Source organism: Lepidochelys kempii, chromosome 14 (assembly GCF_965140265.1).
Source record: "Lepidochelys kempii isolate rLepKem1 chromosome 14, rLepKem1.hap2, whole genome shotgun sequence".
Lineage (NCBI taxonomy): Eukaryota > Metazoa > Chordata > Testudines > Cheloniidae > Lepidochelys > Lepidochelys kempii.
The window spans coordinates 22,907,951-23,185,351 of NC_133269.1; the positions used below are offsets into that span (position 1 = coordinate 22,907,951).

At 46.1% G+C, this 277,401-nt stretch overlaps 1 protein-coding gene and 1 pseudogene across 1 annotated transcript; one reads left to right on the plus strand and one right to left on the minus strand.

Annotated features, from left to right (window-relative positions):
- Positions 1 to 10,540: 10,540 nt before the first annotated feature.
- Positions 10,541 to 221,541, minus strand: NTN1 (netrin 1). The gene is made up of 7 exons (XM_073310452.1): positions 221,470 to 221,541; positions 219,984 to 221,026; positions 121,427 to 121,615; positions 94,995 to 95,144; positions 91,605 to 91,658; positions 42,532 to 42,606; positions 10,541 to 10,964 (listed from the first exon to the last, which is right to left on the minus strand). The coding sequence occupies exons 2-7, from the start codon at positions 220,999 to 221,001 to the stop codon at positions 10,636 to 10,638; spliced, it is 1,815 nt and encodes a 604-aa protein (XP_073166553.1). The 5' UTR covers positions 221,002 to 221,026; positions 221,470 to 221,541; the 3' UTR covers positions 10,541 to 10,635.
- Positions 55,706 to 55,859, plus strand: LOC140898431 (U1 spliceosomal RNA; annotated as a pseudogene).
- Positions 221,542 to 277,401: the final 55,860 nt, after the last annotated feature.

Genomic DNA, 277,401 nt, shown 5'->3' on the forward strand with positions numbered 1-277,401 from the left:
AGTGTTGCAGGTCTGCGATGGTTCCCAGTGGCTGCAAAACTTTTGGATGTGTAAGGGCACTTCATGGAACTTTGTGACTTGCTTTCCCCTGCCCTGAAGCTCAAGAATACCAAGATGAGAGCAGCCCTCGCAGTTCACAAACGAGTGGCGATAGCCCTGTGGAAGCTTGCAACGCCAGACAGCTACTGGTCAGTCGGGAATCAATTTTGGAGTGGGCAAATCTACTGTGGGGGCTGCTGTGATCCAAGTAGCCAACGCAATCACTGAGCTGCTGCTATCAAGGGTAGTGACACTAGGAAACATGCAGGTCATAGTGGATGGCTTTGCTGCAATGGCTTTCCCTAACTGTGGTGGGGCTATAGACGGAACGCATATCCCTATCTTGGGACCGGAGCACCAAGGCAGCCAGTACATAAACCGCAAGGGGTACTTTTCAATGGTGCTGCAAGCACTGGTGGATCACAAGGGACGTTTCACCAACATCAATGTGGGATGGCCGGGAAAAGTTCATGACGCTCACGTCTTCAGGAACTCTAGTCTGTATGAACAACTGCAGCAAAGGACTTACTTTCCAGACCAGAAAATAACCGTTGGGGATGTTGAAATGCTTATAGTTATCCTTGGGGACCCAGCCTACCCCTTAATGCCATGGCTCATGAAGCTGTACACAGGCAGCCTGGACAGTAGTCAGGAGCAGTTCAACTACAGGCTTAGCAAGTGCAGAAGGGTGGCAGAATGTGCATTTGGATATTTAAAAGCACGCTAGTGCAGTTCACTGACTCGGTTAGACCTCAGTGAAACCAGTATTCTCACTGTTATTACGGCTTGCTGTGAGCTCCATAATATCTGTGAGAGTAAGGGGGAGATGTTTATGGCGGGGTGGGAAGTTGAGGCAAATCGTCTGGCTGCTGATGACATGCAGCCAGACACCAGGCGGTTAGAAGAGCACAGCAGGGCGTGCTGCACATCAGAGAAGCTTTGAAAACCAGTTTCATGGCTGGCCAGGCTATGGTGTGACAGTTCTGTCTGTTTCTCCTTGATGAAAACCTGCCGCCTTGATTCACTCTACTTCCCTGTAAGCCAACTGCCCTCCCCTCCCCCCTTCTATCACCACTTGCAGAGGCAATAAAGTCGTCACTGTTTCAAATTCATGCATTCTTTATTAATTCGTCACACAAATAGGGGGATAACTGCCAAGGTAGCCCGGGAGGGGTGGTGGATGAGGGGAGGAGGGAAGGACAAGGCCATGCTGCACTTCAAAACTTATTGAATGCCAGCCTTCTGTTGCTTGGGCAGTCCTCTGGGGTGGAGTAGTTGGGTGCCTGGAGCCGCCCCCACTCTGCGTTCTCGGCGTCTGGGCGAGGAGGCTGTGGAACTTGGGGAGGAGGCCGGTTGGTTAGACAGGGGCTGCAGTGGCAGTCTGTCCCTTTTCTGCACCTCAACCATACGCCAGAGCAGATCAGTTTGATCCTCCAGTAGCCTCAGCATTGCATACTGCCTCCTCTCATCATATTGCCGCCCCCTCTCCTGTTGCTCCAGCAATCTGTCCTTTCGCACATCCCTCCTGTCCTCACGGTCCTTTAGTGCTTTCCTGGACTCTGCCATTGTCTGCCTCCACACATTGTGCTGGGCTCTGTCAGTTTGGGTGGACTGCATGAGCTCAGAGAACATTTCATCACAGGTGCGGTTTTTTCGCCTTCTTATCTGCACTAGCCTCTGGGACGGAGATGCTAGTTGCAGCGTTGAAATATTTGCAGCTGCGGGAGGAAAAAAAGGGAAATTAAGATTGAAAAAGACACACTGGCCATTTAAAAGGAGGGGGCTGATGTTTTCAGGTTAACGTGCAGCACAAACCCAACTAACCCTCCCCTCGCCCCCCAATTCTCTGGGATGATTGCTTCACCCCTCCCCCCACCGCGTAGCTAACAGCAGGGATGATTTCTTTTCAGCCACAGGCAAACAGCCCAGCAGGAACGGCCACCTCTGATGTCCCCTTAATAAAATTCCTCTATTTAAACCAGGTTACCATGAATGATATCACTCTCCTGAGGATAACACAGAGAGAGAGAGAACGGATGTTGCTTGAATGCCAGCAAACACCAGGACCACACGCTGCCATGCTTTCTTATGCAATGATTCCAGACTGCATGCTACTGGCCTGCTGTGGCCTACCATGGAGGACACAATAAGGCTGCCCTCCCCAGAAGCCTTTTGCAAAGACTTTGGGAGTACCTCCAGGACAGCTTCATGGAGATGTCCCTGGAGGATTTCTGCCCCATCCCCAGACACATTAACAGACTTTTCCAGTAGCTGTACTGGCCGCGAATGCATCCCAAGTCTTCAGGGCAAATTAATCATTAAACATGCTTGCTTTTAAACCGTGTATTATATTTACAAAGGTACACTCACCAGAGCTGCCTTCAAGGTCCGGGAGCCCAGGTTGGGAGGGTATTGAATCCAGGGTGATAAACAGTTCCTGGCTGTCAGGGAGAATGGTTTCTCCGCTTGCCTGGTGTGCGCTATCTTCAACCTCCCCCTCCTCCTCATCTTCCTCATCCCCAAAACCCTCATCCCTGTTGCGTGAGACTCCCCCCTTGCAGGAGTCCACGTACAGGGGAGGGGCAGTGGTAGGGGCACCCTCTAGAATTGCATGCAGCTCATCATAGAAGCGGCATGTCTGGAGCTCTGACCCCAAGCAGGCATTGCCTCTTGGGTTTTTTGGTAGGCTTGCCTAAGCTCCTTAAGTTTCACACGGCACTGCTGCAGGTCCCTGTGATAGCCTCTGTCCTTCATGCCCTTGGAGATTTTTGCAAATATTTTGGCATTTCATCTTTTGGATCAGAGTTCTGATAGCACGGATTCGTCTCCCTATAGAGTGATCAGATCCAGTACCTCCCATTCGGTCCATGCTGGAGCTCTCTTGCTATTCTGGGACTCCATGGTCACCTCTGCTGATGAGCTTGCCACACTGGCCAAACAGGAAATGAAATTCAAAAGTTCGCGGTCCTTTTCCTGTCTACCTGGCCAGTGCATCTGAGTTGAGAGTGCTGTCCAAAGTGGTCACAATGGAGCACTGTGGGATAGCTCCCGGAGGCCAATACCGTCAAATTTCATCCACATTAACCCAAATTCGACCCGGTGATGTCGATTTCAGCGCTAATCCCCTCGGGAGGAGTACAGAAATCGATTTTAAGAGCCCATTAAGTCGACAAAAATGGCTTCGTTATGTGGATGGGTGCAGGGTTAAATCGATCCAATGCTGCTAAATTCGACCTAAACTCGTAGTGTAGACCAGGGCTCAGTGTGGTCAAGCCCTTCAAGGTAAATATTAAGGGATGAAAACATTCAGCTCAACTAAATGTTTCTTCATAGGAAGGCTGAGCATCTCCCAAGGCCTGGATTTCTGGATGGAAGCATCCTCCTAGAAGAGATCCTTTGTCCCCTGTCAGAAAAGTCTATTAGACAAGCAGTGTAGCTGTAGCTGTGTCGCCCTTGGAGGTGGGATGACGTGACCCGCTAGTGTGGACCACGAACTGCTCTCGCAGTGTCCAATTGCAAAGTAGACAAAATTCCCTTTCTTCTGCCAGCGCCTGATCCTGCACTGTTTGTACTTGCAGACTGGAGTCACAGCTTGCACTAGCTGTGTGTGCATCAGGATCTGAAAAGAGATTTCAGATGATGATGTGAAGCCATTAACAGCCCTGGAACCCGTTAATGGTACTGGCTAGATTTCTATGGGAAGTGTTTACCTTGCTTTGCCAGTGGACGGCTCCCCTGCTTTGAGCCGTTCCTGGTGTTTAGATTGTTGCATAGTTTTCTGTTGAATGAACATGTGCTCTGGAGTCTAAAATGCTTTTCTCTCTCTTCACGGTTTCCAATTTTAATTTCTCTTTGTTAAGAGGATAAAATACCAGAGTGGGCCAAAATGCCAAGTGCAAACTCTCTGATGTTCTGCTGCTCAGTAAATCTGCTGTGAACGGCACTTATTTCTGTTGGAGTCTAGTTCCTATGGTTGGAATAAATGAGCCCTTAAAAGCTGTTACACCTTGTTAAATTACCTTTCTTATTGTTTATTTCCTGCTTCTGCTGCTCCAGGAAAGGTCATTTCCATAGGCACTGAGCATGTCAGGCCAGCATTCACCTCCCAGAGCCAGTCGCCAGCCAGGGTTACCCCAGAGCCTTTTGAAGGGAGGAGAAGTGAGAATGCCACTGACACTACTGAGAGGTTCTGGGATTTGTGCTGAGGGCGGGGGATGAAAGGCCGAGACAGGTGCTAAGGCCACATGTACACCCATCGTTCAGCTGGGAATAGGCTCATTTCCCCCATTTCTCTGCGCTGCCGCGGTTTCTCCTTCACAGACCATTAGCTAAAAGCAGGAAAAACCTGGTAAATCTATTTTCACTTTTTGAAAGCTTCAAGCAAGATTCCCGAAGAGGAGGTGGTGGTGGCGTGTTTGACCCATATGCCTCTGCCATAAAGCTCTGAGATTGCTGACCTCCAAGATGTTTTTGAACTAATAAATTATCATAGACATTAAGGGCTCGAAGAGACGGTTTGGGTCGCTCAATGTGACCTCTGTGCAATTCACAGGATCTTTGCCCGCATTATTCCCTCTCACAGCATTTGGCTGTCTGGAAGTCTCCCCTCCAAATACCACCCTCTGCTCTGCTTAACTTGTCATGTAATGTTTTAATGCTTGGCTCATTTCTTCCTGAAGAAGCTGCCTGGTATGAAATCTAGCCACACTCATGGTCGTGCAGCGTCAGTAACGGCTGACACCTTGAGAGCTTTATTGCAACTGGTAGGGAGATTTGTAGTTTTCAACACAAGTCACTCTCAGAACGAGCCTGGGCCAGATTCCTGAAGGATGCATGTTCCTTTGCCATTCTTACACCTTTTCCTTAGGCTGCATTTCTCCATGTCTTCTGATGAGTTTGCCCTGGATCTTACCAGCATGTTCTAAACCCCACCTCCTCAGAGACCTAACCTGAAATGCTGTGGGGCCAGCAGAGCAGCTGGAGAACAGGGAGGGGGAGGAGGTGTGAGGATGGGGGGAATGAGTGGAGGGGGAAAAAGACAAGGGAGTACATTATTCATGTCAGGGTTGGCCCTGGCCACGGGTTCTGGGCTTTGCTTGGCTTTCTCAGGGTGCTTGCTCTGCAGGCTGTGTCAGCAGGACCTTGTCCAGGAGCAGGGAAAGCCCTAAGGAGTCCTAGCCCTGTCCCCACCATGGGAAGGGATTTCTTTAATCATCCATCGGTTCCCACGTGCATGGAACTGGATGCGGCTGAGAATGCCTGGAAGCAGAGCAGAGTCATGCAGCGTGGCTCAGGGGCTTGCTAATGGGACACACGAGCCTAAGTTGCCCACTCAAACCCATCCCACCCCATTAGTCAGTCCCATCCATGGGATACTCAGCAGCCTCCGTGTGCTACATTGGGTAGGCAGGCTCCAACTGGACAGGCATCATAGAAACCACCACCTCTGGCAATAATTCATACCTGCTGGCATCCTCTTAATGCAGCGCCCTGGAGTCACTGGCCTGGCCGGGGCTGAGGCATGGTAGTGGGGCAGTGGAGGGAGGTTAGCTATGCTGCTGCTTGCGTTTGTACCAAGAGCCGGAAACCTGGCTACTCTCACCAGCACTAAATCCCCAAATACTGCTGTTTGCTGCTGGCATGGACTGGCGCCAGGCTGCTATTTTACTGTTCAGCTTTTCGCTCCTCCCTTGGCACCCATCCCGAAAGTGTTGATTGCACAGTGTGTTAGGGAACACCCTGCATCCACCGGGCTGATCCCAACTCTGCTAAGAGCTGATGGGGCCCAGCACTGTCCGAGTTCAGGCCTGTATCCCACAGCGTTAGAGCTCCTCTTTCATCCCGATGTCACTAAAGAGACTGGCCTAGGACGAGTACAGTTTACAAGAGTTTATTCAACTGGTTTCTGACTTTAGTTCTACCAAGTGGGTGCTGAACAGTTACAAGCTCCATCTGGTTCAGTTACAGCCATCTAACAAAACAAAACAAAAAGACAACTTGGAAAAAAATAAGAAAATCCACAACTTTTTCACGTCATTAAATATATTCATATATAATAACCATAATATATTAGTATGCATTGTAAAGAAACATTGCCCAAAACAGTATGTAATGGTCATAACTAAACAACATTTACAATTCAAGATATTAACAGAGATAAAAAACACAGGTTTTTCTGCCAGGTCTGTGTAACAGGAGAAAAGGTGGGTGGTGTGTGCGGGGGAGGGGGGAAGGGACACAGAATGAAACAAACAAAACAACTTTTGTTTAATACTACTGTCGAGTGATGATTGTTTTGGCATTTCAGCTGCTTTCCAGAATCGCTTGGTTGGCACCGCAGCCCTTTTACCCTGTTACAAATTCCACGTTACACGTCCTCAGGGGACCTCGGGATCTATTTACTTATTTTTGTGTTATTCAAGTTACCATAATGTTCCACCGTTGTGTGTGACCCTTAATGATAACTGCCGGTACAGAACTCTCCGAAAGCCCTTCACCCTCTCCCTGGGCCCCCGGGTTTTTCTCTCGTTGGCCTGGATGATTATTTTGGTTCTTTCCCCTGTAAGACTCAGATGCGGGTTTTTTTCACATCAGTGGAATGTTCTGACAAGGGGGAGCAGCACAGCGTGACTTTTTTAATTCACATCAGCCACTGGGCTAGCAGGGCCGAACTAATCAAGTGGATCGGTGGCTGCTTTTAGGTGGTGGGTATAAATTCCTTGCTGGCTTATTGGCTACCTCCAAATGAAGAGCTGTAGGATTCTTCTGAGGAGAAGTTGTTACCCAAAAGTTACCCATGGAAGTTGTTACCCAAAGACTATAATCCTGGCCCTTCTAAAGTCCAGGGGGGTTGTCCTTAAAGAGAAGCCAGCAACCTCTAGGAAATACGTACTTCATAAGACACCCCCTGAAAAGTAGATTGTTTTGCTTCGCTTTACCTAGTGGTAACGGAGATTGTATACGTTATGCACGCTCAGTATTCTGTATGATCGTATTACGCACAGCTAAAGAGGGATACTTGTTAGCTGTGGGCAGAGCCAAACAAGCCCCTCAGACTTGTTGGTAAGCACAAAAGTAAAAAAACAAAACCAAAAAAGACAGTATTTCTTACTAGGCTTGCACGGCAGGGGTGGGGCTTTGTTTAGAAAATCTACATTATTACGCTTCTGGTTAATAAAATTTCTGAGCGCTAGTTTGTTTTACATCTCATACTAACTATACAAACTTCTTGGTTTTCTTTTTATTTATTTTCTTTTTACTGTCTGGAGTACCCATGGCCCGTTACAGCTTTTCAGCGTATAAATATCCTCTGTTGGAGGCGTGAACATTTACTGTGTGTTCTTCCGGGGGTTCTTCCAAAAATGTTAAAGGTAGTAGTCTGAGGGTTGGGGCTTTTCTTTTTAAAGTTAAATTTTTTGTTTTGAATGCTGTCCTAGGTGCCGGGCTCCAGGTTAATAATGCTAGCTCCACAAACCCAAGCATGGAAATGTCTGCTATTCTCCGGCTAGCCATTGCGGTGAATGCGGCAAGTCCGCTTGGAAGGCAAAGCTGCGGCCCCCGAGTGACCTTGCTGCAATTCAATGCGCATTTGGGAAATGCGAGGGCAGGAGGAATGTGCTGCGTGCCAGCCAAACCTCAGAGACTGGGGCGGATACCTGTGCTTTGATGTTATACTAAATGCAAACTTGGGGGCTGGGGTTCTAAAAGGCACCAAAGGGTGCCCACCTACCACTGAAACTCACTAGGGGTTGGGCTCCTCACTCCAGCCACAGGCTACCTTGGAAATCTCAGTCAGAAAACGTCTTTAGCCAGTTGAATGAGCTTTAGGATTATCAACAGAGCATCCTCATAGCGTTACACAGCGGCCTGCCTAGAGGTCTCCTAGAATAGCAGGGGATTTTTTTTGCAAATGTTCCTTAGCTGGAGATAAGGTTTTACCGCATGTAGTGGCAGGGTGATGGGACTCAACTGGGGGTGCTGTACCTAGGAATATCCCACACCACAAGGGCGTACAGAACAGCCGGGTGCCATGAAGCACAGATAGATCTCCAAGCCAATGCAGGCTCTCAAGGACTGTACTTTGGCCCAGTCTAATTTGATCAGTTTGGCCAAAATGTTATGCTCTCAAGTACATATTTAGGCCCCTGAGGGTGAGATTTTCAAAAGCATGCAAGTGACTTAGGAGCACTAGTCCCATTGACTTCAAAATCGTTTGCCTTTAATACCAGTTGCCTTTCTTCTTTCTGTCCCACAGTCAGTAAAAGGGGATGCGGGATAAATACTTGGTTTTGCTGAACGCTCATTGCCAAGGAGCGTTCTGCATATTTTCTCTCCTAATGACTAAATTTACTTTAGTTAGTTAAGCCTTGTAATTCACACCACGGGTCAGACGAGCTCACAGGAGCTGGTTTCCCTATCCCAGCCTTGAATTTCAACTCCACAAGCCTGCTCTGCATTTCAGTGGGCACCTCTCCATTTTACACCTATTTACATCGCTGCCTTGCTTTAGAGCAGTTTATGTCATTATATAAATATTGTCAATTGCTATAAAACCAGGCCAAACTGCTGGAAAATGTCATAAAATGGATGTTTCCAAGTTTCCTAACAGGAAAAGTATCAGGGAGGTTTTGATTTTTGTAGCATGGGCATCGTAGAAATTTGAGTTTGAATTGTGCATCCAAGTTGCGCCCATTTTTTGTTGTTGTTTTACAACCAGTTGCTTGTACAAGTTGTGTGTGAGTGCAAATCTCCTTCTCTCCTTATGAGTCTAATGTGGAAGCTAAGAAAAATCTGCACCGTGGCTTTAACAAAGCAGAAGTGCCACAGGCTCCATGCAGGAGTTAAGCCCCTCAAACCCGAGTCTCAGCTGATCTGCCCCAACCTCTCCACCTAGCAGAGTGTTATAATGGTGAGGTGCTGAATATCAGCAATGCCTACAGGAAGCCAAGGGAGTTGAATACAGCCTCTATCTAGAAGAATTGACCTCTGTGGACTGCAGAGGTTCTCTCATTTATATTGGCAGATTATTGTCCTGTTTTGGGGAAGTTTTGTTTCTACAGTGGCTAAATGGGTAGAGCCTTTTGCATATAGTCACTTTGGCTAGTGTTTCTCCTGATGCAGGGCTATGCATCGTTTACACCAACTGGGGCTGAAGTAGTACACAGGTCTTTTATGCTGGCCCCTCAGCACAGGTGAATCTGCGTTTGAAGCATTGCATTATTACCTGCTGCTGTAGCACAAATCCCCAAAAGACGCACATTCAACCTGATGCTGAACAAAAATCTCCACCTCTCGTCGTCACTGGCATGAGAAATGAGACGACAGGCGGCCAGCTGTTCTCAGGGACACATGGGGACTCTCAGGGGCAGGAAGTAACGTGACTGTGTGGGCTTCCCAGCAGTTTGCCCAGTGGGGCCTTCATCTTCTGAGTAACATTTAAAGGCTGGGACAGGGGCGGGAGGGTTGGGGAAGGCGCAGAGGACTGTGAAGGGCTAGTTGGGTACAGAAGTGAAGCTACTGCCAGCAAAGACTTGGAAAGAAGCCTCTAAGCAAAGCCTGGGCACCAACCTCCCTTAGGTGCTTCTGCAAATCTTACCCTCCTGTCTCCTCAACTCTCTGGATTTAACGCAGCGATGACTGGCCATTGGCAAATGGGACCTGGATTATTAAACGCTAGACTGAGGATTGTCAGCTGGGAGGTGGATCCATATGTACCGTGATGTGGTTCCGTGCATATCTTGTGCTAACCAGCTGGCATCTAAACAGCATGCAGCTCTCCTTTGAAAACCTGGATTTGAATCCGACAGGAATAGCTGGGCCATGCTTTCAAAGTTAGGTGCATGTGTAACCCACCGACGATTGTGTCTTCTTCTAGCGGCTGCTCCACATACAGTGTGAAAGGCCTGCTGTTGTGTGGGTGCAAGCAGGTACTAATAAACAAGCACCATCACACACGCTCAACTTTGAAAATCTAGCCCTGTCTCTTAGATACTGTACAGCAGGCAATTGATTATTAGAACTATATTTTACTGAAGACCATTCAAGTAACCAGTGTTAATTGATCCTCAAATATGTCCTCAGTGATCAATTTCTAATTAGTTCCCCTACAATAATTGTCTCCTTCAACCTAAGATGAGAAAATGTGATTCAGGGGTAGGGAAGTTAATTTCCAGCAGTGCCGTTGGTTAGTTTCTTGGCTTTGGAACTAGCAGGCGTTAGCAGTTTTAAGGCAGTTTGGCGTCTGTGATCTCTTAGACACAAAGGGGCGAAATAAGCGAGGGGACCACGGGAACTGGTAACTGAACAAGCCTGGGTGCTGTGGCGATCGAGGCAGTGCAGGCCCCAATCCGGCCTCGTGGCGCAATGGTTTCTTTTTGTGAGTGTTTGTGATTTTTTTTTTCTGTACTATGAGGTGCAAACTTGGCAGTCCCACAGAAGTGATTCCCCTACATCCCACCCCCCGCCCCCCCCGACACACACAAACTGCAAAGTGAGTTCCTTCACAAAATCCCTAAGCCCAATCCCTATCTGCTCCAGGTTCTACACAAAGCAGCATGCACAGTCTCTTTCTCTCGCGCTCCGCTGCCACCTCTTCCTTTAGGCTTTCTTACACTTCCCCTTCTTCTCCCGTTGCTGGAACTTCCTGAGCCTCCGAGCCCATGTGTCCCTCCACTGTATCACCAAGCTGCTCTTGTCCGCTACGATCCCATTCTGGTCCGGCGAGTCTTCGTCATTGCCCAGCAGCAAGTACTTCTTCATGGGCTTGATTTTCGGGCACTTGCATGCTATGTCCTTGGAGCGGATCCACAGGATCTGGTCTCCACGCCGTATCCGGTTGGTCCCTTGTTTGTACACAGAGATGATGTTGACGGTGAACTTCCACCAGTCGCCAGCTTTGTCGGCCTTCAGGATGTGGATCTGCACAGCTAGAAATAGACAAGAAAAGGAAGCAAGTTGAGGCTTATTTTTAACTCCAGCTAATAAAGCACTTGGGACAAGGACCTGTCACCTCTGGTGACCAGCCTCTGGAGGGAGGAGCCAAAGGTCAAATAGCTTTGTGGTGACCACATGTGAAATGAGCTATTGTCTGAAGCCAAATCCCCCTGAGCCAAAGTCCACGTTGCAAAAGCCACCACACCAGTCACTGCTAATTAACTGCTATGCAGGCCATCTGAACAATGATGCCAACCATTGCCTGAGCCACAAAGAATGTGCTCCGGTCATACCCCTTAGGCGTGGTCCCAGCAAGTCAGGGATGAGGCTTGTTAGTGAGATGCTTGGAGAGAAGTTTTGCCCTGCTACTCATGAGGTACCTATTCTGGGCCTAAACACAGGGCATCAGGCTCCAGGGCCATCAGTTCAGGAGACTTTCTGAGCACAAACATCTGAAACACTAGACTTACCCCCCACCCCCAAAGCACTTGTTTGGGAGCAGTGAGGATTGCTGCACATACAGCATGTCTGAGGATGAACTGTAAAAGCAAGGAAAGGAAAAGTGCATCCCCTCTCATCTGCTCAGGCACCCACCTTACCATCACCACAGCTACTGTACACCACAGAGTATGCACTAGTGCCTTAACACCACCCCCTGGCTCCTTCTGCCCCAGACTGGTCTCTCCCAGAATCCATGACTGGTAGGTGTGAATGTCTGGGGAAGTGGTACAGAGGGTGGTGCGACCTGGCAGAAAGGTCTGAGCTTTGCGGGGTCAGTGGAGGTTTCAGCTAGATGGAATAGGCTCACTCCTACCTGAGAGTGGCAATTAAAGGGACCTGGTTCAAAGTGGTCATCTGACTCATGGCAGAGAGAGGGGCCACAGGGAGACCCCCCCAGCAGGTCAAGGTGGAGGCAGACATCAGCAGCCCAGGTGCAGAGCTGCCAGTATTCTAGCAGGGGGTGTCCTGCAGAGTCAGGGAGCGTTTGGCCTGGGTATCAGGAAATGGTTCCTGGGATAGGGTGTCGGCCTTGGAAGAGTCTCCCAAGGGAAGGGATGGAAGCCCCAGTGCCTGTGACTAGAAACGGGGCTGCGGGGAATGCTCCTGCCCTGTAGGGTCACGGACTGGCTGATCTGACAGGCCTTCATCACTCCTCTCTAAGTGGAAGGAAGAAAGCTAGAAATACGGTGGCTTCTGAATGCTGCCCATGGGAGCCTTGGTTCCAACTAGTGCCCAAGTGCTGGGCGCTGCGTATAACACTCAGATACACACAGATGCACCCAGGGCACTGGACTTCCATTCAGCCCCTCAGAGCCTTCAGTTTGCTGTGTCTTAGCTATGGACACTAACAATGGAACAAGCCAGAGCCCTCTCTGCCTGATGGCTCTGTGACCACCTCGCTGCTTGGTTTCCATGGGTGCTGATCTCTCCCTATAAGGCATTGGTTTGTTTACCAAGGGGAGTACAAGTAGGAGCAAGTGTAACTGTTTCAGACCATGGAGAGATGGCTCCTTAGCTGATGTAAATCCACAAAGTTCAAAGGGCTTCGGTGGAGCTACACTTGATTTATGGTAGCTCAGCACCTGGCTATTGTTGTTTCTGGTAGAATTATTTGCAGGCCCCTGTTGGAATTTGGTGAAGCCCTGGCCTCCAAGGTAGAAGCCTGTATGGGCCTGGGATGCGCTCTCCTTTGGACCATCCTGCCTTCAGACAGCTCAGGGTGGAGTTCTCTGCTGTGATTCCCTCCATACCTGCCCCTCTCCATTATTCAAAGCACTGCTGTTCCACCCGGGGCAGGGGAGGGGGGGTGAGGGGCAGGGATAAGGGCCAGGAGTGTCGAAGATGCACACGGACAAAGTTCAGAGTTATTCGTGGTTCTTGTGGTGAGAGAGACCTGTCCAACTTTTCTCTCAGATGTTTCTGGGCATCCTGAACTTTGCACTCCAGGCTCCATGTTCCAAACACGGCTATGATGGTAACCGTTGCCATGTTTGCCTCACCAAGGGATTTGACACTCATTATGAACTTTAAAACAATAAATAAAATAAAAAGTAAATTGGGTTCATGTTTGACTGAAGTCATGAAGGTAACCATGGTGACAAAATGCACCCCTTCTGCTTAAAGCAACAGGGAGAGAAGTGGGGGAAATAAACCATCCAGAACCCTTATTTTCCTTGGACAGAGCTGGCCAGGACTGTGCAACGAATTTCATTGCAAGATATTCTCAACATTTACTCAGCAAAACGGCTGCTTGTTAGCCTGCTCCTAGGGCTCATTGCCTTCTCCCCGGGCGCAGGACAGCTGGGGTGGTAACACGCAGCGGAGAACAAACACAATTCTCACACACACACCCAGGTCTAGAATCCCCTCTACTATTTGAGCACCTTGAGGTGGCATTAATGTGCTTATCCTCCTTGTACACCTGCCACTGAGCGGCGATGTGATCTCTTACACCCAAAACCAATACTTGGCAGTGCAAGTTAGGCATGTACATGAAAGAATGGCCATACTCCTAAAATGGGAGTAGCAAAGGTACTTAGGTGCCTAACTCCCATGGATTTCAATGGGAGTTAGGTGCCTAAATATCTCCCTAGATTGTGACATTGCAAGTCACTGCTTTTAAGATGCTATCCCTTGTACAGGCCACTCCTGGGGCATGGGGAGTTCGCCATGTTGGATGATACACTACGTGAATCTACATCAAATCTGCTATTTAGTCTGATACCTGAGCTGCTTTGATGAGGTATGTGGGCCTATTCTGCACAAATCACCAGCGTTTATGGAACATACAGCGAGCCCGATGCTCACAGGACAAGCTTGGATGCCCGAATGCACCTCAACACCATGACTTTGCAGCCAGGGCTGCTGGGTTGGGCATGAGAACGGCCCTTGAAAATGGAAGGCCTGTTACATGGCCGTGAGTGAGTGAGAAGTGGGATTTCTGTGGCTGGAGAATTTGGGCTTGGGGGTTATCTTTTGTTTAGGTTTTTGAGGAATATTTTTCCTTGGCCTTGCAGATGAGTGAGATTAGTGAAGGAGAATGTAAAATGAATGGCTAGTTTGATAGTGGCCTGCAGCTCTGCATTATCTGGACTAGTGGCTCAGTGTCCTAAGATGTCAATCTCTTTCCAGACCTAAATCTGAACTGCATGACAAGTCACGTGAGTATGGTGACCTCCATGTGCGTTCATCTAGCCATGTCGCCTAACCAAAAGGCACACGGACACCAGGGATAGTCTCTGGTTAGAACAGGCTCTGCACTGGATTAGCAAAGGAGTGCAGCTGGTCAGGAATGTAAAGGAGCTGATGGAGCTGGAGAAGGCCTGGTCGTGGCATGATGGAGGGGGTGGAGGGTGCTGCCACTCAGGACAGAGATGTGGCCACAGCACTGTGGGGGGATGCAAGGGAGTGATGTGACCATACCCTTTGGGGATTAGCTGCAACAGAAGCTGGGCTGGCCCAAGGAAATCAGAGTGGGCTAGCAAAGGGCAGCTTGCGTGACAGCTGCCCAATCTCCTTGTACAACTGGCCCATTTTCCAGGAGAGAGTCACAGCCCAGGCTGAGGCAGGTTCTGGTAACGCAGCACTTGCAAGCAGCCCTTTCTTCCCAAGACTTGATTTCCCCATTGGGAGGCTGTTACAGGATGCATTTAGCAGCTGAGTTAAATGTCCGGCATCTCCTGTGAACTCAGCCCATTCGCTTTCTGAAGGAAACAGGATCTAGGATATCTCCCACAGAGATCTCTCTTCGCAGGAGAGAGGACACACCTGGGGTTATATTGACCAGCTGCGCAGAGACCAGGTGGCTGGAAGACAGTTTAGACTAGGACAGCCTCCCCATTATTAACACAGGACTTCAGCCAGTATTAACAGTACAACATCCTCATCACCCCTCCCTCCCGGCCAGTTTGTTCCAGCTGTTTGGACAACGTGCTTTTGGAAATAGCTCTGTGTTCAGAGCTGGATCCCAGCCCTTGCGACTGCTCAGATTCAGAAGTATGCAGGGGAATTGGTTTGACCCATTCTTTCATGGGCCCATGCTGCACTGAGCCCAGGCAGCTGGGCAGCACGATCTTATAAGTGTCTCCCCTCTCCAGCTGCATCCTGGCACCACTGAGCAAACAAGACACTGTCCTTGTGTTCATGTCACTTTCTGCAAGGGAGGGAAGTACCTAGAATGGAGGTGAACAAGCCCTAAGTCCCAGGCTGACCCCATGGTTTCAGCTTCCCTTCTCTGTGCCCCTGGCCTGTTGCATTTGATCTGAGGCAGTGTCTCAGGTGCCATTCAACTGAATTAGAAACTGAATAAGTGGATCCGGCCCTTCCAGAGCAGAACACTAACCCCGCTGCCCAGAACAGCAGAACATGCGTAGATGTTACCAGCTGACTCCACGCAAGTCTCATCATACCACACCCGCCCAGTCTAACCTTCCATCTTCACAACCCCACTACTGGTGACAATGGCTGCCCAAGGTGTGCACAGCATGGGATGGGAGGGAAATAGAGCCATGTAAGCCTCTACCAAGCTGCAGAAGTTTAAGCTCCCTCCGCTTATAACCTGGGGACTACAGGAGGGGATAGTGCATCTGAGTTCAGCCTGGCTGCTGCAACTCCAAGAGGAAATGGTCCAGAGGAGTTGTAACCACCTTCCTTTTTTATGGGACAGGAAAGGAAAAGGTCTCTTACCATTGGGGGGGGGGGGAATCTGTAAAGGGAGTTGAGTAGCAGCTATTGTGCTGCCTCGCAGAACAAACCGCTCCTCCCTTATGATGCTCACTTATGTGCAGCATTCTGCACCCAGCGTATGTCAGTCAGGGCTTAAATCAACAAGGTCTGAACATCAGATGGAAGCCTTGCTGGGAAAAGGAGCTGGGTCTCTGCCAACCGCCCAAGGACCTGGATTTCCAAGAGCATCGAAAGGTGGTCCCAATGTCCATGACCAATCTGGGATTGCTGTCTTATTAGCACTTCACTGGCCAGGCTCTGGTTTTGTCCATCTTATTTGCAGAGGCCATCTGAGGCCGCAACACTGATTGGCTGCTGATGCCCACACCAGCAGCCAGCTGGAAATGTTGAGGGCGGAAGGAAAATTAGCTGGGAGTCAGCTCAGAGAAGTGGACTGAGCTGGAGCCCAAAATCCCTGCTTTTATTGCACAAGACTCTCTCCTGCCAAGAGGAAGCACAGGCTGTTGGTCAGTTACCATCTATTAAATTTGTATTAAAAATCAACCAAGCAGGCAGCTTAGCCCTGGGCAGAGACCTCTTCATGGGGATGGTGCTTGCAGCTCGATCTCAGCTTCCCCAAAGTTGAGGGAAAGGTTCTGGTTTGGTCCACTGTAAAGAGATTGGCTTGAGCCAATGTTTGGCCCCAGATTTGAATCTTCACAAAGTCCAAGGAGGCTTGGATCTGGGGTTCAGTGCAGGCTCATCTCTGCTAGCACCTTTCAGCAATGACCCCTATTGCTAATTACAGCCCATTGCTAATGGTCTTGTAAAGATATGCTGTTGAGATCTGCACAAGCAGAGGAATGAGGTAGTGATATAGGGCTCGAGGGCTGCAATCAGGCTTGGTGAAACTCCAAAGCCATGAAGTTCATGTGTTCATAAGCAAGAAGAAGAATTTTGGATGCTTATCTGTTCCTTTGAAAATGTTGGGATGAGGAGATGGTTCTTAGTTTAGCTGAGGCAGTTCACCAATCTCTGGCTGGGGTGTAGAGAGGCAGAAATTTAGAGATGGGCCAAACCAAATCCCCAGATCCAAACACCCAGACCTGGATCTGGCAGATAATGGGTAGTTTGTTTCATATCAACAAAGCCCAGTGCATGTTTCTGATCAATTTTTTTGATTGGCCAAACAGGGCTGTTCTACTCCTGCCTATCTCCCACTTCCTGAGCATACAGGTACAATGCAGTGCTGGTGTGTGCCTGTGTAAAGATGAGATGGTTTTTTTTGGCCTACATTATCTGCAGAATCTATGATCCAAAGGTTCAGTCCCTAGTCTAAGAGAGTTCAGTGCAGAAATGGTGCTATCCTTTCAGCACCACAACTGACATTTCATAGCCCAAGCGGAGACACTAACAGGTGCCATCAGGGCACGATCAGCAAGAAAATGGAAACGTCAGCTGACTGTTCCTGGGAAATCCCTCGCTCAGTTTTGGATTCTGTCATTTATGGGATGCAGGGAGCGGAAAGTGGAATGACGGTGACCCCTGGGGACATCTCGTAAGACATTCAGTGGTGTGGTGCACTGCTATCTGCCATCCCTATGGCATCTTTCACACTGAAGAACCCAAAAGCACAGTGCAAACTACTACTTGTATATTGCGGTATCCTTTCACCCACATGCAGTCACCTCTGGAGTGGAACGCAGAGGCTGTTTAACAGTGCCTAATAGCACTACTTCAACATTACACAACAAAGGTGACGTTACATCATAATCTAAAGATAGCGGGAACAGGCCTCTTCCTGGTGTCCTTTCAGAGGATCCAAAAACTAGGCCCTGTGATTGACAAGGGCTTTCTTCCAGCTCCCTTGAGTTTACACCTGTGTTCTGATACCTTCAGGATACTAGACTGCACCTGCCATGGCAACATTCAGAAGGTCCAGGAGCAACCATAGTTCTTCCATGCCTAAGAGCTGGTTGATCAGAGCTAGGGTTTGGATCTGGCTCAGGTGCTGAGTGGGATGCAGTGTAGGTTATGAAACATCTTCTGCTACACCGGATCATTGCATTATACACTAGCTTCAGCCCCTTTGTGAGACCATGTCTGGACCTAGCCAGTAGGGTGCTGGGTACTGGTGTTGGTTCTGATCCACTCTCCAGTGGTTCTGGGATGAACTGGAACCTCCTTATGGAGGAGGCAGGCTGCTTGATAGTTGTCACGCAGCCACCTCCTTCGTGTTACCACCAGCCCCTTTTATTGTTTGCGTGCCCACTTCCATGGATGCTGCCTCTGTCCCAGCCCATGTCCACTTCTTTTTGACATGTGGCCCAAACAGAACACTAATCACCCACACTGCCCTGTGCCCAGGGATCCACTCTACTGCCATCTTCACCCAGATACTCCACCACAAGCCATCCACTTTGCACCACTCAGGCAGCTGATTTAATATGTCTCAAGTTGAGCACTGAAATTGTAGGTACCCCAAATCTCTCAAATCACTTCTGAAAACCCTAGGTCATTGTCCCTACTCAGAGCTCACCCACAGCAATGGAACCAGAGGTGCATTATAAAGCCCTATCCAACTCCTTCGGTTATCAACTGCCTGATAAGAGTTTTTGGCAGCTATTGTTTACCCAAACAATTCACTGCACAAGCTACTTACTTTGTTATACTTATTTAAAGCACCAGTTCATGATATAGATTCACAGACATTTCCGGGTGGAGAAACCCATCCATTCACCTAGCCCATCCTGTGCCACTTTCACCAGAAGTGAATGCATTTCAAACAGGAGACAAACACCGGCTCTGGGCCCTGAGGTCTGCACAGAAACTTAGTCTCCGTTGCTGCCATGAACTACTGTAGGGTTGCCAGATTGGTGATGCGTGGTGCAGTCGGAATTTCCATTCATAAAAATGTCAGTGTTGTGGATTCAGTTTCAAACCACAAGGAGAGAAGGAAAACTGATTTCATTACTCGAGTAATGGAGCATTCCGAGTCGCTGCGTGTTGATGAAACAGAGCTGAAATCTGGAGGCACCTTCCTTTGGCTTGTTAACCTGTTTGTTTCTTTTGAAGAGCTGTCAGTCAAACGAAACCCATGGCAGCTGTAAGCAGAAAACGGAAGAGGAATGGGCGACCCTGCTGTATGTTGCAAAAAGTTGACATAACATGTCTCTTATTTTTGTCTTTCCTCCGATGAGGAAACTTCTTACTAAGTTGGCTTCCAGGAAAGTGCCTCGTGCGGAAATGATTATGCAGACTTCATGTATTTATTTGCTAATTGTGAGCTGAGAGGAATCAATAAAACCAGAGAGAGGGAGAAAAAATCCACTGGAAGTTACAGCACTGGACAGGAGACAAAATAAAGAGAAATCACTTTATGGGAGATCCAAGCTGGCTCGGCCCAGAGGATGTAATCATGCCACTTTTTCCGTTTTCCAACCTGCCTTTGTAGTTCTCAACAACAAAACACTTTTGATTGGATTTTATTTTTCGCCTTCCAACCTCTTCATTTACAATGCAGCCTCTTTATCCATCTGTCTGTCTGTAAGATTTACCATGAGCCATGTCAATCCTGGAGGGATGCAACCTTTGTTACGTAGGTTGAAAAAAGCCCTAATCAACCACCCAAACAAAAATCTCTGACCTGTTTAGATGACAAATGAACATTCAATCCACTGAATTAACACTTGTCAGAGCAACACATCTGCATCGAAGGCCTCATATGCAACACGATTTAATGCTAAAAAGTGTGTGTTGGGTGGAAGCTGGTAAGTCCACAAATACCTTTACAAAATTGCAAAATACATATATTTTTTAAAAAGGGCATCATGAGTGCCAGATGCTTTCATGAAATCTGAGCTCTGACCACATATTTCCCAGACTAATGTGAAGGTAAGAAAATGTGAGGATGAGCCAGTTTTTTATTTTTTTGGAAACAAGTCTTTCCAAAAAAACTTAAACCTTTGGCCGGCCCTGATCCGCACTGACAGAATGGAGAAAATTAATGCAAAGGAACTGAACAGAGGTGGTTACAGGAAACGTGGTTTGTCTAAAAATACAGTCTGTATATTTTGATGTCAAAGTCCTCTTTTTTTTTTTTTTTTTTAATTAATGAAGTGGAAGGACTGAAGGCTTAGGTGAAAGCTTGGCTGGCACAGTCACTGCTGTTTTCATTGACAGAAAGTTTTATGCTCCAACCTTGCATCTAGAACATGTGGTTTCCCTGGAGCTGAAGGAAAAGAAATGGTCTTTCAAATATTATTTCCTCTAACTGGTGGGTGACTGTGGCCAAACGTCTGTCACCCACCTCTGGGGTTCCCGAAGGAAGCTCCTGCAGTCAGAAGGGGAGTGAAAACTCAAACCTTTGCCTTTGGTTTTCTAGTGGTAGTGTGGAGTCATCTTCCATGTCACCAGGGAGGGCTGAGTTTGGGCAGGATGATCCCCCAATGGCACATTTAGATGGACTTCTCTGCTAGGGGTGAGGGGAGACTTTCACTGTCTGCCTTTGGTTAGCATGTTAGCTGGGATGAGCCACAAAGGTCAGGGGGGTCAGTTTTCAAAAGCACCTACATGACTTAGGAGCATAAGTCTGATTTTCAAAAGTGACTTAAGAGCCCACTGACTTTCAATGAACCTTAAGTTTCTGAGGGCCAGATGTTCCAAGGTATTTAGCAGCCTAAATATGTGGATAGACGTCTACTGGGATTTTCAAAAGCACCTAAGCAGGTGAGGTGCCTAATGCTCACGCATTTCATTAGGAGATCCAGTCCTAACCTGCTTTTGGAGCCAAAGTCACTTAGGTGCTTTTGGAAGTGTCACCCCAGATCACCAGTGCACACCCCTACCCCAGATCACCAATGCACACCCCTAGTGTAAATGAGCTGCTTTGGTGCAAATTACTCTTTTTAAATGTCTGGAGTAAACCACACTGGGGTAAGCCGCCTTGTACATCAGGGCAGCACATCTGCATTGGGGGTTGCACCACGGAAATGGCATTGTTTTAGTTACCCCAGTGCATTAAAAAACAGGGCCTAAGACTGCAGGGACCCTGTTGCCCCTCAACTTGTGTCCTTGTTTACCCCCATGCAAAGTGGGGGGTCAGTGTGGAATGTTAGCAGGCCGGGGTTTTATACCCACTTCCACTCATTTGGATGGATGTTAACGATGACATAAGTTGCGAGATAACACGATAAGAATAGTCATAAGCAATAATAATAATGTTGTTATTGCTTTAAATTGCCATAAACAAGTTGTCACCTAGACAAGGTGCAGAGCAATGAAGAATCAGATACAAATCTTCAGACTCAGATCCTCAAAGGTGCCTAATTCCCACTGAAATCAATCCCATGGGAGTTTGGTGCCTAAATACTTTTGAGGACCTCGGCCGAATTCCAGAGGGAGGCGAAGGCCCTATCTTGGTTAGGAGAAAAGGTGCTTTTCCAAGGAGCGTTAGCAAATGTGGTGAGAACCACTGAGGGCACCCACTTTCTCTCACCTGTGCAAGGCCATTAGCTGCGTGTGTTGCAACCCACATCAAACCCAATGAGGCCGCTTGTTTCCATAGCTACATGTGCACCGTGTACCATAACCGCCGTGGGCCGGAGGGCAACTGAAGGACCAAACCCACGTCTCAAACTGTTCTCCCCAGCTCCACCTCAGGGGCAACCACCCAGCTCCCCCCTCAGGCTGTCTCCTCAACAGCCTCTCTAGCCTCACGTGACCCTAAGAGCCCCTCAGTGCCAACTGGCCAGGGTGATACAGGAAGATCCTGCTCCTGGGCTGTACATTCTGGTTCGCCAAAGAATATCATGTGACATCTGAAATCAAACAGTCATTAATACCATTGGGAAATGTACGGACAGATACTATGTCAGGTGTCTGCCGGTACCACGTCCCTGCAGTCTGTATCAAGGGCAGCATTGACAAGTGAGTTTCTGCTGGACGCAAGGTGATTATGCCCGTCTCTGATGCTCACATGTATATTAAGCATTGTAGGCCAGCACAGTGGAAGCTTCATTTGCATATGAAGTCAGTGAGGGGTGGGAAGTTAACAGGGAGGGTGCACACTGGACAATAAGCTCCAGGGGCTCATCCTTACTCTGGGAACAGACCATGAACTTTGGGCCTACAAGGCAAAGGCCAGGGTGACACCCCTTCTCCTGTACCTGCCAAGCAAACAGTGCATTGATAGTCATGAAAACAGGATCTGAAAACGCCAGAGGACATTTGAGGTGGGATAAATTGATTTAGCCTGCAGGTTAGCCTGCAAGGGTTGGACTGTAGAAAGCATGTTATAATTTGGTTTTATATGTAACCCTTTTGTTACCATTACCCCTGCTCCCTCTCTCTGAAATGATGATCTGTGATAATGAACTGATGGCTGGTTTCACTATAACTATATCTCAGTGCTGTGGCATTAAATGAGGTGCGGCACCTGTGATGAATCACATATGCTGGTGTGTGCACTGGTTCCTTGGGGACAGAAGACCTGTTCGTTCTGTGAGTGCTCAGTGGAGAAGGTGCTGGATGCTACAGGGGACCACCTGAAAGGTGCGCATGGATGGGGGGGGGGTGCACCTACTGGTAGCCTGCAGGGGAAAGCCCAGAGGTGCCTGTTTGGGTGGCTAATGGGCTGGTGGTGTCACGGAGCTGTCACACCTTGTCTCACTGATTTTTCTCATTGGGCCTCATTGGCTAGGCCTGCAGGTCTTGTCTGAAAATAGCCTAACATCAAACTTTGAACCCAACAAGAGGAAAATTAGCAGTGTGCATCACTTTGGGGTGGGGAGAGGGGGGCAGGAGGGCAGCTCAGTGCAACGTGGCCTCTGCGACAGCTCCAATGTTTTCCAGTCACTTGGAACCTCCCAGAGGGCAGAGAAGCCAGTGACAAATATCACTGCCGGGCGCTGTGGCCTCTCTGCAATGATGATCCCGCTGTGGTGGCCCATGAGCCCAGCATTCCAGAGTCGGCAGACAGGCCATGCTCCTATTCCACAGATGTTTACTCCACTAGCTCCTGAACCATTCCCCTGACAGAGCTGGACAACTAAGGGCTAGGGCATGTCCCTCTCGCTTCCGATCTCAGTGCAAGCTACTGCTGGGCACCCTTGTGGAGTATGATCTCATCAGAGCCTTTTGGGGTTGATTAACAACTTAACTACCTCCCTCTTTCCCCCTGCCTGGCCCCACTGGGAACTAGCTTGGCGAAGCACATGGCCAGACAGCGCAGCAAAGCTCAGGAGAGAGACATGCACATTCGCAGCCCATTCCTCCTCCCATCGTCGCTCGGAGGCCCAGCCAGCCAGCAGGGAGATCAAATCAGCATTTAGCCAAAGGAAGCTTTGACAAGCCAGCTGGTTAACAGGACTGGTAACCTCTCCCAGCGGGGAAGAAGGGAACTTCCCGCTGCAAGGCATCACCCCCATTGCATTCACAGTGGTGCTCACATGGCAAGCCACAAAGCCCACCCGATGATCAGAGGCAAAGTGGATTAGTCTGAGCCCTGGCATAAGAAATACATGATGGGCGAAATTGCTGTAATTTGTAATTGAGGCGAGCTGTTGAAGCAACCAGCGGGTGCCCCGTAAGCAGCCATGTGATGCTGCTAAGTTCCAGCAATGTACCCCCTGAGGGGAGAACAAAATCAAATGAGTCACAGCTTTCACAGAGCTCTGGCTGCAGCCTGGGCTGATGACACCAGTTTTCAACACGGAATGGCTTCTGTCCAGTTCCTGAATAGAATACCTTGGGAGCGCACAGCTCCAGCGGCCAAGAGCAGAGCAGGCATCCCTCTGGCTGCCTTCGCCTGCTTGTTTGCTTTGGGCTTTGAAAAATCAGCTAGCCACCTTCTTCTTAACTTCTCCCCTAGCCCTGCATTTGCAAAACTGGCTGTTGCTTTCCAGGCTCCCAGCCGGTGGCGCAGGTACCCAGGCAGGCCCACTACTAACTCAAGCTAGTGAAATCTGCAGGTGTGGTAGCTCAGGGTTAATTCCACAGGACAGCGCCTCGTTTGGGTCAGCAATGGGGATTCTTTCCTTAGACCATTTATGCACTCCTCTCTCAGGCAAAAGGCACATTGGCCTTGATGAGATGTCTGTCTGACTCAGGAATGAGTCAAACCAGAGTAAAGACCTTGTTTGTCTCCAAGGCCTGGTCTACACACACAGTTAGAATCATAGAATATCAGGGTTGGAAGGGACCTCAGGAGGTCATCTAGTCCAACCCCCTGCTCGAAGCAGGACCAATCCCCAATTAAATCATCCCAGCCAGGGCTTTGTCAAGCCTGCCTGGGTTTAACTAAAGATGGGGTGTGAAACTAATTCAATTAAACCGGTGCAGCTTTGTGCGTGGATGCTCTTAACTCGTTGGAAACCTGGTTTATAGCTGTTTGGCTTGCCGCTGCAAATTAACCAGTTTTGAACTGATACAAGTGTATCTACACACTGGTTTGCATTGGTTTCACTTAAATCCTGATTTAAGTGAAACCAATGCAACTTCCATCTATTGCCAGGCCTTTTGTTGTGGTTAAAGCTCTCAGAGATACAGCCCCGGAGAACGAAACGCTCTGCCTGAATACAGGACAGGTACAGCACGGGCGGCTGCAGGACTAGCCACCCACCTCTGCACTACAGCACTAACATGCCTCAGCCAGGATGGTGAGGGACTCTCCAGAGGTGGGAAGGATGCTCAGTTGTTATGGGCCATTCTGCCCTAGGTCCCTCTCAAGTTGTGGTGGCATGGACACCTCGTCGCTGGGAACTGAATCGAAACCACCGAATTTACTTTAGACACACCCTGAAACAGCCAACAGATGGCAATACGCTGCGGTGATCTTTGAACAGGGTAAGAACCGGCAGCCCCTCCCCTGTTAGTGCAGGTTACAGTTTCATGTGACATAGCTCCTGACGTCCTCCAAAGGTCGGTCTGAGGTCTTTGAACTACGAGGATGATGTGAGGACCGGATATGTCAATTAAAAAAATAGATTTTAAAAAAATGTTGGAGGCCATCATCATAAAACACCAAATGAAAGCAGCACTGTCAACCCCAAGAATTCAAAAAGCTTGAGTCAGGTCCTGAAAATCATGAGGTTGCCTTAAAAAAATCAGGAAATTTTCAGATGTACCAATTTGAGATTCTTTTTATTTGCCTTCTGGTTCCTGAATCTTTAGGGTCCCTGTTTTTAAGCTTTTCTCCTCAGTTACGAGGCCTAGAAATTTACTACTTAAAAAACAAAAACACCCGCTGCCCCTCAAGGAGCTTCTGACATAATCACAGGACTCCAGAAGCTAGAGCTTTAAGAAAGGCATCAAATAGTGTGAGAGTTGGCCATACTGTAAAAGGGTAACATTTCCTAAAATGTTCGAGCTTCAATGTTCATCTTTAATGATAATGTTAAAAATAACAGGCTGAACTTACTTTTGGGTGGCGTGTGTGTGAATTTATTGCAGAGAAGGTCTTGGTATCTTGTGGAAAGAGTCTCCAAAGAACCCCAGATGGCAGGTACTTGATGGAAAATGCCACCATGCAAACTGGGGTATCTAGCATCTCATTTTATTGTGAGCAATAACATATTAAGGGAAATGCACTGATTGCACAGGATTACTGCAATGCTTAATCAGTCAACGTTTGTAAACCACTCTGAGTGCCTCAGGTGGAAGGTGCTGGTGAAGGCTAAAGTGTGGCTGGGTTGAATCCTGGAGAATCTCAGATGGGTTTTGCTTTTGCAAGCCCTAACCCAAACCCAGTGGTGGCTCAGGGCCAGGTTCCATGCTAAGTTCATGAGGGTTTGACCTGTTTTTATAAGTGACACAGGTATCAGTTTATTCACTAATAAGCCTGACTGTGGGCTACACCCAACTATCCTTGTGGTAGCTGGGCACCCCACAAACACTAATGTATTTACCCACATTGCACTCCTGTGCTGTAGGGACATATCATCCTTGTTTGATAGCTCAGGAACTGAACCACAGAGAGATCATGTGACTTGCCCAAGGTCACACAGGAAGCCAGTCAAGAGCCAGGATCTGAACCTAAATCTAGCCAACTTTAGTCCAGACCCTTATGTGCATCTGTTCGCTTTTCACTAACCAGGGTTGGGGAATGCAAATTCTGCTACCATTGAAGTCAATGGCTGTTTTGCCACAGATGGCAATAGCAGCAGAAACAAATCCCCTGTTCCTAGCTCATCTAAACTTTCCATGTTTAAGGGCAGTCCTGTCAGCTGGTTCTAGTTCCATCCCGCCTCTCCAGCAGCGTTCATACCAGTGTTGGAAGACAGCGTTTACGCTGCGGCATTGTTTTATTGGTTAGGTTCACCCGTGTCATACCAGTTTAATATCAGAGATTTATAAGGTTTAATCTCTTGCTGTTTGAGAGGGTGTGACCCATTCAGGCCCTTTCCTTTTCGCACGGTCTAATTCATTCATGGGCCAGTTTTATTACAGCCCTGGAGGAGCAGGTTACCTCAGTGCTCCTCTCCCCCAGAATTTTCCTTTGTCACACAGCGTTCCAGAGCATATGGACGCAGTTATGCTGGGGATTTCACAGCCATTCACTCCCGCTCCGTGGACCTTCCCCCTGCATTCAGAAATATGGTTTCTCCACAGTAATACGGAGAAGAGGTCTCTCTTTTGGAGAGAGGCTTTATAAAAAGCAGAGGTATGGGTTATCCCCTGCCTCGCTCTCTCAGTCTGTCCCTAGGGGCCTCCTCAGAACGGATCGTTTTAGGTTTCTATGTGGAATACTTTTTAAAAGTTGCCTTTTCAAAACATATTTTGATTTTTCCATGTGCCGCTGCCAAGATGCCTTTCAACAAAGGGGTGGCTAACCGAAGTCTCAGCGAAGGAAGGATTTTTCCAAGAAAGGGCAGAGTGAGAAGATGATCTCACCTTTTCGAATAGGATCCCACCGTCTCCCCCAGCCCCTCTTCCAAATGTTGATTGGGAAGGGACTGGTGAGTCAAGGGAGTGGGGGTCGGCCAGCTGCTGGGCAGCATGGTACGCAATGGCAGTCAAGTGATTTGCTGGTGGAAGGCTGCCCCCCTGTCCCACTAATTCCTCTTGCTCCCCTGGGTGTGCTAAAGGGATGTGGGTGTTGGGGGGGGTCACTTCCTGCTACACTCGGAAAGGGGCTGAGCTCTCTGCTCTCAAGGAGTTTGCTGCATGGTGCACAGGGAGGACAGCTTTGGCTTTTGCTTTAAGAAGGGGCTTGTGGTTGCCTCCCCTTCCTGGGCAAGCGAAACTGTTCAAAGCCGAAGAGCACTCGCAGGCAAGGCTGGATAGCCCCCGAGATGTCAGTGGGAGTGGACAGCATCGGGTCCCTCTGGAGAGGCAGGAGGAAGGGTTCACTCCTAGTTTGGTGACACTGTTCACACTGGGATCCCCATGAAGAGGCTACAAATCTGCTCCCTCTGGTTTCAGTTGTGCAGGATTGGGTCCATGCTGGGGCAAAGGGAACCCTCCCAAGCGAGGTCAGAAGGACTGTGAACAAGAAGTCTCAATGCCCGGGGTTCCTGGGCGTAGATTTATTTTTGCATTTGGAGAGGAAGGGAGGGGGGGTGAGAGAGAGAGAGAGAGAGGAAGGAAGAGGGAGAGGGAGAGAATGTATAATGCACATGTCCGAAAGAATTAAGAGATTAACAGCTCTGGAAATTGAAACCCTCTGTTTATTCACAGGCCAGGTGTGGTGCAGCACAAACATACCAAGGGGCAGTTAATCTTTCCTTCCTTGGCCTCCTAATGACCTCAGCTTTGACCTGGAGGTGCTACCTTCTCTAGAGGTCAATACCCGTTCACTTTCTATGCTGACCCAGGCCTGTCCTCAGCCCCTCCAAAGCCACCAATTAGCCCATATCCTATTGTGCTAGGGCATGGAGCCGGGAATCCCTACAAATTCAGCCTGTGGTTTTGCTTTCTCCTTCATGGCTGCTCAGGGTTTGGCTTCACTGGGCCCGGTGCCAGAGCCTTCAGGTGAGGACAGAGCGTCTGGGACTGCCAAAGAGATTGTAATGGAGATTCCGAAGCTGAGCTGGAAATGACAGTATGCTTCCCTCCTCGGAGAGCGGAACAGCCAGAGACTCGAGGGATGGAAAAGGGCTATTTAATCCCGTCCATCTCCCTGCCAGCGCCAGACTGGCCTGTCCAGCTCTGTGCTACGTGGGCCAGGCAACAGGGGGATCCCTTAGGAAACTTATTCCATGGGAAGTTTATATTCAGTCTAAAAGTCTCCATACTTCACTAAATTATTCCTCTGCCTCTTTGGACTTCAGACCCTTCTAATACCTGCAGATTGTTACTGTGCTTCACGCTATGCGGATTTACCTCCTTCAGCTTGGCCACATGAAGTCATAACCACTTTGGGTTTCTCTTCTCTGAACTCCCTCCAACTTGCCTATATCTTTTAGTAAATAGTTGACCAGAAATGATCATCACAATTGGCCCAATTCTCTTCTCCCTCCCAGCAGTGTAAAACTGCAGTAACTCCACTAAAGCCCATGGTAAGAATAGAATCAGGCTAATATTCCAGAGCTGCAGAGAGAGGGGCCTCGGGCTTCCCTGCTTTGTGATGGTGTGTGCCTCTCTATCTGCATCCCCAAAACTAGACTAGCCCTTTTTCTTTTGGCAGCTGCTATTTCTCCCCACATGTATGAGCAGCTGGGTTCCAAACTGAATCTCGTGGTGATCTTTCTTGCTCAAATCTCTAACAGCCTTGGCCAGGGCCGGCTTTACCGTTTTTGCCGCCCCAAGCAGTGAAAAAAACTGTCGCCAACTAATTGCCGCCACGGATGGCAAAGGGAAGAAGCTACCGCTGAATTGCTGCCGCGGCCGGCAGAACAGAGAAGCTGCCACCGAATTGCCGCAGCAATGGAAACACTGCCGTCCCTTTCTGACTGCCGCCCCAAGCACCTGCTTGGAACCCTGGTGCCTGGAGCTGGCCCTGGCCTTGGCACAGATCTTCAACGGTATTAGGTACCGAATTCCCGTTTTTCAATAGGAGTGAGACACCTAAATACCTTTGAGGATCGGGATCCTTAGCCATTGCCCACTGATGCCAGTAACGAGACTCCCACTGACTTTCATAGGCCCTACCTCCCTTTGTGTTATTTCGCTCCCCTCACTGCTCCTTCACAGAGTCACAGATCCCAGGGCCAGAAAGGCCCATGTGATCATTTAGTCACAGGCACAGAGACCTGTCCCCAAACAATTCCCAGAGCAGAGCTTTTAGACAAACATCCATTCTAGATTTAAAAATTGTCAGTGAGGGAGAATCCACCACAGCCCTTGGTAAATTGTTCCAGTGGTTACTTACTCTCCCTGTTAAAAATGTACTCCTTATTTCCACCCTGAATTTGTCTAGCTTCAACTTCCAGCCATTGGCTCATGTTAGATCTTTCTCTGCCCCCTGTTGAATTGATGAGCCCACTGTTAAATATTTGCTCCCCATGTAGGTACTTATAGGCTGTAATCAAGTCACCTTAATCTTCTTTTTGTTAAACTAAATAGATGGAGCTCTGTCACTATAAAGCAGGTTTTCTAATCCATTAATCAATCATTCTTGTGGATCTTCTCTGAACCCTCTCCAATTTATCAACATCCCTCCTGAATTATGGATGCCAGAACTGGCCACAATATTCCAGCCACAGTCACACCAGTGCCAAACACAGAAGTAAAAAAACAATCTCTGTAATCCCACTCAAGGTTTCCCTGTTTATGCGTTCCAGGGTCGCATTAGCACTTTGGGCCACAGCATTACACTAGGAGCTCATGTTCAGCTGCTTATCCACCACAACCCCCAAATCTTTTTCAGAGTCACTGCTTCCCATCCTCTAACTAAGGCCTATATTCTTTGTTCCTAGATGTATATATTTACATTTAGCTATAGTAAAATGCATAGTGTTTCCTTGCAGCTAGTTTATTAAACAATCCAGATTGTTCTTTATCACTGATGCATCATCTTCATTATTTACTCCTCTCCCAATTTGTGTCATCTACAGACTTTATCTGTGATGATTTTATGTTTTTTTCCACGTCATTGATAAAAATGTTAAATAGCGTAGGGCCAGGAACCGATTCCTGTGGGACCCAACTAGAAACACGCAGTTTACAATTAGATTTTGAGACATATTGGTTAGTGAGCTTTTAATGTGTATCATGTTAGTTTTGTATCTTTCTAGTTTTTTATCAGAATATCATGTGCTACCAAGTCAAACACCTTGCCGAAGTCTGTGCCCTGGTCTACACTAGGACTTTAGGTCGAATTTAGCAGCGTTAAATTGATGTAAACCCGCACCCGTCCACACAATGAAGCCCTTTATTTCGACTTAAAGGGCTCTTAAAATCGATTTCCTTACTCCACCCCTGACAAGTGGATTAGCGCTTAAATCGGCCTTGCCGGCTCGAATTTGAGGTACTGTGGACACAATTCGACAGTATTGGCCTCCGGGAGCTATCCCAGAGTGCTCCATTGTGACCGCTCTGGACAGCACTCTCAACTCAGATGCACTGGCCAGGTAGACAGGAAAAGAACCGCGAACTTTTGAATCTCATTTCCTGTTTGGCCAGTGTGGCAAGCTGCAGGTGACCATGCAGAGCTCATCAGCAGAGGTGACCATGATGGAGTCCCAGAATCGCAAAAGAGCTCCAGCATGGACCGAACGGGAGGTACAGGATCTGATCGCTGTTTGGGGAGAGGAATCCGTGCTATCAGAACTCCGTTCCAGTTTTCGAAATGCCAAAACCTTTGTCAAAATCTCCCAGGGCATGAAGGACAGAGGCCATAACAGGGACCCGAAGCAGTGACGCGTGAAACTTAAGGAGCTGAGGCAAGCCTACCAGAAAACCAGAGAGGCGAACGGCCGCTCCGGGTCAGAGCCCCAAACATGCCGCTTCTATGATGAGCTGCATGCCATTTTAGGGGGTTCAGCCACCACTACCTCAGCCGTGTTATTTGACTCCTTCAATGGAGATGGAGGCAACACGGAAGCAGGTTTTGGGGACGAAGAAGATGATGATGATGATGTTGAGGTTGTAGATAGCTCACAGCAAGCAAGCGGAGAAACCGGTTTTCCCGACAGCCAGGAACTGTTTCTCACCCTGGACCTGGAGCCAGTACCCCCTGAACCCACCCAAGGCTGCTTCCTGGACCCGGCAGGCGGAGAAGGGACCTCCGGTGAATGTACCTTTTAAAATACTATACATGGTTTAAAAGCAAGCATGTGAAAGGATTACTTTGCCCTGGCATTCACGGCTCTCCTGGATGTACTCCCAAAGCCTTTGCAAAAGGTTTCTGGGGAGGGCAGCCTTATTGCATCCTTCATGGTAGGACACTTTACCACTCCAGGCCAGTAACACGTACTCGGGAATCACTGTACAACAAAGCATTGCAGTGTATGTTTGCTGGCATTCAAACAACATCCGTTCTTTATCTCTCTGTGTTATCCTCAGGAGAGTGAGATATAATTCATGGTCACCTGGTTGAAATAGAGTGCTTTTCTTCAGGGGACACTCAGAGGAGCCCGTTCCTGCTGGGCTGTTTGCCTGTGTCTAAACAGAAATGTTCCCCGCTGTTAGCCACGGGGAGGGGAGAGGGTTGAGGGGGTAGCCACGCGGTGGGGAGAGGCAAAATGCGACCTTGTAACGAAAGCACATGTGCTATGTATGTAATGTTAACAGCAAGTTTTACCCTGAAAGAGTGTAGCCACTATTTTATAAAATGTGTCTTTTTAAATACCACTGTCCCTTTTTTTTCCTCCATCAGCTGCATGTGTTTCACAGGATCTTCTCCTTCCCAGAGGCTAGTGAAGCTTAGAAAGAAAAAAAAACGCACTCGAGATGAAATGTTCTCCGAGCTCATGCTGTCCTCCCGCACTGACAGAGCACAGACGAATGCGTGGAGGCAAATAATGTCAGAGTGCAGGAAAGCACAAAATAACCGGGAGGAGAGGTGGTGGGCTGAAGACAGGGCTGAAGCTCAAATGTGGTGGCAGAGTGATGAGAGGAGGCAGGATTCAATGCTGAGGCTGCTGGAGGACCAAACCAGTATGCTTCAGTGTATGGTTGAGCTGCAGCAAAGGCAGCTGGAGCACAGACTGCCACTACAGCCCCTGTGTAACCAACCGCCCTCCTCCCCAAGTTCCATAGCCTCCACACCCAGACGCCCAAGAATGCGGTGGGGGGGCCACCGGCCAACCAGCCACTCCGCCATAGAGGATTGCCCAAAAAACAGAAGGCTGGCATTCAATAAATTTTAAAGTTGTAAACTTTTGAAGTGCTGTGTGGCATTTTCCTTCCCTCCTCCACCACCCCTCCTGGGCTACCTTGGTAGTCATCCCCCTATTTGTGTGATGAATGAATAAAGAATGCATGAATGTGAAGCAACAATGACTTTATTGCCTCTGCAAGCAGTGATCGAAGGGAGGAGGGGAGGGTGGTTAGCTTACAGGGAAGTAGAGTGAACCAAGGGGCGGGGGGTTTCATCAAGGAGAAACAAACAGAACTTTCACACCGTAGCCTGGCCAGTCACAAAACTGGTTTTCAAAGCTTCTCTGATGTGTACCGCGCCCTCCTGTGCTCTTCTAACCGCCCTGGTATCTGGCTGCGCGTAACCAGCAGCCAGGCGATTTGCCTCAACCTCCCACCCCACCATAAACGTCTCCCCCTTACTCTCACAGATATTGTGGAGCGCACAGCAAGCAGTAATAACAGTGGGAATACTGGTTTCACTGAGGTCTAAGCGAGTCAGTAAACTGCGCCAGCGCGCCTTTAAACGTCCAAATGCACATTCTACCACCATTCTGCACTTGCTCAGCCTGTAGTTGAACAGCTCCTGACTACTGTCCAGGCTGCCTGTGTATGGCTTCATGAGCCATGCCATTAAGGGGTAGGCTGGGTCCCCAAGGATACATATAGGCATTTCAACATCCCCAACAGTTATTTTCTGGTCTGAAAATAAAGTCCCTTCCTGCAGCTTTTGAAACAGACCAGAGTTCCTGAAGATGCGAGCGTCATGTACCTTTCCCGGCCATCCCACATTGTTGATGGTGAAACGTCCCTTGTGATCCACCAGAGCTTGCAGCACTATTGAAAAGTACCCCTTGCGGTTTATGTACTCGGCGGCTTGGTGCTCCGGTGCCAAGATAGGGATATGGGTTCCGTCTATGGCCCCACCACAGTTAGGGAATCCCATTGCAGCAAAGCCATCCACTATGACCTGCACATTTCCCAGGGTCACTACCCTTGATAGCAGCAGATCTTTGATTGCGTGGGCTACTTGCATCACAGCAGCCCCAACAGTAGATTTGCCCACTCCAAATTGATTCCCAACTAACCGGTAGCTGTCTGGCGTTGCAAGCTTCCACAGGGCTATCGCCACTCGCTTCTCAACTGTGAGGGCTGCTCTCATCTTGGTATTCATGCGCTTTAGGGCAGGGGAAAGCAAGTCACAAAGTTCCATGAAAGTGCCCTTACGCATGCGAAAGTTTCGCAGCCACTGGGAATCGTCCCAGACCTGCAACACTGTGCGGTCCCACCAGTCTGTGCTTGTTTCCAGAGCCCAGAATCGGCGTTCCACAGCATGAACCTGCCCCATTAGCACCATGATGCATACATTGGGAGGGCCCATGCTTTCAGAGAAATCTGTGTCCATGTCCTGATCACTCACGTGACTGTGCTGACGTCGCCTCCTCGCCTGGTATCGCTTTGCCAGGTTCTGGTGCTGCATATACTGCTGGATAATGCGTGTGGTTCTGAATGTGCTCCTAATTGCCAAAGTGAGCTGAGCGGCCTCCATGCTTGCCTTGGTATGGCGTCTGTACAGAAAAAAGGCGCAGAACGATTGTCTGCCGTTGCTCTGACGGAGGGAGGGGCGACTGGCGACATGGCTTAGAGGGTTGGCTTCAGGGGGCTAAAATCAACAAAGGGGGTGGCTTTACATCAAGGAGTATTTCAGGCAGGACTTCACGGAGGGTTCCAATAAGAAATGGTGCACCTAAGTTATTGTTCTTATTGGAACAAGGAGGTTAGCCTGGCCTCTGATTGATACATGGCTAGATTTACCTCGCTGCACCTTCCCTGTGAGTGACTGCACTGTGATCTAGAGGAATGAGTCCCCTAGACGGGGGAAGGAGGCAAATGAGTACAAAACAAATCTGGTCTATTTCTTGTTTTGATCCACTCCATCTATCTTTTACATCTTTGGCTGGCAGCAGACGGTGCAGAAGGACTGCATGCCATCCACATCTCATGGCTGCTCGGCAGAAGATGGTGCAATAGGACTGCTAGCAATCTGTATCACCTGCCTGCTCACCATAAGACGGTTCAATAGGACTGACTGCAGGACTAAAGAGAATGACCTGGTCAAGTCACTCCAAATTTAGTCCCTGCGCCCATGTCTGCCCAGGCGCTCCCAGCCGACGTGGCCAGGAGCACCTCGGACACGACGCTGATGGCTACCAGTCGTATTGCACCGTCTGCTGTCAGAAGGCAAGGGGTTGCTGCTACTGTGTAGCAATGCCATACCGCGTCTGCCAGCACCCAGAAGACATACGGTGACGGTTACCTGAGCGGGCTCCATGCTTGCTGTGATATGGCGTCTGCACAGGTAACTCAGGAAAAAAGGTGCGAAATGATTGTCTGCCCTTGCTTTCACGGAGGGAGGGAGGGAACGGGGGCCTGACGATATGTACCCAGAACCACCCGCGACAATGTTTTAGCCCCATCAGGCATTGGGATCTCAACCCAGAATTCCAATGGGCAGCGGAGACTGCGGGAACTTTGGGATAGCTACCCACAGTGCAACGCTCCGGAAGTCGACTCTAGCCTCAGTACTGTGGAAGCACTCCGCCGAGTTAATGCACTTCATGCACTTTGAGCATTTTCTGTGGGGACACACACACTCGAATATATAAAACCGATTTCTAAAAAACCGACTTCTATAAATTCGACCTTATTCCGTAGTGTAGACATACCCTATGTATATTACATCAATACTATTACCTTTAGCAGCCAAACTTCAGAAATAGACATCAAGTTGACATATTTATTTTCCATAAACCCGTCTTGACTGGAATTAGTGATATTATCCTCCTTTAATTCTCTATTAATCGAGTCCTCTCACCCGCTTAATGCTGTCAGTGAATGCTTCAACATATCCAGTAGCTCTAGCTGCTTGGGCTCAGCCCCTTGGAGCGGGAGGCAGTTTAACATAGTTCCTGTTCATCACTAGTTAGGCACAGACAGGAAAACCAAGGCTTGAAATGTAGGGATCTAAATAAGTGGCTGGCTTTTCAGAGGTGCTGAGCACCCATCACTCCTTCAGGTCCAATACTGATGCCATGTACCTGATCCAGGTTCCCAGTTGTGCTGGCAGAAAGGCAGATTCTCTAGTGATGCTGATGCAGCCAGCAGCATCCTATAGAATATCAGGGTTGGAAGGGACCCCAGAAGGTCATCTAGTCCAACCCCCTGCTCGAAGCAGGACCAATTCCCAGTTAAATCATCCCAGCCAGGGCTTTGTCAAGCCTGACCTTAAAAACCTCTAAGGAAGGAGATTCTACCACCTCCCTAGGTAACACATTCCAGTGTTTCACCACCCTCTTAGTGAAAAAGTTTTTCCTAATATCCAATCTAAACCTCCCCCACTGCAACTTGAGACCATTGAGAACAGTCTAGAGCCATCCTCTTTGGAACCCCCTTTCAGGTAGTTAAAAGCAGCTATCAAATCCCCCCTCATTCTTCTCTTCTGCAGGCTAAACAATCCTAGCTCCCTCAGCCTCTCCTCATAAGTCATGTGTTCCAGACCCCTAATCATTTTTGTTGCCCTTCGCTGGACTCTCTCCAATTTATCCACATCCTTCTTGTAGTGTGGGGCCCAAAACTGGACACAGTACTCCAGATGAGGCCTCACCAATGTCGAATAGAGGGGAACGATCACGTCCCTCGATCTGCTCGCTATGCCCCTACTTATACATCCCAAAATGCCATTGGCCTTCTTGGCAACAAGGGCACACTGCTGACTCAACTCAATCCTGGACAAGTGTAGCTCGAAATTCTCACCGGTGACCACAGAACTGCTGCCTGAGATCTCCATGGGCTTGGAGTCAGGCACCAATGCTCACCCTGGAGTCACATGGGCAGAAACTTCCCTGGGCCAAATTCCCTGTCCAGTTATGGTTGCTTTGTGTGTCTCCCATAGGGAAAAGCAGCTTTAAAGCTAGCTTAACTGGACAGTGTAGGATTCCTCTTGGATTGGGGAACCCTCCACGGTGTAAGGCTAGCAAAGCAGCTCCAATGCTCCCCCCGCTACCCAGCATTTGAGGCCAGGCTGGGGAATCTCAACACCTCTCTGATCCTGGATTTGGGATTGGCCCTCTGAGACCACAAGCAGCTGGAGTAAAGTAGAGCAACCCTGAGGCTGATCTAATTTGCCCAGGCAGTAGCCTGGTGGTCAGACAGCTCTGAATGGAGTAGGCACAAAGGGTGGCTTAAAGAATGGCTCAATACTTGAATCTGATGGGGGATTGCATCACATTCTAGTGCTGAGCACAACTCGGTTGGACCAGAGTATCTGGTCTAAGACCAGGCCTATGCTTTTACTAGTACAGCAACGTTGGTTGGGGGGGGGGTTTCCTACATTACTATACTGGCACAAGCTTTAGTGTGATGCAGTTATGCAAGCCTGAAAGGGCTTTTGCTGGCATAGCTTAATCTGCTTGCTGCCCTGGTATCAGCATTACCGGCAAAATAACTTTTTCGCCAGTAACCACACCTGCACTAGGAGCGTTAGCTGGTGTAGCTATAGAGGTGGAACTAAACTGGCAAACCTTTACTAGTGTAGACCTGGCCTATGCCACTGTGAATAAACAGAAGACAAATGGAGCTGCAGCAGACCAAGTACATTTGACTCCAGGGGCTGGCCTGCAGAGAAGGCTGCACCTCCATTAGAATAGAAACCCAGGGTGTAATTCTCCTTTCCCTTGCACGTTGCGTGTCATTCACCCCTGTGGAAAGTGGGAGTAAAATGCTATCCGGTCAGAATCCTCTTCTCACTCACACCATAGTGCGAGTGTCCCACACCCTCTTTGCACAACTGAGAACGACCACACAAGGTGCAAAGCAGCTGAGAAGTAATCTCTGCCATGCACTTCTTCACTAGGCCAGGAAGATGGGGGGAGGGCGTTCTCCTCACCAACTTCACCCCCAAACCTAGATACCCTCACAAACCCAAGGCTTCCCAGTACATCGCTTACAAAGCCCTGAGCTCAGAAAGTTTAACCTCCCAGTTTACCAGCTCGGTCTTGTTTTCTGTGTAACAGGGATTTAGCAAAGTCATTAACTAATTCCACTTAGTAGTAAAGTAAAAAGAATTTTGCTCTACCCCAAGTCTCATTGAGGTTTAAATTGAAGTTGAGTCCCTCTTACATGGCTTAGCTCAAAATATTTGTACAGAATATACTTTGCGGGAAACAGCCTTTTTTAAAAAAAGCACAAATAGATAAAAAATAAATAAATAAAAAGATCTGCTTTGAGTCACTGAATTAAAAAGGAAGATAAAAAGCCCTATTGAACAGAGCTATCCAGATGATAGCTTCCCGCTTTAGCTCACAAGAGAAGTAACCATGTTCAACCTAATTAGGGCCTTTTAGGACATTCAGAGCTGCTATCATTCTGTAAAGTTGAGGCAAACTGTTTCCTAATTGGCTTCCCGCTTGGGTGTCAGTCAAAAAGTCTTTATTATCACTCCGGGCGCCTTTTCAATCCTTTATTCCCTCCTGGAATGTTTCGGAAGCTGGGCTGCCCTCACCTAATGCATGCTTACAAGGCCCCGCCAGCATGAGTGCCGGCTAGCCTATGTGGCTGGGATTGCTCTCCCCCACCCTCTTCTCCTTGTTTCATATCCAAGGAGTACACATTTTGACACCCTTGGATGTTCCTTCCTTTGACTTGATACCGTTTGGTACGTTCACTCAGACACCACTGATTGAAAAAGTAGAGTCCCAAATGTTCTTTAGCCCCCAACTAAGATGGTCTACTGACCGTAGGCCTGTTTGGGCATGGGAAACTGGTATGAACTGCATTATGGGTGTGATCCTGGGGGGCACTGAGCACCTCCACTTCAGAGCCCCTTCAGTGGAAGTGAAGGGATGCTCCACTTCCCAGCAGGGTCTCAGCGCGTCACAGGATAGGATCGGAACCCAACCCCTACACAAACTTCCTTGGGACGTTGTTGGGTTGTTGTGGTTTTTTTAAACAAATGTTGCCACCGGATGGAACAAAAAATAAACAAAATATTGCAACTTCCAAAGCTCCCTCTTTCTTCCTATGCATCCCGCTAGGGTGCTTCATTGCAAGTATAGGTTTTTGTACTGTTCTATACAGGTTTTCATATTGTCTTCACAACTGTAGTATCTGACAAGAGGTTTCCCCCTTAAAGCAATAGCATGAGATTCTTGAAGCCTAAAACTTCAGTTCTTCTTTTAAAAAAATGTTTCACAAAAACCTAATAGAGATTTTTTTAGAAAAATAAATAAATAAAAACAAGATTTTTGGGGGGTGAAACAACCCTAACCATTGCCATGCTGTAAAATTCCTGCACTGCAAGACTCTGCTAGTGCGTGAGACCCAGGATCTGTAACTGACTGGAAATGATGTTGAAACTAACTTGTGAAATGCAAAAAGTCAACACACAGCTTCAAAGCTGAAAAGTGCATGTGATGTTTAAAATTATTTCCCTGTAATAAGTGAAGGCGCTACTTGTAAGTAACACTAAGGAAGACATTTGTGACAGATTTTAAATAGGATTTCAACTCCCTGGGGCTCGTGTATCAGTGGAGCAGAATTTGGCAGGGTCCTTTTTAATAATTCTGTAGTGAATGCATTCCAGCCCTGCCTGTTCATTGTTGCAGAATGGGAATGGTCTCGCATTTAAACTTCAGAACACATTTGCCATGTGGTATAAAGCAAGAATAAACAGGCAGATTTTGCATTCAAACCCTGCACGGTGGGACTGGCTGGGAAAGTCTTGATTGCTGCTGTTTCAAAGTTTGCCCTCTCCCCCCCCCTTCCCCATGTTAGAAAACAAAGATTATAAATTATTCAGGGTTTAATTCTGTAAATGCACGATGGAATTTTATTTCAGAGGGAGGGAGGATGGGTGAGAGCTGTGGGGGGGGTGGAAGAGGAGGTGAGTATATGTACAAGAACAGGGCCCTCTTCTTACTGCCCCTCTGTGCGTGCTTGGTCCCGTGAGTTCACATGAAGCTGTCAGAATACAAAGCCAAAGCAGAGCATCTCAGAACACAGCAATTTCTGCCACTGCCAGGAATTCCCTTGTATGAAAAAGATGTTGTGAAGGAGTGTTAAATGGAAATTAGTTCTGCGTTTGCAAACACTTCCAGGATGTGCCGGGCGGCTGGTGTGACTACACGTTCCGAACGAGGAGGAGGAGGTGCCATTACCACTGCTGCTGGAAACTTTGATACAGAGAGGATGCCTTTTTATTTTTTTTCCAGAGGCCTCCAGCATTCAGCTTAGCTCATCGGGGCTTGCTCCAGGCATCACATTAAAAACTGGCCCCGGATTGACACAGCAACAGTTTGAAATCAACATGTACAAGTATGCTGATCAGCCCCAAACATGACACGGGTAGGGTACGGGGCTTGGACGATAATATCTTAGCCCCCCAGCAAGGGAGACAATGGGATGGGGATACAATGCGCCACTTGTGGTGAATGGGAGGAGTGGGGATGAAATCAAGACACCCACAGAAATAAAACATGGCCAAAGAGTGTCTTGTAATTACTTCATTATTCATTGAAGACCTGATTTTAAAATATGCCTGGTACATCTCTAGGAGCATGTACAATACTGAACCTAACAGGCAACAATTACAAACAAAAGGCCCTAATAAATACCCTAGGCCAGCTCCTAAGTGGATTAGCACTGTTGAGATCACTGGAGCAGTGTATGCAATGCATGCGTGTGTGCCCCTGAACCAGCTGTGCCCATAGGAGGATTCCATGTGCCCCCGAACGCACCTGGAGGATGCCATGTTCTAGACCTACATGGCAGGCTACGCACAGTGTGGGCTCGTATCACATGAGCGAGGTCATGCTGCAGGGAGGATGCCATTTTGCATGCCCATGTAGAACTGCATGCCTGACTAAAAATGTCGGGCCCTGCCCCTGCAATGTGCTGAGTTTCACCAGCTGTGGATCTGAACACTTTTACATAGTGTATTATACATCAGTCCACTCCCCCGCTACATACAGGCAACAGCCAGTGCGTAGAGATGGACTCTGAAGATCAATATACACAGGAGGCTGATTCTCATTTAGACAAAGGCCTCTTTACCCCACTCGAGCAGCATCAAGGGGCTTTAAAGTGAATACAACTGTAATTCACACACACTTTAAGTCTTCTTTACTCTGCCACAGTGAGGTAAAGGGGCTTCCATTTAAGGGAGAAGGTGGCCCAGCTCTGCCAGGGCCCAATTCAGTTTCCATTACAGTCAACGGGAAGATTCCCATTGACCTCAATAGAAGTTGGCTCAGGGCCTCATCCTAGTGAATTCAGGACTGCAGAGGCCTTGACTGCACACAGCCTGCTGCCCCCAGTCTCCCACCCTAATAGGAAAGCCCCCATGGAATTAAACAGAAAATGATCAATTATCTGTAGGATTTTTGGACTATCCTATAAAATGTAATAGCATATTAGATCCCTAATGTAAAATTCCATGGGTGACTTTAAAAAAACCCAACCCTATAGAAATGGTCTCAGTCCCTGTAGGCATGTTTGAAGTCATTGCTACAAACTTCAGTTACATTTCTACAGAGCCCTATTGATTCCATCCCTAACAGATTGCACGGGAATTTTCCATCAATCTGATTCCTAGCACCTAGAATACCCCCAGCTAATTGCAACTGCAATGGCAACACTTGGGAAGCAGGGCTGATGTTCCCAAAAGCCAAGACTCAAACAGAGTCTAACCTCATTTAACTTCAGCTAAGCCCACAGTAAGTCTATTTACTTCTTTGGAGACCCCTCAGTGAAATGCTACCAGAGTATCTAGGATCAGAATGAGGCCCATTGGGCTCCATAGATGAGACTCAACACTTTGAATTGCATCTGACACTGGCCCAAGAACTTGTCAAAGATATTGATGATGTAATTAAATTACAGCTCCATTACAAACTTCTTTTTGTAAAGATATCTTCATGACCAAGGATCTAAGCATCAACCTATCATTAAAGGGTACAAGAAACACAAAGGGTTGATGTTTGGCTCAATACAGAAGTAAAATTCTATGGTCTGTGTTTATAGACTACATGAGCTCAGAGTCTCTTCTGTCCTTAAAAATCTATGATACTTCTCTCACATACACTAGTATGAATCAGGAGTAACTCCATAGAAGTCACTGGCAAAACTAGTGTTACAAATGAATCAGACCGTTTAGCGTAAGTATATCAGTTCCATCTGGTATTTAGCTGTGACTCTCTTATACCTTTCCCAGACCTGAAGAAGAGCTCTGTGTAGCTTGAAAGTTTGTCTCTCTCACCAACAGAAGTTGGTCCAATAAAGCTTGTCCCCTACATTTTAGGGGCAGATAGTTTAGCTTAGGATCTCATTGGGTTCATTTTATCTACATTAAATCAAAACAAAAAACAAAAGTGTGTAACCAACAGCTAACCCTTAGGGGCCAGGCTCTCTGCTGGTATTAACTGGCACTGCAACATTGACTGCAGGGGCCTCTGTACTGCTACGTCATGCAATGTGACGCATCACTTCCCCTCTTGCCAAATTATCTCGCTACTCTGCCCAGGAAGTGCCCGAGTGTAGGAAGTTAGGGCTCTGGAAGTGGAAAAGCATGGATGATCTTAACCTTTGAAGCTGGGCTTTTGATTAGATGTTCCCATCTGATCTGGAAAACTGTAACTTTCCAGACAAATGAGATGGGAGAGCTTTTGATTGTGCAAGGTCTGACTTTCCCAATGAACTGAACTCCATCCTAGCTTGAACAATCATTAAAATCCTACTGCATGAAACACACAGTATTCTCTTGCTAAGACACAGCCGACCGGTCACTGTGTCTGCAGACATTTCTCTTCCCCTACCCCTTGTTTCAGTCACTCTGAAAATTGCTAAGCACTAACGATAACCTGTAGCATGGAGACCAAACCATGAGACTTCCGTGCTATGGGGGGAGTTGTGCCTGGTGTAGCTGGATGGGGAAGAGTATATGCACTCAGATGACAAAGCAGCATTGGCCACTTGTTTTCCAAAGCCTAAAACAATTTTTAAAAGGTCACTGCCATAACTGAGTATGCAACATTTGGGCTGAGGCGTGGGCATGGCTGCAGGGGACTCTAGGTAACAGAGAATGCAGTGCTGGGCTGGGCAAGGACCCTGGGGAAATGGTATTCACTGTTCATTGCACATACTTTTAAAGCATCACTGTGTGTTTTAGAAGTGTCATTGCACACACATGCATCGCTGCGATTTAGAGCCTTGCTTAGGGCGGCTGATTTCATCTCTAAACCATAGGAAAATAATGCCTAAAATACAGGTTACACTAAAATACAGGTTACACTAAAGCATGGGGCAGGAAGGAGCAGAGATGAAGCTGTACAGGAATCCTGACCTTTCTGCTCCTTCCATATGTACCGAGTTCTTCCAAGGTGCACCTGGAAATGCACGTGGTCCCTTCCACATACACGCCCCTCACCTGCACAATCTGTGACTACGCTGGGCAGAATACATCCTGGGTTCAGACATGCTAGAGCTCATCCCTTGCAGTCTCATCTAATACAAATGAGGCCAATTGCATTTGTGGAAAGAGATGTTTTTTAAAAATCCCCCTCACTTTAAAAATGCTGAGAAGGCCAAGAATGCACAACTCACCATAGTCTTTCTTGCAGTATTTCTTCATGTTAATCTTCAGCTTCCCCTTGGACGCCTTGCAGTATGAGTCACAATCTGTAGGGGGGAGAGAAAGCGAGAGGGCAAGAAAAGATTAACAAAACAAATTAGCCTTAAAAATGCATAAAAGGCTGGGGGAGGGGGAAGCGAGAAAAGCTGCAGGCTGCCATGAATAAGCAGCATGCCTGTGATATCCATCTGCCAGGCCCCGATTGGGTCGTCTAGCAGGGGCATTCAGCAAAACCTTCCTTTCTAAAGAAAGCCTTTTACAAAGGAAGCCATCCTCCCTCCTCCCCGCCTGACGAATCCCTTTAGCTGTCTTCGCCGGGCTGCCTCTGCCTTCATGGGAGAGCCCAGGGCCTCCCTTATTGTGCCACCCAGCTCTTTTGAGAGCCACACAAATTCCCCCTGTTCTTAAACTGCAAACTGGAGCCTGATTAAAGCCCACAGAGGCCTCATTGTCACCCCTAACCCAGGCCTGTGGCAGGCTTTGGCATTCATTGCAGAGAGATTCTGGCTGGGGTCATGCTCCAACAAAAGAGGTCAGAGAGGAAATTAGCAGCCCATGAAGCATTAGCAAAGCCTTTTGGTGTCCACTCTACTGGAGTGTGCAAATAAAATACCCCAGTAGGAACATTTCATTTCTAATGGGCCCTACTGCTGTGACATGATGATTTTACTCCTCGGAACATCGGCCTGTGTTCCACTGCCACTAATGTGATGGAGCCGGGACTGTTGCTCTGGCAGCGCTGGCAACATAGTGCTGTGCTGGCTGCATTTCAGCCCACTGGGTACGGAGTTATTCCCGGTACGTCGGCGGCTCCTCCCGGCTCGGATTTTGGCAGAGCCATTCCAGTTTTGACAGGGTGGGTCTAAGTCTGGCCACATGGCTGGAGCAGACAACACAGCCTGAGGCATACGTGCTGCAACGTGATGACGTAACAGCAGTACACTGCATTGCCATAAGAACGTAAGAGCAGCCAGGCTGGGTCAGACCAAAGGTCCATCTAGCCCGGTGTCCTGTCTTCCGACAGTGGCCAGTGCCAGGTGCAACAGAGGGCAAGAACGGAACAGGTCATCAGCAAATGATCCATCCCCTGTCGCCATGACACTCCACTGTGATGCGCAAATATATTGGCACAAGGTGGTGACAAACTAACATCACATGCAACCATGCGATGGCCATGTTGTCACGGCCACACTGCACCTTGGCACTGTAACAATTTTAAATGACTTTGATGTTGGTGCTTCCACCATTGGCTTTAGAGGTTCTCCCCGAAGGGAGGAAGAAATGTAAAGGGAGTGAAAGTTTGACTCAGGCAGGAGGCCAGACTGAACCAGGGCAGATATCAACACAAAAATACCCACTCTCCAGCATCTCTCTCACCCCTCTCCCATTTTTAAGCAGTTGTTTTGTAATCCTTAAAAAAATGCAAATGCCATTGAAATGCCACTGAGAGGCACCAGAGCTCTGTGACTGAGGGCTGGGGAGGAGGAAAGCAGGAAAGGGAAGCAGTGTCAGTAAAGGGCAAGGCTGCCAGGGCACAAGCAGCTGATGGGAAGTTGCAGGTGACTTTCTAACACACCTCCCCGAGCTCATGTTCTGACCCGATTCAATCTGCTGCTGGAGAGAAGCCTTTGGAATGTTCTAAAGAGAACCGTGCAGTTTCTGCCTGCATCTCCGCTAGCGCTGGACCCGATCTTCTGAAGCTGCTTGTAGCACCATTGCCGCTTACAACCTTGTGGCCATTCTACCTCTATTTCCCCTTCATACAGGCCCCTTAAAGAACTCACTCAGTCTCCAGTGACCTTGTAAGGTCAAATCCCCTAATTCACTCTTCACCAGCACTCCTCAGGCTGACAACAGATTTTGTCAAATGTCCAGAACAAACACACAGCTTCTCAGCTTACCTTCTCTCCTGTAACTCCAGCATGGTCTGGCTAGGACTCTGAACCAGCATAACTTGCTCCTCATAGCTGCTCTGTCCATCAGCCCCAGCTCCACACAACATCCTGTTTCCAGAGCATCCCCTGTTTACACCCAGGCCACCTGTACTGCCTCTGGCAAGCTCAGCTACTTTCCCAGCCATGCCCCTCTCTGCAGCATCCTGCTGCCTTTTATATCAGAATCACTAGATTCCTCTCAGGTGGGGTTCATCTTGCAATCAGGGCTGCCTTAGCCCCAGGCTTTCCAACCCATACACAAGCCACCCTGTTACACTGCTCTTATTATTTGCATTACGGTAGTGCCTGGAGGCTTCAGCTGAGATCAGGGCCTCATTGTGGTAGGTCTTGTCCAAACCCATAGGGAGAAATGGCCCTTGCCTGGAAGACCTCACAATCTAAATAGACCAAGGGTAAAGGGGTAACAGAGGCACAGCGTGGGGAAGTGACTGGGAACTAGGAACACCTTACCCACCACTCTCCTAACCTTGGAGAGGTGCAGAAAGAATGAGAGGTTTCTAAGCCCACTAGGGCCTTTGTAGTTGCAATAGCTATTTGAAACTTGAGTTACTCTCCAGAATTGCTGGGGAAGTTTGTTCTATTGAACCTGTGCTGACTCTGGTGGGAAGTCAGCACTCCAATGCGTGACGAAAACACAGACCTCTGCATTAGCCCACTGACTTCTGCTGGGACATACCAGGCATGCCTAAGTAGAAAGCATCAATTGTGCCAGCCTTACTCCTCAGTGTATGTATCCTACTCCATGAGTACTGCCACAGATTTCTATGGAGCAAGTTACTACTCAACAGGAGCAAGAGTATCAAAATACAGTCCTGTGTTAGGTAGAACCAGTTGGAATGCACCTCCTGTATTGCTAAATATACAAGGTACAGCCAGGAGAAGTGCAGTTGCCCAACACCTTAATGTTCCATTAGTTTCAAAGAAATTTCAGTGGAATGGTATCAAATCAGCACCTATCCCAAAGGACCAGGAGTCAGGTTTTCAAAGGTATTTAGGCCCCTAAAGATGCAGATAGGCACTTAGTGGAATTTTCAAAATGTTTAGATGCCTAACTTGATGGGAGTTAGGTGCCTCGGTGCTTTACAAATCTGGGAGAATTCAAATCACCTGATCCCAGACCTGGCCAATTGTTTTGGTGCCAGGTCATGTTTAAACCCAGAAGCAGATTATTTTCTGGTTCTGGTTGGGATGTGGCCACAGTCTTGCTAAGAGACCAAGATGATAAAAATTCCATGATGGCTAATCTTCCAGACTTCCACCAATTAGGGCTAAAATCTTGCAAGATCTCAAAATCTAACTCTGATTCCACCTCCAACCCAAGCCCTAGCCCCCAGGCTAATCCTAACCAAATACACACATGGCCTCATCAGCCCATCTCCATTCGCTCCTATTGTTCTCCAGACACTAGTCTCTTGACTGCTATCAACTTTATTCCCATCCCTCAGAAGAGTGCAAATGATGATAAATTGCTTTGTGCTCTCTAAATATGATCTAATCAAAGTTGGGGCCAGAAGCAAAACCTATCATTTGAAACAACACGGTTTTCCATGCCAGAAGCCCTGCTGAGATTCCCTACCATGTTCCCAACCTGCCAAGAACCTTTTAAATGGAAAAGAATAGCCGAGGGCCAACGGATTACAGAAATCATTACGGCTTTTTGTTTTCTTCTTCTAATGTGACCCTGAATGTCAAGCAAGACTTGAAGTTTGTCCAATAAAAGATATTACCTCACCCACCTTGTCTCTCTAAGCAAGACTTGAAACACACTGGAACAGAGAGTGGATATCCCATAAAAGCATTGGCAGAAAGCTTTAGCTGGAATCTTTTATAATATCTAGCCCTTTCTTTCACTAACCCTATAGGGCTTGCATTCTGACAATCATTCAACTGCTCCATCCTCAGAGGTTTCCTGTGTAATCCTTAAACCAGTCTGCGTGTCATACCCTCTGTAGGGGTAGAGAAGGGCCAGAACTTGGTTGCAATTCATATAAAGGAGATTCTTTATGGAGGCTGCAGTCACAGACAGATCCCATGGTTCTCTCTGGCTCTCAAATTGTACTGACTAATGTCACCATGAAGAGCTACCCTAAGTCCTGGCCTGAACTTTGCAGTCATGGAAGGAACTGCTGATTACCCTGAATTCCCTTTGTTCAGACTACAGGAGATGCACTCTCCTCTTTTTGCAGTGACACTAAATGGCAGGCCAATGTTTGCAGTGGGCCAGACAACACCAGACCATCCTTTGAGGGCACCGGCCATGTCCAAGATGGGTTATTTTAATGTCGACAATGCTGAGGTCCTGTGAAAGGTTCCAGATGATGAACACTGAAAGAAAACTTGTGTGGAAGAGTCTGCAAAGAGAACAAGGCCCTGACCTAACCAGAACAGACAGGGCTCTGCCCGAACACATCTGGCTAAGCAACATGCAGATCTGAGACAAGCAATCAGATTCATTGAATATGCAGCTAATGGGATTCTAGTCAGGAACAATGGGCAGGATGTTTTCTGGATACTAATGCACTACGATGATGATTATTACCAACACTTTGCCTTCCTATAGCACTTGTCATTGCAAGATCTCTAAGCTTTATAAATACTCACTAATTAGGCTTTGTAATACCCATTTCACAGAAGAGAAAATGATGCACAGAGAGATGATTTATCCAAGGCCATACAGCAAGTTAGTAGCAGAAGAAACTAAAACCCAGGAGTTCTATCAATCTGCTGCCCTAACGGCAAGACAACACAGGGAGCAAGTTACCACATCCTGATACTTGTACCAAATGAAGTGAATGAAATGAGCAGCAGGGGTATAATGTTAGTTATAAGCTAGAGCAAAAATACCCTCTTGGATGAATGGCTAATGGTTGCCCAGCCAAATCTACCCCTGATGGTGGAGGCTGCCTTGTGTCTGCTAGCTGGTGGGGGGACATGACGAGTAGACAGAGTCCCTGATCTGGGTCAAAGCTCACTTTGGGAGTGCACCACCTCTGCTAAAACCAAACAGGAGATTGTCATTGACTGAGCCAGCAGGAGCCGTTCTGAGCATGTCAATATGGGAAGGCTTTCTGTCCATCTCCTATAGCTTGCCCTGTCTTAGCATCAGGTCCAGAAGTACTGCTGCTAGAGAAAGTGGGATTAATCCCAAACCAAGAATCACCCTGGCGTTTGTCTGGAACCATGCATCTCTTCAGGAGCTTCAGAGAAGTTCAGCAATCTTTTCTCGTGGCTTAAATTCTCTGCATTTCTCAATCACCAGGCTGTTCTCATAGTATTTTCAGTTGGGCTGAGATTAGGCACTCCAAGAAACCTGCCCTTGTGAGGTTTCCAAACCCATGAGCCTGGGATAAGATTCAGAGAAGTATCCAGACTCAACTGACTCTCCAGACCGTATGAGCTCGGCCAGCCAGTATGTACTTCCTAAACGGATATCACATTGAGTCAGCAATCAGCACATTCGAGCACCGAGGGCTCAGTCCTGCTTTTAGGGCAGGGAGTAGCATTGGGGCTGGTGATTTTTAACATGACAGGAAACAGCCTAACGGTGCCCAGCAGGGATTGCTGGTAGCTGTGGTGTGAAAACATCCTCCCTGCTTCAGCAGCTGTGGATATGGAGATACTGTGAGCCTCATGCACCAGGTGGAACCAGTTTAGTTCTTAATTAACTATCTAGTTCTCTGTTCTGGGCCTGGCACTCCCTGGCTTTCATCACTGTCAATGAAGAGTAATTCCACTGAAGTAAGGGAGAGCTGGATCAGACCTTCCTACTCTGTCCTCTCTTCCTTTTTCTTCCTCCTCACATCTCTACTTTCTGGGCCAGGGCCTCAACTGGGTTAAATAGAACTCAATGGGCCAATTCCCCAGCTGGTATAAATCAGCATAGCGCTAAAGAAATCAGGAGGGCCAGATCCCAACTCATGTAAATCAACGTAGCTCCAGTGAAGTCAATGGGTCAGATCCCAGCAGGTGTGAATCCGCAGAGCTCCACTGGAAATCAGTGCTGATTTACATCATTAGTGGATCGGGTCCCCTGGCTTTCTCTCTCTGTCTTTCACCTTCTGAGCTCTCTCCTTTCTCAGACTGCTAGATAACCCACTGGAGACTGTTTCGGATGACAAATTAAATCTCTGAAACAAAGCTCAGATTTTGTGTTTGCGAATGAGCTGTTCGCATACTTAATATTAAAAAGGTTACCTTTTAGCCAAGCCAAATGCACACAGAGAGAGCTGTAGTTTATTACACTAACGTTGCCTAATGATTAAAAAAAGATTCCGCTCGAGTCCATGAAACATCATTTCAACAGCTCAGACTCCGGTGGAAAGATTTACTGTGCTGCTGCTCCCTTGCTGAAAGCTGATCGCCGAGCCAAGCTCCAAGGGTTGCTGGGTGCGGCGGTCGGAAGTGGGGAGGAGACGCGACTTGCTGACAACTGGAATACGCTGAGCACTGCTGCAACGCATACAGACCATTAAAGGGATGCAGGATTCTCCCTGCCTCAATTATTTCTCCCTGTGTTCTTCCTCGCCATACGCCCATTGCCTACCAGGCTGAGTGGGAGTGGTCTGATCGTGAAAGGTGCTGAGTATCCACAGCTCCCACTGGCTTCCATGAGAGATGCGGGTACTGTCTTGCACACCTCATGGGTTAACAAGGGCCACCCATGGGGTAATCCTCTCTAGACGAAGGACATGGCTGAAGCATCAAGAGAGGGAGCTGCTTAGCAAATAGGTGAATAATTTTCACCTTAGACATTCTACTCACCCACTGTCTCCAGATGTAGTGATAGAGACCAGGATGACACAGGGCCTGCTGCAAGAGGGAGGGGAACCTGTAGTGTAGTGTAGGAACTGAGCTGTAAGGGCAATGGGGAAGAGTTGAGTTGCCATTTGTCCTGGTCCCATGGGGAGCAGTCCTGGGCTTGAGGTTTTGCCCTCTACTCTGCCTCTCAGAGATGGGCTGGAGGACAGAATCAATCCTAGCTTTTTCTTAACCATTACAGCTGCTGCCATGTCACTGTTCGGTAATGTTTTGGCGGCCATAGCGCTAAAGGGCCAGGTGACTTCCTTGAGTGGGTGGAGACTTTCCACCCCAAACAACTCCTTTGTTTTGAACCTTGCTTCTCCGGCGAGAAAGCTGGGTTCTCCCATCTCTTCTTGCCTGACAGACAGGATCTCTTGCTTGAGAACCTAGCGTGCTCTCCCCCTGTACCCAGCCAGCACAAATTGCATCTGGGATCCGCTGACTCACAAGGTTACACTGGCGCTCTCATGGATTAAAATCTATTTAACAAGGAGCAGGGCCGTCCCTAGTTATTCTGGGGCCCTACGCAGCCCCCCACAGGGGGTGGTGTGGGGCCCCAGGCCTCTGTGGGGAGGTGAGTGGGCAGGCTGGCCCCAGACCTCTGTGGGGGGGGGGTCTGGATTGGGGGATAGGGGGGAACCACCCCCCCAGCACTCACCACTGGCGCACCTGTGGCCAGGTTGCTGCACTTCCTGCGGCCGGTGAGTGCAAACCCGGCCCTGCTGCAGAGCTCAGGGAAGTGGGGGCAGGGCTGGAGCGGGGAAGAGGCGGGGTGGGGACGGAGCAGGAATAGGGGCCCTGGGGAAGAGCCGGAGCAGGGACTGGAGCAGCACGCAGCTGCGCAGGGCACCGGGAAATTTGAGGCACCAAATTTCCCGGTGCCCTAAGCAGCTGCATACTTTGCATATGGGTAAGGACGGCCCTGACAAGGAGAAACCACAGTACAACTCAACACTGGTCACTAATCCAGCATCTTCCATCTGAGGGCTCAAGTGCATTACAAACCTGAACTAACCGAACCATAAAAACTCCCTTCATTGTATCATCCCTGTTGCCGACAGATGGGGAAATCAGGGCCCAGAGAGGTTTAAAGAGCCAGTTTTCAAACGTGGACACCTAAATCCATATCCTTGACTCTAAATACCCATTTTAAGCACCTAAGTTCTGATTTAAGGGAGTAGATCAGCATTTGGGTGGCAAACAAAGGACATCAAATGCCTACTTTAGGCATCTATTTAGAAAATTGAAAATACAGGAAATCTGAGGCAGGGCTAAAACCCAAACCTCAAAATTCCCAGATATATGTTCCTCCCACCAGCCCATGCTTCCCTTTTCGATGGGCTGAAGACCTGCCAATATCAAAGAGAGGGAAAACATCATGAAAAAAATCCTACCATTTATAATGGGAGTGACTGGATGGTTTTCCATGAGAAAACACGAACTGGGAAGGCAGTTGATGAGTCTGAGTGTAAACTGAGCAAGAGGGAGTTTGGAAAGACGCAATTGGTACTACTTGTTTTGAGAGTGATTCAAGGTCTTAGAGCAGGTAGCAGGCAGCTGTTTTGTGTCCTTTTCAGCTTAGTAAAATATGTCAGCAATGCATTTACAGGCTTCATGGCTCTGCCTGTCCCCTTGATCTAGCTAACTCTCTGGCCGTGTGAAGGGCTTCCGCGGCTAAACACCTTGTTTGTTTTATTAATTTTTTTTTCTCCTGAAAAAAATCACTTTAGTTTAAAAAACAATGTTCTCCCTCCATCTTTTCAGGGAGTGTTAGTGCTGGTGAGAGCCAGGCATGGTGCAGTCAGGTGCTGGACAACCAGCCACACTCAGCTCAACCAGTGCACCTCCTTCCTGATCTGGGAGTAAGCTGAGTGAATAAGGGCTTTTTTGGTTCAGGAACTAACCTGAAAAGTCCAAAAAAAATTTCAGATCGATTCAAACTGAAACTATATTTTTGGATTTTTTGCTGAATCAAAAAAAAAAAAAAAGAAAAACTTTCATCTAGGTCAACCCAAAACAAGATTTTTTGTTTTTTCATTTTGTTTTGGTTAATTTTTGGGTGGTTTCCTTCCTCCCCCCTTTTTTTTTCTAAATGAACCACCTTTCTAAGAAAAATGCTTTTTGAAACCGAAAAATGGAAATAAAATGTTTTGAAATGGTCAAAATGAAATATTTGACTTTTCAGAATTTTTTTTTGACATTTTTTTCAGGCCAAACTGTTGTCAAATTCAATCCAAATTCACTAATTGTTTCAATGCTCCCCAAAATGTATTTTTTCTCCAAATTTAGTATTTGCCAAACATTTTCTGCCCAGCTCTAGCTGGAACACGTGCAAGGCAGGGACTTCCCATCATACCCAGTTGCACCCTGGCTTTAGGATGCCTACTAGTGTTCACAAGGGGAGGCTAAGCTGCAACCAGGAAACTTACTTCACTTGTGATTTAAAGATGATCTTCACAACACTACTAAAACCATACTGCCGTAGTGGAAACCAAATGCCGCTCAGATATAAAGTGTTAGAAACATTTAAAATCATTTTCAGATTTGGGTGCCTAACCTAATACTGATGTAACTACCTAAATATAGATTTAGGTGCTTAACATTAAGCAACCAGATTTGAACATTTGGCTTTAGCCCATCAGTGACTGAAACTCACCCCCAGGCCCCGCTCCTGCTGCACAGTCACAAGGTTCAGATGCACCATGGATTGCCATCTTTCACCTGCTACAACTCAGAAAGCCTCCCCTCCATGAGAAGGCTGCAGAAGTTCTAGAATTAGTGCATACAGGCTGTCTGCTGGTGTGAGGTGAATCTGGTTGTCCCCCCCAACCCCCCAGTAGTAAGCATTCTTCAAAGTGTTCGAGTTTCTTGTTCTGCGCCTTTTGGGTATGAAGTCTGGCTGTCATAGAGCAGAGCAGGGACTACGGAGTGTTTGGATTTCAAATGCTCCCAACTCTGGCACTTCATCCTATTACAAAGATCGGGTTAGTCTGAGAAATTCAGATCTGGGTCTTGCTTTGTATCTCAGACACCCCCAAAGGGTTCTGGATCTGGGGTTTTGGTTTGGGCCTCTCTGTTAAAAAGACAAGACTGTAGGGAAAAACAGGCTTCACCCCCCCCTCCTCTCCATCCCCCTCCTTCACCTTTTCCCCCCAGATGCCCCCTGTACGCTCCAGTGCTGCTGTATTGTAGATGTGACTAGTAGAATGAATGAGAGGAAGGCTGTATCAAGAGGCAGCTGATGGAAAGTAAAAGACCCCATTTCAACTCGTTATGTAGCAGAATGGCTCCTACCCTGTTTATCTATTGTGCAGGTTTTAAAGAAAGGCTAAATGAGGTTTATAAAGTGCTTTGCAATTAGGGTTGCCAACTTTCTACTTGCACAAAACCAAACACCCTTACCCCGCCCCTGCCCCACCCCCTTCTCTAAGGCCCTGCCCCCACTCACTCCATCCCCCTCTTCCTCTGTCACTCATTCTCCCCACCCTCACTCACTGGCTCATTTTCACGGGGCTGGCTCAGGGGGCTAGGGTGCGGGAGAGGGTGAGGGCTCCAGCTGGGAGTGTGGGTTCTGGGGTGAGCCCAGAAATGAGGAGTTCAGGGTGCAGAAGGGGGATCAGGGCTGGGGCAGGAGGTTGGAGCACGGGCTCCAGCTGGGGGTGCAAACTCTGGGGTAGGGCTGGAGATGAGGAGGTTGGAGTGTAGGAGGGTGAGCTGGGCTGTGACTGAGGGGTTCGGAGGGCAGGAGGAGGATCAGGGCTGGGGCAGGGGGTTGGGATGAGGGTGTGTGTGTGAGGTCTCCGGCTGGGGGTGCGGGCTCTGTGGTGGGGATGGAGGGTTAGGGGTGCAGCAGGCTGGGATCGAGGGGTTCGGAGGACAGGAGGAGGATCAGGGTTGGGGCAGGGGTTTGGAGCCTGGAGGGTGGTCGGGGTGCAGGCTCCAGGTAGTGCTTACCTCAAGCAGCTCCCGGAAGCAACAGCATGTCCAGCCTTCTGGCTCCTACACGGAGACGCAGCCAGGTGGCTCTGCACGTTGCCCTGTCCACAGGCGCCGCCCCCGCAGTTCCCACTGGCTGCGGTTCCTGGCCAATGGGAGCTACTGGGGTGGCACTTTGGGCAGAGCAGCGCACAGAGCCAACCAGACAGACAAAGGCCCAGTCAGCAGTGCTGACCCGAGCCACCAGGATCCCTTTTCGACTGGGTGTTACAGTTAAAAAGCAGACACCTGGTCACCCTATCTGCAATGGTAAAGTACCAGGTGAGTGCTATGTATGATTGCTAAGGTTCCCAGCTAATACCTGACCGTCTACTGAAATAAAAGGAGTTAGAGCAGTGAGGAATTTGGCCCTGAACTTTTGGACACTTCTTCAAGGTGACCATCCAAATCTTTTGTGCTTTGCCCAGCACTAGAACCACATCAGGCTCCCATCCAAGGAGGACGGTTTTAATATTTCTGCAATTTTACCACAGCTGATGTTTCAGTAGCAACCATTAGAATAATTCTATAGAATGCCCGTTGTGCTGCCCAGACATGCTCCCTCCACACTAGCTGCTACTTTATGTCCTTTGCCGGCCTTACGTCCCAGGGGAGGGGAGAGGAAGGGATGCTGCAGGAATTGCCTTTTTATTTGCATACTTAGATATTGGACATGGATGGGGGGGTGTTAAAAATTTACTGTGCCTAAAGCACAAATGGCGGATCATTTTGGCACTGCAGAGGAATTCAATACAAAGCCTGGGTGGGTTTATTAGAGGGCTGAGTGACTTGCTGATTACTTTCAGATTTTGCATTGTGTGAATTGCAATATGAGGCACAGCCATACAGGGGACATCATCTCTTGGGATTCAGACAGAATTGTGGAGACAAGGAAAGGAATATGTATTATTCTGGTTATTTATTTTGGCTTGGAACTGATCAGATTATTATATTTCAGAGCATCCTTCTTTCTTTAGCATAAAAGCAACCTAGTGACAGCCCTTACTGTAGTCACTTTAAGAGCCATGGTTTTAACACTGTTAATTTCTTCTGCATCACCCCACACACTTTATAATATCATTGACAGGGAAATGCTGAGCGTTACCATGAAATATGGTTATCTGCAGAGTCAGTTTAAATCAGGGTGGACCCCTGTAGCTGTGATGAATTACAGTAGTTAATATGTGTAACATGCTTTGAAAATATGAAGTTCTACATAACTGCAAATTATAATTCTTAATTATTATGATTATTGCATTAGAGTGGAATTGCACGCCACTGATATGAACCCCAAATGCACCTCAAAACTCAAAGTTTGGGGAACATTTGCAAGCTATGCTTTTGGGCTGAGCCTGGGATTAAGGTGCCATAATAATATCGTAATACTTAGTATTTTATAGGGCTTTCTATGGGCAAAATACTGCACAGATATCCACGAAGGTGGGTTAAAGGACGTGGGTAAAGATTATTATCCCTATTTTACAGATGGGGAAACTGAGACAGAAAGGTGAAATGACTTACCCAAGGCCATCCGATACTTCGGTCTACACTGGACAATTACACTGTTAGAACAAAGTACCCTAGCATGATATTAAACACTCAGGCTCTGTTCAGACTTGGAAAAGGAAGTGTTTAGCAAACATATCAGCTAACAAGGAGAATGGTGTTCAGAAGGGGTGATGCTCACATGTCCAAGGACATGACAGTGCTGGTTTATACTGAGTTAGGTTCTAATATGATACAGTTTTCCAGTGCAGACAAAGCCACACAGAACCAGGATTCAGAACTCAGGACTTTCCATGGCCCAGCACTGGTCTCATTCCTCCAGGGCACGCTCCCTAATATCTGCCACCTCCTGACTTTGTCCCTGGGCCACAGGCATGAAAGGGTAAAGTCGTTGCACCAATGCAAATCGACTCAAATGTTACAATGTAGCATTGATACAGTGTCACTAGCCCAGCTTTTCTCAAACTGGGGTTCCTGACCCAAAAAGGGGTCGCAAGCTTATTGCAGCGGAGTCGCGGTATTGCCACCCTTACTTCTGCGCTACCTTCAGAGCTGGGCGGCCGGAGAGTAGCAGCTGCTGGCAGGGTACCCAGCTCGGAAACAAGCATCACTGCCAGTGGCAGCGCAGAAGTAAGGGTGGTCTGGTATGCAGTGGGGGAAGGATCATCACAGCCTTCATTCACTGTCCTCTGAGATCCAGCTCCATCAGACTCAGCCTTGTCTACACTAGCAAGGGTTGTCCGGTAGAGCTATAACGGAAAACTCTTCTAAGGCTTATTTTGCAGGTATAGCTGATACCACTTCCTTGAGATAAATTAGCTACACCTGCAAAAGGACTATTTTGCCTGCATAACTGCACCTACAGGGCTTTTGCCAGCACAGCTGTGTCAGTTAAGGGGCAGGGCCGGATTAACTGGGAGATACCATGATCACAAAGGTGGTTTTCCCAGGGCGAGGCTCATCCATTGCACTGCGGGTGTGCTGACCCCTGCGATTTCCCCAAATGCAGGAAACTTGACTATATAATTTGTGTTAGTGGGGGACTGCATTCATCCTCTCCCCTGGAAAAAAAACCAAACTCCTAGGCTAATAAAACTATAGCCTTAGGCCCTCCTATTTTCAGGCCCTGCTGTAGGCCCTCCATTCCATACTGAAGTAACAGCTGAGTGACAGTAGCAGGGCCATCGGAAATCTTTCCTCATTAGATATTGCTTTGTACAAATTAATCCATCAGGATTGTGAAATCAATGTATGGTGGTTGAAATATTTTTTGCAATATGTAATTCATATTTAGGCCTTTCCTTCCCATTAGCCTTTGGCCCCTCATAACCTTAATCCGGCCCTGTTCAGGCGGTGATTTTTTCATATTCCTGACATAGCTATGCCAGTAAAACTTTGAAGTGTAGACCAGGCCTAAGGCCACAGGCCAAAGACCGAGTCTACACTTCAAAGTTACGTCACATGAACTATGTTTGTATGGTTAAAGTGGAACCCCCCAGGGCAGATCCAGTGATACTGGTATAAAAGTGCTCATAGCAGTGTAGCTTTTTCAGGGTCAGCAAAGCACAATACGCTATACCGGTGCTTTATAACAGTATAACTCCATCTGCTTCAGTGCTTTCAAAGTGCTTCAGTGCTTTCTAAATAAAGAAAAAGACAAAAAGCCCCAGCCCTCACTGACATAGTTATGCCGGTAAAATTTTAGAAGTGCAGCCCAAACCTAAGATCTGGTCTATGGAGGAAAAGTGTACTGATTTAATAAATCAGTTGGATTTACTGAGCCAATCTAACCTGATCTGGATGAAGCTTAACCCGGTGTAGGTGCATCTGCGGCTGGGGGTTTGCATCAGTTTAACTAGATTGACTTTGAAATGGATCTAGTTAAACCAATACCCTCGACTAGCATAGATAAGGCCTGTTTCAAAGAGACACTTATGTTGCAGCGGGGCTGTTCCGTAGCTGAATAACTCTGCACTGATGAGTGCCATAGGAAGATAAGGTTCAAAATGGCACTCACTCAGGGCAGGACGTGTCAGATGCAAAGAGGGAGCCAAACTGAGTGAGGTCTGCAGCCCCACAGGCAATTCCAGCAAGGAATAACTGCCATTAACCTCACTCTTGGAACAAGAAGGTGCAGATAAGCCCACAGCAATGTCCTTTCTTCTGGCTGACAAGAAGGTGCAGATAAGCCCACAGCAATGTCCTTTCTTCTGGCTGAACAAGATTGATTGAAAAACAAATTGGCGCAAATAAAGCATGTAATTAGATTAAAGCCTCTTGCCCAGAGCTGCCGGGTTGGAAACCGAAGCCCAGGCTTGTTGCAGGAGCCAAGGCCCTATTAGTATTCCCATCTCTGCCCCTTTCATCCCCTGCAGCCCGGCGAGAATGCCACATCCAGAAGGTTCTGTTTGCCACCATGTAGTTATAACCCAGCAAGCAGGATCCTTTTGCGCCCCACTGAAGGATGCATATTGGAATAATCGTCAAAAGTCCCCACCCAGAACCTCTCTCCCCTCCCCTGCACTGCTCTGGAAACAATCGCAGCTGGAGCTTCCTCGGGGCAAGAGGAAGGCCTGACGGCTCCAACACCAGTAGCTGAAGCTAAGATGCCCCATTTAGAGCAAACATTTCGATGGAGCATCCGCCTGACTGTGCCTCTCTTTCAGTCTAGAGTTAATCTGTGTCTGGCTGAGAGGAGTGACACATGGAACTCACCCACCCCACCCCGGTACTTGGACACCCAGACAGGCCAGCAGTCCCTGGGCTTGGGGGAGTAATGGGATTGTCCCCTCCTAGAGCCTGCAGGAGTGCCAGTCCCAAAGGGTTGGGGGAGAAGCAAGGCCCCCTGGCCCCGTCTCATTGTGCAGCGCTGGCCAGACTGTGCACAGGGAGAGCAGAATCACGGTGTGCACCCTCCCCGCCAAGCACCGGGGAAGGGATCGTGTCTCACACCTGGGGAGGGATGGCCATGCAGCATCTCCAGCATGGGCCAGCGCCACAACCCAGCCCTTAACGTAATACCCGTTAATGGCCATTAACTCTTTCACTGCTGGTTCCCCATTGCCCCTGCCTGTGCTGCCATCATCTGTCCATATTCCCTGGGAAAACAAAGGGCTGTTAAACCTTCACCAGCAATGGTCTCCTTCCTCACTCTCTGCATGGAACTCTCGAGCAAGCTGCTTTGGCCACAAGCTTGGCAGTTCTTGGGGATGCCCAAACAGCCCACGAGAGAACACAGGAGAGGCTGAGCTGCCCCATGCCCCTCCCGAGCTGTACTTCCCCAGAATTCACAGCTGTCTGGTTCAGAGGCAGCAGGTCCAGAGCTGGGCCTGGAGGCTGAGGCTCCTTTCCCGCAACGTTCTGGGTTCACTGGATCAGGCACTGAGGTTTGCTCCAGTCTATTGTTATTGTTCCAGACGCAGGCAGGCAGAGGGCCCCTGAGACACATATTGTAAAGCACCAAAGCGGAGACAACAGGGAGTGATCCTGAATGAATTGGACCTCTGCCCCCAACACTTGCACATGGCCGTTCATGCTACATCGGAATCCCCCGCACTGCGTGCTCCCCTGGGCTCCTCTTTGCACCTCCAGATTCCACAGCTCAGAATGCCGAGGTGCCCCCTGCGGAGAGTGATGGGATAGGTTCCCGGGACGCTCAGCTGCCTGGAAGGCACAGTCTGCCCCAGCATGCCTGGGGTGCTCAAGCTACAGTCAAGCAGCTGAAGTGAAAGTCTGAGAACACCAGGAGGACACTAGAAAACAAGCCACCATATAAGCAACTAGGCTTTGCAGTCATTTGTGCCTTCATGTCAATGGGTGGCCACATGTCACCCCCCCCCCCCATAGCCTCAGGTCACTCTGCAGTGAAACTGCCTCAGTTTCCCCCATCAAGGAGCTTCTTAAATAAATGCCACACACAGGCTTTCCATCCAGTACCACTTGTTCCTTGGGGCCTGAGGATTTATTAATAAAACAGTCCAAAATATAAAATCCCTTCTCAACACCATCCATCTACCCGTCACTCCCAGGCCTTTTCTGCCTGTAGTCTTACTCCCAAGCAAGTTTCAGCAACCTCTGTAATCCACCCTAGTCTCCCTGAACTCCCACCTCTGCAGGTTCCTGCTGCCCTTTATAGGGGAATCAGCTGATTCCTGCTCCTTAGCTACAGGATTGGCTGGTCCGAAGCCTCTAGCCCTTAAGGGGCAAGCCACCCTGTTATATTCCACCAGAGTCTTTACTCACTTGCTTCCTTTTAAATTTGAAACAGCCACATTCCCTATCTCCAGATCCGAACCACACAGACAGTGCAGCCCTGCTCCCCAATATTTCTTTGTACACACCATCCCACCATTAACCAGATCAATTACATCCCAGCAGCCAGGCCCCAAGGTGCAGCTGCCATTGGCAACTTCTCTCCGGAGTGAATTTAAACCCTGAAGCTTTTGGCTTGTTTACTAAGATTCCTGAGTCAAACTGCAAGTGCTCAGCCTCCCTGCATCCTCACAGGAGAAAAGGATCAAATCCGAATGGTCAAAAATATTACATTGGCTGAAGGTTGGGGGGTGGGGGGGATCAGCCTGCAGCAAGTGCCTGGAAAATGCCTCATATATCCGCTGAAAGATACAAAGCGAATGAATGCAAGTCTCTCTGCTGGAGAGTCGGAAATCTCATGCGGGCGAGGAGTGACTGGGTGTGAGTCCACTCTTCACTCCATCCAGCTGAGCTTGCCTGGTGCAGGGTATAATGCGTACTGCATCCTATAAAATGGAGCAGTAGTGGCAGCCTTTCACCCTGTGCTCTCACAGTCACCGTGCTGGATTCAGGCCACTGCTCCTGAGAGTATGTCTACACTGCAGCTGCTGGTGTAATTTCCAGTTCAGCTGGACGGATGTACACCAGCTTTGGTTGAACTAGCATGCTAAAAATAGCAATGTAGCCACGGTAGCACAATCAAGACACCCAAGTACAATCCCTCCAGAGAACCTAGGTACATATTCAAGTGGCTAGCCAATGCCACCATGGCTACACTGTTATTTTTAGTGCACCAGCTCTATCAAAGCTAATGTATGTATATCTACCTGAGCTGCATCTGCAGTGTAGACATACCCTCAGGAGCCATGCCTCTTGGAGCTTGTCCTGCAGAGGTGAGCCTGAGAGCTGGTCCACACACTGAGTTGCACTGGTTTAATGTAAGGTGTGATTTTCAACTGATTTAGCTAAGCCTGTGAACAAGGCTGAGCAGCAATGCTTATTTCGCTTTAATCCAGGTTTATTTTGATTTATTTTAAAGAACAGGTTTACATTAAACCAAAATAAGCCACTCTTTAACCAAAAAAAGTATCCAACCAAGGGTTTGCACCAGTTTAAGTAAACTGATTTAACAAAACCAATTTAACTGAACCGGTGCAATTTTGTGTGTAGACAAGGCCTCATATGCACACACATATGCATGCATGCACAAATGTACACACACAGGCACGAATGCATGTACACAAAGGGACATATACACACATATGAGCGCACACACATATACACACACTCATGCACATGCACAGACATTCACACATGTGAACACACACGCACAGAGATACTCAGGCAGATACACAAGCACAGAGACATGCATGCACACCCACACATCTGCACACACAGTGAAGCTTCAAGCCAGGGTTTAATCGCATGAAACTTACAAAACACTTCTCTCCAGCCCAAACCACATTTTGTCACCAAGGGAACACAGCCGGGAGCTTTTCCTCTGGAGAGCCAGCCACAAGCCACAAGCCTTTATTCCTTGAAGAGCAAGAGCCCCCGAATTTGTGCTCCAACTGCTGACATACTTCAGAATTCCCTATTACAGCTGCCCTCCAGGATACCAACTTGCAGAAAGCTCTAGTCTGCGTGATTAAATACATTAATAGGAAACCATCTGTCTTCAGTAGCATTGGCCACTTTATAAATTACCAGCCAGCCAGCAGCTCCCTGTCAGAACGGCCCATGCACTGTACCAGCGCAGTGAGGCATGGAGCATGTACAGATGGAAAGGTTGTAACCCAGAGGCGGAGTCCGTTGCTTATTGGAATACAGTGAAAGTTTCTCTTTAGAGGTGAGCTGAACATTTTAATCCATCATCTGACGTATTTACAATCCAGGATCATTAGCAGCATACACACACTGGGCAGAATTAGTTACGCAGAGACGCCAGTGTAAATCCAGAGTCACTCTGCTGACATCAACAGAATGACTCAGATTTATATCATAGAACCTTAAAGTAGAATTTCGCCCATGGATTTTAACATAAACACATTTTAAAAGATTTATACTCAGTCCCCTTCCATTCCCCTAAACCAAGGCCTTGTCTGGGCATAGAAATTGCACTGGTTCAAAAAATGGTTTAGCTAACCCCATTTAGCAAATCCCAGTATGGACACACATATGATGGTTTAAAACTAGTTATTGTGGAGTGGTTATAGAATTCCTGGTCCTCCACAATTACCAGAGAGAACCAGCATGTGTTGCAGCAGGGAGCGTAAAAATGTAGGAACTTCCTGGTTTGGGAGGTCTCCACTTGCTGTTTAAAACATGGCTCTTGGTATCTGTGTCTACATGGTGTCAGGAGTGAATCCCTCTCTCCAAAAAAGGAGTTGTGACACTGGCAGGCCAGGTGCCAGCTTGTGCCAAGGTCCCCATGTCTCTGCTGGGGACTTCTGCTGGAATCTGTCTGGCTCACGTGAGGGTTAATATTGATAAAATAGGTATTAGAATTATAAGCAAGTGTGTAATGTCTGGACTCTTATTGAATGCCTGTGAGTTGCTGCCTGTATTAATCTTACTTGTAATATCTGTGCTCCCTATTGTAATGTACCATTTGAGCAGTTGTCTTGTGAGCCTCTGTGACTGTGTGAATCGCCCTACAGGGGAGGGACATTAATCAGTGTGAAGATTTGCTCTTCTACAGAAATTGTTATGCCCCTCCCAAAAGAGGAGACCCATCAATACCAGATAGGCTATGGGTGGATCTTACAACTGGAAATGCCCCACATCTGGATTGAGGAATCGTCAACAAAAGGAGTAACGCCTCCCATTGTTGTATTGCTCTCGTCCCTGAGAAGATGCGTCATGCAAGTGGACTCCTTCCATCAGCTGATTTTGCGGCTCAGAGCACATGGCAGGACAAGGATAAAAACCCCAAACCAAAGGAACTAAGGATCTCTATGCTGCTTGGACTCTGGGGGGAAAAGTGTTTGTAGGCATAGAAAGAGATCCCCAGCTATTTAGCCTGAGTTAGCCCTAAAGATCAACTAGAGCTTGCTGATGATAGAAGTCTCCCCATGCTGCGCTGGGCATCACAGCATGGGGAGTAGATGGCCAGCCCTCTGTGGAGAAAGAGGTGGTTAGGGACTATTTAGAAAAGCTGGACGTGCACAAGTCCATGGGGCCGGACGAGTTGCATCCGACAGTGCTAAAGGAATTGGCGGCTGTGATTGCAGAGCCATTGGCCATTATCTTTGAAAACTCGTGGCGAACAGGGGAAGTCCCAGATGACTGGAAAAAGGCTAATGTAGTGTCAATCTTTAAAAAAGGGAAGAAGGAAGATCCTGGGAAGTACAGGCCAGTCAGCCTCACCTCAGTCCCCAGAAAAATTATGGAGCAGGTCCTCAAAGAATCAATCCTGAAGCACTTACATGAGAGGAAAGTGATCAGGAACAGTCAGCATGGATTCACCAAGGGAAGGTCATGCCTGACTAATCTGATCGCCTTCTATGATGAGATTACTGGTTCTGTGGATGAAGGGAAAGCAGTGGATGTATTGTTTCTTGACTTTAGCAAAGCTTTTGACTCGGTCTCCCACAGTATTCTTGTCAGCAAGTTAAAGAAGTATGGGCTGGATGAATGCACTATAAGGTGGGTAGAAAGTTGGCTAGATAGTCAGGCTCAACGGGTAGTGATCAATGGCTCCATGTCTAGTTAGCAGCTGGTGTCAAGTGGAGTGCCCCAGGGGTCAGTCCTGGGGCCGGTTTTGTTCAATATCTTCATAAATGATCTGGAGGATGGTGTGGATTGCACTCTCAGCAAATTTGCGGATGATACTAAACTAGGAGGAGTGGTAGATACGCTGGAGGGCAGGGATAGGATACAGAGGGACCTAGACAAATTGGAGGATTGGGCCAAAAGAAATCTGATGAAGTTCAATAAGGATAAGTGCAGGGTCCTGCACTTAGGACAGAAGAACCCAATGCACCGCTACAGACTAGGGACCGAATGGCTAGGCAGCAGTTCTGCGGAAAAGGACCTAGGGGTGACAGTGGACGAGAAGCTGGATATGAGTCAGCAGTGTGCCCTTGTTGCCAAGAAGGCCAATGGCATTTTGGGATGTATAAGTAGGGGCATAGCGAGCAGATCGAGGGACGTGATCGTTCCCCTCTATTCGACATTGGTGAGGCCTCATCTGGAGTACTGTGTCCAGTTTTGGGCCCCACACTACAAGAAGGATGTGGATAAATTGGAGAGAGTCCAGCGAAGGGCAACAAAAATGATTAGGGGTCTGGAACACATGACTTATGAGGAGAGGCTGAGGGAACTGGAATTGTTTAGCCTGCAGAAGAGAAGAATGAGGGGGGATTTGATAGCTGCTTTCAACTACCTGAGAGGTGTTTCCAGAGAGGATGGTTCTAGACTATTCTCAGTGGTAGAAGAGGACAGGACAAGGAGTAATGGTCTCAAGTTGCAGTGGGGGAGGTTTAGATTGGATATTAGGAAAAACTTTTTCACTAGGAGGGTGGTGAAACACTGGAATGCGTTACCGAGGGAGGTGGTAGAATCTCCTTCCTTAGACGTTTTTAAGGTCAGGCTTGACAAAGCCCTGGCTGGGATGATTTAATTGGGGATTGGTCCTGCTTTGAGCAGGGGGTTGGACTAGATGACCTCCTGAGGTCCCTTCCAACCCTGATATTCTATGATTCTATGATTCTCTATTATCTTTTGAAACATAAGGCAGTGACTAATTTGTGTGTCTATGTTTGCTTGTTTTAACATTTTAAATAACTCTCTAATTTCCTTTTCCTATTTAATACATCTTTATATAGTTTATTATAGGACTGGCTATAAGCCAGTATACATGGTATAAGCCAATATACACCTGAGATTAACTGAAGCTGTGCAGATGAGCTGGTGTTTCTTACACCAATAACTATCAGTTAGACCCAGATCTCACCTAGCAAAAGTTATAGCAAAAGTCAGAATGCAAGAAACTACAAAGAACAGCAATGTGACTTACATGTTAGCAGCAGAGGGGACAATACTGATAAAGTAAAGAGAAAAGACACAAATGTGAAAGGAGCAATCAGACCAAATTTATAACATACATAGAGTGCAGATCTAGAGCGTCTGAGACCAAAGAACCTTAATAGGAGGAAAGCTTGGGAAAGCTCTGGAAGATGTGGCAAGACACCAAGCCACAGATGGCAAAAATATCCAGCAAAAGAGACAGAATGTAGTAGCTGTTATAAAATGGGACATTTTGCAATAGTATGCACGTCACCAAGAGTAGTGGAAACAATCCCAGATGGAGTGTTGTCATCAGATGACAATGAGTTCATACTTCTCAATAGAACAGACAGCACCTTGGTACACAAGCATTAAAGCATTAATCTAAACCAGGGGGTCTCAAACAGGGGTCATGAAGTTATTACATGGGGTGTCGCGAGCTGTCAGCCTCCACCCCAAACCCCACTTTTTCTCCAGCATCTATAATGGTGTTAAATATATAAAAATGTATTCTTAATTTATAAGGGAGGGTTAAACTCAGAGCCTTGCTATGTGAAAGGGGTCACCAGTACAAAAGTTTCAGAACCACTGATCTAAACAGTGAAAACCTTAAATTTAAAATTGATACTGGGGCAGCCATCACTGCAATTCTAAAAAAGATTATAACTGATGCCAGGATGGATATCTGCAAAAACCAAATAAAATGTTATGTGGGACTAGTAACAAAACATTGAATGTTTGTGGCCAGTTCCTTGGGAAACTAGAGAAACGATGGAAAATTCTTCATCAAATAATAAATGTAATACAAGGACTGACAACTCCTCTACTAGAGTTGCCAGCAATACAAGACTACATGTCATAGAGAAACTGCAGTGCACTAATGGCAAAAAGCAAACTAAATAGGAGATGTAACCACATGTCTTCACAGGCTGGGAAAGCTGTCAGGGCAGTGCAAAATAAATTTGGTCCGCTGTCTCACACTGCATTCCTATACTCTTGCTAGGGAAAGTCAAAGAAGAATGAAAGAGAATGGAAGATATGGGAGTTATCTCCCAGAGAGAAGAACCCACTCACTGGCGTGTGAGGATTGTAGTAGTACCAAAGCTCAATGGAAAAAACTGAATTTGTGTCAACCTGACACAACTTAATGGAAGTGTGTGCAGAAAAAGACACGTGCTTATTTTGTACTGCCCTGACAGCTTTCCTCGCCTAGTGACCAGATACTGTCAAGTTACCAGAAGCCAAAGTCTTCTCAAAGTTAGCTGCTATAGCAGACTTCTGGCAAATCCCCCTTGCTAAAGAATCTACACCATTAACTACATTAATCACCCTGTTTGGAAGGTACTGTTTCACTTGTCTTCCATTTGGCATATCTTCAGCCTAGAACATTTCCAAAAGAGAATCTCTCCGATTGTGTCAGGTTTGCCTGGCATCCTTTGCTAGGCGGATGATGTGTTAGTATTGGTATCATAGATGCTGGCTTCCTCTGGGCTCAGGGGGTGCTCAACCCCCCAGCTCCACCCCAAGCCCTGCCCCCCCGACCCCTTCTCCCAAGTCCCCACCTCTGATCTGCCTCTTCCCACCCCCGCCCCACCTCTTCCCACCCAGTTCCACCCCCTTCTCAGAGTGTGCCCCATCCCCACTCCTCCCCCTCCCCTCCAGCACCTCCTGAATGCCATGAAACAGCTGATTGTGGCAGCCGGGAGGTGCTGGGGGGAGGGGAAGGGGGAGCTGGCTTCCAGTGGGCACTAAGCATATGCTAATTTTTTTCCCTGGGTGCTCCAGCCCTGGAGCACCCATGGAGTCAATGCCTATGTGGTATATGACAAAGATAAAAATGAACATGATGAACGACTACATGCAGTTTTGAGATGCTTCCAGCAAGCTGGCCTCACTCTGAATGAGAAATGTGAATTTGGAAAGGAGCAGATAAAATATGTATGACATGTAATTAGCAAACAGAATTCAGACAAACTGAAGGCATTACTCACCTTACCCAAACCCAAAGATATTTCTGCTGTAAGAAGATTCCTGGGCATGTTGATTCATTTTGGGAAAACCTTACCAAATGTAGCTCATCTAACAATCGACGTCCTTAATGGTCACAATATGTGTATTTAGGGTAGCCAACAACTAAACGCATTTAATAAAATAAAAGAACTACTGACATCTCCACCTATTGTGGCACAATATTCGATAAATTATCCAGCAATGGTAGCAGCTGACACATCTTCTTATGATTTAAGAATTCACACAAAAGCAGCCAGAAGGAGACCAGAGACCTGTTTCATTCATAATAAGAAGCCTCACGGAAACTGAGCAGTGGTATGCTCAACTGGAAAAGGAAGTTCTAGTAGTCACTTGGACCTGTGAATGGCTCAAAGCATATCTGTTTGGCTTGAATTTTAACATAGAAGCAGACCACAGGCCCTTAGTGGCATTATTGGGTTAAAAACCACAGGCTGACCCTTTCATCTAGGATTAAAAGATTTTGACTATGGCTGATGACGTGATTTTCTTTCAACATTGAGCACATACCAGGGAAAGCACTCACAGAAGCAAACACTCTATCTAGAGCCCCAGTTGAGCATCCATCAATGGAAGGAGGAAAAGCTTTAGAGAAATGTCAAAATGTACACTGACCTTGTTCTGCCAGAAATTCCAGCATCTACCAGCTGATTTCAGCAAATTAGAGATGAACAACTAAAGGATGAGACTTGCCAGAAACAGACTCAACTCTGCCAAAGAATTCGGCTGCGAGTCAACTTCCAACAGATCTGGCAGGACCAAAATGACCTTCACATGGTCAGTGGCTTACTTCTGAAAGGATGGCACATTCTTATCTCTGCGGTAGTTCAGAAAATGATGCTCTCCAAAATCCATGAGGGACACCAAGGTATAAACAAGTGCAGTGCACACGCACAAAACTCCATATGGTGGCCCTGCCTGAGTAGGCAAATTCAGATGTTAGCAGAGGGCTGCTAGTTGTGTAACAAGGGGGAAAAAAACTAATCACCAGAACCATTACTTTCTACAGAGCTATCTGGCAGACCTTGGCAGGGGATAGCCAGATTTGTTTTCCTGACAAGGACACACATACGTTACTGTAGTCAACTACTTCTCCAGATACATTGACTTGGCTATATTTACCCAGACAGCATCGGCACAGGTCATCCAGAAACAAAAGTCAATATTTGCAAGACCTGGAGTCCTGAAATCCTAATAGCAGATAATGGGACTCGATTTACTGCTGAAATATTCTTAGCATTTGCTCAGGACTTTGATTGTGAATATTGTACTTGTAATCCACATTTCCCCCCAAGCAACGGGGAGGTGGAGAGAGCAGTGCAGAGTTTAGAGAGACTTCTACAAAAATCAGTGGATCCATATAAAGCACTCCTGGCATATCAGTCAACAATGCCTGGGCCTGGACTATCGCCAGCAGACTAAGGATACCTTTACCTGTGGCCCCAATGCAGCTTAAACCTAAGTGGCCTGACCTGTAGGAATTTTGAAAATGGGATGCTGAAATAAAAATTTGGCAGGAACAAAACTTCAATGTTTGGCCCTGAACAAAAGCACTTTGTGAACTGAGACCAGGGAACACGGTTTGGCTCTAAAGCTCCCAGACGTTTGGAGCAGTTCAGAATCAGGCAGAAACTCCCCAGGTCCTACCCAGCAGAGACTCCAAAAGGACTTCTTCAGAGGAATCGGGTTCATCTTCAGTATTTCCCAACACAATGAAGAGACGATCTAGGACCTGCAGGTATTCTGTCAGGAAGTTCCACAGGGAACTTCACGTGCAAGCTTAACAGACGTGAGAACATGCTCTGAAGGACTGTTCAGACCCTTTCCCCCCCACCGATCTTTAGAATACTGCTCAGGACTATTTAAATGCAACTGATAAGAGTACAGAGTAGTGTAAATAGTTTTAAGGAATCTGGAGTTTATTTTGAATTGTCTGTATATATATTGGTTTATATTTTAAGTTTTAATCTTTTATTATAAAGAAAGGGAGATGTGGAATGGTTATTGAGTTCCTGGTCCTCCATAGGTACCAGAGAGCACAGGATGTGTTGTAGAGGGGAGCTTAATAAATGTAGGAACTTCCTGGTTAAGGAGTTCTCTAGTTGCTACTTAAAGCATGGCTCTTTGTTTTTATGTCTTCACACTACACTTATAAAGGTTTAGTAGTGCCTTAAAATTTACCACACAAGCTAAACTGATATATGCTGGGATTAAATCAGTATAAAACAAAGGCTTCGCTGCCCTTAAAGGTGGTTCTTTAAAGCAATATAAATAATGTGCATTAGCAATCCCACTGTATGATCCTAGTGGAGACAAGAATTTACCGTGATGTAGCTAGGCAACCTCAACACTATGTTTCACCCCTGGGGTTGACCTTGCTGAGCTACAGTGCCTTGTTTCCACAGAGGGAGAGGTAACACACCTGAGCTATCTTGCTGTAAGAGCACACCTTTTTTGGCAACAATGACATAACCTAAGAGTGCCAACTCAGGGTTGTACACTGGTTTAACTTAACTGGTTAAAAAATGAACTTGAGTTAACCTGGTACGACTTTGTGTGTAGACCAGACCGGTAAAGGGCAAGCACCTTTTCTGTGCTAAGTTAGTTTCTTACTATTTTATGAAGGTTGGTTGAGTGCACAGTGGAAGGGGAATTTTGTGATTTCACCAGATCTGTGGACAATTCCAGTTTGAAATCAGATACCTCCTTAAGCCTTTCCTTACCTGACATATTGTCCAGAAAGAACAAAATAAAGCTGTATATGAGATATTTTGCTTGTCCTTTTAATTCTGAATTTGCAAGTAGAAAAATATAGAACATTATGGGAAACTGACCTGTTAAAATGATCCACTTCCCATGCACAGAAACAAGCACACGTCAGAAATATTTCAGACCTGCTAAAGAAACAACATGAATGCCTGACACTGCTGGGCACCGTTCCCCAGTCATTCACATCCTTCACCTCTGGGCTCCTGGTTGGTCCTGTTCCATTGAGAGGGCTGTGCAATCACAGGTCTCTCCTGTGTAACTTGTGCCAAGCCAATCTTTTGCCACCAGAAAACCCCACAGCATCTCAGGGCAAGTTCAAGATTCACAGGATGTGGCTGTTGCTGCAGCTATGCATGCTGAGGATGGTTAACGCAAGCTCCTTGGAGCACAAGGCAAAATCCTTGTTACACAAGGCAAAGAGCAGGCCTCTGAGTTTGGGACAATTTCAGCAGGGAGCTGAAAATTCATCCCATAGGCCTGCTGAGCCAGCTGTTTGGCCCCAGCCTGAGAGCATGGTAAGGACCCCTCAGAGAGGTCAGCACAAAGACCTGGTGCCATCCTGGAACTGACATGTCTTCTGCTGCTTACCAAATCCATCCCTCTGCTGGTGTAAGTCAGAGCTCCTGCAGCCTGCCACTGCCCAGTGCAGAATCACTGTCGTGTAAGAACTCCCTGTCCACTCCCAGTCTGTCTCAAAGAATTCCCTTCCCCTGCGGAATTCACCGGCAGCCTGGCAGGGGCACTCTGGGTGGTTGTGGGTTGGAGACAGTTCTGAAATCTTGGCTGAAATACCATAAGCTGAAGCCAGCAAGTAACTCCTGTCTAGTCTTAGACTAGACCTGGAAGTACAACCACAGAGGAGAGTCTGGATCTGGAGGTTCCAATTTTAACTTAACCAAAGTTCAAAGGGCTTCAGGCTCAAGGGTCTGATTTGGGGCCAACTCTGAGAAAAATACGTTGGTTGTTTTTTGACTCTTAGCCCTGCATCACTTTCACATTGCCTTGCTCTTGGTGCTGGAAATCCAAGAGCCCCATGAACTGGGAGCACAGTCTGTAAGTGAAGGAAATATCCCCAGTTACTTTCATTCCACTTAAAAATACGAAGCAAAACCAAACCTAGCTGAGGACATCTTCAGTACACACCCCAGAGAAGAAACCTCCTCCTGCCTCCAGCCTTTCCCTTCCAGATGCTTCAATCTCTCCATGGGAATGCCATCAAAAATAATAAATCCCTCCCCGGCAACAGAAAAGGTGATCTTGGCTGCCCTGCATTCTGAGGAGACCGACACAAAGACTCTAACAAGACTCGACTCCCAAGACAAAATAAAAGCCTCCATAGAAGGACTTTTGCTTTGCAAGGGATAAGGGTGGGTGTGGGGAGGGGGAGTGAGATGCACTTATAAAGGCCATCCATGCTCGCTCCCCCTGCCCTCCAACTCCTACCAAGATGCCCCATTGTTGCAAAGTAGCAGCATCCACCTGCAACACCAAAGCAGAGCAAAAATAATAAGAACTGGAGGGGGAAAGGCAGACAGCTTTCCTTTGTGTTGGTTGGGGAGTCCCTAGTGACCCCTCACAGCCTTCTAACCTTTGGCACAACCTTTGGCTTCCTCCATTATAAAGGGATCTCATTGTGAGGTGTTATTGTTTAGAGCAGGAGTTGGGTGTTAAACATGCTGAACGCAGCAAAGGAGCCTGGAGTTAAGAAGACAGCAATAGGTGGAGCAAATGAAAGGGCTAATGGAGCCATGCCCAGGGAGAGGTCCCTGAGACGTAAAGGCCCAATTTGTCTTCTAATAATACTGTTTAATACAGCGCCCCATCAAAAGATTATGACAGGATGTTTGGGAGTCTCTAAATCTCTTGAGCCTTTTCTTTTGGAGGGCAGGGGCAATGTGATTGTTGGATTGAACATGGGGTTGGGAGCTAGTTCCAGTCCCATCTCTGACAGATTTCCTCTCTGGATTTGGGCAAGTCACTTATGCCAACTTTTTAATACCCGGACTCCTAAAGGAAGGCCCTTAAATCTATACTTAGGCACGTGATTATGTGCTGAGTGTCTGCAGCTGCCATTAACTTTAACTGGAGTTACAGGGGATTAGCACCTCTGACCTGATTTTCACTTAGTTAGGTGCCTGACTATGGACAAAGGTGCGTAACTTCAGGCACCCCCATTCGGAAATGTTTCCCTTAGTTTATTAATTCTAGGCACTAAGTCACCTAGTGGTGGAGTGACACTTCCCTAGTATAATTATGGATTTTATTCAGATTATGGTAGCACCTCCAGTGTGCTGCTTAGTGCTTTCTAAACAAGGAATTTACAATCTATGAAAGAATTGTTGGCTCTTGGGAAGTATCCACTGGGAAATGGGAAATGGCTACTGGGAATTGCTTGGCATGGGCATTGACAAGAGCTTAGTATGAGATTAGCTGTGACCAGTAGAACCCACCACCCACTCTGCACACAAACATAAAGAGATGAACAAAATATGTGCCTGTTCCATTCATAAGCAAGAGCAATTTTGGCATGAAGAGCAGATATTTAATCATGGTAAAACCAGTCATGTTACTGGGAGGGGAGACCATGGGTCTAGTAGGATCGGGACATTTGGTTTATGTTCACACGGTTGATTTATGACTTTATCAACCCCTGGAATCTTTTAATGAACGCTTCCTCCAAATCCCTCCCTCTAGAGTATGTCGCCATAAGAACTTGGGTGTAGCCAGTAACCCCGCTCCCATCCACACACAAAACCCTTTCACCCATGGTTCATGGTGCTTTCAACCCAGACTAGCTGGTTTGGGTGGGGATGTGGGATAGAGCCTGGGTTCTGCTTTCACTTGGGCTGGGAACCTCCCCACTTTGCAGTGAAAATGCAGCTTAAACCCCTTGAATGTTGATAGTCCTCCACTGCCTTCCCACAATTCACCCCGTATGCCCAGAAGGGCAGACAAGATTTCCCACAATTCATGAAGAAAGACGCATACAGAGGCTCTGCTTACTGCAGCACAGAGAACCATGGGATATGGTCCCAGAAATCCTGGTGACACACATGGGAGTGTGCAGCACCAGTGAGGACGTGGCAGGGCTTTGCCATGCGGCTGCTCACACCCAGGCTAGGCTAGGTGAGGGACTCAAACCCCGGTGCCGATCACTCTGGCTAACTCTGAAGTGAAGACATACCTTGTGATTCACAGTGACCAGCCTCCCCAAAATATCTGAGCCATAAGATTTTTCCTGTGAATACAATTGTGTGTTATTTGTAAGGATTTGGGCATTTTCAATGGTGACATTTCCATACAAATGGGTGGATAGTTGACATGTTTTGAAGAGAATGACAATGCTGTTCTCTGCATTAACACAAAGATGGGCTCACAGGGGTTGATTTCAATTTCTATGAGCCCAAGATAACAACCAACATTCTCTTGTGTCTCTGCCCCTCCTCCTTCCCCTCCACTCCCCCTCCATGAGATCACATTTGCATCAGTTCACAGAAATGGAATTGACTTCCTCCATCCTCCTGCCAGTGCAGGAATGTTCCCTACAGTATGTTCTCCAGGGTTTTCCCCATCCAGTTTTCAATAACCCTGGCACTTGAATAATCATGTTTCACAACAGCTCTTGCAAATTAAATGTCACAGTTTTACACAACAAAGGGGATGAGTAAGGTCATTGGAAACCTCCAGGAACTGTTGCTCCATTCTGCACCCGGATCCTGTGGTAAACCTTGGAAACATGACAAGTCTGCCCACCCTGCACCATGGAATTTCTCTGGTGTGTTTTTCCAGTTCCCCGGTGGTGACCTAGCTGTGCGTCATTGGCCTGGGATGGCATCTCACACAGAGGCTCTCAGTCCAGGAAGGAACTTGGGATCAGAAGGAGGGGTTGTGAGTGTGGGTGTCTGGGGACACAGCAGGAAGGCGGAATTACAGTACACTAGCCAAAGGGCAGTCCTATAGGGATGAGAAGCCGATTTGTGAAACACCCCACATTGCTATTGGAGAGGAGCCTCAATCAGAGCCCCAGACATTAGTCCTCTCAAACTTGGGGAAGGACTAAATATAGTCTAAATATAGTGCCCATATTTAAAAAAGGGAAGAAAGAGAACCTGGGGAACTATAGACCAGTCAGCCTCATGTCAGTCCCTGGCAAAATTATAGAGCAGGTCCTCAAGGAACCCATTTTGAAGCACTTGGAGGAGAAGAAGGTGATCAGGAACAGTCAACATGGATTCACCAAGGGCAAGTCATGCCTGACCAACTTGTTTGTCTTCTATGATGAGATAACTGGCTCTGTGGATATGGGGAAAGTGGTGGATGTGATATATCTTGACTTTAGCAAAGCTTTTGATACGGTCTCCCACAGTATTCTTGCCAGCAAGTTAAAGAAGTACGTATTGGATGAATGGACTATAAGCTGGATAGAAAGCTGGTCAGATTGTCGGGCTCAACGGGTAGTGATCAATGGCTCTATGTCAGTTGGCAGCTGGTATCAAGTGGAGTGCCTCAGGGGTTGGTCCTGGGGCCGGTTTTGTTCAACATCTTTATTAATGATCTGGATGATGGGATTGCACCCTTAGCAAGTTTGCAGATGACACTAAGAGAGGTAGATACGCTGGAGGGTAGGGATAGGGTCCAGAGTGACCTAGACAAATTGGAGAATTGGGCCAAAAGAAATCTGATGCAGTTCAACAAGGACAAGTGCAGAGTCCTGCACTTAGGACGGAAGAATCCCATGCACCGCTACAGGCTGGAGACCGACTGGCTAAGCAGCAGTTCTCCAGAAAAGGACCTAGGGATTACAGTGGACGAGAAGCTGAATATGAGTCAGCAGTGTGCCCTTGTTGCCAAGAAGGCCAACGGCATATTGGGCTGTATTAGTAGGAGCATTGCCCGCAGATCAAGGGAAGTGATTATTCCCCTCTATTCAGCACTGGTGAGGCCACACCTGGAGTATTGTGTCCACTTTTGGTCCCCCAGCTACAGAAGGGATGTGGACAAATTGGAGAGAGTCCTGCGGAGGGCAATGAAAATGAATAAGGGGCTGGGACACATGACTTACGAGGAGAGACTGAGGGAACTGGGGTTATTTAGTCTGCAGAAAAGAAAAGTGAGGGGGGATTTGATAGCAGCCCTCAACTACCTAAAGAGGGGTTCCAAAGAGGATGGAGCTAGGCTGTTCTCAGTGGTGGCAGATGACAGAACAAGGAGCAAAGGTCTCAAGTTGCAGTGGGGGAGGTCTAGGCTGGAAATTAGGAAACACTATTTCACTAGGATGGTGGTGAAGCACTGGAATGGGTTACCTAGGGAGGTGGTAGAATCTCCATCCTTAGAGGTTTTTAAGGCCCAACTTGACAAAGCTCTGGCTGGAATGATTTAGTTGGGGGTTGGTCCTGCTTTGAGCAGGGGGTTGGACTAGATAACCTCCTGAGGTTTCTTCCAACCCTAATCTTTATGATTCTATGATTCTAAGGTTCGGATCTGGTCCTGGACTTTGCAGCTCTGGCCCAACTCTAGTCATTATTGAGATGTTGGCCCACTAAGGAGGAGCTCAGAGCTGGGGAAAAGGGTGCTGTAAACACATCTATTTGCACAACATACCAGCCAGTCCAGGTTGCTCACACGCCTTGGGCTCTCCCAGGGGTAAATCGCCTGCTCCTTTATCCAGAAATAATTGTTGATCAGAGAAGAAAGAGCTAAAAGGAGCCAAATCCAGTCTTTCCTCAGCCCAAACCCCCATTGACTTCAATGGGAGAATTTGATCCAAGCTGATAGAAGGCAGGGGCTGGCAGGAGCTGACAGCAGCTAATGCAAACATAGGGAGACAGGGCCGGATTCTCAGCCATGGACAATGTGTAATGCTCTGCCCAGGCTCCGACTTTCAGCTACGGCTGTGTAACCAGTTAGAAGGATCATCACTTTAACCAGTTACAGGTCACCTGGCTCAGTCTGTGTCCAACCAGCTGTGTTACTGCCATCCTAGCTGTGTCTGTCACGTTGACTCATCCAGGTTGGTATCAGTGCAAGTCCCACTTGACATTCTCTTAAAAAAACTAGGGAAATGTGGTCTAGATGAAATTACTATAAGGTGGGTGCACAACTGGTTGAAAGACCAGACTCAAAGACTAGTTATCAATGGTTCACTGTCAAACTGTGAGGACGTATCTAGTGGGGGCCTGCAGGGGTCCGTCCTGGATCTGGTACGATTCAATATTTTTATTAATAACTTGGCTATTTGAGTGGATAATATGCTTATAAAATTTGCAGATGACAACAAGCTGGGTGGGGTTGCAAACACTTTGGAAGACAGGATTAGAATTCAAAACAACCTTGACAAATTGGAGAACTGGTCTGAAATCAATAGGATGAAATTCAATAGATAAGTGCAAAGTACTTCACTTAGGAAGGAAAAATCAAATGTACAACTACAAAATGGGAATAGCTGGCAAGGTGATAGTATTGCTGAAAAGGATTGGTGGATTATAATGGATCACACATTTATTATGAGTCTAGAATGTGATGCAGTTGCAAAAAAGGCTAACATCATTCTGGGGTGTATTAACAAGAGTGTTGTATGCAAGACATGGCAGGTAGCTGTCCCACTCTATTCGGCACTGGTGAGGCCTCAGCTGGAGTAGTGTGTCCAGTTCTGGGTGCCACACGTTAGGAGAGGTGTGGACAAATTGGAGAGTCCAGAAGAGAACAACAGAAGTGATAAAGGGTTTAGAAAACCTGACCTGTGAGAAAGGTTAAAACAACTGGGCATGTTTAGTCTTGAGAAACGAAGACTGAGGGGGGACCTGATCACAGTCTTCAAATATGTGAAGGGCAGTTCTAAAGAGGATGGGGATCAGCTGTTCTCCGTGTCCACCGAAGGTTGTACAATGTTGGGCAATTGGGATGAGGACAGTCTAACTTAGTGGTCAGAGCAGGCATTGGGACCCAAGCTTTGGAACCAGAGACTAAGTTCAAGCTAGAGTCAGTAGTCGGTAGCCAGAGCCATGGGGCAAGCTGGAGATCAGGAACTGGCTATCAGAGCTCAGGGTCAAGCTGGAGTCGAAAGTCAGAAGCTGGAGCCCAGGGTCAAGCCAGAGGTCTGGAACTGGAGGGAGCAGGGGAGCAGGCAAGGAGGGGTTCAAGGCAGGGGCAGGACCGAGGCAAGGATGGGTGTAAGGCAGTAGCAGCAGAAACAAGGTAAGACAGGAGCAGGGGCAGTGGTGGGCATGAGCATGGCAAAGCCAGTGAGCTGCTGCTGCTGGCTGGCTGGCTTAAGAGCCAGCCTGCTGGCCCTCCGGTGGGGTGGCCAATCCAGCTGCCTGCTGCAGGCCAGCTGCAGTGATGCGGTTGCCTGAAGACAAGCTCTGATGCAGGCCCTGACTCCTGACAGACAAGCAGTAATGGGCTTAATCTGCAGCAAGGGAGAATTAGGTTACATATTAGGAAAATCTTTCTAACTCTAAGGGTAGCTAAGCTCTGGAACAGGCTCCCAAGGGAGGCTGTGAAATCCCCATCATTGGAGGTTTTAAAGAACAGGTTGGACAAACACCTGTCAGGGATGGTCTAGATTTACTTGCTTCTGCCTCAGTGCGGGGGGCTGGACTTGATGACCTCTCAAGGTCCTTTTCCAGCCCTACATTTGGAGCAGAGTATCCCAGGGACATGCCCAAGAAATGCCAATGCACCCTGGATGGTGTCCTAGTGCACACAGAGCAGGGAGGAAGAAGAGCCAGTCAAACCAGTTACACAGAGTTAGGGTTTCCTGTCTGAGTTAGAATCTGAATCCTTCCTGCACCATCAGACATTGCTGTCTGCACTGCTAAAAAACAGTATTTCAAAGCGGTTCCTGGAAGATAAACATATGCTTCCCACCAGGGTGGCATACTGCCATGCTACTGAGTATTAACCACTCGGTGTATAGGCACAAACGACACTCCAAGCCAACGCTGTCACTAATTGGTGACAAAGTCCGATAAACGTTGTACTGTAGAGAGGACTAATACGCTGATGTCCCTGGAGTTACTGCAGATTTACATTGGTATAAAAGAGATCAGAATCTGGTCCATGGGTTTCTCCCACTAATATCAAGTGAAGTATCATGCCTTCAGCAGCAGATAATATGTTACACTTCAGAGAAAGGTGGGCCCCTCTCATCCTTCCCTTCATGGGCCTGCACCATTGTGTAGGTTGAACAGGAGGGTGTGGGATTGTCTCCTAACCTCTGCAGTGACCAGCTGATTGCCCCTCCCAGTCAGATTTGAGTGCCCTTATCTCAGCACATGACTGCAGACATTATTATCAGCCCAACAAAGTCTAGCCACCACATTGCCTCTAGGGGCTGAACTCCACTGAAGTTAATGGGAGGTTGCCACTGATGTCTCCAGGAGTAAGAGTGGGTCCAATGATTTAGGTAATTGATCGAGAATGGGCCCAAGTTTCAAAGTTTAGATCCAGACCCAGACTATCCCCAAGTCTGGGGTGCTTGGATATCTGTGTTTTGGTTTGGGCCCTAAGTTCTGGAGGGGCTCAGTGGAATTCCATAGATCATCAGCTTCCAAACTGTACTCTGTGTTCCTTGCACCCCTTGCTGATGTTACTTACAGAGCAGGGAGGTCCCATAGCGCTGGCCACTTGTTGCCAGATGCTAAACCGTACTAGAAGATCCTAACAAGACATTAAACCCTTTCCTAATGGCACTTTGCCATGTAGGCAATTGCTGCAGTTACTGCCAGGGGAGTTATGTGACTGTGAATGGGAGGATCGTGTGCCTATGAATGCTCATGAATGCGAGTGGAGGTTGCCTTAAGACACGCTCCCCATTAAGCTGTGCTCAACACTATGGAAACGTCCATTTAACTTTCTGCCCTAGAGCCTTTCCGGCCACAGGGCATGTACGTCTGCGCAGGTGGAGAACATTGTCGGCTTCCTGTGGAAGCCCCCTAATCTCTCTTGCCATTCTGGATTGTTTGGGAGCAATGGCGGCTGGTACGTCTCTGCAATGCTGATCTGCAATGGAGAACAGGCAGATGAAATTAAACCCCTCTGACCTTCATCCAGACTGGAACCTGGCATGTTAGTTAGTTGTTGATTTTTTTAGTTTAGGTTCAGAAATAGTTTGGTCACTTGATGCTGCTGCTGTCTCCCTTTTGAACGGTATTTCTTTCGGGCTTCCTGGTCCTGGCCAGACCCAGAGGCCGGGGTGCTAGAACACCATGAGAGAGGCTGTTTCTCTTGTTTTCTGGGCCCACTGCAGGCAGGAAGTATCAGCAAAGTCAGCTCCAGCTGAAACTTACAGACCCAAGAGGTTCAGAGAAGCAGTGAACATTTTGCAGGCGGAGACCGAAATAATAGTGTAAAGTGGGTTTCTGCTTGGCTAGGGGAGTGCTGCCTATGCTTTTCCAAGTACGACAGAAAGTGATCTGAGTCTCTGGATGAACATGAGGGGCCCAATCCTGTGGTGTGCAGAGCCCCTCTCAAGAAGTGCTAACCCTCCTGATCTGTCACATAAGTCAGTGGGAGTTGAGGGTGCTCAGCACCATGCAGTATCAAGCCTTTGGCTCCCATACTCTGCCCGTCCTTGCAACTGGCAACTCCTGTATCAGAGTCCTGCGCTGATCTTTATTTTGGAGTCGCTTTAAGGACAAATACAAAACCGTCGATAAGGCTGCTGGGTGGATCAGCTCAGCATGTGAGCTGGAAAGAGAGTTTTCCCTCCTGGAGAAATGATGTTTTTAAATGAATGTTTTCTAATATTTCTTATAAAGTTTCTGTTTGCCCAGACTGGAGCCACAGCTCGTGCTTGTGTTTTTTTCCAACTGAGGCTTAGTAATAGGAACTGTCTCAAAAGGCTCTCCCAGCTTGCAGGAGTTTGGTTTTTTCCTCCCCTCGAATCGATTTCAAATTGTTCCAACACAGAGAGCAGCTGTCTGCCTCACATCTCAGGAGCTGATTCCGGAAGATATCAATCCTGGCTGCACACTACAGGAACTCCAGCTGGGCCTGATTCAAACTCCATATTGGATCCTCCCCAAACAGAGGGAACATTTGGATCTGGAGCCTAACTTTGCAGCTGGCTCCTATTTCTCTAACAGCTGCATAGAGCATTCCATGGCTGACGAGTCTAGGCCAGGATTTAGGAAGATCCTATGGAGGCAGCCCAGTGTGTGTGGGTCAGCTTGCAAGACAGTCAGAGATCCACAGGGTCAGCAGCCTCAGTAAAGACTATCTTTTATATTCACTGCTCTAAATCCCACCTCTTCCTTAGCGGTAGGAAATCAGAGGGCCAAACCCAAACCCTGGAGCCAGTCACCTTTTGGGAAAGTTCAGATCTAGACGTGGAATTTGCTAGACCTATTTCCAGTGGGAAGTCATTCAAGGCTGCATATGACCCCAAATCACCTGTATTTATTTATTTAGGTAAACTTACTAGTTGAAATCATCCACCTAAGATAATTGTTTCCAAGACAATCTGGGCCAGATTCAGATAACAGAAGAACTGACTGGCAGCTTTGCTCCAGCTTTGTAAAACTTCCCTCACGCCTCATTGTTTTTCTCCTTTACTGTGCCTCTGTCTGGACCTTCCATGTTGCAGATAGGATGGGATGCCAGGAAAGGCTGTGCTCATTTCTGTCCTGGCTAGCAGCAGGCAGCAACAAAAATCCCCAGATATTCTGGCCTGTGCAGCAGACCCTAGAGGGTGACAGAGTGTGCACACAGCTCGTACGAGCAATGGAATTTGAGCTGCTTTACCAAACTGATCCAGAACTGTTAGGGACAAACAGAACATTCTGCAACCCCACTGAAGTCAATCTTGTTTTGCCAACTTACACCAGAGCTGAATTTGGCCCATCCTCTTTTGAGACTAGCCCAACTGTACCTTAGATCCTCAGAGACTTTAAGGCCAGAAGAGACCATCGTGATCATCTAGTCTGATCTCCTGCACATCGCAGGCCACAGAACCTCACCCACCCACTCCTGTTAGAGACCCCTAACCTCTGGATGAGTTACTGAAGTCCTCCAATCTTGATTGAAAGACTTCAAAGTACAGCGAATCCACCATTTGCTCTAGTTCAAACCAGTAAGTGACCCGTGCCCCATGCTGCAAAGGACGATGCAAACCCCCAGTGCCTCTCTGCCAACCTGACGGGGGGGGGGAAATTCTTTCGCAATCTCAAATATGTTGTGTGGGCAAGCCCCGCCAGGAAGACACTTGGGAAAGAATACACTGTAGTAACTCAGAGCCCTCCATCCCTAGAGTCCCAGCGCTGAATATTGGAGATATTTGCAAATAGCAGTCAGGGATGTGCTGCATGCCACTGTAGGCAACCTCATCATACCAGCCCCTCCATAAACTTATCAAGCTCAGTCTTGAAGCCAGTTAGGTTTTTTGCCCCCCACTGCTCCCCTTGGGAGGCTGTTCCAGGACTTCACTCCTCCGATGTTTAGAAACCTTTGCCTAATTTCAAGCGTAAATTTGAAAACTTGATGGCCAGTTTATATCCATTTGATCTTGTGCCAACACTGGCTGTTAACTTAAATAACTTCTCCCACTCCCTGGTATTTATCCCTCTGATGTATTTATAAAGAGCAATCATATCTCCCCTCAGCCTTCCTTTGTTAGGCTAAACAAGCCAAGCTCTTTAAGTCTTCTTTCCTTGGAGACACTAATTCAGTTGTTGGCTAGGAAGCCACTTTCTGCCAGTTTTAGCTACAAACCAAATTAAAGGAAGCATCATTCCAGGAGCTGGTTTCAGAAAACCTCCCCCTAGATTTCTCTCTGGATTTCAAGTTGAGTGGCCCTTTGCAGCCGTACCACAGGAGCCCTGGCTACTTCTCCTGGAGCAGCAGCCTGCAAAGACGCTGACTTACAGATTGTCTAGGAAATGCTGTGGATTTCAGCAGGCTGCCTCGGAGGATGTGTGCAGCGGTGGAATCTAAACGGCGCCGAGATCCAGAGCTGTCTGACGCTTTGGCCAGATAATGAAACGGAAGGAATAATATATGGAAGGTTCAAGCTCCCCAGCTGAAGTGGTGCTTAAAAAGTCCAATAAAAATTGTTATAAAAGAATTATTATCAGGCGCTCGGGCATGCCCAGCCAATCAGATTGCTCAATTTGGCTGAACCTTCCTTGTGCTTTTAAAGAGAGGGTGCCTTGTGCTATGATCAGCTTCTGAAAAGATGGATTGTTCCATTGTAACTGATCCAGGCAGGGGAACAAGGAAATCCTAATTTCAAACAATAAAGGAATCCAAAAGACACCGCTGAGTCGTTTTTCATAGTTCCCAGATTGTTGGGATTCTTGGTTTGCTCTCCAGTCTGTTTGTAACACTCTTCTAGCAGTCCGAAAATAAGAATTTCCTTTCCTGCTTTAGCCCTCAATCAACAAAGCACTTAAACATGTGCTTAACTTTAAGTACTTTGCCCAATATAGATTTTTTTTAAAAAATATTTATTTTATTAAAGCTCAGAAAAGTAACAATAATCCACATACAAGTTAGCTCACGAAATAAACTGTAGTTAGAGCCATCTCTCTGTGCAAGATGCACATGGCTACAGGCACTGGATAATGACACTGTGGACATCAGTGAAACAATGAGTAATAACAAATGCTCAGCTATATTCCCATGGGGCCTTTCATTTCAAAATCCCTCAGAGTGTTATACACAAGGATCACTTCACCTGTCACTGAAATGCAGGCTAAACAGGGCAGCTGTGCGGTGCTTAATTTGTAATGAAAGAGGGGCCGGGGCTCAAGCAATTTTTTTACCTTCCTAAGTGATGCAGTAAGCCCAGAGGTGCCAGGGCTACGCACTCCGAAGCCCAGAGGTGCTGGGGCTACGCACGCCCAAGCCTAGAGGTGCCAGATTCAGCCCTGGCAAGCCCTGGCACAAATTAAGCACTGCAGCTGGGTAACTGCACAGCAATGCTAATAGGGGTGATGAGCACGGATAGAGGGCTTTAAATGTCCAGTGTTTTGAGGCTCTGGGTTCAATTCACCCTGGCTGGAGCACCAATCTGTGCTCCAGGATGATTTTCCCAGGAGGCATGGGAGCAGGCAGTCTTGCCACCGGTGCCCTCCCACAGGGCTTACACCCAGAGACGAACTTCTGTTGGTTGAAAGCTTGTCTCTTTCACCACAGAAATTGGACCAGTAAAAGATATTACCTCCCACACCTTGCCTCTGTGGAACAACTCAGGGCAGGGTGTGAAGAATACTGTATCCAATCAATGTGGCAAGAGGAATTTCGGGTAGTCAGCTACAATTACCCGAGTTGGAATTTGGCCAGGTCATTGCAGCTGACTCTTGACTTTACAAAAAGAGCTGTTTTCTCTCTGATTTTCTCCTGACTTTGAAATCAGCACTCGGATTGGGGAGGCATGTCACCTGCAGACACTCGGCACTGTGTAGTCACCTGAAACACAGGTGGAGAATAACAGTCTATTATGCCCCTTTAAACGGGAGTGCTGTCTGACAGAGACCGGCAAAGAGTGCAAGAAATATCCACCCAGCCTGGATTCATTGGGGCTGCATGTGTATCCCCTTTGCATTCACTCCCTGTGAAGATTTGAGAGGTTGAGTTTACTGGCAGGAAGAATGGCCATGAGGGAGAGAGTGAGCATTTTCAGAAAGCAAATTTGAGGCTCATAAAGATGAATATTCGCAGCAGAGACCCAATCCCAAGAGCTACACTCATCCAATCAGAGGTCAAAGAGACACCTGGTGACCTGTATGTCCAATCAAAACTAACTGAATAACTTGAATTTCTGATACCGAATCCTTGGGCTTTAAGGTGCTTGCAAGTAATCCCCAGGCTAAGGATCATGTTTAGAGATGAGCTGACGGGTGAGGTGACCGATGAGGAATGTATTGGAACAGAGTGTAGGCAATCTGCACACAGAGACCTGGACTGAACCAGTTCCTTGTGCAATGCTCATCATCATCATGTTCCCATTACGCCTCTGGCGGTTAGGGCAGCGACGAAGCTCCTCCGCTCCTCTGCTCCTATCCATTTCTGGCAAGTCTTCCAATGGTTCCCGAGCTGTGCCCCAGGTTTTTCAGCTCAGCTTCCACAGCTCTCTTCCATGTTGTTTTCGGGTGCCTCATTTTGGCTTGCCTTCAGGTGTCCATCTTATTGCTATTCTGGTGATGGAATCAGTTTCTATCTGAAGCACATGCCTCCTGGTAATGATGGTGCTCATATCTTCTTGGCTGCACTGTGTGAATAGGTCTTGGTTTGAGATTGTTCTGAGTCAAAAGATACAGAGGATTTTTCTGAGGCAAGTTTTATGGAATGAAGACAATTTGGACATGTCATACTTTCTCATTCCCCAGCATTCTGCACTATAAAAGTACGCAGCTCTGATAAATCTTGAGTTTGGTTTTGGTGTTGTATTTTGATGATTTCCAGTCTGTATTTAAGCTCCTGAAGGTGTTCCTGCCTTTATTGATTCTGTTCCAGATGTGCTGGTTTATTCCACCATCCTGGCTGATGGTGCTGCCCAATTATGTGAATGTTTCAACATGGTGAGAACATAATCCTCCAACCATACTGGTGATGGTGAGGCAATATTAAAGGTCGAGATATCTGTCTTATTGCAGTTGATTTTCAGTCCAATTTGCTGGCTGAATGTGTTGAATCGAGTTTTTTTTCTTGTATATGGTGTTGGGTATGTGATAGGAGAGCGAGATCATCCGTGAAGTCCAGGTCTTCAAGGGATGAGAAGGGTGTCCATTTCATGCCTCTTGGCATGTCTTCTGTTGTATGCCAAATTACAGTCGATCGCAATGTTAAAGAGAATTGCAGACATGACACACCCCTGACGTACGCCTGTTTGACTTCAAAACCGAGCTCACTGTGATCAACACTGCATGTAAAGTTGAAATAAAAGCTTTCTATGATGTTGATTATATGGAGCGGGATTCCATATGCCCCCAGAATGTGCCATAGGCTGGTCCTGTGAATGCTATCAAAAGCCTTCTCAAAGTCTATGAAGTTTAGGTAGAGTTGCCGTTGCCATTCTATTCATTGTTCTATTATGTATCATAGAATGAAGTTCTGGTCTCTGCATCCACGACCTTTCCGAAAACTGGCTTGCTCTTTTCTGAGAACGCTAGCAACTGTCTCTGATATACGCTGGACTATGATCTTACATGATACCTTGCTTGGCACAGATAAAAGTGTGATACCAAGCCAGTTATTACAATTGCTGAGAGTCCCTTTCTTTGGTATCTTCACTATAACCGCATTGGTCCACTCATCCTTTCCCCCCAGAGCCCAACCATGCTCCCCCCCCATCCCGGCCCAGATACCCGCACCCCCTCCCCACCATAGCCCAGCCATGGGGTCCCCCCCTTGCCCAGATATCCAAACCCCTTTCCCCTCAGAGCCCAGCCACAGGGCCCCCCCCGTCCACTCACATTGGTCCACTCATCTGGCACTTTTTCCCTTTCCCAGACTGCTATAAATAGAGGGGCCAGGATAGATGCTGCTAACTCAGGATTTACCTTGAACAATTCTGCATTCAAATAATCCTTGCTAGGAGCTTTCCCATTTTTTAAGGATTTGAGGGCTTGAACGGTCTTTTCCTTAGTTGGTGTGTCTGTGTTGATATCAAGATCTTCTTCTGCTTCCCGGATGTTTGCTTCCTCTTTAGGTGGCTCTCTGTTCAGCAATTCTTTGAAGTGCTCTGTGCATTTCTTGTTCTTTTTCTGTTGTCAGTAAGTGGCCTTGTTTGTCCCTCATGAGGGTGTTTGTTGGTGTCTGTTGTTTACCACTGATAAGCCGTGTCATTTTGTAAATGTTCCCTTGTTCATCATGAGCAGCTGTATCTTCTGCTTGTGTTGTCAGATTATCAATATAATGTCATTTGTCCGCTCTCACAAGGCATTTGACCTCCCCATATGCCTTGCTATACCACTCATGATATTTGTCCTTTAGCTTCTGGGATTTTGTGTCTAAAACTTTTTTCTTCAGGGCTCGTCTAGTTTCTACATCCATGTACGGGATGTAATCCACTCCTTTCTTCTCTTCTGCCTGTAGCCTAGACAGGCTTCACTGCTTTGTTTATAGATTGTTGTTACTTTGTCCCACTTCTTGTTGATCTCCTCATCTCCATTCCCCTCCTCTTTATCAAGGTCTGCAAGTGCCTGAAACCTGTTGTTTAAATACAGAATGAAGGCTTTCTGTATTTCAGGGGACTTTAGCTTGTCAATGTGATAATGTCTATGGCCCTTGTTTGGTGGACCCACACTTCTCAGTTTTAGCTTGATGGAGGCTGTCACAAGGTGGTGGTTGCTGCCAGCATCTGCTCCCCTTCTCACGTTCACATCTGTCAGTGAGCATCGCTATTTGCCATTGATCATCATATGGTCAATCTGGTTCTTATCTCTGACATTTGGAGAACACCATGTCAGCTTGTGAATTTCACAATGTTGAAAAAGGGTTCCGCTGATGACTACGTCATTCATACTGCAGAAATCACAAGTCTCTCTCCATTTTCATTCATGGTGCCACACCCATGTCTTCCCATTGCTCTGTCATTGTTTGTGTTGTCCTTACTGACCTTGGCATTCAGGTCTCCCATGACGATAGTTAGGTCGTGGCATGGTACTCTCTCTAACTCCACCTAATGTAAGGTAAAATTTGTCCTTTGCTTCTTTATCACTGTCATTTATCGGACCATAGCACTGAATCAGGGTGATATTATTGTGTTTCCCTTTCAGTCTGGCTCTCATAAGTCTGCTGCTGATGGACGTCCATTCAAGCAGAGACTGCTCCACTCACTTCTTCAAAAGGATGGCAACACCCTCATGGTGTTGTCCACCATCCCGTCCAGAATACAGAAAAGTTTCTCTGAAGGCTGTTGTTAATCTCACTGATCCTGTCCATCTGCTATCACTGACACCCAGGATATGTAAGCTGTAGCGTCTCATCTCTGCTGTGACCTGAGCTAATTTCCCTGCTTCGTACATTGTCCGTACATTCCAAAAACCAAGTTTGGTTTTTGTCTTGGTGTTGAGCACTTCAGTCTTCATGCCAGTGGCTTCCTTTTGGCTGTCACCACTGGCAGTCATATGGATCATTGACTTCTGAAGGCCATCGAGCACAGTAATGGTCGATCTCTCCAACACTGTTTCCTTAACATATTTCGTTTTTTACGGGACAGGATTGTTAGCCCTGTGCCTAACCACCAACGTGGAGGACCAGGGTGTCTGTTTTGTCTGGCCCCTCCCCCACAGACCAAACCAGCATGGTTGAACCTGCCAGGAGCAAAAAGCCCCCAGCGACACAGGCTCTGGGGATCATTAGAGCACACAACCTGCCCCGCCACGACAAGGGACAGACATCAGCAGATGGCAATGCAGCAACAACAAATTCAATATACTGGTATATAGCCCCTTAAGCTTGAGCCTGTGCAGCAAAGGTACGGAATGTGGCATGTATTTGGGCATACGTAAAAGTCTGAGAGCCTGCATGAATGTGTGCTGCTTCATTGCAACCGGGCAGGAATGGGGCCTGAATGGGGAGAGCATTGCTAGGCACCTCAGTAGCAAGACGATCATGCTATGGCTAGTGTCATCTCAGACACACCCGTTCTTCACCCTTTATGCTTCCTGTTAGCCTTTGCTCTTGCTAAACACTTACCACAGCTCAGTGCAGCCGGCTGCACCTTGCATACTATAACTCATGCCTGAGCGTAGCCTCCTTTCATCCTCCACCTCGAGCTAGCTTCTGCACACCACACAAAGACTTGCAGAATCCAGGCCCTTGCATCACCCCAAGCCATCACTGCATGTGTTCCCAGCGTGGGCGATGCCAGGGACGGTCATGTGAACCAGCTGTAACAAAATACCACCCAACCCAACCAGTTTTGTAACATACGTGTTGATCTATCTGTAACAAGTCCCCAGTGTCCTGGCTGAAAGTAGCTCACTTTCAGTTCTAGGGCCTGAGTCTGCTCTCATTTACACCAGTGCACTGATCATTTACACTGATGCCAGGAAGGTAACATCAGTGTAAAGCCCAAGGGAGATCAGAATCAGGCCAACAGGTGCCTTGGACACAGCTCAGGCAACCGGGTGAGACCTGCCCAGCTGATCTGCTGGCTGCTCAGATGACCGTGTGAAAAGAATTGTTGGTGTAAGTTCAGTTCCAAGAGGGCAAGTGTCAATGGTATCAAATGCACCATGACGTGGGACACTAACTGACTGTCTCGGTAATTCAGGGCAAATACTGGGGAACCCGTGCAGACTGAATCGCCCTCTGAGCCCCCAACCCAGGGCAGGACTGTGGTACACTGGTGGGGAAGAAGGGGCAGTGGAATATTGGGGTGGGCCAAGCTTGTATCACTGCTGCCAGGGGCTGGGGAGGATATCAGCCTCCAGCACTCCCAACCCAGCAGAGTCCACATATGCATCTCCGTGGCTACAGAATATCCATATTCATTGGCATGGCCTGTGATACACGTACCAGTGTTTTGGTATGACATTGATCACACTGCAGTGTATTGGGACGTGGCTGTGAGAGGGCCCCGACGCATAACATAAAAACCATACTGTTCCCTGGCCTCGAGACAGCATGCTAGTTCCACCCTGTGAGCATCAAATTTAATGTTCCATCTGCCTTGCTCTATCCGGGTCTGAGCCAGACCTTATGCTGGAATTTACCATTGTCTGATGGAGCCGACTCGGTTTTACTACAAACTGCAGCCTGCGAAATCTCCTAATGGACTTGCTGTCAAACCCCCACTGGCATACTGGCAGGATTAGCCCCTTCGCTGCACATTGATGTACATTTATGTACTCCTCTTAATCTGAGACCTTTTGGGAGTCCCCCAGACTGAGATTGGGTTCTTGTACATTCCCACACATTTCAAGAACAGCCGAGATGTCCCTCAGCACCTTCATCATATGTATCGCACCCCAAAGGAGGCTTAACATACAGCACCAGCGAGGGCTTTGGCTTTAGCTCCTTTGGCAATTTGCTTTCCTGTCAAGAGAGAGCAATGGGACAAACTTTCCCTTAGCATTCCAACCAGATTGTCACAAGCATATTTCCAGATTAGCCCTTTAGATCCTGTTCCCCCTGGCACCTGTTGCACTGCTGTCACTCATTAGCATCCCATGGAAATCATTAGGGTTTTTGGATATACCTGATATTGTGCATTCAGCAGCACAGCAGTTGTACTGCCCCTGGAAGTAACTGATGCATTTGATAGCTTTGACTGGTGTGTTTTGCCTTGAGACGTATCATTCATTTTAGCAGCAGCCCAGCAAGCGTGCTCCACCTCTATGCACCTGCAATGATTAGCAGCTCAGCAGGTGCTCTCTGCCCAGTTGTACCTGGAACACTCAACAACACAAGCAGATGCACTCTGCCTGGATGCGTCTAGACGGTTTGGCTGCTATCAGACAGCTGACAGCTTTTAATCTTTACACTGCAACAGATGAAAAATTGTACAACATTTCAAAGGTCCTAGAAAGGGTCATTTTTCTCCAGGATTTCATAGCACACTACTGGGGGCAAAGGGATAACCAGAGGCTTTTTATCTGGACAGCTAAACAAATAAACAGCATCGTACGTCTTATTCATCTCCTCTCCGTTTGTGATGCTCACTTTCTCACCAGTGCTGAACTGCAGGATGGTTATCCATGATCAGTCTCAAGTTGCTTTCTTTCTCTAAATATAGATTGTCTGAAACCACTGCCACAGTTACTGGTTAAACTTCGAAAACAAATACATTACAAAGAGAAATGCCAATGTAAAATACAGCGCTCTTATCCTTATTTTGAATCCAGTCCATTTTATCACTGTCAGAAACCTTGGTAAGGCCACATGAGTTAATTTTTCGCAATATCACCGATTGGTACATGTTTTCCCATAAACTGGTGGCATAGGGTCATTCTTTGGTCACTTACTTATGTCAAGCATTTCTTAACTCTGTGGCCTAGTATGGCTAAACTAAAATCTTACAGGCCTCAGCCTATAGGCCTTGTGTTTCAGCCCTACTTACTTATATACCAAAAACCTAATGATCTCTTCTAACTACTGATCCATCTTATACTTCTATAATCCTATACTGTGTGGTCACTTCCCTTGGACTTTGTGTGTTCCTAGAGACTCTACATCTGAAGCAAGTAGCAGAGGTGACTTTCACTCTACTGAGTTTGAAACTGTAGCCACCAGAGCTGAACCTACAGTGGTATAACACCCCAGTACAAAATTTGCTTTAAATAAAATAAAAGGCTACATATGCATTTCCACTGAGAACAGTCATGTCCCTAGGAAGGAACTATTACCTCTGTTCAGTATCAGTGAGAGGCTTCAATCAGGGAAGCATGTTTAGTACTGGGGACTTTGCACAAGAATGGGGTATTTGCAAACTTAGAGAAACTCATAACAAAGCAGCAAAGACGAAGAAAAGTTGGAAAATAACCTTCTGGAGGAACTCTGAGAGTCTGAGAAGATAATTGCTCAGAGGTGCACCATGACAGCCTAAGGAGGAAAGGGAGCAATAGCTCTTCCCAGTGAAAGACAATAAGACAAAAGAAAACAGGCTGGAGCTGTAACAAGGAATGTTTAGATTTGTGGTTGTGAAATGTGGAACAAAGACCCAAACATCCAGTGTTTTCAACTTAGTTGTTCCAATTCTTCACAACTGCCTCTGTTGCTAATCCTTCTTACCACTGCTTTATTTACTGTTGAAACACTCATGAATCTCTTCTCATCTCATGTACGAATTTGCTGACCTTAAAAGACAACAGCTAACAAACTGACCTAATGTCAGTGCAAGCTCTCAACCCCAAACCCAGGTTAAGTTGCATGCAGTTTGGGGGAAATTTGTTTCTGCACAGATTCATACTTCGTACCTGGGCCAGGGAGACTGCAGTTCAGTGAACAGTTTTCATGAGGCACCGACGAGAGTTACAGACTCCAGGCCCTCAGATATTTCTTGCCCTGAGCAACAGATTTCCCCTCTTTAATCCGGGCCACCAATCAACCCAACAAGACAAGTTGAAATTCAGTGTTGCTGCTGCTGTGACTGAATGACACAGGAGGAAGAGAGCAAAGGCTTAAGCGCCACTGCTAAAGAAAACACTGAGCATGCTCAACTTTCCATGACACTGAAAACTAAAGCCTTCGCCCTTTCGCTTTCCAGATATCCCTGTCCTGGGAAGGGTTACTAAGTACCGAGCAATGTGACTGGCCTGAAAGTTCACTGGGTGAAAAGTCCTGCCACCGAACAGTGTGAGGGACTCTGAGTTCAAGTCAAGGTGACATCCATCACTTTTAGTACAAAATCCCTAATTTATGAATCCTCCTACACTGCTGGGACAAAAGTAAACAATCTCTGCTCCTGAAGTCCCGCACAGAGACAGTACTGTTCAAATACTGCAGGAATCTACAAGCCTTTGGACATCATCAGTTACCATGTCCACTTTCCTGGGGGACTCTTGCTTGCATTGTGATTGCTGTTGAGACATGTTAGGAAACTATATATAAATCTCTGGCAAATCACTTTGTGACACAGGAGCAGGGGTGAGGGGTGGGCATTCTTCTACGACATACGCTGGTATTAATCAGGAGCAACTCCATTGTAGTCAGTGGGATTGCACCGTTGTAAAGATGGTGTGAGTGAGAGGAGAATCAGCTCTGGGGTCTTCAGCACCGACATCTGCACAGTATAAAAGTATTTGTTTCTCGTGCAAGGAGGAGGAGCATGTATGGGAAAATAAGAGGGTTCACATGTCATGAGGTGCCTGGGCTGTCTCAGAAAGACTTGGGTTTATCCTGGATCTGAGCCGTTGTACTGAGGCTGTCAATCTGGACATTATAACAAATCCACAGCCACCTAAATATTCCACGGTTATCCCATGGCCCCTTGGAACTCCATTGCAACAGACGGGCTGGAAGCCAGATGATCCTGCTTTACAGCTCAGACTCCTATTGTGATTATCCTCTAGCCCTTACTAGTGTTGGGTGTAAGGCAGTGGAGGGCAGTGGTGCAAGTCCATGCACATCTATCCACGCCCCTCCCACCCCGCCCAAGCCAGCACCTTGCCCTGAATCTCTGTCCCAAACCTAGCCCAGCTGCTCTTTGACTATGGAGGGAAGCCCTTCCATACGCCCTGGCTTAATCGGCTGTAAGGAGGGAACGTGCCATCCTGGCTTGCCCGTGGGTTTGGGGCAAGCAAAAGACAATCACTTTTGCCCTGCTGATGAAGAACAATTGAGCTGGGCACTGTGGTTCCAGTGTCCCTAGACAAGAGAAGATTTGTAACCATGCAGGTGAAGCTTGGCTTCTAGTCCTTATCTCAGTCTGGCCATTATGTTTCAGTTCCAGGCGCCCCTCTGGGCAACCCCAGACTAGAACGTCATATACATTGGCAAATACATACAAACCCAGTCAATGCAGTCACAATGTGTCTCCTCCGAAAAGTCTCCCTGCGTTTCTGTCTGTGCATTCACATGATGCAGGGTCCCGGAAGTGCCCACCTGCACAGGCATTTTGGAGCTTCTCTCTGCAAGCACGTTCTGGGCTTTAATTGGTATTAGTTTATTCCAGTTCAGGTAACAGAACCAAGGGGGTACTTGTGGAGCGATAACCTCCCATTTCCCCTGCCTTCCTCCCCAAAATGACTTTTACTCTTGCTTATCTATCCAGGAAGCCTCCCTCCTCTGCCCACTGAAACCCTTTTCCATCAGTGCATCCGTCAGTGGAGTGGATTAAAAAAGAAAGGACAATAACATACCTGCAGGTTCTTCTGTGCTGCTGGCTGCAGTGGTGGGTGGAGCAACAGGAATCTCTGTGCAGGAGAACGAGAGACAGGAGGGGAAGAGAAAGGATAAAAAAGGGGGGGGTGGGCATTATTTCAAGCTCTGGAGAAGACTGAGCTATGCACACATCCCACTTGCTTTTACTAACTCCATCTGCACGGGAGTTGCTTGCACAGTCTTACATGTGTCACAGTAAGAAAGCAAAGGGTTACACTTGAGAGCCAATGGTGCGAGATACAGAACCTGCCCCAGGTTGACAACTGCTTGTGTTGCCCAGATGGGTGTAATATAGGAATTGGGAGTTCATCTCTTTATTTTTTAAAATAAATAAGAAAAAGTGCTTAATTCAAGATATGGCCTGGGGCTACAGCAGCCAGTTTTAACCGTATTCTAGCCAATGTCAAACAAACTGAAAGAGAGAACGATGCTAATGTTTGCTTCTTCTGCTTAGTTGTTGTGTGGATGCATGTTTCAGGAAGTGATCTTTGCAAATCATTTATTTCCAGTGCAGTAGGCTATGCCATGTGTCAAGTATGCACCTTATTGTATCTCCTTGGTGGGACAGACATTTTATCTCACATCTTGAAGGAAATACAAATACCTCTATTGCTAGTGAAATGTTCCCTGCTTTAATTTCCTAGTCACCGGATTTTAAGTATTTTCATACATATTTGAGGCCCTATAATGCCCTGGATCTGCATGACCAACTCTAACTGAGCACAGCGATGTCAATAGGATGGAATGCAGGATATGATCCTAAGTGCAGTGGGATGATCTATTCTTCCCTCAGTGCACATGGAATGAAAACTTACATATTTAGAGCAAAGTGCTGGGATTTCTGTGCATATGCGAAAATCCTGATAGGAGAAGAGAATATGAGTCGAAATCCTCCATGTGAATCTGAGAGCAGAATTTAGTCAGGGGAAAACAGCATACATACTAAGGCTTGAAATCTTTCTCTTCATGACTTGTGTGGCTCCCTCTGAAATCAGTATAAACCATACAAATGTTTGTGTTGGATATTTGGCCGTAAGTGTATTCCTGTTTGTTACATGGGCTGTAAATTTTATGAAAGATGGAAGTCTACTGGATTTTGAATGGGGAAAATATAGGCAATGGTAAATCAGAGAGTTAAATCAGAAAGTTAAAGACAGATGGAGGAACCTGTTCTAGTCAAACTTTACCTGCTTCCTCCCTGTCTGTGTCATGAAAAAAATGCTTAGTACAAAAACCATTGCTCTGCATTCAAAGTATCTATTATGCTGGTTGACATTTTCTAAGGATGAAACTGTGCTTGAAAAAATCAGAGATCATTGTGAGCAGAATTTATATAAGTTTTAACAGTTTTGGCTGCATATATTTGGCATATGTATATTTCATTATATATTGGCCCTGCAAAATTCTAGTTGTCCTCTTACCCTGGGGCAAGAAATTTTTACTGATGGGCAAGTAAAATACACTTTCCTCCCCATGATCACAATTGTAAAGAATATTCACTAATTGTAAATTGTCGTGACAATATATACATATAGAAACAGGATTTGTAACTAGTCGTCGGCTCTGAAATTATTCAAAATGTACCCCCAAAATGTGTGGGTTCCTTAAAACAATATTTTACAATGAAAAAGAATTAAAACCCAGTAATACGGAAAAAAAATCTCCTGTGGAAGTGCTTAAAAGCCTTCACGCACCATCACATTTTCTGTCAAAGGCAGAGCAGAGTGCCTGGATGTTCTTTAAAATGCCAGCAATATGCAAAGCCAGACATCCAGCCACTAGAGAGCAGCTTAGCATTCTAGCAGGCTGATACTCCAGCAACCTGACTGTCTCTCAGGCTGATTCCATGAGTTGGCATGAACATGCTCCTCATTGTGCTCACTTTGATAATGTTGAAATTCTGTCTGTCTTTATGTAGTGCAATGCAACCCAGAGGAGGTGATGCAAGGATCAACTTACCCTCTGATTTACCATGGCTGTTGGGGACGGTAGTGATAAACCTTTGCACACATCCATTGCAAAACACACTGGAGTGTCAAGACTATGGCATCTTGGGAAACAAGCATCTGCTTTTGGCTCCTGCTGTCCCATTGCAACTTGAGAAAGAATGAATCTCAAATGACCAAAACCCACCATGGAATGCATACTTGATTCAGTAATAAAAGTGGAAAAGGGGTATCTCTCCATACTTAGAAACAGTCATCATCTCAGCCAGACCTTGGGAATAGACAATGCTGAAATAGACCCATGGTCTCTGATAAAGACTTGATTCTTTCAACCTTCATCTTCCTTTTTGTCTTAACACCAGGAAGTTAGCAGGCAAGGAAGGCTGCTGTCTACTGCCCCTCCTGCTTTCCAAGACTACTGTGGTTTTATTTTTTTGTTTTGCTTTTTAAGTTTAGAATTTTGACATTTGGTTTCTGTTACAGAAGTAGAGAAGGAGGGACTGAAACAACCCATATGCACATAACAGACGCACAGAGTTATCCAACAACAGCAAAGACAACAGGCAGCACAGCGAATGGTTCAATTGAAGAGCTTAGGGGTTAGCATTCGACTGAAACACAGAACACACTGGCTAGCTGTGCAGATGTGGCTCTCCCTAAGATTGGTTTGCAAGGGGGTATAAAAAGGGGGCTGGGGTTTTACAAAGGGAGAAAAAAAAGGAGGATGCAGCCTGGTGCTTGTTGCTGTTGTTGTTTTTAAAGTGTATTTTAAATCAGAAGATTAATAAAAACTTTAAAAGACAAATAAAAATGTCAAATGTTCCACATTTCTGGCTGGATCATGTGAGGGTACAGTCCCATTTAACAGTCTGGGTGTGCGTGCTTGTAGAGCGCTCAGCTGCTTTCGATATGCTTTTAGGATGACAGCAACTGTTAATAATGAACCCAGGCAATCTGCTGGGTTCAGTCAAAGGGCCTTGACAATACAAGGCAAGGAAAGAAAAACATCAGAGCAATTTGCCATAGGAACCAGGATTGTGGTGGCATCTCAAAGGAAATAAACACTCAGGACACCCTTTGCATTACAGAAGTATTTGCAAAGCAAAAATCAAGCCCTTTTTTAAAGCACCCAGCTGTTTGATTAAGTGGGTTTTAGATTGCACTCACATAACCTAACCAGTGTGGCAAATGATATGCATGTAATCTGTGCATATATCTACGGCATATATGCACACACTGCATGCAATCTGTCCAGCTAGGAGTTCACAAATGTGTTTTCAATTAAACACTGGTAATTGAGCATGTAAAATCTGGTGTTAGTAACCATTCAACCCATTTGGGTTTCAGTGGCTGAGCTGCTGTTGGCTTTTTTAAAGGTTAATTCCACTATGCTACAGACTTCAAAAAGAGTGGTCCACGTACTTATGCAAGGGGCAATGGGAGATCGGCTTTGCTGGTAGCCTTTGGCACATCGATTGCACGTGATGCCAGTCACACCATCTTTACAGGGACATTGACCTGTGGTTTGATTACAGGTTTTGCCAGCTGCACCCACGGGATGGCAATCGCATGCTGTGGGGGGAACACACAACAAAAGGGTCAGAGTGGGGGAGGGGGAAAATGTACAATGTCATCTAGCAACAATATCAAAGAGCGCCACCTATGGTATGAGACAGTATTACACTAGAGCTGCAGGACTAGGCAGAAGCAGCAGTGATTGCCACAAGGTTTCCACAGTCATCCGTCCAATATAACGCTACTGCATTTCTGTAGCCAGCAATCCCGTCAACCTGAAACGAAGGTGGCAATTTATAGAGGTTGATTTAAACAGTCACTAGGCAAGTCAGAGGGGATGAACAAGCCCACAATGCAGTTGCTGAGGACATGGCGAAGGCAAACCGTTCTGAAAGCAAAACATGCACCTAGTTATGTCAAACCAAGTGGACAGTGTTTAGTGGAGGCTTTATCTGCCTCCCGATCTGAGCAGCCGAGGTAGCCCGGGGTCTTTTAGAGCATTGCTGTGATGACATCCACCCTGTGATGTTGCATTAATTCCAGGAGTTCTGGGGTTGGGAACGATGGTCCCATGGCTGGGAGCGCCAGGAGAGGGAGAGGCAGATAAACATGGTGATTCAGGAATCTACACTGCCAGGGTCACTGCAAAGTCACACCGCATGTGCTATTGGCCAGTTCATTAACAGAGGAGAACGACTTCTGAGAGGAGTTGCACATCTGCCGGGTGGGTTTTAGCTGGAAACTATTTGGTTTCAGAAAGGCCCTGAATTCATTTCACCTCTTATGTAAGAACCTACTTTTCTTACTTTGCCTTTCACCCTGTCCCTGCGGACCAGCACCCCCTGCAGCTGGTACTGTGGGCGTAGGAAGGAAATGCCCTGGTCTTTTTTTCCCAGCCTGGGGTACCCGCTTCCTGGCTTGTCCCACGGTTCCATTTCAGGTGGATGGAGGTTTGAGTGCAGGTGTGAAGGGCGCGAAAGGGAATGCAAAATCTGCACTTGAAATGACACTGCGTTACTTTCCCACGTCACTTACTGTGCAGCTGTTTGTAAAAAGCATCAGGGATTGTAACCATCACAGCGCTTCATGAACACAGGCTCAGAGGCTCATTAACCTCCCTGTTTTTCATATGCTACACACTTAGGGCCCGATTGTGGCCTGCCCCGCAGAGATGGGCAGTGATGAGGAAGATGTGAGGAGCTCTCCTTCCCTCCTCTAGCATTCTCCTGCAGGATCCAGTCACAATCCCCCTAAGAAGCACAGACCCCACTCCCTTTGAGTGTCCCATTTGCTGCTAGCGACCCTAGGCGTTCGGTGAGGGCAGGGCAACGGCTGTCCCTGCTTCCTATGCCCAAAGGCCAGCAGAACTGAGTGGGTATGGGAAGGGGAGTGTGTGATACAGCTGAATTCCACCTGAGGACTCCAGCCTGTTAGCATCAGTTTGAGCATGTAACTCCCACTGGTGCTAATCATGGACTCTTGAGAGGGCCCATCCAGGAGGTCCTCTTGTGCATCCCTGTTCCCCATTGTGGCAGTCTGTATCCCTTCACCCCATCAAGGGGAGACCAGGTCTCTCTGGGACACTCTGTGCTCCGATCTGCACTATGGCCCCCTTTTGAACAGCCAGTGACCATCCCGTGCATGCAGCTTCGCTCCATGAAACCTCGTGACTCCCTCCAGTTTGTCCCGATGCCACTCGTCTCACCGAACGCATTGCCAAAGCCCCATTTTCTGTGCTTCGTTTGTGCCTATTCTGGAGTGTCCTTGACTGGAACAACACCTCTGAGACATCTAGACATCCAGACCCCCCTCCCCATACACATACACACCGGTCATCTCTTAACCACACGTTACATAGTCAACGCCTCAGCTGTACTGGAGTCAGTCCCTCCATCCTGCTACATGTTGTTGTTCCTCTCTTACCCCTGCTCTGTGTGGCAGGCTTGCCTGGGATGGGGTACAGAATGGAGCACAGTGTCCCAGAGGGAGGGCTCACACCCCAGTGCATAGAGGGGTGCTGTCCCCCGGAATCCGCTGGCAGTGGCAGCCTGGAAATGCCCCCAGCTGCCATGGCAAGTAGAAGAAGGCAGTGACCACAGACCCCTTAACCCTGCACACACACCCCCTACACTGGCCCTGGAACCGCCCCAGCCTGTCCTGACACCATCGAGGCAAATCTTCTCTGAACTGCCCCTCTCCATTTCAGTAACAGGTTGGGGAGTCATTTGGGCCCAAGGTTGGGTGGGGGAAAAGAGTGGGGCACAAAGCTGACTCTGCAGACCTGAATTCCTGCTGCCCTTCCGCTCTCCTCACAAAATCCCCCTGCCCCTCCTCCGGCATCCTCCCCCCCTCAAATTCTTGCTTTCCCCCCCTCTGGCTTCTTTTTTCTTCTTCAAATTCCCCATGCCCCAGCTCTCCTCTGAAATGCCCTCCCCTCCCTCAAATTCCACCTTCCCCATCAAATTCCTTCCACCCCCACTCCTTTCCCTGCCAGCAAACTCCCTCTCCACCACCCTCTCTGGCTTCCATATTCTGCCCTGAAGTCTCTCTCCCCCTCTTCAGTTTCCTCCTTCCCCTCCCCGCAGCCTCTTTCTTCCCTCCCCCATCTTTCCCCTTGGAGTTCTGGGAGGAGCAAGTGGGCAGCCTGCAGAGGGGCAGCTGCCTCGTCTCTGCCGTCTCTGCCATTCCCCTGCTGCCCAGCTGCGGGCAGAGCCAACCGCCAGGAACTGCTAAGCTGCTCCTCAGCTATCAAGGAGCGGTTCAGGTTGGGGGGGGGAGTGCAGCAGGATGCACCATTGTCCTCCATTCCCCCCTATGCCTTCTCCCCACTTCCACGTCTACATGGCTGAGAGTTTGGGGGAGGGGAGACAAGTGTCCCCCTCTACTTAAAATTTGGGATGGATGAAAATGCCCCTTCCACCTTCCCTCTATTCATGTCCCTAGTCACTTGAAGGACTTGTGGCAGCGTGAGGCAAAGGAAAAAATCTGGTAAAATGCCACCCTCCCCCGGCTTCTCGCAGAGCTGGTCAGGAAAAGTGGGGAGGGAGAAGAGTTTCCTGCAGAAAATTTTGACAGAAATTGACATTTTAATCAAAAAATTGAAAACTGCAAGTTTTTGTCTGATGTGGGGTGGGTTTTTAACTAAAGGTCAAAATTTTTCACAGAAAGCAGGCACTTTTGGTGAAACATTTAGTTTAATCAAACCCCAATTTTCCATCAAAAGACAGTTTTGATGGAAAATTTTTGGCAATCAGACTTAAGATCAAAAGAGACAGGCTGTCTCTTCTGGGGAGGGAGCAGTGTGAGGAGGGGTATCAGGAACAAGCTACTCAGAAATCAGGGAAGGGTTGGCAGCAATAAGATATAGTTTAAAACTGTAAAAGGTTATAAAGGAAAACAATAAAAAGGGAATTGGGAAAGGGTTGAAAGAAATACATAATAAGGAAAAGGTTAAAGATCAAAGACTAGCAGACAGGACAGGGTTCAGAACCAGGGATTTCCCTACACCCCCCCGAATTTCCTCCCCCCCCCATTTTGTAAACTAGTTACATGCAGTGTTGCCAATTTAGTGATTGTTTGGAAATTTGAATTGAAATTGAAACATTAATATACACTTTAAAAGCATATAAAGTGTATCATAAAATATGTGTATCTGAAAAAGTATAATAGATTTGAAAAGTATGAACATAGACTAGCTTCCTTATACAGCTGTTGTTTTTATGACCATGTCAGTGCATTCATTTTGGTGATGTTGGCCAACCTAATAATTTCAAATTATGATTTGTAAGAAAGTCTAAATGAGCTCTCCCTGACAGCTAGTGATGAGCTGGGGGCTAGGGAGAAACGCTTCAGGACCAGATTGTATTTACATTCACACCTAATCTACCTAGGTATCCAGCAGATAGAGCTGTGTTGCCCAAGTGATAGATTTTGTCTGGGGTTGGGCTACAAATCACTTGAATGCAGGGGGGTAAATGTTGTTATTCTTACTGTATGAGTACAGGGCAGTAGAACGTTACTTAGCCTGTGCTGATTGAGGGCATCAAGAGAGAGGCTGGGGACAGGTGTTTGGCTTGATGGTCTGCCTGAGTCACAAGTACTATTTGACCTGCCCCTCTCCACTGTTTAAAGACAGAGCTGATTAGGCTCCATAGAGAGTCTTTTGTTCTGTTAAGTGACCACTAAGCTGAAATCAGGTCTAAGTGCTTAGACCTGCTGTGGGACAGTGTTTCTGTGGAAGAGACAGCCCAGCCTGCACTAGCAGCGAGGTTCCCTCAGTGAGAGCGCAGCTGAAATCACTGAGAGCTGGGTGGAACCTCAAGAGACCAATTCGCAGAGGTCAGAGTGGCAGGTGGCAGCAGAAGGTGATGGCGCAGGGCCATTGGCAACAGAGTGATGGAGTGAACAGTGGCACAACGAACAACAGTGGCCAGAGCGAACAGTGAGCAGCTGGAGGAATGAGTAAGGTGCCTTCTTGCTCCCCACCTGGGAGGTGAATTTATGTGAAAACATCTCTGAACTCTGAGTCTCCACTGACCAAGGACAACACTGGTGAGTTCATGCGAACAAACATGGCTGTGGTATAATACTTTCTATTTAGGCAAGAGATACCACACACTACAAACTGGAGGCCAATGTTAAATGCATTGTCATTTGTTCATCCTGAAGTTGAACACTGGTTCCAAACAAGACCAGCAAATGCTCACTGTCTTTCTGCAAGAAACTCAATTGACTGGCTAGACGCATGTGGTGCAAAAGTGAAAGATTCAACAGTTGAAAAAGTGAAGAACTCTCACAGAAAATTTGCATACATGGCTGATGAATGCACCAGTGAAAATGGTCATCAAGTATTAAGTCATTGTGTATGTTATCTTGATGTCAGTGGTAGGCCAGTACATGCATTTTTAGATGTTCAAGTTATAGAAGACAGATTGGCTGCATCTGTGACAACCCACATCTTAGAAGAGTTAGATGCTTGTCAGTTGGACCCCAAACAGATGGCTGCTTGTGCATTTGATGGAGCTGCAAACTCCTCTGGAAGACATGGTGGAGCACAAGCTTTGCTCAGAGAAAAGTGTTACCCTAGTTTCTCCTATACACTCTGCAGAGGCCATCTACTCCAACTAGCACTAGTACGAGCTGCAGACTCTTCAAAAAACATTTAAAAAGCTATACATTTAATGTCTTCATTATATTCTTTTTTCAGCCGGAGTCCAAAAAAAATGAATATCTTGGAAAATATAGAAGATACACTGGGACTGAAGTTCAGATTACTCCAACCTGGGAAAACCCTCTGGCTTTCTCATGAGCGATCCTTGGCTGTTGTCTTAAAATTACTCCAGCCATTATTACTGGCTTTGGAAAGTATCTACGAAGATGGGATGGATCTAAGTAATGAGGCTGGAGGATTACTTTTGCCATTACGTTCAGAGAAGACTATTGCCATTCTCTCTCTTGTAAGTCTAATGTCGAAACCACTTGGGTCATTAAACAATGCCATCCAGGCATCTTCTACAACAGTAGTAGATCTTTGTCTAGCAATAGAAGCTACATTTGGATCAATCAGAGAGTTATCCATTGAAAAAGTACTGGAAGAAGCAAAGACTTCAGTCCAGAAGTTGACTAATGAAGGCATTTATATGGAATCCTTAAGTGAAGAGGACAAGAAGTGTTTGTTAAGACAACTGAAAAAGTACACAGACTTGATTCTTAAAAATCGACAACAGCGACTTCTAGATTCTACTCAACCTTTACGTAGCTTTTACAGATTCCTGTCTTATAAAACACCGACAGTTGAGTGGAGTGAGGCACTACCAGCAATGGGGCAGCCATGTGCTCAGGACAGAATAGAGAATTTGAACACAGAGTGGAATATCATACAACGAATGAATGAAGATTTGACTTCAACTTCTTTTTTATCATCACTAGTTGCTCGACCCGATCTTTATGCTATGTTTCCTGGGCTGAAAGAAGTAGGAATTCATCTCTTGCTATGCCCAGTCACAACAGTTACAGCTGAGCATTCTTTTTCATCATTGAATAGAATTTTGTGTTTTGAAAGAAGTCGCCTTCTGCCTGATCATGTGAATAAACTAATGAGCATATCAATTAAAGGAATGGAAGTACCGGACGTATGAGAAGCCACCAAAGATGAATGCATTGCATTCAAGAAGTTTATTAACAGAGTTGTACAAAATTATAACAAGAAACCAAGAAGGATGTAGATGTAGATAGAAGGCTTGAGTAGCCAACTTTAATTTGTGTGATGATTTTAAAAACTAATAAAATGGTCATGAAACATTTTTCAGTTTTTACTATGGTGCCATACAGCCCACCTTCACCCTCACGGTCTCACCCCTCATCGGCCCTGACCCCCCGTAAATTTGAACACCCCACCTAATTTCAATTCCTGGGGAAAACACTGTTCAGAACAAAGAGTAGCTAGGCAAGGGTTAAATGCAATAAGGCAAATCCAGCAAGGGTTCTGAGTGGAAGACAAAACACTTTGTTGTGCATGCTGCCTCTCCTCCCCTTTGGGCCCATACATTGTTCATATAGGGCAGGAGCCTGCAAGTCCTCCATCCTATGAGTAATCCTTATCCACAGGAATGGCTCCATTGATTGCAATAGGATGGCTTCAGTGAATAAAGATTGCTCATGATGAGTAAGACTCACAGAATCAGGCCCGAAAGGTCAGGGACCTTACAGGAGAGGGGTCTGTCTGTAAAGCACCGCAAGACTTTTGTGGGCACCATATAAATAAATAGCAATATCACCTCCCTCTCCCATGATGTGATACTTTTGTGTATCCTGTCAAAATCTGCTTTTGTCATTTTTATAGCCATATCACATAGTAAACTCATTAGAGAGATAAGGTGGGTGAGGTAAGGTTGTCTCTCTTTCTAACAGAAGTTGGTCCAACAAAAGATATTACCTCACTCACCTTGTCTCTCTAATATCCTGGGACTAGCACGGCTACAACAACACTGCACATAATCAACTCATGTCTAATTGGCTGTCTACTCTCACCACTAGGTCTCCTTCAGCATTAATTATACTTTGCTCTTATAAGCACCTTACAAAGGAAGATCAGTAGCATTATCTTCATTTTGGACGTGAGCACAACACAGGCACAGACGGGGCAGGGATTTGCCCAAGGTCTCACAGAAGGTCAGTGAGCCTGGAATGGAACCCCGACTTCCTTAGGGGCCCTATCAAGTGGGCCCCAATGATTCTCTTCAGCATGAGATCTCAGCCTGTCTTCTGTGACCTCCTGAATGGAGGGCAAATCCTGAATGGATTTCAGAACTCCCTTTCTTTAAGTGGCTCCCAAAACTTTTCTGTTTTGTAGCATGAGACTGAAAAGGAATAGGGAACATTATTAGGGTAAAATTCTTGCATTTGATCCTCACTGGTTACGTAGGACCTGCCCTGCAGATTCTGCAGTCATTCCATGCATAGAATTTCCATGGACAACACAGATACTAAAGGAGTACAGAATATCCCACAGAGATCCATAGGGCAGAGGGGAGAGGAGACTGCTCATCCCAAGATCTGAAAATATGCAGAGTTGTGCAACAATCTTTATAACTAAGCACAAAACTAGGTTTCTGGAGGGGTGTGAATCTTTCACCAAACTTGGGCCAGGCTGAAGAGAGACTCTGGGACCTGAGTTCCAAGTGGGCCCTTGCTGACAGGTGGAAACCATATAAAACTCAGGAGTTTTTATACTGGCCTAGATCAGACAAAGCTTGGTCAGACTTCACTGAAGAGAATGTTGAGGAAATGCTTATCCCAGGTCTACTTTCTGCAGGTAATAAAGTCAGGGCACTGTCAGAGGCTTCAGTATGAAAAACAAGATGTTGAAACAAACTGATAATTTAAACAGTAACAAGTCATCAGGACTGGATGGTGTATGTCCAAGAGGCAGAAGGAATTTAAGAATGAAGTGGATGAGCTACTAACTAAAAGATGTAATCTCTCATTAAAATCTGATATCGTGGAGGACACAAGAGTACCTGATGCTATCCGTATCTTTCAAAAACTCAGCAGAGGTGATGCTGGAAACTACAGAGTGATTGGTCTTACGTCTGTACTGGTAAACTGCTTAAAACAACAACATCACATGACAGGGACAACCAGAGTGGCTTTGATAAAGGAGAACCATACCTCTCCAATCTCTTTCAATTCCTTGAGGGAGTCAACAAAACAGTGGGAAAAGAAGAACTAGTCAATATTATTTATTTGGGATTTCAAACAGTCTTTTACAAAGTCCCTCACAAGAGTCTGCTATTGTTGTTATTATTATTATTAATTACCTGCTATTAATTACTATTAATCACCAAAGAGTCATTGAGTGAGGAATAAAGTTCTGTGATAGTTTAGAAACTGGCTAAGAGACAGAAAACAGTAGGAATGCATGATTTGGTTGGTCACTTTTCAACATGGAAAGAAATTAACAGTGAGGTGCTTCAGTCTACAGGGTCTTGTGTTGCTTGTATTGTATTTATTATTGAACAGGGTGAGAAGGGAGATTGCAAAGTTTGCAGATGACTCAAATTTATTTTGGTCAGTCAAGACTAGGGACGACTGTGAAGAACCTCCAAGAGGCCTAATCACCAAGCTAGGTGAATGGGCAACGTAATGGCAGATGAAACTCAATGTGAAAGCAAATGCATTATTGGAAAGAACACAGTGAACTACTCACACATACTGAAGAGTTTTAAATTAAGCATAACCACACAGGAAAAAGATCTAGGAGTCACTGAGGACTATTCAGTGAAAAACATCTGGCTGATTTATAGCGGAGGTCAGAAAAGCAAACCAAATATTAGGTAGTATTACAAAAGGGACAGAGACTAAAAATGAATGTAGTATCATACTATCATCTAAATCAATGGAATGTTCTACCTGGAATACTGGGTTCATCTCAAAAAAGCAGGAATGGAGGCAGCCAACCAAATCAATAAAAGACATAGAAAGGTTTCCACACAAGGAGAGATGGAAAAGATTAGGATTGTTTAGTGAGAAGATGAGTAAAACACTATTGAGGAATGGCAAATAATGTACAGAATATGGAAGGTCAATCAAAATCCAAGAATAAGGGGGCATTCAATGAAATTAAAAGGCAACATATTTTAAATGATAAAACAAAACACTTCTTTTGTGCTGCACATAATTAACTTGTGAAACTCACTGCTACAAGACATTATGGCAAAGGCCCAACAGCAGGATTAGATTAAGAACATCTGCAGTTGCACTAGCTAGGATTAAAATATATACTTGGGATATACAAACCTCCTGTTTCAGGACACAAGCCAACTACTAATTGCCTGGCGATTGGAAGAAATTTCCCCCACGGGCATGGGTAATTGCAAAATTGTCTGTTGTGAGGTTTTATATCTTCCTCTGATCCAATACTGGACACCGCTATAGACATGATTCTGTATTTAGACAGATCACTGGTCTGACTGAGTATAGGCATTATTTTGTTTTTATGCTTCAGCTGAGGTTAGAATGGAGTTTTCAGGCTTTCGAATAAAAAACTCAAAGCAAAACTCAGGGCTGTGAATGAGAGAGTGAGAAAGAAAGAGAGCTATTCCCTTGAAAAGTTTTGGAACTTGTTAGGATCTGTCTGGCTTGTGGCAGGTCACCAAGCAGCCATTACATGTCACAGGTATTCTCAGCTGCTAATCTCCAAACGCATGTGTGTTGAAAGAAAACAGAAGGACAAATTTCCAGGGTTCTCTCTTGTCAAGTGTGACATTTTGGGAGAGTGAAAGGACTTCACATTTTTTGAGAATTAGCATCTTCCTGTGTTAAAGGAACTTGTTTCTTTGCAAATGTGCTGAGAACAGTACAAAGCCCATTTCAATGGATAAAAGACGACTTGATTTCCTGGTATGTGTTTGGATTTCTTCATGTTGCACCATATCTGCAATGATAACTTCACAGCTTTCAGACCTTCCAGTTCCAGACGTAAAACCCCGGGTTTCGAATGACGTGTTCTGTGCTTTGTGGTGAGCAGTAAAATGTCAATATAAATACTGAACTGAGCCCAGAGAAATATCTATTCCTTTGCAGTGGGTAGTGAGTAAGGGTCCAATTCAGGAAAGTATCCTGTTTCAGGAAACCACTTAAGCACATGCTTAACTTTACATATGTGTTTAAGCGCCATTTAAATCAATTTTTCTAAATGTTTGTTTTGTGGGAAATTTTGAAATTTTGGCTTTTTGTTCCAATTCAGAATGAAAACAAATTTTGAAATGTCAGACTATCCCGTGGATCAGAAAGTCTGGTTTCCTATGAGCTTTATCTGGAACGGCAGAAGAATTATTGAGATATTGGGTCCAATCCATCTGGTATATCATATTTAGTAATTCACATATCAGTAAAGCCTGATTCTACTAAATTCACCTGGTTGGGGACTGAAGGTCAATGAAACCACTGAGATCTGCATGATTTCCACCGAAAGCCATAAGGTAAATGTTCATCTGAAACTTGACCCCAGCCTCAAAATTCAGCCACCCATTTTCCAGAAGATTCTGAACCTTGGTAAATGATTTGGTGAATTGCTTTTGGCTTTTAGATTTGCAGTAAAATCCCAGAACAGGAAAGTGTCACATTGTTTGGAGATTCAGGGACATTTCACCCAGATCAGACATCCACACAGTTTCACTTTGAACACTAGACACATTCAAGATGGTGCAAAGAAATATGATTTACAATACCCTAGCTGGACTCTTGCACCTCCAGGGTGATTCATCTTTCGGGAAAGCAGACAGCTCTCCCTTAGGATTTCCAGCAAAGGCGGATTATGTTGTGGAGAGAACTCCGTGGAAGCTGGCTGCTCATGGGAATGCACCAATCCATCACATCCCTTGGCAACCCTGGCCACATCCCTCCCCAACCAGAAACAAACTGTTCACTGCGGGGGGGGGGGGGGGGGGAGAGACTTCAGCAAATGTCATAGCAGCTTCAATGTGTTGACTCTGAACACTAATGATGACTATTTAACTACCAACATTGTTAACTAATTTACTGCTGATCATTTTAGCAGAAGCATTCAGCTACATTACCCCTGCAAAGGAATATCTATTTCCTTGAGTTTAGTACAGTATCATCTGGGCTCCTTTCCGCATCGCTTAGGAGATCCCGAGGTTTCTGGCCAACAGAAATACTAAGTCACTTCCTTATCAGGTAAAATCAAATAGCTCCTTTCCACTTCAAAGCGTACCTGCTACTGTGCTGTGTATCAAAGCCCTAATTTCCTGTTTATGGAACTAAAGCTCAGGGCAGCATTGTTAGTGGCCTTATACCAATTTATTTATCATGTCACAACTCAGTCCTTGTACTGGGCATCTTCTCTGTGACATACCACCAGGCAGGTTCCACAAAACCCCCACGGAGCAAGAAATTAAATTAATCCAGAATAAGGATTTGAACAACTGTAATAAATCTAGTCTTTGGTCATTCATGGCATGCGCTAGCTTTGGAGATGCGAACAATGGGACAATTATTAGGGAGCTTGTAAACAAAGCCCATGCCCAACTGCCTATGAGCGATGATCATCATATTAAAGTCCCCACCCACAACAACCTGGCAACAATGATCTCCGTATTACTGACATTTTCAGTAATGAAGAGCTGAAAAAAATCTTCATTTTGTGCTGATCTCTACGGCCTGCTCCACACTTAAAAATTAGATCGACCAAACTATGTCACTCAGGCCTGTGAAGAATTTTGCCCCCTGTGCGACATAGTTAGGTTGACCGAACCCCTGGTGTAGACGTGGCTAGATCAATGGAAGAATTTTTCCATTAACCCAGCAACCACCTCTCAGAGACGTGGATTACCTACACAGATGGAAAAAGAACCTTCCGTCGATGTAGGAAGCATCTGTACTAAGGGCTTGTCTATACCACTGCTAAAGTCGATGTAATTTACGTCACTCAGGGGTGTGAAAAAACCACCCCCCAAGCGACGTAAGTTACATCGACTTAAAGCAGTGTCTACACGGCGCTATGTTGGTGGAAGATGCTCTCCAGCCGACATAGCTTCCACCTCTCATTGCGGTGGAGTAGTTATAGTGCGTTTTCATCACACGTGCTACGTCGGTGCAGCTGCATTGATGCAGCAGTGCCAATGTAGTGCGGTAGTGAAGACAAGCCCTATCTTGCTACAACAGCACAGCTGCTGCAACTTACCTTTACTGCTGCAGTGTAGACATGACCTAAGTGCTTGCGTTCTGTTGCTGCTATTATGCAACTGTTACAAACACAGCACTTCACTCTCTTTGGCTTATTGAGCAAAGCGTACTTGCTAAGCACAGAGGATGAGAAAACTCTGGCAATAGTACAGGGCAGACTGTGGAGAGCAGGGAGCTCCTCCAGTGCTGGAGAGAAAGGGAAGCAAGGCCTGCAGAAATGTTCCGATCGGACCCACTCCTTAAGTCATTTCTAGAGCTCATTGGGAATTTTCTGACAAAACATTTTTCATCAGAAAATGCCGGTTTGTTGAAACCGAAACAGTTCATTTGACCAATTTTTCAGCTCACAAACATTTTGGCAATAGTTTCAAACTTGTCAAAACATTTTGTTTCAACTAATGCACAACAAAAAATTCTGGTTTTCTAGTGTGAAATTTAAGCTAATTATAGTAAAAAAAAAAATAAAATGGTCAAAAATCAAAATGATGAAAGGGTTTGATTGGCCTGAACCATTTTTTTGTTCGTTTGTTTGCAAATATTTTTGAGGATTTCAACTTTTCATCCTGATTTGGGACCAGAAAATTTTTCGATATCTCAGTGTTTCATGGGACAAGAAAACCATTTCTCGCCTAGGTCTACTTTTTTCTCTCCCTTTTTCCTAGATATGCATGAAGTGCCAGGTTTTCAAAAGTGACCTCAAGTGATTTTGGGGTGCCCATCTTGACACCTGAGGGAGAACTGATTTTCAGAGGCAGGTGCTCAGCACTTTGTGAAAATCTGGTCTCCTTTATGGTGTTTCAAGTTGGCCCTTCAATATGTCTACACCCAAAATCACTAGTCATTTCTGAAAATCTGGGCCAGAACCTGCCTTTAACATTTCATTTTGTAATGTGTTCTTGATGAAAGAATTAAATATAAAGGCCACAATTTTCAAACCTGGGTGCCGGAAGTTTGGCTCCTAAATCTATTTTTAAGCACTGAATTAAAAATGGCCTGAGTTTCTGAAGTGCCAAGAACACACAATGCCTATCGCAGTCTTTTGGATCTGCATGTGCCAAGCATGCTTAAAAAATCAGGTCTCTCTTATTTAGGAGCCTAAATACAGGTTTGGGAGCCCAACTTAAAATATATTTAAATACATATATTAATTATATATTTAAATAGATTTCCCTTTATTTTCATGATTATGTGGGAGATTTTTTAACGTGCTTAGGGGAATGAGGAGCACAAGGCTCATATAAAGTCAGAGACATGCTCCTAAAGCCCTTAGGCAACATTGAAAATCTCTTCTTACATATGTAGGATGAAAGACTGGTCCTACTGAAGTCAAATGAAAATCTCTCATTGACTTCAGTGGGGCCAGGATTTCCCCCAAAGTTTCTAGTGCAGTCCTTGTTCCTTTTGGAGGTGCTTTGGATGCAGAATATTAGTTTTATGTTAGCCCTGTAATTGTTCAGGTCCATGTTTCTCAATCCTGTTTACCCATCCCTGGTCCTTCATTCCCCCCCCACAATGTCAGGGCTAGCTGTAAAGTAAAGGGTATTTCTAGTCAGTGCAAAGCAGCTTCCTCTAGATTTCTTCTCCACCATGGCTGTGCTCACGTGACGTTGCTGTGTATGCTGCTGCTTTTATTTTGTTGAATGAAACAAGCTCATTCCTGAAAGCCAAATGCCGATGCTATTACTGAGAGAGCATCTGTGGAAGAGCAGCCTGTCTGCACTCCAGCAGGCAGGACACTCAAACACATGTGCGTTGCTGCTAGGCTGAGATATGATCAAAAAGCAGGGGGACTGGGAATACTTCTGATGTAACTGGGCACACTCCGACTTCGGAGATTTCACTGGGGAAGTCGACCGGACATGTCGGAGCAACATTCTGGGAACTGCACCGGAGGTCAGACATTGTTCCAGTGAGATACCGTCTTGTTTATGTCCAGATGTCTTCTCAGTCTTTTCGAAGGGATGTCAAAGGCCCCATCTTGTTCCTGGTCCTCCCCCTCCCCTAAGCTCTATCTGTTTTAAATTTGACACAAGGGATATAAGACAGTCTCAGAAATTTCTGAATCTTCAAGAGAGATGTCCCAGAAGAAAGGGAAGTGTTGCTGAAGAACACCGTGGAAAGACGGCTTTAAAAATGGCATGGTCTTCTGGAGCAATACCTTGGTTTAGAAATTAACTCATTGCCTTGTACTCCCTCTCCCCCATAAAGAAATGAAACCTCAGAGCTCCAGGCCTGCATAGGGCGAAATCTGCAAAGCCAGAGTTCCAGAAAGAGCCTCCTCATCTGAAGAGTTAAAAGGGTTGAAAGGAAATAAAATTATACCAGGATGGAGGCTGGGTGGGAGCAGTATTTGAAATCACTGGTTCCCTGGAGCCTTAAGCCATCCACAGCTGAAGTGATTTCTGGCATCGATGTGACTTCACTGTGATGTTATCACACAAGCATAGACATGGGTTTTTTTTGTTTTTTGGGTTTTTTTTGGTAATGAATTACTGGGCCAACTGGTGAGGATCTGGCGTTTAAGGTTGTGCAGCAGCAGGGAACTTGTGCCTCAGCAGGCAGATGCGTTCAGTCTTCAATGTGCGTGGCAAAGAACATCACCCAGCTCACGTTCCTTCAAGGGGAAATGGCTTTTGCAAAGCCCTGGTCTCTGCCATTCCGCTCGCCCTATATGTATGGCGTTCTCTGAACATACTGGCTCCAATTCAGAATAGCATTTAACTTTAAGCATGTGCTTAAGTGCTGTTCTGCATAGAGATGTTGTCCTGAACTGAGGCCAGGGAGAGAAGGAAGTCAGAGAGGAGCAGGATTCTGACCTAAGTTCAGTGAATTTGCAAAGGAACTTAGAACAAGCACGGACACAGGGACACCCCCAGGGTAAGAGATAGGGAGGATTAGTGTTCCACGAAGAAAGAAAATACTGAAAGCTTTAGCTAAACAAAGATTAAAAATACGAAATGGTGTCATGTTCTCTATGGTTCGTAACAAACCTGGGGAGCAGATCTCAAACACACACCTTTCAACACAGCCACGCACTTGAGTGGAGACAGTGGGTCACTGTTGGTTGTGAAGAGAAAAGAGCCTGTGTAGTTTCCAGTATTTGCTTTTGTTTCTTGCTAATGATAAGGTGGATTATGTTTCATTAGAACCAGAACACATGCGCCAAGGGGAGAACAAGATTGAGGTTTTCTCATGGGATCTCATCTGGCTTGAAAGTATTAGAAAGCATCTAGGTAACTGTGCAGAGCAATAGAAATTCTTCACTGTAGCCCTGATTCAGCAAATTATCGCTATTCAGCATAGCACATAAGCACCTGCTTAACTTTAAGCAAGTGCTTAAGTCCCATTAAAGCAAATACACTTAAAGTTGTGCATATTAAGTGCTGTGATGAACAGGTATGGGCTTTAAGTGTTTTGCTGAATTGGGACCAATATCTTCTCAATTGGTTAAAAATAACTTCAAAGCGCAATCAGACTTAGTACTTTCATCTGAGGCTCTCAAAGTGCTTTACAAAAGGGGCATAAAAATGATCATCCCCATTTTACAGACACGGAACCTAAGGTGAAGTGACCTGTCCAAGGCCAAATGGTTAGCCAGTGACACAACCCTCCCAAAGAGAGAGTTCATTTTACAATAAAACCTGCAGCAATGGTTTGGACAATGACTGTATAAAACGTAGAGGAGTTATATTGTTGTATAAGGAAACCTTCAATGGGATGGTCTGGCACTTCTGTAATTCAGCTCCTTCACTGAATTTGTTTTTCTGATGACAATATTTATAAATAAAACTATGACCTAGTGCTAGATGTTTGTAACCCTATCAAAAACTAAATAACCTACTTGGCCACATGGAACTGGAATACCCAGACATAGACACTGCAGTGATGAGGGTGGTATAAACAGGTAGCTAGATTAGATAAAGTAAGTGCACACCATGGTGAATCTCAGGGAAGGTGTAGCTAGGCTTGGCAGAATCCAATTTGTTATTTTTGTGTAATTTCAATGGATAATAGCAATGCTTATTTTGAAGCATTTTTAATTTTTTAATCTATTTAAGTTTTCACAGGTATGCGAAATTATGGGGGCAGATAATAATTATACAAGAACAGTAAATGCTGAGACTCTAAAAGTTAAAGTTACAACACAAAGTGTCAATATCGCATATCAAAATAGGCAAAGTAAATATCCTTCAATCAAATGGAATGAGTTCTCAAGTAGCATTTTTCTTACTTTGCCTGTCAGTAAATTTTGGTGATTATCGATGGGAATAGTTATTGTTGGTTGGTATATGTATGGTAAAAATCAATGGTTACTGACATTTACTGATAACGGTCTAATTCTTCCAAACCTTGGTGTAGAGCACTGTAGGAAAACAGGGTCTATGCTCTGCAGACCAACGCTAGGGAAGTTTTGGGTCAGTTGAATGTAGCAACAGGAGTTCTTGGGAGACCTCATCAGAAGTTGTGCTGATCAAGCACCAGATCCAAACTCATCCAAACACTGAGGACTGGGCTCATCTCTTGTCTTAATATCAGACTTAGATTCAGCTTCAAGGAGGAAGGGAAAGGAAAAAGGGAGAACTTTTATAAAAGAGGGTGACTCTTTTGGGCCTAATTCTGTTTCAGGCACACAGGGTGACTCCCTCCAAAGGAAATGAGAGCTCCAGGCATGCATCTAAGGGCAGAATTTGTCCCTCTCCTTAACCTGCTGAGGCCAAAGCATGGTGAAAGTTCTGACAATGAAAGGCATCAGAACCAGAGCTGTGCAGGAAGCTGGGAGTAAGACAGAAGCAATTTCTTCAGCATATCTAAGTATTGCCTCTAGGTTCAGTTTCATGATGTAACATTTTGATGTCAGCAACTTGCAATCATAAAAGACAGATGACTACAGATGGGTGATTTCTTGCCTAATTTTGCAGATGCAAAAAGGTTGCAGGTGAGACAGAATTATGGAGGTTAGTTAAGAATGGAGAAGACTGTGAGAACTCCTGACGGATCTAGCCAAGCTAGGTGAGTAGGCAGCATGATATTTGATGGAATTCAGTGTTGGTTGATGTGATGCACCTTTGAACGAATAATTAGAACCACCTTACTTAGTTCTAGGTTAATTTAACAACTCTGGGAAAAGACCTGGGCATCAGTGTGAACATCTACATGGAAACCTCTGCTCAGTGTGAAGCTGCAGTCCAAAAAGTAAACAAAATGTTCGTATGAATAAGGAATGGGATGGAGCATAATACAGAAATATTATGATGCCATTATATAAATCAGTTGTTAGCTCTTACCTGGGGAACTCTGCTCTGTTCTGGTCACCCCATCTCAGAAAGGAAACAGAAGGCAAAAAGGAGGCAACCAGAATGATGAGCGTCATGGAAAAACCAAGATATTGATTGCAAAGACTGGGATTGTTTACTTTAAAGAGGAGATGAATAAAAGGGGACATAAGATATACAAAATACTGAATGGCCCACAGAAAATAGGTCCAGCACATCCATTCACCATTTCTCATAGTACAGGAACAAGGGCACATTCCATGACATTGGAAAGCGGCAAATTAAAATTCGATAAAAGGAAATTCTTCATCGCACAGTGAACAATTGTCCAGGGGAACTCATTGCCACAATATATCACCGAGGCCAAGAGCTTCACAGGATTCAAGAAAGGACTAGACATTTATAGGGCTAACAACAGTGTCCAGAGTTATAATAGTAAGGATTTAAAAAGCAAAACAAACAACTGAATAAAAAAGCAGGCCAAGGGTTCTGGAATGGGGAAATAAACATTCCTGCTTCAGACCACCCTTTGAATGAGGATTAGGAGTGACTTTAACTGTGGACATGTTATTCCACAATTGTCCACTCTGGGTTTCCTTGAACTTTCCTCCAAATCAGCTGGTAGTGGCTACTGTTGAAGACAGGGCACTGGATTAGACGGACCTGTGGTGTGTTTCAATCTGTCACTGCTGATGTTCCTGTGATTTGATAAGTATAAGATACCTATCCAGTCACTTGTGTGCATTTCCTTATTGACCCTGCGATCTGAGCCTTCTTCTGAGGTTTGACCAGCACTAAGCACCCAGTTGAGTGGAAAGGAGGTAAATCTGACTCTAAAACATGGGACAGTTAGGAACAGAGCTTAGGAACACAGGTGTTCCCATCGGATCATTGGTCCATCACATCTCGCATCCTACTTCTGACAGTGGCAAATGTCTTTGTAGAAGAAAGCAAGAAGAAAACATGGATGATGCTCCCTTTAAGTTGTGAAACAAAAGCATTGTACAGACAGTCCATGCAAAAGAGTGGTGCAGGATCAGAACAGAATCTTAACATTTAGCACAACCTTCAACAAAGTCCTCAGCTTTGTCTTGTTTTCTCTTCTCTTCCCTTTAATTTGTTCATTTGCCTTGTTATCTATTTCATACTCACCCTCTCCCTCTTTTCATATTTCCAGTCATTTTATAACAACAAAGGAGCTCAGTATCATTACCCCCATTTTACAGATGGGGAAACTGAGGCACAGAGACTTGTGCAACTTACTCAGAAGACCAGTGACAAAGCCAGGAATGGTCCCAATGGGCAAAACTCCCATTGATGTTCTGAGGAAAGGGCCAAAGTGAAACAACAGAGCTAGCTCTGGGCATTTGGAGGGGCTATGGAGCCCTCTCCCTCTTCTGACCAGGCGGTTTAGAGCCCAGGAGTATCAAAGATGCTGCCCCTTAAATATCTGAAAGGCCCCTTAGGTGATGTTAGTGCCTGCACCATATTTCCTGATACCAAGCAGGAGTTAGGATGGAATCACCCTGTTGTTTAACCAAATGACAGCACAAGGCTTTTGTTAAAGCAAGCATGTTTATTTGCCATTAGGTGGTTCCCTCTTGATCTCAAGGACCCCACAGTCCTCATCTTTATGAAGCTGGCTCTGAACAAAGTTACTGGGATCCAGGCCTGGTGATTATCTCAGCAATAAATAACATGCTGGAGAACAAGTTTCTAGTAGCCTCTTTCACTTCACCTGCAGTGTCTGCCAGCGCATCCATTAGCAGATGTATTACCATTAGCAGCATGCGTGTGTGCAACCTGGGGAAATTGTCACATGCACAGATACCAAACTGTGTGTGCAGATACAAAATGGGGAGTTCTGCACACACACACAGGTGGGAGTGCACACAGCAATCATGGAAATTACATGACAGTTGGCCCAATCTGTCTCCAAAAGGGAAACTTTCCCATTGAGCCTAGATGAGTGAAAGGCAGTAAATTCAGGAAGGATAGGGTCAAACTTTTTACACAGGGTGGGTAATAATCCTTCAGTGAAGATTTACAATTCTGCTCGAACTCTGTGTTGATACTGAGCTAAAATTGCAAGTTGGAAGGGGAAGATTAGTTTTCTTAATGAAATTTTTAATCTTGCATTAGGCGATCTAGCCGTTTCTCCTATCTGTGCCAAATCTCACCCCTCTGCAATAGGTTTACATTGGCAACTTTAGCACAAGTGCATTCATGGTTCATATCACTTGTCATCTTTTCATCAAAACCATGTAAATCCTTTCCCCACAAAGTTCAGAACTGTTTTATGGGAATGCTATAAAACCCTACAGGTTCTCTGTTACAATATAATTACATTAGGACCGATAGTCTGGCAAATATCAGGACTGAATTTAATCAAAAGAGCTAATGGAATCTATTCTACTTATAATAGCTTATGACGGAATCGGTTTACATAGGCTGGAGATGTGGAATTTCACTTGCAACATCATTGAGAGGTGTGTCGGGGTGTGGGGGGGGGGAGTAAATCAAAGTAAGCATGAAGCTTTATTTCGGAGGAAAGACCAATTTTGATTCTATGGTTTAGGGCTTGATCCTGCTTTCACTGAAGTTAGGGAGAGGCGGGGACACAAATGTTTTAAAAACATATTTGTAAAGGTTTTTGCCCAACTGTTTTTCACACACAGTGTCAAGCATATTGGGATAAGTTCCTAGTTCAGCTGCCAGAATATAGGAGCATCCTATTCATTTAGGGCTGATCCAAAGCTCACTGGAATCAGCAGAAAGACGCCTATTGATTTCAATGGGCTTTGGATCAGCCCTATAGTCAGGCCTGCCAGCCAAGAGATACCGGGCTCACTCATGCAATCTGACCTCTAAACCTGAAAGACATGAAGGCCCCTTCCTGACCCACTTGCTTCTCTCATTTTGTCTGACCACCCACCATCAGAAGTAATAGGGCTGCTCCTTTTGCTTCCAGGCTCTGCCCTGGAGAGCTTGGCGTAATCCCAACACTGCCACTTCATGCAATATCCCTTCTCAATCTGGCTCCAGTTCCCTTGCATGTGGTTTGCAGCCAAATTGCAATGTATGGCTGAGCAGGCTGCCAGTCTAGTAAAAAAGTTTTCCATGTGCCTTCATGCCATGTGCTGGCTGTTGCATGGGTCTGGGAAGCAGCTTCTGCATCCATTGAAATCTTTCTTTGTAAGAAGATAACAGGAAGGAAGCAAATGTACAGTAAATCAACATGAACATAAGAGCATAATTCCTTAACAGGACACTATCAGGTTAAAAATCATCCTTACAAGCCCCAAACAAACACACGTTTCCTTACCTGCATTTCCAAGACCACAGTGGATTATTAAAACTGATTTTTTTTTTAAAAGACTGCATTTTCATTATGCTCTTTGTTTGCCTCCCCTCCCCCCCTTTAACAAAAGCTTCACTTAGTCTGGACAGGAGAACTACCTGGGTCATTTTTACTTTCTGTTTACAGCTCATTCACAATTTGATCCTCATACTCTTGCCAAATGTTGCAATGTTGGGAACCAAAACACAACAAGGGACCTATTTATGGGTTTTTTAACAAAATGTTTTAATTGAATTTAAAAAAACAAAACAAAAACCCACCATGCAGACATTTCTAAAAACCCTTTGGTAAAACCCATTTTGTAAAAACCCATCTTTGAGGACCCAACTGAGTATATGAAAGTGTCCTTTTAGAGAAGTGTCCTTTTGTTCATCTAGCATTCTCTTTTACCTTGCCATTAGATATAAAATAAATCGAGAAATGCAATCCTGTTATAGTATGGAGTGAAAGATGAAAAACACATGTATGAGGAAAAGCAATTTAGCTAAATGTGTCTGTTAGGTTGAATTAATGAAGTTGAATTATTACATACAAACATATCCAGCAGATCATTTATCGAGCACGTGTTATAAGTTCACACCAGGCAACATATGCTTGCAAGAATGATTAAGTATGATGCATGCTTGCTTGACAGTTCTCTATCAATTTTATTTTCACAAGACACTGGTATTTTATTAAATGCATTCATTTAAATGTGTTAAACATAAAACGTGAATGGAGCATTGCAATGGTTGAAAGAATCAAGTCTTATAGAGAAACATTATCTGCTCTATGAAATGAAACGTGAGTCATTTGTAAGGCTGATGGCAGATGCAACAGGGTGGTTAATTTCTTAATTTTAAATGCATTCAGTCCACGTGAGATTCTGGGGGAGCCAAGCCCATCAACAGATGGTTTGGTGAGATGATAAATTAATATTGTTATCAATGGAGAAATGGCTGAAATTGTTAGATGATAGCTCTTTTTTAACAATTTTTTTACCATTAAAAATATTTTATAGTAGAGCCAAACTTCATAAAGAACAACAGTGGAAAACGAAAAGCCTCTGTATTATAAAGTGCTCAAGAAAATGATGGTTCAAAGGAATTCCACTTTCTGCAGGAAACTTCATTTCATCTGCGTTTGTATAGGACAATAGATTATACCAACAATAAACCATTCCAACTACTGTGAAATTGTGCTGAATAGCTGGAGAGTCGGGAGCTTCTCAATCATTAGCATATTTATTACGTACCTTTGTATCTATTAGCTCCAATAGCTGGGGTTTTGTTATAAACTATAGAGAGTGGGGAGAAGTATTCAAATTCGTTGAGCTCTAATTTCAAGAGCAGGAGCTATTCAAGAACACGCCACATCAAGATAAACTCATTGCAAAGTGAATTTAGTAGAATTAATTAGGATTGCAAAGTGTTTTACAAAGGTGGGTAAGCATTATTCTCATGGGGAAACTGAGGTATGGAGGGGTTAAGTCACTGTCCAAAAAGACACTGAGTCATTGGCAGAGCTAGAACTAGGATCTCCTTAAACATAACCATGGGCTTTAACCACAAGACCATACTGCCTCCTTTAGGTGGAACTTCATTTTTGTGCCAAGAGATAGCACCTGGTGTATGTACCACCCTGGTGGTGCTGCATGGGACTTGTGCTGTCTCTTTTTAAAGGGACGAATTGCACCTTTTGTGCCTGTGGAAAATGCTGGCTTGACAGGCATGGAGAATAGGTACCTCAGTGGCAATGGAAAACTACTCCATCAGTGAGCTTCGGGTAGGGGGACACCTCTGGGAGATAAAAAGATAAGGCCATTTTCATGGCCATTCTATCCTATGCCCAACCAAATATAATGTTGGAGAAGGAAAAGTCAGCAGTAAAGAACCACCCTCCCGTTCCCCTAGAACACTGATATCAGTGTATCAATAGCAGTCAGCACAACCCAGCACAGGGACTCTGGCCATTGGTGAAAGGCATAATGGAGGCGGCCTATTGATTTGGGCCAAATTTAAGGGACTCCAGGGTTGGAGGAGGGGGAGGGGGAGAAGCATGGGTGTAAATTGCCATTTGGCTGACTGTAGTGAAGTGAGTGAGCTGATGCTACATAAAAAGTCTTTCCTTCCAAGCAGCTGGGCTCACAAGAGCAGCCCATTCCCTGCATAATGGAATCCAATCCTGCTATCACCAAAGTTGATGGCAAAATGTCCATTGACTTCACTGGAAGCAGCATTAGATTTAGACCCTGAACACTGTGACATCTGGATTAGGTGCACCAGATTAGATCAGAAGGGTGCATTCTGCTTCCATCACATGCAGCCAGGAGGCTTGGCCCCCACTGGTAAAGCCAAGCCAAAATAGTTCCTTTCCACTCACTAAAGCTTTAGTGCTTTGGACTGAGCATTGGGCATAATATCCACCATGGGGAAAGGCAGCTAAGAGACTTAGGAACCTACATTCCATTGGGATTTAGGTACTTTGGAAAATTTTATCCGGTTTCTTCCAGAGGTAATAAAAAAAGTTTTATGTTCCACCTGAAAAAAAAAGAACAAGTTAAAACGGCAACAATCCCGGCTTCCAGAGAGAAACTTGCATTCCTTTGAGATCCAGTAACTGACAAAAAATGACAAGCCTGTGTTGGAAATAAAAGTAAGTTAGACATGAAGTCTGCAGCAGCGCTAGCATTAGTGGGTACCAATGGAATGCTCCCAAGAGTAAACAAACAGGAGCAGAATCATCGCTCTGACATAATCAGTAGCATGTAAGCAAATCACTGGGTATTTCAGGGGTAAGGCCATGTCACCAGCTAGTACCAGGCAATCATAGTGTAAACACCAAATTTGCAGGACTTTGCTGCCTATTGCAGGGTATTGAATGACTGTCAGGTTTTCCATAGTAAGCAGGGAGGTGTCGCCCCAAACACCACTCTTTTGGTAAAAATCCCATAGCCAGGTGCACCAGCATACCACCTATGTCTATTTCAGGTAAATTAGAGGGAGGATCAGAGCAACTGAAAGTGACCAGGCCAGGCTGATGGGTCAATATCTGAATCCTACTAGAAGCAGGTATTTAGGGTGTGTGGAAGAGTGAGGGGTGAAGAGAGTGTGACACAGAGGCCCATTGGTGGTTCACTGTTCTGTGTTAGCAACTCAGTGTGTTAGCAACACTGCACCCAGCACACTGTTGTCATGATATATACTCAAAGTGGCATGTAGTACATCACTGGAAAACAAATAACTCACTGATTATTGAGATTACTTTGTGATGTATGTACAGCGTGTGTACTAAGAATTATGGATATGGGCTAGAATTATGTTCTTAAAATGTATTTGGCGAGAAATGCACAGGGCCGGCTCTAGGTGTTTTGCCGCCCCAAGCTCCAAGAGCGCAACTGCCCAAGCAAAAAAAAAAAAAAGAAAAGGGTTGCCGGAATGCCGCCCCTGGAATTGTGCCACCCCAAGCATCTGCGTGTTTTGCTGGTGCCTAGAGCCGGTCCTGGCAATTCATAAGCCCAGTCTGCCCTAGACAAAGAGATGTGTGTTTGTTAGTCTAACCAGCCTGGTCATCAGGCAGAGACAATGTAAGTACATTTACATAAAAGGTAAACAAAGCCATCAACCTAACAAAAAGGTCTGTTTTCCATAGAAAATTTGGAGTTTTAATTGAAAAAATGAAAACCCAAGACTTTTCAGCCAAAAACCTGCGATTTTTGGCCAAAAATTTTCAGTTTTCAGTCACCATTTTTCAATTTTTTCCACGAGAAGACAAAATTTTCCTGTGGAAAAGAAATACATTTTCCAACCATCCCTACTAACTAGCTATTGTCAGTTGGGTATCTTTGTTTTCTGAACAGGGCATCTCACGCATGTAATTCATCTTCCTCCCACATGATTGGCTGAGAGTTGAAACCAGGCCTGATTTTCATGGTTTTATCCTTCCTTACCCTGTATACACACAATTTAGAAAGGGCTGAGCAGGACTTGGGGTGCTGGGGACCCCAACCCAATGATAGTGAGAGTGCTAATGTGCAGCCACCACCTACACCTGGCTAGTACAAGGCGCACAGCCTAGAAAGTAGACAGCATTGCTAAGTACTTCATCTTCAGTGTCAGAATCCCACCTAAGCCCATGTATCCTCAGACATGCCCATTCTCCACCCACTCCCTGCCCCCTTTGACCATGAACTCTTAAGGGGCACCTCCCCAAGACTAACTGTTGCTCACTGTAACCTAAGTCACCCCCACCCATCGCCTCTGTTCATACGTACACAAAAGGACAGCTGCCTTCCCATTCTGCAGCAGGTTCCTGTCTCAGTATCGCCAAATAAAAATGGTTTGAAAAATCAATGAAAGGGATTTGAGCAGGCCCAGATCGAATGACGACACAATGTCTGTGGAATTCCAGAGTACTAGAATTTCGGGGCTAACCCAACAGATCCTCCTACGCTCTCAAGGAACCCCTAGAGTTCTGGCTCAAGCCCAAATCACCTATGACAGTTTCATTTCCAATGAAAGGGAAAATTAAAACATCACATCAGAAAAATTAAATGATGATTGCCTGGTCTACTGAGCTGTAATAGATCTCCCTGCCTCCCTTTTTATTCTTATTTTGTCCAGAGGAACAAAGCTGTTGGTACGTGGATTAAATGTTCTCTTTTCCTTTCTCTCCCTCATGCTTGTGACCTATGTTGTGTGTACGCAGATATATGGATTCGTAAGAGATATGACCTTTGTCCTCCCTGAAGCTAAGATTGTTGAATGGAGCCCACTGTTTGCTGGTATGCACACCTGTGAGAAGGTGTGGGAGGCGGGGGACCAGAGCTTTGGTTTTTAATGTCAGAGATCCCTTTGCTGATCTGAATAACCGTAGCAATCCGTGAACACCTTTGTCTTTCTTCTCCTTTGGCTGCGTTTTCTTTTCCATGTCATTGTTTGTTCTTGCTTGCCTGGTCACACGTGTTTTGAATAGCTGCTCAAACCCACTGAATATTTGAGTGTGTATGTGTCTCTCTCTTAAGCTATGACAGGTGCAATAAAATACCCCTTTTTCCCCTAATGAGTGAGATTTGAGGGGGGGTCACGTTTGTCAGAAACAGTATCTAAATCTGCACAAGTCAAATTTTTGTCCATGCACATCAGGTAGTTGTGGCTTTGTACCATCTAAATGCTAGGCACAGCTTGGTGTTTGGTTAAGATCTCTTTAAAAATATGACCCAAAACATCTTCTTGAAACAAGCATTGCAAAATCTTTCATCCTCAGAGCAGAGATGCTTTTAAAAGATACCTTCAAACTCTGTTTCTAAATAGCCAGGGCTTGGTAGGTCTGGTGAGTATGGCTGTGGGGAATGAGGGGGTGAAGGAAGAGGTATTTTTGTGGTTTGGCCTTTGAGAGGGTGGAGTGGGAATAGGCTTACAACAGAAACAGCTATAGAGATAGACAGGAAGGGGAGGGTTGGGGGGGAGCAGTCCCTTCAGTATCCCAGCAATCACCTTAGGCACTCCTTCCCTGCGTACCTTTGCATGCTTTCCGATGGGTGATCGGCTTGGTCATGTCCCGGTAGTAGCCCTCTTTGCAGTAGTGGCAATGGCGGCCTGCTGTGTTGTGCCGGCAGTTAAGGCAGACCCCTCCGCTCTTGCGGCCTGAAAGCTTGTAGAGCTCCATGTTAAAGCGGCACCTCCGGGCATGAAGGTTGCAGTTACAAGCTGTGGGAAAGGAGACAAAATGCAGAAAAGTTGCCACTTGTGGTACATGAGTCTCATGAACCAATGCAGAACTGTATCCTAGCCCCTTGATTCCCACTTACAGACTCAACCCCTGATCACGGGGAAACTGGATCTCAGCCATGGACCAAATGTAGGCTACTGGCCATTACCACAGAGGCTGAGGAGGAGGAGGAAGCTGGACATTAGTAGGTCAAGCTGACTTCTATGAACAAGAATCAATCTGAAACGCCCTACAAATATGCAAAGGGACCAGATTTTTCTTTCAGACATTGATGAAAACAAGTCAGTGGTGTTGCTCCAGACTTACACAGCCTAAATTGTAAGCCCCTTGGGGCTGGGAGTTATGTTAACCATATGTTTATACAGCAGCTTGAACAATGGGACCCAGCCTGGTTGGCCCTCAATGCAACGTGCATGTTAAATTTAAATTTAAAAAGAAGGTTATTTGTTACATTCATGATCTTGCACTTGCACCTGAGACTGGGAATGGAAATGCCAAAATACCATGGGAAGGACTGCTTTCCCAGCCTTAAGGGTAGCAAGCCACTGAATAAACCAGCTCCTGAGGGTATGTCTACCCTGCAATTAAAATCCTGCAGCTGGTTGGTGCCAGCTGACTCAGGCTTATGGGGCTGAGGTGATGGGGCTGTTTAATTGCAGTGTAGATGTTTGGGACAAGTTGTGACCCTCTCACCTTGCAGGGTCCTAGATCCCAGGCTCCAGCACAAGCCTGAATATCTGCACCACAATTAAACAGCCCCTTAGCCCAAGCCACGTGAGCCTGAGTCAGCTGGCATGGGCCAGATACAGGTTTTTAACTGTAGTGTAGGCAGACCCTGAGAGATTTCCAATTGAATATTGGAGACTCCTGAGGCAGGGAGTTTGGAGAAGCACATCAGCTTTGGAGGGATCATCCCAATCCTCTGAGGTTACACCCTCACTACGGGATAATAGCGTAGGAAGTGGGACCCCTGGGCCCTCCCCTCTTACAGTCCGTCAGATGGGCCAGAAGTAAGAGCCTGGATCTCAATGTGCTTGAATTTTGGATGCAGATTTGAACTTTGGGGGCGAGGCCCATGTCTAGTTAAAATGGTGGTGCCTGCCTTTTATAGGCTTCTGCCACTTGGGGTCAGAAACTTTTGTGACTGTCAGCTTCACGGGAGTAACAGTATAGTGCCATGTGAACCGTTATCATCTACCCTCTGATTTGCTCTTGAAGCGGCAATGCATTAGCTAGGGTTAAATATAGATCATCCTGCAGCCGGACAGACATCTCCTGAGCCTGTGGAGTCCAGTTCACCAATACAGAATTGTTCAGCACATTCCTAAGACATGCCTCCCCCTCCCCAGTCTCTACCCCACTTTTAAAGTATCAGAAGCAAACTCTCCTTTCCCACCACACACACACGCTGCACAGAGTTAGGAAAGGCTCAGTTTGAGTGCATTTTAAGGATTTGAAATAGTTCTATCAAACCTTCCCCGCTAACATTTCTAAAAAGGTTTGGATTCTGTAGCCGCACCATTTCCTGTGTGTCTAGATCACAACATTACAATGCAACCTCCTGCTCTTTCACACCAGCCGTTCTCAGCCTGCTGCAGGGATTGGGCCAACCTGACATTGTTAGTTAAATACCAAGCAGTCCTCTCTGTTGACAGTTACGCCATGATTGAACCTGCCAGGAGATGCCAGATCTCTCTGCCATATGCAACCTAATGTCAACATGGTGGTTATTTTTAACAAGGGCCAGTACAAAAGAAAACTAAGAAGAGAACATCAAAAGCTCAGCCCCTCCCCTGCCATTCCCCAGAGCTGTCAAGAGGCAGTTGCAAGAACCGTGTGCTTTGCAGAGTACTTTATAGCTTGTTTTCTTTTCCCTTTGCTTTTATTTGCCCTACAGCGCAGAACAATGCAGCAAAGCAATGCAAACCCACATCTGGGCCTCTCAGTTCTGCAAAGGGAAGGCGTCAGAGCTCTCCGCTCGTCACCTTCCTTTAGAGCAGAGACATCTTAATCCCATTCCTTCCTGTTTACCTCATGCTCCTTGCCCAAGACAAAGACTTGCGGTATTTGCTTAATTATCAAATTTCAGCCTAAAAATTACAGTGCGGCTCCATTTTATTTTTTCTAAGCAGTCACTGTTCTACTCCTGACTTGCAACCAACCTATCCCTACTGGGGAGCAAAATACCCTGCCTACCTAGAACAGTAGGGCAGAAAAGGCTTTCTGTGGTTTTGTTCTGTATTTTGTTTCATTCTCTCTGATGCTGTGAGGCTTGCTGGGGCTTGAACTAGCCCCCTCCAATCACAAAGCAGCAGCTCTGCCCCACAGCACTGAGATTATCTTTCAGGATATTCCCAGCCACTGGAATCCTTTAACACCTACCGGCTAGGAGAGTTCAACCCAAACATTCAGACTCGCCTTAGCCGGGTTCATCTGCTAAAAGGGGTGCTACATCTGCCCTGCTAGGAATACAAGGACCTGTTGGTGTGGGGGAATTTCTGCTGGTAGGGTTTTGCCTGCACAACAGATGCATTCACAAATAGTGCAAGTGCAACTAACGAGGCTCTCGTCTAGAGCAAAAATAGGATCGATGCATTCAGCATGTTCTGGATTTTTTTTCTTGCAATTTTTTTCTTGATACAGCTGAAACTACAGTAAGAGGACTTGGTCTGGGGGGGTTACCCTTTTTGTGAGGGGAAAGCACTGAAGTGTTTCGTTTCCAATGTCTCCAAGCCCCAGGCCCTCTCCCCTGTGCTCTGTCATAGCCAGCCTTTCAGGCCCATCATGGCCCCCTCTCCTAAAGCAGGGGCAGCTGAATCTCCGCTCTCACTGCAAAGAAAAACTTTCTAGCCCTTTTCCCTGCAAAGGACCTTGGAAGAAGAAACTAACAGCGGAGGCTGAAAGAAGCAAGCAGCTCAGGCTCCCCGTCAGCAGCAGGAGACTAAAGGGCTTAAAGATCCACATGGCACATACACTCTCACTGCTCAAAGAACATTTGAAGGTACCTCAGAGAACCCCTGGAGGGGACTCCATAGCCCCGCACAGCAGTGGGGAGGAACTGTTGCTGTTGTGGGCCAGCTCTGCATTTTGCCTTCCTCTCTCTCCCGGTTCTCTCTCGTGTGCGCCAGTCTGAAAACCCTGCTCACTTCCGTCTGCCTGGCCTCAGCCTTACCTTCGATGAAAGCACCAAGGTGCCAACCAGCCAGCCTACCCTTCCCAGCAAAATTTCCCTCCCCCCGCCATGGCTCACACTACTGTTAGCTCCAGCAACGTACCAAATGGTCCCCTCCCTCCACCCACACACCAATAGCTTCCACAAGCTTTGTTTCTTGGTTCTCTCGCCCTCTCCACCTCCTTTATCTCCTCCCCTTCTCTTCTTGCTTCCCTCCTCTGTATGCCCAAACTGCTAAAGGATCTTCATTCCCCACAGCTCCATTTCTTGTACACAATACACCCCTGCGCTTAGAGCAAACTTCTGCATTGTTTCTCTTTTTTGGGTGAGGAGGGGGGGTTTGCACCAGGGTACACGTCTCCATCTATGTCCAGCTCAGATATAAAACTTGGGAACCCCTCCCCCACCCCACTATTCCTTTCTGAGCCTGGAGAAGAGGGGGAACTATGAACCATAACATTTAATTTTCCTGCCTCCTTATCCTTGCTGTGGAATGATCACTATGGAGTGTCGGGCAGTGCCAGCTCTGTGGGCTTTTTGTTGGGCCTGCAGCTCCATAATCGTTGTCCTATTTTATGCTGCTGCAGACACCTACACACACACTTGTGCCCATTTATTCCTTCCCCTTCCGATGCACCTGTTTGCAGAAACCATGGCCTGTTAATCAGGCTGGCCATTAGAAGTGCGGCTAATACGGGCTCTAATTTCATGAGAAGACTGGATTTATTAGAAACTATTGTCTTCCAGCCTATTCCTGAATGCCCAGTCACTGAATACTCTGGCACTATGTTCAGCTGGCCATCGGCCAGGACTAACTGGTAATTATAGTAGTTAGCCTGCTGTGCTTTATGATGCCTTTTGGGAAAGGTTTGATCTGACCAAAAAATAGCCATGCCATTTCCCGCTTACAATAGCATGCAGGGAGGGTGGAATAATGGTGGCACATTGAATAAAGATGAATGCAAAGGAACTGAAGCCTAGATGGGCCTTTTGCAAGAGCCATGTTGGGGGATGTGGCTACACCACAGCAGTCCCCTGACACATCCCTAAAAGCATGGGTCATATCTTGAAGTGTAGATGGGGCTGGATCCATGCTTCAGCCTTGAGCAGAGCAGAGCTGGAAGAATTTGAAGATGGTTGGCTCCCATCTATACCTTGGTCATGAGCTATTTCAGGGAGTCTGTCATATCGGAACTGGGTCTCCCAAAACTTTATAGTTTCTACATCATATATATTCATAAATTTTATGTCCAAAAGAGAATTTCACTGGTTCCCTGTGTTGAGCCAAATAACTTGTGTGTGACTAAAGCATATTTTCCTGAAAGGCATCCAGTCGGCATGTGAAGACCTCAGGAGATAGAGAATCCACCACTTCCCTTAGGAGTTTGTTCCAATGGTTAATCACCCTTTGGTATGTTATTTTTCATTTGTCTTTGCCTAGCTTTAATCTCCAGCCATTGGTTCTTATTATACCTGTCTGTGCTTTATTACCTGCTGTTCTCTCTGTGAAAGTATTTGTACAACGTAATCAAGTCACCGCTCGATCTTCCTTTTCATGAGCTGTGCCCTAAAAGGCTACCCAATCTTTCCCATGTTATCTCCCGACCTACGTAATTTCTTCCTTTATCAATAGGAATAATAATAATTGTCAATATGGTCAGCAGATGCCTAGCAGACACCCAAACCTACAGGTTAAATATAGAGCAGAAGAACATTGCATTTGCTGAGATCTCTAGAATGCCATTGGGTGTCTCACTGAGCACTGGTACTTGCAGTGACTGTCTCCAAGAGTGCCCGGGACCCGAATTGCCCTATGTTGGCTAATTTTATTCTGCAAACCTGCAAATATTTCCCTCATGTTCTTCTAGAAAGGGCCTTTACCTGGACTACCAGGCCTAAGTGTAAACCAGTTAGTACCAACTAAATGCAGATAGTACAAAAAACAGGGACAGCCAAACCTCAGAAGTCAGAGGTTTGGTTTAGGGCTGGTTGAAAAATTTCAAATGAAACATATTCCTGCTGAAAAATGACTTTTTGTCAAAAGTTTCCACAGCACAAGATTAGTTTTGGTGGAATTTTCCATCAGGAAAACCGAAACGTTTCATTTTGGGTCAGGTTAATATTAATCTCTGCATTTACTTGAGCTGCTGCAGTGCCTCATGGGAGTTGTAGTTCCAGTCCTTCATGCTCCCATTTGCTCCTGAGGGCCCAGCTTCCCAGAGGGATCGCATCCCTCATGGTGCACCATAGCCTCTCCATTTTTCCAATCAGCACTACTTTAGCTAAGCTTCCAAAAGTCTGGTTGCTCATCAAAGCCAGCTGGGCTTTCAAAATTCAGCTGGAAGTCTCCAGTTCAGTTGGGAACACAGAACTGCCTGTGACACAATGGAAGAAAACCCCTTTTTAAAGCTTTTTGGAACCTTGCATAAGGTTCAGATTGTGTTGTAGGTAGAGAGTCAGGATGTGGTTTTAGATGAAAGTTTGGGTCAGATTTTATTTTATCTATGTTTTACCATCCCTTGGAAGAACATGCATAAATAGGCAGTGCATTGGCTAATGTTGGGTGGCCTGGTCCCTGAGGAAAGGGGAATCTGGGAGAGTTTCTTCGGTTCCCACAGACTAGCTAGTCCCATCAGGCATGTGTGGTTTCATTTGGCATATTGGTTTGAGGTTTTAGGTGCAGAAAGATACAAAACCAGAAGCTGAAATGCAGAGGTCCTGAAACTCAAGCAGGCCAAATCTAGCAGGCTTTGCACGGCACTTTCTTTCCCCAGACTGGCAGGAGCTGGGTGTTTTCACTCTATAATGACACCCCCTTTTCTTGCTCTCTGGGCCAGCAAGGCCTGAGTGTGCAGTGGAGGCAGCCTGCCCACTCAGTAGCAAGGTTGCCACCTTCATAAGGGCAAGCTCATTGTGCCACGATATTGCCTCTTCACCTCCTGATGCAAACAAAGGTGCACCCATCTGTCCCTGGTGCTGCTAGCCCTCCCTGTGCAGGGACCCCACCCTGGAGGAATTGAGAGGCTTCCTCAAAGCAGGCAAGGACCCAGCAATGACCTCTTTAGTTGACGTCCCCATAGGTCCGCCAGTGACACCAGCCTCACCCAGCCCTCATAACTGAAGTAAACGCCCTGTGACCCAGCGCTTTGGGGAAAGGGGCTGGGATGTGTGGCAACACCCTCACCCCCAGTGCAGACATTACAAGGGAGTTCAGAAAGTCATCCCTCTACATCACACTGAAATAATAATCAACAGCAACCAGCAATCTATTCCTACTTGCTGTGCTGGCTGACATGCCTCCACCTAGTATAGCGGTTACACAGGCCACAGGGATAAGCCAGAGCTATCCCCGCTGCTGCGTATTTGTCATCAACCACAGACTCGCAGCCTAAACCAAATGTAAATCCTTGCCCGGGACAATTTAGTTGCATGTGCTGCACATATGAGTGAGGGAGAGGGGTTGAAATAGATTTGGTTTGCCTGAGCTATCCCACTACGGGGGGAAAAATACATCAGCATATTGTGGCTGTGAAAGGGAGACCTGCTGGCAGCGTGGACAGTCAGAGTGCAGGAGTGCAGTAAAGTCCGCATGATAGAATGGAGACACTACATAATAAACAGCTGTGCTTTGGCAGAGTCCACGAAATCTTCATATGAACACAGGCTGCAGAAGAAAGGAAGAATGGGCACTGTTTATGGACAAATAATGACTCATTAATGTCAAGTTACAATGGAATTTCCCATTACTGCATTGTCTGAGGCTGTGCCAGAGAAATTTGGCGTGCTTATCACCTTCGCATGCCTGCATCACACCACACTGAGGGTAGGTCTACAGGCAATCGGGAGGCGTGACTGCAGCCTGTGCAGACATACCCGAGCTAGCTTAGATGTTAGGCATGTTGCTTAATGCACGACTGGCAGGCGTTTGGATACTGACAAGCACAGCATAAGAACCTATCGGGAACAGAATAAATGAGTGCACAGAGTGATTGGATTAGCAGCTGACGAGGCCGCGCTCACTCAAGCTGTAGCTTGAACCCCCTGAAGAGCCAGCCAAAGCACCACTACACTTGAGTGAAGGGGTTCTGTGTGGGGACAGGGACTCAAGTGGGACTGGGCAACACTTGCATTATAACTCAAGTTAACTCTGTAGCGCAGCCAAGCCCACAGATCGTAATAACAGTAACAAACAGGCACCTCTCTGGGGCTCAGTGTTGCCTCATCTGGAACACAGAGACACTAGTACTTACTGGAGCTGGGTGATTAGCTCAAAGCAGTCTGCAAAACAGTCACTGCAATGAAAAGTGGAATGTGCTTCCTGTGTGCTTGCTCCCCTTACAAGACTGTTTTCCAAAAAGCTTAGCTTACTGGCAGGAAATTCAGAGAAACAGTGAGGCTTGGTCTACACTTGAAAGTCACATCAGCATAATTACCTTGGGCAGGGGTGTGAAAAGACACACCGCTGACTGATGTAGCTATGCCAACGAGACCCCCAGTGTAGACTCAGCTATGTCAGTGGAAGAGGGCTTCTGTTGACATAACGAACTGTCCTTTGGGGAGGTGGTATTCCCAGGCCAACAGAAAAACCCCTTTGATCTGTGTAGGCTGCATCTATACTACGAGACTAATCCCAGCATAGCTATGTAGGTAGGGCCTCCATAGTGCAGACATGCCCAGAATTTTTAAGCAAATATTAGAGAACATTCACAGAGCTTTACAGCGGGAAGTATTCACCCTCCAAAATCTGATTGGAAGAGTTCCCCACATCCAATCTGAGGAGAAGCACAAATCAATGACAGCTGGGTGCCAATCACCACCAACCACCACAGTTCAACATTTGGATAGCAAGAATTCCCAACAGACAATTTGTCAAAAAACTATGGGCCAAGGACTATTCGCTACAATTACCTGGCAGATCATTTGAATAACAAATAGGTTTGAGAAAAGCCTAACCTGCTTGTGAGCAATTTGCAAAGAGAGAAAGGGACGAACCTCATCAAATCAATTACTCTGAGGGTTATTTTCTCAGTTCTAATACTTACCACCTTTGTAAAGAGCTTCAAGATCACAGAATCACAGAATATTAGGGTTGGAAGAGACCTCAGGAAGTCATCTAGTCCAATCCCCTGCTCAAAGCCGGACCAACACCAACTAAATCATCCCTGACAGGGCTCTGTCAAACCGGGCCTTAAAAACCTCTAAGGATGGAAGCTTTGGAAGCTGACCAATAGTCACTACAAACATAGAAAAACCATTCCGTTTCAATCATTCCAGCACCCTGAGTTGCATACGAACCAGGTTGGATACTAAAAGAACTGACTGAAAACACTGCCTATAATGGGAACCTGATTTTACTGTGGTTTGAAAAATGTAGGTTAACTTTGAAAAAATACATCATTTTCATATCTGCCTCTGCACGGCTTAGTTCCAGACAGGACTGGAGTGCTAAAATATCAAGAGCTGTTCCCAGTCTGTCCACATGGTATTTCCAGCCTGTCAGGAAACACCAAGGATCTCATGAGAGAGCTTGTTCCTGTGAGACTTACAGCCCCAATCTGCAGACCCGAAATGTTCAGATAAAAATCCAAACTCTAAACTTTTCAGGTCCGCCAATCACCAGCTGACAGGTGACAAGTAGCGCTTTCAAGCCTATGGGATTCTATGGCATCGTATATTCCTAACTTGTATTCTATGAGACACATCCAATCATATAGAATGGCTCCTTAAGAACTGTAAGTGGTTTATTATATTAAATATCAAATAATAACAATATCTATTTCCAATTACAGTGGATCAGAGTCCTCAAGACCTTACCCTTTGGATCCCATGCATTGTACTGAAATATTACTGGATTCACTGACAACAACTCAAAGTCATTTTTTGCACAGAGAAAAACAGTCTGCAAAGCAGCTATCTGCCCTTTGGAAGTTGTAGAGGTTTGCAGACCAGCACAGGCCTAGAATTAACCTGAATGATTTCTTGTAAAAGGAATGAACAATGTATTTCAATCCAAGTGATGATACTAAAGCGACACTTGTTTTTTTATTTTTAGCACCCTGCACAAATCAAAATGTGATTCTTGAAATGGTTTGAAAAGCATTGTTTATATCCAGTAGTTCAGACTTCAAGCCTAAGGCAAGAGTTAATGCAAGGGTTATCAGAGAAAGTACACAGCAGTTGGCCCCTGAACTTCCAGCTCAAGTTAAACTCCTAGGTGTTTGTTAAGTGTTTATTTAGAGTCCAATTGAATCCACTTGGGAGCAATTTGTCCACTTAAAAACTGCTTGCCCCTGTAGTTACACTCTTTATCTGGTGCAGATCTCAGCAGCAGCCTTCCCAAAGCCACAGGGAGAGAAACAGTGTTTTGGAGTGGTGGAACCTTCTTCAGCTAACTGCTTCCTACAAACACTATTTGCTATTATTACCAGGCACTTATGTAGTATTGCAAATTTGCATGATGCTTTACAAGAAACAGAGGAAGCCAAGTTCCCAGCCCCAAAGAGTTTGCAATCAGTTATTCAGCCCCTAACATTTTTGCACTAGTGTCTTTGAGCTGCTCCAGTAAGATTTTAAGGAATGAGTCAAAGCCACGAAATACAGGTCTGGGTTTGAAAACCCCACAATTGCGGTGTGTTCTGACCCTTGGTTCTGGTTCAGACCCACCTCTAAGATGAAAAGGCTAAGCCCTGAAACTGGATGCACAGAGTTGTTACAAAAGCCATTGTTATGCACTTTGCTATCCTTCCACAGTAGGGGTATTTTACCTGACCAAAACTATCGTTCATTTGGAGTCTCCAGTGAAAGGGCAGATCAATAAGTAGAGTGTTAGAGGCATTGAGAGAACACTAGTTATCAAACACTGCAAAACTAGTAAATTCAGATTTAAGGTTCCAAGAAACTTGAAAGCACACTATAGTTTTAATTAAAATGCCCAAGACAATAAAGTAGCAAAAAGACAGAAAATTATACATTAAAGTGAGCAACCCAGAGAAACCAAGAATGGAGATTCACAGGTAAGGAACTCAAAAACTATCTTAACTCTGCTCCTATAGTTTCCCTGAGAAAATCAGAAACTTGAACTACTTCAGCTGTCCATAACAAACAATTTCATCTTAATGGTGACCACAAAATCTAGAAATTCTTACTCTAGCTGAATAATCTGTTCTCTTGTGTGCATAACTGCTTCATTGTATGACCTGGTGCTATTAATGTGCATCAAATACTGTCCCACACTGAACCACTCAGGAGGCTTATTTCATTTTGCATTGCAGGTCAATAGAGCAGCTATGGTGACTGATGCTCTACAAAGGCAACAGAGAAGCTTTCAGTATGAAACCTGAAGCCAAACAAAACTCCTCTGGCATCAGGTTTTGTTACAAATGCAGAACTCATTATCTGCTGAGTATCCTGGGACTTTCAAGAGAGTCTTGGTCCATTTGTGGTTTCAACTGAAACCAGGGGAAAATCAGCAGCTTCTGAGTTCACCTGGAGGTCTGAGGTGTGTCTGGAATCAGAAGCAGCATGGTTTTGCGGGCTAAGGAAAGGCCAAGGAGCTACAAGCACCTGAGTTCTAATAACTGCTGAGCCACTGACTTGTTCTGTGAACCTGGACGAGTCATCCTGGCATGGAAACATTTTCAGCAAGGTTGGGTTTTACAACATCTTGTTCTTACAAACTTCAATCTGAGGCCTACATTGATGTAGCTTTGCCCCTTTGAATTATTTCCTGCTCTTAGGCACAGTGGGCCCATTGCACCAATTTCAGACTGACTCCAGTGGAGTTACTCCTGGTTTACACCAGTGTAACTGAGAGCAGAATCAGGTCCAACAATCAAGAATTAAGAGTAGTGAATATTCTTCCCTTTTCCTAGATAACAGGGGTCAGGTACTCAGCTGGGGTAAGTGGATGCCTTTTCATTGACTTCATTGGAGCTGCACCCATGTAGACCAGTGGAACACCTTGCCCTATGCAACATCAATATTCTCAAAAGGGATGCTCTGCCTAGATTAAAATATCTGACATGACGCCTGTTAAACTCTGTGGAAAAGACCCCTCTAAATACAGCTGGGTTGAGCAGCTGCATCAAATAAGCCGATGATAGCCCTGTCAGAGACAGAATCAAGGAGGAGCAGCTTTGCCTCACTTATACTATTGTCCCTCAATAGATAAATGCCGCAATCTGGCTGGGTAGAGGTCCAACCTGTCTGTGCCGAGATGGCCACTCAGTCGCCGGGATTGATTTTTCCCACAGCCAGCTCAGCACAAATACATCTTTCCCCTTCTTGGTCTCCTGCTTTGTGCAAGAGAAACAGAACGCAGTGCAAGCCTTTGGGGAGCATCTATTGAGCCCTCCTCCCCTTCCCAATGGATTACAGACCTCGGCTTGGCCACTTGATGTGCCAGACACAGTAACACCAGTTTAACAGATTACAGCTCTTGGGAGGATGCATTTTGGTGTCCCTCTGAGGCCAGGCTGGCTCAGGGCAAAGGCTGGCAGATCAGCCGGTCATCCAGCAGAGCAAACCGAATATTTGTGCTGCCACAAGGGAGCTAGGCTGAACGTCTCCTGTTACAAGGGGGAATTTGGAGTTTGTTTCATGATGGGATAAGCAACATTCAGCAGCTGTGCTCAGTCACTGTTTTTCAAGCAAAGGGAAGGTTTCCCCGAAAACTTGCAGCCACTGACTATAGTCTGAAAAAGGGGGCCAGCCACTTGATCTTCCATGGTACCTCCTATACTCTTATCTTCACCGGCCCTACACTCCAGATAAGGAGGACTAGATACCATTCCAACCAACAGCCAAAAGGGGCTGAACAAGAGCAAGGAGAAGTGCTGTCATCTACCCCCTCCTCCAGATGGTTTAGGCACTTCTAACCCTGCCAAAAGACCAGAACAGGGACCAAGGTCCTTGTGAAGGCTTTAGTTGCTTGGGCTGAACCAAATACCCCTTTTTATTTTAATTTAAATCATAAAATGTTTTCCAAAATATGAGAACCCTCCAAAGAGAATAAAGTCTCCTAGGTTGATTGATGGTTTGTTGTGCAAATAAGAGTTGATGTCAGGGTCTGGAGATCAAAAATGGGCTTCTGGCCTTCATACAGAGGTTCTCTAATCAGCTATGAGGTTCTCTAATCAATTTGAGCTTGTCATTCACCTCTGCTGAATGCATTGCTCCATTGCAGCAGAAAAGGCATCGCTTTAAGGGTCAGATCTTGCACTCATTGAAGTCAGTGGGGGTTTTGCCACTGACTTCAATGACTGCAAGATCAGGTCCTAAGACAGGAAGAAGAGTGTCTTTTATGGGACAGGGACGTCTCCTTTGCCAAAGTGGGAATAAGAAATGTTCAGCATCTCAGACTCTGCCCCTGTCAAAACGCCAGGACCCAATCAGGCGCCACAGTAATTCCCAGGTGTCTCAGAATGTTAGTATTCCGAGAAGAGACTCCATTTCTCTCTGTGTTGTCCATACTGTTTGTCACTGAAGAATCTCTAGTATAATGTAAGAGGCAGTAAAACAGCTTGGCAGCAGAGTACAGCATATGGCAGCGTAGCAAGGAGCTGTTTCAGATTATGCTAGCCAGATCTTGGATTTTACTAGCAAACCACTCTATTGATCCAGATGTGTATTAAGAATCTGGCATTCCAGTAAGCCCAGGAATAAATACTAACACGTCTCCTTATCATTACCTTGATGAAATGTGACATGCTGGTGAGAAATCATACCTCATTCAATCAACTAGGCAGTACCTCGATGGCATGGTGATTGGCACCGTATAAACATCTAACGCAGACAGAGACACACACAAGGGAGGGGAGTTGTGTTGTAATAACAATGGCAAGCCAAATGCTGAGGTATTTAGGTACATATAAAATGACGTGGTCTAAACTTGCTGTTACCACTCAAGAAAGAGATCTTGGAGTCATCCTGGATAGTTCTCTGAAAACATCCATTCAATGTGCAGTGGAGGTCAAAAAAGCAAACAGAATGTTGGGAATCATTAAGAAAGGGATGGATATTAAGACTGAAAATATCAGATTGCCTCTATATAAATCCATGGTACCCCCACATCTTGAATACTGTGTGCAGATTTGGTCGCCCCATCTCAAAAAAGATATATTGGAATTGGAAAGAGTACAGAAAAGGGCAACAAAAACAATTAGGGGCATGGAATGGCTGTCATATGAGGAGAGATTAATAAGACTCGAACTGTTCAGCTTGGAAGAGAGATGACTAAGGGGGATACAACTGAACTCTATAAAACAATGACTGTTGTAGAGAAAGTAAATAAGGAAGTGTTATTTACTCCTTCTCATAACACAAGAACTAGGGGCCACCAAATGAAATTAATAGGCAGCAGGTTTAAAACAAACAAAAGGAAGTATTTCTTAACACAACGCACATTCAACCTGTGGAACTCTTTGCCAGAGGATGTTGTGAAGGCCAAGACTATAACAGGGTTCAAAAAAGAACTAGATAAGTTCATGGAGGATAGGTCCATCAATGGCTATTAGCCAGGATGGACAGGGATAGTGTCCCTAGCCTCTGTTTGCCAGAAGCTGGGAATGGGCAACAGGGGATGGATCACTCCATGATTTCCTGCTCTGTTCATTCCCCTGAAGCACCTGGCACTGGCCACTGTCAGAAGACAGAATAGGGGCTAGATAGACCTTTGGTCTGATCCAGTATGGTAATTTTATGATATTCCCATTTTCCAGAGGCTCAGAGATTAAATAACTCACTCAAAGCAAAGCCAACCACTAAGAGGGCAAGGAATAGAATTCAAGTCTCCTCATTCCTGGGTCTGTGCCTAACCACTAGACCACACTGCATCTCTTGATGTGCAAGCTTGGAACTTAATGGGAACACTTGGCTGCTTCCCCAAGCCTCCTAGCCATCGCTCATGTATATCAACAAACCTGGAGCCTTACACTTGTCACTAAGGGAATTCTGTGCCCCAGAAAGGGAACACCACAAACTAACATTAAACTCCTTAAAAAGACGCAACAAATGTATATAAATGAAGCCTTTGCTATGGATTTGTTGCTGTCATGTGTGTTAGACTCTTCATTCTACCAACCATCTGGATTATTTGCTACCATTTTCCTTGCCTGGTAGGATGCCTTGAGTAATTATTCTCTTCTCTAATTGATCCCCACTTCTTGATGTGACAGTTTTGGTCTTAGTTCCCTGGACCACATCAGGAAAGTGACCCCTATGCAGATCACATACTCCCCTCAACAAGGAGCAGCTAGCTCCTCATTCTGAAATGCCACCCTTACACCACTGAACGGAAACACATTTGCCATTTGTTTTCTGCATAGGGGCACTGCAATAGTTTATGTACGCCATCCCTGCAGGAGCCCTGCAACTTTCTCCGCTCTTGCTTCTCAGTAAAACAAGACCATTTCCATCACTCTAGCCTCCACCGCCCTATCCCCTCCCCCCCCCCCACTCCCAGCGGACTGGCAGCCTCATCCATTGTGAATAGTGAAATTCTGTGCCCCCGGGACTAATTGGTGCAGCTTCATGTAGTGTAGAAGATCAGCCTACAAAGCTGGGAGTCAGGACTCCTAGGTTCTAGTCCTGGCTCTGCTACTTGCTAGCAAAGCCATCCCACTTCTGTGCCTCAGTTTCCTCTTTCCGTGAGGTGGGTGTGATATTTCTGTACCATCCCTCGTGGGACCATTATGAAGCTTTTTGATATCTGTAAAGAATGCTGAGCTCTTCAGATCAAAGTGGCACATAGGATTACATTTAGAGACAAACAAGCAGATGGTTTCCTATCAGTCAAAACTGTCTGCAAGAAGAAAATTGAGGCAACAACGGAAAATGTTCTGTTTTCTCACAACCCCCTGAAAAAGGTTACATCGGAGTCAAACGGGGCTGGTTTGAACATTCAAAATGAATGGGGATTGGGAAAGCCTTGATTTCAATGGATTTGTAGTTCTGCATCCAAGTTTTCCAAAACCTGAGATAATTTTGTAAAAATGTGTAGCTTTGTCACCTGTTTGAAAATATTTATGAACTGCAGGCCCAGCGATGTACCAGGTAAAGCATTATGGACTTGTTAAACAGCCTGGGGTGTTGATTATAGCAAACCATCCAAAGTAAATCAATACCCCATTGAAGGTGCAGACGGAACAGCAGCACTCTCATCAGCAGCTCTGTCGCTAGGAAGCTACCCCTCCACTGTATGTACCCAGTGAAGGGCTGTGCTGCAGCCAGAAGTGATCCCCCTGGTTACGGTCACAAGACAGAAGAGTTACCTCTGAAATGTGCTACACACATAGAGGAAGGAGCAAACTTCCCAGGCAATGTACCATGAACCAGCTTTACAGCCAGTAATGTCAACAAGGCTGGCCAGAGAAAGCTAGACCCCACCACCCTGTCTGGAATAGTGGGGGCTACATGCAAAGGGCCTGTGATCTACCCTTCTTTTCTTCCTTTCTTCTTTCCTGATGTTTGCTCTGCTCACAAAGGCATTAACCCTGGATCCCTCATGTCAGGCCTGGGCTGTGCTTTCAAAACATCGAACAGGTGTGAAGAGCTTGTTACAGTTGTATTTGTTCAGCTATATTCCTACCCCTTAAGGACTGTTGACATAGCGCTCCTTTGTGACCAGAGGCTAGCTAAACCACAATCAACATAGCAGAGGTATGTCCAGGGATTTTATCAATGGGATCTAAGAAAGGAGGAAAACTGCAGCTTATATGACTGACACCTTGCTCAGTGTTATCACTGACTTGGGCATGAAAGTGTTTGAAAGTGTCAGGACAAGCTCTTTTCTCTCCCTAGTCCCCACGTCTGTTTTGATGTTTCACGTCTGTTCAGCACACCCATAACAGAGGCGAAAACAAGCAGGCATTACACGAAATAGAAGAGCGATTGTAGCTTTGGGTTTTTGTCTCCTGCAAGTCCCCTGTGCATTTTATGCTGGAGATTGGGTTTATCAAGAGTAAACAAGCTTAGCCTGTGTAATCAGGAGAGCAAAGCTACTATTCTCTGCAACAGATGATCCCTCCCGGAAAAATCTTGGACTGTTGTCTCAGCTTGATCAGGTCTAGATGGGGAATTTCAGGGAAGGTAACTTACAAGGTTGATTTCAGAGTAGCAGCCGTGTTAGTCTGTATCCGCAAAAAGAAAAGGAGTATTTGTGGCACCTTAGAGACTAACAGATTTATTTGAGCATAAGCTTTTCCGATGAAGTGAGCTGTAGCTCACGAAAGCTTATGCACAAATAAATTTGTTAGTCTCTAGGGTGCCACAAGTCCTGCTGTTCTTTTTACAAGGTTGAGGAGTCAATGGATAATTCCTTTGCAGAAGGAAGATCTGTTGTCTCACTGGTATGCATGGGAGCTACGTGTACTGTTCAGAGATGCAGAAAACCAAGGCCCTGACCACTGTGAACATTAAAGATCAGATAACATCTTCCGCAGAAGCAAGGTTAACCCAACTGTCCTGCATAAATCCCAGTGGGCTATTGTATTTTGTCTCCCAGAATTCCTCTGCAATTGCCACTGGATATTTATTTTTCACTTCCTGTCCCAAAGTGCTGAGCAGTGACACTCTGCACTGTCTAAAAGCTCTTACGTTTCACCCCAGAAGTGGCTGTAGTCCAGTGATGAATGAAGTACTATTATTTATATTGCAGTAGTGCCTATCTATCTTGTGTCCTCCATTACCATAGTATCTGTGCACCTCATCATGTATTTGTCTTCACAACACTTCTTTGAGTGAGGACAACACTATTATCCCCATTTCACAGGCAGGGAAGTAGAGGCACAGAGAAACTAGGCGACTTGCCAAGGTCAGTCTGATGGAACCAGGGAACTGAATGTGGGTCTCTCAAGTTCCAAGCTAGTGCTCGAACCACTGAAGTACCCTTTCTCCTACGGGTCACAGTCATGGACCAGGATTCTGTTTTGCTGGGCTCTGTACAAAAACATATATAAAAAGGTCACCCTTGCCCCCAAAAGCTTACAATCCAAATATAAGACAAGAGATGGATACAGACAGTCAGGGGAAGCACAAGGGAATAGCGAGGTCAGGAGGGCAGGTAGCGGATGCCAGCAACGACTCTGAAAATAGCATTGAAAGCCATTTAGCTGCCAGTGTAGACGGCCTTTTCAGCTCTGTTACAGACTGTGCGACTGAGACATGTTGGGATAAGCCGTCTGTCCCCACTTCTGTAACAGCTTTGCCACGTCTAAGGAACTGACCTCTTGGGACCACTAAGGACTCAGTTCTACAAGGGGTGAGGCATTGACCCTGCACTCAGCTCTTCAGAGCATCAGACTGTAAACCTCGGGGAAACCATCTCCATTACTAGGCCAGGGGAGCCAAAGATGACTCATGGCCAGCAGCCACTCTCAGCAACGGGTCATTGTTCTAGTGTAGACTGACCCAAACCAAGGGACACCCACTGAAGTATGCTGATGCCTTTCCAACCTCAGCACCTGTCTGAAGGCCTTCCAAAAAGAGAGCACCCAGTAAGGGTTGCCTGTCCCTTTCCTAGGAGTGTCTGGTATTGAACAGCACAGCAATCCCACTGAACCATGGCACATTTGCCAAGCTCTCATCTCTGGGTCCTGAGGGAGGACAGGAATGAGGTAGTCAGACATTTGGATGCGTCTGAGGCAGGCCCAGCAGCCAACACCTGAAGCTATAGCTCACCAGACACAGTCACTGTTCTGACAGTAGTGGCAAAGCCCCAGGCAAAGAATGTTACTGAAAACTGGAGGCAATGCAAATATTAGAAAATCCCAAAAGCTTTTAAGAGCTGCTTTGGGCAAATTTTACATGTAAAAGCCAAACACAAGAATTCAACATTCATATGTCATTTTCTTTATTTCTTCTGATATTTTTTAAAATGTTTAGCAAAGAATAATCAAGGATGGGAATTTCCCCATCCCAAATAGAGAGAACCTGCTCATCCCACGGCACCCACCACATCCCTCAGTCGATCTCCCTTATCTTTGCCTCTTTTCCCCCCTAGATATGGGATTAATGTGGGTACATTGTGAAAACGAGGGACATAAAGATAATCATTTTGCTGCGAGCAAATTTGTGTCCAAAGAGAAGGGTGGTTGCAATGCACTAGGCAGTAGTAGTAAGGGAGATTTGAGAATTATCCTGCTAATAGCAGGTTTCAGAGTAACAGCCGTGTTAGTCTGTATTCGCAAAAAGAAAACGAGTACTTCTGGCACCTTAGAGACTAACCAATTTATTTGAACATAAGCTTTCGTGATGCATCCGATGAAGTGAGCTGTAGCTCACGAAAGCTTATGCTCAAATAAATTGGTTAGTCCCTACTAATAGCAATGTATCAGAGCCACACCTGCCAGAATCCTAGCTGACATCTCATAATGTCACCTCCTCCTGTCTCCTGGGAGCCACTGTGGGGCTGGGTTCCAGGCAGCCTCTCTGCCTCACTTCACAGTTCCTCTCCCACTCCGCATCCCAATATCCCCCTGGGCATTAGGCCAGTGTGGCGCCTCGACAGATTCTCTGCATGCCTGGGAGGGGAGAGGGGGCTGAAAGGGAAGGGGCACTCCCACCAGCCCATCAGAAAGGACTTCCACTGCCCCACCCCCCCAAACTGTCCCCAGGTTCCCACTGTCCCCCCTCAACAACTCCAAGGCCTCCACTACCGCCCAAGCTTCCAGCCTCCCAGTGCCCCCCAACACCTCCCAGGTTCCCACTGTCCCCCCAGTAGGGTTGCCAGGTGTCCGTTCAGGTCGAAAAGGGACGCTGGCAGCTCTGGTCAGCACAGCTGACTGGGCTGTTAAAACTCTGGTTGGCGGCTCTGGCAGGCTCCCTACCTGGCTCTGAAGGGCTCCCAAAAGTGGCGACATGTCCCTCTGATCTCCGAGGCAGCCAGGGAGGCTCTGTGCACTGCAGCCAATGGGAGCAGTGGGAGCAATGCCTGCACCAGCAGGGGCAGCATGCAGCTCGCAGAGCCGCCTGGCTGCCCTTACACCTAGGAGCCAAGGACATGTCACTGTTTCTGGGGAGCCCCCTGAAGTAAGCGCTCCCCAGAGCCCATACCACACACCCCCTCCCAGACCCCAACCCCCTGCCCCAGCCTGGAACCCCCTCCTGCACCCAAACTCCCTTCAGCCCATACCCTCTCCCACACCCCAACCCCTTACCCCAGCCTTGAGCCCCATCCTGCATCCAAACTCCCTCCCAGAGCCCGCACACACCCCAACCCCCTGCACGAGCCTTGAACTCCCTCCCACACTCAAATTCCCTCCTGGAGCCTGCACACACCCCCACACCCCCCCCCCCCAACCCCCTGTCCCAGCTCCAGACCCCCTCCTTCACCCTGAATCCCTCCATTTCTGGCCCTACTCCAGAGCTCACACCCCCAGCTGGAGACCTCATCCCCTCCTGCACCCCAACCCCCTGCCGCAGCCTGCTGAAAATCAGCAAGTGAGTGAGAGTTGCGGGGTGTGTGTGTGTGTGTGTGTTCAGTTTTGTGCGATTAGAAAGTTGGCAACCCTACTGATCCCCCAAGCTTCTATTGCCCCCCCCCCAACATTCCCCTAGCTTACCAGGCTCCTGTTGCCCACAAAAGGGCCCCTGGTCCCCATTGTTATCTCCCTCCAACAAATCCCTCGGCCCCAAGCTCCAATAGCAGCCCCCCCCAGGCGCTCACTGCTTCCCACCACTACAAATAGCTCCCTGGGCTTTCCCATCCATTCAAGTGTAACTCTACCCAGAAGGGAGATCTTGCCTTTTTGCTTCTAACATAGGGACAGCCTATAATGGCCAGCTGCAGCCAATACATTGCAGGCAGGTATTTTTGGTTCACCACACAGCTTTGCCAACCCTCATGATTTTAACAGAAGTCTTGTTTTGTCAAAGCCCCAGCTCCTGGAATCATGTGATCACACGAGAATCTCAGCTTTCCTTTTAAAAATAAATACATTTCTTCGTCCCTTGGTTGCAGAGAGAAGCTTGACAATGGCTCTGAACCAAAGAGCTCTGAAACTGAGCTGAGCATGTAACTGATTTTGGTGGCTGAACTGCAAAATCTGGGGTGTGGGAAAATTGGGGTTATTTTGAACCAAAATGAAAAACTGAACAACTCTGTTTGGGTGAAATGAAACAAACAATTGAAATGGCTCCACTTTGGAAATGTTGAAATGAACCATTTTCAAAAAAATGTTCTTCGTTTTTCATTTGGTGGAAACTCTTTGCTAAATCTGACCCAAACAGGTGAATAGCTTTGGGTGCCCCTGCATTTTTTCAGAGAATTTACCATTTGCGGGAAAATGTTTCCCCAGCTCTCCTCAGAAAACAGACGGCAAATAGAAAGACCTTAGAATGTTGGTTCCCCCCGTTCTGATCTCATTTTGAAGCCAATCTCATGATTTTTGACTCATACTGTCCTCTGTGTGTTTTAGGACTAGGACGGGCAGTAGGGAAAAATCCCCATTGTACTTTAAGTTCTTCAACCTCTGTCTCAATGGAGATTCTCCCTGTGAGACCAGAAAACAAGCCAAAGCTTAGGCCATGCCTTAGATCTGGGAAGATCCCCTATGGCTTTGAAGCTTCAGACCTCTGGGTTGCACCCGCCTGTGTAGGCAAAAGAAGCTGTTACAAGTTTCCCAACTCCATTCTAAACTAAGAAGAATATTTGCTGCTAGTAACGGTTGCCACCAGGTGCTGGCTGGAGTTTATGGGGAGCTCATGTTTCAGAGAGGGAGAGATGATGTTGCTGGGGGGAAGGGACCTGGGTTACTGATGTTCTGGGGAGATGTTTTTGCAGAGGACTGTCTGAGGTTTGGAGGAGTGGGGCCAGATGAGGATTTGCACAATTTTAAACAAGGCTGTTAATTCTCTAAAGTACCTATATCCAGGCAGACTCAGGAGGAAAGAGCTTGCAGTAAAAAGCTAACCACGATCCTGTCACTCCAAGTGCATGAGAACCCGAAAGCCTCTTTTCTTTGCTTTCATTTTAGCAAAAAATTAAGAATTGCACATGGCTGTGGCATTTCCGAGGATATATTTGCATGCTTCATGGCATTATCTGGACAAAGGTATGTGCCAGAGCCCTCCAATGTCTCAAGAATCCATAAGAGTCCAGCAGAACTGAGCCTTCTGCAAGGTCCCGTGTGCCTGCCTGGAGTACCACTGGTCATGTTTATAACCCTGCCTCACTGTCAAAAAGAAGTGCTGGGAAGTGGAACTGAAGAATGACAAAGGAGGGCAAGGAAAGGAGCCAGGCTAGAGCCCAGCAATGGTATTGACAAGCTGTGGAGCGAGGGGCAGCTGGGAGGGAAAGAATGAAGCGATTTGTGCAGCTCAGCCAGCCTCTCTCCATTTCCCCACTGGGGAGGGCTCAGCCACTGGATTCCCAAGAGTCTACAAGGCAGATTTTATCAGACCCATTTAATTAGTTTATCACAGGCAATTAGCTTCATCGCTTAGACTCCCCCTAGAGCAGCTTACAGACCTGGAATGTGTCAAAGCCATTGACTTAGAGACTTGTGTTTCTCAAGCCAAGAAACAAGACATCCTGGAAATAGAAATCCTCTAAGCCGCCACCCGGGAGAGACAGACATGAGAGGTTTGGCTAAGACCTTGATGTCACATAGCAGGGTACAGTGGGGCTTCTACCTTAGCTGGCACAAGGAGTCTTGGGTTGCTTCAAGAGCTGATCAGTTTCCATCATGGAGCGATTGGCGAATGGGCACTTTGCAGGCTCCTCAGAGCTAGCCACTTGTCTGGGAGGTGTGATACAGCATGGCCAGAAGGCAGCAGGAGAGTGATATAGGAGAGATATGTAAGTCCCAGGATGAGGAGAAGCCTTATTCCCTGTAGAGGGAAGAAAGGTTTCTATAGATTAATTAAAAGCACCTGAAGTCAATTAGAGACCTGCAGCTAGTCACCTGATAAAACCCCCCTGCTTCAATCAGCTAGGGGAAGGAGTTGAAGTAGAGGAGAGTTTGGAGAAGTGCTGTGGCTGGGTAGAAGATCAAGACATTAGGTAAAGAGACACCTGGCTTGTGCAGAGAGAGAGAGGGGGCAGGAAGCCCCACAAGCTGAAGAGCAGGAGAGGGAAGTAGCCCAGGGGAAGGAAGCACTAGTTCAGGCCCTGGCTGGGATGATTTAATTGGGGATTGGTCCTGCTTTGAGCAGGGGGTTGGACTAGATGACCTCCTGAGGTCCCTTCCATCCCTGATATTCTATGATTCTAAGTGGTTTACCACTATCCCTAGGGCCCCTGGGCTGGGACCCGGAGTAGAGGGCGGGCCTGGGTCCCTCCCTCTCCACTACCCTTCTCTGGGTTACTAGTGGGACAGTAGATACCCTAGTTCAGGGGCAGGAAACTGTGATCTGAACCCCTCTGCCCCCAAGAAGAGGAAGCATGGGACCCATCATAGTCATACCGGCAATTTGCCACAGAGGGATCACATGCAGGGAAGACTACTGCTGTAGGTACATGGCAATAGGAAAGGCCTGATCACAGATAGGGTCCCCTCAAATCCTAAAGCCATTCACATTTCTATATAAGCCACAAACACTCAGATACAATAAAAATGGTCTTTATTCTTACTGAGCTTTTGGGGCCTTCTGTGGGTACCAACAAAGAGTTGAATGCTCCATTACCTTGCTCCTTTTCTACTCATTTATACTTGTACAAAGTGGTGCAAAATGCTATCACTGGTGTAAGTGAGTGGAACACCAGAATTCTGATCTGGAATCATTCTACACCCCCCAAGCACAGGGGTGAGTGGCCTGGGAATCTAGGAAACAAGGAGAGCATGCCCTTTTTGTTTCCTTTTATCTTTTTTTCAAATATTCCACTCCCCTGCAGTTCAATCCACTGTGTTACCTACCAAGGCACACCATGGTGTAAGACCAAACATCTCTTTGGGAGCTCTCCTCTCTGCTTCAGCTTTGTTCATGAATTCAGCCTAGTGCAGAATTTTGCCCAGGTTTTGCAGAGAGGAGATTGCATTTCCACTAGTTACTGGAAGATACTGGGAGTGAAGACTCCTGTGCTTTAGTCTGGGCTCTGACGCTGACTTGTGGATGCTTCTCTGAGCCTCACCTTGGGTCCTCTCACAGTTCATTTTCCAGTGCATCTGCCTCACAAACTTTGTAAATCAATTTTTCATACAGAATTCTTTTTGCTTGATGGATGCAGTGGGAAAATCTTTCCCAAACAGGAGAGGGGATTCCCTCCCCCTCCCCCCCGGTGGATGTTTTTAATAACATCAATCATCTGGAAAAGACTTATTCCTTTCTGACCTCAAAACAACTCCTTGTTAGTGCATTCCACCCAGGCCACAAAACCAGTTTGAATTACTCCACATGGGCAGTCAAGAAGTTTTCCATAACAATGCACAATTAACAAAGGCCAAGATCCTGTGAGGTGCCGAACTACCTCTTACTGCCATTGACTTTGATGGGAACGGTAGAAGCTCAGCACCTCTCAGGATAACACCCGGAGTGCCTTGTGCCAGCTGTGTTTTCATCAACCTATCAGTTAGGGCAGAGCTGCACCAGACAATGTGCAGCCTCCCTAATTCTCAGGCATTTCCTTCCATCTTCCCTGTGTAGCCTGTAAGGACAACCTTGATTGTCCTGGGCCACTTTGCACAACATCACTTAAAGATGTTGTGTCAACCAGCGTTTCCGATGCGTGTGACTCCCTCTTGTTTTAAGGAGAGAGCCTTGAGCAGCGAAACATGCTTACTGAACATTCCACCACACTCAGCCTTCCCACAGGGTGGGCGATCGAGGGGGACAGCTGGGAGGTGACAGGCCATGCCCCAGTATCCGGGCTTGGGCCTTCTCTCCTGGCTGCTGGTGCTCGTTTCCTCACGTGGCTGAAGGCCTGTCAGCACCACACCCTAAGGACGTGTGAGGCATGCCCAGAAAACCAGCCGAGATACACATTAGTGCAGCCATTGAAACACATTTCTAAGATCCCGCCAACCTGGCTTTTTCCAGTGTGGCTGGGCACTACAAAATACCATTATCCCTGGGCAAGCAACTTTTCCTCTGCCCTGTACTGCATGGGTACAGACTGTTGTATGGTAAGATACATTAAGCAGGACCCAAAAATCACAATTACATGCACAAATCAACTGTTTCTCCCAACAGCCAGTCATGCATCTTACTTGTCCTTTATATGTGCCAATGCCTGGTTTGGGCGGATGCTGGATCATATTAAAGAAGTTCTGTATTAAAATCACAAATGAGTTTGATTCCCCAGAGTTTAAATTCCAGGGTATTACTAATTAAGAGGTCTCTTGGTTTTTGGTACTGTTTCTCTCCCTCTATGTGTGAAACTTGCAAGCTGCTAACTGTGTTAGTACATTCTAAGAGAGTCTGTTCTCAAAGCAATTCACAGAGAGACTCAAAGCAATACTCTAACAACAGAAACAGCACCCAGAGGCTCCCCTCCCTTTTGTTGTATTAACAATTGTGATTAAAATAGTGATAGAGGATGTATGTGGATGGATGCTTGGTGTGGATAATAACTGAATGATCAGGGAGGTGCCAGCCTAAGAATCCAGTGTCCATTGGCTGAAGAAGGCGTCAAGTGGAAATAACCAGAGGACCCCCCCGGAGGGCAGACTGGAATCCACCCAACAGCTTCAAGAATGGGAGAACCAAAGAACAAGATAACATCTAGCAGCACAGAGCTGTCAGGAATGTGCTATCTGCTGATTGATTCAGCAACAGCATGATGAAGCAATTCCAATAGACTGGCATAGGAAGAAATTCCTATAAAAAGAGACTCTTAAAAAGTGAGAACTTTGGGATCTGATTCTGCAAACCAACTTCCAGGAGCATCAGATGAGCATCTGACAAGGCCCTGCTCCCTCCTCATGTCCAGGCCACCTGGCCAGTGGCTTGGCATGAGCAACTCTAAGGCTGGTAACTATGATAACAACCTTGCAGAACCTGTGTGTGTGTGTGTGTGTGTGTGTGTGTGTGTGTGTGTGTGTGTGTGTGTGTGTGTGTGTGTGTGTGTGTGAATAAATATGAGATTGAATGGAATGTTATAGCTGTAACTAACTGCTTACTATGATTCTTTCTGTATTCACAATAAATGTGGTATTTTGCCTTTTTCCCTTTAATAAGATCCTGCTGGTTTTTAATTTATTGGTATAACATTTTGGTGGAGAACTGCGAAAGGGGGAATATTGGTAAAAAACCTCAGTTATTGTAAATATTGGTGTGCACACCGCCAGCTCTAGTGAGCTAGGCATTTCTATTAGGTTAACCAGACCTGCTGGCCTCCAGGAAGGTAGCAGGGGAAAAACGCATAGATTAAGTTATGATTTCAGAATCTAGGCTGTGTCACTTGCTAAGTAATACCAGGAGTGACAAAGAGATATTTAAAAGAAAACAGGGTAAGCCAGTACCAGAGGGAGGAATAGAGTCAGAAGGAACTCCAACCTCACCTTTTGTTAAAGAAATCACACCTTTTAAACAAATCCTTCAAAAATTTGGGCACAGTCCTTGGACCAAACAAGCCCTAGCTGATGTCTGCAGTATTTCGGACCTAGAGGATAGATTGGCTCAGTATATCCTCATATACAAACCTTCTAGTGCTGCCAAAAGAGATGCAGCAGCAATTTGGTTGTTTTGGGAGGCATGTAAGGATTCTTTCCTCCGCTTGTCTTCATGGAAAGAGGAAAAGGCACAAACGGAAAAGGGAGCAGACAATTGGAAGGTGCTGGCTACAAATACCCAAAGCCAGCTGAAAATAGTGAAAGAGGAACTCCAGGAATACAAAAAGAGTGAAAAAGTTAACTCTGCAGAGGCTGGAGGGAGGCAGGTAAAGGGGGAGAAGGTCCTATGTATGGCACCCCCAGGCATAATTACAAAGAGAAAGAGTAAAAAAAAAAAAGTTAACTCTGCAGAGGCTGGTGGGAATTAAGCAGCTAAACTTTGTGAAAATGTTAAAAAGGAAAAGTGTTAGAGAAAGAGCATTCTTCGTTTCTTTGCAGCCATTCTGAAGGGAAAATGGGCCCTTTTCCAAAGGAATGTCTGTAAATTAGCCAGGCAAAAATAAACTATCTGATTAAAATCATTTGACTGGACAACTTAGTCAAATTTGCTAAAAGAACATAAGGGGGTTCTGTTGGAACTTAGCTGCCTCAAATGTATAAAGGGAATGTAAGATGTAAAAAAACAAAACAAAACAAACAAAAAAAAACAGAGCAGTGTGGAAGGGATGTTAAGGAAAGGAAAATGTGTATGTATCTATCTATCTATGTGTGTGTAAATATGTAAAGTTCTAAGGACCAATTGGTTTTGTTTTTAATAATGCCACTAAAAATCCATCTGACATTTTAATTCAAAGTTGCAAAACTGACAGACCTTTTTGCTAGACACAGGTAATTAGTGTTGTTTGGCTTTGGGATTTGGCATTTAACCCTTAAAAGGTAACTCAGTGCTTTACAAAATTTAAAATGTTTTTAAGTTGTGGCTGCAGCAGGGCAGTCAAAATCAGGAGAATAGAAAAAAAAATTGGATTCTTTTTGTTTGGTTGGTTTTTGTTTGTTTGTTTGATTTTGTAACAATAGCAGATGAGAGCTGTAGTAAAAAAAATAAATAATACGAAATTTAAAAAAGATAGTGGCCCTCTGAAGCAACAGCAGGGGTGAGGTACACAAAACAAAAAGAAGCAATGTTAGAAACACTGAGTCTTAAAATGGCTGAGTAATCAGACTGTCACTTTGATAAAGGTACATGAAAACTCTGTAAGCAAAAAAAAAGAAATAGTTACACCTTATGTAAAAATTGATATGGATAATGTTATAGAAGTTAAACTATGGAAGGAATATGCATTTGCCCCAGAACATGCGCAGGGTATATTGTAGAAGAGGCAAAAGAAATGCAAACATACCATGCTACTTAATTAAAATGCTATTAGGGCTCCAAAGGGAGCCACAATAGGTTGGGTTTTCTTTTTCAGATTGCTGTGTGTTTTGGAAGCAGAAGTTAAAAGTAATCAAAACTCTGGTGAAAGTTGATTGTGCCCCTTTTAAGATAGAGTCTCTGAGCTGCTGATGGCTTTAAATCCAAAAGCAGGAAGTGTCTGTGAAAATGCAAATTACCTAAATGATAAAGGAAGGAAAGAACTAGCAGCACAAAGGAGCTGCAGATAAAGGACATACCTGGTCAGCAAACAAATTGCCTAAATAAAAGGCATGGGATAACAAGATAATTTTAATAAATTTAATGATAATAAGTATCCCTGTAACAACGTATAGTATGTATGATTTTTGGAAAAACCCTTTAAGGTCATGTGGTAATGATGCTTCTCAGTTATTACCTATAAATAAAACTTAAAGCTTAACACAGCAGGAAAAACATTATAAACTTGGTCTGCTGTATAAGAAGGAAAACTCAGGGATTTAATGACTAAACAGTGGGATAATTTCCCCATAACCCTTAAAAGATAAAAGCCATTGAAACCTGGCCTGCCTATAGAACAAAAACAGGAAAATGTGGGGGCAATTCCTCTGTTTTGCCTGCAATCAGCAAGGGTATTTGTAAAAGAAATATTTTAAGCAATAATCTGCCACCCCAAAAAGGGGTAGAAACATGTTCTTTTTGTCTTTCAGAAAATCAGGAAAAGCTGATGCCAGCTGAAAAGCAACCCAATACCATGAATCTACTGTCACAATAGAAATTGTGTTTTTTGTTCTGTGTTTTGTCTTGTTGCTAGCACTGTTGTGTGTTTAAAAAAAAAATGCTGAAGACCTGCAGGAACTTAAAAATAAATTAAGTTTTCTGTCCCAGCTACAGGACAGCCTGATACAAAAACAAGTACATGCCAATGTAGACTTGGTCCAAATTGGTCTGGGTAACCTAAAAGGCAGATGGAATCTTTGGTAATGGCTTAATACTACCACATGGCTTATCCATTTAAAAAAAAAAATTAGAAATACGAAACTACACAGCCATAGCTATGGGATGCACTGAAATGCAGATACTTGCCCTAGCTACTTTGGAACACAAAATGTTCTGGGTCATATTGGGAAATATTAAGGGTTTGATGCATTTGTTAAAAAAGAAAGAGATCATTGTTTGACACTTATCAATATGAATGGATGCAATATGTTTCCAGTATTGTAAACCAGACTTGTTAATGGGAGAAATTGTTGTCAAAATTGCACATCAGCAGTCCCTGGAGGCAAAGGTATTGAAGGTTAACCCATTCCCCATATTACACATGGGATCCTTTTGGCTACCCTGGACCTTGAGCCAGTGGGCTGGGGAGGGAGGGAAGATATTGGACACTAGAGGTTGTACCGAATGGACTCCTCAAAAGTGGGTGTGCCTCACCTTGCCTGTTGCCCCAGAACCTTGTTGTAAAGATACATGACTAGGATTATGTATGTGGCATGAATTGGAATCACAAACTCAAATTGCCTCACAGTACCTTCTCTTGAATAGGCTACATAGAAAGTGACACTGATGATTATAAATCTTAGTGTCAAAAGGGGGATTATGTTGGATCATATTAAAGAAGTTCTGTATTAAAATCACAAATGAGTTTGATTCCCCAGAGTTTAAATTCCAGGGTATTACTAATTAAGAGGTCTCTTGGTTTTTGGTACTGTTTCTCTCCCTCTGTGTGTTAAACTCGCAAGCTGCTAATTGCGTTAGTACATTCTAAGACAGAATAAATGGAAACAAATCAGATGTCAAGAATTATAACATTCATAAACCAGTCGGAGAACACTTCAATCTCTCTGGTCACGCAATCACAGACATGAAGGTCGCTATCTTAAAACAAAAAAACTTCAAATCCAGACTCCAGCGAGAAACTGCTGAATTGGAATTCATTTGCAAATTGGATACTATTAATTTAGGCTTAAATAGAGACTGGGAGTGGCTAAGTCATTATGCAAGGTAGCCTATTTCCCCTTGTTTTTTCCTAACCCCCCCGCCCCAGACGTTCTGGTTAAACTTGGATTTAAACTTGGAGAGTGGTCAGTTTGGATGAGCTATTGCCAGCAGGAGAGTGAGTTTGTATGTGTGTGTGTGTCCCCGGGAAAAAAGGGGGGGGGGGTAAGAGAGCCTGGATTTGTGCTGGACATGGCCCACCTTGATTACTATGCACATTGTAGGGAGAGTGATCACTTTGGATGAGCTATTACCAGCAGGAGAGTGAGTTTGTGTGTTTATGGGGATGGGGGGGTGAGAAAACCTGGATTTGTGCTGGAAATGGCCCAACTTGATGATCACTTTAGATAAGCTATTACCAGCAGGACAGTGGGGTGGGAGGAGGTATTGTTTCATGATCTCTGTGTGTATATAAAGTCTGCTGCAGTTTCCACGGTATGCATCCGATGAAGTGAGCTGTAGCTCACGAAAGCTCATGCTCAAATAAATTGGTTAGTCTCTAAGGTGCCACAAGTACTCCTTTTCTTTTTGCGAATACAAACTAACATGGCTGTTACTCTGAAATCTGTTCTCAAAGCAATTCACAGAGAGAGAGAGAGAGACTCAAAGCAATACTCTAACAACAGAAACGGCACCCAGAGACTCCCCTCCCTTTTGTTGTATTAACAATTGTGATTAAAATAGAGATAGAGGATGTATGTGGATGGATGCTTGGTGTGGATAATAACTGAATGATCAGGGAGGTGCCAGCCTAAGAATCCAGTGTCCATCAGCTGAAGAAGGCGTCAAGTGGAAATATTTCGAGGACCCCCAGAGGGCAGACTGGAATCCACCCAACAGCCTCAAGAATGGGAGAACCAAAGAACAAGATAACATCTAGCAGCACCTAGAGCCGTCAGGAATGTGCTATCTGCTGATTGATTCAGCAACAGCATGATGAAGCAATTCCCATAGACTGGCATAGGAAGAAATTCCTATAAAAAGAGACTCTTAAAAAGTGAGAACTTTGGGATCTGATTCTGCAAACCAACTTCCAGGAGCATCAGATGAGCATCTGACAAGGCCCTGCTCCCTCCTCATGTCCAGGCCACCTGGCCAGTGGCTTGGCATGAGCAATTCTAAGGCTGGTAACTATGATAACTACCTTTCAGAGCCTCTCTGTGTGTGTGTGAATGAATGTGTGAATAAATATGAGATTGAATGGAATGTTATAGCTGTAACTAACTGCTTACTATGGTTCTTTCTGTATTCACAATAAATGTGGTATTTTGCCTTTTTCCCTTTAATAAGATCCTGCTGGTTTTTAATTTATTGGTATAACATGGATGTGTAATCCCAGTATTAGTGCAGGCAAACTAGCCATTCCAATGCACATCTGACTTCTTGAGAATCAGACCCTGTGAGACTGGTTCAAGGTCACACAAGTAGGTAACGTAGAGAACCCAGGCCCCCTGACTCGCTGTCCTCTGCTTTAACTACTAGACCACCCTTTCTTTCATACATGACAGCTGAAAAAGTTAAGGGATTGTCCAAACTGGAAAATTACATGGTGTTAGGGCTTGTCTTCACTGCAGAATTCACTCAAGTTATAACTCAAGTGTTGCTCCTAACTCGAGTCCCATGCATGCACAAAAGTCCTTAACTCCATTGTGGTGGTGTTTTTAACTCAAGTTGGCTGGCTGGCTTGAGAGGGGGCACGGGCTAAAACTCAAGTGAGCACAACTCATCACCTGCTAACATGACCACCCTATAGTTTGGCTGTATGATGAGTGGCACTCAAGTGCAGATAGTCCTCCAATGCCTTCCCACAATTCCTCCTCCCCTCGCCCCCCACAGAAGCCCAGAAAGGATACATAAGTTCTCCCACAATTCACAGGGAAAGAACATATAGTATGAGCCCTAAGAACCAGAGAATGTGCCCCTAGAAGTTCTATCAACACACAAGAGTGAGTACAGCACCAGTGTGAACCCAGCAACTTGTGTGGCCGGTCTTGCTTGAGCCAGGCCAACTCAGGAGGAGTAACTCAAGTGTCGATAACTCTGCAGTGAAGACAGATCTTTAATTACCACGACTCCTCGAGGGCATGTTGTAAGGGCACATCTACATGTACAGCGCATCTGGTGCAGACGCTCTATGCTGACGGGAGAGAGCTCTCCCATCGGCATGATAAAACCACCTCTGCGAGTGACAGTAGCTCTGTCGGCGGGAGAAGCTCTCTCACCGCCATAGCGCTGTCCACAGCGGCACTTCCGTCGGTGTAAATTACGTTGCTTGGGGAGAGGTGGTTTAGTCACACCCCTAAGTGACATAAGTTCTGCTGACATAACCTGTAGTGTAGACATAGGCTAACACTAAGTGAAATGTGATGTAGCATTCAATGTAGACAGAGACTACCGTGTTTAACACCATGGCAGTAGGAGCACATCCAAATGCTGTGCTAGGAGAGAGATGCTCAAAGAGCCAGCCTGGAGCTCAGGGTTCCCTAGTGCTCAGGGCCACGCATAGCAGCTAGGTGTGCAGAAACCACTCTTGCCTCTGTCCTTTGTTAATGGCTCAGAACTACACGGTGGGTGCTACAGCAGCGTAGCTATGCCACGATAGCGCGGTAGCGTAGATGCTTCCTACCGAGACCAAGGGGGGGTTTCTGTAGCTGGAGCATCTTTCCATCTACCTAGCTGCGACTACACCGGGGGTTAGGGCGAAATAGCTATCATGCTCAGGGGGGTGAATCTGAGTACTGTTGCTATGTCTATCTCAATGTTAAGTGCAGACCAGGCCTTAGCATGTCTTAGGGTATGTCTACACTGGCAAATTTCTGTGCCACAAGTTATACCAATTTCATTAAAATGCTGGAATTAAACCACTGTTACGAGTCCAAACTGTGCTCGTGACGGTGGAGCGCATCCACATGAGCAGCTCTTGGAACGGCAAAGCCAGCAGTGCCTCGTGGTAGCTACCCCGGAGTGCACGTGGCCACAGGGCGCTTTGGGAAGGGTTGGCAATGCCTCATGGGGCAGGTACAGTGTCACATGATGCAGGTTTCCCAGTCCCATTGTTCCATGGGCATCCCACTACCTTGCCAGCTGCTTTTCAACTGAAGCGGGGGCAGGGGAAGGGAGTGTGTGTATGGAGGGGGGGAGACAGACAGTGTGTTTTGGGGGACAGAGTGTGTGTCAGCATGCTGTCTTGTAAGTTCAGACGGCGGCAGGAAGCAACCAGTCCTGAGGCAGGGGGAGGGGGAAACCCCGACATCATCCCCCACCTCCCTCCCTGGGCTCTCTGCCGGCAATCTCTCTCTTGCTCTCTCTGCCACACACACACACATTAATGGTTTGCTTTGTGTCCTGGAGCAGATCAGCACAGTACGCTATGGCTGTCAGAAACGGTGCTTTGAAATGGGAGGGGTGCATGTCTCCAGGACAGCTGAGTTCAAAACAATGAGCAGAGCGGTCACTCGGGGCATTATGGGACAGCTCCAGAGGCCAATTACAGCAGGGAACGCAATCAGGTGTCTACACTGGCAATAGAGCGCTGGACCCTCTGCGCAAATAGCCTTATGACTCTCGTCGACGTGGGTTTTTTTGCAGCGCTGCAACTGAGGAGTTTCTGCGCACAAAGTGGCTTGGCAGTGTGTACACGTCTGCAGTTTGAGCGTAAAAAGCTGCTTTACTGCGCAGAAAATTGCCTGTGTAGACAAACCCATAGGGCTCATCTATACGCAGACTGAAGCCAAACCAATGAAATCAGTTTACATTCACATCTTTCGTTATTTCAGTGCAAACTTGTGTGCACACTGATTTCAGATTAAGAGGGTCGGTTCAATTTAACTTATCTGTAAAAAAAAATCTCTCCCCCTTGTATTGTTCAGAGGTGTTTTAGTTGGGTGGATCCAGTTGGAAATAGTTTTTCTGATGATTTCAAAAGCAGGAGAGAGCTTTCCCCGTTTCAGAGAGAAGCTTAGCTGCAGGTTAAGAGCTTTACAGCTTGCAGAAGGCACATTAGAGCCAATTCTAACTTAAGTGACCTAGCTTGGTATTAAAACAATAAGACAAGTTTGCTCTCTTGGTAGAGATGAGATTTTGTCTTTTTGCTTGTGCCTGATTTAGGAAGCTGAAGGGTCATGGATCTGCTCCAGGTGAAGGGTTCTGCCATTGACTTCGGTGACCGTCAGTCTGACACACAACATGACAATCATAAACCATTATGGGCCAAATTCAGCCCTGGTTTAAGGTGTTGCAGTTCCATTGACTTCAACTGAGTTAGAAGTGTTTACGCAAGGCCTGAGTTTTTCCCTAGGGTAGTCTCAGCCAGAACATCCCCTTAGCACCTCAGACACGTCATGAGCTCTCATCTTGCCCGAAATTGTATTGCTTCGTACTGAGAATTTTCTCCTTGGTTTATAATCCTTATTGGTTTAATAATACATCACTATTGCTCTGGTTCCCCCCACCCCAAACCCAGATGTTATAGTCAGGGTGATATTCCAATGAATACCATAGGGCTAGTCTTCAGCTAAGCTCTGCAGTCTATAAACAGCATTTAAACCACTGCTTCCTAATGTAGTAACATTCCTCCAGGCCCGTAACATTCCTGAGATCTGTCTGAATGCAGTGCACTGGAGCAGTGCTTCCGTTACAAACATCTGGGCTCCTAGGAAATGCAGTGCTTTGCTACCCACTCTGCGCTCTCTGTTAACACTTATTACATTCTATTTGTTTCCTGCTGCGAGGATCATGCTTCAGCTCAGGCTTACTTCCAGGGCTGTGGTGAACGTTGTGCCAGAGATCCAAACTATGGCAAACAAGTGCTTTGTGGTATTTTCTGGTTCAAAATCATTACAATAAACATAGTAGCAGAGACTTTGCATTTGAGTTTCTAGCCCCAGCTGATTTATTTGGACATAAGTTTTCGTGGGTAAAAAACCCACTTCTTCAGATGCATGGAGTGAAAATTACAGATACAGGCATAAATATACTGGCCGTGAAGAGAAGGGAGTTACCTCACAAGTGGAGAACCAGTGTTGACAAGGCCAATTCAGACAGGGTGGATGTGGTTCACTCCCAATAACGGATGAGGAGGTGTCAATACCAAGAGAGGGGAAATTGTCAACATAGTGACAATTGTAAAGTCCTGGTTAGCCACCGATTCATTACACCAGTGTCAAGCATTGGACTGTAACTGATGTGAATCCTTAATGCTGCATGACAAGCTTTCTTTCACTAGTAGCTTATGTAATGATCTGCCCAGTGTATATGTGTAACCAGTACCCTCCACTGAGTGGCGCTAACCTCTCAGCTGTGTGTCATGTCCTCTATACTGCTAACAGCGAAAGGAGAAGTGATGGCAATCTCATGAAACAGCAGAATCCCATGAAATTTCTAGAGCAAGTTCAGCTGATCAGACCTTTTGAGGTCACCAGCCTTCAGGGTGCAGATAGTGTGTTAGCAAAGCTCGTTTTCCAGTTAATAGCAAAGCTAACATCCTCTGTCCCATGAAATGTATTTAATTAAAGGCTACATCTGGCAGAGTGGACATGCAGAAGGAAATGGGAATGGGAGAGTGGCCATTTGTCTTGATAAAATGTCGTTGCAATAATAATGCTGTGCATTTCTGTGGTGTTTTCCCATTACAAATCTCAATGCACTTGACAAACATGCATGAATTGGACCTCACAAGTCCCCTCTGATTAGGTATTACAATCTCTAGTTTACTGAGGGAGAGGCTGAGGCACAGGGAATTTCAATGACACTCAGAAATTCACATAAGTCCGTGACAGAGCCAGAAAAAGAGCCCAGATCTCCTGATTCTGTGGCCTTGACCCTACATTTCAGCTTTACTCTCTCTGGGCAGGAAGCATCTTTTTGTTCTGGGTTTACACCATTCCTAGCCCAATGGGGTCCTAGTCCATGGCTGAGTCTTTTAGGTGCTACCACAATAGCAATAATAAATATGTTTATTGAAGTGGGAAAGTTCCCATTGACTTTAATGGTACAGAATCAGGAAATAAAATAGATCGGCTCTAGGAATTATTCTGAGGAAGTTCTATGGCCTGTGTTATACAGGAGATGAGATCAGATAATCACAATGGTCCCTTTTGGCCTAAATCTATGAAAAATAAACACTGTACTGCTACTGTGATCTAAACGGGCTGTGTTGTCTCATACAATCATAGGACTGGAAGGGACCTCGAGAGGTCATCTAGTCCAGTCCCCTGCACTCATGGCAGGACTAAGTATTATCTAGACCAGGGATAGGCAACCTTTGGTACGCGGCCCATCAGGGAAATCCGCTGGCGGGTCAGGACAGTTTGTTTACCTGCAGTGTCCACAGGTTCGGCTGAGCGCAGCTCCCACTGGCTGTGGTTCGCCATTCCAGGCCGATGCAGGCTGCGGGAAGCGGTGGCCAGCACATCCCTCAGCACATGCTGCTTCCCGCAGCCCCATTGGCCTGGAACGTCAAACCGCTGCCAGTGGGAGCTGCGATCAGCTGAACCTGCCAACACTGCAGGTAAACAAACCAGCCCGGCCCGCCAGCGGATTTCCCTGATGGGCCCCGTGCCAAAGGTTGCCGATACCTGATCTAGACCATTCCTGACAGGTGTTTGTCCAACCTGTTCTTAAAAATCTCAAATGATGGAGATTCCACAACCTCCCTAGGCAATTTATTTCAGTGCTTAATCAGACTGGAAACAAAGTGTAAATGTTTAACAGTGAAGGTAAGTAACCATTGAACAGTTTACCAAGGGTCATTGTGGATTCCCCATCACTGGCAATTTTTAAATTGAGACTGGATGTTTTTCTAGAAGATTGGCTCTAGAAATTCTTTTGGGACAGCTCTGTGGCCTGTGTTACATAGTAGGTCAGACAACCTGATCACAGTGGTCCCTTTTGGCCTTGGAACCTACAAATCTCTAGGATTGTGAAGTGCTCAGATACCCATGGTAATGGGGACCATATGAGAACATAGGATAGATGGATTCCAAACATTTATATAGAAACACAGGTATTATTCTCTGGTGAAACCTAACCAACTCCCATGCTGAATCGAATCAACACCTGTCATTTATACTAGAGAGAGAAAAAGTAGTACACTGGTACTGAGCTATAAACACACATTGCGGGACACTTATAACATCACACTGACTTCATCTAGCTTGGGACCCCTGGGGACCCTCAGAGGCATGCACATCTTTAGTCGCAATTCTCCTGTCAAGTATCTTGACAGGTTTGAAGGTCACGTCACAAATGATGACAAAGTAATGAAAATCATGAGTGAACTGTTCCTTTGCCCTGATCCCTCTGAACCTGAACCCAGGTCTCTTGGCCTTGAATCTCATCCTATATTTATTTCTTGTGAGATTTCTCTTTCTTTCTTTGTTAAGGAACAAGAGGGTGCTGTTTTTAAAATTAGTTTGGTTTCAAGACAGCTCTACACCTGGAAGAGCCTCTGTGACCTTCTGTGGCTAACTGACTTCCTGAGATTCCCTGACCTGTGATTCCAAACTCTTTCTCTAATTAAACAGTCAAATCCTATTCTCCAAGCCTTCTAGCTCCTACCCTGCATCCCTGGCTATATGCAGAATCTTCTCCCAGAATCTTGGCCATTATTTGTAACTCTCTGGCTCTGGCAGACTTCTAGATGACCCTGTGTGGCCTATTTTAACTTTGGCTCTACTGTGTTTGCCTTTGCAGATTGCAACTGGCCAGGAAGTGTCTGTAATCTTCTGAGTAAACCACACTGCAGGAAAAAGTGAACTGTATTTTTGGTTGCGCTCAGTCATCCAGGATAACTCAGCCAGTTACATACAGTTTGCTTCACAGAGTGTTAGAAGAAAAAAGTATAAAAGACTTTTCATATCAGCCTCTAGGATTAGTGCAAAATTGTTCTAGTAATCGGCAACAAGTTTTCTAGTGCTCTGTCCGACCTACTTTTAAATGCACCAAGAGATGAGGCGTCCAGCCCTTCCCTTCAACAACAGTTCCATAACCTAACAGAATTAATTTCATTCCCTACCATTCCTTGTTAAACCCCTCGAACACCTATAATAAATTCCATTGGAATCTCCACTGGATCTTTAATGGCCACGACCCCTGTTCTACATCTCCCCCGAAAGACATCACCACCAGCTTCCTGCTGGTGCACTGGGCCCAGATCCATGAAGGGACTTAGGCATTGGCCCCAGATCCATGAAGGGACTTCGGGGGGGAGGGATAGCTCAGTGGTTTGAGCATTGGCCTGCTAAACCCAGGGTTGTGAGTTCAATCCTTGAGGGGGCCATTTAGGGAACTGGGGCAAAAATTGGGGATTGGTCCTGCTTTGAGCAGGGGGTTGGACTAGATGACCTCCTGAGGTCCCTTCCAACCCTGATATTCTATGATTCATTGCAACGCTGATCGTCACGGTGCCTCGTAAAATCACAGGAACTGTACTGCGAACCACAGAGGCTGAGTCAGGCACTTAGGCAGCCTGTACAATAAATGGGGGGAGAGAGGTGCTTTTAGAATGTGATCTACAAAAGCCAGCATGCTAGGCGGAGAGCCACCTCCACCAGCCATGGGAGATGCCCGTGACAGGGGGGTTTGCTAAGCCCTTCCCCTCTCACAGAGATAAGTGCCTATGTCTGGGCACCTCTTTCTGCTTGGTGATCTGCAAACGGGAACCTGTTTCCTAGAGCTAGGCAGCTTAGACACCTAAGCAGCTTCCTGCAGGAATGAGTTAGGGGCTGGCCTCGCGCCACACAAGACCAGCAGTGGTGGTGGTGCCCATCTTATAACTTTCAGCCCAGTGGTTAGAGTACTCACCTGGGATGTGGAAGACCCAGGTTCAATTCCTCCCCCTGCTTGAGGGAAAGGATTTGAGCAGGGATCTCCCACCTCTCCAGGGAGTGCTCTCACCACTGACCTCTACTATATTCTGATGTGGGGCTCTCTCCTCTTGAAACCGTTCCACTGTGGGTGTGGATAAATAATGAAAGAGTGGTTGGAGCAGGGGGTCTAGACCAAGGGTCTCCTTCCTTGCAGCTGGATGCTCTAGCCACTGCACTACAGAGTCCTTCTCGCTCGCTCTCTTTATCTCTCCAAGAAATAATGTGGGCAGCGGCACCACACTACCTCCAACGGCCAGATTCTGAATGGGACCCAATCCAGTAGGCAGCCTCTGAGCACACCTCCTGGATTGTGCCCCACCCACAACTTGGACGGGCAAACACCTGTCTTCCCCTGGTTTGTGGCTCACTCTGGGGCTTAGGCAGGAGATAGGCATCCGAATGATAGAGGCAGCGATGTGCCTGCCCAGAGCCAGGAACACAGGTGCCAAGGAACTTTTACCCTGAAGACTTGGGCACCGAGCAAATTTAGGTACTTGCAGGGTTTGTCAGGGGTTTTGGGGGTGGCAGTGAAGCCTAAAACTGGGGCTTAGGCCCCCAAACCCAAGACTTCAGTGCCAACATCTGGGGTTTAGGTGCCTAAGTCCCCTTGTGCATTGAAGCTTTGTCCAGCACTGAATCAATCACTAAGACAACGTGTATTTGATTTTTACAACAAACTGTGTCTTTAAAACAAACTGTGTCATGCACCAGAAGAAGTGTGTATTTTACCCACGAAAGCTTATGTCCAAATAAATCTGTTAGTCTTTAAGGTGCCACCGGACTCCTTGTTGGTTTTTTGTCTTCAGGAACAGTCCAAAGAACTGTCAATGGGTGCAATATATGAATGGTGAGATGTGCTTATTAGTTAGCTCAACCAGTGTATTACCTTTGTGTCTTCTAACTTGTAGGCTATTCTGTTCCGTGCAGGTTCTAAAACTGAGCATTCTTCATGGCCCCCAGCACCACGGCCTCTCACCTCCCAGTGAGGTAGGGGAACAAAACACACTAAGATCTGGGTTTTCAAAGGTAGTTAGACATATAAAGGTGCCTCATGGGATTTGCAAAAGCTCCAAAGCACCTCAATGTCTAACTCTAATTCAAACATATGGGAGTCACGTGCTTAACTTATTTTGGCATTTTAAATAATCCCACTACACAACTATCTGCACAGTTAGGCCCCTAAATACCTTTGAAATGCTGGGTGTAAATGACTTTCCCAAGGTCACACAGGAGATCTGTGGCAGAACAGGGAACTAAAGCCAGGTTTTCGAGGCTGGCACCCTAACCCCTGGCCTAACCATCTGTGGGCTCGTGTGTCGATGAAATAGTCCATGTTCCCTGCCCCTCCCCCGCCCCCCTGGCCAGGCAGAGTGTTGCACTAGAGTTCACACAGTCTGGCTAGGCCATCAGTCAGTCCCCGCTACCTGAGTCCCGCTGGGGAGTATGTGTTTTCTCCTTAGTCCTGGCAAGGTCAGCTAGTCCTGGTGCCCAAAGGGTCTGGAAACCCCCACAGTTCTTAAGTCTCTGGTAGGGTTCCAGCCTGGGCCCTTAAGCCAGCCACGCAGGATCAGAACTCAGTGACTCTGGCCATGCCCCAAGCTCCTTCTAACCTTCAGTGCTTAATTTGTAACAAAAGAGGTGCCAGAGCTCAAGCAATTTTTTTACTTTCCTAACTAATGCAGCAAACCAGGGATGCCAGGGCTATGAACTGCCAAGCCCAGAGGTGCTAGGACTCAGCCCTGGCAAACCTTGGCACAAAGTAAGCGCTGCCTACCTCCCCTGGTTTCCACAGACTTTTCATCCTGTAGAGCCAGTTGTCTTGTCTCAGGGTGCTATCCCTGCACAGCTCTCGGCAGCCTGCTGGCAGGAGTTCTCTTCTCCAACCAACACACTCCCCTGGTAGCCACCCTGCCCCTTTGCTTCCCAGCTCTTTTATTCTCCGAGCTTCTGTGAAGCTTCCAATCAGCACTAGCCAGCAGTACCTGTATTAACCCCTTGATTGTTCAGCCAGCATGGGGTATATACACCCCTTGACATCATCCCATTGAGGTCTACAATCCCTTACAAAGGAAAGATTCACTGTGGTATCTGCCCACAGTGCAGTAAGGTGGGACTTAAGCTAACTTCCCGCTAGCCGTCAGGATAACAGGTCCAGTTTAGTTGCATTTTAGGCAGAGATGGAATTGAAATGGAAGCCCAGATCCAAACTTCTTGGGCCTGATTCTTATCTCACTTAAACGTAAATCAGGAGTTAACTCTGCTGGAATCAATGGAATTACACTGGTGAAAATCCAGTCTGAGTGAGCTCCGAATATCTGGCTCCAATGGGTCAAATAGGTCCCAGCCTGAAATCCAGCTCAAAATCCAAACTTTCCCAAATGCTGGGGGGCTGTGAATTCTGTGTGAAGACTTGGTCTGATTATGGACAAATATATGAGCTGCCAACTTGGATCTGACTCTGAATTTGGGAGTTTGAGCCAGGCCCTTCATTGATTTCAGTTTGGGCCAGTCGTTACCCATACTGGTCACAGCCAAAACACCATCGAGACAGGGAGAGGCCTCATGTCACCTGATTCAGAGCAAGAGGCCAGATCCTCAGCTGCTGTACTTGGATTGGAGCTGCTGGCTCTAGGAGTGTAATGTAAACTGTACTGCTCTAGTTTTCCTTTCTCACTCTCCTTCCACTGCCTCCTCCAAAAACTGACTGTTCGCTTCACCTCTCTCACTCATGGCTGTTTGGGCCAAAATGAACAAGACCTCACAGTGTAAGCAGCTATGAGCTATGTCTGTGCATCGTTCTGCTTAAGTGAAAACAACCATGCTGTGCCAGTTTAAATACAATTCCCCTTTTCTTACTTATAGAATGTGGGAACCTTCTTCCAGCAAATTCACTTAATTCCCAGCCCAGTGCTGTACTATGAAGCCCTTAGATTTCTTGGTGACAATGGCAGAGACTCTCAGAGGACAGCAGAGCTGCTACAATCAGTCTTGCTAGTTTGGTGTTAAGTGTTGGATGTTTGCTAAGTGCCCTGGGTCAACGGTAAGTACCCAGGGCCTGCTTCTTTGCCCACTCTCTGTTCTGAATCACTGCATGATTTCTCTTACTTGGGACCCACTCAATGCACATGTTTCATGCCAGTCTGTTTGACTGAGCTGTTTGACAGAAGCTGGGAATGGGTGACGGGCTGGATCACTTGATGATTACCTGTTCTGTTCATTCCCTCTGGGGCACCTGGCACTGGCCGCTGTCAGAAGACAGGATACTGGGCTAGATGGACCTTTGGTCTGACCCAATATGGCCGTGCTTATATTCTTATGCGCTGCCTTTATGCCAGCTCACCAGGACACCTGGCATCCCCTCTGGCCACATTCCTGAACCATTGTGGAAAGCTTGAGGGTTTTGTTTTCTCCTGTGAGGCTGGGATCTTGGTTTTGCACAAGGCAGAGGAGAGTAAGGGCTTGCCTACGCTTGAAATGCTTCAGCGACACAGTAGCTGCACTGCGGTAGCACTTCAGTGTAGACACTACCTATGCCAATGGGAGCAGAGGGGTTCTCCAGCTGACGTAGGTATTCCATCTCCCTGAGAGGTGGTAGCTAGGTCGACAGAAGAATTCTTCCATTGATCTAGTGCTGTCTGCACTGGGAGTTAGGTCGGCTTAACTCTCAGGGGAATGGATTTTTTTATATCCCTGACCAACGCAGCTGGGTCAACCTAACTTTTTAGCTTTCAGCCTGGGCCCCTGTGATGGGATGTACAAACCCCACAGTGGAGAGGAAGGGGTTAAGGAGCTGCTCTGGGCCCAGGCACAGGCTGGAGAAGGAACTTGCAAAGGGGAGCAGAGGAGCTCAGCAGCAGGCAGACAATGGAGGTGCGCTGACCCTGCACTCTCAGTTCCTGAGAAGGAGCACCACAGGGATGCTGCCTGAGGCCTGGTTATAGAGACCTGACCAAGCCTGCAGAGGAGGGATTCGTGATTCTCTGCATGTAGAGACTGTATCTTTCTGGTTTAGTTCTTTACTTTACCCTGGGAGAAGAGAGGGAATGGGTAGGAAGCAATGCAGGGAGGCAGCGCATAGCATCCCAAGGTGCAGGGTGCCTGCTAGTGGGCCCTGGATTGGAGCCTGGTGCAGAGTGTGGGCTGGGGTCCCCTACCGCCCCTAAAGAAGGACAACGACAGAAGTCTATCCCTTACCCAGGAACCTAGCTGGGGAAGACCCTGTAAGTACAGGGGAAAGCCCTGAATCAATTGCCAACTTCTGAAAACTTCTCCATTATCAGACCCTTTATCACACTTTCAGAACTTGAAAGTGTGGCTTGGCTTTAGGGCTAAGTCACTGAAAGGCTGGACCACCATGGGGTGGAGCTGTAAAAAAAAAAAGGGGGGGACGCCCAGGAGGAAGACAACCTGCCACACACCCCCGCCTGTCCATTAGGTGGCAGTGACGGTGGCTGTCCCCCCTCCCAGCCCCTCACAATAACACTGTAACAGAGTCCATATCCACAGGTCATAGACAGGGGCTCCAGATGGAGCCCTGGGTGATTCCTGAAGAAAATGAAGTATAACAGGCTTAAGAGCAATGCGAGAGCTCCCCATCACCAGCTCCGGGGATGGTGGGTGGGGACAGATGGTTGCATGAGATCCAAGGGATAAGAGCATCACAAGTGGATCTCACTCTCCCACTGGATGGTAGGTAAGTGCCTGCCCAGCCAGTTCATTAAGATGGCCATTATTTTGGAAAGGTGTCGTTAGCCGATGGTTTTCCAAGAACCTCAGAACCCTGGCAAGACCCAAGCCGCAGTTTATTAGGTTAACAAAATAACCTTGTGGTACAGACGAGCGCTCTAATTCCTCAAAGAAACCTTCTTGGGGCAGCTACTGTCCTTACCATGGGGACTCGTCCAGGTTAAAGAGCCGTCCCCTTCCCTCTCCTCCCCCAGCCCTGAAGGAGTTCCACTGTCTATCCATGGAAACCCTTGTGCTATCCCTATAGACTCAGACGTGGCCGTTCTCCTCAGCAGTCTGAGAGACAGCAAGTGCCCCAGCTCCTACAGGCACTTATCCACTACAAACGCATGCTGCAGCCAAGAGCAACCTTTCAAATGCCCAACTCTGTCTCCCTAGGAGGTACTCAGCCTGCAGCAGTGGGAGTCTCCGGGGACAGGCCCTGATGGAAATGTCATTAGCATGTGTCACCTCTCCCTGCCTGGAAGGATTAATCAGTGTGAGAAGCTCAGCTTTAACAAGCCCTTCTTGGTGTGTAATTGAGAGATATTTAAAAAGGCCCGACTGAAACAGATTTTCCAATAAAATTTATAGAGCATGAAAATGGCTTCAAGCTGGTGCTGCTGGCATTAAAGTTCAGAGGGTATTGGCCTTTCACATGTCAAGGCATGACCTCCTCCTCTGAGAAGAAGGAAACAAGCAAACAAAGAACCCCACGGCCAGATTAGTTAAGTCACCTCTGCAATGGCGAATGAATGAATCACTTTTGTCTGTGAATGACAAAATGTGCAAACTTGTCCTTTCCAGAAATCTCTGCGTAGTTCTCTTATTACACAGGCTGTATTGCAGGAGCACCTGGAGACCTCAGCCAAGATCAGGGCCCCGTAGTGCCAGGTGCTGCACATACAGATGGCAGGAGATAGTCCCTGGCTTGCTGAGTTTATACTCTAGATAGACGAGATAGACCGGGAGCTGGACTGAAACTCACCAACCTTCAGCCACTACCAGCTTTTGGGCACCATACCCCGAGGAATCCAGTCATCACTTGAGTGTAATATTTACGATTTTCTGGGAGCACCGTTTTTTATGGCGAAACTAGGTGAGTTTTAATCCTTCACCGAGCCGTCTATGGACACCCCGCTGGTTTCCTCTTCCCAACTGCTCCCTCCATACTAGAGATCAGAGCAGGCCTGAGACTGGATGTGGGAACTCTGTTTGTGGTAGGCTTTCAGGATTGGGACCATCATGTTCAATAGCCAACCTGCTGTGGGAGTTCATGGTTCCCCTGTAGGGTAAAGGGGAGAGAACAAAGTACATCCTCCCTCCAGTTCCCAAGTTCAGGTTGTCAGGACCCACAATTCCTTTGAGCTGTGGCAGGTACCCTTCCTCCCTTTCAAAGAAATGTATCAATCATAATAGTCAGAAATCCTTTGCTGGCTTTGTGGAGGGCAGACACGCACACCAAGTCTCAGAGGATCTCCATCGTTCTGTATATATCTGCAATCCTCAAAGATTCAAAATATGAATCCTGCAGTTCGTACAGACTCTCTGGGGCGGACAGACCCACCCTGTTCAAACCACAGGTAAAGTAATAATCAGGGAATCATGGAAATGTAGGGCTGGAATGGATCTCAAGAGGTCATCTGGTCTATCCCCCTACAGAGTGGCAGGATTAAGTACACTTACACCATCCCTGACAGGTGTTTGTCTAACCTGTTCTTATAAACCTCCAATGATGGGGATTCCACAACCTCCCCAGGTAACCGGTTCCAGTGCTTAACTACCCTGACAGTTACAGTAGAACCTCAGAGTTATGAACACTTCAGGAATGGAAGTTGTTCATAACTCTGAACAAAATGTTATGGTTGTTCTTTCAAAAGTTTACAACTGAACATTGACTTAATACAGCTTTGAAACTTTACTAAGCATAAGAAAAATGCTGCTCTCCCTTTATTTTTTTAGCAGTTTATGTTTAACACAATATTGTACTGTATTTGCTCTCTCCCCCCCCCCGTCTTTGCTGCTGCCTGATTGCGTACTTCCGGTTCCAAATGAGGTGTGTGGTTGACTGGTCAGTTTGTAACTCTGATGTTCTTAACGCTGAGGTTCTACTGTAACAAGTTTTATCTAACCTGTTTCTTGCTCCAAACTAAGTCATTTTCTTTTTGTTCTACCCTGCTGGACATAGAGAATTCTTGCAATTCAGACTTGTAACTTCTTTGCCTCTTATTTGTTTAACAACTTATTTTTCCTATTTGATTTTTAATGATTCACCAAATCAACCCAACAATGCTCAGCTGATATTCTTTAGATAAAAGTTAAGTTATTGTTTTTTTCCCCACTGTTAGGCCAGAATGCACATTTTGGGATTCATGTTTTCCTTACTAGTGTCCTTCGGGGTAGCCCAGATGGAGCCAACAATTACAAACAAGATTGTTCAGGGAATAGCCACTGAACTGGAATGCCTGGATGAGAACTGATTTCTGTAATACTCTGAATATATTAAACTCCATTTTGTTGGAGCACTTTTAAGCAGTCCTGGCTCTGAACAGAGTTGTTTTTCTGCTCTCATTTACACTAGTGTAAATCTGGATTAGAACTGGTCAGATTCTCAATATTCTCATTCTCAATATATCATTCTCAATATTCACTGTGACTTTAGATCTTCTTTCTCTTACTGAATTGCTAAGATGCGTCTATTTGCTGTTCAAAATTATACAGTTTGTGCAAACAAATTTCAGACTCTGCATCATTCTCAGTCTGCTTGCTTCAAGGATTCACTATTGGTGGTGTGTGTGAGTCATCATCTAAATCATATGGTATTCTTTGCTCCTCCCTGACTGGATGTCTGAGGGGGAGAGATTTAGGTTCTCTCTGCTCCTTCTCAGGTGAAACAAAGGGAGTCAAAACCTCTGCTGCACATGCTTCTGGTTGGGGGAGCAGGTGTAAATTCAGTGGAGTCAACTCCTACCCCTCCCTCAGAGAGAGGGTGTTGGGATGGGCAGGGGAGCAGCCAAAGGACTTCAATCCCTGTTGTCTGGTCCTTTAGGAAGCCCCTAGGAATCACAGACCACCTGGTGCAGTTTAGAATAGCCTCCAGGCTACCCTAAACTGCTCTGGGGACAGAGCAGATTCTCAGAGAGCCATGACTAATTTCCTGACAGTCTCCCCCTCTGCTGTACCAGAATCTCGCCATGAAATTTCTTAAAAAGGGGAACTAACTTATAGGGAATAATAAATAATGACGAATGCTCTGGTTCACTCTAACTGCCTTTGTTGCATTGCACATGAATATGGATATTCCTACAGAGAAGAGCGACCCCCAAACATCTGTGCCAAGAAAACCCACTGCCACAAATGTTTCAAACAGAAAGAAACAAGATGCTCCTAAATGTAGCCACTGGAGATACTGCGCCTGGTCAGATCAGGAGTGCGGGGCCATGAAATTAAGTCCTGTTTCCTGCCAGCAGGCCTGAGTGTCAGACCTAGGTGATCAAAAAATCTAATTTTATTTCTGCAAAAAAAATTCAAATGAAACAACCTTGAAATTTTTTGTGGGAAAATTTTGAATTTCCAGTGAAAAATGTGGAAATGAAACAGTAAAAAACCATGTTTTCCATTTCAAGTGGAAATTGTCATTTAGTTTTGGTTTTCGAAAACCAAAGCAAACCTTTAATTAAAAGTAAACAAAAAGATTTCTGGGTTTTAAATTTTTTTCCAGCAAAATCATAAAAAAATTCATCAGAATCAAACAGGTTTCACAAAACATTTTGATGAAACTGACGTTTTCAATAAATAAAAAACGAACAGCTGAAAATTGTTGAGTAGCTCCCTCATTACAGGCACAGAGCTGGTCCGGCTGGAATGCCCGTGAACCCTCTGCAGCGCTCTACCAGCCCTGGTGTGGAGTAACTCCAATAAAGCATCCATTCATGCAGGTGTTGCGGTGTTTGGGTGCCCACTTGAGAGACAGAGGATTTGATTTTCAGAGGTGCTGAATGCCCCCAACTCCATTTGACATCAACAGGAGCTGTGGTTGCCCATCACTTCTGAAAATCAAGCCCATGATGTCTCCACTGGACACTGAACTGCCCCAAATTAGTAGCTCCTGTGGAACATTTTAGCCACAATCTTGTGGTTGTATATGATTATTTGTATTACCAGAGCACTTAGGAGCCCTAGTCATGGATCAGGTATTAGGTGCTGTACAAACACCAAAAAAAAAAAAAAAGTGGTAAAATTACAAACTGTAAAATGGGGATAATAACATTAACTCGTCTTTGCAATCCAGGGATGAAAAGTGATACAGAGGTGCTAAGAATTATTAGTATTTTATCATTTCTGCTTTCTGCTATTTTCTCTTTTCTTCTTCGCTGTTTAGTAGAGGGCAGAAAGGACTCATGAAGCTTGGGGGTTAGTTTTTTAATCCTCACAATATTTATTAAAGAGCTAAAATGGGGAAAGGAAGCGGCCAATCGCGTGTAGGAATTGAAATGAAAAGGTCCGGATCCCCAGTGGGACAGGAAAGCGTCTAAGGGGAGGCACACGTAGCTACACATTGTTTCTCGATTCAAACATGGGATGGTGCACAAAAGGGGGCGAATAATATCACTCTCCCAGGCCTTGCTGGTGATAATAATAAATAAAAAAGATGCCAGCAAGAAACATGATTCGGGATTAACAGCTCCCATGTCCCACCTGCTGGCTCGGGGTATTCTTCCATTTAATAGGCCTCCGGCTTCCTCCAACCCCACGCACCCCAGGAGAGGGTCTATCCCTTTCCGGGCCGCCATTCACATGCCCTGGGATCAAAATGCCTTAGGAAAAATTCCCGGCGAGCTGATCGTGTGAATAAAAGGACAATCTGTCAGTGATTCCACTTGAGCACAAACGCTTGGGAAATGGAGATGGGGGCAGCTCGGATTTCCTGGGAGGTGGGGTCAGTGGGGGGAGGGAGCAGCACAATAAGTTCCAGTTAATGACTCAACTGAACCAGCGTGTGCTGGTCCCAGGAAGTGCAGGCAGCTCAGTGACTTCCCATGGACTCCTAATCTGCCATTATGTCGCCTCTTTAAGATGGCTTTCCTCTGAGCGTGGGTCCCGTCTTGGCCGCTTTGCTCTGAGGAACGAGGGCAGGGATGGATTGCCGGCCCCTTCCCCAACACCAAGATGTGTTGACAATGGTCAATTTTCTACTGACTTGTCAATTACACTGACAATATTCTGAGCACAAAGCAAGGCAGTTGACTGATTGGCATGACTGCTGCTTCCATGAATAGGCAAACCTCAGGGAGCTTGAGGGCCCAGTGAGTTCCTGAGCTAGTCTGGGAGACTTTTCAGTGATTTAACACTTGTTTTTTTCTCCACAAGGTGAATAAGTTAAAAAAATAAAGAGCTTTTCTAACTGGTGTGCAGCCTGGGCCCACTGGGCGAGATGGTGCTGGAGGAACCAGCAGAGCATTAACAGCACTGCCCCAGGAATGTTACAATTCCACCCCGGGCTCCCTGGTAGCAATTTTACTGCAGTCCTGAAAAGGTGCAACTCTTGTCTCCCCACTTTCCACCCCTCCTACCTGCACCCTGGAAGGCACCATGTAGAGCACAGGACTGGGATCCAAGCTCCTGGCAACCCTAAGAGAGTCCTATGGAGAATCCTTATTACTCTGCTGCATGGTCACTTTAAGGGGAGTCAAAATCTACCCCTATTTTGGAGAGAGAAGAATCCCCCGCAAGGGCAGGCTGGTCAGACTGGGTGCCCTATATACAAGGGACCTAATTCCCATGTACACAAAAGCCATTTTACACCACTCTGGGAGGGTTAAGGGGCCTCAGAGAGAGCATGAATTATAGAGTAACTGAGAATCAGGCCTATGGTCTATTGACTGGTTGTTTTGTCCTTGGAAAGTTCTCCTCTTCCTCTTCTCGCTGTCCCTTTGCTCACACACTCTCTGTAGCTGGCTTTCGTTCTACCCCCACTCTCTCATCCATTTTTACTACAGGTGTTGTTGAAACCTTTCTCTCTCTCTACTCCTTTCCCCACAGACTGCCCCAATCCAAGCACAAACCCTCTACAACTGGAGCCTGAGAATCACACCATGTTTCAGTGGGTCAGAAATGAGCCAACCCCAATTTGCCCAGCCAACATTCATACAGCCCTTCCTGCGGTATGCCTGGTGCACTGCAAACATGGGGCCTGTCCTCAGGAGGTGCCAAGAGCTTTTAATTATCGTTGAAATCAGTGGGGCTGGACGGACACACCAGCCTATTTCCCAAAGCACCAAAGGGAAAGATTTAGATGGGTTCTCATTGAATCCAGGCAGATTCACTCATCCTTCGAGGTGGGATCTTCATTTAGAAACACCAAGGGAAATCAAGGGCCCAGGATTTCAAGCCACATGGCGTAAAATGCTCCATTCAGATTTCCAGAGTGAACCTTTTTGTCTTCCTCCTGCAGCCGCTGTTCTGTCTTCACCTCCTCCCCTCATCCTGCCCCATTGCCCCCTCTACTCCACTAACTTTTACAATGTGAACCATAACCTGAAATGACCAGCACTGCAGAGACCCCCAATTTCATCCTTACTTGCTTTCCAATGAGCAGCCTCCAAATCCCAAACATCACAGGATTGCAACATGCTGCTTTGACACTCTTGTTCTTTTTTTTTTCCTGTCCAGTTTTGTTAACATCATTACACACACAGGTCCATGAGATTGTCACTTTAAGCACAGCTCTGGGTGAGTGTGGTAGGGAGGCACATAAACTGCAGTACCCCAGAAGACAAGACAAAGACTAGGGTATGCAGAGTGCAGCATGGATGCGTGAGTGCAGGTGTGAGACCCTTGTCCAGAACCTGTATACCCAGGGTCACTAATCAGTGCGGACACTCAAGCATGGGCTTAGAAATACCAGGTCTGTGGACTTGAGTCCCATAGTCCCTGGACTTACACTGATCTATAAATATATCCAAGACACACACCTGAGTCACAATTCCACCCAAGCTTGTTCCGGAGGTGGGGTTACAGTGGCAATGGTAATCTACTGCTGGCCTATACCAGCAATAGCCTGATGATCGTTAACAACAGTCCCTTGCCCCTACATAGACCCTATTGCTTAGTCTTTCTGGTTTTCAGGGGCAGAGAAGCCATCTTTATCTGCACTGCAAACAATCTACAACTAATAAATAATAAATGTGGGAGTACCACGATTTGATCAAGTACCTTAAACCAGCAAAACCTCAGTTTAGCAGCTTGACAATTTGGTGGCAGATATCTATTTTAGGTGTTGATAGGATGCCACTTAGTACCAGATAAGAGAGAGTTATTGCTGTATTATCTAGTTACAACAAGGGCTGTGCAAATAACAGATTTTTCAGTTCACTGGCAATTCCAAAACATTGGGGAAAAAATCATTTCAGGTTGACTCAAAAACGAAAATTTTGGTGAACCACAAAGTTGAAAAAAAATCATTTCGATGTTGTGCTTTTTAAAAAAGGGTTTATCTAAAAAATAACAAAAATTGAAGGAAATTTTGAAATGAAACACTGTTTCAAATAGAAAAATCAAAACATCTCATTTTGAAAATGTCAAGACAAAACATTTTGCTTTTTTCTGAATTTGTGTTTGTTAGTTTGTTTTTCGACCAAAACAACTGGATGAAATTGACAGGAATTTGCTAAATGTTCGGATGTCACCAAATCTGCACTTTTTGCCAGCATGAGTAAAGGTTGTAAGAGGGGACCCAAATTGAATACCACGTATGGAAAGGAGGACAAGGAAACACTTCCTGACTCCTTCTGCATTTGCCCAAAATTGTCTGATAGCAGCTGCTGTTACATTTTAAATTCTAGATACCCAATACGAATAAGGTCATTTACTGTACTCACCACAAACTAGTACTTCCTCACGAACTTCTAAAGGTCTAACAAAAACTGTTACCCCAGGGCTGTTCAGAGCATAGCTGTGCGGTCCTAAAATTAGGATGTCTCACTGGATAGGCTTGTAATAGTCTCAAGCACCTACTCAAGGCACCTATCCGGGCATTCTCTGATTTCCCCATGTCAGCTACACCATGTGCAGGTCCTAGTGCTGGAGGGAGAGCAGTCTCCTGGGCAAGTGAGCAGGGAATGGGCAGAGCCCCCCACAATGTGCCAGCCATCACAGCTAGGCCAGGACATGGTAGGGGGAGGGAGTAATCGGCACCAGCTATAGGACTAGCATAGATTATTTCCCATCCAGCCCCAGAGAAAGGGCAGAACTGGGGACCAGACTGTAACTCAATCTGAGTCACAGTCTGGTTGTTGATATGCTCATGGGGTGGCACAACTGTGCTCTGCCCTTACTCAGAGCTTGTAGCAAAGCCACAGTTTAGCTCAGAACAGGACAGGAGGAAATGGGGCAATGTTTTTTTCCAGCAGATATCACAGTGATTGGCATGTTAAGGGCCTCGATAAAACAGGGAGAAGAGAAATATGGGCCTGATTCTCTTCTTATTTACACCTGTTTTACATCACTGTGACTCCATTGGCTAGAAAGATTTACTCCTCTTTTGCACCAGTGTGAGTGACGAGAGAATCAGGCCCTCAGAGTCTTTTGTTTGTAGAGCTGTCCTGGGACTGTCTGCTGGAGTGTTCCTCCCAGTTTGTATGATATTTGCACCTGGGGGGAGGGTTGAGTGCATCAGTCCAGAAGAAAATCAGAACTCCCCACCCCCTTTGAGCCATTTTGAGAACCAAATCTTTCCTCTAGCTGTTTGTTTTCCCTCCCTTCCCGTACCACCCACACTTCAGCCCCCATTTTCCATTCAGATCAGGATTTACAGTGGGATTTCAGATTACTTTGAAATACTCTGGTTCCTGAGCTAGTTTTAAAGCACCCTGCTGAGAGCTGACCAGGCAATCCGGTATGACACAACATGTTACTGTGTGTGACTCTCAAATTCAGTCCCGTGCCACTGAGTCCAGCAGTGTTTGGGAGTGCTACTGTTCAAGGAGCACTTTGTATCACCCAGTAGCAGTGACTTCTCTAGCCAGCTCAGGAGTAGCCCTGACAGCAGGTTCAGAATTAAGCCCCATCCAGTCTTCATCAGCCAGATAGTCAGTTGCATAGACAAAGTGTTGGGACAGTAGGAAGAGCAAAAGAGGGGAAAAAAGGCGTTGGGGGAAGATGGGGGGACTGAGATATGGCTGAGCCTCTGTGCAAAACAAAATAAACACTTTGTGGAGTCTCCCAGCCACTTTGGAATTCTGTAGGGAATCCAAACTGGAGCGTTCTGCCCTTTAAACTGAATGCAGTGGACACTTTTCAGACAACATCTCTTTATTCAGCCACGACGTGGTGTGCATCAAGGCACGCACGCTGAATATAAAATACAGGTAATTCTGAGTGCAGCGCTAGGACTGCTCTGTGTGTGGAGAAACATAACACTTTCTATCTTCTGGCCCAATCCTGCTCCCATGGAAATCAACGGCATAGCTTCAATGGCCCAGACATCATAATCTTCTCTGTGTATCTTTACTCAGCACTGAGTGCACTGTTGGCATGCCATAAATCAATAATAAGCAGTGTTATTATATTGTTTTAAATCAAAGCCTGATAGGAAACCTAACCCTTTAATAGCCCCGAGGGACTCTGCTATTTGTGCATAATGGGCCTGGTTTGTGCAACATGTTGCGCAACTGTCAGGTGTTTTAATGAAAAATAATTTACATGCCGCAGCTGTAACTAGATCCCTGGATAATCCCCCGATAGGTTATATAATGATACACTACTTTTCACAACTTGGAAGCAGGGTTTGACTCATACCACAATGCATAGCTAAGATCCCAGAGGAAAAGGAAGAGGACGTATAAAGGGTCTCTGGATTCCAGGAGCTCAGCTTTGTCTATCACAAAGGCAACATCTGTATTACAGTCATTAGGGAAAGATCAAGTATTCCCGAGTGCATAGAGTAAAATGCCTATGTGTCCTAAAGACGTGTGTCATGGGATGAGCTGGCCCTTTAAGATGGGTTCAAGGCCCAGCTCTGGCCCTGTTCCTAGTTTAGCCCAGAATCAAGGTATTCTGGGACTTGTAGTCCAGAGAGACCATTGGCGTTGTAGGCTGGGTATGCTTGGAAAGCCGGCAGGGATGTAACTGAGCTCCTTTTTCCCTAGTAAGAGAGAGACTGGAGAAGGCTGAGACATCTAGTTGGCCTCTCTACCTGAAAGGAACAGGACCTGCTGTTGGGTCTTTCTAGGCCAAGAGAGTGGAGAGAGGTCTAGAAGGGCGACCAAAGAGCTGGAAAAGGAAGGGTGTGTTTTGAGCTAGGAAGAATAGAACTGGCTGGAACCTTAAAAGAGCAAGAGCAGCTTATAGGTGTGCCCACAGGCTGTGGGAGAAGCCCAGCGGCAATGGACTGACCGGGGGTGGCACTAAAGGCTGAGGTTTGCAGCTTGTGTTGGACTTTTTGTTTTGCTGGACTTCTGAAGGGGAGGCATTGGGGGATGTGACCAGAGGGATGAGCTACCCAACCACTGAGGGGAAAATGAGGCAAAGACTGTGCTGTCAGGAAGAAAAGTCCCCGCTATGGTCTCACACACAGCGATGCTTGTAAAAGACTGGCCTCTTCTCCTTCACCCTAGTCATAAGTCATGTCTCGGGACTACAAAAGGTTAATATCCCTGTGAGATGACAGAGGTTAGTGTAGTGGACACTGCTACAACCTCCCCTTCGAAAAGACAGACCAATCAATCAATAAAACATAATAACAACTGGAAACAACCACCACAAACTAATACAGCCAGTTAATGAAACACAATGGAGATGTCTAGCATGGCGGAAGGCAGGGGGAGGACCTGGATCCCACTGACAGTCAACAGGATTATTCTACCTTTTATTAGGCATCGGTTTAATAACCCCCATTTCTGACTCTCTGGCTTTTGAGCATGCAGCCACTTCTAGTTCTCTAAACAGTTCAGACTGATGTACCCAGTTCAGACACTAAAATGGATCCACCCCTTGGAGTCCAGGTTTGCAGCTCTCTGATGTTTGTCATTTTCACGGATTGGGCGGGTGGATGCTGCTTCTGTCGGTTCACAAGCGCTGTCTAATATTCCTCAAGAAGCAGCCAGAGTCCCCCTTGGCTTTTATTAGATGTCTTAGGACCAATGGGACATGATGGCATATGTCCTAGCTAGGATGGTATAGCTGTTACCTTAGTAGGTTGCCAGCAACTTTCTGATTGGAATCCAACATTTTCTCTCACTTGCAGTGGAGTAATGGTTCAGCATACCTGGCACAGTATTTCTTCTGTTGTGGTTTCCTGACATGTAACTCTTGTGTAAGTATTTCAGGTAGAATGTTTTTCGCTCTAGAAATTTGTTAGATGTTGACACCAAGGGTCTTGTTCTTCTTCCCATACCTTTCTGAACTGCTGATTCTAATAAAACATGGAGAGGCATGTTGTTCTGACCTAACAATGTGTCCTGAGCCGACAATGCCAAGCATGGATCCCTCCAAGCCACCAGGCCCTTTTTTCATCCATTTTAAAGCCAGAAGGAACCATTCTGATGATCTAGTCTGACCTCCTGCATAACACAGTCCAGAGAACCTCACCCAATAATTTCTATATCAAGCCTATCTTGTTGAGCTACAACATGCCTTTTAAAAAGTTATCAAGTCTTGATTTAAAGGCTTCATGTGATGGAGAATTCACCTTGTCCCTAACTAAGTTATACCAATGGTTAATTTCCCTCACTGTTAAAATTTTCACTTTATTTCTCCTCTAAATTTGTCTAGCTTCAACTTACAACTATTGGGGCTCTTTCTCCTAGATTAAAGAGCCATCTACTATACTTTGCACCTAACTCTTTCCTATTTATGCTGACTTTTCGATTAACCCCATTGAATGTGAACAGAATAGGCCTGAAGTGATGACCACATGAACAGATATGTCAAAGAGAATTGCCAAAACAAGTCACTTGTGAACTATGGACCTGTTATCTGTTGTTGATGCCTCTCAAATGCCATGGTGAGTGAGGACACTACGATTCAAATAAATTTTTCCATCACTACCCAAAGTGTTGTGCAAAAGCTCAGTTTAAACACAACTCTGAGCAGTAGTACGCTACTAAGAGGTAATTTTCCCATTTAGATCAAATAAATCTGCACCCAACTTATACCAATGACAGCTGGGAATCTCCTGAGGTTTCAGTGGTTCTTTTGTGTTCTATTGCCTATATTTATTGCAAAAAGAAAAGGAGTACTTGTGGCACCTTAGAGACTAACCAATTTATTTGAGCATAAGCTTTTGTGAGCTACAGTTCACTTTATCGGATGCATTCAGTGCTGTAGCTCATGAAAGCTCACGCTCAAATAAATTGGTTAGTCTCTAAGGTGCCACAAGTACTCCTTGTCTTTTTGCGAATACAGACTAACACGGCTGCTACTCTGAAACCTATATTGATTGCAGATTTCACACTTAGATCTTCAATGGTAGCATTCACACATGGCTAGAATAGAATAGCTCAGGCTCTGTTCTTAAACTGCTTACTACCTACATACGTACTATGGATTATGCTTAGACCTTCTGAGTTTATGTTGGTGCAATATTATGACACAATATCATTTGCACAGAATCCATCCAGTGTAGCAATTTGATCTCAGTAGTCCCAAAAATATTTTATATTTGGAAATGTCTGGGATTTTCCTGTTATCCATCTAGCATTACTTCCTCAAATTCATGTAAGGTTGTGTTGTGTTGAGGTTTCTCATTTTAATTCTTCATATTTTGTTTTGAAAATGGGCAGTTCTTTAATCATAATTGCTTGAGTCTCCTGCTGCTTTGCTCAATGGCTTTTGTAATATGGCTTCTATAAACTTATGGGGTAAAATCCTGGCTCCATTGAAGTCAGTGGCAAAATTCCCATTGACTTCAATAAGGCCAGGATTTCACCCTTGGTCTGTTTCTACCACAACCAATTTCTGCCATAAACATCCATAAAACTGCTCACTTAAATAACGGTCTGCATTTCTTCTTCCATCTGAACATAGTTGTGGTGTGTTCCAGTCAGTGGTTTGGAAGCACATGAATGCAAGCCATCATCTTCTAGAAGGAGGCCTCCAATCAGTTTCGTGATATTTTGTGACAACATTTTACTTTCCAAGATCTTATTTCTTGCAAATTATCCTAAAACTGTATTGCCTGGATTGCCCTCTGGCAGTATTCTGGGTGCCACTTTAAAAACAAATGAAGGGCAAATTTGCTTAAATATGTTAACATGCCCATGAATCCGCTCAATCCTCCTTGTTCTGGGATCTTACCATTTGTACAATTGTTCCTGCATTTCTTCTGCTGAGACAAACTCTTTGTGTTACTAAGTATGTGTCCTACATAACTAATCTAATTTAGCCTGATTGGGTATTTGTTCCCATTTGATTTAAGTTTCTTTGCTTTGGTATGCTGCTGGACATTGCACAGTTTATCGCTGTGTTGTTAAATATTTGCATCCAGCAGAGTATTAACAATTATCTCCAGCCGTCCAGATCTGGAACATGGTGATTTGATATACCATGGGTACTGAGGCAATCCTAAAGGGAAGCTACTTCAACCTATATCTACCAAAACCAGAGTTAAAGGGTCAGAGTTTTGCACTTTCTGTTTCCAGTTAGACTGGCTAAAACCTTTGGATTGCACCCAAAACTTCATTTGAATGTGAAATTGGAAATGGAACTCAGGTGTGCAAACCTAATGCGGACCTGAAGAACATGAAGCCCTTTGAGTGAAACTGATGAGCTTCTTATAGAGACAAGCCTGAGCCAAGGGACTCAGATCTACTTCTAGACATCCCTGAAGCTTGGAAGTATTTAGGTTTTGTGGTCCTTCTTGGGGTCCATCTCTAGACTCCAGCTGTGCCCACTTTCCCTTGACAGGAAAGTTCTAAGCCGAGTGGCTCTACGTGGCAGGATAGTCCCTCATTCCTGGTCTTCTAGCTTTTCTATTCTAATAGGAACCCTGTTTTCAAGGTTCTGCATTTCATCTCAATCATAAAATTAATGTTAGGCGGAATACTTGGCTCAGCCTGAGGATCTTGAGCTATAAATCTGCACAATTCCCCCCTGTTTACGCCCCCGCTGAGCTATTGTCACTTTGCCCATTTTAAGTTGAAAAACAAACCAGGACATTTCCCAGGTGCAGATGCGTTTGTCTCTTTGCTCTGCTCCTTTCCAGAGGTCTTCGTCCTCTCTCTCTTTTTAATAAAGAGATTTTGCAGGCGCTTCATCTGCATGGAAATGCATAGCCTTGAATGGAAAGGAAGGAAGGAAGGAAATCATGACTTGTGACACAGCAGCCACACTATTGAACTGATCTGCTGAGTAGTGGGCCTGGAAGTCACATCCTATAAAGGGAACAAGTTTTCATTGTCCCACTGCAGAGAGAGGCAGAGATGTTTAGGAGGGTGGCCAGTTGCTTGAAAGCTAGTAGCTACGTCAAGAAGCAAAGCAAGCTGACTAGCACTGGTGGGAACATTGCAGAGCCTGCTGACTTGCCCCAGAAATAGTGGGAAAAGGTAGGACAATTACAGAGGAAGCTGAGCTCTCAGGAGTTTTCTGCCAGTGAAGTGTGTTGGACAAAGTGGAAGGAAGGCTGGTCTTGTGGGTATTGGACTGGTGTTCAAGTGTTCAGAGTTCAATTTCTGCTTCTGCTACAGACTCACCGTATAACCTCAGGCAAGTCTTAATGCCCAGTTCTCCATTGTCCTGCAACTTACGTAGTCGGTGTCAAATTTTGCCAGCTCAGAATGGCAGTGTCTTACACACCCTTTGCTCGGATGTAAATGATACAAAGGTGCAGGGCAACTGAGAATGAGGCCCTTAGTCTCTGTGGCCATGTCTTCACTTGGGAAATGGTGTCTTTTTAACATGAGTTAGTTAACCTGTGTTAAAATCAGTGTAGACAAGGCAGCTGTAATTTTAACGTTTGTTATCCAGTCCAGGTATACCGTAAGGGGGACTATGTGTCTGTGCAGTGCCTAGGACAATGGGGCTCCCATCTCATTTGAGGCCGCCAGGTGCTATCATAAACCTAACAGCAATAAAATGGCCAAGTTCTAGAGAGATATGCATGTATTGCTCCTCTGCTTAGCCAAATGCTCTATCAGCCAGCTCTGCTGGGGTGGGGGAACTCCAGCACCCCAGCCCATAAGGCGGCTGGGTGATAGTTATAGCTTGTTGTCTCCTTGGTGCCAGAAGCTGGTCTGTCTCTTAATACAATTGTAAAAATGGGGGAGGGTGTCTTATTTATTCATCTGGTGCCAAAAGACCCCTGTTTGGATTGAACGGCGATAAGAGATGACTGGGGCTCATCATGACATTGCTTTATGAGCTGATGACACTTTTATGCACTATGAAAGTCCCCAGAGAATTCTACGTGTTGATGCATTAGAGATGCCAAGATCTTCCCAAGTGAATGAACTTCACGTACTTTAATAGCTGGAGACTTTGGAATGTGGTTTCTCTTCTCCACGGCACTGGAGTCCTCTACTCTCCTCTTGCCCAGCCCAGAGATGGATTCCAACCACCTCCCTTATCTGTAACCTCTTTATCTCCCATCTCTGGCCCTCCCTGCAGTGTCTTAACTCTCATGCTCCAGACAAGGAGGGCTGAAAGGGACTCCTTTGGAAGCCTTCTAACTGACCAGTTACTCTTTCCTGGCGCCCACTGCCCTGTCTGTGATTATGGCTCCTACTCACCCAGAGAGAGGCTGGGAAATGCTTACTTTCAGCATCACAGAAATCTATGGGGCTTTGCTGGTTTGCATTTGCTGAATCCAGAGCTTTTGAGATCTGACTTCAGGAGAATGGATTATTAAAACACATGTAACCTAGCATATACAAACAGCCGACAAGCTGTTCGCTCATATCAAGGAGGCCACTAGATGGTGAAGTGAAAGTGAATTTAGGGTTTTATCTTAATCCCTGCCTGCAGACACTACAAAATTAAGGAACCATTTATACAAACCATTTATACCAATCACAGGATTGGTAAACTCCCAGGACTAGCAAAACACCAGTGACACAGGTCAGGATTGGGACCCATGGCAGAGCCATGTCAGGGGCTGGAATGGCCAGTGGGGACCACAGGTGATGCAAGTCAGGATATCATCCATTTTTTGAGGGGTGCAAGATTGGAATAGTAGCGGGGTTGCTGCAGGTGAGATTTGAGATATACTGTGGAGCTGTGTATACTATTGTAAGGATAAATCCTACCTCTCTAACCTGTCAGATTGTTCTGGAAAAGCTAACAAAGAAGTGGATGAATGTGAGCCAGGGGATATAAATAATCCAGACTTTCCAAAGAGTTTGATAAAGTTCTGCACAAAAATCTATTAAGGAAACTTCATAGCCACAGAGTAAGAAGCAAAGTCCCTTTGTAGATTAACATTTGATTCAGAGAGCAGAAACAAAGGGTATGACTAAATGGCCAATGATTGGCATGCAGAGAGGTTAATAGTAGGGTAGCCAGGCCTCAGTAATAACTAATAATAATACATAGCACTTTTCTCTATTTTCAAAGCACTTTGCAAACATGAATTAGCTAATTAGTCAGTAATTTACTAATTAACTAGCACAGGGACCAATGGCACTCAGTATGATTAATGATCTGGAGAAGGGCTAGATAGCTTGAGGAAACATTTGTTGATGAAACAATAATATAGAATCATAGAATCATAGAATATCAGGGTTGGAAGGGACCTCAGGGAACTTTAGTGTGAGCAAGAGCGGAGAGGATGGAGAGGAGCTTGAGGAACTAACAAAGTGAGGTGACTGGACAGCATGAGAAAAGAGACGTTCTGATGTAGACAAGTTTAGGATATTATTTAATAACCTCACGGTCCCAGCAAATACAAGAGGAACAAACACTGTACACCTACTCTTTCAGAGCTGCTGTCCCATTCTCACCTTACGAATAATGGGTAAAAGTTTCAGAAGTACCTTAGTCACTTGGGGTTAGATTTTTAAGTCTGTAAGTGCCTCCTGTGGACCTTTCACTGCCTCTTAGGTCATCAGTTCCCCCTAGCTGGACAGGAATCCCCAGGAAATACCCTGCACCTGAACCTTAGTTTTAATATCACATGATATAGAGCTCGGGAGCCCAGTTCTCATCTCGCATCCATGGGTGTAAATCAGGAGTCAGAATTACACTAGTGCACGACCAGTGTAATGACAGGAGAACCAGGCCCACGGTTTCTAGTGGCTTACATAGTGGAATGGGAACTGCCACTCTTTGGGGGCAAGTCCCACCCCCTACTCCATGCTTCGGTTTCCCCATCTGTAAAATGGGAATATTATGTATGACCTGTGCAGTAAGATTTCGTGCTTTAAAATCTGTAAAGCCATGTTGCATTGTTAATCATGGATTTGGGTTAGAAAATCACAGGAATCAGGTCAAAGGCATTTCCCCCATCTTCTCTCAGAAATTACCTGACAACTTCCGTGGAATGTGTTAGTTCTCCTGGGAACACCACCACCCAACTGTGCGGGTTTTTTGAAAGGTCATAGTGATGCCAGGGATTCTGTATTTCAATCAGTGTAAATTCATGGCTTGGAAAAAACCTGCACTTCAATTCCTGCCCTAAACTATCACATGGCATTGCTTTGTATTATTACACAGCTGCCATGTTCCACCTCACAGGTGGCTGCATTCCAGTGGCTGAGGTTAAATTATTCTTGTCTATAGTTTGTGTATCAATTTGTCAAGTCTATAGAGCCCTTTTGAATTCTCTGGATGAAAGCTGCAATATAATTAAGAACTATAAATATATAACGTAGTATATTACATATATATTATAAACAAACAAAATATTTTCCTATCAACGCAAATGTTATTAAAATGCTTAACCATACTGATTCTTGCTCACAAGTGCAGGGTTGAGCTAAACATCAAATTCGCATCTGGAAGGAACTTTCCCTGCAAGGGAAATTAGCAAGGGTTTAGGGAGATTTTCTCTGTCCTCTAGGGCATTAAGCAGAGATCAGCTGTCAGGCTCATGTAGGCATCCCTTATGGAAAATTCCTATCAAATGTAAGCTTTCTGTGGACTTTTGAAAACTTCCTATGCAATCAAATATCTGTCTGTCTAGACTCCGTGGTATCTGAGCACTTCACAAATTCATCAATTTGTACACAAAGTAGAATAGAAAATGTAAATCTCTGCCACAGAATTCTATCGGACAGCTGTAAAAACCTACAGAAGGGTCTGATTTTAGAGTGATTCCTATAGAACTCTATTGGTTTCATTCCTATTCAGATCTACGGGACCTTTTCCCCAAGGGGTATCCCCATGGCTGATTTGCCAGAACATGATTCTACTCATCTTTGCTTTCTGCAGGTACCCAAAGGAATGACTTCAAGAGCACAGGGAATGTAATGATGCAGGTGTTACCCTGCTAATGGCTCCAAGACAATCTATCCTTATTGGGACCTGAACCATCACAGAGGTATCTGGATAAGCTTTTCCTCCGCTGTCCGCTGGGCACTGAGAATTTCAAATCCGGCCTGCCATTGGCCAAACGGCAGCAGACTGAATTAATTGTTTGCTGGTGGGTAGCAAAAGTTTTCAACTGCAAACACTTGATTCTGCAGATTCTGCAGAGAAAGAAAGAAAGAAAGAAAGAAAGAAAGAAAGAAAGAAAGAAAGAAAGAAAGAAAGAAAATTCTCCCATGCAGAACACTGTTCCAAGGTCAATAGAGAAAAACCCTGTGGCCTGAATATCCAATCCGGGGAGAATTCGGAGCCTGGCAGGAACCCTTGAGGGTTGGGTGTCTGTGTTGTCACACTTGTAGCCAGGTTACCATGGCTCATCCATCGTGCATCCACACCCTGGGGGTCCGCTTCTCTCCCTCATTCAATGGGGCTCTGCTCTTCCAGCATTGAGGAGGACAGTTGATTTGCAGAAGAAAAGAGAGTCCTTAGTGGCGCTGTCATGTCATCACCCCAGGGTTCACAATGGATTGTGGGTGCCGTGCATAATAGAGCTGGCTGTCTCTGTCCGCGCTGTGCTGGACCGTTCTCATGGCTCGGATTCCCAGAAGGCACAAATCCCATTCTCATGCTCTGCAGATGGATGCTGAGCAGAGAAGAGAGTGGAGTGTGTGCTGGGGAGAGAGGGGGGGCTGTTCTTGAGGATTTCTCCTCCTTGTTCTCACCTTTTCCTGGGGTGTCCACTAAAAACCATCTGAAGTAGTCAGGGTAAAAAGATATTTGTAACAGAAAAGTTCCAAACTGATTGTTCTCTTGACTTGCCCCTAGATGGCTAACACCTGGGTTACTTCTCAGGATCCACTGCCACATTCTCTCTGTGTCCTTAAAAACTGTGGGCGACATCCTCAACCACTGTAAATCAGCACGGACTTCAATAGAGTTACATTGATTTAAATTCACTAGATAAACATATGGCCCCCTGTCCAATTTGATAAACCACTGAACCCAACCCACAAAGGATACAAACAAGGGAGGTGAGGTTACCCTTCCTCTCTTCAAACCTGGCTAGAGGATTAAGACAAGAAGTGATGGAAGAAACAGATCAGGGAATTTGATAATGACATTCATACTGCATCTGAGCTGCATGCCCAGGGAATCTGAATTCATTGCTGGCCCCTCTAGTCCCCTCCACCCCCGCCCTTGGAGCCAGCCTCTTGCTTGGCTCTTCTGATGGGGCTTCTCTCCATGTAATCTTGTTGGGACTGCGTTTGGGATTCTAGGTCTGTTGCTGGTGGGGGAGGGGAGTTGGGTGCTTTGGACTTTGCTCCCCTTCCCACCTCCCAGGGGAAGAAAACTGAAATAAAAGGTCCATTTCTTTAGAAAACAGGACTGACTATGTTTCCATGCAGCTTTCCCATACTCCCCATCCGCTTTGAGTAATCTCACTTCTGGGCCTGAATTCATTCAGACATTGTGAGGGATTAGCTGACCTTTCTTTCAGCGCTGGGTAAGCTTGTGATGTTAAAGCTTCCCAAAAATTAAACTCTCAGGAGAATGTTTCAGAGGCTGGAAAGCCTGGAAGCTTGTTCATTTTGTACCAGCTGTTTCCCCATTGTCTGTTTCCGGGGCAGTAACAGTCAATCATTCACAGAAGATGTATTGTCCATTTCTGCTGGAAAATGGAGAATTCTACCAACAGTCCTATCAAATGTTAGAAAACCAGTTAACGATGGTATTGCCAACCCCAAGTGTTAAAGCGACTTGGAGTGGCTAGAGGCATTCTATATGTGCAGTCAGAGCCAAATCCTGAGCATAAAGTAGTTTGACTTAGTGCAAAATGTCACAAGCTCACAAAGAGCGCGCTCTCTATATTGGCATAGCATGCTCTCCAGCCATATTACCAGATGGGCAAAAGCATCCCAACACACAGTGCTCTCAAACTCCCCATCAACGTGAGAAGGGGTGCATGCCCAGACCCCACCTGGCGTCACCCTTAGGGCCACCCAGTGAATTCGCAGGATTGAGCCAGATCTGGGAACTTCATAACACAATGTCTGGCACCATGCCATTAACCAAGTCAGGCTGACACAACGAGCCTTAGACTATGCATGTTCGATGATGATACAGTGTTAAAAAAATCACAAGTTAACCTTCCCATAGCAAAATCAGAAGGTTGGCTTACGTATCATCAGATTTTTAAAAAATATATAAAATGTGGGCTGTCTTTATTTGCCACCTTGTTTTTGAACATCTAAGAAGTCACATTTTCAAGCTTTTCTCCACATCCATGAGGGCTAGAAACGTACTATTTTTTAAAAAAATGTTGAGATTCTCATGTGATCCCATGACTCCAGGAGCTGGGGCTTTAGGAACACCAGTGGCCAGGCATACATTAAAAGGGCCAAAAATTTCCCTGGTGTAGCTTCACTGATTTCACTGGACTTCCATTAGTGCTGAATTTGGCCCAATGAGTCCAGCTGGAGGAATCTGCTAATGGTCTCCCGTGATATACCATCTGTCCCAGCATACACATGGCCCAGCTGGGGCACAGCTTCCCTACAGCCCTCTTCTTTATTGCTTGACCAGAAGCTCACAAGCACTCCTGGAACAGGACCAACAATATGGGATATACCTAGGAATGACATGACAATATGCAAAGAAACTGACTGGCTGATATTTTGTGACATCATGGCTGGAAGTCCCACTTCCAACTCTAAGAGGTGGTATTTCTGGAACTGACACTGGTTTCCACAGGTTTCAGCTTTTTCTGATGCAGGTGTACTACGTGTGTGTATGCTTGTAGCACACCTGTACGTGTCTCTGCAGCTGTATGGGCACAAGTCTCCTGTTGTTTGCAGCAGTGTGACTCCACTGAGTTCAATATCATCACTCCCTGAGGGCGCGGTCCTGGCCACATTATGTGTGCAGCCAAATAGCAAGACATCTTGCTTCACCATTTCATCTCAAAGCCACATCAAAAACGCCAGCTAAAGTCAATTTCCCCCACCCTTTCTGAAACAGTTGAGCCTCTCAGACTGTACATCAGACATGACCTTTCTAAGAAACAATGGCACCCCGCAGTGCGGGACTATATTTTGGATTGACGGCGCATTTCTTGGTAGATAGACAACTCAGATCTGCATCCCCTCATCTCTCTGGATCAGCTCTTGCACGCTCCTTAGAACAACCCCATGAACCTAAAGATCCTTCTGTCTTACAATAGGACACATTGTGGTCACAGGGTGGTTTAACTCACAGCTTTACCACTGGGGCTTCTGGCGCTCCCTGTGAGCTCAACAACAAACAGCTATCTTGTTATGGACTGCCCTCTTTAGTATCATGATAGTGGATGGATTTACTTGACATCTCCAATGATGCTGCCGTGACAACGGCTACATCACTTACACAACATCTAATTCATTGTTTGTACCATCAGATGCTAATGCCAGAAGAAGACTCCCTGATTTTCACTGGTGTCAATAGGAGGAGAATCAGGCCCTACATATACATACAGCTATTAGACATTTAAACACCTGTGCTATCATGTTCTCTTCTGAAGAACCATCTCCTGAAAGTGTGGTTTACGGGAATGGTACCACACTGTACTGGTGGGTCGGTCCTGCCAGACACACTCTTCCTAAATGCATCCGCCTTTACTGATCCTTATTTGGCCCATGTTTATGACTTCATAGACTATCTCAAATCTAATTATATTTACTATGAGGAAAAACAGCCAGTTCATCTATGTCTGTGAGGTGCCTAGCACAATAGGGCCCTGATCTCAGCAGGTGCTTCTAGGCATTATAGGAATACAAATAATAAATAATAACTGAATAGTAGGAATAAGGGCCTGACCTAGAGCCCATTGAAGTAAGTGGACGTATGTAGTCAGATATAAGCAAGAAGCCCCTTCAGTCTTCTCATCCCTCTTGCTTTCTCTGTACATATAATCTGACCCAAAATGTTTCCCATGCCAAATTTTTTTTTAAACCCAAGTGATCTGATGAACACTGGAGCGAAACAACGATCATGTTTTTGGTTTTTAGTTTGTTTAAAATGTCCAGAAAATTTATCAGTATTTTAAATTTAAATTTTAATTTTAAAATAGCTGAAAATCGGTGCAAAAATTAACAGTTTTCTGGGTAAATATTGGGGCTAATAGTGGGTGATGGGAGGACAATCTGTACTGCCAAGGTTACCTAGCTGCCATCTCTCCTTCTGGAGAGAAGAGCCAGGTCCAGGAAGTTCCTGCACTTCCAAAATTCAGGTGAAAATTGATAAAAACCAAATAATGGCCTTTGTAGAACCCGGGAAATTTTCAGTAAAAATCAATAGAAACTGAAAATGAAGAACCTTTAACAATGCTGTAATCTCTATAAAAGCAGCCACATTAGAAAAGGCTAGTCCTTGAAACGTCAAGTTAAACATGACTACTATATAGGAGCTGTGAATTGTGGAAGAGGAACTAATGTTTAGTTTAAATTGTCCATCTAAATGGATAGCCTCTTTCCAAACTGGCTAGTTTTACAGACCTCATATCCTTATATGGCTATTCTTTCTTTGGAGCCTTGACTCCCTACCCATCACTTCCAGTATTTGAACTATTTGGGATTAGATAATACTCGTAGCTGAAAAAAGTGAGTCTGATGTTAAAATCAGGGTAAAAATGAACACATCTATAGCTGCGCGGAAGGAAAAGTTACAAGTAATTTGAACAACCATAAGTACAACTTGAGGTAGATTTGAATACAGTATGTTAGATACAGGAGCTGGTTTGTTTATCCACTAGGCTGACGTCTTTGATTATTCTTTGTTGAAACTTATTTACTCCTTCACAGAACACAAGAACCAGGGGTCACCCAATTAAATTAATAGGCAGCAGGTTTAAAACAAATATAAGGAAGTATTTCTTCACATGACGCACAGTCAACCTGTGGAACTCCTTGCCAGAGGATGTTTTGAAGGCCAAAAGTATAACTGGGTTCAAAAGAATTAGATAAACTTGCTATTAGCCAAGATGGTCAGGAACACAACCTCATGCTCTGAGTATCTCTATAAGCTCTGACTGCCAGAAGCCGGGACTGGACGACAGTGGATGGCTCACTTGATAACTGCCCTGTTCTGTCCATTCCCTCTGAAGCATCTGGCACTGGCCATTGTCAGAAGACAGGATACTGGGCTAGATGGACCATTAGTCTGACCCAATATGGCCATTGTTATATTCTTATCTTTGATAAGCATTACAGGTTCTTCTGCTGAGCCTTTCAAAAGTGGCCTCTGGATTCCTTCACCAGCTGGAACTCCTACAAGTACTTGGTGTGTCTAAATGGTGAGTGAATGTTTGTACTAAATTGCTAGGTGGGGAAGTAACTGTGGGCTAGATGTTGATCTCAGCTACAGTGGTATAAATCTGGACCCACCACCCTGAAATTAGCTGGAGTGACTCTGGATTGTCACCATTATATACAGGTTTTGATCTGGCCCTGGATCTCTTTATACGTTTGCACAGTGCTGAGTGTGCGGTTGGCATTAAACCAATAATGTTAATTTGCCCATGAGAAGCCGGATCTAATTAGCCTTCAGTGCTGTATAATTACACTGAAAATTACAAGAAAAAAGGTGAACCTATGGGCTATGGTATTGAAACGGGAACTAGAATTTGCCCTTCGTTACATATACTCATAACTGAAGGCCCCCAAAGCATGTTTTCTGGTTCCTGACGTATCCTGCAGAAATGCAACTCTGAATGAAAATCTTGTTCCAATTAATGCACATTTTGCTGCAATAAAAAAACAAGAAGCCAAAAAAGGAATGTTTGCTTCTTGTTTTCTACATGTTTGCTCTACATTTCCCCCATTAATAGAGAACTTATGAATATGGCTTTCCTGCAGTGAAGCTGCAGTGATTATATCTGCAGAATCACACAAAGAATACAGTCCGAATGCTTAATATTGTCAGGGCAATGAGAGCCCTGAGCCCCGTGAGCCAGCTCCTTTATAGCTAGCAACTCTTCTCAAGTCCTCACTGTGAGTCTCTCTGTTCTTTTGCTCTTTCCCACACTTTAGCAGGGCAGTGCACTCCTGACTGGTGACCTCTGCATTATTTTAACTAGCAAATATCTGTGTATCAGTGTATACACATCCTTTTTCCAGTTTGCCAACGCTGTCCAAACACAATGCAACTAACAAGGGATCTTTCACCAGCAATGAACGTGTGGTTATTCTGCTTCTCAAATCCAGGCGAGAGGGAAGATTTTAGAATACGCTGGAAATCCACTAAACTGTGGCCTTGACTGCATTTTGTTTTTTAAGGAAACAGAGTGATACTGCTCCAACACGACCAGCCCCATGCTGCAGTTCTCTCATTAACAATCCTGCAAACCTGTTTCTAATCCCAAGGCTTGCTGGGCATGCGTTAAGACCCCACTAGCTAGCAATTGTTAAGAAAGCTGCTGGTCTAGCACAGGAACAGTTTCAATACTTACACAAGGCCAATGACCTCACATTTCAGCACATTTCTCTTCCAACTATCCCAAACATGATCAGTGTTCAGGCTGGCTCAATCTCACTTAGCCTTTCTTCAGAAGCATTTCAGAGACTATGGGCCCGAGCCGTCTCCTACTGAAGGCGATGGAAACGTTGCCACTGATCTCATTGGGAGCAGAATCAAACCCTCTGGGCCTGATTTTCACAGGTGCTGAGCACCCACAAGTACAGCTGAAGCCAGAGGAAGCTGTGGGTGCTCAGAGCCTCTGGACATCAAGTTCTATGTTAGCTAAAAGAGAAAAACCCGGGTGTTTTCTTTCTTTCTTTCTTTCTTTCTTTCTTTCTTTCTTTCTTTCTTTCTTTCTTTCTTTCTTTCTTTCTTTCCCTGGGCAGTTTGCAGAAGGCTCAGCTGACCTACATGTACTGTACATCCTATGTCTGTAGAAGTGCTGCATCTCCAGGCCCCACTGACTCTGACTTTATGCTGCTTTGCAACTTTCACCCCAAGCTACTGTGCTGTGTTAAATTTTACATTTCCCAGCTTGTCAGGAGCAGGTAGTGAAATATCTGAAAGAGTCTGAACAATGGTTAGAGTACAGTTATTTTGTAAGCTGTTTAAAATACATGTGGTGTGATCTATGGAAACTCCTTTAAAAATGGCTGAGTGCCATGCTAAAGTCTCCTTCATTGAAAATGTTAATTCGCTGACACAGTGCATGTAAAAGCTGTAACTTTACAGCAAGGTTAGAAGCATGTACATTTATCACAATCATTGATATTGACTCAGAAACATCTGGTAAAGTTCTCCCCATCATGGAAACTCCATCTGCCCTAAAGCATCAGGGGAAAACACCAAATAACATAAATGAAATAAATGTTCAGTCTAAAGCCAGATTGCTCAAGTACAATCTGAAATTTACCAAACTCGGACTCCTATGGACCAGCTGTTACTGAGTATCCACACCAGCTATAGCAGGAAACTTGCTGCCTACATGCAAAGCATTACATGGTCTCCTCAGTTCTTTTCATGAATACTCAACAGATACTAAATGACTCTCCAATCAAGGCTCCATTCAAGCGAGTCCAGAATTGGATCCCAAGTATCTGTATTAGACAATCTAATGTAACGCCTACGGGATGTGGGATGTCTTGCTGCTACTAATCAACATGCCGACCTTTTCAACCATGACTTGGGTCAAGCTGTCGTACTATTCATTGCAAATAAATTAACCACAAATTTACTCCCACTGTAAGTCTCTTTAGCACTGCCTTGGTGGTGCAAAGGAGCCTTAGTGGAAATAAGAATCTGGCCCAGTGCAAACTCCAAATCCAGGTCTCAGTCTTTGCTATAATGACACTATAATATATATTTTACAGACATTAAACTCATCCATATTGGTTAAACTCTCTGTTATAAAATTATACTCATTCTGCATTTGGCCTTCTTTGGATAGCAAATAATTCATGAGCCAGTCCTGATTCTCTTTGGATAATGAATTCAATATCTATAAAGATTTACTAGATAATTTGGATGAATCGTTTTTGGTTTACGGGCTGTTCACAATGTTTTCACTTCAGCTATTCTCTAGTCATTATTTGTTGTGTGTCATAGGTCAGCCAAGTCACATGATATTGTTTTTGTTTCTTGATCGGCTGATCAAATTTTTTTAAACAGGAGACCAACACAGTGCAAACAAAGCACTTTTGGGCACTGATGTTTGGATGAATCATCATTGATGAAAATTTCTGATCTCATAAACATTTTTGTGACCATCTGGTGATTGTCCACATGCTTGTGAAATACAAATAATGTGAAGCAAAGTTATAACTGGGTGTTATATTTATGGTTTTAAAATTTTCAACTATTTAATTAGCTCTAATTATTTTAAATCTGATTATTAAGCAGCCATTTTTTTTTCAATGACTGCTGCCCACTTGGGAGAAATCTTGTTGCCACTAAACTCTTTGACTAGAATATTGGTGGAAAGTGGACTTAAAAGTGGCACAAACTCAGCTGAAGCCAATTTGCTTTAAAATTCTAATGAACAGTTGTAGATTATTTAAAGATACAATTCACCACGCTCTGCTTATCACAGTCATTTTCACAACAGAATAAGGCCCTGATGCTACATTATTGAAGACAACAGAAGCTTCATGTGACTGTAGAGTTCCTCCAGCACATAGCATAAAGCAGGATTAAAGCCTACCTCTCATGAACACAAGGCCATGTCTGGAGGTGGATGCATCCAGTTGGAAAGAAAACACCTGAATAATGACCCATTGCTAATGATGTTTAACTCTTTGCAGTTTCAAAGCACTCTACAAATATGAACTAAATTTTCCTGGCAGCCCTGTGAGGACGAAGTATTAGCCCCACTTTGCAGTTAGGACAGCTGAAGCCCAGAGAAGGTCAAAATTTTCACACTTGAGTGTCTGAAGTTTAGCCCCTAAATCCATGCTAAGGAAAAGTGGCCAGCTTTTCAGAAGTGCTCTATGCACACAATTTCCACTGAACTCCGTAAGAGTTTCAGCACCTCTAAAAAGCAACCCAGAACTGGCTTGCCCAGGGCTACAAAGTGGTTAGAGCTGGATGAAAGTATTTTGGAAAATAGTAAATTTGCCAAAAAAATGCATTTTTAAGGGCACTGAAACTGTTTGCAAATTTGGGTTGAATCTGGCGAATAGTTTCAGCCCAAAAGAAAAAATGGGGAAACAATTTGTTTCAACATTTTTGAAATAAATCATTTCAACATTACATTTTAAATTGACTTTTTTCAAAATGATGTTTAAAAGGTTTCATTCGACCCAAATGAAATTGTTCTGGTTTCACATTTCAGTGAATAAAACAGAAAAAATTCAGTTTCAGCTTGAATCAAACTTAAGCTGAAAAAAAAAAATTATTTGCTCAGTTCTAAAAATGAGCAAAGCTGGAGCAAAATTGACATTAGAACCCAGGCACTCCTGATTCCAGTCCTGTGATCATGGCAGTGCTGCACCGTACTGCATTCATTGAAGTCAATAGGGCTGTGCCGATTTGCCAGCCAAAGATTTGGACCAATATTTTTAAGGTTTTGTCAATTTTTGTGACTAAGTTTTCACTTCCATGTTCTGGACCTGTTATGACAGTGCTGAAATAGCCCATGAACTGGTTGTTCTCACACCACCACTCGCTCAGACCAAATGCAGAAGGGCCTGGATTCCAGCAAGAAAGCATGCTGTAGCCCAGTTTCTCAGACTCAAAAGCTTCCAGCATCCAAATTCTGAGGTGCTTATCCAAACCCAACTCTGAACCTTGTGACATTTCACTAACCCCAATTACAACTCCAGCGCAGAAATCTTTGTGAAGGAAAAACACTAGATTCCAGAATGACTGCTGAAGTATTAGCTGAGTTACAAAAACAAACAAACAAAACCCCATATAAGGCCATTTCATTTATCCTCCTTTGTCCAGTTTTGCTTCAGTGTGAAAGTCGCTCTTTAAACTTCAGCCGTTGGGTTACAACTGGCTGGGTCTCTGCTCCAAAGCGTCGCGCCGAGAGCTTTCCAAAGGAATGTTTGCACAGTTCAATTTATTTCAAAATATTCAGCAGTTTCCCTCTCTCCAACCCTTGGGTGACTCTCTGCCCAGGATCGGAGGGTGTAAAGTAAAGGGCTTGGGATCCTGGTCCACAGAGCCATTGTGTGCAAACACAAGCTGCTGTTTGTATTTGTCTTCACACTGTCGGAACTCAATTGTGCAAAGTGCAATGCCTGCTGCCAGTCTGCCTTCAATATCTGCTCATCTCTCCCTGCCTGCCAGAGACCCTCTCCACCTCCTCTCCACCTCCCACCCCGTCCCTTTTCACTTTGAAGCAAAGTGATTTAATTTCACGAGACTTTTGGTAATCATATTAGAATCTCAAACATTAACCAGAACCAACTCCCTACTGCAGAGGGGGGAAAAGACAGAAGAAACAGCCTGGCTCAGGATAGCCACAAATACAAGAGGAAGACAAAAATCAGAGCAGCTGCCTTGCTGGTTCTCATGTCAGCATCTGATTATGCCAATAAACAATAGCCTCTTGCCAAAGGTTTGAAAGCAAGGAAGCTGGGTTTGGCAGGGACTGAGGATGACGCTCAACAGGTTAATCAGCTAATTTCACAGGATGTTTGTTGTGCAAGATTTGACTTCGTTTTAAAAAGCAGCTCTTTTCCCTCCACTATAATCGTTTCCTTGCATTCCTCTCACCTCTCATCACTGCCTATTGCATATATAGTATATCCATACCTCTGTAAAAGCCACCACAGTGAACTGGCTTCTGAAACAAGCTCACCTGCTCAGGTACCTTCTGACTTTCAGTTATTATTTTTATGACAGTAGCCACTAAAGGATCCAACTGAGATCAGGGCCCCATTGTGCCAGGTGCTGCACAAACACAGAGTAGGAGACAGTCACTGATCTTACATGTGAGCAAGGAGAACTAAGACAGAGAGAGATTACGGGCACATCTACACTGGAAAAAAAACCAACCCATGGCAGTGAGTCTCCGAGCCTGGGTCAAATGACTTGGCCTTGCAGGGTTCATGCAATGGGTTAAAAATAGCAGTGTAGACCTCCCTGCAGGGATGAGGTTTCAGAGCTGGAGAGGGAACAGCTACACTACTATTTTTAGCCCCGTAGCGCAAGCCTGAGTCAGCTGACCCAGACTTTGAGAGTCAGCATGGAGGATTTTATTTTTTTTAGCAGTGTAAACATACCGGAAGTGCCTTGCACCAGGTCACACTCAGGGTCTGTGGCCTCACAGGGAACTGAACCCAAACCTCCTGATTCCCAGTCCATTTCCTGAATCACAGGAGCTTTCTTCCACCCCTGACCTAGACGAGCTGCTGCCCATGACCCCTGAGACTCCCACTTTGAGCTTGGACTACGGTACCACTCAGGATGTTCACACACAGAGGCCTTGTCTGCGCTAACATTGCTCTAGCATCTGTACGGAATCCCATAGTGGACAAGACCACGTGAATCTGGCTGCCACCTGATGGGGCATTTTGCTAAAAGACTCTGGTGTGTGGCTCCTAGCTGGAAGACTTTGTGGCCTCCTCCATTTTCCTTTAAATAAAGTTTATGGCAGTTGGGGAGATGGGTCAGGAAGGGTGGATGACTGGAAGACTGGGTGTGGGAAAAGACAGAGGAAGGGTTTGCAGATGTTTGTGGGGTTAGCGTGTGGCCAGCTCAATCCACCTCTGGATTTTCAGGGAAGACCAGTGAGTTTTATGCTGACCAGCTATGTAAGGAAGACCCTGTAAATGTAAAGCTCCTCCTGTCCAGGGGTTCTTCCATGACATGAAATGCAACAAAGCATACCTGACCTGATTCCAAACAGTAGCATATCTTACAGGGTAATTATCATAATTGCAATTTGAGCAGTGTGTTTCTTAGCTGGTTCTTTTTTACTTTTGCTATTTTTAAACTCTCTTTGTCTATTAAGACATGGGAGACGAACAAAAAAATGTTAAATAGCTGGGGAGGGACGAACGAGAGAGTGATGCACACAGCGAGCGAGAGAGATGGCAGCAAACACTGCCTATAAACAAATGCCGAATGGGATGGTGAGGGAGAGCCCAGCACTCCCAGAGAATGACAACAACTATCAGAAATTAAACAGCTACCCTGTAAAAGCGGCAAAGAGTCCTGTGGCACCTTATAGACTAACAGACGTATTGGAGCATAAGCTTTCGTGGGTGAATACCCACTTCGTCAGATGCATGTAGTGGAAATTTCCAGAGGCAGGTATAAATATGCAAGCAAGAATCAGGCTAGGGATAACGAGGTTAGTTCAATCAGGGAGGATGAGGCCCTTTTCTAGCAGTTGAGGTGTGAACACCAAGGGAGGAGAAACTGCTTTTGCAGTTGGCGAGCCATTCACAGTCTTTGTTTAATCCTGAGCTGATGGTGTCAAATTTGCAAATGAACTGAAGATCAGTAAAAAGAAAAGGAGTACTTGTGGCACCTTACAGACTAACCAATTTATTTGAGCATGAGCTTTCGTGAGCTACAGCTCACTTCTCTTTGAAGTCTGGTCCTGAAGTGTTTTTGCAGCAGGATGGCTACCTTTAAATCTGCTATTGTCTGTCCAGGGAGATTGAAGTGTTCTCCTACAGGTTTTTGTATATTGCCATTCCTAATACCTGATTTGCATCCATTTATCCTTTTATGTAGGGACTGTACACTGGCAAGCTTTGCTATACAAACAGAGAACCACACAAGGGAAGAGCCCTGTTGAAAATAGAGCGATCAGGTCAACTTGGACTCTAAAGAGCTGGATTTAGTTCCTGGCTGTGCCACAGGCTTCCTCTGTGATCTTGGGCAAGACACTTTACCTCTCTGTACCTCAGTTTCCCCACCTATAAAATGAGGATAATAATATTTCTTTTTCCCAACAATTGTCTGTCTTGTTCATTTTAATTGTAAGTCTGTGTTGAGGCCTCTAAGTGCAACTGTGGCATTAATTATTAATTTATTATTATTACATTTAAATAATGAAGTGCTCATACAATAATAATTCTTTTAAATCAACTGCACCAGTGAGCTACGCACACTCCTAAACTGCATAACTCCGTAAACCTATTGTGTTTGCCCTCCATCAGCTCACCCTCTTCCTACTGTTTGTCAGCCTGCACCCCATGTCTTTGGTTAGACTCATCACATCTCTAATGTAAGGGACACAAAGATTTAAGGGATCCAGTTGATCATAGGTGGATCACAGAGGGAGAGGGGAACTTGGGGCTTTGGATAGGGTAACTAGCACCTTGAATTTCACTCAGAAGATGATTGGCAGCCAGTTCAGATTGCAGAGCATAAGGGTAACATTCTCTTGCTGGTTCACCTTGCTCAGAAGGCAGCTGTGCTAGCTTCCATGACAAGCTGCAGGCAGATCCTGGTACAATTGTCCAGCTTAGAATTGTCTAGCAGCAGCACAGATACATGTGGCGAGGCCTGTATCTGAGAGGAATGAGTGCAACATCATGGGCAACCAAAGATGAAAAGAGAAGTGTTTCTATCATTGATGCATTCTGGAAACCAAGGGGCAGAGATGAGTTAGACCCTGAGACCGAAACCACTCTGACAATAGATGGGCTGATGTCCTCAGTGGAGGGAGCCATCACAGACTCAAAATATGTCCACTTCCCTGTCAGTGTCACCCCTGCCTTACCCAGGCTGGTCTTGCACCAGCTGGCTTTCACCCAGGCTCCTACCTCTGCAAGACATCAGGAGAGTGAGGCAAGGAATACACCTAGCACTGATGGAAAGGCAAGACAGAACCCAAGGCAGTGCAGCTCTCACCACCTCTCAGCCTTCCCCAGCCATTTCACATAAATGAGAAACAGGGATGACAAGCCTGGGCCCTATAGAACTCCACAGCTTAGGGCTCAGAAAGGAAAGCAGCCACTCATCATTCCCTCTGGGACCTCTCTGACAGAAATGAGCAAAACCTTCTGAAAGCTATTCCTTCTGCCCCTGACTGGTGCCACGTCACCTCATGTCAGTGGTCCCAACGTTCACTGAAGGATCTAGAAGTATTACCAAGGATGTCTGACATCTGTCTACTGTCTGAGGATATCATCATCTATAGAGGCTAATCTTGGTGTCAGGTGTTTTTATTGCAGTGTAGCTGTACCCAACATGGTGGCAACCTGAGCTGATCAGATACCCTCCCAGTCCCATCCAAGACAATTCCACTGGGCAGGTGAAAGAAGAACTCTTAGAGTCCATTCCAGCAATTGTTCTATCCAGTACTTGACTTCAAAGTTAAAATAAATAGGTGGCATTTAAGGGAACTTGCCTTCTGAATGGACAGACAGCAGAAAGGTAAAGATGGACTTTATTAAGAAAATTGGGAAACTAGACGCATGTGTGTGTGTGTGTTGTGTGTGTGTGCGTGTGTGTGTGTTTAAAATAATTACAAAAAATGCCATCACCAAAGAAAAGCTCTTGTGAATGGCCAGCTCCACACAGACTAACATTAGGTCTACGGCAATGAAGGAACAGTGATTTGACACCCTTCCATCAATCAAGAATGGTCCTGGGTTATAGAAATCAATCCTGTAGTGATACAGCAGGATGGACTCAGTGAGCCAAGGGAGATTCCTTCCAACACAAGCAATGGTTCTATAACCAAGGGCTTATAAAAAGCTCAGCACCATTTCACCTTCTTCACGCCCCAAGGAGGTTCTCAGCCATTTGGCTACTGCACAGCGATTGATTTGTGCTGGGCCTGTCCCAGTCTCCAATGGAGAGCTGCAATGTGAATAGCGTATCTGTCTGCCCTAGGTGTTAATATAGCAGCAATCGCCGTAGTACTCAGGTGCTGACATATAGGTCTTGGCACATTGGTGACATTGTAAGTTGCTTCCTAGACACACAAAAAGGTGACCTGGAGATCTTCTCCTCTCCTTCAGCATTACCCACTCCCGTCAGCTTGGACCCATCCTCTTGTCATTGCCATGATTAGAACCCTTGCCTTTGGAATGCCATCCCTGCGTTCTCTGCTGCATCCCCCTGACTCTCTCAGCTCCAGTCTCTTCTCCAAAGGGAACAACTTTCCCTCTGCCCCAGCCCAGGGCATCCAAACCACAGCCCTGGCTTGCACCTGGCATCCTCCTCTTTCACTGCTTCTCCCGAGCCACTGGAGGATATCTAGGGACCGTGCAGAAAGCCTGCACTGCAAATCCAGCCACTCCTCTTCCAGCACTGCCCCCTTCCTAGCAAAGCAGCTTCACTCTTCCTCCCTCAGTGAATCCAATGCTTACAGCCCCATGGCCTGATTGTCAGCTCTAGCTCCTTCCTCCAGCCTTCTCTCTTTCTCCATTAGTCCCCTCCCTCTCTCAGTTCTGCCATGTTTCGCCCTTCACTTTTCTCCCAACTCTCCCCTCACCTCCTCCCAACATCCTCTCCTCTTCCTCCTCAGCCACATACGTTCAGATCTCTCCTCTCTCAGACTTTCATCCCAACACCTTGCTCTTATACTGTCCTAACTACTAACCTCACTTGCTCCTATGTTCCATCTCCCTCACCCTGAATCTTCCCTTCCCTCTGGATCCTTCACCGCTCTATAAGCATGTCCTAGTGTCCCGCTTTTCACGTTGCTAAGAGAAAACCCAGAACTCTGAACCCAACACTTTGCAGGTCACAAGGAGATTTCCAGCCATTTCATTTTAAAATGTATTGATCTGTAATTCTGAGGTCTGTGCATAGACTCTGTTGATGAGTTGGGAATCTTAGACTTGTTTAAAGCTTTGCAGTTCACCTCCAAAGACTGGTTTAATTTTCATTTCTTGGAGATTGTTAATGTTTGTTAAATGATTAATGAGTGGTCTTGTAAAATATCATTTTCTTCTTGCATAATTGTTAAACCTAACAGGGCCACATTCTGTTCTCATTAAAGTCAATGGAAAAACTCATTGCATCCAATAGGAATAGGGCTGGGCCCAAAATAGATATTTTGAACAATCAGTCAGTATGAACTATGATATACACAAATAGTCTTAACTGGTCGAAGGGAAATTCAGATTGAAATTATTCATTCAGCACCTGGTAGTGCTGGCTTTTTATATATATGGCACATGGATAACAAGCTTATAAGTGCTCTTGAAGTACCATCAGGTACACTGGGGAGACTTTTCAGCTATGCTTTCATCCACATGGCTGTCAGTTTCATTGGAGAGACATGTGCAAAGATAGTGACCAGAGAACAATCAGGAATGTGAACAACTACCATCACTTTACGAAATCTTAGGTTCATTATCAGAGTCCAGATGCACTGCAGGTAGGGGACACTGCAGAGTGTGATAAACCTATGAAATTTTGAAACTTCCCTGTGCATGTCTTCTTCCTATGTCTAATTCCCATCTGGGGACAGCAACTGTCAAGTCCTGCTAACACCTCTGCATGTGAGCAATTGGCGGTGATCTTTTCTGGCTATGATACAGATTTAGACAAATCAACCTGTTCACTTCTCAGTGCATGAGGCAACCAAACAAGGGGTGACAGTCGGATTTCTCATCCCAACATCTCCCTTACGCAGATAAAAAAGAATCAATTTACTGTTAAAACAAGACAAACAAACTCCATTTACTCTATCACGTACCCATGCTCCAGTTTGATGACTCAACCTCTAGCCTACAGATGGGCTTGTAGGCTTCACCAGGTAGCCCTTAAAGGTGAAGATATTGGCTGGTGAGTCAGTGAGTCAATAAGCGCTAGGTGTGTGTGTGTATGAGCTCATGTTCTTCCTACTGTACCAGAAGAACATCGCAGTTTTTGCCCTGGGGAAGGGAAAGCGCATCTCACAGGCTTGCATGAAACTTCTTCCCCAGTGATTTCACATCCCAAGAGGAATGTGCCAGCTCACCTTTCTGCCCACACATCTCATCAGTGCACTGCCCTACCTCACAGGGGACTGACAACAAGGCCCAAGACCTTTTCTTACAGCTCATCGGATCACCTGTCCCTTAGCTTTGGCAATTGCTCAGCTGTAGATTTCATGCCTAGTGGGTTAGAAGCAGAGATACTTGACTCACACAAAACTTAGATCATCTCCAATAAAATTTATATGTCAGAGACATCCATTGCTCAGCGAATTCCTGATTGTTTTGGATATTTATTGAAGTTGGCCTGAAAACTACATGAGTGTACAGCAGTCCCCGGGACCTCACTTTTCTGCTCTATTTTTCCATTTGGGTGTAAGAGAAGTCTAAAATGTCCTTGATACAGCTCGCAAAATTTGTCCTCAACTACAAATCCCCTAAAGGCCAACAGGAGTGGCAGGATTCAAACTAACTTTGGGCCAAATCATTGCCTGATGTTGATTGGTGCAAGGATTAAGGGGATGTAAGGGCCTGGCGCTGGCTACCCACATCAGAAACACCTATGGCCCCTCCCTGTGTAGGCAGGCAGGAGAGGGCAAGGAGTGGGCAGTTCCATTGTTCTGCCACCTAATAGTGCTGGCCAGCTGGGGCATCAAGCAGCATGCAACTCACCAGATACAACTACAGTTCACTACCTCCCTGGAACAGTGGAGAAACTGGCAAGACACTGTGATTCCCTACGCTGCTCCAGAGACAGCTGAACAACCCACTGCCCCTTGCTGAGGGCCAATCATCTGGTCACAATCTGGCCCTGAAGATGTCTCTTTGGCCTGTTATGCAGGAGATCAGGATCAAATAGATCCCTTCTGGTCTTAAATTCCATCAATCTACTGACTGCTTTAGCAAGGCCATCTGCTTTTAATGGGGGAGTGAGCTATTCCATCAGCCTCAATCACTGTGTTAATTTTTAACATTCCATTATAAGCGATATCCCTGAAAAAAGTTTGAAAGCGAAAGTCCTATCCCTCCCAATGGTGTTCTTACCCATTTAAGGCAGAGTGATTTTCCATGTCTTCCTAGAAAAGTCTGATATTAAACTTAGCTCTTTTTGTATTTTGGTGTTCGCCCACTGGCCTTTCCAGTGATGCCATCCAATCTCTGAGAACAATGTTTGTAAGTTAACAGCGACGATCAGTAGAGAGGGGGCTGAGCCACAAATTTCAGATATGGATCCAAAGTTTTCCAGAAGTAGAGATCCAGAGTTTTGGTTCTGGTCCTTCTTCAGCCCGTGGAGAGAACAAAAAAATGCTGCTTTTTATGGGTAGGCCCTAATGAAACATCAGCTTGTGAGCTGCTTCTGGGTTACACCGTCTCTCAGGATATTCTGTAATTATCAGGGGTCCTCCTTTGAAAAAGCTTCTGGAGTTTAGGGCTTTATCTTGACTGATTTCTCACTTACACCAGGGCTGCTAGGACTGGCATTCTGGGGGCCAGTTCCGATACAGCCCATGAGTTTGTTAGGTTTCCTCCTCCCTGAACAGGCTATAGCCTAAGAACAAATGTATCCAAGTCTAGGCAATAGGAAAGAGAGGACCAATGAGTTGGGATTTGCCAGAGCCAGAAAAAACATGGTTGTATGCCCAGCAGTTTCTCATGGTTGGAACAGAGCTGAGACAGCAATGAGGAACCCTTCGTGGCCATGCCCAGAACAACCTTGAGACTACCCTGGCGCATGCCCTGGGAGTGAAGCTGAAAAGCTATTGGTGTGAGGGAGGAGAGGACGGGTGAAAAGAGACATGGTCAAGGGACAGCTGGATGCACCCTCCCATGGCGTGCCAGCTGGGAAGCAGCCCAGGTAAAAAGATCTAAACCAAATGTTGCCCTCAGCCACACCCATACAACCCAGGTAAAAATCAGTGGGATTGTGTAAGTGTAAATGGAGGCCCAATTTGAGCCTCTATATTTAAAATGTCTCCTGGTCTGTTGTGACACTTTTCTATGGGAGAATACACCCAGACCCTGTGAGGTGCCAAGCATTTATACTGGGGTTTAATTACACGGGGGCGGGGGGAGAGTGTAGGAGCCTTATGTCAGGGTGCTATAACAGAGAGGCCTCATAAAGAGGCACAGGGTGCTGTACTAGACACAGACTCTGCTAGTCACATGTCAGTGGCGGATTTTTCAGAGGAAAAGGTAACGCCCTGATGTTGAACAATTTATGCGATACTACAGTATGTTCTTTCCGGACTGTGGCTGAGGCCGGGGGATTGCTAGCCCTTATCATTTTCTCCTAGATAACACTGCTTGGCATTTCTAAACCTACCTAGAAAGGGAAAGATGTTTTAATGAGTTTAATAAATATGCATAACATTAATCTGAAAATTGATTAATACGCATACCATAAATTCTCTCCAATCTGTCAGTTCTTTGGGGCAGCGAACTTACTCTTTGTGTTAAAGAACCAAATAAATGTTAGTCATTATTGCAATGATTATTAGTAACCACAGTGTATAAGTGTTTCCTGTCCTAATCTTCGTCTAAGGTGTGGCAGCCTGAGAGGTGTTGGCTTTGGGAGATTGGCTGTGTTTTTGTTGGCGCACACTCCACTGAAGGCAGAAATGAGGCCGCGTCAGTGCTTGCTTCCCAGATAACATCCCAGTACACAATTTTGCATTGTGGACTGTCCCTATGCCCTACCTGGGGCCATCCCACATTTACGCCTGCAATTCAATAGCACCAGAAATGCTAAGCTGGCCACAAATTTTCACAGAAAATCTTACAGACCGGAGAAGATTTCACACCATTTCAAAGGTCCTGATGTAAGGCTTGTGCTTCCCCACTTCAATAATCCATCGCTGGGTACTGGAACTGGCAAAGAGGGGGCTAGTTCCCAGCCAGGACTTCTTGCTTCCCACATGTGGCCATAAAGAGAAAGTGTTAGTGTGCTTTGGGAAAATAAGGCAGGGCTCAGACAGCCCAGCAACCTTGGTATCATTGGGAAACCAGTCAAGAGAGAAGAGCCTAAACTCCAGATGCTTTTTTCAAAGCGAGATCCCTGATAATCACAGAAGATCGGATTTTGCTCAGTCCTCTCACAGGCTGAACTTCCCTTGTAGCCAATGGGAGTGTGTATCAATCAGGACAGAATAAGGATGTCATGCTTTGGCCCAGAGAGAGGAGAGCAGAGATTAGCAGTGGACAAGCTAAAGGGAAGGCAAACCTCCAAGACTGGTTTTGTTTTAGCTTAACTGTGCTGGTTTTGTTTGTGTAAAAACCTTTTTGTTGGAAATTAGTTTAACTTTAAGCTTCCCGAGAATAAAAGGCTGTGAGAAAGCTCTCCCAGTGCAAGGCTCACTTGTGAGACTACAGTTAGCAACTCTGCCAGCTTATAGGCCAATACTTCTATGGATATTGCTTCCCATCTGGTCCTTCATAACAATGTCATCCATACCTATTATACCATTCTGCCTCATGTGGCAGAATGAACCTTCCTTAGGCTGTCCCAGGATTTAGGGCCTGATCCTAAGGGGTGCTGAGCACTTGGAAGTTGATCGAAATTATGGGTGCTCAGTAATGCTTGGGATCAAATGTTTCTTCTGAAACAAATTCTCCTACACAGAATGGATTTTGAAGTAGAATTCCTGTAGACCATCCCAGCCAGAGGCTTTGCTTTTACTCCACTTAGTCCATGCAGCTCATTTGACTGCATCATTGACCTCACTTGCCATTTTTCTCTTGAAAAAACTCATACTGAACACATAGGCATAGTAATAATAAATAGCACTTTTCACCCACACTCCACAGCACTGTACAAGAGAGGGTATTGCATTGCCCTCCCCTCATCACAGATGGGTAAACTGAGGCACAGAAAGGGGGAAGAGGTTGATTTCCAGAGGTGATGAGCACCCACAATTCCTACAGAATGCAATAAGATGTGGGTTTTCATCATTTCTGAAAAGCAGGCCCTGTGCAACTAGCCCTGTCTTTGTTTTATGCCAGTTGTATATAAATGCTGTTATTTCAAGCACCACACTGATGTGTTGCTCTCAGACAGGATAAGAATGTCTGCAAAGACAGCTTGAAGATCCTGCTTCAAGGGTCTGTGGTTAGTGAAGTGCATGTGTCTCCACTCATCACAGGAAAAAACAGCTGCTTCAAAGCTTCCACCTGCCATCAGCATGTGATATCCACCGATGAGCAGGACGAATGCCCAAGCTGCAGTACTGCTTCTGGCTTCCTGGACATTTGCATGGCCATTTCTTCACAGCTTCTTTCTCACTTCTCTTCCATGGGGTCCTGAGCTGAAGAATGAGTGTGACAGACCCTGCCCCCAACATAATGATTATCTGTGCAGCTGTCTGACGACAGCATCCAAACCCCTTCATGACAAGTACCAGCTCTGGCTTCCGCTCCAATCCATGTGTATGAAACATTAGCCTCTGTATTAATAATCCCTAGCTTTATATATATATATATATATATATATATATACACACACACAAAGAAAGAGGGAGAGAGAACTTATCATCAGTAGATCTCAAAGTGCTTTGCAAAGGAGATACATATCACAAGCCCCATTTTACATAGGGGAAACTGAGGCATTGGGAGAAGAAGTGAATTGCCTAAGGTCACCCAGCAGGCTAGTGGCACGCCTGGGACTAGAACCCAGAGTCCCAGTCCAGTGCTCTAGATACCAGCCCACACTGCCTCTAAGACTGAATGAGGGTAAAACTCAGCTAAAGGTAAGAAAACATGAGGTGAAGGGTAAGGAAATACAACACTTTGGATGTTGGGTCTTTGCCCACTTTGATTTGAGAACATTGTCGACACTAATATAAAAATACCACATTCAGGTCCATATAGAGATGCTGGCACACTTAAATCACAGCAGCACAGAATCCACTGGCTCAGAAGGGGCTCCAGAGCTCAGCAAATCCCCCTCAGATTTGCTTCCCATGAATTTCAGCATGAAATCTTGGAGCCACCTATCTCACTGACTAAGTCTCTCTTCACTCTGTGAGCCAGATCCTCAGCAGGTGTCAACTGGGATAGCTCCACTGAAGTCAAGGGAACTATGCTAAGATACGCCAGCTGAGGATCTGGCCCTTTGTCTTCAGTGCTGAGGGAAGCATGGTCTGTCTTCTGCTCGTACTGGGAAATATGAATAGACCCAATATTAGGGCATGTCAAATGTGCCCAGATTCCACTATGATGGGCTCCCTATATGCATGTAGTAAATAAATACAATTGCAGTGGACCTCGTCCCCAGAGCCGCATAAGCCTCGAGTGCAGAAAAAATTAGGCACGTTAGCGGTTTCTCTATGAGACAGAAGAATTTTATCCTGAGCAGTTTGTTCCATTGCTGAACTGTCCTCTGAGTTATTATAAAATTTAAGCAAATGTTTAACCTTTATTTTCCCATCCCTGCTTCTTCCCTCCTCCTTGATTAATGAAAATATTTTTCATGCAGCAGGTTTTCTAGAAAAAATCACAGGAATCAGGCATTTAAATTGGCAAGTTGATAAATAACTAAATGTGTTATAATCCCCAAAGCACTGTTCCCCATTGCCAGGCAGGCACCTGCATGCATTTTCCAGGCCAGCATGGGATGTGGGGTTGGTCCAATGGCTTATGGAATAGCGCCATGGGTTGCCACAGGCCTGACTCGGACTCAGTTGCCAGTCTCAGCTTCTCATTCCTTGACCCACGGAGCTGGGAGAGATAGTCTTCTGCTGCTAAACAGCATCCCCTCAGGCTGATTGAAGAGAAATGTTGATGGGAAGAATTCAGTGCTTCATTTGTGCCAGGGCTTGCCAGGGCTGAGCCCCGGCACCTCTAGGATTGGCAGTTCACAACCCCAGCACCTCTGGGATTGCTGCATCAGTTATGAATGCTTGAGGCCCGGCACCTCTTTCTTTACAAATTAGGCACTTGAATAATGATGACTGTGACATGAAGCTTTGAGGGCAGGAAGATTAAAGCTGGTTAAAATGAAGGGTACCCTAGGGTTTAATAAAGCACCTGAGGAACTCCTTGGGGAAAAATACAACAGACCTCAAATGCCTGTGTAGAATTACAGCCAGATCCTCAGCAGGTGTCAATCAATGAAGCTCTGTTGAAGTCAATGGGGCTAGGCTGAGTGACACGAGCTAAAGATCTGTCTCAGAATAGTTTTTCTAATCGGTTTGCCCTGAAAACTTTTTCCCAGCAGCAACAACTGAAATACTAAAGTCCAGCCCCAGGTTCATTGGAGAGGAAGTTATTCATTGGTAGGATTTTGCATTTACAGTTTTCCAAGAGTCTATCAGTTACCCCTCGCCCAGTAAGCCTGACCTGCGGTTTCCCTTTAGCTGAGGAACATCGTTACCAGCAGACTGTTCTCACATCTAACTGTAGGATCCAACTCAGGCATGGGAAGGCTGCTATGGCAAACAAGGCTCTCTCCAGCCTAATGCAACGAGAGACTTAATGTGCATCTTGTGCCAGCTCCTGTAGCTGAAAAAACAATATGTTTCCCTTTTCACACTGTGATTGCAGTTGTTATTGTTAAACATTTTCTAGGCGAACAAAAATATAGAGCCAAAATCTGAGAGGCAAAGGGCACCTGCAAGTGCCATTGACGTCAGAGAGATGTGCAGGTGCTTACTTCATCTCACGCCCTGGCCCCATAGATTAAGCCAATGGTATGGGAACAAATTACAGAGGTCATGTTCAAAGTGCTTGCTCAATACAATGCAGTATATATTTATCTAATTGTGTTTCCCATATCCAAGGAAACCATGAGGGAATTTTATTCATGTTAATGGGAGTTTTAGAAGTGTTTTACAGCGGTTCTTATCTCTAACACTAAAAAAATTAATGAAAAGTTACAGAGCAAACTAGTGGCTCTAATTTACTGATGCTACTAAATCTGTTAAAAGTACGGGCAAGGTTCCCTGTCCTCTTTCGCAAGCATTACCATGGTCTAGCAAATATTTGAGCTCAGAAGCCATTTCACTGGTGAATTCTTTCACCAGTCCCTTCCCACTATAAAGGACTTGGATGCTTTATAACAGTTTGGGCTGGCATGCAATTGGCTTGGGTTGGCCAGACGCTGACGGGAATGGAACAGATCAAATAGTGCAATTTGCAGTGTTGTTGTAGCCGTGTTGGTCCCAGGATATTAGAGAGACAAGATGGGCGAGGGAATATCCTTTATTGGACGAACTTCTGTTGGCGAAAGAGACAAACTTTAGCACTACACAGAGCTATTCTTCAGTGCAGAGCAGATGATACCTGAAGAACCAAGGTTGAGAGGGGAGAGCAACACAGAAATATTATGTAACTAACTACTAGTATGTTGGTATGCCCTCTGCAATAGTAAACAAACCACCGTGCCCAAGTCTGTACCAAGTCAGGGACTGTGTCACTTGCATCACTTTAAAACACTGTTTAAAAAAATCCTATTTGATTCACCAGGTTGTACATCTAACTAACTAACGACAATAATATATCTCCAAGCCATGTCCTTTCTCACCCTCCTCTTCCTGGAGCATGTTATTGTCTCACTTCCATGCCACATCCATCCTTTAAGCCCTGATTCTGCAAAGAGGTCCACATGGGTAGATCAGGTCTGGAGGGAGTTCCACTGATGTTTGATGGGACTCCAAAAGGGTGAAAGGTGTGGGTGCGTGGATCCCTTTGCAGAATTGGATCCTTAGATGATAAGCTCTTTGGGCCCAGGACCTGTCTTTTCCATGTAAAGCTTCTAACACACTGGTGGGCCCCTTGAAATAATAAATAAGAATTAGAACTGGTCAGGAAAAGTGTTTTTTTCCCCCAGGGAATATTTTGACTTTTCATCAAAAAGCCAAAAGTGTGAACATTGATTTTTTTTCCAGCCAAACAATAGCAAAAATGGAAACATTTGAGGCTGACAACTGAAATTTTGGTTTTCAGGTTCTCTGATGAAAAATTTAAAATTTTCAAGGAAAGCAGATACTTTCTGTGAAAATTTTCATTTAGTTGAGAACCCAGCTTTCCATCAAAGGAGACAAAAAAGTTCCAGTGGAAGATGTCTGACCAGTCCAGTAATAAGAATAACAAAACTGACTTCAGGCTAATTCAGGTTTCAATGGCAGGGAACCTGGCATTCTGAACACTGCTTCTGTGAGGGATTTCACCTTCTCCACCTACTGAAGAAGATTTCAGAGTGAAGCAGGAAGTATCACTCTACTTCTGCTGACTTTTTCACCTTTCGTTCCCAACCTCTGTCTGCCTAAGCCCGGGTCTGTTACCCTTCAATGCATGTTGCAATTCCCATCTTTGCTCTCTGGATTTTGATCGTGATCCTGCTGCTGAGAGTGGGAGGAGTATTGCTGGGAAGTTGGTGGTGGTTGAATAGGTTTATTATGATTGTTATCTATGGGTGATTATTCTAGGCTGTATGGTCTTGGCAGGGCAGTTTGTTTGTTTTGTTGTGTTTGGTAGTGGATTTTATTTAGAACTGGTGTATTCTAATTCATACAGTACCTAGGGCGCTCTACAAACTGAAATACATAATCCCACTTTGAAATGTTGGTTTATAGCAGTTTTACTCTTCCAAAGCACTTGCTTCCTGATAAGTGTAGGGCATTTGTTGGAAAAGATGAACCGGTATGTAACTCAGAAATCTGAGGTCTAAGATCTGCTCGACACTACAGAGTTAGGTTTGTGCAAGGCAGCTTATGTCGACCTAACTATGGAAGTGTCTACAGTTAAATTTTGCTCCTGCCAATGTAATTGCCCCACTATGCCAACTTAATAACTCCACCTCCCCGAGTGATGTAAAGTCAAGGTCAAAGTAGTTAGGTTGACACAGTGACAGTGTAGACACTGTGTTGATTATGTCAACTGTTACTGGCTTTCAGGAGCCATTCCACATTGACTCACCCTGACAGTACAATCGATACAAGCACTCCTGGTGAGGACACACACTTCCGACAGAAGGAGCAAAGTGAAGACATGCACAAACAATGTAATTACTGCAGCCGCTGTATGCCGAAATATGTTAGGTCAACTTAATTTTGTAGTATAGACATAGCCTAAGAGAAAGTGGTGTTTTCTGAAGAATCCACTAATAGAATTATTAAAACAAATTTAAGCCCAATACACAGTAGCTTCTGGCATGAACTCCATGAGCTTCATCAGAATTACACACTCATTTCCTCTATCTCACAAGCTAATTTGGAACAAGAAAAGAAGGTGAGTGTCATATTGACTCCTGGAATGGCTGAATGTGCTAGGGCAAAGGTTCTCAAACTGTGGTCCACGGACCACCAGTGGTCCACGAACTCCATTCAGGTGGTCCGCGGATAGTTCCCTCTAAGGTGCACACCTGGGTGGCAACACATGAGAGAATGAAGGGCCACCCACCTAATTAGTGGAGCCGAGCAGGCATGTCCACTAATTAGGTGCCTGGACCCTGGAGAAGACACACATGTAAGGTGAGGTGGTGGCCTTGGGGAGAATAGGGGGTAGGTGGGAGGGGGCAGTGAGGTGAGAAGAGGGGGTGGGGGGAATTTGGGATGTGCAGGGCTGCGGCGGCCAGAGAAAGAGGTGACTTTCCCCAGCTCCAGGGCTGCAGCTGCCAGGGAGAGACAGCCCTCCTTCCCAGCCCCAGCTCTGTGGCTTCTGTGGCGGGGAAGAGATCCCCTCTTCCCAGCCCCAGCTTGGGGGCTGCCGCAGCAGGGGAGAGAGGGCACATCCATCACATTAGAAAGGTAAGACTACTGATATTAAAATATGAGTTGTGTGCTTTTATTCGTAGAACAAAAAAATGTTAATTATTATTACGGGTTTTTTTATATAGTGCTTTTATCCAAAGTGTTTTACAATAGTTAGCTAATGGTACAAACAACATTTGGAAAGATCATTAAGTGGTCCGCCAAGACCATCACCAATTTTCAAGTGGTCCGCGAAAAAAAAAGTTTGAGAACCACTGTGCTAGGGAATTTCCAGGAAGTATTACCAGTTCAAATGCATTGGGCCCTCTTACTCAGGCAAACAGATCTTACTCACGCAGGTAATCCCACTGCAGTCAATGGAACTACTCCGGTGAGTAAGGACTTGTGTGAGTTGTAAGATTGGGCTGTATTTTAAGTATTGTCTATAGCGGTAAAGCACATAATTGGGAGTCAGGATTGAATCAAGGGCTTGGCTCTGTGTCATCTTGTGTGTGTGTCATCCTGAGCAATGTTGTTGTGGCCGTGTCAGTCCCAGGATATTAGAGAGACAAGGTGGGGGACGGAATATCTTTTATTGGACCGGTTTCTGTTGGTGAGAGAGATAAGCTTTTGAGCTTACACAAAGCTCTTCTACAGGTCTGGGAAACTTCAGGCTTGTCTACACTATGGCGCTGTGATGCTTCAATGCAGACACTACTTACACCAACACAGAATTGAGAGGGATTCTCCCATCAGTGTAGGTAACCTCCCCAAGAGGCGGTACCCCAAGGCGGTAGAACTACCCCAAGAGGCGGAAGCTCTACATGGTCAGTATAATTACATCGCTCAGGGGTGTGGCTTTTCACACCCTTGAATGACGTAGTTATACCAATATAGGTCTGTAGTGTAGACCTGGCCTAATTTTCCAGTGTAGACCAGGCTTAAGTGTAGACAAGCACTTACTCAAGAGCGTCACAGTTAAATACAAGATGGAACAGATTGTTTAGCATAAGCAGTTATCACATATTTCAAGGAACCATTCAAGGTGAAGTGGCCCATTATCACCCCTCCAGTCACTGGGAGAAAAGGAAGGGGGTTGTTAGTGGGGTTATAGATTGTTGTAACAACGTCTAGCAAAGTTATGAATTTAAGCTCCTAGATTCATTGTTTGAAAGTGTTGGGCCAGTTTCCTTTAAGAATGAGGATACTGGATTTATGGCTTATTATAACAATCTATACAGGAAGAAAAGGAGTCCTTGTGGCACCTTAGAGACTAACCAATTTATTTGAGCTGCTACTCTGAAACCAATCTATACAGGGCCGTCCCTAGCTATTTTGGTGCCCTACGCAGCCCCCCCCACAGGGAGGCTGTGTGAGGCCCCAGGCCTCCGAGGGGCGTCTGTGTGGAGCCCCACCCCAGGCCTCTGCGGGGGGGATCGGGGGTGGGGGGGCTGGCCCCAGGCCTCCATAGGGGATGGGGGGAGGGGGGCTGGCCACTTCCTGTGGGAAGTAGAGTGACCTGGCCCCAGCCTGCTTTGCTCCCCTGCCTCCCAGGCTTGGCCTAGTGAGTGCAGGGAGCCCAACCACTTCTGGAGTCCTCAGGGGAGTGGGGGCGGGGCTGGGGCAGAGCAGGGGCAGGGAAGAGGCGGGGCTCGGGCAGAGCAGGGGCAGGGAAGAGGCGGGGCTCGGGCGGAGCAGGGGCAGGGAAGAGGCGGGGCTCGGGCAGAGCAGGGGCAGGGAAGAGGCGGGGCTGGGGCGGAGCAGGGGCAGGGAAGAGGCGGGGCTCGGGCAGAGCAGGGGCAGGGAAGAGGCGGGGCTCGGGCAGAGCAGGGGCAGGGAAGAGGCGGGGCTGGGGCGGAGCAGGGGCAGGGAAGAGGCGGGGCTCGGGCGGAGCAGGGGCAGGGAAGAGGCGGGGCTCGGGCAGAGCAGGGGCAGGGAAGAGGCGGGGCTGGGGCGGAGCAGGGGCAGGGAAGAGGCGGGGCTCGGGCGGAGCAGGGGCAGGGAAGAGGCGGGGCTCGGGCAGAGCAGGGGCAGGGAAGAGGCGGGGCTCGGGCAGAGCAGGGGCAGGGAAGAGGCGGGGCTGGGGCAGAGCAGGGGCAGGGAAGAGGCGGGGCTCGGGCGGAGCAGGGGCAGGGAAGAGGCGGGGCTCGGGCAGAGCAGGGGCAGGGAAGAGGCGGGGCTCGGACAGAGCAGGGGCAGGGAAGAGGCGGGGCTCGGGCAGAGCAGGGGCAGAGAAGAGGCGGGGCTGGGGCAGAGCAGGGGCGGGGGCCTGGGGAAGAACCAGAGCAGGGGCTGGAGCAGCACGCAGCTGCGCAGGAGCTGGTGTCCCAAATTTCCTGGTGCCCTGTGCAAGTGTGTGCTTTGCCTATGGGTAAGGACGGCCCTGAATCTATACCCCTGTAACAAACTCCCCAGCTCCCTGACTGGAAGGGTGTTAATGGGCCACTCCAGCTTGAAAGGTCCCTTGAAATATGTGTTAACTACTTATGCTCAACAATCTGTTCCACCTTGTATTTAGCTGTGGCACTCTGAGCAAGGCTATGTCTACACCGCATTTTGTGGTTAAAACTTTTTTCCGCCCAGGGGTGTGAAAAAACACCCCCTCTGAACAACAGAAGTTTTAACCATGAAGAGCACTGGTGTGGACAGCACTTCATCGGTGGGAGCCATGCTCCCATCGATGAAGCTACTGCCCCTCGTTGGGGGTGGTTTTATTTTGTCATCAGGAGACCTCTCTCCTGGCGACAAAGAGCGGCTACACTGTGTACTTTACAACGGCGTGGCTGTAGCAGCACTTCCGCACCGTTGTAAAGTGTGCAGTGTAGACATAGCCTAAGTTTCCCAGACCTGACAAAGAGCTCTGTGTAGCTCAAAAGCTTGTCTCGCTCACCAACAGGAGTTGGTCCAGCAGAAGATATTACCTCACCCACCTTGTCTCTCATCTTGAACAAGTCATTTCATATCCCAGTGCCTATTTACCAATCTCTAAAATAAGGAAAATAGCACTCATCTACCTTACAGTGGTGTGAGCTTAGTTAGGAGTGAAATTTATGCTAGGGAGCAGATTATTCTGTAATTATCTTCTACAGGGTTTCTTGCACCTTACTCTGAAGCATTTAATATTGGCCACTTTCAGAGACAGGACATTGGACTAGATGAACCAATGCTCTGATACAGCAATTCCTATGTTCCTAACAAATGCTTGTAAAAACGCTTTGAGAATCTTTGATTAAAGAGCTGTATGCATGGAAAGTGGTTAGTTTTGGGGATGTTTCTTATGGGTAAGAAAGCTATTTGGAATTCATGTAACTATAAATTAGACCCAAAGAGCAATGTAATGTGGTGATTGTATATTGTACAACAGACATAGAAAGAAATTATCATGTTGACAGAGAAGAACACCAAATCAAGTGGACTTTTTGAAGTGTAAACATATAAGACTATTAAGGATGTGATCTTGAATTAATTCCAAGACATACATTCACTTAACAAAAAACATAGCTCATCTTAAGGGGAAAAAAATAGGTACCAACTGTGGTGAGAAAGACTGGCATTCCTCAGGAAGGAGATATGATTTTCACTGCCTTTCCAACATCCACCCTGGGAATACACATTTTAAAGCACCTTCTTCTGTGTCTTCTTTTACCTTTGGCGGCCGGAGAGAAGTTTGGGTGATTGCTTTTCAGAAGTAAAATACTCAGCGAGACCAAAGGAAAGAAACTGGCTTATTGAGAGGTTTCAGAGTAGCAGCCGTGTTAGCCTGTATTCACAAAAAGAAAAGGAGGACTTGTGGCACCTTAGAGACTAACCAATTTATTTGAGCATGAGCTTTCGTGAGCTACAGCTCACTTCCATGGTATGCATCCGATGAAGTGAGCTGTAGCTCACGAAAGCTCATGCTCAAATAAATTGGTTAGTCTCTAAGGTGCCACAAGTCCTCCTTTTCTATTTGAGCATAAGCTTTCATGAGCTACAGCTCACTTCATCGGATGCATTTGATGAAGTGAGCTGTAGCTCACGAAAGCTTATGCTCAAATAAATTCGTTAGTCTTTAAGGTGCCTCAAGTACTCCTTTTCTTTTGGCTTATTGAAATGGCAGCTCTGGCATGACAAAGGTAGTGCAGCATGGCAGAAAGGGGCTCTCTTTAGCTTGTGGCGAGCCTGGTATATTGTTCATGTGAATAGCTGGAGGATCCTGGTCACTAGGTGTTAATGAGAATCCCAGCAGTGGCTCTGCTCCAGATGTTGTAGGCTAACTGAGATACATGACAGCTCTATACTGTTTACACATTTAAACAGCACTTACTAGCTTCACACTAGGGACTTGGAGATGCTATTTCCCACGGAGACCCACTGGCTAATCATGTTGCACCTGTTAACTCCTTCATTACTGCCACTCTTTAATCTACCCGGTTATTTCTATGCTGGTCATTAATTGTATTAAAAATGAAAGTTATTCAGAACTCCATTGTGTTTGTAGTTTCACACCATACACAGAGCACAAAACCAAAGAAAGCTAATCTCACAATAAGAGGAGGAGCTGGACCATGCTTCCCTGTAGCCCTCAGATTTTCAAGGCCAAAAGAGATCATTGTGATCATCTAGTCCAACCTCCTATATATCACAGGCCAGAGAAATTCCACAAAATAATTCCTAGAGCAGATGTTAGAAAAAAATCCCCTCTTGATTTAAAAACTGTCAGTGATGGAAACTCCACTACAACCATTGGTAAATTGTTCCAATGGTTAATTACACTCAATGTTAAATATTAACACCTTCTGTCCAGTCTGAATTGTCTAGCTTCAGCTTCCAGCCACTGAATCACGTTAGACCTTTCTCTGCTAGACTGAAGATCCCATTATTAAATATTTGTTCCCCATGTAGTTACGTATAGACTGCAATCAAGTCACCCCTTAGTTGTCTCTTTAAGTGACACAGATTGAGCTCCTTGAGTCTATCACTATAAGGCAGGTTTTCTAATCCTTTAATCATTCGCATGGCTCTTTTCTGAACTCTCTCCAATTTATCAGCTTCCTCCTTGAATTGTGGGCACCAGAACTTGACACAATATTCCAGCAGTGGTCACATCAGTGCCAAATATAGAGATAAAATAACCTCTTCCATTCGAGATTCCCCTCTTTATGCATCTTAGGATCACAGTAGCTCTTTGGGCCACAGTATCATATTGGGAGCTCATGCTCAGTTGATTATCCACCATGACCCCCAAATCTTTTTCTAAGTCCCTGCTTCCCAGGATAGAGTCCCCCATCCTGTAAGTATGCCAGACATCATTTGTTCATAGTGGTATACATTTATATTTAGCCATATTCAAATGCATATTGTTTGCTTGCACCCAGTTTACTAAACAATCCAGATTGCTCTGAATCAGCGATGTGTCTTCATCATTATTTACCACTCCCACAGTTTGTGTGTCATCTGTAAACTTTATCAGTGATGATTTAACATTTTCTTCCAGATCATTGATAAAATGTGAAATAGTGTAAGGCCAAGAACTGATCCCTATGGGATCCCACTGGAAAAACACCTGCTCAATGACAATTCCCCATTTACGATTACACTTTGAGACCTATCAGTTAGCCAGTTTTTAATCCACATAATGTCTGCTGTATTAATTTTATATCATTCTGGTCTTTTAAAGACATAGGGCCAGATTTGCCAGCATGCTCTGGCTGCTATGTGCCATGCCAGTGACAGAAAACAGCCATCAACCCAGTTTAACTGGTCAGAAAAGAAGAGGTTAGGTGTTGCGAAAGTGGCACAAAGCAGTCAGAGTGTATGTGTGAATCTGGACTCCGTTCCCTTCGGCCACTTCTATACCCTGGCAATTCCATGGACTTCACTGAAGCTGCTCCAGATTTACACTGATGTGAGTGGGATCAGAATCAGGCCCTAAGGGATTGGTTTTACCACCTCCTTTGAAGACTTGGGATTTGGTGTCCTCAAACAGCAATACATGGTTAATGCCAATAAGCCACTTTTTACACAAGGGTAGAAATTATAAGCATAAAAACCAAGGAATGTGTGTAATGAGCATACTCACGGTAAAGAGACAAACCTTTCCCTTTGTAGTCATTCCTTTCCTGTGAATTTAATCTTCCTAGTACTCCTGTGACCAAGGATTCCATTAACTTCCACAGTGAGAATTAAACCCTAATATTATTCTGCATCAAAGCTATTCCAATATACTCTATAGAATTATCTTCAGCAGCAAAGCATTTGAGTCCTGCAGCTGAGAGAACAGTCAAATAAAGAGCACACTCACATAGCTCTGTTTGTGTCATTATTACCATTGTAACACAGGTAGACACCCAACAGACAAACTGAACTACAGGGCACCAAGGAGCTCATTTCACACAGCCATCTTTGGCGTAGGGTTTAAATAACAACTGTGCTATGCAAATCCGTGGTTTCGGCTGCAGAACTAGTTTTCATAAACTATAGCCCAGCCGCAGACTTGGGAAGATCTCGGAGCATTTGTCTTATGTGATTTATTTTTAATAATTATTTTCAGCAAAAATACAATGCCGAAGTGGCACATAGGAAGTTCTAAATTTCACAGGACGTTTATTAAAACCCCAGTAACTCATTTATGAAATATAGCTCCTTGTCTTCCATCTGTGAAAAACAGTGGTGCCTAAAAATTCACAGGGATCGTGAATACCCCTTCCACAAGCCTCAATTCATCCAGAATAAAATATCCATTAAAAGAAAGATCGGTACCACCACTCTTTCAGATTACACACATGTGTGTATAGATTACATATACCTACATACACATTCTGGACTAGATCCTCAGATGGTGTAAATCAGCACAGTTCAGTGGACTTTAACAGAACTCTGCTGAGTTACCCCAGTCGAAGATCTAATGCATGGATGAATGAAACATTTCCTGTATTCTGCTAAGTGTCACCAACCCTGAAACATTATATTTTTCTCTTTCATGCTGTTTAGGATTATTTCTGGAAGAAATTCAAAGTTTCACTAAAGAGAAGAATCTAGCTTTCCTACATCCATGAGTAATTTTTTTATTGTAAAAAGAAAAGGAGGACTTGTGACACCTCAGAGACTAACAAATTTATTTGAACATAAGCTTTTGTGAGCTGCAGCTCACTTCATCGGATGCATGTAGCTCATGAAACTTATGCTCAAATAAATTTGTTAATCTCTAAGGTGCCACAAGTCCTCCTTTTCTTTTTGCGGATACAGACTAACACGGCTGCTACTCTGAAACCTTTTTTATTGTATACACACATACATCAGTAACTGCTGTGCAGTTAAGACTGTGTTGTAATTTCCATTTAAAACTGGACTAAATTCTTCTTTTTCTGTCTATCTATCTATCTATCTATCTATCTATCTATCTATCTATCTATCTATCTATCTATCTATCTATCTATCTATCTATCAAATCTGGTAGATTGATAGCAGAAGAGAGAGAACGTGTGTATGTTGGCAGAGTAGAATTCTACTAAAATGTAGACTTGACATGACAGGTTTAGAAAAGGTTTTGCAAAGCACATATGTCTGCATTCTGTATTAACCTTGAAGTATCTTAGCTGTATTAATTTTCTAAAGGAAGAAGACATAGTGAGCCAAATAACCCTGTGCATTGCCAGTATTTTTCTTTGTTATTATTCTTGGTGTTCAAGAGGAAGACACAGAAATTAAATACTCTTTAAAGTCACATCTGATTATGATTTAAGCAAAGGAAAAACAAACTGTTCGGAGATGCTGCACAATGTTATTCTTATCACTGGAGCGGAATATTTTGGATGACAGGGCAAGTGATATATACTTTCTTTGTAAATAATGTGATTAAATATTCACAAATGATACAAGCACTCAGAAAAAGTTTCTCTCCAAGGGCTAGATTCTGTTTATGGTGGTGTAACCCCAGAGGAATGCCATCAATGTCAATGGAGTCACAGTGGTAGAAAACCAGTGTAAGAAGGATCAGAGACTTATGTATCATCAATGGCTAGAATTTGATGCAGAAATGAATAATACAGCATTAAGGCACTTTTAATAAAAGAGGTCCTCAGCTAGTGTAAATCAGCATAGCTCCACTGACTCCAATTTACACCAGTTGAGAATCTACCCAAGATATGCAAGTGCTTAAACACATGTGATGCTGCTGAAGCATTTTATAAGTGAGTATTGTTATATGTTAACTAGTCTTGGAATGTGGCTTAGATGACAAGTAAAAATGAGTTATAGCTGAGTCTCAGTTTAATCTCTGGTGGGCAAGTTTTCATACCGCAGCATTACCAGCGTGTGACATGACTAAGTCTCTGGCTAGAAGACCCCAAAGACTAGAATGGTAGAACTGGCTGGGGATTTTTCATAGGAAAATGCTGATTCATCACAACTGAAACTTTTCATGGAAATGTAGGAGAGAGAGAGAGAGAGAGAGAGAGAGAGAGAGATTCACCACAGAAAAGCCATGGCCTAGGGCACTTACTTGGTTCTCTCACATTTCAGGTGAGTGTCCAAACCACTGGGCTACTTTGGGGTGGGTCTCACTCACTCTTGTTCTCTTTGATTTTTTGCACAAATATTTTGAAAGAACTAGTTTTTGCTCCAGTGCAAAACCAAAACAAATGCTGAAACCTCTCTTCTTTTTTTTTTTTTTTTCGTTCTGGCCAGCCCTGTAGAATAGGGTTGCTACAGGCCAACTTTAAAATGTATTAATATGATGTGGGGTATGGGAGCATGACTGGAAAAGAGGGGCGGTTGTAGGTTAGATTAGAAGATTACTGGCAATGCTGGGAGTGAGGGGCAAAAGTGAAAATGTCTACAGGTCAGAATTTAGGTGAATGGGCAAAGCTGGGGGGAGATGCCCTCGGGACAAGAATGGGAGGGGGTTTGCTGTGGGACAGGATTAAGGTGCATTAGCAGAGATGTGGGGGACTCAGGACAAGGGAGTGTTGCAGATCAGCATTGGCAGAGCTGAATGCAGGAGCCTCAGGATCAGACTATAAGGGGGTGCTGGAGATCAGGAATAAGGTGCACGCCAAAGCTGTGTGGGAGCCCAAGAATGGGATAGCAGGGCATGCTACAGGCCAGGAGAGAGATACTTCAGCAAGAGCTGTGCAAGTCATGGGCTAGGAGAGGAAGGGTTCCTCTGAGTGGTGTTTGATGAGCTATCTGTGCCCACCTTATACTTGCCAATTTCTCACTCACTTGTCTTCTTGAATGTCAACATCACCTTTTAAAGGGAAAGGGAAAGCTGGGATGGGTGAAGCCTTCCTAACTGCTCCAGGAATATCTGCGCCTTGTCTGAGAACATGCAACTAACTACACACCACCAACCACAAAGCATCCTCCTGCCTGTCATTCTCAGGAACAACCCATGCCGGAATATTGCAGCACTGCCTGTAAATACGCTAAGAATCTTTCTTGAATGATAACCTAGATTATTGGAATTGTTTACAGCCAAGAGGATCTATATTTCTTGCCTCAGGCCCAGTTAAATAAATCATCCCCCAAGCACACTGCTGTTTCTCATTTCAGCCTTGGTCCTCATTCAAGTCCCTCATTAGAGACCCACAGTATTATTGGCTTGGCCAGTGTTTCTGCCTGAGACAGAAATGACACAAACACATCAACTCCACACAAACCCTCCTTTGCTCTCTCCTATTCATGGACCAATTGAAGGCACTTCACAGGGCTGGGACAACATCTTCAGAGGGAGTTGCTGCTTTAATTGATTTCATATAAAGTCAGCTGGAGAAAACACCACCTACTGTGTTCTCAGAAGGCGACTCATTGCCAGAGCTCTGTCAGTTCTTTGGAGCTATAAAGCCACTGAAACGTTCCTGATGCACAGCTTTATGAGCTGGAGGCTTCTCAGCTAGGCTATAACAGTCTGCCTTAAAAGCCGCCTGGATGGCCCACAACTGAGGAATTATTTACATTTAGGCAGGACTAGAAAGTGACCCTGCCCTTCTGGAGCTGTCATTGGATAAATATTTACTAACAATCCTAACCTCGCGCACGTCTGAATGCAATTCATTTGAGTCAGGCTTGACAGTGTATAGTCTGAGCTAACCGATGCAATTGCTCCCTAGGCTCGAACTCCTCTGCATCACAACTTATGGGGAGGCACCTGTGTAGCGTGGGCTGGGGCCTTAGTCTGTGCCCGGTAGATGTGTCACTAGCAGGCTTATTCCCCACCCAGAACTCATGAGACATGACCTGTCCCGGCTGCAGCGGGTTATGTGATCTTGGTGAGCCGGGACAAGGCACCTTTCTGCCTGGGCTTTCCCCGGCCATCTCTGACCCAACACCGCCAGCGTGCGGGGGCACTAACCCCGACCCCGCTGCAGCATTCCTCTCGGCCACCTACCACGTGCGCTAGCAGCTTGCGGGGCCCGACGCCGAGCCCCCCGATCCGCCTTCCTGCCCCACCCAGCCCCCCGGGGCACCGTTCAGCGGCACCGGGCATGGGAGCGGGGGGGGGGGGGATTAACCTGCACCCAGGGCTTGGCCAGGGTCGGCTGAGCGTCCTCTCCTAGGTCTCAGGGCTGGAAGGAAGGCTCCATGCCCGGCTGGATCTCCCGCCCGCTTGCGAGTCTCCCCTGGGCCAGGGCCCCGCGTCCCGCGCTCTCCGGGGTCCCTGCGGCCGGGCACACCCGCCTCCCCACGCGCCTTAGCCCCGGCGCTCTCGGGCCGGGGCCGGGGGCTTGACTTACCCACGCACTCGTTGGCCTCCCGCGCCGTGGCCCGCTGCCAGGGCCGGTCGTAGTGGAAGGGCTTGCAGCGGTCGCACTCGGGCCCGGCCGTGTTGTGCTTGCAGTCGCAGACCAGGTGGTCGTCGCGGTCGCGGACGCAGCGGGACGCGTGGCCGTTGCACTTGCAGCGGCCGCCCACCTGCAGGTCGGAGACGGCGTAGAAGTAGGAGTCGCGGGCCAGCTCGGAGTCGTCCTCGTTCTCGTCGCCGAAGGTGTGGAGGCGGCTGAAGGCCACCTTGATGTCGGTGGCCGTGACCCAGTCCTGCAGCACGGGCGAGTTGTCGAAGTCGTGGGCCGAGGGGCGGCCGTCCAGGGTGCTGAAGGCGATGAGGCCGCCGGCCAGCGGCCGCATGTCGGTGTGGGAGTCGGTGCAGATGGCCTCCTGCTCGTTCTGCTTGGTGATGGCGGCGCGGCTGGGCTTGGCGTACATCTTGCGGCACTGGGCCGAGTAGAACTGGAAGGGCACCCAGCTGCGGCCGTAGTCCATGGACTTGTAGATGGCCATGGACTCGGGGCGCGGCGAGCAGAACTGCAGGCTCACGTAGGTCACCTCGAACTTCTTGCCCAGCGAGAGGGTGAGCGTGACGTTGTGCGGGTGCTGCACGAAGTTCTCCGACTGCCAGCAGGTCAGGTTGTGCGGGTTGTTGAGGTCGGTGAGGAAGGCGGGCGGGTGGGCCCGCCGCGGCTCCGAGGCGTTGCAGAGGTGGCAGGTCCGCACGCGCTCCTCGCCCTTCTCGCTCACCACGCAGTAGCGGGCCGGCGGCCTGCCGCAGGTGCTGGACACCTTCACCTCCTTGCCGAAGGCGGAGTTGACGAAGTCCGGGATGCACCGCCGCGGGTGGCCGTTCTCGTCGTAGCAGGGGTCCGGCTGCGCCGGCTGCACCGCGAACATGCTCATGCCGTAGCCGCCGCGCGCGCCGCCCGCCAGGCACCACAGCCACAGCAGCGTGACCAGAACCCGCCAGCACTTCCCGGGCATCCTGCGGGCGCCTCCTCCGGGGAGCCTGGCGGCAAACAGAGAGAGAGAGAGAGAGAGAGAAGCGGGGAGGTGAAGCCGCCGTCACAAACCCAAGGGCTCCGCTACCCGGGCCGGCGAGGGAAGGCTGCAGCCCGGCAGATGGGGCGCGGAGCGCAGCCCGGCCCGCTCTGCTGGGGACCGGCTCTGCAAGCCGGGCGCTTCCCATCCAGCGGGATCGCTGCCCAGGCAGCGAACGGGAAGAGCCTCCCGTGCCAGGGCACTGCCCAGGAAACCCAGCCTGCAGCCCGGCGGGAAGCTGGCGGGTTGGAAGGAGAACTTTGCGCCTGCTGGAGGCAGAGAAACCCTGGCTGGATCAGAAGCGCAAAGCGACCCCGGCCCCCCTCTCCCAAGCTAGCCCCCGCCGCGAAGGCTGGTGGCTTTAACCCCCCTGCAGCTGTAGCCGTCGGAGACCAACAGGTGGGACGCTACCTTCTTCGCTCGTTTGGTTTTCCTCCTGAGGCACAAGGGTAACGTTTCTGGAGCTCCCGGGGAAGGTGGCACAGCCCGTCTTCAAGCTCTCAGCCGAGCGCTCCTGGCTTGTGGAGTGGAAGCGCTGGATGCTGAACGGTGTGTGGTTCAAAGAGCCCAGAGCATTCCCATCCTCAGACCAAAAAAAACAAACAAACCCACACACACACCCAAAAACACCCTAGTGGCGGGACTCTGTCCTTCCCTGCCTCCCTCTCCGCGCCTTGCAGAGAGCCTGAATGACGTTCCCAGCTTCTGCTGAGTTTGAGGTCATCTTAAAGGAGTGACATTCCGCTCACACAAGGAACACAACGACATCCACTGGTAGTTTATCAATAGGATGGGGAGGGGGGGAAACCAGGCAAAGCATCTAATTCAGAGAGAGGGGAGAGGAGCGCGTTGGGAGGGGGCAGGGGGCGACGGAGCAGACAGAAGGAATCGGGGAGAGCAGACTCTTTACTGCACATCGGCTATTTGAAAGCAAAGTTTTACAGCGCAGCAAAGACGAACCTTAGGCAAAGGAAGAGAGGAGCCGAGGCAGGGGGAGGGGTTTGCCGTTCCCACCCACTGCAATGGCAGCAGGATCGGGCCCTGCTCTCTTCCTTTGACTGTAGTAAGGACCTTCCTCGTGCTCTCCCTTGGGAAGTGCTGGTGTGTGTGTGTGGGGGGGGGGGTCCTCAGGCACAAACTCTGCTCTCGGTTACTCTATCGGCTCCGCAGGGGGTTGTACTGGGGGTCCTGAAGGGATCTGGCCGTCAGCCTTTAGCTCCTCGTTAGGTCCTTACTGTTATTTACCTCTCTGCACTCTGTCCGCGGGGCGAAGGGTTTTGTGTCATGCCAGGCACGGGGTGTAAAGACAAAGTCAGAGCAGAGCTTTCTGCAAGTCTGTTCGGGAAGCTATTGGGAAGGAGCAGCTGCGCCTGTTCAGAGGGAGCCGGGGAAATCATGTCTAAATAAACAAGTAGGTGCTGGGAGGGGGACTGCGCTGGTGTCTGAGGTTGAGAAAAGCCTTGGCACGCTGCTGAGTCGGTGGAAAGAGGAGTCTAGAGAAAGTTAGAGCAGAATCGGTACCCATCAGCTTCAGTGAACACAGGATCGGGACCCTTTCCACCCAGGGTTCGGTCCCGCTCTTCGGGCTCAGGCAGAACGTCCATCGGCTGCTCCGGCCTCTCCCTGGGCGTTTTGCCCCAGGAAAGAGTGCAGGATCGGGCCCCTACAGCTGTGCTCTCAAGGACAACTCTTATGCAAGGCCCTACGGGGCACTCCGTGGTTATACTGGGCGAGCCGGCACGAATTGGTCACTCTCGAGGCAGAGAACAGAGGCAAATCTACCCCGCCGGGGTTAGTCAGAGCGTTTGGGAGAAGACAGGGACCCTACGATAGGATCCATCCAGGTTTATAGAGCTGGAAATGTCCGCAGGCCCTAGCAGAGCACCGGAGCCCCCCCGAGACCTGGGCAGCCTCACGGGTTCCCGTCTCAGGTATATTCTCCGGGGAGCACATTGTCCGGGGGAAATAAAAAAACACCTACAAGGAAATTGTATGTGGGCGGGGGGCGGGGGGACGGGACTTTTTAAACTGCATAAAAGAAGTTCCCAGCGACTGTTGGGGCGATGGGTCCTGGCAGGACAGGGCCTCTTAGCCGCCTGCCGGGAAGATGTCAGAAAGGGGCGCAGATTTCAACACCCTCCCCCGCAAGACTGCTTTCCGAAACCCTGCTATTCACTTTATTCCCCCCCTCCCCCGAATCAGAGAGCTCCTTCCACCCCAATCGCTTTATATACACACCCACACACACATTGTATACACACACACAGTACACACAACTCACACACATTGTACACACACACAGTACACACAACACACACACATTGTATACACACACACAGTGCATACTACACACAGTGTACACACACACGTCTACACAGTACACACTACACAGACACACACACACTGCACACACATATTGTACACACACGTACCCAGGCGCGCTGTATAAAGTTCAGCGTATTTGTGCCGTTAGGGTACTTTCCATGGTGAAGGTCACTTCGCTGAACTTGCCGAGGATTCACTATTATGACCAGGGCCACCCCAGTTATGAGGGCCCCTGCAGGCTGGCTCTTCCCCAAGAAGCCCCTTTTAAGCCAGTTGTGGGTGCGCGAACAATGGGCGCTTATTGTATTTGGTAGCGCAACGCCTGCTCCTGCCCCCCTCGCTCACCCCCAAACTCCTCTGGACTCCAATTCCCCTTGCGCCGGGTGTTTTGGTGAATTGTTACCTCGCTTCAGAACAGCTAGGAGCGCTAATCATGCTGCATTAGCAAATGCAAGGGCTCCCGTCGGGCATGGGAGGGAAAAGGTCCAAATCAACCACTTGTTTGCATCCCGGGGATGAATCACAGCGTGTTTGGGCTTCAGCTAGACACCTGGAAATGCTTCTTGGGACGTTCATTTCCACCGACAAGTCACACCCTGCGTGGAAGAAGCTCCCTGCTCAGCCCTGTCTTCCCGACTGTCTGTAAAAACACAGCCGAGCCCCCTCCGTCAACCCGTAGCCCTTTCTTCCAGCTAAGGCTGCATCTCATGCTTGCTCTCGAGTGCGCAAATGAAAGGAAGCCCCCAGACTCCGCATCGGATTCCTTATCACCTGTGCTCCGGCTTTGGTAGTTCCTCACTAATTAGACCCACTGGATTATGTTACAGTGTAGATTATACAATAGAGGTGTCTATAATTAACAAGTTATCATGAATAACTAGCAAATAATCATACTTCATAGCTTCATCCTGAAAGAGTGAAACATATCTATATTCTGAATGAACCTATGAACGTGTCACTAATATTGATATGGTGTGTGTATTGTGAGCAGTGTTTCACTCTTTCTTACTGAAACTCCCAGCTCTTAGGACACTGATTACAGGTAAAGGAAAAGCCATCAATAATTTAAGAATAAACCGAAGAATAAATCAAAATGAGATCAGGGGACTGGCCCGGGTGACTTTCTATGGAATACCAAGATTTTGGATAGAATGGTTGTGCCTTTACCCACCCCCCTCCCATCCAGGATCACAGAAGATAGCTTGTGGGGGGGGGGGGGTGCCAAACTGCCTGAGTTGTCGCTAAACAGTGCACACTAGATAGCCTCTGTCCTCAGCTCACAGCACTGGGCCCCGGCAGGTAAAAGTTATTTTGTCCGTTAAAAGCGTGGCGGCCCCTTTAAAATCTTTCACATCAAACTCTTTCTAAAAGGCACGCGTGTCATTTTTTTGTCGGTTGTTCTCGTGGGCTGAATTCCCTCCGGTCTCAGTCCAACTTGGGGCCGCATCAGAAGACTAATTCCCCCCCACACGCCGCCCAGTTTCTCTGCCAGGCGGATCTACTAACTCCGGAAAGGTTTCAGAGGAACAGCCGTGTTAGTCTGTATTCGCAAAAAGAAAAGGAGGACTTGTGGCACCTTAGAGACTAACCAATTTATTTGAGCATGAGCTTTCGTGAGCTACAGCTCACTTCATCAGATGTTTACCGTGGAAACTGCAGCAGACTTTATATACACACAGAAATCATGAAACAATACCTCCTCCCACCCCACTGTCCTGCTGGTAATAGCTTATCTAAAGTGATCAACAGGTGGGCCATTTCCAGCACAAATCCTGGAAATGGCCCACCTGTTGATCACTTTAGATAAGCTATTACCAGCAGGACAGTGGGGTGGGAGGAGGTATTGTTTCATGATTTCTGTGTGTATATAAAGTCTGCTGCAGTTTCCACGGTAAACATCTGATGAAGTGAGCTGTAGCTCACGAAAGCTCATGCTCAAATAAATTGGTTAGTCTCTAAGGTGCCACAAGTCCTCCTTTTCTAACTCCGGAAAGACACGGAGACTTGTTCAAAGTTAGTGGGCCGAGCTATTCTCGCGTGTTCCCAGCGGCTCTCGCTAGTTCACACTAGCTGCGTTCGACTCCATGGGGGTGTTCACCCTCAACGGGTTGTTTCCTCTCCCTGAACCCAAGGTGTCATTCCCGTGTGCGTGGGAACAAGCCCATTCTCCGGGAGCACGCCAGTACTCGAATCCGGACTGCTAGGGTTCTGTTCTAAAGCGTGTAGACAAGGATCAGACGCCTTTCGGGGGGTGAATCAGACATGATTTTGCAGAGGCTCACTGACATACCCAGCACATTCCCCACACCATGCCACCGGCCAATACAAGAGGTGAGATATTGCTAGACCTAAACGCTGCCAGGCACCAGGAAAGTCCGATCCAAAGCCACTGAGTCCATGGCAGCCTCCCTTCTCTGGGGCTCTGAGCATCCCCAGGAGATGGCTCCCTGCTGGATAGATGCACTGGGTGGGAGGGGTGTCCGCAGGCCGGGTGCTGTGCCCAGCGCTCTAGGCTGGTGGGCTTAGCTGTGCACCGCCAGGATGCCCTCAGTGGGTGCGGGGCTGGCACAGCTTTCCGCCCCATTGCCAACCCCAGCGCCCTGCCCTGTTTACCGTCCCCCACCCCCGCCTGCGTTCCGCCGAGCCCCTTGATTAAAAGGGCAGTTCTATTTCTCCAACGGAGGTGCCCTTTCTGCGCGGGCTCCCTATGCATTTGTCACTCAATCTCCTGGGCTCTGGCGCTCCGCAAGCTGCCCCCTGTCTCTGCAAACCGCCGCGGTGACAAGCATTGCTCGGGGGATGGAAAGCGACGCGAATAGCCGCCTCCTCCCCTCCCCCCGCCCCTCTCCCTCTTTGAATTCCTTGCCACCGAGCTGAATAAAAGGGGTTGTTGTAAATTGAATTAGGGCCTGATTAATCTGCTCCCGCTCCTGCTCAGCCCAGCGGGGCGTCTTTGGCAGTGCAACCGCTCTCCCTGCAGGGCAGCCGGGCTCCGGCAGCCTGAGCGCAGCTTCCCTCCGGCCCCCGGCCCCCAGCCCTCTCCCCCTTGACAGCCCTGCTGCTGGATGGATTTGTTAACTCTTCGCCGTGAAACAGCCCGAAAGCCTCCCCCCCCGGGCGCTCTTACAGCTCCATCTCCCCAGGCAGCGCCAAGGCAGGATTACAGGAGCCTCATTAAAAGCCACGTTAACCCAGGACTCGGAATCGCCACGGGAGTTAGAGAGATTTGCCTGTCCCACACCCCACCCCCGCTCCCCGCACATACACCGAGGCAGAGGTGCAAGCCATGTTCCTGGCGCCCCCAAAGCCATGGCTCTAGGGACAGGCTCCCCCTTTATATGGAGCACATTTCAGGGTCCCCGGGGAGCTGGCTCAGGGAGAGGGGCTGGGGTGCGGGGTTACACTGTCCTCTCTGCAACCACCCCTTTGTTCAAAGCATTTTCCAAAGCAACCGGAGGGTGGGGATGGCTTCAGGTCCGACGCATCCTGCTGCTTCGAGGGGAAAACTGAGCAAAACGTGGGGGAGGAAGAAGTGGCGTAGGTGGGTGCGAACCGAACACCTCCAAATCTCCTTTCCACTTTGGAGGTGACTTCTCAGGGAGACCCACCCGAGGCTCCCTGCTCTCTGGGTTTCTCCCCCAGGGAAAGGAGCTTGTTTTAAAATTATATTTTTAAGCGCAGGGAAGTTTGAGGCTCCCCTCCCCCGAACGATGCGGTCTGACTGATCCTTTTCTAGTGCGTGAAACTGACACCCAGGCCAGCGGCTTGGTCGCGGGCTAGGGGGAGGAGGGGCTGGGCGGTGGGTTTGATGTTAAAATGATAGGTTGCGCAGCGTGGAAGCTGCGGGGTTGCTCCGATTTGTTTTCTTAGCTCTGGTCCAGTGACACCTTCACACTCAGTCAAAAGCCGAGCTAGAATTTAAAATACAAACTAGACCCTCCGACCCATCCCCTCCTGTTTTCTTTGATTGATTTCCCAAGTTAGTAGAGACTCCGGTTTCAAAAGTCTCGTTTGAGTCTTTCAAAAGTCTCCAGTCGGTCTAGTTAAGGGGTCCCGATGCAGTGAAAAGTGTGGCTAGGCACTGGGAGATATTACATGCGTAATCGTGTTTCTGCAGCGTATTACATATAACTTTACACGTGTATTAATATTATATATGTGAGTATCAGAGAGTGTATTTACAAAAACCAGGCCTCTTTCGCCCTCTTTACCATCAAAGTAATTTTAAAAAATCATACGAAATGTCACACAATTACACCGGGACCACCGTCTAATTTAACGATTAGGAACACCCTGCAGTCAGTGTAAACCAGGATTGAGTTAGCAAGAAGTATGTCCCAGCGAGGTCAGCGGGAGGTGCATTTTTCAACTGAGGGGCTTTGCAGACAACGTCAACCTGAGAGTGGAGATCGACCCTTTAATAAAAGCGGACCACTGGAAGCTGCATTTATTGATTAATCTTGTCCTGGATTTATTTATGTCTATTTGTTCATGCTCGGTCGGCAACGACCGTGTAAATGTCAAAGTTTCTAGCCGCTTGTTCGCATCGTTTTACGTCGCTGTGGCTTTATCGATTTGATCCGGTACAAATCGCTTTCTCTGGAATAAAATCTTATTCTTAGATTTAAAAGTGCAGCGATGACAAAAAAACAAATCTAAAATAGTTCGAAGTGAACTCGAGAGGCCCTGGGGCGCCGCAGGTTTAAACGAATTCGCTTGGCTGGCCTTTCGATAACTGGGGTGACTTGGGAACCGACGCGGAGAAGCGGTGGCTGTTTACGCGATTCCTGTGCTTTGTTCACATGCTCGGTGACTGCTGATCGTGCTAGTCGGTTTCGCTCTCCAGGGAATTTTTTAAAAGACGGTTTTGCTGCAGTTTAGCAAATGCAATATATTTTAATCTATTCTGTCTTCAATAACTATCTAATGCCCATTAAGATGAGTGGGGGGGGATCACTTGCCATCTATGGAAACAGCGGGCCCTTCGTGACAAACTGAAGTCCCATTGCCGGATCTCAAGGGAGTTTTGCCTGAGGGCCCGATCCTTCAAATCCTAACCCAAGTGACTAGTCCTTGCTCATGCCATGGATTGCAGAGAGAAAGAAAGAGACTCCTCCGACAGCTTTTCAGCCGGCTACGGCTTTGCCGGATCAGGACCTTCAGGATGCGGCCCTATTTAATTAGCCTCTTTTTGTATTAAAAAAAAAAAGGCGACGCACCCAGGGGCCCGATCCGGCAGTTCACCTAGGACCGCGTGGGAAAGCGCCGCTCAGGTGGGCACTTTCTGATGCAAAATTCCTCCTGGTAACATGAGTGAGCGCTCGGGTGGGCGCTGGAGCGGGACCCCCGGCGAGGGCTGGGGAAAGTGAGTGCGGGGCGGGCTACCCCTAAGACCTCTCCCGTTAGCCCGGGCGGGGCGGGGGGGTCAGGTACAGCTACCCCGCGCATTCCCGCCGGCCTCGCTCGGTGCAGCCCAGAGTTCAGACAGCTCATCGCTGGAGTCAGCACAAAAGGGTCCCTGTTTCGTTGGCCACTCGTCCAGTGGTGGCCGGCTGCAGCTCACACCCGTCCCCTTTGGATCAGCCCCGTCACGGGTACGGGAGCGGACCCAGAGGCAGATGCTCCCACACGCGGTTTGGGATAGCTACGCAAAGACCCTCCCAGAGAGGTTGTTAGAAAGCTCAGACATTTGTGCTTAGGAAAGGAAAGGGGTAAAGTGACTGGGAGGGGGTGTGTGTGTCGGCGGGGGAGTGGTGTGGGTGAGTGGTACTGAAGGAAGGAGAAACAGAGAGATTTCCTTTGTTAGACAGCAGGAAGAAGTTTTCTTTTTTAACCCCCGCCCGTGTAACGTTAGACCCCAGCGCTCCGGATTCATTCAGTATAAAAATCCATAACAACTGCATTCAGTGACACCCAAGTGCCGAAGTCTGGCGGTACAAGGCCGACAGGACCCAGCCCTTGGTTCCACACCGAATGCAGCACCGTCTTGTGGTATTTCTCTAATTTAGTTAAATAAGTGGCAGGAGAATTTAAGAGAATTGTACGGGTATCAGAGTGAAATCTGCCGGGTGGGGTATCAGTAGGGACGGCGGATTCTAACTTCTACTTCCTCTGTAGCAAACACTGTAAATGGGAGACCTTTGCATAACACATTCCTATTCATTATACTACAGCTCGTCTTTTAAATGCCCAGCGAGGGATTTCTTAGGCCAGACAACTCACAGCAAGTATTTCTTCAGTTGTCTTCAACTCTAGCATATGTTTCTAGCTAAACTACTCCAGATCAAGTTGCTGTTGTTTGAAAAATGGTTGTTTATGAACCTGATCCATGAAACAAACCATTTGACATGAATGATTAACGCTCTCCTTTTGCCTCCTTCAAACCAAACCCACAGGAATACAGCGCCAAGCTGACAGCCATGAACAAGGACAAGGTACAGTATCAGAGGGGTAGCCCTTAGTCTGTATGAGCAAAACCAGCAAGGAGTCCTTGTGGCACCTTAGAGACTAACACATTTATTTGGGGCTATAAACCACTTCATCAGATGCCTACTGTATTTTTCACTCCATGCATCTGATGAAGTGGGTTTTAGCCCAGGAAAGCTTATGCCCAAATAAATTTGTTAGTCTCTAAGGTGCCATAAGGTACAGTGTGTCACATTTGGCTGAAGACAACTATTTCTCTTCTGCTACTGAATATTCCTCCTGAATCAGATGGCAAAATGCATGACTTGACTGCCTGTATCTCTGCCCTGGTTTCCAGAGGGAATCCCAGTTCATTATTTAAATATAGCCTGACAAAGGCTTTGGGACAACTTTGTGCTGGTAAAACAATGGGAGGTGAATGGAAAGGAGCAGAATGTGGGAATGTCAGGACTTGTTGATGTGTGCTTGCATGCTTGTTTTTCCCCCTCCTCTCCATGAAAAGGGTCTGATTTTCACATCATCTGGATACTTTTAGCTCTCCACAGCAATGGGATGAACTGGGCTGACCTTCCTGGAGGTTTGCTTAGGGACAGAACAATGTTTGTCTTGTCCAAACACTATGAATTACTCAGTGCTCCATGACCAGCCCCACAATCAACTGATACAAATAACATGCACAATTAGGGGAACCCTTTTGGAAGAGGGAAAACAATATATAATAATAAAGTGCAGTGAAAGAGAGAGGCAGGCTTAATCCAGCCGCTATGGCTGGGCTGAGAATGGGGTGTCTGTGTTTATAGCAGTGTACACAGACAAGTGAGTTTGTGAGTACCTGCTAATACATGCTTTATGGCTGGGGTTTTAAAGGAGTTGGGTGGCCAAATCCCTGTTAATTTCATCTGCTCTTTGGAAATCCAAGACATATGTGGGAGTCTCTTGCTCAGAAGAAAATATCGGATGAAATCTTGGCCCTACTGTAGTCAATGGCAAAATGTTCACTGACATCAATAGGGCCAAGATTTCACCCAGAATGGAGTGACACATTATTCTCATCAGATGGCCTAATAACCCACCAGTGGCAGAGGAGGGAGATCCACTTCTGGGTTATGGAGGGTCACCAGTGAGGAGCAAGGATAAATAACGTATCCAGATCTAACCCACTGTACACTTTGTTTACATGGCACCATTTTGACCTTTTCCTCTTAGTGGGCTGGGAATAGAGCTGGGTGAAGATTTTTTGGTGAATAGTAAATGTGCTGAAAAAAGCATTCTGAGGGCACTGCAGCTATTCATGAATTTGGGCCAAACTCAGCAAACAGTTGTGGCTGAAAACCCTCCCTGACAACAACAATTTTTGAAATATCAAAATGATTCATTTTGAAAAAAAAAAAATCAAAATGAATTTCAAAATGAAGTGTTAATTCAAAATGATATTTTCAGAATGAAAAGTGTCATTTTGATTGCACATTTCTTTTCACAATATCATTTCAAATCGACAATCAGAATGTTTTATTTTGATCCATTCACCCTGTTGTTTTTTGGTTTTTTGTTTTTCATTTCAATCAGAAAAAACAGGGCAAAATCAGTTTTTTTCAAAATGAACAGATTTTTTTATTTCACCTTCTGAACCAAAAAATCAATTATTTGCTTAGCTCATTTGGGAACAATCTGAGTTTTTAGTTGCAGCATCTGGTGCCCCAAGAAGGAGGAATAATATGGGAAACAGGATGCTTTGGAGTGTCTGAATACATAAATGACATTTTGGTTGTTTTTTCCTTCTTGTGGGATTTTTTAAAAATTAAATAGCTCCCAGGATTCAAGGAAGGCTTTTGACTCTCCAGGGGGTGGGGTCTTCCATCTCCCAGTGGTGGTTAGAAGTGACAAAACAAGGTAGAAAATGTTTAGATATGGTTATTTTACAACTATAGACTTATATACACTGGGCCGCAATTCATTGTTAACCAAAGGCACCTAAAACAGTACTTCCTAGATGCATAGATTCATTGATTCCAAGGCCAGAAGTGACCACTGTGGTCATCTAGTCTGACCTCCTGCATCACACAGGCCATAGATAATTCTGGAATAATTCCTTTTGAACCAGACTGTATCTTTAACAAAAAACAAAACCCAGTCTTGATTTAAAATCTCCAGTGACAGAGAATGCACCATGACCATTGGCAAATTGTTCCAATGGTTAACGACCCTCCCTTATGCATATGCAGTGGTGACAGCCATCTGACAAACTGCATCTACCATTTACCTGTGACTCCTTCCTCTTCACTCTGCCTATGAATCCCGGGCTTCTCAAATGTTTTCAGAGGGTACCACATCCTAAAAGAGATTGCCTCATAGACACTTTCCCCCCCAATTCACCATCACACAACAGCCCTGTGGCAACTACAGAAACGAGTTTCATGGAAATGTCTTATCAAGAAAGGATTTAATGTATTTTCAGTTTCTTTTAATGTGATTTAGAGTCCGGAAACAACCGTGTGACACACAAGCTGTCCAAGTATCCATTTTAGGATTTTATACCACTGTTCATCACAGTATATGAGGCTCACATTGTAAAGGTATTTAGACACCTAACTCCCATTCAGTGGGAGCTAGATATCTAAATAGCTTTTAGGATCTGGCCTCAGTGCCTAGGGTGGGATCCACAAGAGTATTTAGGATCCTAGACCTCAGACTTAAGTGCACAAGTCCCAGTTTGGGACCCATTGTTACCCGCAGAATTCCCGCTGAACCCTGCAGGTGCCTAAACTCATTCAGCACCCAAGTTTTTCAGAGTAAAAATTCCCTCTGCACCTAGGATTCTGCCCCTGGACCTGTGCACTGCTGCCTCCCTGTGGTTGTCCGGGCACCTATCTCCCACCTGACCCCTAGAGCAATTCACAAACTGGGGGAAAGATAGGAGTTCAGCTGCTTAAGTTGCTTGCAGGGCCTGACCCCGTAGGCATGGAGAGAAGCTGCTTACTAGATTGGGTTCCATTCAAAACCCAGGAGGAGGAAGAGTTGCCCACCTTATAATTTTCAGCCCAGTGCTTAGAGCACTCCCCTGGGATGTGGGAGACCCAGGTTCAGGTCTCCCCGCTATGCTGAAGAGGAAGAGTGCGCCAACGCTGGTCTATAGGATATACTGATGTGTGGCTCCCTCACTCTCTTCTGTTGAAGTCATTGTACTGAGGATAAATAATGAAAAATTGAAGCAGGGAGGCTGGCTGTGGGGTCTTCCATCTCCCAGGTGGTCTCATAACCACTGGATTACCCATTATGTCTCTCTTGGGCCCAGTGACTATTTTAGTATTTATCCACAGTGGAATAGTCACTGGGTGAGAGTGTCTGAGATCAGCCCCCTGCTCCAGCCACTCTTTCATTATGCATTCACGGTGCAACAGCTTCAACAGGAGAGACTGAGGAATCCCCACATTGCAATATCCCGCAGCTGAGTAGCTAGAGAATGCTTGACGGAGACCCTTGTCCAAAGTCTCTCTCCCCTTCTGACAGAAAGGGGGGAATTCAACTTGAATCTCACACACTGAGAGGAGTGCTTGAACCACGGGGCTAAAAGTTATAAGATGAGCACTGACACCACTACCACCATCTCCTCCTCCATTTGGTGCGGAGCGAGGCGGGCGCCTAACTTATGCCACACAAAGTCAGCTTCTCCCAAATGTGGGATGTCCTATCCAAAGCCAGAATGGACTGTGTAGTGAGTCAGAGTGGCCTCCCTCCAAGCCTGACAGTGAGGGACCACTACACAGCCCTGGTGGGTGGAACCGAACCAGCCCCGCCCCTGCCGAAGTGCACAGGCAGGACAGGAAGTATAGAGAGGTCCCCACAGCTCAGTTGGGGCCAACTTAGGGAACGAGGCAGACATCTCAAGCCCTCTGCAGGACTCCAGACTAGGCCCCGAGCCGCCCCACACCCTGCCACCGGACAAGAGGAGTTACTGGGACTGCCATCAGCCATCTGCCCAGAAGCCACTAAGGGTGTGTGGCCCATGAAGCCGTGCCAACGGACTGCAGTAGGAAGTAGCCCAGGAGAACCAGATGTTAGTCAGGTTTGTGCTGTCGCAGTACAAATCAGTGTGTTTCGGTGGGACCCACCCTCCACTGTTAGGGCCCTGGGCTGGGACTCCCTGCCACCTACCCCACCCCCAGGTTGGCTGCCTACTCACCCCAGGCTGGAAGACCTGTGCCTTGTCTGTGGCCTGCCCCAACCAGGAGGCTGTGGGCCCCTAGACTGTGATTGCTGTCTGCTCCAGCCCGAAGGCTGATGCTAAAGACTGCTTGCTGCTCTACCCCGCCCAGAGGGTCAGAGCCCCAGACTAGTACTTGCTGTCTGCCCCAGCCAGGAGGCCTTTGGCAAAAGACTGCTCCTGTCTCTGCCCCGCTCAGAGGGCCAGAGCTATAAATGGTGAATTGCTGTCTGCCCCTGCCAAGAGGCTTGGGCTAGAGACTGCTTGGCCCCACCCAGAGAGCCGGAGCCTCTAGAGCATCAATTGGCTGTTTGCTGTCTGATGCGATAAGGCAGAGTGGCCTACCTCCAAGCCTGACAGTGAGGGACCACTACAGACTACATTACATTTGCACATCTGGTAATACTCATCCATCCAATATGGGCTAATATATCTCATGAAATGCTGGGGTTAGAAATGGGTCCTTGATTTTACAGATGAGCTGGGGCTGCCCCTTTCTAATGGGATACAGCACTTGTTTCTAGCTTTGGAGATCATGAAATAGCAACTCTGAAGGGCTGGGAATTTCAAAACAGCATAAAGGATTTGTACACTTAGTTCCCATTAATTTAAATGGGAACTGGGCATCTAAATCTTTTTGGTGGAAACCACCTTTACTTTTATTAAAAAGCTACTTTGAAGACTGAAGTGGTTTCAGTTGAATTTTTAGCACAAAGGCAGCCTGGCTCTAGAAAGGAAGGATATTAATTTTAGGCCACAATTTAACAACGTAGGAAAATAAAAGATATAAAAGACTGCAAAGTGACTGCAGGGGAGACTTATAAGTCAACATAGACCTCTCATCTTAGATATGTTTCTTCAAATGAAGACACAGAGAATATCAAAGGGGGTAACACCACAGATAAGGTGGCAAACACTACAGGCTGAGAAGGACTTTAGGGAGTTGATTATGGAGAAGATGAGGTCAGCAACACATGAGGAAGGAATGGATAAATTTGGGAATTTTATGGCAACAAATATATTGGAAAGTGCTAAACAAATAGTGGGTGAATCAAAAGGAAAAACCTTTATTAAAAAATAAACTTGGTGGTGGAGTGAAAAAGTACAAGAAGTGATAAAAGATAAGAGAAAAAAGTTTAAACTCTGGCAAAGGAGTAGGAGCAAAGGAGACCTGGGGGAATACAAGGCAGTGAAGAAATTGGCCAGGAATGTAGTTGAGAAAGCAAAGGTCTTTGAAGAACTTTATGCTAGACTTGGAAGAAAGAAAGGGGAAAAAGATGCATATAGACTGGTGAAAGCATGGGACAGAAGTACTAAATATATAAAGGAAGTAAAGTTCATCAAAGATGAAACTGGTATTGTGTTGACTGATGAGTCGTATAAAAGATCAATGGAAAAGGTATTCTGAACTGCTTTTAAATGAAGAAAACCCAGGAGAGCAATGCAACTTCAAAGTGATTAATTTAGATCTAGTGGAGCCTATCACGCCAGATAAAGTGGCAAATGCTGTGAAAGAAAATGAAAAATAATAAGGTCCTAAGCTCAGATGGAATCCCTAAGAAAAAGCTTGGAATAGAAGGCATCCATCTCCTGAGATCCCTGTTCAATTCAATCATGAGGTGGGAAAAGATACCAAATGTGTCAAGGAAAAGTATCTTGGAGCCAATATACAAGGAAAAAGGTGATGCTGCTGGCAATGGTACAAATTATAGACGTATAAAGCTGATGAGTCATGCAATGAAATTGTGGAAGAGAGTCATCCTTAAGAGACCAAGAAGGGAAGTAAATATTAGTGCAAATCAATATGGCTTCATGCCAGGAAGGAAGGTTGACAATAGATGCTGTTTTTGCCCTGAGGCAGCTAGTAGAAAAAATTAGCGAGAAAAGGAAAAATATTCACATGGTGTTGGTTGATCTGGAAAAGGTCTTTGACCAGGTTTCAAGAGAACTCATATGGTGGGGTCTGAGGGAGAAAATGGTACCAGAACTTTATGTGTGGCTCTTTCAAGCCATGTATATAGGTGCAACATTAATAGTCAGAACCTCTGGTGGTGAAATAGATGAACTATGGGTAAAAGGTCAGAGTGCACCAGAGATCAGCACCAAGCCCTTTCTGGTTTATCCTTGTTCTGAATACCCACACAAGCAACGTATGGATGGAGGCAGCTTGGTACATGCTGTTTGCAGATGCTGTCATTCTATGCAGTGAGGGAAAATATAGTTTCAAAGAGGATCTTGATAAATGGAGAAATGTGTTGGAGAGACATGGGCTCAAAATACGCAAAGGAAAAACAGAGTATTATGATATGTAATTTCAATATTGTGAACACTGAAGAATTATCCTTGAAATTAGATGTGCAAACAATACTGAAAACGCAGTTTCAGGTATCTGGGTTCCAGAATCCAGGAAAATGGAGGATGAAATTAGAGCTGGGATAAAAAATTCCTGGCTCAAATGGAGAGAGATAAGTGGTGTGCTACATGACAGGAAGATACCATTAAGATTAAAAAAGAAAGTCTAGAAAACAGTGGTCTGTTCAGTTTTAATGTATGGTGCTGAGTGCTGGGCAACAAAGAAGAAATGTGAGCAAAAGATCTGTTCCACAGAAACGCAACAATTGAGAAGGATGAGTCGTGCAAGCAAGAAAGACCATGCGAGGAATGTGTGTATTAGAGACATGATCAAAGTAACACCCACAACTGAAAAAATGAGGGCAGGCTCAGATGGTCAGTCATGGAAAGCTCAGTCCTGACAACTAAGTGGATAAGAAAGTCCAATAGACAGAAGGAAAGTCCAACTCTGAAGGAAAAAGTCAGAGAGGCCGTCCCCAGAAGAAGTGGTGGGATGTCATAAAGGCAGATACATTAGCATGTAGTGCCATAGAGGATACGTTTCTGAGCAGAGCACTTTGGAGGGAGAGGGCTCGCAGAGTAGACCCCATTTGATGGGACTAACTCAAGGAAGAAGAAGAATTTAACAAAGTAGATAAGCACTTGGCTGACTTTAAGCAAGTCAGTCCCGCTCACTCCAATGGGACTACTCACATGCTTAAAATGAACAAGTGCTAAATACTTTGCTGAATTGGAGCCATAGTAACCAAATCATATTATCATTTTAATTGCCTCAGCATTTTGAAAATAATCTTCCTGTAAAACATGGAAATCCATGACACTGTGGCATGATTTTCTCTTTTCCCCAGTCTAGGTCCCACCCTAAAAAGCAGCTAACCTGCAAAAACGTATTTCCATCCACACATCAGCCTGCCCTGCTGCTACAGTTGTAGACAGATGTTAAAGTGGCCAGGTCATACGTGAGCAGCAGGCTGATGAGCCCATTGCAATGGTACAGGAAGGGTGCCAGCTCGTAAGAGTTCTCAAGTTGAAAGCCCTTTGTGCAAGGAGATATGGTTTATTTGCTGCTTTCAACTTCTTAGTGAAAAGGTGCATTCCCCTGTGGCAGCATCTTTGTCTACCCCTTGGACTGGTCTGTGCAGAGAATTATGACCTGTTTGCTCATTTGGCACCTGTACTGCTTGCACTGGAATCAATGAGAGCTTTATGATTGATTTCAATGAAGATCTAGTCTGCGATGCTGGACCTGATCTCCATGCTCTCCATCAATGCCTAAGGTCCAGATCCTGCAGAAACTTATGCACATGCTTAGTTTTACACATTGTGAGTAGTGCTATTGATATTAATGGGGCTACTCCCAGTGCAAAACATTGAGCACATGTGCAAGTCTCTGTAGGATCGGTGCCTGAGTCAAGGAATCAGAATGAGGCCCATAGTGACAGGCAGTGTTTAGTTTTGTATGGTTCTCAAGCTGCTTCCCTACACAGTTTGAAATCAGGATTCTCCACCCTCATGGTGCACTGGTTTTGTTTTACACTTACATGAACAAGGATGTGTGAAGAATGCCTGGTGTGTATGCATAGTTATTTGGTTAACACTGTACTTAGGCTTGGAAGGATTCAGTTTTTATCTGTAAATGTCGATTGACTTCACCATGCACACACACTGATGAAAAAATATTTCCATCCATAATAATTGAAATTTACAGATAGGCAAAGTAAGAAAAGTGCTGCTTGAGAATTGATTAGGGTTTGATTTAAGGCCATTTACTTTGTGTATTTTGATGTATGATGTTGACAAATTAGTGTTTTAGCAGTTATAAAACTTTAACATTTTGAATCTCAGCATCTAGTGTCATAAAATAAGAATGGTAAAACCCATAATTTCGCACAACTATGAAAATTAAATTGATAAAAATGTTAAAAATGCTTAAAAGTGAAAATAGACACGATCCATCAAAGTTATATAAAAAAATATCGAATTCTGCCCATCCTGACTTTACTATATAGATTGAGGAGCGGTGGCTGAGTTGTTAAGGTTCTTGACTACAGTTGTGAGTTGGACGATCTCACACTCAAAGGCTTTCTCCAGTTCACCCAGCTGCAAAACAAGTGCCTGATCCATTAGGTTAGAGACACGAGAGGTGGTCAGATGTGATGCTGGCCAAAACACTCCCTTGTGTGTCGATGGCTATGGACACTGATGCACCTGTGTCAGCCTCGTGAACCATCTGTAGCTTGAAGCAAACTTTGACTTTGATATAAGGTGGGCATTTATAGGCCCTAGTTCAGCAAAGTAGTTAAGCACATGCCTAACTTTAAGCATGTGAGTAGTCGCAGTAAAATCAATGGAATTACTCACATGCTTAAAGTTAGGTATGTGTTTAAATACCTTGCTGAATGGAGCCATAATTACCCCAAAACGGAATGCAATTAATTGCTGTTCTTATATACTAGGTTTCATTAACTGAAAATTTGATACTCACCTTGTAGAACCTTTCTCAGATGCATTTCTCTAATCCACACACTTTATGATCCTTACAAAAAAACCCAGGCAGTCTCTAAACATCTGTCAATAAAGATTTACTAGTAGAGGTGCCATAGCAGTGAGGGCTCATACTTCTAAGATTTTGTTATTTTTACAATATACTGTACTATGCTTATAAGGGCCTTATAGTGGATGGCCATAAACCATGCTGAACAATTGTCAAAATAAGTGGAAAAAGTACATCTGGTGATGCATTAGTCTTGATTTTTACAGTATTTGCTAACTTGCTTGGTAATTCACAGTAGTCAATAATTTGTAACAGTCTTGTCATTAGTCTGAATTAGTAAGAGTCTCCTATTATATATTATTGGGTGCATTCACTTCTTGAATGCCTCTGGCGGCTGCATGCAGTATTACAGGCCTTTTCCTGCTCCCGGCACCCCTGTAGGTTATCAGCCTCACTTATAGATTCATAGATACTAAGGTCAGAAGGGACCATTATGACCTCCTGCACAACGCAGGCCACAGAATTTCATCCACCCACCCCTGCGAAAAACCTCTCACCTACGTCTGAGCTACTGAAGTCTTCAAATTGTGGTTTGAAGACTTCAAGGAGCAGAGAATCCTCCAGCAAGTGACCTGTGCCCCATGATACAGAGGAAGGCGAAAAACCTCCAGGGCCTCTTCCAATCCGCCCTGGAGGAAAATTCCTTCCCGACCCCAGATATGGCAATCAGCTAAACCCTGAGCATATGGGCAAGAGTCACCAGCCAGATACTACAGAAAATTCTTTCCTGGGTAACTCAGATCCCACCCCATCTAATATCCCATCACTGGCCATTGGACCTATTTACCATGAATATTTAATTACCAAAACCATGTTATCCCATCATACCATCTCCTCCATAAACTTATGAAGTTTAATCTTAAAGCCAGATAGATCTTTTGCCCCCACTGCTTCCCTTGGAAGGCTATTCCAAAACTTCACTCCTCTGATGGTTAGAAACCTTCGTCTAATTTCAAGTCTAAACTTCCTGGTGGCCAGTTTATATCCATTTGTTCTTGACAGGAGTGGCATAGCCGGGTCATACAATCAAAGTGAATCCCTTCAGGGGTAGCAAAACTGCAACAAACCTATCTGCCCTCACTAGGGTCTTCAGCCCCAGCTCTGGGCCCTTTAAATTCAGACCTCCACTTAGGCTTTCAAACGAGACTTGTGCACTTCTCCGGGCCAAGTCCTATATTTTTACCCATTCCTTCTAGATTTTAAGATCTCTGGGGCAGGAACTAGCTTGACATTGGAGTACAGAGCAGCACAGACTACACTGATCAGATTGGAGAGGTGATAAATAGGAGTAACATTTCCTTACATATATAAAACTCCCATTTCATTGACTATTTTGAATGAGTAAGGCTGAGCAGGATTGGGCCTTTTAATAAGGTGCGTGCACACACATTCAACATATAAAATGCTCAGATTTAACTCACAAGGAGAGAAATCTCCAGCCATGTATGTTGCTTGGGGCATGATGTGTCCACTAGCCAGGTTTTTTTTAAAATGATCTAGAGATGATCACAATGGTCCCTTCTGGGTTTATACTCTGTGAATCTGTAACGCCAATTCAGTATCCAAAATAATGAGTTTAAATGGCAAAAACAAAGCTGCAGTCTCTACAGAGATACCCCATGGCATACAAAGACTCCAGTGCCAATGAATAATTGAAATTTGCTAGGGCTTCAGTGTCACTCCCTAATCTTAAATTATAGAATGATAGAAACGTAGGGCACGAAGGGACCTTGAGAGATCATCTAGTCCAGCCCCCTGTGCTGAGGACAGAACCGAGTAAACTTAGGCCATGCCTGACAGGTGTTTGTCCAACCTCTTGTTAAAAACCCCCAGTGACCCCACAATCTCCCTTGGAAGTCTATTCCAGAGCTTAATAAACCTTATTGTTAGAAAGTTTTTCCCTAATATCTACCCTACATCTCCCTTGCTGCAGATTAAGCGCTTTACTTTTTAACCTACCTTCAGTGGACATGGAGAACAATTGATCACCTTCCTCTTTAGAACAGCCCCTTTAGCATATTTGAAGACTGTTATCAGGTCCCATCTCAGTCTTCTTTTCTCAAGGATAAACATGACCACTTATTTTAACCTTTCTCCATACGTCAGGTTTTCAAAACCTTTTATCATTTCTGTTGCCCTCCTCTGGACTCTCTCCAATTTTTCCACATCTTGCCTAAAGTATGATGCCCCAAACTGGACACAGTACTCCAGCTGAGGCCTCAACAGTGCCAAATAGAGAGGAACAATTACTTCATGTGTCTTATGTACAGCACTTCAGTTAATTGACCCCAGTGTATTAGAGTTTTTTGCAACTGTATCATATTGTTGGCTCCTATTTAATTTATGATATACTATAACCTCCCGATCCTTTTCAGCAGTTATTCCCCATTTTGGAGTTCTGCCTTTGATTTTTCCTTCTCAAGGGTAGTACTTTGCACTTGTTTTTACTGAATTTCATTTTTATTGCTTTCAGACCAATTTTCCAATTTGTCAACATCTTTTTGTTTCTAACCCTGTCCCCCAAAGAGCTTGCAGCCCCTCCCAGCTTGGTCTCATTTGCAAATTTTATAAGCAATACTCTCCACTCCAATATCCAAGTCATTCAAGAAAATGTTGAATAATAGCAGACCCAGGGCAGGCCCTTGCAGGTCCCCACAAGATACACCCTCAGTGTTTGATAGTGAACCACTGACCATGGTTTTTGGCCAGCTGTGTACCCACCTTATAATAATTTCATCTAGACCAGTGGTTCTCAAACTTTTGTAGTGGTGACCCCTTTCACCCAGCAAACCTCTGACTGCGACCCCCACCCCCATAAATTAAAACCACCTTTTTTATATTTAGCACTATTATAAATGCTGGAGGCAAAGCGGGGCTTGGGGTGGAGGCTGACAGCTCACGACCTCCCTGAGGGGTCATGACTCCCAGTTTGAGAACCCCTGATCTAGACCACATTCCCTAGTTTGCTTATGAGAATGTCATATGGGACATACAAATCAAGACATAGCACATCTACTGCTTTCCCCTGTTCACTGGGCCCGTAACCTTGTAAAAGAAAGAAATTAGCTTGGTTTGGCATGATTTGTTCTTGACACATCCATGTTGGTTATTGCTTACTACCCTATTTTCCTCTAAGTGCTTACAAATTGAATATTTAATAGTATTTTTCCAGTACCTTTCTAGGTATTAAAGTTACGCTGACTGGTCTATAATTCCTGAGGTCCTCTTTGTTCTCCTTTTTAAAGACAGATGCTATGTTTGCCCTTCTCCAGTCCTCTAGGACCTCACCCGTCTTCCATGAGTTCTCAAAGACAACTACTAATAGTTTCAAGATTTCTTTGCTTAGTTCCTTAAGAACCCTAGGGTTAATATCATCAGACCCTGCCGACTTGAATACATCTAACTTATCTAAACTCTTTAACCTATTCTGGCTTGTGTTCCTTCACCTGTGTTGTTAATATTGTGTTGAGTATCTGGTCACCATTAACCTTTTTTCCCCCAATCAAAATAGGAATTAAACACCTCAGCTTTCTCAATGTCATCCATTATTAGCTGTTCTTCCCCACTAAGTAGTGGATCTACACCAGCCTTCATCTTTCTCTTGCTCGTAATGCATTTATAGAACCTCTTTGTATTGCCTTTTATATCCCTTGCTACTTGTAACTCATTTTGTACCTTAGCCTTTCTGCTTTTGTCCCCCATATGCTTGAACTATTTTTTTTGTACTCATGCTTAGTAATGTGTCCATGTTTTCACTTTTTGTAGGACTTCTTTTTGATTTTCAGGTCATTAAAAAGTTCTTGATGTAAGCATATTGGCCTCTTAGGCTCTGTCTACACTGCAGTTAAAAACCCGTGGCTGGCCCAAGCCAGCTGACTCAGGCGCATAGGGCTCGGGCTAAGGGGCTCTTTAATTGTGGTGCCCCTTAGCCAGAATCCTGCAAGCCAGACTCAGCTGGCATGGGCTAGCTGCAGGTGTCTAATTGCAGTGGAGACACACCCTTACTGTTCTTCCTTTCTTTGCTTTGCACTGGGATAGCTTTCCATTATGCCTTAAATATGGTCTCTTTGAGAAACTGCCAGTTCGCCTGAACTGCTTTTTCCCTTCGATTTTCTTCCCATGGGACCTTACCTACCAGTTCTCTGAGCGTTTAAGTCTGCCAACATGAATACATCTAATTATCTAAATAGTCCTTCACCTGTTCTTTTATGTGCTTTCCTGAAAGAAAAAGGAATACTAGGGAGAAGGCGTCCTACATAAGCCAGTGATATTGGGTCTGGAACTGCGGAATGAAATAAGAGTTGTTGCTGTTCTGACTGCATATGGTTATGTTCTAATCTCAGTCGTCAAGCCCTGATCAAAAAGAAAAAGGAATTGATGAATCTCAGATGGGAAATGCTTATTATCACCATCATCATTATAATCAAGGATAAGATATAACTACATGCAACATGTCTGTGAGCCTGGTGACATACATGGCAGCACTTTAAATGGACATTAAACCTCCTGAGGATATATCAGCTCATGGTTATTAACTGTTATTTATTAATTAATATAATGTCAAATTAACCTTGCGCTGAAATATTTTTCAATGGGTGTAATGTCAAATTAAATCACTAATCAGCAACACAGGCAGCAGGTAGCAACATATTATCACTGATTACTAAGATAAAATATTTTCCCAGCTGAGATTCATAAATTCCTTTTTCTTTGCAATCAATTTGTTATAAAAAGAAGTCTAGAAGAAGAAGAAACTGCAGCAGCGGCAGTATAGGACACAATAAAAGCAGAATCTATTGTGTTGGTATATTCACACAGAAACTTTAAGATGCCTCACTACCATCACGAGACCCCTTTTGTCCCCACGTTTCCTCTCCCCTTTAAGGCTGCGGGATCCCCCCCTTAGGGAGCAGGCCCTGGACACAGGAAGCATCAGGCAAGGCGCTACGCTACCATATGGCTGTGCAGCCCACCAGGAGGGAAGCTGCCTGCCTGAAAAGCCGTCGGCTCCGGGGCTCGCAGAGGGGGCTGGGGGCCAAGCCTGTCACGGGGGCCATGTGTCCAGCTGACTGCGGGGAGGAGCGGACGGGGCTGCCGGTCGATGGGAGGGAAGATGGGTTAGCGGAGGGGGATTAACGGCGACTCTCCTTGCGCCGCATGGAGCCCGCAACCCGGGGGAAGGCCCCAGGAAGAGATCCCGGAGCTCGGGCCGGCCTGGGCTGAGCGAGAGGGCCCCGGAGCGCGGCGCCCTGGCTCGGCTGGAGGCGGACACGTGCTGCGGGCGCAGCCGGAGCTCCGAGCAGCCTCCTGGCCGGGGCAAGCTGGCGCTGTCCGCTCGGAGAAAACCCGCGATCCCTGATGCCCTCGGGGCCTTTGGAGCCCGGGCCGCGGCTTTGCAATGCTGGTCCGCGCTGCAGGGCACCCCCCGGACCGCCCTGGGGCGCGCGGCGCGTTGGCTGGAGAAGGAGCCGGTCCCTGCAGCTCTAGCGTTAATGTCCTGCGCAGATTTCTGCCGGGTGTGAAGAAACCATCCGCTGCCAAGAGCTAGGGGGAAAGGGCCGGTGGCGTGAAACCCGGCCAGCAAACAAACGGCGGCGACTATTGGCTTTAAAAGCCCCAACGCTGGGGTTGGGTTGCTATGGAACAACATAACCACAAGATGCAAACGAATCCGACGGGATCTTAATTTGGGCGATTTAAATTATAAACTGCTAATGCAGGGAAGAGGGTTTCATTGAGTAACTTTCAGAGAGAAAAACATATAGCAAATGAATATATATATTCATTTGTGTATATATATATATATAGAGAGAGAGATCTAATTGATTAGTTTTCAGAGGGATATACCATTAAAAATACACGGATATATATTTATATTCAGAAAGGGAAATTCAGTCAGCTAGAGAGAGGGATCGGGCGGATAGATAGATAATTCTGACTGATACAGAAGGCTGAATTTCCATCGGTGGATCTATTTAATGTTTTCCTTAATTCGTTAAAGGCTCTGAGGACACGGCATGCCCGCTAAGCAGAAAGTGTTTGTGGAATCGCTTGCAAGGGAAGAATTTACTACGTAAGAAAAGTGTTTGTCATGTCACGGCAGCGTTTTCTTTTGAACCGAGGGGATTCTTTTAGCCTCTTTCTTGTCGCCGTGCGCGAAGCGGGGATTGATCAAAACGGCCCTATTTGATCATTTGAAATCTCGCCCCCGTTTGGGTGGTGGTTTGTTTTTTTTTTAAGTTGAGCAAACTGCAACGCCTGCCGCAGAGCCCGTGAGGCCATGGTGCGTGCCCTCCGATGGGTTTCTTCCCCCCTTTCTCGTGAATCTCGGGAAAGAAATAGCGAATTGTGCACTTAAAACTGAGTACTTTTTCTCAGGCTCGCCTTCAAACACTTGTTGCCCTTGCCTGCACAGGGGTATGGGGACTGGGCGAAACCTGCTGCATTTTTTCCAGTTGTGCCCGCTCCCGCTCCCCGGAAAAAGTTCGCATCATTCATCTGCCTTGCAAAAATTCCTCTGTGGGGAGGAAACAATGGGTGATAGCATAAGATAGCTCTACGAGTTCCTTTTATCCATGACCATCCTTGCATCTGGCTTTTTGGTAACCGCCCTTGCTCATGTCTACCCGAGAGAGGCTGTAAAAGAATCTCCCCTGTCTAGACCAGACTGGGCTTTTGGGGCGGTTGCAAACCGAAAACTCTCACTTCGAGCTAAATTTCACCGTTGCCTCTCAGCCTTCCAGAACCTTTTCCTAAAGGTACCGGTTCAGACCTCTCCAGAATTAGATCCAACGTAAAACCCATTGATCTCGCTCCAGTCCATTTCTTCTCTCTAACGGGAGCTGCTGCCTACTCGGTCCGTTTCAGGGCTAAATATGATTCCCCACAGGAGCCTGTACACGGGGTTATATCACCCCCCCCCCCACACACAGCGACACACAAAGTATTAAAAAGAATCCTGAAAATCTGAACATTATAAAGCGGCGTCTAGGGGAGTTCTGCCTCCGCGGAAACTCTCCTGAAGTTAACGGGATCCGATTCTGCTCCCAGTAAAGTCAATGAGGAGTTTTGCCAGGCTTATGAAGTGCAGAAAACGACGGCCCTGCCGAGAGATATGGAAGTTTGATCGCTCTCAGAGTTTAAGGGCAAATGAATATGTTCTACTGCTCTGATACTGTGATCATTTTGTGGGGACTCAATTTTAGGTCCTGCCCCTGTCACCTCGGATTTGAGGCCAGGGTGCGTCGGAGGTGAAAGGAGTGGAGGGGGGGGGAGGGGGAACTCGATGTAATGTATTTAAATCGCAACTTTTAATAAAATCTACACTATTTCAAAAGTCAAATAACTTTCAATGTTTGCATTCTTTACAGCTTTTTTCTTCTATTTTTAGCAATAAACTATTATTTTCACATCTGTTTGCAAACTATATTTCTTTTTATTTTTAGGGGAGGAGAACACGATAAAAATTTTCCCCTCTAAAAAAAAATAATTTTAAAGTTTTTTTTTCTCCCCCAAGTAATTGTAAGTTTTATGGAAATCCAAAGAAGACCCCAGTTTGAAATAATCAGGAGCGATTTATTCCTATAGAGTGACAGTTCTTTTGAACAGTAACCGAATGGCATTTTCTGTCTTTCTGAAAGCTTTTCTTCCAGATTTTGTTCAGATTAGGCTGGGGAGATGAATGCAGGCATTATCCAGCCCAGTAGCTATTCTGAAATGCCAAATTAATTACCAAGGGCTGAATCAAGGCGATGGGGACTGGAAAGAGGGGCGGCGAGGTAGGGGGAACAGTTTTAGGTGTGAAAATATCGGTGTAATATCTTAAATGCAGATAATAGATTGAAAACGCGGACATTCTGACTGGGGTGATAGTGGGGAAAGGGTAGGAATTCTGTTTGGTTCGGTATTGCGGGGGAATTCTCTAAAACCCAGGCCCCTCCAGCCACTTGGTGACTTGCTTTAAATTATTGTTTCCTGTCGCTCAGAAATCAACACACTTTTATAAAGCAGCGATGACCTTTCAGATTTCAGGTGGAAAATGATGTCAGAGGGAAATAACATCGGCTTGCACTAATAATTTAGTGAACACGATTAGCAGTGGGGTGGGGGTGAGGAGTTAGAAGGAGTTTGATAAATTGTTTTTGGCAACAAAAAGAGAGGAAAAAGAGAGGAAAAAAGCTGAAAGAAAGGGGGTAAAGACACCAAACTTCAAACTCAAGGACACTGAATCTCATGACCCAGATATTCACCAGGCTTTGCTTTTATGTCCTCCAGGGCCAGGAGGAGTTTATGCCTGACTTTCCAAACCCGTCGTTTATTTTGTCTCCTTTCTCACAATAGTAAACAAGCCCCCACGAAAAGACACGGGACTTTTTCTGCCTGAACGATACAAACAATTATCTAGACCCCAGTCTGCATGGAAAACGACAGAGCGGACACACAGATACACACGCACAAAGTTTAGCCCACAGGAGAGTCAAACAAGAGAAAGCAGAACGAGAAGCAGGAGCACTGTCATCCTATTATACATCAAATAAAAGGCACTGGATCTCCTCCAGGCAGACTGCAGCCGGCTCTTACCTTCTGAGAGACAGCCCAGTGCTGGAGGAAGTATTAGTGTATTCCGCTATTTAGGTCTCACAATCAGGGAATGATCAAGAGTTTGGGGAGCACGTCCCCTTTAAGATGCTCTTCCAAAATAGCCCACCACGTGGTGTCTAGCCGACTCTCCTCCTTGCAAAGCAGTCCTCTACCTGCAGAGAAGCCCCCAGAGCTGCAAAGGAGACACAGTGAGCTAAGGAGTGGGAACAAGGCTCTGAATGGGCAGGCTGTGTCGCTGAAGTTTGTACCATGTCTGCTGTGGCATTTTGCCTTCGGCTGAGCCATTGGGGAGGGAGACTGTTAGGGATTTCATGCTTCTGTGAGCTCCAAAGGGCTAAATCAGGGAACCCTTGCACATCCAAAAAATGATCAACCAGTTGATTCTCTTGGGCCAGTTTTGTTTTCAATGAAAAGATAAAGGAGGAGGGAGGGAGAGTGTGCGTGTGTGTGTGGGGGTGTTGTTCCAAAAACTTCCCAGCGCACAAACATACCTGGCATGGTTTGCATTGCCCAGTGCCGAAGGTTACAAAAATACCACAGAGAATGGGTGGAAGAATAGAATGCATGATTTAAAACTCTCCTCACAGGAACCAGGAATGCTGAGTGCTTTCAACTTAGCAAGCGCAGGAAAAGGCTGGAAACTTGGACTGGGGGGGATGGGGGGACAGGGACAGAAAAATAACTGTGTGTGTGTGGGGGGGGGGCGGAATTATACTCCTTAGAAGTTGCACAGTAGCAAATTTGCAGGAATGTGTTGACATTTCCATTTGCAATTAGCAAACAGGGAAGGTTTGGTACATAAGGTGTTTAAAGGCTCCAGATCCCACTAGGAATCTAAAGAGGGATAACAGGGAAAATTAGAAAAGGAATTCTGGCTAGCAGAAATTTTCTCTGCTGCCTTCATACACCATGTCTGTGTTGTTACTAACATAAATATATTTCAGCTCACAGTTACATTTTATTAGTAGTATTATGGCAGTGCCTAGAAGCCCGGACTGATCAGGGTCCTGTTTTGCTGGGTGCTGAAAGGACTGAAAACTTGGAAAGCACCTGAACCAGATGGGGTGTATGGATTCTGGCTGAAACACCTAACAACAGTCCATGACTGTTTACCTGAACAACTTAATAAAATGTTTGAAGAATGGGTGCCCAAGATGGAGGGTGACAGGGAGAATCATCCTCATACAAAAAAGGAAAGAAGGCTGCAGTGATCCTGTGAATTATAGACTAATCATGCGTTCACCAACTATGTGGAAACTTCTACCAGCAATTCTGGCAAAGAAGGTCCAGACAGTGCTAGCTCATAATGGAATGCTGCTTCCTGAACAAAAAGTCTGCATAGTAAACATGAGAAGGACAAAAGAGTGCCTCAGGCTGAACACAAGGATCACAGAAGATGCAAAACAAAAAAATAAAAAGGTAGAGATGATGTGGCTAGACTACCAAAAAGCATAGGACAGCATCCCACTTTTGTGGATTGTTGTGACATTGAAATGCACAAGGTTGATCAAAAGATCATTTCCTTTCTGCAACAATCTATGGTTAACTGGAACATATGATTCTAACTGGAAGGGATTCTCATTGATGAGGTCCAAATTAAAAGCAGAATCTTTCAAGGGGATTCCTTATCACCAATGTTGTGCTGCTGCTATTGACATCCATGCTCTGTGAGATAAACTGTGGTTATCATATCAGCAAAGAGCAACCAACCAGTTAACCATTTGCTATATGTGGATGATCTGAACATATATGTATGATTACAAAAGGAGATGCAGAGATAGATAAGGTATAGAAAATTTTGGTGAAGATAGAAGGCATAATTATGTGTTGGTGTCTGTAAAGAGGGGTAAATTGGTACCATAAGATGGCATATAAGTTAACAAAGATACTATCCAAGATATTTCTGAGCATGGCCCCTCCAAATACCTTGGAATCAGGGAATTATTGGAGTTACTACATAAGGAAGTCAAAGAAGAAGTGAGGAAAGAATATTACAGATGAATAAGAACTACTCTAAGGACAAAACTCAACACGAAGAATTTCATCCAAACCATAAATATACATGTGATACCAGTACAGTGGTACACTGCCAGAATGATCAAGTGGAATCAAGAGGAGAAGAAAAATTTGACATGCAAACAAAAAAGCTCCTGGCAATGCAGAGAGCAACGAATATCAAACCAGTCGTGGATGGAATGTGCGTCTCATGATGTGACAGAGGAAAAGGTTCTCTCTCTGTGGAGGAAGCAAATGACAATGAAGATTACAACATCAAAATGTACAAGGAATCAGCCAAAGTAAAAGATCATCTGGCTGCGATAACAAGCAATGGCCAAGTATGCATCCCAGACTAAGAAAGCGTAAAAGAAAGGCGAAAGCAAATTGCCAAAGAAAGACTTGAAAGATTTACACAAAAATTAATGCATGGACAGTGGTGGAGAGAGATGGAACCCATTAGTGATCAAAGATTAACAAATTAATGGCTTGTAGAAGAATACCTCAAAAGAGAAACAGAGATCCTCATTATAAGTGCATAAGAGCAGTCCTTTAAGGCTTAATTATTTGAAACAAAATTTACCAATAGAACTGCTCCACGAACTGCAGAATGTGTTCCAAAAAGGAAGAGATGGTGGAACATGTGTTCAGCACCTGCAGGAGCCTGGCTGGGAGAGAATATATAAACAGACACAGTGAGGTCGCCAAGTGTTTGCATTGGAGCCTCTATGGCAAGTACAGATTTAAATGAACCATGCAGTATTAAGACCACCAAATCGAAAGTGCTCTAGAGAACGAAGAGGCTAAGATTTTATGGGATCTGGCAATTGTCACAGACCAAATGGTGGAGGCAAAGAGGCCAGACATAGTTGTTGTAGAAAAGAAGACAAACCAGACCCTGTTAACTGATATTGCCATACCAGCAGAAAGAAATATAAAAAAGAAACAAGAAGAGAACAAGAAGTGTGAAGAACTCTGCCACAGAGTGGAACGATTATGGAAAACTAGAATAAAGACACCTCCAGTGATCATAGGAGCACTTGCAGTGATCTCTAAGGGCACGAATGGGCAGCTTAAGCATATATTAGGAGTGCAAGACATCATGATCAGTTTTCAGAGTAGCAGCCGTGTTAGTCTGTATCTGCAAAAAGAAAAGGGTTAGGGTTAGTAGCCACAGCTGGGCTGTGGTAAGAGCCGTGGCTGCCCAAGGAGCCGAGGCCACTGTGGGGAGCCCTGGACCCTCCCTCTGCCCTGGGTGGGAGACTGGGCAGCCCGAGACCAGGGCCTGGTTCATGCCTTCCCGCCCAGGGTGCCCCACTCATGGCAGGTGGTGGGTCCAGTCTCCCCACAGCAGCCTGGGTTCCCTGGGCAGCCATGGCTCTTACCACAGCCCAGCTGTGGCTACTGGCCTGGCCAGGGGGTGGGGTCTGAGAGGGGAGAAGAAGAGCAGGGTTTTTTTAAGTTCATTGTCCTTATTCTACTCCTCACTCCTTCCTTTCCTTAGAATCATGAAATCTATCATCTCACGATCACTTTAATCCAGATTGCCTTCCAGCTTCAGATTCACAACTAATTCCTCCCTGTAGGTGAGAATCCACTCTAAAATGGCGATTCCAATGGTTACTTCCTCCACTTTATGAAACAGTTAGTCCCCAATTCCAATAACTTACTGGAAATTTTGGGTTTTGCCATGTTACTTTTTTAAAGTCTCCCATTATTACCAAGTCTTGTGTTTTGGATACTTCTGCTATTTATTCTAGAAATGCCTCATCCACCTCCCGTTCCTGATTTGTGGTCTATAGTAGACCCCTGCCATGACATAACCCCCATTTCCCCCCCTTTTATCTTTACCTAGGGAGGTCTGCCTCTCACCACCTTCTGGACCTCAGAATGAGTGTATATATTCTTGAAGCATAATGCAATTTTTTTCTCCCCTTTTATCTTGTCTGTCCTTCCTGAACCAGTGATACCCCTTTATTACAATATTCCAGGTAGGACATGTATCCCACCAAGTCCCTGTGATGCAAATTAAGTCATATTTTAGTGTGTGTACTAACACTTCCAGTTCTTCCGGCTCATTCCCCATATTCCTTCTATTTGCGTATAGACATCTACGATGTTGAGCTGATTCCTCCACTGATTTCCCTCTTGTTGCTCCTGTGACCCTATTGTAATTTTCCAGGTCACCCACAACATCTAGTCCTTTTTTGTGCTTACCTATGGGCTTTTGTCAGCTGCCTCCTCTGAATCTAGTTTAAAGTCCTGCTCACTAGGTTGGTGAATCGGTGTCCACAGATGCTCTTTCCTTCTTGTTAAGGTGGACCCCCTTTCTTCCCAGCAGTCCTTCCTGGAACAGCATCCCAGGATCAAGGAAGCCAAAGCTCTCCTGTCAAAACCATCTGTGCAGCCATGCATTCATCTCCGGGATATGCATGTCCCTGCCTGGGCCCTAACCCTGAACTGGGAAGATGGATGAGGACACAACTTGTGTCCCAGACTCCTTCACCTTTGCTCCCAGAGCCCTGTAGTCACTGTTGATCTGCCCAGGGATAGACCTGGCAATCTCATTAGTGCCCATGTGGCTGAGTAGCATGGGCTCGTGGTCAGAGGCACAGATGGGCCTCGGCAACCTTTCCATAACATCTCGGATGCGGACTCCAGCAGGTGGCACACCTCCCAGGATATCAGGTCAGGTTGGCAGATGGATGCCTTTGTCCCTCTCAGAAGGCAGTTCCCAACCCCCAGCACCTTAGGCCTACTCCTTTTGGGAGTTGTGATCATGAACCTCCCAGCCTTGGGGGCAGGTGGCTCGTCCTTCTCAGCCACTGGAGTCTGTTCCTCACCAGTACATCATACTGGTTCTTGGCCACAGTGGATGGGGGACCTGAGTGTGGGGTGAAGCACTATCTACTGCATGAGTTGGCCAGCAGCCAGCTTCTCCCCATAGAGCAGCTGGTTCTCCTTCCTACTCTGATGCTGCTGTAGTCATCTGTAGTTGGCTAGCATCCTCTATCCCAGACGTGTGTGTCCTGTCAAAGTCCTCGTGCTCCTGGTTGTTACACAGACAAGCCACCTCTTTCTGCAGCTCTCTTACCTGCTTCTTGAGGGATTCTACCAACAGACACCTACAGTGGGTGGATCCCCCACCTGGCTTTTGTTGGCAGGGACATGCAGGATGCATTCCCAGCAAATCAAGACCAGGGCCTGGGTGGAAGCCTCCAGGGTGAGGCTGTATGCCTGACACAGACCCCCATGTGTGCGGGCAGAGGAAGAGCTACCAGTGGTGTTGATGACACACCATTTTCCTCTCATTGTGGGCTCTCCCTTGTAGAGTACCTGCAAGTTAAGGAACGGAAACTGTGACGGGGCAAGGCCAGATGGCTAAAAAAAGTAGTGGGAGATAGATATATTAGCTCCAGGCTAAACAAATCCCTGGTACCAGGATAAGTGAAATGGCAGCTGCTCCAGGTTAATTAAGACACCTGGGGCCAATTAAGAACTTTCCAGAAGGCAGGGAGAAGGCTAGGTTGATTGGGACACCTGAAGCCAATCGGGGCTGGCTGAAACTAGTTAAAAGCCTCCCAGCCAGTCAGGTGGGTGTGGATGTCAGGAGCTGTGGGAGGAAGTTGTGTTGTTGGAGAGGCTGAGTAGCACACACCATATCAGGCACAAGGAAGGAGGTTCTGAGGTAAGGGTGAAGTGGAGCTTGAGGAATTGAGGGCTGCTGTGGGGGAAGTAGCCCAGGGAATTGTACATGTCATGTTTCTAAAAGGTCAGCTACCATAGCTGATACTATTAGGGTCCCTGGGCTGGAGCCTGGAGTAGAGGGTGGGCCTGGGTTCCCCCCCGCCCGCCACCTTTGCCCCCTGATTAATCACTGAGACTGGGAGACAACAGAGACTGTGCAAGGAAGGATAACTTCTCCTCACCTCCCTTGCTGGCTTATGATGAAAATGGCTCAGTAGGCAGTGACCCTTGTCTCTAAAGAAAGAAGGGTTACGTGGAGGGTCACAGTGAGCCTCTGAGGCTAGCGAAATCTGCCAGGAAACGCGGGACCCACGGAGGCAAGGACAGAGCTTTGTCACAAAACAAACAAACAAACAAAAACCCCCAACAAACCCCTACCTCCCTGTTTTCCTTTAATGGTCAACTCAGATGGCTTATTTATTTTTCTCAGTTGCCTTCGTCTCACCAGCCATGTGTCTGGTGTGGGGCAAATCATTCTCTCCTGTGATTCAAGGTTGAGGTACACCAGTCCTATCAGGGTGATGGTCCATCTTCAGAGATTGATGTAACCAGAGCATTTGCAGAGGGCTGGGCGGGAAAAGTATGTATTGTGCTTCCAACAAGCCACTGCATAGATGTGTTGGCATAACTTTTTAACTATGTTTTGTCCTCCACTCTTGATGAAATGGGCACTAGGTGACCCCTGCCCTGGCTTGTCCCTCACAGATCTCTACAATTCATGGATGATCCATGACAAACAGAGCAGAAGGTAAAACAGTCAGCATGCCCGTGGTAGAAATCTTGGGCTGATTCTAACCAACTCTGTCATAAATATTCCTTGAAATCTTTAATGCTGCGACCCTGCAGGAAGCAAAGCAAAGTTTCTTTGCCTCCAGCAGAGCATCTGCTAAGTCTCAATCAGCAGATTTGGTTCAAGTAGTGGCCTGAGCTTTCTTAATTCACTAGCTCTTACAAGCCTCTCCTATTGTGAAGAAATTTCACATTACTTAGTGGGTAAAACAGAGTGGGCTTGGAATGAACCGGCTGTTTCTGTGGATGCAAGTAATATCTTGAGGGGACAAAGGCTAAGTCTTCTCTGCTTTGAGTTTAGGTCGAAGTTACTCGATGAAGCCAGATTGTGCCCACTTTCTTTGTGTTGAATAGTACCATATTCACTCCCTGGAGCACCACTAGGAATAGAAATGTTGTCATGGCTGTTTAAGTTTCAATGAAAACGTCTTTAATTTAAAATTTCCCCTGCAGTTAGCAACACTGACCTAGACACAACAGCCTAGTTCTAGTATCATATTAGCAAATGAGAGCCAACGTGAAACTAACCTGTCTAATTTCAATGTCCAAGCCAGGTAAAAATTAAACAAGGAGCGTCAATGATCAGAATGCTAAAATAAACAAAATCTTACTATTTCCATAAGGCCATGTGTGCAGTTCTGACCTTTATCTTGCCAGCATCTCTATAAATTACAAAATATCAGTGTGATGCTGTCCATTTCCCACACAGGTGATAAAAGGGTTAATTTGGGCCTATGAGGCCAGTTAGGCGACCTGGCTGCAGCTGGAGGGTGGGCCAGCCTTAATGAAAGATGAGGCCCAGCTGGGGATGGAGCTGGGTGCTGGCTACAAAGAAGGGAAGTGCAGATTAATAGGAGGCTGCAGGGGAAGAACTACAGTCCCTTTCTGAGTAATTGAGAGTGAACCCAGAGAGAGAGAGATGGAGAAGCCACTGGAGTGGAGCCTGCTTTGGTGGTGGGCAGGACCTGGAGCTCCAGGAAAGAAACCCAGGGAGGTGTTCAACTGAAGAGCTTCAGGAGGGAGTTTACATGGTGGGTTGGTCCCTGATGGGAGAGGACAGCGGGGGTGAAGGAGACTCCTGAACTGGGCTTGGGAGAAGGCAGACAGCCTTGGGGATAGATGAGTATGTAGGATGCAGAGTGGAGGTAAGAGTCTAGGGAGGGAACCCTTGAGGCTGTGTGCTGCAGAAGAACTGAGGGCTGGGGAGGACGCATTAAAAGTTTATGCCCAAGGGTGAGGGCAGAGGTTGATTTTGTTGAGTTTGTGTTTCACTTCTGAGTTTGATGTGAAGACTCCAGGGAGAAGCCCTGGGGCCATGAGTCTCCCAGAAGAGTGGGACCCTGGAGAAGTGGAAGTGGTCAGACCGATGACCGGTGTGGCACACTGCCTGTTTGGGACATTGCTACCCCACACTTTGAGGTGACCTGGCTGGAGGGCTGAGGCACAAGAGACAGACCACTGTGGAACTGGAGCAGCCATTGTCAGGGGGCTCTAAAGCAGGAGATCCTGCTAGGGTTGCCCAGCCACATGGGGGCACTCCAGTGGTGAGTCCACCTTTGTACAGTCAGTATAATAAAACAATACTATGGTGATATATATCAGGGATGGGCAACTTTAAGGTACTAGAGGGCCACTAAAAACTTTTAGGTGAGGATGTGATGCTGGGGGCGGATGTCAGGTCCTGCTCCCAGGGCCCTGGGGATGGGGGGTGAGTTAGCATTTCCTGCACTCACGTGTCCATGTGCAGGTCAGGCCCTCCTCCTGTGATACCCCTCCCTGCCCCCTTTCTGGCCCTGGTGCAGCTGGGTTGCCTGCCCTGAACTTGGCTGTGGCAGTCCAAATAAAATGATCTGGTGGGCTGTATGTGACCCCCAGGCGGACAGTTGCCCGTCCCTGATATATACTATAGAATTGGTTATGCCTGACAAGTCATGGTATTAACGTCTGTATACCTTGGGAGGCTCAACTAGCTTCTGCTAAGATTTCCTTCTTTGAATCCATTGTAAATCGTTGCGCTCCCCAGGTTGAGAATTTCTACCTCACCAAAAATCATTTGCAGGACCCTGATGTCTATTTTTATATGAAGCTTGCTAGATGCTCAGAGCTGAAGCCCTGGTCTTGGTATTTTCTCAGAATAGACAATGAAAAGGGATTTGATCTGGTGCAAAGTAAAGATTCCATCTGAGCAAGACTGAGAGGGAGGGAGCATGGCTTCGATTCAGTGTTAGGACCAGAGTTAGCCTCCTCGCGGCTCAAACAACACCCAGGTCGATTTCTAGGTAGGTCTGAAGACAGTCTGGCTTTTCCGTCTGTGTCCCTTATTGGTGATCTTTTAATGCCACTGGAGCTTTTGGTGACCATGTGATCACTAACCGTGTAGTGGCATTCCATGGTGAAAGCACCACAAAGAGGCTATGCCCTTTTGGGGCTTGTCTTGGGGATGACAGGACCAGAGATGGGACTGGAGGAAGGCTTTATTTGCTCTAAGAGCAGTTGTGCTGAAAGCTGGATCTACAAAGCACTTGGTTATAGACTGTCTGTGTGGAAACCAGCACAGAACAACATCACAGGAAATATCCTCATTGTTTCCCTGCCCTATAATAATTCCTGTTGGACAACTGCTATACAAGAGGTGCTTGTGAATGGCTGTCTGAATTCTGAATTGGGGTTTGATTTGACCATATTCCTGCTCATGCTTATTTGCTCTTTGTGAGCAGTTCAGGCAAACACAAGCCCTGTATTGCAGAAGGGAGTACCCCTCACTGCCAATAAACAAGAGAATCCAGTGCCACCAAAGGTATTTGCTATTGGTATTTCCTGTCCTCGGAATCCAAGGATTGATGGTGCCAGAGTGTCTCAGTCTGAGACAGCCCTGCTAGATATGAATCGAGGGACTTCGTGGGTGGAGAGCAATGGGGGGCAAACCTGTCCTGCCACTTGCCAGACTGAACCTATAGTGTGGCTATATAGGACTCCAGCCACAGAGGTGGTCAGCCTAGCACCAAACAGACGCAGCTCTAGTATGCACAGTGTTGAGATAAGAGGCATTTAGGGGGACAGTTAGAAATATAAAAGGCCACCTTGAAGCACGGTGCATGGTACAGCTGCTACATCCGGAGCTTTGCAGAACTGGGGGAAATTTTCTGAATTTTGAAACTTTGACAAAATTTGAAATATTAAGAAAACAAAAAAACCCTAGGGAAATGTTTGGTGACTTTGCCTCCATTTCTCAACCAGTCGTAGAGCTGATCAGGTTTTTTTAATTTAAAAAATTTGTCACAATTTCAGACTTAGGCAAAGCTGGGAAACTTTTTTTCACAATTCCACTCTCCCACACCCCATTTTTCCCTACTGTCTGACCAACACCAGTGCTTAGGCTTTGCAAGCCTTACACTGAGCAGCTGGGTTGCTCTGAGAGCACTCGTGGCATGGAAATACCCCTTGCCAAAGAACTGACTGTTTACATTGCATTACAGTGGTTAGTGGTACCTCAGGGGCTTCTCACAACCTGTAACCTTGGCTGTTCCTTTAGCAGTAGGTAAACAAATCTGCCATTTCCACATTACTGGGGTGAGCAGTTTTGTGGTTTGTTCTGTTGTGCTGCGTTGGTTGTTATGGAGAACCACAATCTGCTTGGCTCAGGAGACACTGATTCAGGCCAGACTCAGAAGGATTTGACCAGACCACTGGGACTAGTAGCTCTGTTCTTGCAAGGAGTGTGGTGTGATCATTACTGACCACAAGTGGTCAGGGCTTCGGTTTAATACGTTCCGCCACCCTCTAGCTCCCATGTTAGAGCATTGCTGACCCCAAGCATCACCTACTGAGTGACCAGTACTCCTAGGAGGTCTTCCAACAGGTCTTCCAAGCATGGGTTAGGCTGAGCCCTGCTTAGTTTGTGAAGACCAGTGGTATCACTTGTTAGGGTTGTATAGAGGATGTCAGAGGTAACATAATGGTGTCACATCATAGTGTATGCACAACATGGTTCAGATGACACATGACAGAGATTCATCACTAAATTTGGTCCACTAGTAGGATCATTAGCTTCCCCAGCTGGGTACTGACTGGGAGTGCAAAGTGAACATTGGTCCAACCCCCCCCCCCCCAATGATATCCCATGTCAGGGTGCTATAGATGCAGGTGATAAGTGGAAAATAGATCTAGCTTAAATAGAAAAAGTGGAATAAAATCATGCCAAAGCTTTGCAGACATTACTGCCCATGCATTCAACAGAGCAAATGGAGCCATCTTGGTTGCTGGATGCTGTGAGTTGATCTCTTTAAACAGCAGGAGTGGAGTACCATGCTGACTCCTAGTAGCAAAGGTAATATTGTAATAATAATGCAGATTGATGACTAACACTTTCCCTCCTGCCACCTGCAGATCAAAAGGCCCCTGATACCTATCGGGCCTAAGCTGCTGGCAGTGGCAGAAAGTGAATACTTTGGTTTTGTTTGATGTCCCTGTAACTTGCACAGACTCATTAGGAACACACTTACCCTGTTCTTCAGCCCAACACGTGTTTCCACTGTCTAATCAAATTTGCCAAGTTCTCTTCCTGTTTTTTTGCTGGCTCTGGGCTGTGTGGCTCTCAGCACACCGACCCCTTTCTCTTTGGAAGTGGGCCCCGTTGTCTCTGAAAAAGCAGTGGAACGACCCAATTAGGCTGACTGCAACTCTGCAGCTCTTGAGCCATGGTGAGCTTTCCTGGTGTCCTTTTAATATACCTTTGGGAAGCAAGGCTGCCCGCACTCAAGGCCTGCTCCCATTCCCATTGAAGTCAATGCCACAACTGCTATTGACTTAGTGGGAGCAAGAGCTAGACCCTCTGTCTACTGTGAGTGGATAGGCCTAAATGAAGGAACAGGACAGTGGGAAACCTGTTTTTATTAGCCTTACCCAGAATTTTGCTTAATTAAGTATTTATTAAGTGGAGATTAAGTGGACTTGGAGTGGATATAACCTTTTTTGAAAGAGGAACACACATCCAGGAGGGTTGCTTGTGGACAGGAAATAACAGTATCCAGTTGGGGAGACCTCTTGTATTTCCTGTTCCGAGGAGATAGACCGATCGAGTTGGGTGTGAAAAGTCACTAGGCTGTATTGGCTGCAAAGAGCTCCCCACCACTGGTCCTGGAAATGGCACCGTATGAACAAAGCCTTATCTAAGGGCTGTCTCATAACTTCCTCTCTTTATCAGTTTAATTAATTCTTATTGTTGTCCAAGCCTGGCTAATCAGTGCCCATCAATAGGGTAAGCAAGAGGGGATGGATGCATCTGCTCTGAGCAAGCAGAGTGAACAAAGCTCTGTGTTTGCCCTGGCGGTGTGCTCAGTGCAGTGCAATAATGGCCTGCATCATTCTTGGTTACAGCCGATAACCCTGAGTGAGCTCCCCCTTGCCCAAACATAGCAGGTTATCAATGCCTGGCACGTTTCGGTGGGTACCACCCAGCTTGATCCATCTTCTTTGCAACAACAAAGTCATTGTGAGATGGTTTGTTTGTCGATCCAAATTCCAAGCTTTTTGCTGCGGCTAAGTCACACACCTACCTTCCCACCCCATCCTCTCCCTACTATGTACACACACTTCCTGCTGGCAGAAATGGTTTGAGCTCAATGTGATTCCAACTGAACTAGCAGCAAGCGAGCTGCGGTGAGCTGAAGATACTGCCAAAAGCCCTTCCTGGGAGACAGCAAGGGTAAGATGCTGGACTGGGATTCAGGTGGCCTGGGATCTATTCCCACCTCTGCTAGTTGGTGTTCCTGTGTTCTATGGCAGAAGCCACCAGATCCTGAGACAGCAGCAGTGTATATATTCAGGTAGTTAGGCCTGGTAGGCTTGCATATAGTTAGAATTCACAGTTGTTTAGATTCCAGTCATGTCTATGTGGTTTCCTCATATCCTTAACCTTGTGTGGAGAGTGAAGGCTTCAGCCAGGGACTTCAGCCAAGTGAATTTACTTCTCTGCCTCAACTTCCTCATCTGTAAAGTGGGGATGATACCTACCTTTTTAAAGCTCTTTGAGGTCTATGGATGCAAAGCACAGTGCCACTATTTATCACAGGGAGCGAGAAACTCAGGCTCCATAGAGTTACTGTACATGGTTCCGTAGTAACATACGGATAGGAGCAGGCAATGCATCATTCACGTCTGCCATGGTCTGAGAACTCAAGAGATGGACACCACCTGCTGCCTGAGCCAGAGGCAAAGTATTGAAGTGACTGCTGCCAAGCGGGCCGGGTTGGTGGCTGGTGATTTAAAAACAAAAATATGGGAAAGGAGGAGGCTTATTCAGATATTCGTGGTGGTTTTTTTTAAATGTTCCTTCCATGCTAGAGACAGGCAAAAAGCATTCCCCTGCCAACACACAACCAACCCAGCCTCTGTTTTCAATCCAGATAGAAAACAGCACAGTCTTCCTAAATTCCCTCCCCACCCCCATGGCAGACTATGGCTCCTAGTTCTGAACACAGAATTCACTAATGCCCCCTTAATGGACTAAATTCCACTTAGTGCACTCATCGACTATCAATTCAGTGCATCAGTGCTGCTACATTCTGTCCCATCAAGAGGAAACCCATTCCACAAGTTCCCTGCCCCCTCTGTGAAATAACCTTTCTTTAATGTAGGGAATAAATATAAACACCTTTCTAATTCTGGTCTGTGAGCCAACTTCATATAGACCAGCAGGCTTAATTTTACACTAATCCTTAGCTCATTTAAACACAAGGGGCCAGATTTTTAAAAGGCACTTAAAGATGCAAATAGGTGCTTAGTGGGATTTTCAACAGCACTTAGGAGCCTAGTTTCCCCCTAGTCCCCATCTGCATTTTTAGCTACCTCAGTAATTTTGAAAATCTGAGCTTAGTGTAAATGAGACTCAGATCTTGAGGGTGAAATTCACTCCTGGTCAGGGAGCCTGCTAGGCAGCTCTCTAACACCACATTCTACAGGTCATTACCCTCTGATCCCACTGAGGGTCACCAAAAGAAACTACACCATTTGCTCAAGAAACTCCCTGAAAAAGCACAGGAACAAATCTGCACAGACACCCCCATAGAACCCCGACCAGGGGTATTCTATCTGCTACCCAAGATCCATAAACCTGGAAATCCTGAACGCCCCATCATCTCAGGCACTGGCACCCTGACAGGAGGATTGTCTGGCTATGTAGACTCCCTCCTCAGGCCCTACGCCACCAGCACTCCCAGCTATCTTCGAGACACCACTGACTTCCTGAGGAAACTACAATCCATCGGTGATCTTCCAGAAAACACCATCCTGGCCACTATGGATGTAGAAGCCCTCTACACCAACATTCCACACAAAGATGCAAACAAAACAAAACAAAACAAGCCGTCAGGAACAGTATTTCCGAAAATGTCATAGCAAACCTGGTGACTGAACTTTGTGACTTTGTCCTCATCCATAACTATTTCACATTTGGGGACAATGCATATTTTCAAATCAGCGGCACTGCTATGGGTACCCGCATGGCCTCACAGTATGCCAACATTTTTATGGCTGACTTAGAACAACCCTTCCTCAACTCTCGTCCCCTAACGCCCCTATTCTACTTGCACTACATTGATGACATCTTCATCATCTGGACCCATGGAAAAGAAGCCCTTGAGGAATTCCACCATGATTTCAACAATTTCCATCCCACCATCAACCACAGCCTGGACCAGTCCACACAAGAGATCCACTTCCTGGACACTATAGTGCTAATAAGTGATGGCCACATAAACACCACCCTATACTGGAAACCTACTGACCTCTACTTACCTACATGCCTCCAGCTTTCATCCAGACCACATCTCATGATCCATTGTCTACAGCCAAGCTCCACGATACAACCGCATTTGCTCCAACCCCTCAGACAGAGACAAACACCTACAAGATCTCTATCAAGCATTTTTAAAACTACAATACCCACCTGCTGAAGTGAAGAAACAGATTGACAGAGCCAGAAGAATCCCAGAAGTTACCTACTCCAGGACAGGCCCAACAAAGAAAGTATCAGAACACCACTAGCTGTCACCTTCAGCCCCCAACTTAAACCTCTCCAGCGCATCATCAAGGATCTACAACCCATCCTGAAGGACGATCCCTCACTCTCACAGATCTTGGGAGACAGGCCAGTCCTCCCTTACCGACAGCCCCCCAACCTGAAGCAAATACTCACCAGCAACTACACACCACATAACAAAAACACTAACCCAGGAACCTACCCTTCCAACAAAGCCCGTTGCCAACTCTGTCCACATATCTATTCAAGGGACACCATCATAAGACCTAATCACATCAGCCACACCATAAGAGGCTCATTCACCTGCACATCTGTCAATGTGATATATGCCATCATGTGCCAACAATGCACCTCTGCCACATACATTGGCCAAACCAGACAATCTTTACGCAAACGAATAATTAGACACAAATCAGACATCAAGAATTATAACATTTAAAAAACCAGTCAGAACACTTCAACCTCCCTGGTCACTCAATTTCAGACCTAAAAGTCGAAATACTTCAACAAAAAACCTTCATAAAACAGACTCCAACAAGAGACTGCAGAATTGGAATTAATTTGAAAACTGGACACCATTAAATTAGGCTTGAATAAAAACTGGGAGTGGATGGGTCATTACACAAAGTAAAAACTATTTCCCCATGCTAATTTCCCCCACCGTTACTCACACCTTCTTGTCAACTGTTTGAAATGAGCCATCCTGATTATCACTACAAAAGGTTTTTTTTCTTCCTGCTGATAATAGCCTACCTTCATTAATTGGTCTCATTACAGTGGGTATGGCAACATCCATTTTTTTCATGGTCTCTGTGTATATATATTTTCCTATTGTATTTTCCACTCCGTGCATCTGATGAAGGGGGTTTTAGCCGATGAAAGCTTATGCCCATATAAATTTGTTAGTCTCTAAACTGCCACAAGTACTCCTCGGTGATTTTTTTTTTTTTTTTTTTTTGCACTAACACTATGAACCATTTATATCCGGCTTAAGAGCGACGCAAACAGTGCATAGCCCATGTACTGCCCCCTCGGCACAGTGGCGAGTTTCACTTGTAATCATCTTCTCTCAAAACCAAATGATCCCCAGTGTTGTCACTCTCCCCTTCATGTGCTACACTGGACTCCCTGCATCTCACTAAAAGGACAGTCCAGTGGTTAGGGGGCTGACTTGGCAGACTTGGCTTCAAGTCCCTGTTTTGCTGCAGATTTCCTACATTGCACTAGATGTCAGTACAACCTAAGGGGGAGACTGTGGATGAGTCGTAACCACTCTGTGCCTAAGTCTCCTGTCTGTACCACATAGATAATAGCACTCGCAGGTTTGTTGTGCGGGTAAATACATTAAAACTTGTAAGGTGCCCTCAGAAGTGGGCCAGATAGATTAAATGGGACAAGTGGTGCTGGTGTGGTGTCCCTGAATGTATATGCCTCACTCTTTTTGGTACAACATCGCTTTAATCTTTGCCTGCAGTTGTCCATTAACTTTCCTGCTCCCATCAGAAAAGCCTCTAGAAAGTGAGTTTCCTTGGCAAAAACCCTTTGATGCAGGAGAAAACTGTCACAGTAGGCGCTATGTATCTACACTACAAGAGCAATCATACTGGAGATCTGCAGTGTTGCCAGTAGATCATTTAGTATCAATATTGGCATGGAAGCAATCTTGCCAGGTAGCTGTGGAATGAGAGCGCTAAAAAAATTACCAGCACGAGATAAATGCTGGACACTAATTGCATTCCTGTGGAGCTGTTTCACATTTGCATGAATGGCAGCGGTACAGAACCTTGATTAGACCTGTTAATTCTCCAAGCCTGCTCTTGACTGCAGCTCCTCAACACTAGGATTACACTAAAGCTTTTCCTTTTTGTTTTGTGGGGGTGTAATCGCTCCACGCTGAGATCAAGGACAAAGGGCTGCTCAGATTCCACCTTCCACGCCCTTGTTTAATGCTTTGCACCTGCTCCCGGAGATTCAAAAGGAAAGGTTTAAATATCTCAACAAGTTTCCTAACAGAGGAGAGCACCTGGCTATGCCCACCCTGTCCATTCCCACCCAGTTTCTCTTCCTTTCCATGAAACTGTTATCTCTGTGCTATAGATAAATACACGTTTTCCTTTCTGCCTTCTTCTCTTGCCCACACCTTGCATCTTCGCTGTTCCATTGGAGAGAGCTGAGGGACCCGGGCCTACCGAGGGGTGTGTTTTACTGGCTTCCATGATGTGGAGGAAGGACAGGATGGGCCCAGTCCTCTGAGACTTCCAGGGTAAATTTGAGGTCTTGTGCGATTTGGCATGAGTTTTGGAGCTATGATAAGAGCCATGTGCTCAGGGCCACTTCCTATTTGCTGGTTTCCAGTAGTTAACCCTCCCTCCCTTATCTGGGTCTCGCCAGGCTGTGTTAGTTGCTGCTTTGGGGCTAGGAAAGATTTTTTTCCCCATACCTGCAGAGGCTGGTTGGGTTTTTTCACCTTCCTGGCAGTGAAACCTAGGGGTTGAGTTTTGTGAAGCCAGAGGGCAAGAATTCTCCCCTTGCCGAAGCGCACAGTTTGGACCTATGTGAGAGTCATTTAGTCGTCACAACTTCTGGCAGGTGCCCAGTGCAGGAGCTCACTGATTTAGGCTCCAGATCGAAAAAGGTAACACAGTGGGCATGCCGAGGGCATCTCCTTATGAGATTGGAGCAAATGCAAACCGGGGCCAGGGCACTACCCCAGTATGTAGCAAAGAGAGAGAGAGCCTGGAGCACTGGGCCTGGTGCAAGCAAGAGTTGAGGCCTGAATCAGAGGCTGTGAACCAAAGTCAGGCCATGTATTAGAGCAGATGCTCTCAAGTTCACTGTTCAGTACATGAACTTGGCAAAATTGTTGCTAGTGTACTAGGCTCTAAAGATTTATGTAAATATATTCCCAGTAGTACAGATGTAGCATAGGTCAAGGTCCCCTCTTGCCTCAACCCCCGAAAGGGGGAAGGGATGCTAGTGGGCAAGTGAAGGCAGCCAGAAACTCTCCTGGTATGGTGATTGGTGCCTCCTGGGGTAGGAACCACCAGGATTGGCAAAGGATCCATGGGGTGTGAGTGACTTGCTGGGCCGTCCCCCGTGTAATTTGACTAATAACATTGCAGCCTGGTTAAAACCAGCACCATGTGTCCTTGCCTGCTTCCGTGCGGTGAGCTCACCAAGTTCCAGCTATCTGGCCCAGGGCTGTGCTTTCTGTGGTGATGATTTTGCATTAAAGAGTACACTGTATGGGGGGATTAGTGGGTAAGCAGGCTCTTCCTCTGCTATTGCTATGCTGAGCAAGAGCTGCTAGGAGTATGGCTTTGACGGGCTCAGCAGAAGGGAGGTTCACTTTTGGCTCATTTGCAAGAGCTACTGCCTATGGACCCCCACCCACTCCGCTGTCTCCCAGTTTGTCTCGGGAGAGCATCTTGTGGTGGGTTGGGTAAGAGACCCAGCTAATTGAGTTAAATCAGCTCTAGCATCTGGCCACCAGCTGGTTCAATGAACAATGCCAGTGAAGGATAATTAATGATTAATTCACACGGCTGCTATTGTCATTACAACCCCGATTCTGCAAAGAGCTTAAGCACATGCTTAAATCCGTCCCTGTTCAGCCAAGCACTTAACCATGTTTAATGTTTGGCAGACCTTTGAAGTCAATGGGACTTAAGTGCTCTGCTGAATGATGCTGTAGTGGGAAATACTTGGTTCGCCTCCCAGTGATTACATATCCAGGGGATGGATACCTGCTTTCTCACCATTTGATTCTTGGAAGCTCACTGGGACCTCATTTCACCCTTTCATCAGATTAATGACTGCTTCTTGGAGCAGGTAGTCCTGGAACCCACAAAGGGAAAGGCAATTCTTGATTTAGTCCCAAGTGGAGCACAAGATCTGGTCCAAAAGGTGAATATAAGGCTTTATCTACACTACCAAGTTGTGTCACCAAAAATCGCCTTTTGGCGACAAAACAGTGAGTGTGTACATACTGCAATGCAACTTTTGTCAGGAAAAATGCCCAGTTTTGGCAACAAAGTACTTCCACCCCTATGAGAGACTTTTTTTTTTCTTTTCCCTTCCCTTTATTATCAACAAAGATCCAGTGTCGACACCATGTCTGCTTTAATAGCTTTATTTGGCCTCAAGGAGGTGTCCCACAATGCAGATCCTGACCTCTCTGGTCAGCAGTTTGAACTCCACTGGCCTGCAGCCAGGTAAACAACAACCAACCCCTGCCGCTTGCAAGCCCAAGGAATTTTAAATTTCATTTCCTGCTTGCTGGCTCGGCATAGGGAGGTCTCATGGCATCATGGTAACCATGGCTGGCTATTGCACCAAAGGCTCTCCCGCCTGGACTGCCATGGAGCTGTTGATCGGTGTATGGGGAGAGGAGTCTGTGCAGTCCCAGCTGTGCTGAACGCATAGGAATTGGGATGCCTGTGAGCACGTTTCTCAAGGCGTGTGCGAAAAGGGCTATGATCGGGACACCCAGCCGGGCAGAGCGAAGATCAAGGAGCTGAGGCAGGCGACTGTAAGGCGAGGGAGGCAAACCGGTGCTGCACCTACGACCTACTGTTTCAATAAGGAGCTGAGCAGTGTCCTTGGTGGTGACCATGACTCCATCGCCAAGAGCTGGGCGGATACTTCGGAGGGAACGGAGGTGGCAGAAAGGGAACCTAACCTGGGGGATGAAACTATTGATGAAGAGGTGGAGCACAGGTGCCAACTTTTGTCAGCGCCGGTGGGTGCTCACGTCGGCCTCGCCCCAACTCTGCCCCTCCCTGCCCTTATTTGGCCTTTGGATCCAAAAGGCAGGGGTGGGAAGAGGTGGGGCTGGAGCGGAGCAGGGGTGGGGGCCATGGGGAAGAGGCAGAGCAGGGGCTGGAGCAGCACATAGGTGCGCAGGGCACCAGGAAATTTGGTGCCCCAAAATTTCTTGGCACCCTATGCAGCTGCGTACTTTGCATATGGGTAAGGATGGCCCTGGTCACGCACCTTTCTAGACCACCCTGCATTGATGTCTGTGAAATGCCTGTGGTGATCCACAAGCACCTGCAACATCATGGAGAGGTGCCCCTTCCTATTGATGTACTCTGTTGCAAGGTGGTCTGGCTCTAAAATTGGAATATGTGCATCATCTATTGCCCCTCCACAGTTAGGGAAACCCACCTCTGCAAAGCAGTCTACTATTTCACGCACATTTCCCAGAGTCACGGTCCTTCGTAGCAGGATGTGATTTATTGCCCTGCACACTTGTATTAATGCAGCCCCAATGGTCAACTTCCCCACTCCAAATTGATTTGCGACTGACCAGTAGCAATCTGGAGTCATGAGCTTCCAGACAGTGATTGCCACATGCTTCTCTACCGAGAGGGCAGCTCTCATTCTGGTGTCCTTGTGCCACAGGTCTGGGCCAGCTCAGCTCACAGTTCCAGGAAGGTGGCTTTACACATTCAAAAGTTCTGTAGCCACTGCTCTTGGTCTCACACTTGCATGATGATGTGATCCCACCATTCAGTGCTGGTTTCTCTAGCCCAACAGTGATGGTCTATCCTATGCAGCTGCTCTGTGAATGCCAAAAGCAATGTAAACTTGCTGCTATCCATACCATACAGAACGTCGGGTACCTCCCAGTCTTCCTCTGTCAGTAATTTCATGAATAAGTGCAGTGCCATGTGTGATGTCCTCATGACACTTAACAGAGCATAAGAGAGAAGTCCAGGATCCATCCCTTCTTACTACAGATGCCAGGATGCACAGCAAAGAATGGCCATATTAAAAATGGCACGAAAGAAAGCTAGAAGCCAAGGGAAGGCTGGGACACAAAGCAATGCATGACAGGACATGCCTTCCCACAATACCTAGCAACAGAAGGTGTCACCCTACACTGTGGGATACATACCCACAGTGCATTGCTCACTCTGTCGATGATGGTGCTCCCAAGGTGGGCGTGATCTGTTGCCAGAGGGTGGTCGTGTGAGCAATCTTTTCTGATTTTTATTAAATTGATTTTTGGGTGTCCATATAAGTGTACTCAACAAAGGCTTTGTCTACACTACCAAGTTAACTGAACTGTGCAGTAATGCCAATCATCATGTAATTAAATTTAACATCCATGTAGGGGAAAAATTACCAAAGAAACCCACCACGGTAGCATTAAACTTCAAAAGGGGGATCTACTAAAAAATGTGGAAGCTAGTTAAGCAGAAATGAAAAGGGACAGTCACAAGAGTGAAATGCCTGTAAGCTGCATGGAAACTATTTAAAAACACCATAATAAAAGGTTCAAATTATAAATATACCCCATATAAAAAAACCTGTAAGAAGACCAAAAAAAAAAAAAAAAAAAAAAAAAGCCACCAGGGCTTAAAGTAAAAGAGAGCAGCTAGAAGCAAAAAGACACCCTTTAACAATTGGAAATCAAATCCTACTGAGCAAAATAGAAAGGAGCCTAAACACGAGCAAGTCCTGTATACAAGTATAATCAGGCAGGCCAAAAAATAATTTGAAGAGCAGCTAGCAAAAGACACAAACTAACAGCAATTTTTTTAAGTACAACAAGAAGCAAGACACCTGCCAGTCAGTCAGGCTGCTGGACAATCAACGTCCTAAAGGAGCACTCAGGAAGACAAGGCTGTTGTGGAGAAGCTAAATGAATTATTTGCATTGGTCTTCACTGCAGAGGATTGTAGGGAAATTCCCAGAGCTCAGCCATTCTTTTTAGGTGACAGATCTATTATCTCCTCAGACTGGAACAATTCCTCAGAGGTGGTTTTGGAACAAATTGATCAATTAAACAGTGATAAGTCACCAGGCCCAGATGGTATTCTCCCAAACTCAAATGTGAAATTACAGAACTACTAACTGTGGTACGTAGCCTATCATTTAAATCAACCTCTGTAGCAGATGACTGGAGGATAGCTAATGTAATGCCAATTGCTTAAAGAGGCTCCAGAGATGATCCTGGCAATTGCAGGCCAGTAAGCCTGACTTCAATACCAGGCCAGTTGGTTGAAAAAAACTATAGTAAAGAACAGAATTATCAGACACATAGATAAACACTATATGTTGGGGAAGAATCAACATGGCTTTTGTAAAGAGAAATCACGCCTCACCAATCTATTAGAATTCTTTGAGGGTGTCAAAAAGCATCTGAACAAGGGTGATCTAGTTGATCTAGTGTACTTGGACTTTCAGAAAGCCTGTGACAAGGTCCCACACCAAAGACTCTTGAGGAAAGTAAGCAGTCATGGGATAAGAGGGACCAGTATCTGGGTAAAAGATAGGAAACAAAGGGTGGGAATAAATTGTCACTTTTCACAGTGGGGAGAGGTAAATAGCTGAGTCCCCCAAAGATCTGTACCAGGGCCAGGGTTGTTCAACATATTCATAAATGATCTGGAAAAAGAGGTAAACAGTGAAGTGGCAAAGTCTGCTGATGATACAAAATTACTCAAGATAGTTCAGTCCAAAGCTGATTGAAAAGAGTTACAAAGGGATCTCACTAAACTGCGTGACTGGGCAACAAAATAGCAGATGAAAATCAATGTTGATAAATACAAAGTACTACACATTGGAAAACATAATCCCAGCGATACATACATAATGATGGGGTCTAAATTAGCTGTTTCCACTCAAGAAAGAGAGCTTGGAGTCATCGTGGAGAGTTCTCTGAAAACATCCATGCAATGTGCAGTGGCAGTAAAAAAAGCGAACAGAATGTTAAGTACCATTAGGAAAGGGATAGATAAGAAGACAGAAAATATCACAATACCACTGTATAAATGTATCGTATGCCCACAGCTTGAATACTGCATGCAGTTCTGGTCACCCCATTTCAAAAAAGATATATTAGAATTGGAAAAAGTACAGAAAAGAGCAACAAAAATTATTAGGAGTATGGAACACTTCCATATGAAAGGAGATTAAAAAGGCTGGAACTGTTCAGCTTAGTAGAGAGATGACTAAGGGGGATATGACACAGGTCTATAAAATCATGACTGGTGTGGAGAAAGTGAATAGAGAAGTATTATTTACCCCTTCGCATAATGCACGAACCGGAGTCAACCCATGGAATTAATAGGCGGCAGGCATAAGGAAGTACTTCTTAATACAATGCACAGTCAACCTGTGGAACTCATTCTCAGGTGATATTGTGATGGCCAAAACTATAACTGGGTTAAGAAAAGAATTAGATAAGTACAAGGATAGGTCCATCAATGGCTATTAGCCAAGATGATCAGGGATGCACCCCCATGTTCTGGGTTTCCTGCACCTCTGTTTGCCAGAAGCTGGGAATAGACAAGAGGCGATGGATCACTTGATAAATGCCCTGTTCTGTTTATTCCCTCTGAAGCACCGGGCACCAGCCATTGTCAGAAAACAGGGTATTGGGCTAGATGGACTATTGGTCTGACCCAGTATGGCTGTTCTTATGTTAATATCACAATACTTTAATTTCATGTCCTTTTAATCATAGATATAACAAGATGCTCACCTAAGTCATCTACATCTAATGCCAACCATGCAAATTTAGATAAACTCAGGACAGACTCAAAGCTTCCCCCAAACCTAAAGATCATGCAAACTGTTAAATGCTATTCAAAGACTGCTAATGTTTTTAGAGGGTTTTTTTTTGGGGGGGGGGACTTGGTTCTGTAGGTCCTGGATTTGCCTGGGTCTGGAAACACCCAGACTCTTCTTCTGAGACAGTTGAGAGTGTGATGGGTGAGATTTCCAATTCGAGGTGCTTTCAGATTCTCAGGTGGAAGGTGCTACAAAAGTGTCAGATTTTAGTTTACTTAAGGGAGGGACCCAGCTGAGATCACCACCTCTACCAGCTTCCGCTGAATCCTGCACTGCCTGAGATGCAAATGGGATTGGACTTTAACAGAAACAGTTCCAGCCCATCTCTACTGGTAGAGTTAAAATGGCGCAAGCTTCCTAGTGTGGACCAAATTATACTGGTATAAAGGTGCTTATACCAGTATAGCTTATTCCCTCAGGGATATAACCACGTGCACTCTAGTTGTACTGGTATAAGAATTTTGGTTAAAAAAATCACCTCCCTACTGAAAGAGTAATACTGGGACAAAACCTGCATGCAGAACAGGCCAGAAGGCAGACGTGTTTCAGTCCAGGATACAGTTATTACCATTACTATGTAATATCTCTAGTGTCCTATCTACCAAGCACTGTTCAAACATTAGTTGCTTGATTTTTCTGCAGCATTGAGCACCCACAAATCACACAGAAGTTAATGGGAGCTGCAGGCATTCACCACATCTGGAAAGCACCCTCTAACTCACACCACACCTGCCTGGTAGGTTGTGTTGTTACCATTTTACAGAAGGGGAAGCTGAGTGACATACGGATTAAAGGCTCATTTTTTTGGAAAGAGCTCAGCTGATTGGGTGCATGCTGGGTGCTGAAGACTTCAAAAATCCAGCGCAATTGTGGGTGCTGAATGGCTGTGAAAACCTGATCCTGAACAATTAGTGCAAGACCTCACACTAAGTGTGCAACAGACCTGGGACTTGAACTGGCTGCCAGGCTTGCACCCAGTCCATTAGACCAGGCTGCTTTTGGGCCTCGCTGCAGAACTGGCTTTGCTGTGGCCAGTTGAATTCACACCTAGGACAATAGTGCTGCTTTGATGTTGCTGCCTGACTCCAAGTTTGCTGGACCTTTGGGGACAATTCCATAAGCAAGTTGCCATCCTCCCTCCTTAGGTTTCAGAGTAACAGCCGTGTTAGTCTGTATTCACAAAAAGAAAAGGAGTACTTGTGGCACCTTAGAGACTAACCAATTTATTTGAGCATCAGCTTTCGTGAGCTACAGCTCACTTCATCGAATGCATACTGTGGAAACTGCAGAAGACATTATATACACAGAGACCATGAAACAATACCTCCTCCCACCCCACTCTCCTGCTGGTAATAGCTTATCCAAAGTGACCACTCTCCTTACAACGTGTATGAAAATCAAGGTGGGCCATTTCCAGCACAAATCCTCCTTAGGTTGTACTGACATCTAGTGGAATGCTGCAGAGTGGATGCTGATTGTTTTCAGTAGCATCCAGCTGGAGAACAGGGATGATACAGCCTGATGTGACTGGCCAGGGCGCCAGAAGATGAAACTATAACTTGGACATTGATATCCGATAGGGGACAGGCTGTGTTGTGGATGGTGGTGTGAAAGTGCTCCTATCTAGACACAGGTACCTGCAATAACTGCAGGGATTGGGGAAGGCAATGCAAAACCTAACAGGCCATGGCTAGATACATTGCTCTGCTGGAATATTCCCTCCCTCCTCCCAGTGTATCAATCCCTCTTTTATGAATGTTAATTGCCTTGTTGCTGTCAGGTGCAGGCAGGCCTAATGCGTGGATTAGCCTTCTTCAGCTGTAGACGCCCCCAGCTGAGAAACATTATCTGCATTGGGGGACAGAGAATTTGCTACAGGGCCAGGGATCCTGAAACCTTCACAGCCGCCATGTTCGTCTCTGGGTTTTTTTCTTAGATGATGTCTTGTGAGTTTATTTCCAGTGTGGTGGTCATTTGTCATGCAACTTATATTCAAAACACACTTCTAGGTTATCGCTATCTGTATTACCCCATGAAAATCGGATTGAGATCAGGGCCCCACTGTGCTGGGTGCTGTACGGACAAAAGGTGTGAGGGGAAACAGAGGCAGGAGGTGATCACACAGTAGACCAAAGCTGGGACTAGAACCAAGATCTCTAGACTCCTACATCCTAGCTATTAGACCACACCACCTTTCTAGTGTTAATATCTATCATGCTATTTAAAAAAACCTGTGGATTTTAGCACTAGTGAAGTGTCCTAGCTTGTCAGCCTTGGAGACTGTCAAGACCTCCGTGCACCTTTTAGCTCAAGCCCCATGAACAGCACTGCACATCACCAATCGAATTTGCCACCAACAGAGACATCAAAAACAAATCTCCCAGCAAAGAGGTAATGCAGGCCAGGCCTGGCCTGGAGCATGAACTTATTGGTTACAGCCAACACTTCCAAACCTATGTGCCTAAAATTAGACTCCCAAATCCATATTTAGGCCCCTAAAGAGAAAACTACTGAACATCCAGGGCTGGAGTAACCTTTTGTGGGCCTGGTGCCAAAAATATTTGTGGGCCCCGGTCAAGACTGATTTCCCCACTCTGGCACTTCGAGGGCAGAAGGTGGGGTCCCGCAAGGATTTTAAAAATTAATACTGGCCACTTGAGGCTTGCATTAAACTCCCAAAGTTACAGCTTTTCTCTGATCTTGGGTTGGTAAATGCTGCCACCACCCAAATGCAAAACCCCTTTTGGAACCCAGGAAGACACACTTGGGAATTCCTTCCTGTATGGTACCCTCCAGCCCCTTCACTTCCCCCATCCTCTGGGGAAGAGCTGAGAAAGAAAACAAAGGAAATTAGCTGTTTTCACCAGCTAATTAAACAACATATGCACAAACCTCATAGGACACCAAAAATCCAATCCTGTTCTTAAAAAAAGGTAAATTTTTATTAAAACCAAAAAAGAAAGAAAATATATCTGGAACTTAGGCTTTTGCTAGATTTTAAAAGAGCAATTCCAAAAACTAAGCACCCAAAATAGCTTTCTTGGGGGTTCAGCTTAAAGGTTACAAGCAAAGAAAAGCACCTGGGGTTAGCACAGAGAAGTCCATTAGCCATAGGAAATAAACAGAAATAACCCTAACTGCATCTTTCCAAACATTCATAATCTACTTACACATTTGGGAGTTCCAAATAAGTAGTTCTAGGTATGATCTGACGATTTATGATCATACCTGGCTTAAAGCTTCTCATAGCATAACTGCTCCCTGATCCCCTATTTCCCGGGGGAAAAAAGAGACATAAAAGGGAAGTTTTTTCCCATTTTAAAAAGTTCTAGCCTTCCCATTGGCTCTTTTGGTCAGGTGTCCACTCCCTTTCCTTCACCTGGGGGACTTTGTTAACACTTTACAGGTAAAGCAAGCAGAAAACAGCCACCAAGAGGGACTTTATAGCTAACCGGGTGGGTAGGTGTCATAAAAGGGAGCTACCCCCCTCATCATTTATCACAGCCCCCATGGGGGAAATGGAGCATAGTGCAGAGAGGTTAGTCCCCGAAGTGAGGGGCTGGCCAGGGGCACTGGGGTGTGGCATGGCAGTGGTGGTCCTGCTCTGCCCAGTGCGAGGGCACTGTTTACAAGCTGGCAGCCACGAGACGCACACCTTGTGGGCAGGCCCGTGCTTCATCAGACAGCCTCCCACTCAACAGCCCCCATCTCCCTATGCCCAGCACTCCACCCCCAGACCTTGCTGGGTGTGGGTGCTGGGCTGTGAGGAGGTGGGAGGTGCTGGGCAGCGTGGGAGGTTTGTGTGTTTTGGGGAGCTAGGCAGTGGGGGATTGTTGTTGGAGGGCACTGGGCAATGGGGAAGGTCTGTGTGTGTTGAGGTGCTGGATCTGCCTGCCCATGACGGAGGTGGAGAGGAGCCCTGGGCCAGCCAAAAGGAGCAAACGGTGGTGGGAGGAAGGGCCCAAGACTTGGAGGGGTCAGCATTTTGGGAGTGGAGTGGGCCATGCCGGGGACCCTTTTGAGCATGGGCCTGGCACCATGGAACCACTGTAAACCTGGTACTGTGAGCATCTGTAATTTATGTGAACTTCAGGGGGGCTGGGGATACTCAGTGTCTCTGGGAATATTTCTGTTTCTGTGTGGTGGCCTAAGTGTGGATTTTAGGCACCCAGGTCTGAATATTCTGGTGTTCATACTGGCGACCATCTTGTCCAAAGAGAATATTTTTTATCCCTTCCTTCATCATCCTCATTGTCAACTTTGTGACTAAGACTGCAAAAATCAGCCAACCAACTAACCAACAAACCCCTACCTGGTTTTCACAGAAATATGTTTGCCATTTCACTCTGAACTCTTGTGAAGCCCCCAAATTTTGCAATTTTAGAATATTTTTGTGCAGTGACAGGTTTGGCAGTGAGACAGTCACTCTTTTGAAGTTCCACAGATTTTGTTGCAAGAATCAGTGCATGGAATTTAGAAATGTCAGCACTCATTGCGCTACTTTCTTACAAACCGGGTGAAAACTGTGCTCTGTGCCAGCAATGCAATGCAGTTTTTAATAGGGCTGCCATGAAATGGAGTCAGTTTGTTCCGTGGTTGTGGATATTTCTCACAGCCCAGACAAACCGCAGCATTCAGCTTATTCTCCGAGACTGTCTCTCTGCTGGGATGTGAACTCTGCAGCTGAGCTCATCTAAGGCACCCGTGCTGATGGTACAAGCAAGTGGAAACTCTGTGGGGCAGAGCATTCTTATGGTGGGGTCCTGGAGTTTGGAACTTGCTCCCCCAGGGCTTGGCTTTGGTTGCTGTCAGGGCATCCTATAAGATCCACCTCTTTTCCAGAGCCTTCCTTGGGGAGGGAGGCCGGGGAGGGAGAGACTGGCTAGCTGAGGTTATCAGGGGAGGCTGCATTGGATGCTGACCAGAAGCTGAGGGAGGCCAGTTTCTTTCTGATGTTCTAAAGGTGCAGCCCTTGTCTGGGCACCTTGCCCTGCCTTCTTATTAATGACTCCTGCAATAGGGGCAATGGGTCACATCTCCTGCCCCCGTGCCAGCCCCTTCGTATTGCTGAGGCAGCACAAAGCAGCCTGAAAGCCTTTCCAAACGGGCAGCTGGGAATTCCTCTGACGTCGGGGAATCCTTGGGTGGTAGAAACCCAACATAGCCCCCCAACCTTCCCTGTTCCACGAGGGGTGGGTGGAGGCTTGCTGGGGCAGGGGAACAAATGGATCCTTTGACTGCTCCAATGATCCTTGACTGCTGGAATGATCTTTAGGGAATCGTTCCAGCCCACAAAATTTAAAGCAGCCCTGAGTGTGCACTAAGTTACTGCAGGGGCCAAAATGTACCAGGGCTGGCCCCAAGCTCGGGAAGGTGGAAAGAGGGCTCTGAGCTCCCCCTGCTTCAGCAGTACTAAGCAGAGCTTATCTGCACCTGGTATCTTTGTCTGGCCTTAGGGAGGAACGGGAAATCCCACTGTTCCCTGAGCTGATCCATTGTTACGAGCATACACATATTAATGGTCCAGTAAGGTCTGTGGGATACTAGTACTATGCTTTGTTGACAATAACTCTGGCTGGGTGCCTTTATCCCTTAATTACTTAAATACATTTTCCCATCCTAGTGCAGTTCAGGACCCAGACCACTGTGTGTCAGGCTTCACCAGCCAGAAACAGGCCACCTGCCTTTCCAGAACAAAGGCAAGGTAGGTGAGGTAATATCTTTTATTGGACCAATTTGCAGAACAGGCCGTTTCCCATTTCCAGTGAGTTCTGTGGGGGACTCCTAAGGGCGGGTTCCGAAACGTATTGGGAGCAACAGATGCAGGGAGCTCACACGCTGTAACGTACTCAGGAAATGACCATGATACACGGCCAGGAAAAAGGGGGAGGAGACTGTAGTAGGAAGAGAGCCTGAGACATAAGTCCTTGTATTAAAGACCTGGTATGAGGCAGGACCTCTCACAGAATTTGGCAAAACCAGGGCTGATATTGCAGAAATACACATTCCTAACTGCTAGTCACAGAGTGCTCACGCAAACATCCCGATATTAAGTGGTACCAGAACATCCCAATATCAAGGATAACAGGAACACGCTGACCCCTCCTAAAAGATAAGGTCAGGATGATAGTAAGTAATATAGAGATGTTTTGATTGAACTAACATGTACAAGATGATGGTGGTAACTAGCGACGTCAGGGGGCGGTAACTAACTATGTCAAAGGGGCAGTACTAACTTGTTTGTATCAGGGTATAAAGATGTATCTCGGAGGGAGTATTTTGTCTGGCCTTAGGGAGGAACGGAAAATCCCACTGTTCACTCAGCTGATCCATTGTTACGAGCATACACGTATTAATGGTCCAGTAAGGTCTGTGGGATACTAGTACTATGCTTTGTTGACAATAACTCTGGCCAGGTGCCTTTATCCCTTACTGGATCTTGTGGTCATTGGATGGTTTGCTCGAGATCTGCCATGCCAGCTGTCTGCGCAGGTCTGGGGTGGCATGCAGGGGGAACACACACACACAGCCAAACATCTATCAACACCTAACCACAGAGATGATGGTGGCAACACACTTGCTGGGGCTGGGAAACCCTCATTTCTAGTGCAAGAAATGGTCTATACTGAAGCAGTGAAAGAAGCTGCTCAGGGATATCGGCTGCCAAACCAGTTCTCTTACTATACACACTGCAGCATTATCGTTATCCGTGTGAAATCTGCACTAGAC

What these genes read in the sequence shown, in the direction of transcription:
- NTN1 (XM_073310452.1), bottom strand. Translation starts at nt 221,001, where the DNA reads ATGCCCGGGAAGTGCTGGCGGGTTCTGGTCACGCTGCTGTGGCTGTGG. An exon ending in CCATCGGAAAGCATGCAAAG is followed by an intron (nt 95,145 to 121,426) that starts GTACGCAGGGAA and finishes TTCCCCCCACAG; the next exon opens with CATGCGATTGCCATCCCGTG. An exon ending in ATACTGCAAGAAAGACTATG is followed by an intron (nt 10,965 to 42,531) that starts GTGAGTTGTGCA and finishes GTCTATTTCTAG; the next exon opens with CTGTGCAGATCCACATCCTG.